Source organism: Hemitrygon akajei, chromosome 9 (assembly GCF_048418815.1).
Source record: "Hemitrygon akajei chromosome 9, sHemAka1.3, whole genome shotgun sequence".
NCBI lineage: Eukaryota > Metazoa > Chordata > Chondrichthyes > Myliobatiformes > Dasyatidae > Hemitrygon > Hemitrygon akajei.
Genome location: NC_133132.1, coordinates 29,486,950 through 29,775,307, shown reverse-complemented (window position 1 = coordinate 29,775,307; position 288,358 = coordinate 29,486,950). Strand labels below are relative to the sequence as shown.

General features: G+C 42.0%; 6 protein-coding genes, 1 long non-coding RNA gene and 1 pseudogene across 12 annotated transcripts; 6 read left to right on the top strand and 2 right to left on the bottom strand.

The window, feature by feature from the left end:
* Nucleotides 1-535, top strand: part of LOC140732738 (immunoglobulin lambda-1 light chain-like) — a 2,703-nt pseudogene extending 2,168 nt beyond the window's left edge.
* Nucleotides 536-13,844: 13,309 nt separating this feature from the next.
* Nucleotides 13,845-18,274, top strand: LOC140732736 (immunoglobulin lambda-1 light chain-like). Its single transcript, XM_073055407.1, has 3 exons — nucleotides 13,845-13,960; nucleotides 14,049-14,402; nucleotides 17,747-18,274. The coding sequence occupies exons 1-3, from the start codon at nucleotides 13,912-13,914 to the stop codon at nucleotides 18,067-18,069; spliced, it is 726 nt and encodes a 241-aa protein (XP_072911508.1). The 5' UTR covers nucleotides 13,845-13,911; the 3' UTR covers nucleotides 18,070-18,274.
* Nucleotides 18,275-34,607: 16,333 nt separating this feature from the next.
* On the top strand, nucleotides 34,608-53,899 carry LOC140732981 (immunoglobulin lambda-1 light chain-like). 2 transcript variants are annotated; one of them, XM_073055718.1, is made up of 3 exons: nucleotides 34,608-34,632; nucleotides 49,813-50,166; nucleotides 53,524-53,899. In XM_073055718.1, the coding sequence occupies exons 2-3, from the start codon at nucleotides 49,827-49,829 to the stop codon at nucleotides 53,844-53,846; spliced, it is 663 nt and encodes a 220-aa protein (XP_072911819.1). In that variant the 5' UTR covers nucleotides 34,608-34,632; nucleotides 49,813-49,826; the 3' UTR covers nucleotides 53,847-53,899. The 2 variants fall into 2 exon arrangements, with proteins under 2 accessions (XP_072911819.1, XP_072911818.1); XM_073055717.1 differs by lacking the exon at nucleotides 34,608-34,632 and adding an exon at nucleotides 49,605-49,724.
* Nucleotides 34,735-37,282, top strand: LOC140732735 (immunoglobulin lambda-1 light chain-like). The gene is made up of 2 exons (XM_073055406.1): nucleotides 34,735-35,068; nucleotides 36,960-37,282. The coding sequence occupies exons 1-2, from the start codon at nucleotides 34,735-34,737 to the stop codon at nucleotides 37,280-37,282; spliced, it is 657 nt and encodes a 218-aa protein (XP_072911507.1).
* Nucleotides 53,900-73,622: 19,723 nt separating the features above from the next.
* Nucleotides 73,623-78,846, top strand: LOC140732982 (immunoglobulin lambda-1 light chain-like). Its single transcript, XM_073055719.1, has 3 exons — nucleotides 73,623-73,740; nucleotides 73,828-74,169; nucleotides 78,319-78,846. Exons 1-3 carry the CDS (start codon nucleotides 73,692-73,694, stop codon nucleotides 78,639-78,641), a joined length of 714 nt encoding a protein of 237 aa, XP_072911820.1. The 5' UTR covers nucleotides 73,623-73,691; the 3' UTR covers nucleotides 78,642-78,846.
* A 20,608-nt stretch (nucleotides 78,847-99,454) lies between these two features.
* gp1bb (glycoprotein Ib platelet subunit beta) lies at nucleotides 99,455-113,680 on the bottom strand. 2 transcript variants are annotated; one of them, XM_073055715.1, is made up of 3 exons: nucleotides 113,447-113,680; nucleotides 108,390-108,464; nucleotides 99,455-104,944 (listed from the first exon to the last, which is right to left on the bottom strand). In XM_073055715.1, the coding sequence occupies exon 3, from the start codon at nucleotides 104,933-104,935 to the stop codon at nucleotides 104,381-104,383; it is 555 nt and encodes a 184-aa protein (XP_072911816.1). In that variant the 5' UTR covers nucleotides 104,936-104,944; nucleotides 108,390-108,464; nucleotides 113,447-113,680; the 3' UTR covers nucleotides 99,455-104,380. The 2 variants fall into 2 exon arrangements, with proteins under 2 accessions (XP_072911816.1, XP_072911817.1); XM_073055716.1 differs by lacking the exon at nucleotides 108,390-108,464 and having other exon boundaries at nucleotides 113,447-113,679.
* A 137-nt stretch (nucleotides 113,681-113,817) lies between these two features.
* On the top strand, nucleotides 113,818-119,788 carry LOC140732734 (uncharacterized). The gene is made up of 3 exons (XR_012100118.1): nucleotides 113,818-113,997; nucleotides 117,796-117,934; nucleotides 119,137-119,788. It is a non-coding gene; the product is annotated as an uncharacterized lncRNA (long non-coding RNA).
* Nucleotides 119,789-129,158: 9,370 nt separating this feature from the next.
* septin5a (septin 5a) lies at nucleotides 129,159-247,390 on the bottom strand. 4 transcript variants are annotated; one of them, XM_073055712.1, is made up of 12 exons: nucleotides 247,223-247,390; nucleotides 247,013-247,023; nucleotides 153,840-153,936; nucleotides 150,905-150,991; nucleotides 150,103-150,226; nucleotides 147,121-147,255; nucleotides 141,677-141,794; nucleotides 139,943-140,044; nucleotides 138,959-139,055; nucleotides 134,101-134,236; nucleotides 131,246-131,348; nucleotides 129,159-129,551 (listed from the first exon to the last, which is right to left on the bottom strand). In XM_073055712.1, the coding sequence occupies exons 1-12, from the start codon at nucleotides 247,263-247,265 to the stop codon at nucleotides 129,495-129,497; spliced, it is 1,110 nt and encodes a 369-aa protein (XP_072911813.1). In that variant the 5' UTR covers nucleotides 247,266-247,390; the 3' UTR covers nucleotides 129,159-129,494. The 4 variants fall into 4 exon arrangements, with proteins under 4 accessions (XP_072911813.1, XP_072911814.1, XP_072911815.1 ...); XM_073055713.1 differs by lacking the exon at nucleotides 247,013-247,023 and adding an exon at nucleotides 212,374-212,463 and having other exon boundaries at nucleotides 247,223-247,335; XM_073055714.1 differs by lacking the exon at nucleotides 247,013-247,023 and having other exon boundaries at nucleotides 247,223-247,335.
* Nucleotides 247,391-288,358: the final 40,968 nt, after the last annotated feature.

Sequence of the window (288,358 nt, the reverse complement as noted above, 5' to 3'; positions counted from 1 at the left end):
TCTTTCCATTGCTTTTTAGCTATTTCTAATGTTCATGATGTATATTGGCTTTGTTGCGTTTGTTGAAGATCAAAATGCACTAATGAAACACAGTTGTGATCGGGTTCTCATGCGTTCCGACTTTTATGGCTGTAAAATCGTTGAAAAAAAGGCAAAGTTTGATTCCAGTTTACATCAATTAATAATTCATTTCCCTGCACTTCTTTCTATTTACAGGTCCGCGAAAACCCGTCGTATCCGTCCTCCGACCGTCTGCGGAAGAAATTCGGGGACAGGGCACCGCCTCCCTGGTGTGTTTAGTGAGCGGGTTTAATCCGGCCGCTGTGAATATCGAGTGGACAGTGGGCGGCAGTACGAGAAGGAATGGCGTTGAAACCAGCCGGATCCAGCAGGATGCGGACAACACGTTCAGTGCGAGCAGTTACCTGTCTCTGCCAGCCTCCGACTGGAGCTCACACGAGCTTTACTCCTGCGTGGTTAAACACGAGACTCAAGCAACCCCATTTCAAACATCGCGCGATCCAGCTGTATGTAATACAATATGTTTAGACACTGTTTCTTTAAAATGAAACAAATGAATTTCATGCACAGATGTTAAATTTTCGATTGTCGCTGACACATTTTTCAACCAGGAGAAAACAGGCATTGCGTCCCGCTGGACGTTGTTAAACAGCATTCGTTCTGAAATTGATATCGTCCATGTAATTTTATCACGAAGTAATTAAAATCTACCCGATCTACTGTGGCGTTTTTGCCTTGATCAATATGTCCGACAAGAGCATCATTTTTCAAACGTTTGCGTAGATAGTGAAGATGATCAAACTTTGGCATTCCATAAAATAAAATAGACCGCGTCGCTTACACGTTGTGCTAGTTATTGGGTATATTTTCTTCCTGAAGAAATCATAATCACATTGGCTACATCAGGTCAAGTGGTGTAATTACTTGTCAGCGAAATTTACATACATAGTAAAAGAAATCCTGATACTGCCTTTATTTGAACATCGTGGGTATATTCGATTTCCAATTTTAGCATTGTATTATTCATGGAAATGGTTTTTTCTACAGCTGGTCATGTCATGCAGACAAGGGCTTGTGTACCTTGTGTCAGCAGCGGCGCAAAGCAGAGTAGCACTTATTAAAGTGCATACTGATGACAAATTTGCCCACGTATCCTTCAAAACTTCAGGTTTCCTTCGAGGTGATTTCGGCTTACGATACCTAACAAACATTGCAAATGGTAGTCCAAAGCATTTCTAGTAAATACAGTCTGACGGTGGTTGATTATCTAAAGCTATATCGGGCTTCAAAACAGTTAAGCGCGGAGGATAGCGCACCGACATTTGTACATTAGATTGTAGAATATATATAATGATAGCTTTCTCTGTGTAATGTAGAACACCGTGGCCATAGTATAGAGTTCGAGAGAACTGTACCGTAAAATAAGATAAATATGTTCAATAGATAAAGAAAAGATCATTTTCTGGCGAATGAGAATACGGATTGTACTCACGTCTTTCTAATTGGTTATACAAGTTGTTTTATCTCGATAAGAAAAGAATAGCAAGAGCAAGTTTGCAACTCATCATTGAAATTCATACATGGGTTATTGAAACTGGGACATTAATATCACGTGGTCTTCATCTGTCACTCTGGACTGAGGCCGTTGGACATGCCTTCTCTGAGTATGGAAGGCCTAAGGAGCTGCCTGTAACTTTACAGCTGCACAGACCAAACATTGCTTTGAGCGGGACATGTTTACACCGGCTGCAAACTGCGCAGTACTTTAAAATCACATTATATAAAAGTAAATTCCAGTATCGCACCAGAAAGTCTGTGTCCGCGGGGTCATTCCAGTTCCTGCGCGGCAGGTGTGCGGTTGTACTTGGTGTGGCAGAGCATTCAGTGTTGTGATAGGACGATAAAATGACCAGAACTGCACTGGGATATTTTGGCAAAGGGCGTGGCTCACTTCAAACTATTAAAGTTTGGAAACATTCATTAAACATTTCTGATTCTTTTCTGGCATTCATACACGTTTATAATCCGTAAAATGGGAAATTTTGTCAAAGGCCATAGCTCACTCACATTTTCTGACATTGAGATACGTTTAAAATCTTAAAATACATTTAATGATTATTAAATCAAATACTAATTAAATACCTAAACGATTTGTAACGAAAGTACACACGAATGGATAAAATGTAATGCATCCGCCGCTTCCTTCTTTTCGAACATCTTCACAATCCGCATTGAAGCAAATTACCTCTGGAATTTCTGCGTCCGGTCCGAAGGCAAAGTGAAAGAGTGCAGTGAGTTCCACTCCATTGCTGAATACTTGGAGAGTCGGGAAGTGGAAGTGGAAGAATGTAGATGGAGATCGGGCAGATGGATTGAATTCCACCAGTAACAATATCGAAAAATGTTGGCATTTGCATGTAAATATATCAGTTGATCCAAAAGAAATGTTGTGGTTCGATGACAGGGATGTTTTTATTAACAATACATTCCAAGCTGTGGATCAGCTCACAGATTGAGCTGCCCGCATAACGGAGAGGTGGTGTATACAGAGAAATATGTGAATGATCGCGGTTAGCATTATTGAAAATCGCATACAGAAACGTTAACCATAGTACAGGCATTTTGGACCACGATGTTGTACCCAACTTTTAATCTAATCCAAGATCAATCTAACCAATCCCTTCCACAGAGCCCTCCATTTTTCTTTCATCCATTGGTCTAAGAGTTTCTTAAATGTCCCTGATATATATTTGCCTCTACCACCACACTGGCATTCCACGAACATACCACTCTGTGTAAAAAATATACCTCTGACACCCTCCATATTTTCGTCCAATCACTTTAAAAGTCTGCCCTCTCGAATATACCACTGCCACCCTAGGCAAAAGGCACTGGTTATCCTTTCTATCTACTCTTCTTATCTTATGCATCCCTGTCAGGTCGTCTTTCAACCGGCTTCATTCCAAAGCGAAAAGCCCTAGCCCGCTCAGCCTATCCTGATAAGACATGTTCTCTAACCCGAGCGGCATCATGGTAAATCTCCTCTAAACCCTCTCTACAGCTTCCACGTCCTCCCTATTCTGACCAGAATCAAACACAACAATGTCAGTGTAGTCCAAACAGAATTTTATGGAAATACATTATCCGGCGGCCCTTGAACTCCATCCCTCGACTAATGCAGGCTAAATGCCTTCTAAATAACCTTATTGACGAGCGGCAATTTTTGAGAGATCTGTGCGAGTGGACCCCAGGATCCCTTTGTCCTCTACACTGTAAGAATCTTCTCCTTAAACTTATATTCTCTCTTTGATTTCGCTCTTCCAAAGTCCATTATTTCACATTCTTCCGCATTGAAAACCATGTGATACATAACACCCCAGCTACGCATCCCATCAATGATCCCGTTGTAAACTACGACAATCTTATCCACAGAACCAACAGACCTGTGTCAACTATCCCATTGCCCTGTACATAGACCATACCTCACCGTACCCCTCCCATCCATATTCTCTTAATATTTCAAACTTATTTTAAATATTGAACTTACACCGCATGCTCTACTTCCACTGGCAACTCGTTCCACACTCTCGCTACTCTCTGAGATGAAGTTTGTCTTCATGTTCCCCCTAAACATTTCACCTTTCACCCTCAGCCCATGACCTTTACTTCTAGTCTCAGCCAACCCTGGTGTGAAAAGCCTGCTTACATTTACACTATCTATTCTCCACATCATTTTGCATATCTCTATCCAATCTCTACTCATTCTCCTATGCTCCAAGGAAGAAAGTGCTAACCTCTTCAACCTTTCCACACAAGTTACATCACAAGTTACGTCGTATACACCGCTCTACTTTTATCAATTTCCTTAGTCACTTTCTCGAAAAAGTCAATCAGGTTTGTGAGAAATGAACTGCCCCCCAGATAGCTGTACTGTATGTAATCAGACTGTTCTTCTCCAAATGCTCATAAATTCTGCTTTTAAGAATCACATACAAAGTTTGTCCACCACTGACATGCAGCTCTGGTCTATAATTCCCAGGATTATCCCTGTCTCTCGGTTTCTTTTTGCACTACTTTACTTTCCCTTTTCTATTTTATAATTATGATTGATAATGTAATTTTTTTATTATATTTACTTCAATTTGTACTCCAGGGAGCGCGAAGTGCAGAGTCAAATATCACTGTGATGATTGTACGCTCTAGTATTAATTGTTTGGTGACAATAAAGTAAAGTAAGAAAATAAGTAAGTACGTAATCCCTTTCTTCAACAAAGTAATAACATTTGAGTCCCTCCAGTCTTCTGCTACTCCTCCTGTGTCCAATGAGGGCGCAAAGATTATCACCAAGAGGGAACATTCTCTGCCTTCGCTTCCCGTAGCAACCAGGGTGTACCCCATTCGGCCTCGGGGCCTTTTGTCTTTTTTAAAAAGTTCGACAATATCCTATTTCTTAACGTTTTATGCTGTTTAAGGCTGTCCACACACAAGTCACGGTCTCTCTCAGAGGTGAATACTGAAGAAAACTATTCATTAAGGAACTCCCCTACCTCTTCCGACACCAGGCACATGGTTCCTCTTCTTCTACTCACTCTAGTCATCCTTCTGTTCTTCACCTAAGTGTAGAACGTCTTGGAGATTTCCTTAATCATACTCGCCAAGCTCTTCGCATTACCCCTTCTAGATCTCCCAAGTTCATTAGTCAGCTCCTTCCTGTCTGCTTCGTAACCCTCAAGAGTTCTGTCTGATATTTCCTTCAAAACTCTTTATTGAACTTCTTCTTTCCTCTTGGTGGGATGCTTCACATCTCTTGCCAACCATGCTTCCTTCTCCCTACTATACATGTTCAACTGGGAGAACCCTACCCAGAACCCCATTAGTGTTCGCTACACAACTTCCACATTTCCTTGTTCATTTCCCTGATAAAACTAATTCCCAATTTCTACTCACAAGCTCATGTATTATAGCATCATAATTTCCTCTCCTTCAAAACAATCTGCTCTTGTCCCTCTCCAAGTGTATGGTAAATTAGAGAGTCGTGAATGTGATTAGGGAGGAGCAATCTGACACCTGCCCTGTTCCATTGGCGAGCGCTAGATCCAGTAAGGCCTCTCTTCTAGTTAGCCTGTCCACATATTCAGGAATCCTTCATTAACAGACCTAACAAACTCCGCCCTGTCTAAATCTTTTGCATGTAAGATAATGGAATCATTATTCGGGAAGTGCGTGTTTTAGCAGCTTTCCAAAATCGACCTGCCGACCTACTCCTCGATGTTCCTGTTGGTGGTGTGCGCTGTACAATACTCCCATTAGATAGACTGCAACTCCTCCTATTTCTGAATTCCACCCACGGCGACTCAATAAACGATCTCTCCACGACTTCCTCACTTTCTGTATCTGCGATACTATCCCTGATTAGCAATACCACTCCTCCATCTCTATTACCTCCCTCCCTGACCCTTTTCGAGTTATTTGAACGTGGGAACATCCAGCAGCTTTTCCTGCCTTTGTGACAACCATATTTTGGTTTATATTTTGGATCGGGAACGACATCGTTTCCTACAAGAATAAAAAGACAAATACATGTTATCATCGAATTTTACCTCATACCTTTCCAATGCAAATAATTTTCCACACTTCACTGGGAATCAGTTGGGAATTTTCTTCCCTCCCAACGTTCGCTTATGGTGACAAGAACTTCCAATCTCACTGATAACTGTCCATGAAAAGTCAAAGAGAAAAGTATAAAGAATAAATGATCAAAGGAGAAAGACTTTCTTAACGAATAGCCAAAATACATAGGCGTCCAATCACCATGCCAATGGAACTGCAATGAAAGTTGATCAGATGACAGAGTGCACAGATGAGAGGTGGAATTAGTAGATGTTTTCAGAAGCTTACAGTCTGTAAATCATAGAACTCTACGACATGAGCAACTGCTTTGAGCGTCCTTTGGACTCGGACCCCAGGTTCCCTCTAATCCTCCACACTGCCAAGAATCATACCATTAATATTATATTCTGTCATCACATTTGACCTACCAAACTGAACCACTTCACACCTTTCTGGATAGAACTCCATCTGTCACTTCTCAGCCCAGTTTTGCATCCTATCAATGTCCCGGTGTAACCTCTGACAATTCTCCACACTATCCACAACACCTCCAACTTCTGTGTCATCAGCAAACTTCCTATCCCATCCCTCCGATTCCTCATCCAGGTCATTTATAAAAATCACGAAGAGTAAGGGTCCCAGAACAGATCCTTGAGGCACTCCACTGGTAACCGACATCCATGCAGAATATTACCCGTCTACAACCACTCTTTGCCTTCTGTGGGCAAGCCAGTCCTGGATCCACAAAGTGATGTCCCCTTCGATCACATGCCGCCTTACTTTCTCTATAACCCTTGCAAAGGGTACCTTATCAAATGCCTTGCTGAAATCCATTTTCACTATATCTGCTGCTCTTCATTCATCAATGCGTTTAGTCACATTCTCAAAAAAATAATCAATCAGGATCATAAGGCACGACCTGCCCTTGACAAAGACATGCTAACTACTCCTAATAATATTATACCTCTCCAAATGTTTTTAAATCCTGTCTCTCCGGATCTTCACAATCAGCTTATCAACCACTGAGGTAAGACTCAATGGCCTGTAATTTCCATGGTTATCGGAACTCTCTTTCTTGAATAAAGGAACAACATCCGCAAACCTCCATTCCTACAGAACCTCCCCCTTGCCTACTGATGATGCAAAGATAATCGCCAGACGCTAAGCAATCTTCTCCCTCACCTCCTACAGTAGCATGGGGTACATTTCGTCCGGATCGGGCGACTGATCCAACTTGATGCTTTCCAAAAGCTCCAGTACATCCTCTTTCTTAATATCTACATGCTCAAGCTTTTCAGTCTGCTGCAAGTCATCACTGCAATCACCGAGATCCTTTTCTATAGTGAATACTGAAGTAAAGTAGTCATTAAGTACCTTTGCTATTTCATTTAGTTCCATACACACTTCCCCATAGTCATATCTGATAGGTCCTATTCTTTCACGTCTCATCCTCTTTCCTCATACTTGTAGAATGCCTTGGGGTTTTCCTTAATACTGCCCGCTAAGACCTCCTCATGGCCCCTTCTATCTCTCCTAATTCCCTTCTTAAGCTCCTTCCTAGTAGCCTTACAACCTTGCAGATCTCTAACATTACCTAGCTCACTGAACCTTTTGTAAGTTTTCTTTTCTTCTTGAATAGATTTATTTCAGCCTCTGTACACCACGGTTCCTGTACTCTACCATAAATTCCCTGTCTCATTGTAACGTACCTGTACAGAGCTCAACACACATATCCCCTGAAGATTTGCTACATTTCTTCCGTACTTGTCCCTGAGAACATCTGTTTCCAATTTAAGTCTCCAATTTCTTCCCTGATAGCCTCATAATTCCCCTTACTCCAATTAAATGTTTTCTAACTTGTCTGGTCCTATCTCTCTCCAATGCTATTGTAAAGAAGATAGGAACTATGATCACTATCTCCAAAATGCCCTCCCGCTGAGAGATTTGACACCTGACCAGGTTCATTTCCCATACCAAACCAAGTACAGCCTCTCCTCTTGTAGGCTTATCTACGTACTGAATGAAGAAACCTTTCTGAACAAACCTAACAAACTTCAACCCATCTAAGCCCCTCGCTCTAGGGAGATGCCAATCCATATTTGTAAAATTAAAATCTCCCATCACGACATCTCTGTTATTATTACACCTTTCCAGAATCTGTTTCCTTATCTGCTCCTCGATATTCCTGTTACTATTGGGCGGCCAATAAAAACACCCAGTTAAGTTATTGAGCCCTTCCTGTTCCTAACCTCCACCCACAGAGACTGCGTAGAAAATCCCTCCATGGTGCCCGCCTATTCTGCAGCTGTGACACTGTCTCTGATCAACAGTGCCACGCCCCCACCTCTTCTGCCTCCCTCCCTGTCCTTTCTGAAACATCTAAAACCCGGCACTTGAAATAACCAATCCTGTCCCTGAGACATCCAAGTCTCTGTAATTGCCAACACATCATATCTCCAAGTACCAATCCACGCTCTAAACTCATCTGCTTTGTTCACAACTCTCCTTGCATTAAAGTAGACACAACTCAAGCCTCCGGTCTGAGCGCGTCCCTTCTGTGTCACCTGCCTATCCTCCCTCTCGCACTGTGTACAAGCTTTCTCTATTTGTGATCCAACATCCTCTTCCCCAGTCTCTTCAGTTCGGTTCCCACCCTACCCCCAACAATCTTAGTTTAAAATCTCCCCAGTAGCCTTAGCAAACCTCCCCTCCAGGATACGTCTCAACTTCATAGAAAGACACAAATAACATGGACGTCACGTGGGTGCGGGGCAAAATAGCTGCATGTTAGTGGAGCTCCGACGACCCAACATAAAATTCTATCAATTAGAGCATATTTATCCCGCCTTCTTCGGATACAGCTTTTCTAGAGTTCAAACTGCTTTTGTACTGAAAAATAACAACTTTGCGAGATAATTCGGGACGATGCCAAGACCTTCGAAGAGCGCTACAGCGAGCCACGTGGCTACAAGACAGGGCCCGCAATCCGAAGATCAAGGCAGGCTAACGACACAGACGGACTAAGGCTCCAACATGGAGAATTTACTGGTTTAGGTTAGTCGTATAAGTTCCATTCTGCTCGGGGTGGCTACTGATTTATCTACAATTAAAGAAACGACAACGGAGTTGAAGAACTCCGTCAATGCCATTCAACAGAGGCTGACGGAAGCCGAGGTCGCCTCTCCAGCGTGGAGGACACCACTGTGCAGCTGGTGGGTGCTAGCGAGCAGAATAATAAACGCTTGGACCTGCTGTGGAACCGTGTCGAGGAGCTTGAGAACAGGAGCGGACGGAACAACGTCAGGCTGGTCGGTCTAAAGGAGGGTGTGGAAACGGGCGGTCTGATTAAGTGTGTGCAAAGAATCATGTCGGAGGGATTTGGCATCGAACTGAAAGCAGAGTTTGAGATTGAGAGGGCGCATCGGGTCCCGGCTCCGAGGTCGGGCGAGGATCGCCCCTACCCCCAGGTTGGTCTTAATACGATTCTTGCGCTCTTCGGCCAGAGAGAAAGTGCTGCAAGCGGCCATAGCAAAAAGAGGAGTTGAGTGGGAGGGATACAAAGTCTCCTTCTTTCCGGATATGTCCAGCGAATTGGCTGAGAAACGGAGCGCATTTACTACGGCTCAGAAAATGCTGCAAAGAGTCAACCTGAGGTATACACTCGCTTATCCAGCAGTTCTACGATTCACGTGGAAAGGAAAGAACACGTTCTTTACTACTGCTGCAGAAGCAGTCAAATTCATTCAGGAAAAGTGCGGCGCTGCCACTGACTGAGAGACAGTAATAGGTGGAGATAACTTTTTAGGTACAACAGGATGGGTGGGGAGCCAGATAAAGCGGTCTGATTAGTGCTAGGCTTACTAGCTGGCACGGTACTTCGCGGACCATATCATGTGTCTTTTTCTTTTCCGATTCTTGTAGAGTTTATCCTGCCTATTTGCTTTTATTTGTTAGTTAATCTGGCAGGAATATATTATCGCTATGTTTTTAGGTTCTGTTGGTTGTTTAGTTGTTCGAAAGCGCAGCATTTGCAGTGGATAAAAAATCTGGAGGCAGAAATAACCACATTGGAAACGGTCTTATCAAGACAATATACCGATGACTTATACAAAGATCTGTGCAATTTGAAATTCCAGCTAAATAACATACATAACAAAGAAGCAGAATATGCATTATTTAGATTAAAAACAAGTTTCTATGAAGGTGGTGACAAAGCTGGTAAGCTGCTGGCACGATATTTAAAGCAGCAGAAGACGAATAGTGTTATACCTGTAATTAAGAAAGGGGACACATTAGTGTCATCATCAAAAGAAATAAACGAAGTCTTTCAACAGTTCTATGATCGTATATATGCATCACCGTTTAATCATGACCAGGAGGAACTGAATCAGTTTTTTGCTAACAGAAAATTGCCTACATTATCCCCACAACAAGCTGAGTCCTTGGATGCCCCAATTACTGAGGATGAGGTCAGACGGGCTATTGCAGCTATGAAAGTGGGGAAATCTCCAGGTATGGATGGCTTCCCAGCTGAATATTATTAGAAATTTCTGGACATATTGGCTCCTATTCTAACAAAAATCTATTCAGTAGCATTTAATTTGGAATCTTTACCTAATACATTTAATGAAGCATTAATTCGTTGATCCCAAAAAAAGACAGGGATGCAATAGACCCTTCCAATTATAGGCCTATAAGCTTAATTAATGTGGACTGTAAGATACTGACTAAAATACTGGCTTCGCGATTAGAGAAAGTATTACCATCTATAATTAACTCTGACCAGGTTGGCTTCATTAAAGGCAGATCCCCAACTGACAATTTAAGGAGATTACCGCACTTAACATGGCTGAACTCCCCAAGTAGTATCCCAGTTACTGCCATCTCCCTGGACGCTGAAAAGGCCTTTGACAGGGTTGAGTGGAGATTTTGAACCACGGCCTTGTCATTCTTTGGGTTTGACTCTGTCTTTAATCATGGATTAGAATTTTGTATAAAAACACAAAGGCTGCAGTTATTTCAAATGGTATCATATCCCCATTTTTCAACATTTCACGGGGTACACTCCAAGGCTGCCCCCTCTCCCCACTGTTATTTACGATTTTTTTTTTGGAACCGTTGTAGGTCGTGATTAGAGCAGATCCAGATATTAGAGGGGTGAAGGGAGGCGGAAAGGAGCAGAAGTTGATGCTATATGCTGACGATATTTTATTACAGATTAGTGACTCTCCTTATTCCTTACCCCCACTAATGAAAACAATTCAATTATGTTCTGAAGTGTCTGGTTATAAAATCAACTGTAGTAAATTTGAGGCTATGCCAATGTCAAAATTGTGTTATTCAAATTCAGTATCTCACTTTAATTTTAGATGGGTGCCAGTTGGAATGATGCATCTCGGGGTCAAACTCAGTCAGAATTTGGATGAAGTAATTACTTTAAATTCTGATCCATTATTGAGTAGGATAAGAAATAATCTGGCTAAGTGGGGTGTACTGCGACTGTCACTCTGGGATAAAGTCAATGTAGTTAAAATGTTCAGGGCACCTCAGTTTAACTATCTTTCTATGATGCTTCCTTTAAATATTTCAGATTTGATCGACAAGCAATCCAACAAAATTATTATTGACTTTCTATGGGATAAGAAGAAGCCCAACATTAAAATGAGTAAGATGTGTATGTCCAGTGACATGGGTGGGCTCAGTCTACCAGACGTCAGGGCATATAAATTAGCCTTTGAAATGACCAAGTTAGCTAAACTTTGGGACAGGCAGATTTTGATTTAGATTGTGTAGTTATAGAACGGAGCTTGGCTGCACCACATTCTCCCCTTAACATTCTCTCACAACATGTGGAAAACAACACTAATCTAAATCCTATACTATTTCACTCAAGGGGTGTGTGGAGTACAATTCATAAATCTTGTAAAAATGTCACATTTAAATCAGTTATACTCCTCGCTCTGGAATGACCCTGTGAAACGCATTGGGAAAAGAATCGTGTACTGGAAAGAATGGAAGATTAAAGGTGTAAATACAGTAGGTGATCTCTGTGAGATTGGGATTTTTATGTCGTATTTGGATTTGCAGAGGAAATATAACTTTGTAGATAAAGGGAATTTCTGGAAGTATTTACAAATAACATAGTAGCATATTCAACAATGGTGGCCCACAAAGTAACCCTTTAACTGAATACCTTACACTACCACAGGAAGTTCATAAAGCATCAGTGTTATATAAAATGTTCAGGCACTCTGTGGGTGAACCGTGTAACAATCTTAAAGCAGTATGGCAGAAGGATCTTGGAAGTGATATTGAAGATAATGAGTGGTCAAATATTTTATCAAATGTGGGTAGACATATTGGGGAAGCGAGAGGGAAATTTATTCAGTATACGATAGTACACAGATATTATTGGACACCAACTAAACTCTACAAAATGGGGATTGTTGATCATCGTTTATGCTGGAAATGTGAAAATGAGGTGGGCACATTTTTTCACATGATTTTGGAGTGTTCCATGGTTCGTCCATGTTGGTGGAAAGTTCTTGATTTGTTGGGGAATTGGTCGGGTCCTACACTGCCCTTGTGCCCACGGCTTTGTCTCCTGGTTGATAGGAGAATGATACCTAATGTAAACCATGACAAATGTACTATTTTAAAGGCGGGTCTCATCACAGCTGCAAGAATTATATTGCAAAACTGGAGAAAAACCAGATGTCCCACTGTGAGGGAATGGACTGAGGGAATGGTTAAGATTTGATCATATGAACACATGTTGGGAAGAATTAACAGTGAGGGAAAAGTGCAAGATGCGTAGGATCAACTTTGGTTGTATGTTAATTTAAACTTAAATTAGAAGATTTTTTTCTGTTTCGTAATTTTATATGTTTTCCTGCCATGGGATGTCTGTATAAATATGCTGTACTGTATCTGCTCTATGATATTCTGTGCTGCTTTGTAAACTAAGAATAAATACTAATAAAAATTTGAATTACAAAAAGAACACAAATAAATCGACCTAAGATAAGGGGCGTATTATTGAGTCTCACTGAAACACTGCAAAGGAGAAACTTCCACTGAAAATCTGCAACATTTTCCATCGATATTCCAAGTATGTTTCACTACAGAATTCCCTTCGTACCCGCCACCCTCAGTGAAACGCCAAACAGTTGCATTGTCTGTCCACCATCACAAGCGCTTCAGCTCATCCGTGCAGCCAACACTTTAAATGCATTGTGGCAATTAATCGTAAAGGCGTTTTACATCGACGTCAAAAGCCTATAACATGCAACACGGGAAAGCTTTTACCGGAACAGTTTAACACAATATTCTGTGGATTATATTGATGAAACATGAGGATGAATTTCCGAGTTATACTTTGGGGCTGCGTGGAAATGTGCAAATGTCAGTGACAGTGAATAGGTCATAAATTGGTAAATTTTCAAATTGCTTAAATGTTGTCACATGTACAGAGGTGCAGAGAACAAACTGTTTCATAGGCCATTCATGCCGATCAGTTCATCAGTGCATTGAGATAGCACAAACGAGCAGAATAAATGTTACAGTTACAGGGAAAGTGCAGTACAGGTAGGCAGTAAGGTGCAAGGGTTTAACGGCATAGAATGTGAGGTCAAGAGTCTATCTGATCGCAGTAAGGAAACATTTAGTGGTCACGTAACACCGAGACAGACACTGTCTTTGAGCTTGGTGGTAAGTGCCTTTAAAGCTTTTGGATATTCTGCCCGATGGGATGGGGGAGGAGAGACAATGTCCGTGATGGATGAGGTCTTTGCCTATATTGGCTGTTTTGCCGAGACAGCAACAGTGTACACAGAATCCATGGAGAGGAGTTGGTTTCCGTGATGTGCTGAGCTCTATGCGCAACTCTTTAGTTTATTTCAATTACCAGCAGAGCAGACACCATACCCAGCCGTGCTGCATCCAGACACAATTCATCGATAAAAATTGCTGAGAGTCAAAGTTAGAGCCCCGGTTAGCGCACTTTGCCGTGACATCTACGTGGTTGGACCAGGATAGGTTGTTGGTGACGTCCACTCCACTGAACTTGAATTTCTCAACCCTCCCGATCTCAGCATCGTTTACATAGTTGACCCGCCCATTTCCTGAAATCAAGATCCAATGCATTCGTGAGTAGAGATCTGATGAATATATATTTCAGTGGCTTTGCAGTCTTCCACAGTTCTTAAGGAGCAGCTTCGAAAGCCCTGAACAGGACTTGTGTCCGAAAGCATTTGACTTCTGATTCTTATCAGCTTCACCATGGCTGAATGGGTCCTGGTTCTTGCGGCGTTTGTGTCCTGTTTGTTCAGTAAGTAGAATACTTACTCCTTTATACTGTCCTTTATGTCGTGTTTTTTACTTAAGAGTTTTTAATAATTATTTGTTACTTTCCCCAGCTGCAAACGCGGAGATGACTTTGACTCCTCAGTCTCCGTCCGTATCGGCGACTCCGGGTAGAACCGTGAAAATCACCTGTACCATGTCAGGGGGCAGCATCGGCAGCTACTACGCGAGCTGGTACATGCAGAAACCAGGCAGAGCCCCAGTTTTTGTGTTGTATGATAGCTCCACGAGAGGATCGGGAATTCCAGATCGATTCACTGGTTCCACAGACTCATCGAGCAACCAAATGCATTTAACCATCACCAACGCTCAAAGGGAGGACGCCGCCGATTATTACTGTGGTGTCCAGTATAAAAGTAGCCCGTACACATTCACCTTTGGGAGAGGAACCAAACTGAATTTCAACAGTAAGTAAATATTTGTTGGGATCTAATCACCTTTTGATTTTGTTTGGTTTCTTTTTTCGTTTGACCCTTGGAATAATATTATCAATCCTGATGCTTCGGTCTGATTTACAGTCCGCCTCTCATTGTATCTTTACAATACCGCAGGCAGAAAACTAGCGCATATGCATCCTGTTTGCTTGGTAGGGTTACTTAATTTAGCAGAAAAGTATCTGCAAAACAACCTGAGTTCATTGCCATGACATTTTTAAAATAGCTTCGTGAATAGATGCTTCGTGCTGTTACCGAGTGTATCTTAAAAGTGTCCCAGGGAACAGATGTATTAAAATATATTCACAACAGTGAGGTTTTGCATTAGACAACCGAGGTGAAGTCGTGTTTAGAGCCCACAAATTATTGTATAAATGATCTGAATGCCAATCGGCTGGAATATATTTTGTTAGTTTCTTAAAATTTATTTCTGCTAATATTACTTTATTTTGTGTGTATTGTGTTGTGCAACTTGGTCTCCTAAAACGTTGTTATGTTTGACCGTGTACATGTAAACAGTTGACTGACGATACAATTTATCCTGAACCTGAAGCTTAATGGGGACCAGAGCCGAGCTGTGAATGTTACCGAATTGCGATAGAGAATTTTTATTTCCTTAAGACGGTAAAATATAGGAACAGAATTAGCGAATTCGACCCCATGAATCTGCTCCGTCATTAGATCATCGCTGGTATATTTTTCTCTCAAGATCATTCTCCTGACTTCTATCTATAACCTTTGACGTCGTTACTAATCAAGAGACTATAAAACTCAGTTTTAAATTTACCCAAAGACTTGGTCTCCACAGCATCCTTTGGGAATAAATACTACTTTACGGACAAATCAAATTCTCCTCATGTCAGTTCTAAAGGGCTATCCTTGTATTCAAAGGATTTTCTCTCAGGTCTACTCTCTCGCACTAAAGGGGGCATCCTCCCACTTCCACTCAATCTAGCTCTTTCAGTATTCGGTAGGTTAAAATGAGACTTCATCCTCCACACCCTCCCAACCCAACCCCCACCATTCCTCTGAAATCCAGCGTGTACAGGCCCAGGGCCATCAAATGCTCCTTATACTTTAACTCATTCATTGTCGCGATCTTTACTGTAAAACCTCCTCTGGTCCCTCTCCAATGCCAGCACATCCTTTCTTTGATATGTGACCCCAAAACTACTCACAATACTCTAAATCTGCTCTGGCTATTGTCTTTTAAAACCTTAGCATTACATCCTTGCTTTTATATTCTACTCATCTCGAAATAAATACTATGCTTGGTATTCGTGCTGATAGCGAGTGCTTCCTAGGAATTGCCCAAGGAACAGGTGTACCTGCAGGATGACTTCCAAGTCTCCTTGCGCCTCCGACTTCTTAATTCGATCTCCGTTTAGAAGAAGTCTGTACCTTTATTCCTTCTACCATTGTCCACGAGCATACAATTTCCTACACTGTACTCCATCTGTCACATCTTTGCCCATTCACCTAATCCGTCAAGATCATTCTGCAGACTCCTACTGCCTCAACACTGTCTACTCCTCCACCTGTCTTTGCATCATCCGCAAACCTGGCCACTAATCCATAAATCCCGTCGTTCAGATCATTACCTTCCAGCATGAAACGTAGCAGGCTCAACACCGATCCTTGCAGAACACCACTAGTCACCGGTAGCCAACCAGAAAAGATTATCCTCACGCTTTTCTCCTGCCAGTCAGCCAATGCTCCATCTATGCCTGTGATACCACGTACTCTTATCGTGTTCAGCAGCCTGATGTGTGACACTTTGTCAATGGTCTTCAGAAAATCCAAGTCAATAACATCCACTGACTCTTATTTGTCTATCCTGCCTGGTATTTTCTCAAGGAATCTCAACAGATTTGTCAACTAAATTACCCCTTAAGGGAACCATGCTGATCACGGCTGATTTTATCGTATGCCACCAAGTACCTAGAAATTTCGTCCTTACTAATGGATTCTAGCAAACTCAATATATTTAAATTTCGATTAAACATCAGCATGTTTACTAGGAAATTAACTGACGTCAGGCTAACTGGCCCATAATATCCTGCATTTTGCGTCCATTTCTTCTCAGAATGTGGAGTAATATTTGTGAGTTTCCAGTCCTGCGGACCCATGGGCCCATTCTTGAAAGATTGTTACTAATGCCTTTCTAATCTATCCAGCTACCGCCTTCAGAATCCTGGAGTGTAGTCCATCTGGTTTATCGACTTATATAACTTCAGATCTTTCAGCCTCCCAAGCTCCTTCTCCTTTGTCATAGCAACTGCTATCACTTACGTTTAATTTCCATTAATGCTTAATTTCGATCTTTGTTTCCTCAACTTGATCTTTTCACGTTACTTCAGCTCCTCTTGTTCTATACCTATTAACCTGAAGTCATTAAGATTCTGGTGCTCCGTTCTAACTTCTATCCAATTTGCCTTCAGCACGACGCCACCCCAGAGCCCACCTCGGCCTCTCCAATGTGTTTGACCTTCTGCACCGTTTCAGTGTAAATGTCTCAGCTTTGATATCAAATTATCACTCAGCCCACCTGTTTTGTTTACATTTCAAACTCTCCAGACCTGCAGGCCACTGAGCATCTATCTTTTGGATACCTGATCATTACCGTACTAAGTGATCTCTCCATGAATAACAACTCTGAGGTCAGAAACTCTGGAAAATCGCTCTTTAGCTTTGTGCCTTGTCGCTGCGTTTTCCTACGAGATACTACCGTAAAACGATTTCTTTATAAATTCTGTTTTGTAGTCTTGATATCTTATTGTGTGAATGAGTTCAACTTTTCAAATTAATGGAAAAACTGATTATAAAAACAATGACCCAGATATCCACATCTTCTGGATTTCATAGACCTCTGAGAGTTGTTATCGGGCTTTTCTTCACTGTGTATCACCCCGGTCCAAACAACCCTTTCGGAATTAATTGAGGGACTAAAAACTAGAAAATCCAAGTATAAAACCTTAACTGGTATTATTTACTCCCATTAAAATACTTCCATGATTTTTAGCCATTCACAATCCCTCCTTTACTGCGGCGAATTGCGGCATCTCCGAGAAGAGACAAAGGCACAGTATGTCACTCAAATCCACTGCCTCATCTCTTGCTTTTTACGTGAATAGCTGCGACATTTCGGAATTTTGCCACGCGCTTTGTCATATCTCTTTCAGGGTTTCGTATTGGTTCTGTGATTCATGTCTTTACGAGTTTAACATCATGGAACATGCCAATAATCTGTCACGAAAGTTTGATTCCAATTTATATCAATTAATAATTCATTTCCCTGCACTTCTTTCTATTTACAGGTCCGCGAAAACCCGCCGTATCCGTCCTCCGACCGTCTGCGGAAGAAGTTCATGGACAAGGCACCGCCACTCTGGTGTGTTTAGTGAGCGGGTTTAATCCGGCCGCTGTGAATATCGAGTGGACTGTGGACGGCAGTACGAGAAGGAATGGCGTTGAAACCAGCCGGATCCAGCAGGACGCGGACAACACGTTCAGTGCGAGCAGTTACCTGACTCTGCCAGCCTCAGACTGGAACTCACACGAGCTTTACTCCTGCGTGGTTAAACACGAGACTCAGGCAACCCCATTTCAAACAAACATCGCGCGATCCAGCTGTATGTAATACAAAATGTTTAGACGCTGTTTCTTTAAAATAAAACAAACGAATTTCATGTACAGATGTTAAATTTTTGATTGTAGCTGACACATTTCGCAACCGGGAGAAAACATGTATTGTGTCCTACTGGACGTTCTTAAATAGCATTCGTTCTGAAATTAATATCATCCATGTAATTTTATCCCGAAGTAATTAAAATCTACCCAATCTACTGTGGCGTTTTTGCCTTGTTCAATATGTCCGACAAGAGCATTATTTTTCAACAGTTTGCATAGATAGTGAAGATGATCAAACTTTGACATTCGATGAAATAAAATTGACAACGTCGCTTGCACGTTGTGCTAGCTATTGGGTAGGTTTTCCTCCCGAAGAAACCATAATCACTATGACTACATCAGGACAAATGGTGTAATTACTTGTCAGCGAAATTTACATACATAGTAAAAGAAATACTGATACTGCCTTTATTTGAACATCGTAGGCATATTCGATTTCCAGTTTTAGCATTGTATTCTTCATGGAAATGGTTTTTCTACAGCTCGTCATATTCGGGGAGACAAGGGCTTCTGTACCCTGTGTAAGCAGCAGCGCAGAGCAGAATAGCACTTACTAGAGTTCAAACTAACGAAATTCTTGCTCAAGTGTACTTCAGAACTACAGGTTTCATTCGAGGTGATTTGGGCTTACGATACCTAACAAACATTGAAAATGGTAGTCCAAAGCATTTCTAGTAAATACAGTGAGACGGTGGTTGATTATCTAAAGCTATTTCGGGATTCAAAACAGTGAAGCACTGAAGATATCGCACCGACATTTGTACATTAGTTTGTACAATATATATAATGATAGCTTTCTGTGTGTAATGTGGAACACCGTGGCCATAGTATAGAGGTCGAGAGAACGGTATCGTAAAAATAAGATAAATATGTCCAATAAATAACGTAAAAGCTCATTTTCAGGCGAATGAGAATACGGATTGGACTCACGTCACTCTAATTGATTATACAAGTTGCATTATCTCGATAAGAAAAGAATAGCAAGAGCAAGTTTGCAACTAATCATTGAAATTTATACATGGGTTATTGAAACGGGGACATTAATATCACGTGGTCTTCATCAGTCACTCTGGACTGAAGCCGTTGGACTTCCCTTCTCTGAATATGGAAGGCCTAAGGAGTACCCTGTGGCTTTACAGCTGCACAGACCAACCATTGCTCTGTGCAGGACATTTTTACACGGCCTGTAAACTGCGCAGTACTTTAAAACCACATTATATAAAAGTAAATTCCAGTATCGCACCAGAAAGTCTGTGTGCGCGGGGGCATTCCAGTTACTGCGCGGCAGGTGCACGGTTGTACTTGGTGTGGCAGACCATTCAGTGTTGTGATAGGACGATAAAATGACCAGAACTGCGCTGGGATATTTTGGCAAAGGGCGTGGCTCACTTCAAACTATACAGAGAAAGATATGAATGATCGCGGTTGGTATGATTTAAAAGCGTATACAGAAACGTTAACCATAGCACAGACCTTTTGGCCCACGATCTTTTGCCCACATTTTAACTTAATCCAAGATCAATCTAACCATTCCCTTCCACAGAGCCCTCCAGTTTTTTATTCATCCATTGGCCTAAGAGCTTCTTAAATGTCCCTGATATATATTTGCCTCTACCACCACACTGGCAAGACATTCCACGAACATAACACTCTTTGTAAAGAATATACCTCTGACACCCTCTATATTTTCGTCCAATCACTTTAAAAGTCTGCCCTCTCGAATATACCACTGCCACCCTAGGCAAAAGGCACTGGTTATCCTTTCTATCTACTCCTCTTATCTTATGCATCCCTGTCAGGTCGTCTTTCAACCGGCTTCATTCCAAAGCGAAAAGCCCTAGTTCATTCAACCTATCCTGATCAGACATGTTCTCTAATCCAAGCAGCATCATGGTAAATCTCCTCTAAACCCTCTCTACAGCTTCCACGTGCTTCCTATTCTGACCAGAATCAAACACCACAATGTAGGTGTGGTCTAACCAGAATTTTATGGAAATACAACATTAGCCGGCGGCCCTTAAACTCGATCCCTCGACTAATGCAGTCTATATGCCTTCTAAACAACCCTATTGACCTGCGCGGCTATTTTTGAGGGATCTATGTGAGTGGACCCCAGGATCCCTTTGTCCTCTACACTGCTAAGAATCTTCTCTTTAACCTTGTACTCCGCCTTTGTTTTCGCTCTTCCAAAGTCCATTATTTCACATTCTTCCGCATCGAAAGCCATCTGATACTTGACAGCCCAGCTACGCTTCCCATCAATGATCCCATTGTAAGCTACGACAATCTTAACCACAGCACCAACAGCCTTGTGTCAACTGTCCCATCGCCCTGTCCTTAGACCATAGCTCTCCATACCCCTCCCATCCATATTCTTTTGATATTTAAAACTTGTATTAAACATTGAAATCGAATCGCATGCACTACTTCCACTGGCATCTCGTTCCACACTCTCACTACTCTCTGTGAAGAAGCTCCTCCTCATGTTTCCCCTAAACATTTCACCTTTCACCCTCAGCCCCTGACCTTGAATTCTAGTCTCACCCAACCCGAGTGTGAAAAGCCTGCTTACATTTACCCTATCTATTCCCCACATCATTTTGCATATCTCTATCCAATCTCCACTCATTCTCTTATGCTCCAAGTAAGAAAGTGCCAACCTCTTCAACCTTTCCTCATAACTTAGGTCCTCAGGTCAAGAAATCATCCTTATAAATTTCCTCGGTACTCTTTCAATTTTGTTGACATCTTCGCTGAAAGTAGGAAGGTATCCAGAGCAGCACACAATATAGGAACGCCTTACTAACATCCATGTACAGACGTCTGACAGACAGACAGACATACTTTATTGATCCCGTGGGAAATTGGGTTTCGTTACAGTCGCACCAACCAAGAATAGTGTAGAAATATAGCAATATAAAACCATAAATAATTAAATAATAATAAATAAATTATGCCAAGTGGAAATAAGTCCAGGACCAGCCTATTGGCTCGTGGTGTCTGATACTCCGAGGGAGGAGTTGTAAAGTTTGATGGCCACAGGCAGGAATGACTTCCTATGACGCTCAGTGTTGCATCTCGGTGGAATGAGTCTCTGGCTGAATGTACTCCTGTCCCTAACCAGTACATTATGGAGTGGATGGGAGACATTGTCTAAGATGGCATGCAACTTGGACAGCATCCTCTTTTCAGACACCACCGTTAGAGAGTCCAGTTCCAACACCACCACCACCCCCCCACGAACTTCACTGGCCTTACGAATGAGTTTGTTGATTCTGTTGGTGTCTGCTACCTTCAGCCTGCTGTCCCAGCACACAACAGCAAACGTGATATGTACGTCATATTATGTATATGTACATATATGTACGCTCTACTTTTATTAACTTCTATAGTCACTTTCTCGAAAAAGTCAATCAGGTTCGTGAGACAGGAACTGCCCCTCAAAAAGCTGTACTGTATGTAATCAGGCTATGCTTCTGCAAATGCACATAAATTCTGCCTTTAAGAATCAGTTCCAAAGTTTCACCACCACTGACATGAAGCTCCGGTCTATAATTCCCAGGATTATCCCTAACCCATTTCTAAAACAAAGTAATAATATTTGAGACCCTCCAACCTTCTGCTACTCCTCCTGTGTATAATAACAGCGAAAAGATTATCACCAAGAGGGAACATTCTCTTCCCTCGCTTCCCGTAGTAACCAGGGTATACCCCATTCGGCCCCGGAGCTTTATGTCGTTTTTCAAAAGTCCGGCAATATCGTATTTCTTAACATCACATGTTCTAGCATGTCAGCCTGTTTTAGGCTGGCCACACACAAGTCAAGGTCCTTCTCAGTGGTGAACACTGAAGACATTAATTCATTAAGGAACTCCCCTACCTCCTCCGACTCCAAGCACATAGTTCATTTTCTTTTACTCACTCTAGTCATCCTTCTGTTCTTCACCTACGTGTAGAACGTCTTGAGGTTTCCCTTAATCTTACTCGCCAAGCTCTTCTCATTCCCCTCCTCTAGCTCTCTTAAATTCATTATTCAGCTCCTTCCTGGCTGCTTCGTAACACTCAAGAGTTCTATCTAATCTTTCCTTCAAAAACCTTTAGTCAACTTCTTTTATCCTCTGGGTGGGATGCTTCACATCTCTTGTCAACCATGCTTTCTTCTCCCTACCATCCATGTTCTACTGGAAGATGCTACCCAGAACCCCACTAGTGTTCCCTACACAACATTCACATTTCCTTGTTCATTTCCCTGATAATATTAATTCCCAATTTCTGCTCACAAGCTCATGTATTATAGCATCATAATTCCCTCACCTTCAAAACTATCTGCTCTTATCCCTCTCCAAGGGATTGGTAAATTCGAGAGTTGTGATCACCCACGAGCAATCTGAAACCTGGCCTCTTCCATTGGCTAGCACTCGATCCAGTAAGGCCTCTCTTCTAGTTTGCCTGTCCTCATATTCAAAAACCCTTAATTAACAGACCTAACAAATTCTGCTCTGTCTAAATTCTTTTGCATGTAAGATATGCCGATCATTATTAGGGAAATACGTGTTTTAGATAGATAGATAGATAGATAGATAGATAGATACTTTATTCATCCCCATGGGGAAATTCAACATTTTTTCCAATGTCCCATACACTTGTTGTAGCAAAAACTCATTACATACAATACTTAACTCAGTAATAATATGATATGCATCTAAATCACTAACTCAAAAAGCATTAATAATAGCTTTAAAAAAGTTCTTAAGTCCTGGCAGTTGAATTGTAAAGCCTAATGGCATTGGGGAGTATTGACCTCTTCATCCTGTCTGAGGAGCATTGCATCGACAGTAACCTGTCGCTGAAACTGCTTCTCTGTCTCTGGATGGTGCTATGTAGAGGATGTTCAGGGTTTTCCATAATTGACCGTAGCCTACTCAGCGCCCTTCGCTCAGCTACCGATGATAAACTCTCCAGTACTTTGCCCACGACAGAGCCCGCCTTCCTTATCAGCTTATTAAGACGTGAGGCGTCCTTCTTCTTAATGCTTCCTCCCCAACACGCCACCACAAAGAAGAGGGCGCTCTCAACAACTGACCTATAGAACATCATCAGCATCTCACTGCAGACATTGAATGACGCCAACCTTCTAAGGAAGTACAGTCGACTCTGTGCCTTCCTGCACAAGGCATCTGTGTTGGCAGTCCAGTCTAGCTTCTCGTCCAACTGTACTCCCAGATACTTGTAGGTCTTAACCTGCTCCACACATTCTCCATTAATGATCACTGGCTCCATATGAGGCCTAGATCTCCTAAAGTCCACCACCATCTCCTTGGTCTTGGTGACATTGAGACGCAGGTAGTTTGAGTTGCACCATATCACAAAGTCCTGTATCAGTTTCCTATACTCCTCCTCCTGTCCATTCCTGACACACCCCACTATGGCCGTGTCATCAGCGAACTTCTGCACATGGCAGGACTCCGAGTTATATTGGAAGTCAGATGTGTACAGGGTGAACAGGACCGGAGAGAGTACGGTTCCCTGTGGCGCTCCTGTGCTGCTGACCACTGTGTCAGACCTACAGTCTCCCAACCGCACATACTGAGGTCTATCTGTCAAGTAGTCCACTATCCAATCCACCATGTGAGAGTCTACTCCCATCTCCGTTAGTTTGTGCTTTAAGATCTTGGGCTGGATGGTGTTAAAGGCACTAGAGAAGTCAAGGAATGTAATCCTCACAGCACAACTGACCCCATCTAGGTGAGAGAGTGATTTGTGCAGCAAATACGTGATAGCATCCTCCACTCCCACCTTCTCCTTATATGCAAACTGAAGCGGATCCCGGGCGTGCCTGGTTTGTGGCCTCAGATTCTGTATTATCAGCCGCTCCATGGTCTTCATCACGTGCGACGTCAAGGCAACAGGTCTGAAGTCATTCAACTCCTTTGGTTGTGGTTTCTTTGGTACCGGGACAATACAAGATGTTTTCCACTGTCTGGGTACTCTTCTCTGATCTAGACTCATGTTGAAGATGCGCTGTAGTGGTTCTCCCAGTTCAGTTGCACAGGCCCTCAGTAATCGTGGGGAAACTCCATCCGGTCCAGCCGCCTTGCTGGTACAGATCTTCCTCAGTTGACCTTCCACCTGTGCAGCCGTAAACCTGGGCGTGGGCCAGGTCTCCTGTGAGTGGATATTTTCCTGTGAGGGAAGTAAGCCCTCACAGCTTTCCAAAATCGACCTGCCGACCTACTCTTCGATGTTCCTGTTGAGAGGTGTGCGCTGTACAATACTCCCAATAGAGTACACACAAAGTATACTGCAAATGCTGTGGACAAATCAACACATACAAACAGGCTGAATGGACTCAGCAGGTCGGGCAACATCCGTTGAAATGAGCAGTCAACGTTTCGGGCCGAGACCCTTCGTAAGGACTCAATAGAGTGACTGCAACCCTTCCTATTTCGGGAATGCGAATGGTTCCCCCAAGAATAAAAAGGCAAATACATGTTATCATTGTTCTTCACCTCATGGTTTTCCAATATCTTTCTTGATTTTCGAGCAACACGGGTGCGCGCTAATTGTTTCATAGAGACACAGGCCGTAGTTTGATTAAGAGTCTTGGAATGCGCAGTATCTCTACGTTTTAGCAGACGAGGATTCTCCTGTTGTAACTTCTTCAGACATGTCATTTCCGCGCACTCCTGCGCTGAAACTTTGATAAGAGTCACATCAATGGCTAACGTGCAAAATAAACCTTTATGGTAGAGGTGTAATATCTTCCCTGATCTAGATTGCTATTTATTACTAGATTTCATTGGTTAATTGTTCGGTCACAGCTGATGTTGATTAATCGTTTCGGCGTTGCTAATCCATTGCCTGTCTTCATCGGATGGACCATTATATAATCGCTTGTATATTCATTCATTCGTTGAAAGCACTTGTTAGAAGTCGAAGGAATTTCATTCAATATTTGAATCTGCCTTGAACGAGGGCAGAATAATAAGTGATAAAATGTTGTCATGGATAGAAAATTGATTGACTGACAAAAAATGAAGTTCAGACATTAATGGCCGAGTCTCTGGAATGATATATCTCACAATCTGTGAAACAATTCAGGTCCTTCCACTTGGCTGATGACAAAAACACAAATAGGTAATTACATTGTGAAGAGAAAGTCAAAAGGCTAGGGAGGGATATTGATAATCTAGTGGGTGAGCTAAGATCCGGCAAAGCAAAAAGAGGAAAAAGAGGAAAAAAGAGGAAAAGAGGGAAATAGAGTGACTGAGCTGGCATGAAAAATGCTTCAACAGCATATTTTCCAAACATTTGGAGATTGTAACCTTCCAAGTTGAAGAGGGGTAAGGGCATTTAGATCACGGTAGTATGTAATTCACAAAATGTTATTATTCAGGTGCAAGTAACTAAAAAGGCTGGGAACATGTTAAGGGAATTATGTGCAAAATTTGGGGGTGTTATGCTTCATGTGACAGGGCAATAAAGAAACAAATGTGGACTGTGTACTGAATTCTTCTTACTTAAAAATTATCTAAATGTGTTAGAAGTTCAGAGGAAGCTTACAAGAACGATTTCGTTGGTGGTTCGGTATCCTAGGAGAAACTGTGCATAGGCTCGACTTCTATCGATTGGAGTTCATCAGAGTTATGGCACTTGACTAAAATCTAGTAGTCCTTAATAACAATACGTATGCTTCATAAACCTTGTAGTCTGAAGCTCTAAGGCTCGAAGGGCTCATGACAATAAGTCCGGCACCTTACGTCTTGGGGAACCCGAGAGTATCACGTCTGAACACGAGACAGACAGATCTGGGGAATCCGAGACAGGCGATTCATCTCCCAACAAGGTTGGTCGTCTCGAGATAGACCAGATAAACTGGAGACAGACCTGACGAACTCGAGATACTCTTGGGGTTCCCGAGACAGGACTGGTCATCTCGAGATAGACATTGAATAAATTTGGGAAACATGAAATAAATCTGGGGAATATAGAATAAATCTCGGGAAAATCGAATAGTCCTCGGAAGCCTGGAGGGCCATGGCAGACCCAGGAACCTTTAACAACACTAACATTCTTGATAAAAGCCCTTAATGTGGTCTAGGCAAGCTCTAAACGTGGACTCGGAATTTGGTCTCCATAAACTCGGAATGAAGGCTCGAGACAGTCGGAAACCGAAGGAACTCCGGACGCCACTTTACAAGTTCCATTGGACCCTTATATCGCTGCGTTTTTTTAGTCACCGTGCAGAGTGAACGCAAGTGCCGAGAAAAAACAGGCTGCCAAATGGAGTCAGCGATCTTGCTTTATTCATAAGAGTTCCAACTGACAATCGGCGGCTCGGCAAAGCGACACCGAGAGAACTAACATTCTGAAAGCTAGGGCCAGCGAAATCAATAATTGGAAGACTGCTTAAATAATTACAGTACCCGGAAACACCATGTCAATCAAAATAAACTTTAATAAGTTTAAACAGAAAACGCAAGGGTTTAACGAGTCTCGTTAAGAGAACTATTCACAAATAAAGACTATTTAGAAAATTTGGTGCCCAATGCTCTAAGACTTCCTACACAGGTGCGAAGAACTCAAAACATCCGTTGTTAGGCGGGAATCCTTTATCGCCTTACTCAAAGTATGCACCATCATTCGACAGTTTTAAACCGAGCGTTCGTCTTCTCTTCTCACTTCGGCATTAGTCTCATTGCTGCAAATTCATACTAATATCACCTTAAATGGAATGTTTAGAGCGAGGTCTGTCTTTTGTTTTGTTTATGTACTTACCAAAACACTCTAGTCGTTATCTCTCAGGAAAGTAAGAAATTCGTCATTCTTGTTTAACTAGAACGGGCAACATAATATCATACGATGCAAATAATTTTCCACACTTCGTTCAGAATCAGTGAAAATTTTTCTTCCCTGCCGGCATTGCGCTATGATGACAGGTGCTTTTATTTTGACATTTAACTATCCATGAAAAGTCACGGGGAAAAGAATAAAGATTAAATGATAAAAGGAGAAAATCTTTCTTAACGAATAGCCAAAATAGAGAGGCGTCCAATCACCATGCCAATGGAACTGCAATGAAAGTTGATCAGATGACAGAGTGCATAGATGAGAGGCGGAATTAGTAGGTGTTTTCAAAAGCTTACAATCTGGAAATCATAGAAGTCTCAACTGCTTTGAGCATGAGCAACTGCTTTGAGCATCCTTTGAACTCGGACCCCAAGATCCCTCTGATACTCCACACTGCCAAGAGTATTAACATTAATACTATATTCTGCCATCACATTTGACCTACCAAAATGAACCACTTCACATTTATCTGGGTTGGACTCCAGCTGCCACAATTACAGCACGGAAACAGGCCACCTCGGCCCTTCTAGTCTGTGCCGATGCTTACACTATTGTTTGTATTAATTGGCTACTACGTGACAAGCCTCCAATTCGTTGATCTGTTACCTTATAACCTCTGTCCATACCAGTAATGCACAATCTACATTCTTTCATACGTCTAATTGGACCATGCCACACAATAACCAAGCGTTGTCTTAAAAAATCCAAAGAGCTAGCATTAGTGGTCACTTTATTAGGTACGCCTGCAGGTTCCTCAATGCAAATATCTAATCAGTCAGTCATATAGCAGAAGCTTAATGAACATGCAGACAAGAGCAGCAGGTGTTGTTCGGACCAAACATCCGAAAGTGGATGAAAAGTGATCTAAATTATTTTGAACGTGGAATGAGTGTTTGTGCCAGACGGGGTGGCTGAGTATCTTAGAAATTGTGGGTTCCCTGCGATTTTCACCCAATAAAGTGCCTCATGAGTTTATGTTCGTGGTCTTCTCCTCCTACAGCCTATTCACTTCGAGGTTCGACGTGTTGTGCGTTCAGAGATGCTCTTCGGCACAGAACTGGTGTAACGCGTGGTTAATTGAGCTACTGTCGCCTTCCTGTCAGCTTCATCCAGTTTGGCCATTCTCCTTAGAGCTCGCTCTTTAATTTTTTTTTGTTTGCTTTAGTATCATTCTCTTAAACTCGAATAGAATGACCACTGACTGTATATGAAAGAGTACAGAACATTTCACAAACAGCAGCTATCTGAAAGTGAATAAGCATTGACCGACAGATATTACCGAGGTATGCCTACTGGACTATTTGGATTGGGACTAGAATTTTAAAGGTAACGTCACATTCAGGAAGGACGGGAAGATGAGAAAATGCACAAGGATTCGTTCATAGTGAATGCTGAACACAAAGAAATGAAGGTGGATGGCCTATTTTCAGGGCACGGAGAGGAAGAGGTGGTCTGAAAAATAATAAAGCAAAATTCTCCTCTGGTATATGAATCCAGGCAAGAAATTAGGGCAATGTGCATCCGACGAAACAAAGGTTGTTTGCCATAATTGCGCGTTCATGATTATTGGGAATTATACTTCAAAATAAACGAATGGGTTGTGAGGTGCTCGTTAAATATTTTGGAATATTTTAGAATAACGTGTTCTTGCGCCAACCAAAGGACACGAAGAAGGAATTAGAGGCGGAGATTCCATTGGATTCAGTCGCAATTCTATTTATCGGAAGATCAGGCAGGAGGGCGAGGGGCCTACTTCGTATCCTAAGTGTGACATGTCAGAAGGATAGTACTGAACAAGCAGGTTTTATTTTCATGAAGGTCCATTTGATTCCTGGCCCCAGTCACCCTCAATGCCAGGTGATTCTATACTTGCGTCAAGAGAATTGACCATTCAAAATCGCAAATGGTCTCTATATTCAGGTGTCTACAGTGTAGCACATAGTGAATGTAACATTATATTGGTTCGTGTGTCATTTACGCCAGTAGGTGGAAATGTTGCATCACTTGATACCTATACTTGCTTGTGAGAAAGAAGGAACCGGGCCCTAAACTCATAGAATAACAACGACTGTGCTCTGCATCAATTTCCCAAACTTGGTTCATTGGAGTCATTACTCCAGAATGAATGTTATCTTTTTCAATCTGACATCATGTAAGTATCGGGAAATATTACCGAGAGAACATGGGCGATAATTATTGCAACAGACATTTGGCTTTGGACTTGGAATCCTTTCCTGCTGTCTATGTTTTAAATAAAATTTGCATAGAAACATAGAAAACCTACAGCACAATACGGTCCCTTCGCCCAAGAAAGTTGTGTCGAACACGTTTCTACCTTAGAAATTACTAGGCTTACCAATAACCCTCTATCTTACTAAGCTCCATGTACCTATCTAAAAGTTTATTAGAAGACCCTGTCGTATCCGCCTTAACCACCGTTGCCGGCAGCCCATTCCACCTACTCACCACTTTCTGAGTAAAAGACTTACCCCTGACATCTCCTCTGTACTACTCCTCAGCACCTTAAACCTCTGTCCACTTGTGGCAACCATTTCAGTCCTGGGAAAAAGCCTCTGACTATCCACATGATCAATGCCTCGCATCATCTTATACACCTCTATCAGGTCACTTGTCATCATCCGTCGCTCCAAGGAGAAAAGGCCGAGTTCACTCAACCTATTCTCATAAGTCATGCTCCCCAATCCAGGCAACATCCTTGTAAATCTCCTCTGCACCCTTTCTATGGCTTCCACATCCTTCCTGTAATGAGGCGACCAGAACTGAGCACAGTACTCCAAGTGGGGTCTGAATAGAGTCCTATGTAGCTGCAACATTACCTCTCGGCTCGTCAATTCAATTCAACGATTGATGAATGCCAATACACCATACGCCCTCTTAACCACAGAGTCAACCTGTGCAGCTGCTTTGAGCGTCCTATGGACTCGGACCCCAGGACCCCAGGATCCGTCTGATACTCCACACTGCCAAGAGTCTTACCATTAATACTATATTCTGCCATCATATTTGACCTACCAAAATGAAGCACTTCACACTTATCTGGGTTGAACTCCATCTGCCACTTCTCAGCCTAGGTTTTCATCTTATTTATGTCCCGCTGTAACCTCTGACAGCCCTCCACACTATCCACAGCACCTGCCTCTCAGGATCTTCTCCACCAACTTACCAACCACTGAGGTAAGACTCACTGGTCTATAATATCCTGGGCTATCTTTACTCCCTTTCTTGAATAAAGGAACAACATTCGCAACCCTACAATCCTCCGAAACCTCTCCCGTCCCCGTTGATGATGCAAAGATCATCGCCAGAAGCTCAGCAATCTCCTCCTTCGCCTCCCAAAGTAGTCTGGGGTACATTTCGTCCGGTCCCGGCGTCTTATCCAACTCGATGCTTTCCAAAACCTCCAGCACATCCTCTTTCTTAATAGCTACCTGCTCAAGCTTTTCAGTCCGCTGCAAGGCATCACTACAATCACTAAGATCCTTTTCTATAGTGAATACTGAAGTAAATTATTCATTAAGTACCTTCGGTTCCAAACACACTTTCTCACCGTCACATTTGATAGTTTCTATTCTTTCACATCTTATCCTCTTGCTCTTCACATATTTGTAGAATGCCTTGGGGTTTTCCTTAATTCTGCCACCAAGGCGTTCTCATGGCCCCTTCTGGCTCTCCTAATTTCCATCTTAAGCTCTTTTCTAGTAGCCTTATATTCTTCTAGATCTCGAAGTTTACCGAGCTCTCTGAAACGTTTGTAAGCTTTTCTTTTCTTGACTAGATTTATTGAAGGCTTTGTACACCACGGTTCCTGTACCCTACCATAACTTCCCTGTCTCATTGAAACGTACCTACATAGAGCTCTACACAAATATCCCCTGAATATTTGCCACATTTCTTCCGTACATTTCCCTGAGAACATCTGTTTCCAATTCAAGACTCCCATTTCCTGCCTTATAGCCTCATAATTCCCTTACTCCAATTAAACGCTATTCTAACGTGTCTGTTCCTATCTCTCTCCAATGCTATTGTAAAGGAGGTAGAATTATGATCACTATCTCCAAAATGCTCTCCCACTGAGAGATCTGACACCTGACCAGGTTAATTTCCCAATACCAAATCAAGTACAGCCTCTCCTCTTCTAGGCTTATCTACATACTGTGTCAATAAACCTTCCTGAACACACAGAACAAACTCCACCCCATCTAAACCCCTCGCTCTAGGGAGATGCCAATCAATATTTGGGAAATTAAAATCTCCCATCACGACAACTCTGTTATTATTACACCTTCTCAGGATCTGTTTCCCTATCTGCTCCTCGATATCCCTATTACTATTAGGCGGCCTATAAACATAACCAGTAAAGTTATTGATCCCTTCCTGTTCCTAACGTCCACCCACAGAGACTCCGTAGACAATCCCTCCATGGCGTCCACCTTTTCTGCAGCTGTGACACTATCTCTGATCAACAGTGCCACGCACCCACCTCTTTTGCCTCCCTCCCTGTCCTTGCTGAAACATCCGGCACTTGAAGTAACCAATCCTGTCCCTGAGCCATCCACGACTCTGCAATGCCCACTACGTCGTATCTGCAAGTACTGATCCACGCTCTAAGCTCATCCGCTTTGTTCACAACACTCCTTGCGTTAAAATAGACACATCTCAAGCCTTCGGTCTGAGCGCTTCCTTTCTCTATCACCTGCCTAACCTCCCTCTGGCACTGTCTACAAGCTTTCTCTATTTGTGAGCTAACCTCCTCTTCCCCAACCTCTTCAGTTCGGTTCCCACCCCACAACAACAATAGTTTAAACTCTCCCCAGTAGCCTTAGCAAACCTCCCAGTCTCAACTTCATAGAAAAACAGAAACAAATCAGCCTAAGACCAACGGCGTATTATTGAGTCTCACTGAAACACTGCAAAGGAGAAACTTCCGCTGAAAATCTGAAACATTTTCCAACGATATTCCAAGCATCATGTATCACTACAGAACTCCCTTCGTTCCCGCCACCCTGAGTGAAACGCCAAACAGTTGCATTGTCTGTCCGCCATCACAAGCGCTTCAGCTCATCCGTGCAGCCAACACTTTAAATGCATTGTGACAATTAATCATCACGGCGTTTTACATTGACGTTATCAGAGTATACCGTGTAACACGGGAAAACTTTTACCCGAACAGTTTAACACAATATTGATGATACTTTCCACTTCCGAGACGAGGGTGCAGAATAGCAGAAACATGAGGGTGAATTTCCGAGTTATATTTGGTAAATAACAAGTGGATACGCCTCAGAGACTCAACTCAAATTCCTTCTCAGTTTTCCTTATAATATTTCTGTTTAGTCGCAATTATCAATTCGTTGTAAACTCGTCTTTCTGTTCGCCTGTTATCTACTAATCGCTTCGTATTTCTGGTCAGATGCAGCCCTTTCCCCTGAGCTATTCCCGCCTATGGCAACCTCAAACCTACAGTACTTCAGCCGCTTTTTCCCATTTTGATACATTGATGGTTTATATGCCCCCTGTGAAATTGTATGTGGGGGTTGGAGTTTGGGGCTGTGTGGAAATGTGGCAAATGTCAGTGACAGTGAACCTGTGAATCAGTAAATTGGTAAATTTTCAAATTGCTTAATTGTTGTCCCATGTACCGAGGTGCAGAGAACAAACTGTTTTACAGGTCATTCATGCAGATCAGTTCATCAGTGCATTGAGATAGCACAAGCGAGCAGAATAAAGTGTTACAGTTACAGAGAAAGTGCAGGACAGGTAGGCAGTAAGGTGCAAGGGCATAACGACGTAGATTGTCAGGTCAAGAGTCTATCTGATCACAGTAGGTAAACATTAAGAGGTCACATAACACCGAGACAGACACTGTCTTTCAGCATGGTGGTAAGTGTCTTTAAGGCTTTTGGATCTTCTGCCCGATGGGATGGGGGAGGAGAGAGAATGTCCGCGATGGTTGACGTCTTTGCCTATATTGGCTGCTTTGCCGAGGCAGCGACAGTGTACACAGAATCCATGGAGAGGAGTTGGCTTCCGTGATGTGCTGAGCTCTATGCGCAACTCTCTTTAGTTTATTTCAATTACCAGCAGAGCAGACACCATACCCAGCCGTGCTGCATCCAGACACAATTCATCGATAAAAATTGCTGAGAGTCAAAGATAGAGCGCCAATGAGCACTCTTTGCCGTGACATTTACGTGGTTGGACCAGGGTAGGTTATTGGTGACGTCCACTCTACTGAACTTGAATTTCTCAACCCTCTGGACCTCAGCATCGTTTACGTAGTTGCCCCACCCATTTCCTGAATCAAGATCCAATTCATTCGTGAGTAGACATCTGCATGAATATATATTTCAGTGACTTCGCAGTCTTCCACAGTTCTTCAGGAGCAGCTTCGAAAACCCTGAACAGGACTTGTCCGAAAGCCTTTGACTTCTGATTCTTATCAGCTTCACCATGGCTGAATGATAGATAGATAGATAGATACTTTATTCATCCCCATGGGGAAATTCAACTTTTTTTCCAATGTCCCATACACTTGTTGTAGCAAAACTAATTACATACAATACTTAACTCAGTAAAAAATATGATATGCATCTAAATCACTATCTCAAAAAGCATTAATAATAGCTTTTAAAAAGTTCTTAAGTCCTGGCGGTTGAATTGTAAAGCCTAATGGCATTGGGGAGTATTGACCTCTTCATTCTGTCTGAGGAGCATTGCATCGATAGTAACCTGTCGCTGAAACTGCTTCTCTGTCTCTGGATGGTGCTATGTAGAGGATGTTCAGAGTTTTCCATAATTGACCGTAGCCTACTCAGTGCCCTTCGCTCAGCTACCGATGTTAAACTCTCCAGTACTTTGCCCACGACAGAGCCCGCCTTCCTTACCAGCTTATTAAGACGTGAGGCGTCCCTCTTCTTAATGCTTCCTCCCCAACACGCCACCACAAAGAAGAGGGCGCTCTCCACAACTGACCTATAGAACATCTTCAGCATCTCACTACAGACATTGAATGACGCCAACCTTCTAAGGAAGTACAGTCGACTCTGTGCCTTCCTGCACAAGGCATCTGTGTTGGCAGTCCAGTCTAGCTTCTCGTCTAACTGTACTCCTAGATACTTGTAGGTCTTAACCTGCTCCACACATTCTCCATTACTGATCACTGGCTCCATATGAGGCCTAGATCTCCTAAAGTCCACCACCATCTCCTTGGTCTTGGTGATATTGAGACGCAGGTAGTTTGAGTTGCACCATATCACAAAGTCCTGTATCAGTTTCCTATACTCCTCCTCCTGTCCATTCCTGACACACCCCACTATGGCCGTGTCATCAGCGAACTTCTGCACATGGCAGGACTCCGAGTTATATTGGAAGTCTGATGTGTACAGGGTGAACAGGACCGGAGAGAGTACGGTTCCCTGCGGCGCTCCTGTGCTGCTGACCACCGTGTCAGAACTACAGTCTCCCAACCGCACATACTGAGGTCTATCTGTCAAGTAGTCCACTATCCAATCCACCATGTGAGAGTCTACTCCCATCTCCGTTAGTTTGTGCCTTAAGATCTTGGGCTGGATGGTGTTAAAGGCACTAGAGAAGTCAAGGAATGTAATCCTGGTTCTTACCGCGTTTGTGTCCTGTTTGTTCAGTATGTAGAATACTTAATCCTTTATACTGTCCTTTATGTTGCGTTTTTACTTAACGGTTATTAAATAATTATTTATTATTTTCGCCAGCTGCAAACTCGGAAATGACTTTGACTCAGTCTCCGTCCGTATCGGCGACTCCGGGTAGAACCGTGAAAATCACTTGTACCATGTCAGGGGGTAGCATCGGCAGCTACTACACGAGCTGGTACATGCAGAAACCCGGCGGTGCCCCAGTTTTTGTGTTATATGAAAGCACCACGAGAGGATCGGGAATTCCAGATCGATTCACGGGTTCAACAGAATCATCGAGCAACCAAATGCATTTAACCATCACCAATTTGCAATGGCAGGACGCCGCCGATTATTACTGTGGTGTCGCGAATGGTAGCACGTTCATATTCACATTAGGGAGAGGAACCAAACTGAATTTCGACAGTAAGTAAATATGTGTTGGGGTCTAATCACCTTTTGATTTTTTTTTTCGTTTGAAGCTTGGAATAATATTATCAATCCTGATGCTTCGATCTGATTTACGGTCCGCCTCTCATTGTATCTTTACAATACCTCAGGCAGAAAACTAGCGCATATGCACCCCTTTTGCTTGGTAGGGTCACTTAATTTAGCTGAAAAGTATCTTCAAAACAACCTAAGTTCATTGCCATAACATTTTTAAAATAGCTTCGTGATTCGTGATGATTCGTGCTTTTAGCGAGTGTTTCTTAGGAGTTGCCCAAGGAACAGTTGTACCTGCAGGATGACTTCCATGTCTCCTCCGACTTCTTAATTCGGTCTCCGTTTAGAAGATGTCTGTACCTCTCTAATCTATCCAGATACCGCCTGCAGAATCCTGGAGTGGAGTCCATCTAGTTTGTCGACTTATCCAACTTCAGATCTTTCAGCATCCCAAGCTCCTTCTCCTTCGTCATAGCAACTACTATCACTTATGTTTAATTTCCATTTATGCCTAATTTCAATCTTTGTATGCTCAACTTGATCTTTTCACGTTACTTCAGCTCCTCTTGTTTTATACCTATTAACCTGAAGTCATCAAGATTCTGGTGCTCCGTTCTAACTTCCAGCCAATTTGTCTTCAGCAAAACGCCACCCCAGAGCCCACCTCGGCCTCACCGGTGTGTCTGGCCTTCTGCAACGTCTCAGTGTGAATGTCTCAGCTTTGATATCAAATTATCACTCGGCCCACCTGTTTTGTTTACATTTCAAACTCTCTAGGCCCGCAGGCCACTGAGTATCTACTTTTGAATACCTGATCATTACCGTACTAAGTGATTTCTCCTTGAATAACATCTCTCAGGTCTGAAACACGGTAAATTTGCTCTTTAGCTTTTCTGACTTGTCGCGTTTTCCTCCGAGATACTGCCGTAAAACGATTTCTTTGTAACTTCTGTTTTGTAGTCTTGATATCTTATTGTGTGAATGGGTTCAACTTTTCAAATTAATGAAAAGAAATGTTTATAAAAACCTTGAACCAGATATCCACATCTTCTGGATTTCATAGACCTCTGAGAGTTTTTATCGGGTTTTCCTTCAGTGTGTATCACCCCGGTCCAAACAACCCTTTCGGAATTAATTGTGGGACTAAAAACTAAAAAATCCAAGTATAAAACTTTAACGTATTATCTATTCCCATTAAAATATTTCCATTATTTTTAGCCATTCATAATCCCTCCTTTACTGCGGCGAATCGCGGCATCTCCGAGGAGAGACAAAGGCACAGTCTGTCACTCAAATCCACTGCCTCATCTCTTGCTTTTTACGTGAATAGCTGCGACGACATTTCGGAGTTTTGCCACGCGCTTTGCCATATCTCTTTTGGGGTTTGTTATTGGTTCTGTGATTCATGTCTTTACGATTTAACACCATGGAACATGCCAATAATCTGTCATGAAATTAAGTATTGCATAGCTACATCAGATTGGATCGGGGTATCATGGGATTATATAAAGAGTATCTTATGTATATTGGAGAGTATTTCACGAATAAAGGAGTTCTGTCAGCGATTGTTCAGAAGCCTCTCCAGTCGGATTTTCTTTTGCCATTCCATCGAAATTTGTTATTTTATTGCTTTGAATTTTGCTGTTATGAAAATCCCTCTCTTTCCTTTGCTTTGTAGCTATTTCTAATGTTCATGATGTATATTGGCTTTGTTGCGTTTGTTGAAGATCAAAATGCACTAATGAAATACAGGTGATCGGGTTCTCATGCGTTCTGACTTTTATGGCTGTAAAATCGTTGAAGAAAAGGCAAAGTTTGATTCCAATTTACATCAATTAATAATTCATTTCCCTGCACTTCTTTCTATTTACAGGTCCGCGAAAACCCGCCGTATCCGTCCTCCGACCGTCTGCGGAAGAAGTTCATGGACAAGGCACCGCCACTCTTGTGTGTTTAGTGAGCGGGTTTAATCCGGCCGCTGTGAATATCGAGTGGACTGTGGACGGCAGTACGAGAAGGAATGGCGTTGAGACCAGCCGGATCCAGCAGGACGCGGACAACACGTTCAGTGCGAGCAGTTACCTGACTCTGCCAGCCTCAGACTGGAACTCACACGAGCTTTACTCCTGCGTGGTTAAACACGAGACTCAAGCAACCCCATTTCAAACAAACATCGCGCGATCCAGTTGTATGTAATACAATAAGTTTAGACACTGTTTCTTTAAAATGAAACAAATGAATTTCATGTACAGATGCTAAATTTTCGATTGTCGCTGACACATTTTTCAACCGGGAGAAAAAAGGTATTGCGTCCCGCTGGACGTTAAACAGCATTCGTTCTGAAATTGATATCGTCCATGTAATTTTATCACAAAGTAATTAAAATCTACCCGATCTACTGTGGTGTTTTTGCCTTGATCAATATGTCCGACAAGAGCATCATTTTTCAAACGTTTGCGTAGATAGTGAAGATGATCAAACTTTGGCATTCCATAAAATAAAATAGACCGCGTCGCTTACACGTTGTGCTAGTTATTGGGTATATTTTCTTCCTGAAGAAATCATAATCACATTGGCTACATCAGGTCAAGTGGTGTAATTACTTGTCAGCGAAATTTACATACATAGTAAAAGAAATCCTGATACTGCCTTTATTTGAACATCGTGGGTATATTCAATTTCCAATTTTAACATTGTATTATTCATGGAAATGGTTTTTTCTACAGCTGGTCATGTCAGGCAGACAAGGGCTTGTGTACCTTGTGTCAGCAGCGGCGCAAAGCAGAGTAGCACTTATTAAAGTGCATACTGATGACAAATTTGCCCAAGTATCCTTCAAAACTTCAGGTTTCCTTCGAGGTGATTTCGGCTTACGATACCTAACAAACATTGCAAATGGTAGTCCAAAGCATTTCTAGTAAATACAGTCTGACGGTGGTTGATTATCTAAAGCTATATCGGGCTTCAAAACAGTGAAGCGCCGAGGATATCGCACCGACATTTGTACATTAGTTTGTAGAATATATATAATGATAGCTTTCTCTGTGTAATGTAGAACACCGTGGCCATAGTATAGAGTTCGAGAGAACAGTACCGTAAAATAACATAAATATGTTCAATAAATAAAGAAAAGATCATTTTCAGGCGAATGAGAATACGGATTGTACTCACGTCTTTCTAATTGGTTATACAAGTTGTTTTATCTCGATAAGAAAAGAATAGCAAGAGCAAGTTTGCAGCTCATCATTGAAATTCATACATGGGTTATTGAAACGGGGACATTAATATCACGTGGTCTTCATCAGTCACTCTGGACGGAGGACGTTGGACTTGCCTTCTCTGAGTATGGAAGGCCTAAGGAGTTCCCTGTAACTTTACAGCTGCACAGACCAACCATTGCTTTGAGCGGGACATTTTTACACGGGCTGTAAACTGCGCAGTACTTTAAAATCACCTTATATAAAAGTAAATTCCAGTATCGCACCAGAAAGTCTGTGTCCGCGGGGACATTCCAGTTCCTGCGCGGCAGGTGCACGGTTGTACTTGGTGTGGCAGACCATTCAGTGTTGTGATAGGACGATAAAATGACCAGAACTGCACTGGGATATTTTGGCAAAGGGCGTGGCTCACTTCAAACTATTAAAGTTTGGAAGCATTCATTAAACATTTCTGATTCTTTTCTGGCATTCATACACTTTTATAATCCGTAAAATGGGAGGTTTTGTCAAAGGCCATAGCTCACTCACATTTTCTGACATTGAGATACGTTTAAAATCTTAAAATACATTTAATGATTATTAAATCAAATAGTAATTCAATACCTAAACGATTTGTAACGAAAGTACACACGAATGGATAAAATGTAATGCATCCGCCGCTTCCTTCTTTTCGAACATCTTCACAATCCGCATTGAAGCAAACTACCTCTGGAATTTCTGCGACTGGTCCGAAGGCAAAGTGAAAGAGTGCAGTAAGCCACTCCATTGCTGAATACTTGGAGAGTCGGGAAGTGGAAGTGGAAGAATGTAGATGGAGATCGGGCAGATGGATTGAATTCTGCCAGTAACAATATCGAAAAATGTTGGCATTTGCATGTAAATATAACAGTTGATCCAAAAAAAATGTTGTGGTTCGATGACAGAGATGTTTTTATTAACAATACATTCCAAGCTGTGGATCAGCTCACAGATTGAGCTGCCCGCATAACGGAGAGGTGGTGTATACAGAGAAATATGTGAATGATCGCGGTTAGCATTATTGAAAAGCGCATACAGAAACGTTAACCATAGTACAGGCATTTTGGACCACGATGTTGTACCCAACTTTTAATCTAATCCAAGATCAATCTCACCATTCCCTTCCACAGAGCCCTCCATTTTTCTTTCAGCCATTGGCCTAAGAGTTTCTTAAATGTCCCTGATATATATTTGCCTCTACCACCACACTGGCAAGGCATTCCACGAACATACCACTCTGTGTAAAGAATATACCTCTGACACCGTCCATATTTTCGTCCAATCACTTTAAAAGTCTGCCCTCTCGAATATACCACTGCCACCCTAGGCAAAAGGCACTGGTTATCCTTTCTATCTACTCTTCTTATCTTATGCATCCCTGTCAGGTCGTCTTTCAACCGGCTTCATTCCAAAGCGAAAAGCCCTAGCTCGCTCAGCCTATCCTGATAAGACATGTTCTCTAACCAGAGCGACATCATGGTAAATCTCCTCTAAACCCCCTCGACAGCTTCCACGTCCTTCCTATTCTGACCAGAATCAAACACAACAATGTCAGTGTAGTCCAAACAGAATTTTATGGAAATACAACATTAGCCGGCGGCCCTTGAACTCGATCCCTCGACTAATGCAGGCTAAATGCCTTCTAAATAACCTTATTGACGAGCGGCAATTTTTGAGAGATCTGTGCGAGTGGACCCCAGGATTCCTTTGTCCTCTACACTGCTAAGAATCTTCTCCTTAACCTTATATTCTCTCTTTGATTTCGCTCTTCCAAAGTCCATTATTTCACATTCTTCCGCATTGAAAACCATCTGATACATAACACCCCAGCTACGCATCCCATCAATGATCCCGTTGTAAACTACGACAATCTTATTCACAGCACCAACAGACCTGTGTCAACTATCCCATTGCCCTGTACATAGACCATACCTCTCCGTACCCCTCCCATCCATATTCTCTTAATATTTCAAACTTATTTTAAATATTGAACTTACACCGCATGCTCTACTTCCACTGGCAACTCGTTCCACACTCTCGCTACTCTCTGAGATGAAGTTCGTCTTCATGTTCGCCCTAAACATTTCACCTTTCACCCTCAGCCCATGACCTTTATTTCTAGTCTCAGCCAACCCTGGTGTGAAAAGCCTGCTTACATTTACACTATCTATTCTCCACATCATCATTCTCCTATGCTCCAAGGAAGAAAGTGCTAACCACTTCAACCTTTCCGCACAAGTTACATCACAAGTTACGTCGTATACACCGCTCTACTTTTATCAATTTCTTTAGTCACTTTCTCGAAAAAGTCAATCAGGCTTGTGAGAAATGAACTGTCCCCCCAGATAGCTGTACTGTATGTAATCAGACTGTTCTTCTCCAAATGCTCATAAATTCTGCCTTTAAGAATCACTTCCAAAGTTTGTCCACCACTGACATGCAGCTCTGGTCTATAATTCCCAGGATTATCCCTGTCTCTCGGTTTCTTTTTGCACTACCTTATTTTCCCTTTTCTATTTTATAATTATGATTGATAATTTAATTTTTTTATTATATTTACTTCAATTTGTACTCCAGGGAGCGCGAAGTGCAGAGTCAAATATCACTGTGATGATTGTACGCTCTAGTATTAATTGTTTGGTGACAATAAAGTAAAGTAAGAAAATCTTCAACATTTGAGTCCCTCCAGTCTTCTGCTACTCCTCCTGTGCCCAATGAGGGCGCAAAGATTATCACCAAGAGGGAACATTTTCTGCCTTCGCTTCCCGTAGTAACTAGGGTGTACCCCATTCGGCCTCGGGGCCTTTTGTCTTTCTTCAAAAGTTCGACAATATCCTATTTCTTAACGTTTTATGCTGTTTTAGGCTGTCCACACACAAGTCACGGTCTCTCTCAGAGGTGAATACTGAAGAACACTATTCATTAAGGAACTCCCCTACCTCCTCCGACACCAGGCACATGGTTCCTCTTCTTTTACTCACTCTAGTCATCCTTCTGTTCTTCACCTAAGTGTAGAACGTCTTGGAGATTTCCTTAATCATACTCGCCAAGCTCTTCGCATTACCCCTTCTAGATCTCCCAAGTTCATTAGTCAGCTCCTTCCTGTCTGCTTCGTAACCTTCAAGAGTTCTGTCTGATATTTCCTTCAAAACTCTTTATTGAACTTCTTCTTTCCTCTTGGTGGGATGCTTCACATCTCTTGCCAACCATGCTTCCTTCTCCCTACTATACATGTTCAACTGGGAGAACCCTACCCAGAACCCCATTAGTGTTTGCTACACAACTTCCACATTTCCTTATTCATTTCCCTGATAAAACTAATTCCCAATTTCTACTCACAAGCTCATGTATTATAGCATCATAATTTCCTCTCCTTCAAAACAATCTGCTCTTGTCCCTCTCCAACTGTATGGTAAATTAGAGAGTCGTGAATGTGATTAGGGAGGAGCAATCTGACACCTGGCCTGTTCCATTGGCTAGCACTAGATCCAGTAAGACCTCTCTTCTAGTTAGCCTGTCCACATATTCAGGAATCCTTCATTAACAGACCTAACAAACTCTGCCCTGTCTAAATCTTTTGCATGTAAGCTAATGGAATCATTATTCGGGAAGTGCGTGTTTTAGCAGCTTTCCAAAATCGACCTGCCTACCTACACCTCGATGTTCCTGTTGGTGGTGTGCGCTGTACAATACTCCCATTAGATAGACTGCAACCCCTCCTATTTCTGAATTCCACCCACGGAGACTCAATAAACGATCTCTCCACGACTTCCTCACTTTCTGTATCTGCGATACTATCCCTGATTGACAATACCACTCCTCCATCTCTATTACCTCCCTCCCTGACCCTTTTCGAGTTATTTGAACGTGGGAACATCCAGCAGCTTTTCCTGCCTTTGTGACAACCATATTTTGGTTTATATTTTGGATCGGGAACGAGATCGTTTCCTACAAGAATAAAAAGACAAATACATGTTATCATCGAATTTTACCTCATACCTTTCCAATGCAAATAATTTTCCACACTTCACTGGGAATCAGTTGGGAATTTTCTTCCCTCCCAACGTTCGCTTATGGTGAGAAGAATTTCCAATCTGACTGATAACTGTCAATGAAAAGTCACAGAGAAAAGAATAAAGAATAAATGATAAAAGGAGAAAGTCTTTCTTAACGAATAGCCAAAATACAGAGGCGTCCAATCACCATGCCAATGGAACTGCAATGAAAGTTGATCAGATGACAGAGTGCACAGATGAGAGGTGGAATTAGTAGATGTTTTCAGAAGCTTACAGTCTGTAAATCATAGAACTCTACGACATGAGCAACTGCTTTGAGCGTCCTTTGGACTCGGACCCCAGGTTCCCTCTGATCCTCCACACTGCCAAGAATCTTACCATTAATATTATATTCTGTCATCACATTTGACCTACCAAACTGAACCACTTCACACCGATCTGGATAGAACTCCATCTGTCACTTCTCAGCCCAGTTTTGCATTCTATCAATGTCCCGGTGTAACCTCTGACAATTCTCCACACTATCCACAACACCACCAACTTCTGTGTCATCAGCAAACTTCCTAACCCATCCCTCCGTTTCCTCATCCAGGTCATTTATAAAAATCACGAAGAGTAAGGGTCCCAGAACAGATCCTTGAGGCACTCCACTGGTAACCGACATCCATGCAGAATATTACCCGTCTACAACCACTCTTTGCCTTCTGTGGGCAAGCCAGTCCTGGATCCACAAAGTGATGTCCCCTTCGATCACATGCCGCCTTACTTTCTCTATAACCCTTGCATGGGGTACCTTATCAAATGCCTTGCTGAAATCCATTTTCACTATATCTGCTGCTCTTCATTCATCAATGAGTTTAGTCACATTCTCAAAAAAAATCAATCAGGATCATAAGGCACGACCTGCCCTTGACAAAGACATGTTAACTACTCCTAATAATATTATACCTCTCCAAATGTTTATAAATCCTGTCTCTCCGGATCTTCACATTCAGCTTATCAACCACTGAGGTAAGACTCAATGGCCTGTAATTTCCATGGTTATCAGAACTCCCTTTCTTGAATAAAGGAACTATATCCGCAAACCTCCATTCCTACAGAACCTCCCCCTTCCCCATTGATGATGCAAAGATCATCGCCAGAGGCTAAGCAATCTTCTCCCTCACCTCCTACAGTAGCATGGGGTACATTTGACACCTGACCAGGTTCATTTCCCATACCAAACCAAGTACAGCCTCTCCTCTTGTGGGCTTATCTACATACTGTATCAAGAAACCTTTCTGAACAAACCTAACAAACTTCAACCCATCTAAGCCCCTCGCTCTAGGGAGATACCAATCGATATTTGTAAAATTAAAATCTCCCGTCACGACATCTCTGTTATTATTACACCTTTCCAGAATCTGTTTCCTTATCTGCTCCTCGATATTCCTGTTACTATTGGGCGGCCAATAAAAACACCCAGTTAAGTTATTGAACCCTTCCTGTTCCTAACCTCCACCCACAGAGACTGCGTAGAAAATCCCTCCATGGTGCCCACCTATTCTGCAGCTGTGACACTATCACTGATCAACAGTGCCAAGCCCCCACCTCTTCTGCCTCCCTCCCTGTCCTTTCTGAAACATCTAAAACTCGGCACTTGAAATAACCAATCCTGTCCCTGAGACATCCAAGTCTCTGTAATTGCCAACACATCATATCACCAAGTAATGATCCACGCTCTAAACTCAACCGCTTTGTTCACAACTCTCCTTGCATTAAAGTAGACACAACTCAATCCTCCGGTCTGAGCGCGTCCCTTCTGTGTCACCTGCCTATCCTCCCTCTCGCACTGTGTACAAGCTTTCTCTATTTGTTATCCAACATCCTCTTCCCCAGTCTCTTCAGTTCGGTTCCCACCCCACCCCCAACAATCCTAGTTTAAAATCTCCCCAGTAGCCTTAGCAAACCTCCCCTCCAGGATACGTCTCAACTTCATAGAAAGACACAAATAAGATGGACGTCACGTGGGTGCTGGGCAAAATAGCTGCATGTTAGTGGAGCTCCGACGACCCAACATAAAATTCTATCAATTAGAGCATATTTATCCCGCCTTATTCGGATACAGCTTTTCTAGAGTTCAAACTGCTTTTTTACTGAAAAATAACAACTTTGCGAGATAATTCGGGACGATGCCAAGACCTTCGAAGAGCGCTACAGCGAGTCACGTGGCTACAAGACAGGGCCCGCAATCCGACGATCAAGGCACGCTAACGACACAGACGGACTAAGGCTCCAACATGGAGAATTTACTGGTTGAGGTTAGTCGTATAAGTTCCATTCTGCTCGGGGTGGCTACTGATTTATCTACAATTAAAGAAACGACAACGGAGTTGAAGAACTCCGTCAATGCCATTCAACAGAGGCTGACGGAAGCCGAGGTCGCCTCTCCAGCGTGGAGGACACCACTGTGAAGCTGGAGGGTGCTAGCGAGCAGAATAATAAACGCTTGGACCTGCTGTGGAACCGTGTCGAGGAGCTTGAGAACAGGAGCGGACGGAACAACGTCAGGCTGGTCGGTCTAAAGGAGGGTGCGGAAACGGGCGGTCTGATTAAGTGTGTGCAAAGAATCATGTCGGAGGGATTTGGCATCGAACTGAAAGCAAAATTTGAGATTGAGAGGGCGCACCGGGTCCCGGCTCCGAGGTCGGGCGAGGATCGCCCCCCTCCCCCTTGGTTGGTCTTCATACGATTCTTGCGCTCTTCGGCCAGAGAGAAAGTGCTGCAAGCAGCCATAGCAAAAAGAGGAGTTGAGTGGGAGGGGTACAAAGTCTCCTTCTTTCCGGATATGTCCAGCGAAGTGGCTGAGAAACGGAGCGCATTTACTACTGCTCGGAAAATGCTGCAAAGAGTCAATGTGAGGTATACACTCGCTTATCCAGCAGTTCTACGATTCACGTGGAAAGGAAAGAACACGTTCTTTATTACTACTGCAGAAGCAGTGAAATTCATTCAGGGAAAGTACGGCGCTGCCACTGACTGAGAGACAGTAATAGGTGGAGATAACTTTTTAGGTACAACAGGATGGGTGGGGAGCTGGATAAAGCGGTCTGATTAGTGCTAGGCTTACTAGCTGGCACGGTACTTCGCGGACCATATCATGTGTCTTTTTCTTTTCCGTTTCTTGCAGAGTTTATCCTGCCTATTTGCTTTTATTTGTTAGTTAATCTGGCAGGAATATATTATCGCTATGTTTTTGGGTTATGTTGGTTGTTTAGTTGTTCGAAAGCGCAGCATTTGCAGTGGATAAAAATTCTGGAGGCAGAAATAACCACATTGGAAACGGTCTTATCAAGACAATATACCGATGACTTATACAAAGATCTGTGCAATTTGAAATTCCAGCGAAATAACATATATAACAAAGAAGGAGAATATGCATTATTTAGATTAAAAACAAGTTTCTATGAAGGTGCTGACAAAGCTGGTAAGCTGCAGGCACGATATTTAAAGCAGCAGAATACGAATAGTTTTATACCTGTCATTAAGAAAGGGGATACATTAGTGTCATCATCAAAAGAAATAAACGAAGTCTTTCAACAGTTCTATGAACATATATATGCATCACCGTTTAATCATGACCAGGAGGAGCTGAATCAGTTTTTTGCTAACATAAAATTGCCTACATTATCCCCACAACAAGCTGAGTCCTTGGATGCCCCAATTACTGAGGATGAGGTCGGACGGGCTATTGCAGCTATGAAAGTGGGGAAATCTCCAGGTATGCATGGCTTCCCAGTTGAATATTATTAGAAATTTCTGGACATATTGGCTCCTATTCTAACAAAAATCTATTCAGAAGCATTTAATTTGGAAACTTTACCTAATACATTTAATGAAGCATTAATTCGTTGATCCCAAAAAAAGGCAGGGATGCAATAGACCCTTCCAGTTATAGGCCTATAAGCTTAATTAATGTGGACTGTAAGATACTGACTAAAATACTGGCTTCGCGATTAGAGAAAGTATTACCATCTATAATTAACTCTGACCAGGTTGGCTTCATTAAAGGCAGATCCCCAACTGACAATTTAAGGAGATTACCGCACTTAACATGGCTGAACTCCCCAAGTAGTATCCCAGTTACTGCCATCTCCCTGGATGCTGAAAAGACCTTTGACAGGGTTGAGTGGAGATTTTTAACCACGGCCTTGTCATTCTTTGGGTTTGACTCTGTCTTTAATCATGGACTAGAATTTTGTATAAAAACACAAAGGCTGCAGTTATTACAAATGGTATCATATCCCCATTTTTCAACATTTCACTGGGTACACTCCAAGGATGCCCCCTCTCCCCACTGTTATTTACGATTATTTTTTGGAACCGTTGTAGGTCGTGATTAGAGCAGATCCAGATATTAGAGGGGTGAAGGGAGGCGGAAAGGAGCATAAGTTGATGCTATATGCTGACGATATTTTATTACTGATTAGTGACTCTCCTTATTCCTTACCCCACTAATGAAAACAATTCAATTATATTCTGAAGTGTCTGGTTATAAAATCAACGGTAGTAAATTTGAGGCTATGCCAATATCAAAATTGTGTCATTCAAATTCAGTATCTCAGTTTAATTTTAGATGGGTGCCAGTTGGAATGATGTATCTAGGGGTCAAACTCAGTCAGAATTTGGATGAAGTAATTACTTTAAATTCTGATCCATTATTGAGTAGGATAAGAAATAATCTTGCTAAGTGGGGTGTACTGCGACTGTCTCTCTGGGATAAAGTCAATGTAGTTAAAATGGTCAGAGCACCTCAGTTTAACTATCTTTTTATGATGTTTCCTTTAAATATTTCAGATTTGATCGACAAGCAATACAACAAAATTATTATTGACTTTCTATGGGATAAGAAGAAGCCCAGAATTAAAATGAGTAAGATGTGTATGTCCAGTGACATGGGTGGGCTCAGTCTGCCAGACGTCAGGGCATATAAATTAACCTTTGAAATGACCAAGTTAGCTAAACATTGGGACAGGCAGATGTTGATTTAGATTGTGTAGTTATAGAACGGAGCTTGGCTGCACCACATTCTCCCCTTAACATTCTCTCACAACATGTGGAAAACAACACTAATCTAAATCCTATACTATTTCACTCAAGGGGTGTGTGGAGTACAATTCATAAATCTTGTAAAAATGTCACATTTAAATCAGTTATTCTCCTCGCTCTGGAATGACCCTGTGAAACGCATTGGGAAAAGAATGGTGTACTGGAAAGAATGGAAGGTTAAAGGTGTAAATACAGTAGGTGATCTCTGTGAGATTGGGATTTTTATGTCGTATGTGGATTTGCAGAGGAAATATAACTTTGTAGATAAAGGGAATTTCTGGAAGTATTTACAAATAAGACATTCCGTTAGTAGCATATTCAACAATGGTGGCCCACAAAGTAACCCTTTAACTGAATACTTTACACTACCACAGGAAGTTCATAAATCATCAGTGTTATATAAAATGTTCAGGCACTCTGTGGGTGAACCGTGTAACAATCTCAAAGCAGTATGGCAGAAGGATCTTGGAAGCGATATTGAAGATAATGAGTGGTCAAATATTTTATCAAATGTGGGTAGACATATTAGGGAACAGAGAAGGAAATTTATTCAGTATACGATAGTACACAGGTATTATTGGACACCAACTAAACTCTACAAAATGGAGATTGTTGATAATCGTTTATGCTGGAAATGTAAAAATGAGGTTGGCACATGTTTTCACATGATTTGGGAGTGTTCCATGGTTCGTCCATGTTGGTGTAAAGTTCTTGATTTGTTGGGAAATTGGTCGGGTCCTACACTGCCCTTGTGCGCACGGCTTTGTCTCCTGGGTGATAGGAGAATGATACCTAATGTAAACCATGACAAATTTACTATTTTAAAGGCGGGTCTCATCACAGCTGCAAGAATTATATTGCAAAACTGGAAAAAAAACCAGATGACCCACTGTGAGGGAATGGACTGAGGAAAGGGTTAAGATTTCATCATATGAACACATGTTGGGAAGAATTAACAGTGAGGGAAAAGTGCAAGATGCATAGGATCAATTTTGGTTGTATGTTAATTTAAACTTAAATTAGAAGTTTTTTTTCTGTTTTCGTAATTTTATATGTTTTCCTGTCATGGGATGTCTGTATAAATATGCTGTACTGTATCTGCTCTATGATATGTTGTGCTGCTTTGTAAACTAAGAATAAATAATAATAAAAATTTGAATTACATAAAGAACACAAATAAATCGACCTAAGAGAAGGGGCGTATTTTTGAGTCTCACGGAAGCACTACAAAGGAGAAACTTCCACTGAAAATCTGAAACATTTTCCATCGATATTCCAAGTATCATGTTTCACTACAGAACTCCCTTCGTTCCCGCCACCCTGAGTGAAACGCTAAACAGTTGCATCGTCTGTCCACCATCACAAGCGCTTCAGCTCATCTGTGCAGCCAACACTTTAAATGCATTGTGGCAATTAATCGTAAAGGCGTTTTACATCGACGTCAAAAGCGTATAACATGTAACACGGGAAAGCTTTTACCCCAGCAGCTTAACACAATATTCTGTGGATTATATTGAAGAAACATGAGGATGAATTTCCGAGTTATACTTTGGGGCTGCGTGGAAATGTGCAAATGTCAGTGACAGTGAATAGGTCATAAATTGGTAAATTTTCAAATTGCTTAAATGTTGTCACATGTACAGAGGTGCAGAGAACAAACTTTCATAGGCCATTCATGCCGATCAGTTCATCAGTGCATTGAGATAGCACAAGCGAGCAGAATAAAGTGTTACAGTTACAGAGAAAGTGCAGTACAGTTAGGCAGTAAGGTGCAATGGCATAACGACATGCAATGTGAGGTCAAGAGTGTATCTGATCGCAGTAGGGAAACATTTAGTGGTCACGTAACACCGAGACAGACGCTGTCTTTGAGCCTGGTGGTATGTGCCTTTAAAGCTTTTGGATCTTCTGCCCGATGGGATGGGGGAGGAGAGAGAATGTCAAAGTTAGAGCCCCGGTTAGCTCACTTTGCCGTGACATCTACGTGGTTGGACCAGGATAGGTTGTTGGTGACGTCTACTCCACTGAACTTGAATTTCTCAACCCTCCCGATCTCAGCATCGTTTACATAGTTGCCCCGCCCATTTCCTGAAATCAAGATCCAATTCATTCGTGAGTAGAGATCTGCATGAATATATATTTCAGTGACTTTGCAGTCTTCCACAGTCCTTAAGGAGCAGCTTCGAAAGCCCTGAACAGGACTTGTGTCCGAAAGCCTTTGACTTCTGATTCTACTTATCAGCTTCACCATGGCTGAATGGGTCCTGGTTCTGGCCGCGTTTGTGTCCTCTTTGTTCAGTAAGTAGAATACTTACTCCTTTATACTGTCCTTTATGTTCTGTTTTTTACTTAAGGGTTTTTAATAATCATTTGTTATTTTCGCCAGCTGCAAACGCGGAGATGACTTTGACTCCTCAGTCTCCGTCCGTATCGGCGACTCCGGGTAGAAGCGTGAAAATCACTTGTACCATGTCAGGGGGTAGCATCGGCAGCTACTACAGGAGCTGGTACATGCAGAAACCCGGCAGCGCCCCAGTTTTTGTGTTGTATGAAAGCTCCACGAGAGGATCGGGAATTCCAGATCGATTCACCGGTTCCGTAGACTCATCGAGCAACCAAATGCATTTAACCATCACCAACGCTCAAAGGGAGGACGCCGCCGATTATTACTGTGGTGTCGGGTATAGAAGTAGCCCGTACACAGTCACCTTTGGGAGAGGAACCAAACTGAATTTCAACAGTAAGTGAATATTTGTTGGGATCTAATCACCTTTTGTTTTCGTTTGGGTTTTTACTTCGTTTGAACCTTGGAATAATATTATCAATCCTGGTGCTTCGAACTGATTTACAGTCCGCCTCTCATTGTATCTTTACAATACCGCAGGCAGAAAACTAGCACATATGCATCCTGTTTGCTTGGTAGGGTTTATTTAATTTAGCAGAAAAGTATCTTCAAAACAGCCTGAGTTCATTGCCATGACATTTTTAAAATAGCTTCGTGAATAGATGCTTTGTGCTGTTACCGAGTGTATCTTAAAAGTTTCCCAGGGAACCGATGTATTAAACTATATTCACAACAGTGAGGTTTTGCATTAGACAACCGAGGTGAAGTCGTGTTTAGAGCCCACAAATTATTGTATAAATGATCTGAATGCCAATCGGCTGGAATATATTTTGTTCGTTTCTTAAAATTTATTTCTGCTAATATTACTTTATTTTGTGTGTATTGTGTTGTGCACCTTGGTCTCCTAAAACGTTGTTATGTTTGACCGTGTACATGTAAACAGTTGACTGACGATACAATTTATCCTGAACCTGAAGCTTAATGGGGACCAGAGCCGAGCTGAGAATGTTACCGAATTGCGATAGAGAACTTTTATTTCCTTAAGACGGTAAAATATAGGAACAGAATTAGCGAATTCGACCCTATGAATCTGCTCCGTCATTTGATCATCGCTGGTATATTTTTCTCTCAAGATCATTCTCCTGACTTCTCTCCATAACCTTTGACGTCGTTGCTGATCAAGAGACTATAAAACTCAGTTTCAAATTTACCCAAAGACTTGGTCTCCACAGCATCCTTTGGGAATAAATTCTACAGATTCACCACTTTACGGATAAATCAAATTCTCCTCATGTCAGTTCTAAAGGGCTATCCTTGTATGCAAAGGATTTTCTCTCAGGTCTACCCTCTCGCACTAAAGGGGGCATCCTCCCACTTCCACTCAATCTAGCTCTTTCAGTATTCGGTAGGTTAAAATGAGACTTCATCCTCCACACCCCCCCCCCCCCAACCCAACCCCCACCATTCTTCTGAAATCCAGCGTGTACAGGCCCAGGGCCATCAAATGCTCCTTATACTTTAACTCTTTCATTGTCGCGATCTTTCCTGTAAAACCTCCTCTGGTCCCTCTCCAATGCCAGCACATCCTTTCTTTGATATGTGGCCCAAAACTGCTCACAATACTCTAAATCTGCTCTGGCTATTGTCTTTTAAAACCTTAGCATTACATCCTTGCTTTTATATTCTACTCATCTCGAAATAAATACTATGCTTGGTATTCGTGCTGTTAGCGAGTGTTTCCTAGGAATTGCCCAAGGAATAGGTGTACCTGCAGGATGACTTCCATGTCTAATTGCTCCTCAGACTTCTTAATTCGATCTCCGTTTAGAAGAAGTCTGTACCTTTATTCCTTCTACCATTGTCCATGACCATACAATTTCCTACACTGTACTCCATCTGTCACATCTTTGCCCATTCACCTGATCCGTCATCATTCTGCAGACTCCTACTGCCTCAACACTGTCTACTCCTCCACCTGTCTTTGCATCATCCGCAAACGTGACCACAAATCCATAAATCCCGTCGTTCAGATTATTACCTTCCAGCATGAAACGTAGCAGACTCAACACCGATCCTTGCAGAACACCACTGGTCACCGGTAGCCAACCAGAACAGATTATTCTCACGCTTTCCTCCTGCCAGTCAGCCAATGCTCCGTCTATGCCTGTGATAGTTTATGCTCTTATCGTGTTAAGCAGCCTGATGTGTGACACTTTGTCAATGGTCTTCAGAAAATCCAAGTCAATAACATCCACTGACTCTTATTTGTCTATCCTGCCTGGTATTTTCTCAAGGAATCTCAACAGATTTGTCAACTAAATTACCCCTTAAGGGAACCATGCTGATCACGGCTGATTTTATCGTATGCCACCAAGTACCTAGAAATTTCGTCCTTACTAATGGATTCTAGCAAACTCAATATATTTAAATTTCGATTAAACATCAGCATGTTTACTAGGAAATTAACTGACGTCAGGCTAACTGGCCCATAATATCCTGCATTTTGCGTCCATTTCTTCTCAGAAAGTGGAGTAATATTTGTGATTTTCCAGTCCAGCGGACCCATTGGCCCACTCTTGAAAGATCGTTACTAATGCCTCTCTAATCTATCCAGCTACCGCCTTCAGAATCCTGGAGTGTAGTCCATCTAGTTTATCGACTTATTTAACTTCAGATCTTTCAGCCTCCCAAGCTCCTTCTCCTTCCTCATAGCAACTACTATCACTTATGTTTAATTTCCATTAATGCTTAATTTCGATCTTTGTTTCTTCAACTAGATCTTTTCACGTTACTTGCGCTCCTCTTGTTCTATACCTATTAACCTGAAGTCATCAAGATTCTGGTGCTCCGTTCTAACTTCTACCCAATTTGCCTTCAGCAAGACGCCACCCCAGAGCCCACCTCGGCCTCTCCAGTGTGTTTGACCTTCTGCGCCGTCTGAGTGTAAATGTCTCAGCTTTGATATCAAATTATCACTCAGCCCACCTGTTTTGTTTACATTTCAAACTCTCCAGCCCCGCAGGCCACTGAGTATCTATCTTTTGGATACCTGATCATTACCGTACTAAGTGATCTCTCCATGAATAACAACTCTGAGGTCAGAAACTCTGGAAAATCGCTCTTTAGCTTTGTGCCTTGTCGCTGCGTTTTCCTACGAGATACCACCGTAAAACGATTTCTTTATAAATTCTGTTTTGTAGTCTTGATTTCCTATTGTGTGAATGGGTTCAACTTTTCAAATTAATGGAAAAACTGATTATAAAAACAATGACCCAGATATCCACATCTTCTGGATTTCATAGACCTCTGAGAGTTGTTATCGGGCTTTACCAGTGTATCACCCCGGTCCAAACAACACTTTCGGAATTAATTGAGGGACTGAAAACTAGAAAATCCAAGTATAAAACCTTAACTGGTATTATTTACTCCCATTAAAATACTTGCATGATTTTTAGCCATTCACAATCGCTCCTTTACTGCGGCAAATTGCGGCATCTCCGGGGAGAGACAAAGGCACAGTATGTCAATCAAATCCACTGCCTCATCTCTTGCTTTTTACGTGAATAGCTGCGATGTCATTTCGGAGTTTTGCCACGCGCTTTGCCATATCTCTTTCAGGGTTTCTTATTGGTTCTGTGATACATGTCTTTACGAGCTTAACATCATGGAACATGCCAATAATCTGTCACGAAAGTTTGATTCCAATTTATATCAATTAATAATTCATTTCCCTGCACTTCTTTCTATTTACAGGTCCGCGAAAACCCGCCGTATCCGTCCTCCGACCGTCTGCGGAAGAAGTTCAGGGACAAGGCACCGCCACTCTTGTGTGTTTAGTGAGCGGGTTTAATCCGGCCGCTGTGAATATCGAGTGGACTGTGGACGGCAGTACGAGAAGGAATGGCGTTGAGACCAGCCGGATCCAGCAGGACGCGGACAACACGTTCAGTGCGAGCAGTTACCTGACTCTGCCAGCCTCAGACTGGAACTCACACGAGCTTTACTCCTGCGTGGTTAAACACGAGACTCAGGCAACCCCATTTCAAACAAACATCGCGCGATCCAGCTGTATGTAATACAAAATGTTTAGACGCTGTTTCTTTAAAATAAAACAAACGAATTTCATGTACAGATGTTAAATTTTTTATTGTAGCCGACACATTTCGCAACCGGGAGAAAACATGTATTGCGTCCTACTGGACGTTCTTAAATAGCATTCGTTCTGAAATTAATATCATCCATGTAATTTTATCCCGAAGTAATTAAAATCTACCCAATCTACTGTGGCGTTTTTGCCTTGTTCAATATGTCCGACAAGAGCATTATTTTTCAACAGTTTGCATAGATAGTGAAGATGATCAAACTTTGACATTCGATGAAATAAAATAGACAACGTCGCTTGCACGTTGTGCTAGCTATTGGGTAGGTTTTCCTCCCGAAGAAACCATAATCACTATGACTACATCAGGACAAGTGGTGTAATTACTTGTCAGCGAAATTTACATACATAGTAAAAGAAATACTGACACTGCCTTTATTTGAACATCGTAGGCATATTCGATTTCCAGTTTTAGCATTGTTTTCTTCATGGAAATGGTTTTTCTACAGCTCGTCATATTCGGGGAGACAAGGGCTTCTGTCCCCTGTGTAAGCAGCAGCGCAGAGCAGAATAGCACTTACTAGAGTTCAAACTAACGAAATTCTTGCTCAAGTGTCCTTCAGAACTACAGGTTTCATTCGAAGTGATTTCGGCTTACGATACCTAACAAACATTGAAAATGGTAGTCCAAAGCATTTCTAGTAAATACAGTTAGACGGTTGTTGATTATCTAAAGCTATTTCGGGATTCAAAACAGTGAAGCACTGAAGATATCGCACCGACATTTGTACATTAGTTTGTACAATATATATAATGATAGCTTTCTGTGTGTAATGTAGAACACCGTGGCCATAGTATAGAGGTCGAGAGAACGGTATCCTAAACATAAGATAAATATGTCCAATAAATAACGTAAAAGCTCATTTTCAGGCGAATGAGAATACGGATTGTAGTCACGTCACTCTAATTGGTTATACAAGTTGCTTTATCTCGATAAGAAAAGAATAGCAAGAGCAAGTTTGCAACTAATCATTGAAATTCAAACATGGGTTATTGAAACGGGGACATTAATATCACGTGGTTTTCATCAGTCACTCTGGACTGAGGCCGTTGGACATGCCTTCTCTGAATATGGAAGGCCTAAGGAGTTCCCTGTGGCTTTACAGCTGCACAGACCAACCATTGCTCTGAGCAGGACATTTTTACACGGTCTGTAAACTGCGCAGTACTTTAAAACCACATTATATATAAGTAAGTTCCAGTATCGCACCAGAAAGTCTGTGTGCGCGGGGGCATTCCAGTTACTGCGCGCCAGGTGCACGGTTGTACTTGGTGTGGCAGACCATTCAGTGTTGCGATAGGACGATAAAATGACCAGAACTGCGCTGGGATATTCTGGCAAAGGGCGTGGCTCACTTCAAACTATACAGAGAAAGATATGAATGATCGCGGTTAGTATGATTAAAAAGCGTATACAGAAACGTTAACCATAGCACAGACCTTTTGGCCCACGATCTTTTGCCCACATTTTAACCTAATCCAAGATCAATCTAACCATTCCCTTCCACAGAGCCCTCCAGTTTTTTATTCATCCATTGGCGTAAGAGCTTCTTAAATGTCCCTGATATATATTTGCCTCTACCACCACACTGGCAAGGCATTCCACGAACATACCACTCTGTGTAAAGAATATACCTCTGACACCCTCTATATTTTCGTCCAATCACTTTAAAAGTCTGCCCTCTCGAATATACCACTGCCACCCTAGGCAAAAGGCACTGGTTATCCTTTCTATCTACTCCTCTTATCTTATGCATCCCTGTCAGGTCGTCTTTCAACCGGCTTCATTCCAAAGCGAAAAGCTCTAGTTCATTCAACCTATCCTGATCAGACATGTTCTCTAATCCAAGCAGCATCATGGTAAATCTCCTCTAATCCCTCTCTACAGCTTCCACGTGCTTCCTATTCTGACCAGAATCAAACACAACAATGTAGGTGTGGTCTAACCAGAATTTTATGGAAATACAACATTAGCCGGCGGCCCTTGAACTCGATCCCTCGACTAATGCAGGCTATATGCCTTCTAAACAACCCTATTGACATGCGCGGCTATTTTTGAGGGATCTACGTGAGTGGACCCCAGGATCCCTTTGTTCTCTACACTGCTAAGAATCTTCTCTTTAACCTTGTACTCCGCCTTTGTTTTCGCTCTTCCAAAGTCCATTATTTCACATTCTTCCGCATTGAACGCCATTTGATACTTGACAGCCCAGCTACGCATCCCATCAATGATCCCGTTGTAAACTACGACAATCTTAACCACAGCACCAACAGCCTTGTGTCAACCGTCCCATCGCCCTGTCCTTAGACCATAGCTCTCCATACCCCTCCCACCCATATTCTTTTGATATTTAAAACTTGTATTAAACATTGAAATCGAATCGCATGCACTACTTCCACTGGCAACTCGTTCCACACTCTCACTACTCTCTGTGAAGAAGCTCCTCCTCATGTTTCCCCTAAACATTTCACCTTTCACCCTCAGCCCCTGACCTTTAATTCTAGTCTCACCCAACCCGAGTGTGAAAAGCCGGCTTATATTTATCCTATCTATTCCCCACATCATTTTGCATATCTCTATCCAATCTCCACTCATTCTCTTATGCTCCAAGTAAGAAAGTGCCAACCTCTTCAACCTTTCCACATAACTTAGGTCCTCAGGTCAAGAAATCATCCTTATAAATTTCCTCGGTACTCTTTCAATTTTGTTGACATCTTCGCTGAAAGTAGGAAGGTATCCAGAGCAGCACACAATATAGGAACGCCTTACTAACATCCATGTACAGACGTCTGACAGACAGACAGACATACTTTATTGATCCCGAGGGAAATTGGGTTTCGTTACAGTCGCACCAACCAAGAATAGTGTAGAAATATAGCAATATAAAACCATAAATAATTAAATAATAATAAATAAATTATGCCAAATGGAAATAAGTCCAGGACCAGCCTATTGGCTCGGGGTGTCTGACACTCCGAGGGAGGAGTTGTAAAGTTTGATGGCCACAGGCAGGAATGACTTCCTATGACGCTCGGTGTTGCATCTCGGTGGAATGAGTCTCTGGCTGAATGTACTCCTGTCGCTAACCAGTACATTATGGAGTGGATGGGAGACATTGTCCAAGATGGCATGCAACTTGGACAGCATCCTCTTTTCAGACACCACCGTCAGAGAGTCCAGTTCCACCCCGCCCCCCCCCCGAACTTCACTGGCCTTACGAATGAGTTTGGTGATTCTGTTGGTGTCTGCTACCTTCATCCTGCTGTCCCAGCACACAACAGCAAACATGCTAGGTAAGTCATATACACCGCTCTACTTTTATTAACTTCTATAGTCACTTTCTCGAAAAAGTCAATCAGGTTCGTGAGACAGGAACTGCCCCTCAAAAAGCGGTACTGTATGTAATCAGACTATGCTTCTGCAAATGCACATAAATTCTGCCTTTAAGAATCAGTTCCAAAGTTTGACCACCACTGACATGAAGCTCCGGTCCATAATTCCCAGGATTATCCCTAATCCATTTCTAAAACAAAGTAATAATATTTGAGACCCTCCAACCTTCTGCTACTCCTCCTGTGTATAATAACAGCGAAAAGATTATCACCAAGAGGGAACATTCTCTTCCCTCGCTTCCCGTAGTAACCAGGGTATACCCCATTCGGCCCCGGAGCTTTATGTCGTTTTTCAAAAGTCCGGCAATATCCTATTTCTTAACGTCACATGTTCTAGCATGTCAGCCTGTTTTAGGCTGGCCACACACAAGTCAAGGTCCCTCTCAGTGGTGAACACTGAAGACATTAATTCATTAAGGAACTCCCCTACCTCCTCCGACTCCAAGCACATGGTTCCTTTTCTTTTACTCACTCTAGTCATCCTTCTGTTCTTCACCTACGTGTAGAACGTCTTGGGGTTTTCCTTAATCATACTCGCCAAGCTCTTCTCATTCCCCTCCTCTATCTCTCTTAAATTCATTATTCAGCTCCTTCCTGGCTGCTTCGTAACACTCAATAGTTCTGTCTAATCTTTCCTTCAAAAACCTTTAGTGAACTTCTTTTATCCTCTGGGTGGGATGCTTCACATCTCTTGTCAACCATGCTTCCTTCTCCCTACCATCCATGTTCTACCGGAAGATGCTACCCAGAACCCCACTAGTGTTCCCTACACAACATTCACATTTCCTTGTTCATTTCCCTGATAACATTAATTCCCAATTTCTGCTCACAAGCTCATGTATTATAGCATCATAATTCACTCTCCTTCAAAACCATCTGCTCTTATCCCTCTCCGAGGGATTGGTAAATTAAAGAGTTGTGATCACCCACGAGCAATCTGAAACCAGGCCTCTTCCATTGGCTAGCACTAGATCCAGTAAGGCCTCTCTTCTAGTTTGCCTGTCCACATATTCTTTTTTTTTGTTTATTAGCTTTTTTATGCATTTTCTACATCGTTACAGATTTTTTTAAAAAACAAATCAAAATGAGGAACATTAATACAGTACAAAAATAAACATACAATAATAATATAATACAAAAAAAGATAATTGAAAAAGCACCCAAATTGAAGACATGTAAAATTAGTATCCTCCCCAAGCCCCGCAACAAAAAAGAACCCGAGACCAACCACAATACAATATAGAGACTATAAATCAGGACATTCAAATCCCCAAAACTGTAAATACTCTTAAAAACATAAGATATTAATGCCTACTACCAAAAAAAAGGAGCTGAAAGCAAGGGACCGAAAAAAAAAAACCTTAGTTAAGAGGAAGGTTATGGAAGTACTCAATAAAAGGTCCCCAGACCTTATGGAACTTTATATCCGAATTAAGAACTGAATAATGGATTTTTTCAAGGTCTAAGCAGGACATAATATCATTAAGCCATTGAGCATGCGTGGGCGGGGCAACATCCCTCCATCTAAGGAGGATTAAACGTCTAGCCAGGAGAGAAGCAAAAGATAATATTCGACACTTAGTCGAACTCAAACGTAAATCTGTCTCACCCAAAAAACCAAACAGAGCAATTAAAGGGTTAGGTTCTAGGTGGTGATTCAGAATATAAGATAAAGTTATGAAGACATCTTTCCAAAATTTCTCCAGGCTAGGACAGAACCAGTACATATGAATAAGAGAGGCCTCGCCCCTTTTGCATTTATCACAAAGAGGACTAATATTAGGGTAAAATCGAGATAGCTTAGATTTAGACATATGGGCTCTATGAACAATCTTAAACTGTAAAAGGCAATGGCGAGCACAAAGCGAGGTTGAATTAACCGATTTGAGAATCGAGTCCCAAGTCTCATCAGATAAGGAGATACTTAAATCATGCTCCCAAGCCATTCTAATTTTATCCGCAGGGGCACGTCGTAAGAATGCTAATTTATCACGAATAAATGATATTAAACCTTTACCCAGTGGATTAATAGAAAGAAAGAAATCCATAACATTTTTCTCAGGCATTTCAGGGAAGTTAGGAATTAAAGGATTAATAAAGTGCCTAATTTGGAGATATCTAAAAAAAATGGGCATTAGGCAGATTGAACTTAGCAGAGAGCTGTTGAAAAGATGCGAAGCGATTATCAATAAAAAGATCTTCAAAATGTCTTATGCCCTTCCTATACCAATCATGGAATGCTGAATCATACGTAGTAGGTAAAAACAGGTGATTATGTAAGATAGGGCTAGAAAAGGAAAAACCATAGAAACCATAATATTTCCTAAACTGAGCCCACATACGCAAAGTGTGTCTAACAAGAGGATTAACAATTAATCTGGACAAACTACTAGGGAGTACAGAGCCAAGAAGTGCAGAAATAGATAGATCTTTAGTGGAACTCAACTCCATTGCCACCCAATTAGGGCACTCAGGTTGGCCATGGAAAAAAGACCAAAAGGTAGCACAGCGTATATTGGCTGCCCAATAATATAAACGAAAGTTAGGTAAAGCCATGCCACCCTCTTTTTTAGATTTTTGGAGATACTTTATTAATTCTAGAACGCTTATTCTTCCACAGATATGACAAAATAGTAGAGTCTAAAGAATCAAAAAAGGATTTAGGAATAAAAATTGGGATTGATTGAAATAAATATAAAAATTTAGGGAGAACATACATTTTAACAACATTAATACGACTTACCAAAGACATAGATAGAGGTGACCATTGTAACAGACTCTGTTTTATAGTTTATGGAAGATTGGCAAAATTTTCACGAAAAAGATCTTTAAACTTCCTTGTGACTGTAATCCCAAGATAAGTAAATTGATTATGAACTACTTTAAAAGGGAGATCACGAAAAGTTAATTCTTGTGCTTCTTTATTAATTGGGAAAAGTTCACTCTTATCTAAATTAAGTTTATAGCCAGAAAACTGACTAAACTGATCAAGAAGTGAAAACATTGGAGGTAAGGATGTAGACGGATTTGAAAGAAAAAGTAATGTCATCAGCATAAAGAGAAACTTTGTGCTCAACACCCCCCCCCCCCCCCCACTCCAAATCCCGGTCAGTTCAGGACAGTTTCGAAATGCTATCGCCAAAGGTTCTATAGCCAAATCAAAGAGAAAGGGACTTGAGGGGCATCCCTGACGGGTGCCGCGTTTGAGGTTAAATAACTGGGATTTCTGAAAGTTAGTCAAAACAGAAGCAGTGGGACACAGATACAGCAATTTGATCCAAGAGATAAAACTTTGACCGAGGTCAAATTTTTCTAAAACTGCAAAAAGGTAGTTCCACTCTATACGACCAAATGCTTTCTCCGCATCGAGGGAAATAACGCATTCAGGAATCCCAGTTGAAGGTGAATATAAAATGTTAAATAAACGCCGAATATTAAAAAAAAGAAGACGGTTTTTAATAAAACCAGTTTGATCATCAGAAATAATAGAGGGAATAACAGTTTCTAATCTGTAAGCCAAAACTTTGGCCAAGATTTTGACATCAACATTAAGCAAAGAAATTGGCCTATACGAAGAACACTCTGTTGGGTCTTTACCCCTTTTTAATAAAAGAATAATAGATGCCTCAATAAAAGAGGGTGGCAATTTACCGTAATTAAACGAGTCAGATAAAACTGAGAATAACTGAGGAGAAAGAAGTGAAGAGAATGATTTATAAAATTCTACGGGGAACCCATCAGGTCCAGGAGATTTCCCTGAAGACAATGCAGAAATTGCAAAGGATATTTCTTCTGATGATATAGGCGCATTAAGTTTGGCTTTAAAATCAGATGAAAGCGAAGGGATATTCAAATTGTTTAAAAAATGATCAACAGAGATATTCTCATTCAGAGATTCAGAGGAATAAAGTCGAGAATAAAAAATTTTAAATGCGTCATTGATTTCTAAGTGATCCGATGTAAAGTCTCCATTCTCCTTCCGGATCTTTGTAATATGTTGTTTAGCTTTGGAACGCCTCATCTGATTGGCTAAAAATTTACCAGATTTGTCACCATCAATATAGAAGCGACTCTTACTTTCAAGAAGCTGGTGTTCAACAGGTTGGGTAGACAAAAGATTAAATTTATTTTGAAGTTCTACACGCTTCTTGGATAATTCAGGATTCTTAGTTTGAGCATACAGTTGATCTAATTCTTTAATCTGATTAATGAGGTCTAATCGATCTGCACAGGACTTTCTATTAAGATTTGCTGTATAGGAGATTATTTGACCCCTCAAATATGCTTTCATGGCATCCCAGACAATCTGGGATGACATTTCAGATGACGTATTGGTGTTAAAATAAAAGGTTATCTGATCCTTAATAAATTTTAGAAAATCATCATCCGATAGTAAAGTCGAGTCAAAACGCCAGTGTTTATTCCTCTGAGGGAGACCAGGAAAATTTAAAGACAAAGTAATTGGGGCATGGTCAGAAATCAGTATACTCTGATAATCACAAGAATAGACAAATTGAATAAGTTGATTATCAAGTAAAAAGTAGTCAATTCTAGTAAAGGTATGGTGAACATGTGAAAAAAAAGAATAATCTCTCTCAGTACGATGAAGGAAACGCCATATATCAGAGATACCATAATTAGAGAGAAAAGAGTGAATAGCTAAAACAGATTTAGTAGGTAATCTAGTAACAGAGGACGATGGATCCAAATTAGGATCTAACCAACAATTAAAATCCCCACCCAGTATAAGACAATATGAGTTTAAATCTGGTAGTGAGGAGAAAAAACGTTCAAAAAAATTAACATTATCAAAATTGGGAGCATACAGGTTTGCTAGTACAACTTTAGTATTATATAGTTTACCAGAAACAATAATAAAACGGCCATTTGTATAAGATATCTTATTATGGAGTTCAAAAGGAATATTTGAATTAATAAGGATGGAGACCCCCCTAGCTTTGGCGGCAAAGGATGAATGAAAATGCTGACCCGCCCACTTTGACAAAAGCCGAGAATTATCAAAGCTACGAATGTGAGTTTCTTGAAGGAAAGCAATGTCGGCTTTGAGTTGTTTAATATGCGAGAAGACCTTCCTTCTTTTAACAGGATGATTCAATCCCTTTACATTCCAGCTCACAAATTTAAGTGTATTAACCATTATCAATTGTTAGTGCATAGAAGGTAGCAGGCATATAAAAAATCAAGCAGTACAGTAACAGTCTGGGAGCAAAAATGTAAACATAGATCCGTAGACTCAAAACAGAAACAAGTCCTGAATAACAAAGGAAAACAAAAGAAACAGTGAATAGTGTTGGAACTGGAGAACGCACACCATCCTCGCAACCCAAAACTAGACGGCTACCTAAAAAAGCAGCTTGCCCTACCAAAAGAATTAACCCAAATATGACTTCCAGTTCCGTATCATTAACAAAAGTTCTGTATAAATAATATAGCAAATAATAACTAATTTATGCACTAGAAAACAGAATTACAAATAGGAACAACTTCAACAGAAGTATAAAACTTAATAGAAAAGAAAAATAAAAATCAGAAGAAAACTAAAACTACCCTACCCGCGAAAAATTATAAAAGTTTAAAAGAAAAAAAAAGGAGGGGGGAAAGGAGGAAATTATAAATTTAAAGAGAGTACTTATCAACCATTTACAGAAACAAAAATCAAAACTTAAACCATAAATCAACCAACAGGGAGGCCTTCAGTAAAAACTCCGAACCTCCAAAACAAGATAAAATCAATTGTAGTTCTCTATAGATAAGGTTATACAAAAATAAGATAGATTACACAAGTAAAATCTAAACGTCCGCAGGGAAACATTAAACTTAAATTGACTATTTAGAAAAAATGCACCAAGTCCAGGGAGAGATTGACTACAGCCCTTAGAGTTTCAATAGTTAACGTCTGAATTATTCAAGTAAAGTCTGAGTTCGGAAAACATAGTTTTACTTCGAGAAGTACTTATCAACCATTTTAGAAGGTTAGGCCGATTCCGAAGAAGACGAGGTGGCTGGAAGACTTCCAACAAACGCCTCAGCCTCCTTCACTGATTTAAACCACTTATAGTAAGCGTAATTCGAAGATCGGCTGGATTTCGGAGAGAGGGTCAGAATCCGCGATCAAAAAGTACTTTCGTTACATCTTTAAACTCAGCACGCATCTTCAGAACCTGGGGGGCATAATCCTCCACAAAACGAATGACCGTATTTTGAAAAGCAAAAGTACCTCTGCGGCGTGCCTCCATAATCAAACGGTTTTTCACCTGGTATCGATGAAAGCATAAAATAACCGGCCGTGGACGGGACCCAGAGTTGCACGAGGAACATAAATCCTGTGAGCCCTTTCAAGCTCAGCTGGAGTCGGAAGAAATTGTTTCTCGAAAATCTCAGAGAAAATCAGAAAAGAATTCAACGGAAGAGCCCATTTTGGTGGCCTCTGGCAGACCAAGAATTCGTAGATTGCAACGTCTGCTCCGATTTTCAAGATCCACCATTTTGGATGAAAGTTTACTGTTCTTCTCCTCTAGGTTGCAGCAGAAAGTTTCAGGATATTGAACACGGCGTTTTAAATCTTCAGAAGTTAAGTCAATGCGAGATAAATGTTCAGCATGATCATCCACTCTAGCATTAATCTGATCCAATTTGGAAACCAGCTGGTTGAAAGAAGTTCTAAGTTCATTTCTAAAATCCGTTAAAGTATCTTGTCGATGTTGTTCCAAAACAGCGAAAAGCTTAGCCGGCAAGGCCGTAGAAGTTTCCTTTTTCCCGGTTTTAGTACTTTTGGCAGCCATTATTAGATAGATGTGTTCGCAGGCAGGTAAAAGAGAACTAATAAAATGCCTAACTAAGGTTTAAGAAGGGAGACATATAGTGCAAAGATAAGAAGAATAACGGAGCAAAAGTTCGGAGCGACTAAACAATCGCCATCTTACCGGAAGTCCCCCCGCCTGTCCACATATTCAAAAATCCTTCATTAACAGACCTAACAAATTCTGCTCTCTCTAAATACTTTTGCATGTAAGCTATGCCGATCATTATTAAGGAAGTACGTGTTTTTGCAGCTTTCAAAAATCGACCTGCCGACCTACTCTTCGATATTCCTGTTGAGAGGTGTGCGCTGTACAATACTCCCAATAGAGTACACACAAAGTATACTACAGATGCTGTGGTCAAATCAACACATACAAACAAGCTGGATGAACTCAGCAGGTCGGGCAACATCCGTTGAAATGAGCAGTCAACGTTTCGGGCCGAGACCCTTCGTAAGGACTCAATAGAGTGACTGCAACCCTTCCTATTTCTGAATTCCACCCACAGTGACGTGGGAACATTCAGAAGCTTTTCCTGCCTTTGTGATAACCATATTTTGGATCGGGAATGCGAATGGTTCCTCCTAGAATAAAAAGGCAAACACATGTTATCATCGTTCTTTACCTCATGGTTTTCCAATATCTTTCTTGATTTTCGAGCAACACGGGTGCGCGCTAATTGTTTCATAGAGACACAGGCCGTAGTTTGGTTAAGAGTCTTGGAATGCGCAGTATCTCTACGTTTTAGCAGACGAGGATTCTCCTGTTGTAACTTCTTCAGACATGTCATTTCCGCGCACTCCTGCGCTGAAACATTGATAAGAGTCACATCAATGGCTAACGTGGAAAATAAACCTTTATGGTAGAGGTGCAATATCTTCCCTGATCTAGGTTGCTATTTATTACTAGATTTCATTGGTTAATTGTTCGGTCACAGCTGATGATTAATCGTTTCTGCGTTGCTAAACCATTACCTGTCTTCATCGGATGGACCATTATATAATCGCTTGTATATTCATTCATTCGTTGAAAGCACTTGTTAGAAGTCGAAGGAATTTCAATCAATATTTGAATCTCCCTTGAACGAGGGCAGAATAATAAGTAATAAAATGTTGTCATGGATAGAAAATTGATTGACTGACAAAAAATGAAGTTCAGACATTAATGGCCGAGTCTCTGGAATGATATATCTCACAATCTGTGAAACAATTCAGGTCCTTCCACTTCGCTGATGACAAAAACACAAACAGGTAATTACATTGTGAAGTGAAAGTCAAAAGGCTAGGGAGGGATATTGATAATCTAGTCGGTGAGCTAAGATCCGGCAAAGCAAAAAGAGGAAAAAGAGGAAAAAAGAGGAAAAGAGGGAAATAGAGTGACTGAGCTGGCATGAAAAATGCTTCAACAGCATATTTTCCAAACATTTGGAGATTGTAACTTCCAAGTTGAAGAGAGGAAGGTCATTTAGATCACGGTAGTATGTAATTCACAAAATGCTATTATTCAGGTGCAAGTAACTAAAAAGGCTGGGAACATGTTAAAGGAATTATGTGCAAAATTTGGGGGTGTTATGCTTCATGTGACAGGGCAATAAAGAACCAAATGTGGACTGTGTACTGAATTCTTCTTACTTAAAAATTATCTAAATGTGTTAGAAGTTCAGAGGAAGCTTACAAGAACGATTTCGTTGGTGGTTCGGTATCCTAGGATTAACTGTGCATAGGCTCGACTTCTATCGACTGGAGTTCATCAGAGTTATGGGACTTGACTAAAATCTAGTAGTCCTTAGTAACAATACGTATGCTACATAAACCTTGTAGTCTGAAGCTCTACGGCTCGAAGGGCTCATGACAATAAGTCCGGCACCTTACGTCTTGGGGAACCCGAGGGTATCACGTCTGAACACGAGACAGACAGATCTGGGGAATCCGAGACAGGCGATTCATCTCCCAACAAGGTTGGTCGTCTCGAGATAGACCTGATAAACTGGAGACAGACCTGACGAACTCCAGATACTCTTGGGGATCCCGAGACAGGACTGGTCATCTCGAGATAGACATTGAATAAATTTGGGAAATATGAAATAAATCTGGGGAATATAGAATAAAACTCGGGAAAATCGAATAGTCCTCGGAAGCCTGGAGGGCCATGGCAGACCCAGGAACCTTTAACAACACTAAAATTCTTGATAAAAGCCTTTAATGTGGTCTAGGCAAGCTCTAAACGTGGGCTCAGAACTTAGTCTCCGGAAACTCGGAATGAAGGCTCGAGACAGTCGGAAACCGAAGGAACTCCGGACGCCACTTTACAAGTTCCATTGGACCCATTATATCGCTGCGTTTTTTTTTAGTCACCGTGCAGACTGAACGCAAGTGCGGAGAAAAGACAGGCTGCCATATGGAGTCAGTGACCTGGCTTTATACATAAGAGTTCCAACTGACAATCGGCGGCTCGGCAAAGCGACACCGAGAGAACTAACATTCTCAAAGCTAGGGCCAGCGAAATTAAAAATTGGAAGACTGCTTAAATAATTACAGTACCCGGAAACCCCATGTCAATCAAAATAAACTTTAATAAGTTTAAACAGAAAACGCAAGGGTTTAACGAGTCTCGTTAAGAGAACTATTCACAATTAAAGGCTATTTAGAAAATTTGGTGCCCAATGCTCTAAGACTTCCTACACAGGTGCGAAGTACTCAAAACATCCGTTGTTAGGCGGGAATCCTTTATCGCCTTACTCAAAGTATGCACCATCATTCGACAGTTTTAAACCGAGCGTTCGTCTTCTCTTCTCGCTTCGGCATTAGTCTCATTGCTGCAAATTCATACTAATATCACCTTAAATGGAATGTTTAGAGCTATGTCTGTCTTTTGTTTTGTTTATGTACTTACCAAAACACTCTAGTCGTTATCTCTCAGAAAAGTAAGAAAATCTTCATTCTTGCTTAATTAAAACGGGCAACATAATATCATACGATGCAAATAATTTTCCACACTTCGTTCAGAATCAGTTAGCATTTTTCTTCCCTGCCAGCATTGCGCTATGATGACAAGTGCTTCCATTTTGACATTTAACTATCCATGAAAAGTCACGGGGAAAAGAATAAAGATTAAATGATAAAAGGAGAAAATCTTTCTTAACGAATAGCCAAAATAGAGAGGCGTCCAATCACCATGCCAATGGAACTGCAATGAAAGTTGATCAGATGGCAGAGTGCATAGGTGAGAGGTGGAATTAGTAGGTGTTTTCAAAAGCTTACAATCTGGAAATCATACAAGTCCCAAAGAACTCCACGGCATGAGCAACTGCTTTGAGCATCCTTTGAACTCGGACCCCAAGATCTCTCTGATACTCCACACTGCCAAGAGTATTAACATTAATACTATATTCTGCCATCACAATTGACCTACCAAAATGAACCACTTCACATTTATCTGAGTTGGACTCCAGCTGCCACAATTAAAGCACGGAAACAGGCCACCTCGGCCCTTCTAGTCTGTGCCGATGCTTACACTATTGGTTGTATTAATTGGCTACTATGTGACAAGCCTCCAATTCGTTGATCTGTTACCTTATAACCTCTGTCCATACCAGTAATGCACAATCTACATTCTTTCATACGTCTAATTGGACCGCGCCACACAATAACCAAGCGTTGTCTTAAAAAATTCAAAGAGCTAGCATTAGTGGTCACTTTATTAGGTACGCCTGCAGGTTCCTCAATGCAAATATCTAATCAGTCAGTCATATAGCAGAAGCTTAATGAACATGCAGACAAGAGCAGCAGGTGTTGTTCGGACCAAACATCCGAAAGTGGATGAAAAGTGATCTAAATTATTTTGAACGTGGAATGAGTGTTTGTGCCAGACGGGGTGGCTGAGTATCTTAGAAATTGTGGGTTCCCTGCGATTTTCACCCAATAAAGTGCCTCATGAGTTTATGTTCGTGGTCTTCTCCTCCTACAGCCTATTCACTTCGAGGTTCGACGTGTTGTGCGTTCAGAGATGCTCTTCTGCACAGAACTGGTGTAACGCGTGGTTAATTGAGCTACTGTCGCCTTCCTGTCAGCTTCATCCAGTTTGGCCATTCTCCTTAGAGCTCGCTCTTTAATTTTTTTTTTGTTTGCTTTAGTATCATTCTCTTAAACCCGAATAAAATGACCACTGACTGTATATGAAAGAGCACAGAACATTTCACAAACAGCAGCTATCTGAAAGTGAATAAGCATTGACCGACAGATATTACCGAGGCATGCCTGCTGGACTATTTGGATTGGGACTAGAATGTTAAAGGTAACGTCACATTCAGGAAGGACGGGAAGATGAGAAAATGCATAAGGATTCGTTCATAGTGAATGCTGAACACAAAGAAATGAAGGTGGATGGCCTATTTTCAGGGCACGGAGAGGAAGAGGTGGTCTGAAAAATAATAAAGCAAAATTCTCCTGTGGTATATGAATCCAAGCAAGATATTAGGGCAATGTGCATCCGACGAAACAAAGGTTGTTTGCCATAATTGCACGTTCATGATTATTGGGAATTATACTTCAAACTAAACGAATGGGGTGTGAGGTGTTCGTTAAATATGTTGGAATATTTTAGAATAACGTGTTCTAGCGCCAACCAAAGGACACTAAGAAGGAATTAGAGGCGGAGATTCCATTGGATTCAGTCGCAATTCTATTTATCGGAAGATCAGGCATGAGGCCGAGGGGCCTACTTCGTATCCTAAGTGTGACATGTCAGAAGGATAGTACTGAACAAGCAGGTTTTATTTTCATGAAGGTCCATTTGATTCCTGGCCCCAGTCACCCTCAATGCCATGTGATTCTATACTTGCGTCAAGAGAATTGACCATTCAAAATCGCAAATGGTCTGTATATTCAGGTGTCTACAGTGTAGGACATAGTGAATGTAACATTATATTGTTTCGTGTGTCATTTACGCCAGTAGGTGGAAATGTTGCATCACTTGATACCTATACTTGCTTTTGAGAAAGAAAGAACCGGGCCCTAAACTCATAGAATAACAGCGACTGTGCTCTGCATCAATTTCCCAAACTTGGTTCATTGGAGTCATTACTCCAGAATGAATGTTATCTTTTTCAAACTGGCATCATGCAAATATCGGGAAATGTTACCGAGAGAACATGGGCGATAATTATTGCAACAGACATTTGGCTTTGGACATGTAATCCTTTCCTGCTGTCTATGTTTTAAATAAAATTTGCATAGAAACATAGAAAACCTACAGCACAATACAATCTCTTCGCCCAACAAAGTTGTGCCGAACACGTTTCAACCTTAGAAATTACTAGGCTTACCGATAACCCTCTATCTTACTAAGCTCCATGTACCTATCTAAAAGTTTATTAGAAGACCCTGTCGTATCCGCCTCAACCACCGTTGCCGGCAGCCTATTCCACCTACTCACCACTTTCTGTGTAAAAAACTTACCCCTGACATCTCCTCTGTACTACTCCCCAGCACCTTAAACCTCTGTCCACTTGTGGCAACCATTTCAGTCCTGGGAAAAAGCCTCTGACTATCCACATGATCAATGCCTCGCATCATCTTATACACCTCTATCAGGTCACTTGTCATCCTCCGTCGCTCCAAGGAGAAAAGGCCGAGTTCACTCAACCTATTCTCATAAGTCATGCTCCCCAATCCAGGCAACATCCTTGTAAATCTCCTCTGCACCCTTTCTATGGCTTCCACATCTTTCCTGTAGTGAGGCGACCAGAACTGAGCACAGTACTCCAAGTGGGGTCTGAATAGGGTCCTATGTAGCTGCAACATTACCTCTCGGCTCGTCAATTCAATTCAACGATTGATAAATGCCAATACACCATACACCTTCTTAACCACAGAGTCAACCTGTGCAGCTGCTTTGAGTGTCCTATGGACTCGGACCCCAGGATCACTCTGATACTCCACACTGCCAAGAGTCTTACCATTAATACTATATTCTGCCATCATATTTGACCTACCAAAATGAAGCACTTCACACTTATCTGGGTTGAACTCCATCTGCCACTTCTCAGCCTAGGTTTTCATCCTATCTATGTCCCGCTGTAACCTCTGACAGCCCTCCACACTATCCACAGCACCTGCCGCTCAGGATCTTCTCCACCAACTTACCAACCACTGAGATAAGACTCACTGGTCTATAATATCCTGGGCTATCTTTACTCCCTTTCTTGAATAAAGGAACAATATTCACAACCCTACAATCCTCCAAAACCTCTCCCGTCCCCGTTGATGATGCTCAGCAATCTCCTCCTTCGCCTCCCACAGTAGTCTGGGGTACATTTCATCCGGTCCCGGCGTCTTATCCAGCATATCCTCTTTCTTAATAGCTACCTGCTCAAGCTTTTCAGTTCGCTGCAAGTCATCACTACAATCACTAAGATCCTTTACCATAGTGAATACTGAAATAAATTATTCATTAAGTACCTTCGGTTCCAAATACACTTTCTCACTGTCACATTTGATAGTTTCAATTCATTCACATCTTATCCTCTTGCTCTTCACATATTTGTAGAATGCCTTGGGGTTTTCCTCAATTCTGCTACCAAGGCGTTCTCATGGCCCCTTCTGGCTCTCCTAATTTCCATCTTAAGCTCTTTTCTAGTAGCCTTATATTCTTCTAGATCTCGAAGTTTACCTAGCTCTCTGAAACTTTTGTAAGCTTTTCTTTTCTTGACTAGATTTATTACAGGCTTTGTACACCACGGTTCCTGTACCCTACCATAACTTCCCTGTCTCATTGAAACGTACCTACATAGAGCTCTACACAAATATCCCCTGAATATTTGCCACATTCCTTCCGTACATTTCCCTGAGAACATCTGAACCAATTCAAGCCTCCCATTTCCTGCCTTATAGCCTCATAATTCCCTTACTCCAATTAAACGCTATTCTAACGTGTCTGTTCCTATCTCTCTCCAATGCTATTGTAAAGGAGGTAGAATTATGATCACTATCTCCAAAATGCTCTCCCACTGAGAGATCTGACACCTGACCAGGTTAATTTCCCAATACCAAATCAAGTACAGCCTCTCCTCTTCTAGGCCTATCTACATACTGTGTCAAGAAACCTTCCTGAACACACAGAACAAACTCCACCCCATCTAAACCCCTCGCTCTAGGGAGATGCCAATCAATATTTGGGAAATTAAAATCTCCCATCACGACAACTCTGTTATTATTACACCTTCTCAGGATCTGTTTCCCTATCTGCTCCTCGATATCCCTATTACTATTAGGCGGCCTATAAACATAACCAGTAAAGTTATTGACCCCTTCCTGTTCCTAACGTCCACCCACAGAGACTCCGTAGACAATCCCTCCATGGCGTCCACCTTTTCTGCAGCTGTGACACTATCTCTGATCAACAGTGCCACGCACCCACCTCTTTTGCCTCCCTCCCTGTCCTTGCTGAAACATCCGGCACTTGAAGTAACCAATCCTGTCCCTGAGCCATCCAAGACTCTGCAATGGCCACTACGTCATATCTGCAAGTACTGATCCACGCTCTAAGCTCATCGGCTTTGTTCACAACACTCCTTGCGTTAAAATAGACACATCTCAAGCCTTCGGTCTGAGCGCTTCCCTTCTCTCTCACCTGCCTAACCTCCCTCTGGAACTGTCTACAAGCTTTCTCTATTTGTGAGCTACCCTCCTCTTCCCCAGCCTCTTCAGTTCGGTTCCCACCCCACAACAACAATAGTTTAAACTCTCCCCAGTAGCCTTAGCAAACCTCCCCGTCTCAACTTCATAGAAAAACAGAAATAAATCAGCCTAAGACCAACGGCGTATTATTGAGTCTCACTGAAACACTGCAAAGGAGAAACTGCCGCTGAAAATCTGAAACATTTTCCAACGATACTCCAAGTATCATGTTTCACTACAGAACTCCCTTCGTTCCCGCCACCCTGAGTGAAACGCCAAACAGTTGCATTGTCTGTCCGCCATCACAAGCGCTTCAGCTCATCTGTGCAGCCAACACTTTAAATGCATTGTGGCAATTAATCATCACGGCGTTTTACATTGACGTTATCAGCGTATACCGTGTAACACGGGAAAACTTTTACCCGAACAGTTTAACACAATATTCTGTGGATTATATTGATGATACTTTCCACTTCCGAGACGAGGGTGCAGAATAGCAGAAACATGAGGGTGAATTTCCGAGTTATATTTGGTAAATAACAAGTGGATACGCCTCAGAGACTCTACTCAAATTCCTTCTCAGCTTTCCTTATAACATTTCTGTTTACTCGCAATAATCAATTCGTTGTAAACTCGTCTTTCTGTTCGCCTGTTATCTATTAATCGCTTCGTATTTCTGGTCAGATGCAGCCCTTTCCCCTGAGCTATTCCCGCCTATGGCAACCTCAAACCTACAGTACTTCAGCCGCTTCTTCCCATTTTGATACATTGATGGTTTATATGCCCCCTGTGAAATTGTATGTGGGGGTTGGAGTTTGGGGCTGTGTGGAAATGTGGCAAATGTCAGTGACAGTGAACCTGTGAATCAGTAAATTGGTAAATTTTCAAATTGCTTAATTGTTACATGCACCGATGCGCAGAGAACAAATTGTCTTGCAGGTCATTCATGCAGATCAGTTCATCAGTGCATTGAAATAGCACAAGCGCGCAGAATAAAGTGTTACAGTTACAGAGAAAGTGCAGGACAGGTAGGCAGTAAGGTGCAAGGGCATAACGACGTAGCTTGTCAGGTCAAGAGTCTATCTGATCGCAGTAGGGAAACATTAAGTGGTCACATAACACCGAGACAGACGCTGTCTTTGGGCCTGGTGGTAAGTGCCTTTAAGGCTTTTGGATCTTCTGCCCGATGGGATGGGGGAGGAGAGAGAATGCCCGTGATGGATGAGGTCTTTGCCTATATTGGCTGCTTTGCCAAGGCAGCGACAGTGTATACAGAATCCATGGAGAGGAGTTGGCTTCCGTGATGTGCTGAGCTCTAAGCGCAACTCTATTTGGTTTAACACGAGGAAATCTGCAGATGCTGGAAATTCAAGCAACACACACAAAATCTTTCCTTTCAGTTAGTCCTGACGAAGGGTCTCGGCCCGAAACGTCGACAGTGCTTCACCCCATAGATGCTGCCTGGCCTGCTGTGTTCCACCAGCATTTTGTGTGTGTCTCTTTAGTTTATTTCAAATACCAACAGAGCAGACACCAGCCGTTCTGCATCCAGACACAATTCATCGGTAAAAGTTGATAAAAGCTGGTGAGCACTCCTTTGCCGTGATATCTACGTGGTTGGACCAGGATAGGTTGTTGGTGATGTCTACTCCACTGAACTTGAATTTCTCAGCCCTCTCGACCTCAGCATCGTTTACATAGTTGCCCCGCCCATTTCCTAAATCAAGATCCAATTCATTCGAGAGTAGAGATCTGATGAATATATATTTCAGTGACTTTGCAGTCTTCCACAGTTCTTAAGGAGCAGCTTCGAAAGCCCTGAACAGGATTGTGTCCGAAAGCCTTTGACTTCTGATTCTTATCAGCTTCACCATGGCTGAATGGGTCCTGGTTCTTTCCGCCTTTGTGTCCTGTTTGTTCAGTAAGTAGAGTACTTAATCCTTTATACTGTTCTTTATGTTGTCTTTTTACTTAAGGGTTTTAAATAATTATTTGTTACTTTCGCCAGCTGCAAACGCGGAGATGACTTTGACTCAGTCTCCGTCCGTATCGGCGACTCCGGGTAGAACCGTGAAAATCACTTGTACCATGTCAAGGGGTAGAATCAGCAGCTACGACAAGAGCTGGTACTTGCAGAAACCCGGCAGCGCCCCAGTTTTTGTGTTGTATGAAAGCTCCACGAGAGGATCGGGAATTCCAGATCGATTCACCGGTTCCGTAGACTCATCGAGCAACCAAATGCATTTAACCATCACCAGCGTGCAAAGGGAGGACGCCGCCGATTATTACTGTGGTGTCTGGGATGGTAGCATAGTCACATTTGGGAGAGGAACCAAACTGAATTTCAACAGTAAGTAAATATTTGTTGGGGTCTAATCACCTTTTGATTTTGTTTTTTTTTTCATTTGAGCCTTGGAATAATTTTATCAATCCTGATGCTTCGATCTGATTTACAGTCCGCCTCTCATTGTATCTTTACAATACCGCAGGCAGAAAACTAGCGCAAATGCATCCTGTTTGCTGGGTAGGGTTTACTTAATTTAGCTGAAAAGTATCTTCAAAATAACCTGAGTTCATTGCCATAACATTTCTAAAATAGCTTCGTGAATAGATGCTTCGTGCTGCTAGCAAGTGTTTCTTAAAAGTCTCCCAGGGAACAGATGTATTAAAATATATTCGCAAAAATGAGGTTTTGCATTAGACAACCGATGTGAAGTCGTGTTTAGAGCCCACAAGTTCTTGTATAGAGGATCTGGATGCCAATCGTCTGGAATATATTTTGTTATGTTTCAAGAATTTATTTCTGCTAATTTTAATTTATTTTGTGTGTATTGTGTTGTGCACCTTGGTCTCCTAAAACGTTGTTATGTTTCACTGTATACATGTATACAGTTGACTGCCAATAAACTCTGTCCTGAACCTGAAGCTTAATGGGGACAAGAGCCGAGCTGTGCATGTTACCAAATTGCGATAGAGAACTTCTATTTCCTTAAGACGGTAAAACCTAGGAACAGAATTAGGGAATTCGACCCCACGAGTCTGTTCCTTCATTTGATCATCGCTGGTATATTTTCTCACAAGCTCATTCTCCTGACCTCTCCCCATAACCTTTGATGCCGTTAGTAATCAAGACACTATAAAACTCCGTTTTAAATATACCCAAAGACTTGGTCTCTACAGCCTCCTTTGAAAATATATTCTACAGATTCACCACTTTATGGATAAATCAAATTCTCGTCTTTTCTTTTCTAAAGGGTTGTCCCTATATTCAAAGGATTTTCTTTCAGGACTAGCCTTTCGCACTATAGGGAGCATCCTCCCACTTTGGGAGTAAGAACAGGAAGGCAGATTATTATCTGAACGGTATAGAGTTGGGTAAGGGAGTAATACAAAGAGATCTCGGAGTCCTTGTTCATCAGTCACTGAAGGTGAATGAGCAAGTGCAGCTGGCAGTGAAGAAGGCTAATGGAATGTTGGCCTTTATTACAAAGGGAATTGAGTACAAGAGCAAGGAAATCCTCTTGCGTTTGTACAGAGCCCTGGTGAGACCACACCTGGAGCACTGTGTACAGTTTTGGTCTCCAGGGTTAAGGATGGACATCCTGGCTGTAGAGGAAGTGCAGCGTAAATTCACGAGGTTAATTCCTGGGATGTCTGGACTGTCTTACGCAGAGAGGTTAGAGAGACTGGGCTTGTACATGCTGGAATTAAGGAGATTGAGAAGGGATCTGATTGAAACATATAAGATTATTAAGGGATTGAACAAGATAGAGGCAGGAAATATGTTCTAGATGCTGGGAGAGTCCAGTACCAGAGGGCATGGTTTGAGAATAATGGGTAGGTCATTTAGGACAGAGTTAAGGAAAAACTTCTTCTCCCAGAGAGTTGTGGGAGTCTGGAATGCACTGCCTCGGAAGGTAGTGGAGGCCAATTCTCTGGATGCTTTCAAGAAGGAGCTAGATAGGTATCTTATGGATAGGGGAATCAAGGGATATGGGGACAAGGCAGGAACCGGGTATTGATAGGAATTGATCAGCCATGATCTCAAAATGGCGGTGCAGGCTCGAAGGGCCGAATGGTCCACTTCTGCACCTATTGTCTATTGTCTATTGTTCAACTCCATCTAGCTCTTTCGGTATTCGGTAGGTTAAAATGAAACTTCATCCTCCACACCCCCTCACCCCATCCCCCACAATTCTTCTGAAATCCAGCGTGTACAGGCCCAGGGCCATCAAGTGCTCATACTTTCACTCTTTCATTGTCGGCATCTTTCCTGTAAGCCTGCTTTTGTCCCTCTCCAATGCCAGCACATCCTTTCTTTGATATGTGGCCCAAAACTGCTCATAATACTCTAAATCTGCTCTGGCTATTGCCTTTTAAAACCTTAGCATTGCATCCTTGCTTTTATAAACTACTCATCTCGAAATGAATCCTAACCTTGCTTTTGCCTGCAAGTTAACATTTTGGGAATCCTGCAGGATGACTTCCAAGTCTCCTTGCACCTCCAACTTCTTAATTCGGTCCCCGTTTAGGAGAAGTCTGTACCTTTATTCCTTCTACCATCGCCCACGACCATACAATTTCCTACAGTGTACTCCATCTGTCACTTCTTTGCCCATTCACCTGATCCATCAAGATCATTCAGCAGACTCCTACTGCCTCAACACTGTCTACTCCTCCACCTGTCTTTGCATCATCCGCAAACGTGGCCACAAATCCATAAATCCCGTCGTTCAGATCATTAACTTCCAGCATGAAACGTAGCAGACTCAACACCGATCCTTGCAGAACACCACTAGTCACCGGTAGCCAACCAGAAAAGATTATCCTCACGCTTTTCTCCTGCCAGTCAGCCAATGCTCCGTCTATGCCCGTGATAGTTTATGCTCTTATCGTGTTAAGCAGCCTGATGTGTGACACTTTGTCAATGGTCTTCAGAATATCCATATCAATAACATCCACTGACTCTTATTTCTCTATCCTGCTTGGTATTTTCTCAGAGAATCTCAACAGATTTGTCAACTAAATTACCCCTAAAGGGAACCATGCTGATCACGGCTTATTTTATCGTATGCCACCAAGTACCTGGAAATTTCGTCCTTACTAATGGATTCTAGCAATCTCAATATGTCTAAATTTCGATTAAACATCGGTATGTTTACTAGGAAATTGACTGATGTCAGACTAGCTGGCCCATAATCTCCTGCCTTTTGCGTCCCTCTCTTCTCAGAGTGTGGAGTAATATTTGTGATTTTCCAGTCCTCCGGACCCCTGGGCCCATTCCTGAAAGATCTTTACTAATGCCTCTCTAATCTATCCAGATACTGCCTTCAGAATCCTGGAGTGGAGTCCATCTAGTTTGGTGACTTATCTAACTTCAGATCTTTCAGCCTCCCAAGCTCCTTCTCCTTCGTCATAGCAACTACTATCACTTATGTTTAATTTCCATTTATGCCTAATTTCAATCTTTGTTTGCTCAATTTGATCTTTTCACGTTACTTCAGCTCCTTTTGTTCTATACCTATTAACCTGAAGTCATCAAGATTCTGGTGCTCCGTTCTAACTTCTACCCAATTTGCCTTCAGCAAGACGCCACCCCAGAGCCCACCTCGGCCTCACCGGTGTGTTTGACCTTCTGCAACGTCTCAGTGTAAATGTCTCAGCTTTGATATGAAATTATCACTCGGCCCACCAGTTCTGTTTACATTTCAAACCCCCCAATCCCGCAGGCCACTAAGTATCTAATTTTTGGATACCTGATCATTCCCGTACTGAGTGATTCATCCGTGAATAACAACTCTGAGGTCTGAAACACTGGAAAATCGGTCTTTAGCTTTTCTGACATGTCGCCGCGTTTTCCTACGAGATACCACCGTAAAACGATTTATTTGTAAATTCTGTTCTGTAGTCTTGATATCTTATTGTGTGAATGGGTTCAACTTTTCAAATTAATGAAAATAAATGGTTATAAAAACCTTGACCCAGCTATCCACATCTTCTGGACTTCATAGACCTCTGAGACTGGTTATCGGGTTCTATTATTCATGTCTTTACGATTTTAACACCATGGAACATGCCAATAATCTGTCTCGATATTAACTATAACATAGTTACATCAGATTGGATCGGCGTATCATGGGATATATGAAGTATGTCTTATGTATATTGGAGAGTCTTTCACGATTAGAGGGGTTCTGTCAGCGATTGTTCAGAAGCCTCTCCAGTCGGATTTTGTATAGCATCGAAATTTCTTATTTTATCGCTTTGAATTTTGCTGTTATGAAAAACCCTCTCTTTACTTTGTAGCTATTTCTAATGTTCATCATGAATTGGCTTTGATGCGTTTGTTGAAGATCAAAATGCATTAATGAAATACAGTTGTGATCGGGTTCTCATGCGTTCTCACTTTTATGGTTGTAAAATCGTTTGAAAAAGACAAAGTTGATTCCAATTTATATCAATTAATAATTCATTTCCCTGCACTTCTTTCTATTTACAGGTCCGCGAAAACCCGCCGTATCCGTCCTCCGACCGTCTGCGGAAGAAATTCGGGGACAGGGCACCGCCACCCTGGTGTGTTTAGTGAGCGGGTTTAATCCGGCCGCTGTGAATATCGAGTGGACAGTGGACGGCAGTACGAGAAGGAATGGCGTTGAGACCAGCCGGATCCAGCAGGACGCGGACAACACGTTCAGTGCGAGCAGTTACCTGACTCTGCCAGCCTCAGACTGGAACTCACACGAGCTTTACTCCTGCGTGGTTAAACACGAGTCTCAGGCAACCCCATTTCAAACAAACATCGCGCGATCCAGCTGTATGTAACACAATATGTTTAGACACTGTTTCTTTAAAATAAAACAAATGAATTTCATGTACAGATGATAAATTTTAGATTGTCGCTGACTCATTTCTCAACCAGGAGAAAACATGCATTGCGTCCTGCTGTGCATTCTTAAATTGCATTCGTTCTGAAATTAACATCATCAATGTAATGCTATCCCAAAGTAATTAAACTGTACCCGATCTACTGTGTCGTTTTGCCTTGTTCGATATGTCCGACAAGAGCATTATTTTTTCAAAAGTTTGCATAGATAGTGAAGATGATCAAGATTTGGCATTCGATGAAATAAAATAGACAACGTCTCTTCAACGTTGTGCTAATTATTGGGTTTATTTTCCTCCTGAAGAAACCATATTCACTATGGCTACATCAGAACAGTGGTGTAATTACCTGTCAGCGAAATTTACATACATAGTAAATGAAATCGTGATACTGCCTTTATTCGAACATCGTTGGCATATTCGATTTCCAATTTTAGTATTGTATGGAAATGGTTTTTCTACAGCTGGTTATATTCAGGGAGACAAGGGCTTGTGTACCCTGTGTCAGCAGCGGCGCAGAGCAGAATAGCACTTACTAGAGTTCAAACTAATGAAATTCTTGCTCAAGTGTCCTTCAGAACTATAGGTATCGTTCGAGGTGATTTCGGCTTACGATATTGTTACGATACCTAACAAACATAGGAAATGGTAGTCCAAAGCATCTCTCGTCAATACAGTCTGACGGTGGTTAATCTAAATAATCTAAAGCTATTTCGGGCTTCACAACAGTGAAGCGACGAAGATAGCGCAGCGACATTTGTACATCAGTTTGTAGAATTTATGTAATGATAGATTGATCATGAACTGTAGAACACAGTGGCCATAGTAGGTAGGTCTGAGAAAACGATATCCTAACCATAAGATAAATGTCTTCCGTTCCAATAAATAACTTAAAAGATAAGTTTCCGGAGGATGAGAATACGGATTGTAGTCACGTCTTTTTAATTGGCTTTACAGGTGACTTTATCTCGATAAGAAAAGATTAGTAAAGCAAGTTTGCAATTAATTATTGAAATCCATACATGGTTCATTGAAACTGAGAAAATAAAGTCACGAACTCTTCATCAATCGCTCTGGACTGCGGCCCGCTGATATTCCTTTCTCTGAATATAGGGAGCCATGTGTTTTTTTCACAGCTGCATGGACCAACCATTCCTCCGACCAGGAAATTCCTACAGGTCTTGAAACCTGCGCAGTGCTTCAAAGACAATTATGCAAAAGACAATTGCAGTTTCGCGCCACAAATACTATGTGCGCGGGAGCATTTCAATTACTGCACGGCAGGTGGACAGTTACAGTTCCTCTGGCAGAACTTTCAGTTTTGTGATAGGTCGATGAAATGACCAAAATACGGTCCACCCATTGAAATGCACTTGAAGTTTTTGTCAAAGGACATGGCTCACCTCAAACTATCAAATTTTAGAAACATTTATTCAACATTTCAGAATTTCTCTGTTATTCGGGCATGTTTAAAATCCTTTAATATGTTTAACAGTTACAATATCATATTAAACAGTAACTAAATAAAACAGTAATTAAAAAAGAAAATAAACACGAATAGACAAAATATAATGTATATATCCCTTCCTTCTTTCTTGCATCTTCACCATCCCCATTGAAGCAAATGAGCTCTGGAATTCTGCGTCGGGCAAAGTCAAAGAGTGCCGAAAGTTCCATTTCCATTGCTGGACACTTGGAGAGTCACGAAGTGGAATAGCGGGGGAATGCAAATGCAGCTTGTGCGGGTAGATTGAATTCTCCCAGTAACAATATCGAGGAATGCTGGCATTTTCATAATTTTTTTATTATCGAGACAAAGGCACTTTTGGAAAACAAATTAGAAAGACGTGACTACAATTCGTATTCTCATCCTGCTGAAACTTGTCTTTTAAGTTATTTATTGAAATGGTAGCCATTTATCTTATGCTTAGACAAATCGCAGCCGATCCAAAAATAAATGTTGGAGATGAATGACAGGAATATCGTTATTAACAATACGCTGTGGATCAGCTTATATATTTAGCTGTCCGAATAACGGGGGGGGTGATTTATACAGAGAAGTTGGTGGATGGACGCAATTAGTATTATAGTAAAGAGCACACAGAAACGTTAAACATAGCACGGGCCTTTTGCCCCACGATGTGCGCCCACCTTTTAACCTAATCCAAGATCAAACTAACCATTCCCTCCCACATAGCCCTCCATTTTTCTTTCATCCATTGCCTAAGAGTTGCTTAAATATCCCTGATATATTTGCCTCTACCACCACACTGGCAAGGCATTCCAGCACTCTCTGTGTAAAGAACTTAGCTCTGACATCCTTCCATACTTCGTTCCGATCATCCCCTCTGGTATAAGCCAATACCGCCATACAGAAAAGGCGCTGGTTATCCACTCTATCTATGTATTTTATCTTATGCAGTCCTATCAGGGCGTCTTTCAATCTCCTTCGTCTTAAGAAAAAAAGCCCTAGCTCGCTCAACCTATTCTGATAAGACATGCTCTCTAATCCAAGCGGCCTCATGGTAAATCTCATCTAAACCCTCTCTGCAGCTTCCACGTCCTTCCTAAAATGACCAGAATCAAACACAATAATGAAAGTGTAGTCTAACCAGAATTTTATAGAAATGCAACATTACCTGGTGGCCTTTGAATTCAATGCCCGACTAATGAAGGCCATACGCCTTCTTAACAATCCTATTAACTTACACCGTGATTTTTGAGGGATCTATGAATGTGCTAAATTAGTACTTGGAGTCGGTATTTACCGAGGACAAGGATTTGGAGGATATTGAAGGCAGTGTAGGGCATGCGAATGTGCCGTGACATTTTGAGATTCCGGAGGAAGTAGTGCAGGGTCTTCTGAAAAGCATTAAGGTGGATAAATCCGCAGAATCTGATGGCAAATGTTTTGGCATATTGACAGAAGCAAGTGTTGTCAATGCCGACGATTTTAGTGTGTTGACTAGCTATAAGCGAGGTCCTGGGGGACAAGAAAGTAGCAAATATTATACTTTTCTGCAAAATAGGAATATTTCAAGTAATTATAGACGAGTACATCTGTTTGCTGTAAGGATGCTATCGGAGAGAATATTTCTGGATATAATTTCTGTGCTTAGGGACAGCCAGCACGACGTTGTGTGAGCTGGTACTGTCTTACAAACTTGATTGGAGTTTTTGAGGAGGTGACAACGGTGCTTAATGAGGTAATGCAGTGAAAATTATTTATATGAATATTAATAAAGCATTTGGAAAGGTCCCTCGTGGTAATTTGATTGAGAAGATAAAGATAGATGCGATCCCATGTGCATTATATATTTCTGTTTGGAAATGGCTTTGTCCATGGAAGACAGAGTGAGGGTAGAAGGCTGTTTTGCTGTCTGGAGCTCCGTGACCAAATGTCAGTGCTCGAACTTCTTGTTTGTGACATATATCTGTGACTTGGATAAAAATGCAGTTGGGTGGATGAGCAAGATCGAGGATGACACCAGGACTGGTAAAATTGTGAGGCTTATAGGTAAGTTACAAATATGGATAGAGAATCATCAGGTCTTATGGGTTCGATTTAAATTCATTAAATGAAACGAACATCAGGACTATAGTCTGAACTGCGTTGGATTTGTTATCATTGGCTTAATGGTGGGGATCTTTGATGACAGATGTTGCCTTCTTGAAGCAGTACCTTCTAAAGATAGCATATATCATAGAATCCTCCGACCGACACTGAGGAAGGATGCGTCCTGATGTATTGGGCTGAGATCGCTCCTTCCGACTTCTTAAATGCACAGTATCAGAGAATTTCAGTGTCCGAGCAGATGCAACGAGTCAGGATAGTTTGAACAATACACTTGTCGAAGTTCTCCTCATCACTCTTCCCATCATGTATTCGGTGACACCCCGAAGCTCCTTAACCTTCCGAGAAAGTAAAGATACAGGCACGCCTTGCCGGCATCGATACGTAATGACTAATTTAAAGATTTTGATCCTCTCTCCCGCCGATCCACGAATGTCAACTGGCAGGTGTACGCCCTACTTCCCCGTTCTGAAGTCAATAATCAGTTCCTTATTTTTACTAACATTGAGCAAGAACTTGTTTGCGGCCGTGGTCAAATAGATGTCCTATGTCGCTGCTGTGCGCTAGCTCATCGCCGTCTGCGATTCGTCCTGCAATAGTGGCGTTCTTGGACGAATCACAGAGGTAAATAATACGGATCGGGGATGAGGTCACTTCCTCCAAGAACAAAAAGGCAAATAAATGTTATTATCTTTCTTTTTACGTAATGGCTTTCCAAGTTGATGCAAGCTCGTTCTTTGCCTCAAACCGATTAAACGTTTTACAATCTTAGCGATTTCCTCGCCCAAAATAAAATAATTATCTCATAAACCACGGGAGCAATGTTTTCTTGTTTTAAAACAACGCGTTAACACGTGATACGCTGACGTATTTGGAGTCCTTTCACAGAAGGCAGTGCGAATCGATTCTTGGAATATATTTAAGGCAGAGGAAGATCATTAGAAACCGAAAGAGTTCAGGCAGGAATACGAAATAAAGTTTCGAATTCAGTCAGGCAGGATGCTTTTAAATGGTGAAGCAAACAAGTTGAGAGCGAATTATATCTACTCCTACCTTTACTTTTCTGTTACATGTCAGTGAAGAGTCTTCATATTATTTCCTTCAGCACAATGGACTATGAAGCGGGGCAGACTCTATGGGCCGAATAACCTAATTGTGCTCCAATCTCTTTTCTCTTTTGTTTTCACGTTTGTCATATGTCTCTGCGCCGGTAGGGGGGAATGTTGCATCGCTTCAACCTCACATGGATTGTGGGAACCGAGGAGAAGACGATCCTCGAAGCCCACGCCTTGAATGCTGAGACCACACAGCCTTCGCACTGTATTTCATTTACAACGAATGGGTCCAACAAAGCCAAAAGAGCCTAGATTTTCTTGAATACAGCCTGCTGCAACGCTAGCGCATGTAATTTCAATCCCACTGACTTTCCTTTTCCCACGTTCAGTCGACTCAGACTGGGGCATCAGCGGCAGCATGACCGGCGCACAACGAAACAGGGTTACGTGAATGAGCAACAGAAATCCCGACGTACAAGAAACATGAGACAGATGCCAAAGCATGCTCCCGGCTTCGCTCTCTGTCGGAATTCTGTTGATATCTCTAAAAGTCTTTAGCAATCAGTCAACTGGTAAATTAAATTAATGTGAGACAACTTTAAAAAAAGAAACTTCAATCCTAAAATCGACACAATCCTCATCAATTGGAAACACTAAAAGAAAAACAGACACTTCTGATAAAATGCAAGTTGCTGTACTTTAGCGCTCTTCGTTGTTCTTGGGAGAATGTGCCGGCGAATCCTGATCTCCGATCGTGTGTAAATGTTACGCAATCTCGGCGTCAGTGGTGGACAGGGCGCGAGAGGGAGGGGGAGATGGCTGGTGAAACTCGGCCACTGATTTGGGGTCTTCAGCATTTTGTGCAGAACTGCGGAAACATTCCATTGTTGATCCCCCGTCGGCGGTAAGGAGGGGATTTGTAACATAGAACACAGAACATAGAGCAATACAGCAGACGAACAGATCCTTCGGTGGTGTTCGTAGTGGTGCTTCTATTTCCTGTATACTCTTTCCCATGCGTTGTCTAATCCCAGTTCTCTGTGTGCGACGCAAATGTTGCTCATCCAGATGCTGTATTTCTCGTCGAAGAAATGCTGCCACGCCATTGTTCTTCCCAACCATAACAACTGCGCTGTCTGACGTAAGCATAACCACCGCTTGACTATCAATATTGCTGCTGATATAAAATGCGTTTATTGCTTCAACAATAGTAGTACTGCCACAGGGGGTTAGTTGCAAAACACCGACAAATACAGCTTTAGAGAAGTTTTACTTTCGGTCGAAAGTTAAAATACTAGATTAACATTTTATGTACAGAAATGTCTATCCGTTCGTCAGCAGTTAGTGTCCGGAAAGCAGATATCCTCAATTCTTCCACTATCAGTTTCTGAAGCACAAAGCTAATGCACAGAACAAATACAAACGCATAATTCTTCCTGCCAATTATTTGCTAGGAATGCATAGAAACATTAATTTTAATTGCTAAGAAAATGTTATCATTACCACTGACGATATCAGAATTAGATTTCCTCGTGCATTTTGTTTCATACTCTTTTGGAGTTTCAGTTAACGAGTGCAAAATTCCACATTTCATCGGGTTGCGTAACTTGGTAACTGCATCTACATGAATCCTCTGGTTAAGATATCATTTTATGTAATTTAACTTCCATGATTCCCATTTTTTCAGTACTGAAATAGTCTCCAACTTTCGCTTCTGCACAAATGGTGCGTACATCGCTAGTGTCTTGATATGTAAAGATAGCGCCATTTTTTAAAGGTGAAGCCGGTAGTTCAGCACCTATGATTTCCCAGAGCCATTCTACCTTAAATTTTGTACAAGCTCTGTTCTTCAAAGCATTAAACTCTTCCTCTGCTTTCCTTTTTCGACATCCTTTGGATACTAAAAACGGTAATAATTATTATATGAGAATACTAAAACGTTATCATTATTACTATTATTTGAAAAAATGCAAGGTAAGTCTAAAATTTATAATTTTATAAATTATAACCTGCTCTGCAGGTTGACTCTGTGGTTAAGAAAGCATACGATGCATTTGGCCTTCATCAATCATGGGATCGAGTTTAAGAGCCGAGAGGTAATGTACAGCTATATAGGACCCGGGTCAGACCCCACTTGGAGTACCGTGCTCTGTTCTGGTCACCTCATTATAGGAAGAATGTGGAAACTATAGAAAGGGTGCAGAGGAGATTTACAAGGATGTTGCCTAGATTGGGGAGCATGCCTTATGACAATACGTTGAGTGAACTCGGCCTTTTCTCTTTGGAGCGGCGGAGAATGAGAGGTAACCTGATAGAGGTGTATAAGATGGTGAGAGGCATTGATCGTGTGGATAGTCAGAGGCTTTTTCCGAGGGCTGAAATGGCTAGCATGAGAAGGCATAGTTTTAAGTGCTTCGAAACAGGTCAGGGGTAAGTTTTTTACGCAGAGTGGTGAGTGCGTGGAATGGGCTGCCGGCGACGTTGGTGGAGGCGGATACGATAGGGTCTTTTAAGAGACTCCTGGACATGTACATGGAGATTAGAAAAATAGAGGGCCATGGGTAACCCTAGGTAATTTCTAAAGTAAGTGCTTGTTCGGCGCAGCATTGTGGGCCGAAGGGCCTGTATTGTGCTGTAGTTTTTTTAATGTTTCTATATTTAATAAACTAATCGGTCATGCAACTATTGTATAGAAACGAACCTTACTTGTTCTAATATTTTAAATTTAAATAATTCTTATTAGACTGATTTTTTGGAGGATCACTTAACGAAATAAGTCAGAATATAGAATTTTTCATATCAAACGAATCTGAATCACAACTCACAAAACAAGTAAACAATTTTAGGCAGTCAAAACAACAGACATGCACAGTGATAAAAATTAAATGTTTTGACTAGATGGTAACAATCAGCTACCGACTTCCAATCTGTACTTATTGTTACAATTTGTAAGTGTTATAACTTGAAACACTAACAACATAAATACTTTGAAGCTGTAAGATGTAAAGGTTGTGATATGCTTATTATTTAGAAAATTATAGAGTATATCCATTAACACAATCAATTGCAGAGTACTGAATTTCAAAGGTTAAAAAGGTTCAAAGGTTCAAGAGTTCGTTTTATTATCGAAGCAAAATACAATTCTGAAATTTGTCTCTTTTCCAGATAGCCATAGAATACAGAAAACCATGTAAGTAGTTAAGAGAAAGATATCAATCCACTCCCCTCCCCCGCACGAGAAGAATAAGAAACAAAAACTCGCAAGCCCCAAGCACATCCTCGCACAAAAACTAACATTTCACCCAATCCAGCCCCCCCAATCCGCAACAAGAAAGAATGGGCGAGAACGTGAAAAAACACATAAAACTGAAAGAAGCCAATATGAACTACATTTAGTTTCAACTACAGTCTAATCCATAAATCTCAGAATTTTGATAACACCTCCGAGAGCATCGGGACCCAGCGGCTCCTCCGACAGCAACGACACGAACCGTTCGCTCTCCTCTGCATTTGCCTCGTTGATTCAATCTATTTCGACACCTTAATCGGCGAGAAACGTAGTCGACCATGGCCCCTCGACTCGTCGCTGAGCTTTTCCTCATGGTAGCTCGGGCTCATATTTCTCTCACATTTCACAAATATATTAACAGAGATTTCAAAATTATATTCGCGTATTTTCAAATTATGTTAACATTTAATAAAAGAACATTTCAGCTATGCGGCAACAAAAGCTATGTGCACAGGAGCATTTCAGTTACTGCGTGGCCGCCAACCCACATACATTAGAGGGGTCAGAGCGTAGACTCATCGAGGAACCATTGCCAACATGCAATGGGAAGACGCCGCTGATTATTGCTGTGGTATGTGAGGCAATGGTAGATTTACCTTCGGAAAAGAAACCAAATTACATCTACACGGAAACATAGAAACATAGAAAATGGGTGCCAGAGTAGGCCATTCGGCCCTTCGAGCCTGCACCGCCATTCAGTATGATCATGGCTGATCATCCAACTCAGAACCCTGTACCTGCTTTCTCTTCATACCCCCGATCCCTTTAGCCACAAGGGCCATTTCTAACTCCCTCTTAAATATAGCCAATGAATTGGCCTCAACTGTTTCCTGTGGCAGAGAATTCCACAGACCCGCCACTCTCTGCGTGAAGAAGTTTTTCCTCATCTCGGTCCTAAAAGTCCTCCCCTTTATCCTTAAACTGTGACCCTCTCGTTCTGGACTTCCCCAACATCGGGAACAATCTTCCTGCATCTAGCCTGCCCAATCCCTTTAGAATTTTATCCCATTTCCAGCTCATGCTGCCTCTCTTTCTCTCTTTCCTCCCTCTGCCTTTCAGCTTCTTCTCTCTGCCTTGCAGCCTCCAACTCCTTTATCTGGAAATCATGCTCCCTTTTCTTCTTCTCCGCAGCCAACCTTAATCTTTCCATCTGCAACTGAACCTCACCCTCGACTGGTTTCCTCTCAGGGAACAGGTCCAATGCCCCCGAGGGAAACACACCCTGGGATACATAATACTCAGCTATTGCTCTCTGTATTTCCAATTTTCTCATCGCTGGTTTCACCGCTGAGAGATTCAATCATCTCGCAACACTCACTAATTCCACCTTCCTGGCATCCTCTAATGCCCCCCGGTCGCTTTTTTTTTTTAGTAATTTGTCTATTTCCATCTCTGACAATCATGAATTGTCATAGAAAAGTATAAAGTTCAGTTCAGTTCATACATGCTGAAGTGATTATGGTTGTTCGGTTGTAATCGTTGGAGAGAGAGAGAGAGCGAGAGATTAAGCAGCTGCAGTCAGCAAACCTTCCTATTGCCTTTTGATTCCGTTGCACCGTTGTTGTGGTGGTCATTCAGCTATGACCCCTCCGTCCTTCAGCTAGACCGTTCTTCTGTGGTGAACTCGTCACTCTGGCACGAGTGGACACACACACAAGTCCCCACCGGCCCTGCTGTAACACTGTGAGTTTTACTGACCAATCTCCTGGTTCTGTCTCCGAAGCCCCCCACCCTTCCTGTGGGTTCCAACACTCAATCAGTGTCCACTGGTGTGTCTGAAGAGTGTCTCTGCAGACCTGTCTTTTTATCCGCACTCACGGGGTCTCAGCTATCCATCAACTCTGAATGACTGTGTCCATCAAATCAGGCCACTCCTGCTATCTCCTGAGGAATGTTAACGAGCATAGTAGTAGAATGTAAATAATCCTTGTAGAAGTCATAATACAGTAAATCAACAGTCTCTCTCCCCCTCTTATCTGTAGCAAATGTTCTTGCCTGGGCTTTATCTTTCTCTCTCTCAATAGTAGCATAACTACAGCAATAGTTCGTAGTTCTCGGGGGGGTTGGGAATGGTTAACTCTGCACCCCATTGTCCATCAGGTCTGTTCATCACTCATAACATAAACAAATGTCTCCTCATAAAGATCCAGAGATTTGTCTGCCTGCAATCAACAGTCAGTATTTGTCCTACTCACTAATCAAGCAACATGCTGACTTAGTCGCTGTTACAGACGTATACTCAAAGTTGCCTCTGATGTTCCTATAGCTGTGTGGAACAACCATTGTTCTGGGCAGGAGATTTTTACATTGTTTGAAAACAGCGCGGCACTTTAAAAGATGATTTTGAAAGCTTACTTACCAAAAACTTCAGAATATTGATTTTTTACATCAAATAAACACAAACCATAGCTCCCAAACTATGTCATGCAGTCGAAACAATGGACAGGCACAACTACAAAGTAGAAAATTTTGACTGGATGGTATCTGCATTCAGGGTGTCTGCAGTTTATTAACATTAAACTACCGACTTCCATTCTGTGTTTATTGTTACAATTTTTGACTGTGTTGTAACTTGAAACACTGACAATATAAATACATTGATGCTCTAAAATGTTTCACAATAAAGGCTGTGTTCCATTATCACTTAGAAAATTTATTTATTAACATATACTTAATTACAGAGTATTTCGCAATAATATTAACATAGATTTCAAGATTATATTAGCATAATTTAAAAGTAATATTAACATAATATAAAAGAAAATTCCAGCTGCATGGCACCAAAGGATATGTGTGCAGGAGCATTTCAGTTACTGTGCGTCTACACACCTGTGCAGCTTAGAGGGACCAGTGATTATACTTGTGAACCAATAATCCAATTTCACGCATTTGTTTTTGCTTTTTCATAGAATTTTTCATAGAATTGTCTTCCACCAAAAACTCCAAACCGGCTGTGAAAGGATACGTACTAAGCATGGAGCTGGTAACCCCATCCAATTAAATTCTAGAGCTACTGAATCTCCAATAGAAGCTCCAAAGACCTCATCCCTGGGAGAGGAAGCATCTTTGACTAGATGAGCTGAACTTGGGGACAACTTGATTCTACCCTAGAATGGAGGACTCTGGCGAGCTGCTGATCTTTGCCCCGGGGGGTGGGGGTGATCGGCTTAAATCAGTATATAAGTAAAAGCCCCCAAAACACCTTCAAAATGTATTACCAGGTGTCCATGGAAAGAAAATGCTAACCAAGAGACGCCACTACAATTTACGTGTTTGCTAAAGCAATATAATGGAATGTAAGTGATGAGTACTCTTCAACCATGTACTTGTTGGACACTAGTGATGATAGACAATAGACAATAGGTGCAAAAGTAGACCATTCGGCCCTTCGAGCCTGCACCGCCATTCTGAGATCATGGCTGATCATTTACTACCAATACTCGGTTCCTGTCTTGTCCCCATATCCCTTGATTCCCCTATCCATAAGATACCTATCTAGCTCCTTCTTGAGAGCATCCAGAGAATTGGCCTCCACTGCCTTCCGAGGCAGTGCATTCCAGACCCCCACAACTCTCTGGGAGAAGAAGCTTTTCCTTAACTCTGTCCTAAATGACCTACCCCTTATTCTCAAACCATGCCCTCTGGTACTGGACTCTCCCAGCATCTGGAACATATTTCCTGCCTCTATCTTGTCCAATCCCTTAATAATCTTATATGTTTCAATCAGATCCCCTCTCAATCTCCTTAATTCCAGCGTGTACAAGCCCAGTCTCTCTAACCTCTCTGTGGAAGACAGTCTGGACATCCCAGGAATTAACCTTGTGAATCTACGCTGCACTTCCTCTACAGCCAGGATGTCCTTCCTTAACCCTGGAGACCAAAACTGTACACAATACTTCAGGTGTGGTCTAACCAGGGCCCTGTACAAATGGAAAAGGATTTCCTTGCTCTTGTACTCAATTCCCTTTGTAATAAAGGCCAACATTCCATGAGCCTTCTTCACTGCCTGCTGCACTTGCTCATTCACCTTCAGTGACTGATGAACAAGGACTCCGAGATCTCTTTGTATTTCTCCCTTACCTAACTCTACACCGTTCAGATAATAATCTGATGTGCTGCACTGTTATGAAATATTTGCTGCATATTTGCTGTGAATTGGCAACCGTTAATAGACAATAGGTGCAGAAGTAGACCATTCGGCCCTTCGAGCCTGCACCGCCATTTTGAGATCATGGCTGATCAATTACTATCAATACCCGGTTCCTGCCTTGTCCCCACATCCTTTGATTCCCCTATCCATAAGATACCTATCTAGCTCCTTCTTGAAAGCATCCAGAGAATTGGCCTCCACTACCTTCCGAGGCAGTGCATTCCAGACCCCCACAACTCTCTGGGAGAAGAAGTTTTTCCTTAACTCTGTCCTAAATGACCTACCCCTTATTCTCAAACCATGCCCTCTGGAACTGGACTCTCCCAGCATCTGGAACATATTTCCTGCCTCTATCTTGTCCAATCCCTTAATAATCTTATATGTTTCAATCAGATCCCCTCTCAATTTCCTTAATTCCAGCGTGTACAAGCCCAGTCTCTCTAACTTCTCTGCGTAAGACAGTCCAGACATCCCAGGAATTAACCTCGTGAATCTACGCTGCACTTCCTCTACAGCCAGGATGTCCTTCCTTAACGCTGGAGACCAAAACTGTACACAATACTCCAGGTGTGGTCTCACCACGGCTCTGTACAAATGCAAGAGGATTTCCTTGCTCTTGTACTCAATTCCCTTTGTAATAAAGGCCAACATTCCATTAGCCTTCTTCACTGCCTGCTGCACTTGCTCATTCACCTTCTGTGACTGATGAACAAGGACTCCGAGATCTCTTTGTATTTCTCCCTTACCCAACTCTACACCGTTCAGATAATAATCTGTCTTCCTGTTCTTACTCCCAAAGTGGATAACCTCACACTTATTCACATTAAACGCCATCTGCCAAGTATCTGCCCACTCACCCAGCCTATCCAAGTCACCCTGAATTCTCCTAACATCCTCATCACATGTCACACTGCCACCCAGCTTAGTATCATCAGCAAATTTGCTGATGTTATTTTTTATGCTTTCATCCAAATCGTTAACGTAAATGGTAAACAGCTGTGGTCCCAATACCGAGCCCTGTGGCACCCCACTAGTCACCACCTGCCATTCCGAGAAACACCCATTCACCGCTACCCTTTGCTTTCTATCTGCCAACCAGTTTTCTATCCATGTCAATGTCTTCCCCCCGATGCCCTGAGCTTTGATTTTACCCACCAATCTTCTATGTGGGACTTTATCAAATGCCTTCTGAAAATCTAGGTACACTACATCCACTGGATCTCCCCCGTCTAACTTCCTGGTTACATCCTCGAAAAACTCCAACAGATTAGTCAAGCATGATTTACCCTTGGTAAATCCATGCTGGCTCGGCCCAATCCTATCACTGCTATCTAAATATGCCTCTATTTCATCCTTAATAATGGACTCTAGCATCTTTCCCACCACCGATGTCAGGCTGACAGGTCGATAGTTCTCTGTTTTCTCCCTCCCTCCTTTTTTAAAAAGTGGGATAACATTAGCCATTCTCCAATCCTCAGGAACTGATCCTGAATCTAAGGAACATTGGAAAATGATTACCAATACATCCGCAATTTCCAGGGCCACCTCCTTTAGTACCCTATGATGCAGACCATCTGGACCTGGGGATTTGTCAGCCTTCAGTCCCATCAGTTTTCTCATCACCGTTTCCTTCCGAATGTCAATCTGTTTCATATCCTCTGTTACCCTATGTCCTTGGCCCATACATACATCTGGGAGATTGCTTGTGTCTTCTTTAGTGAAAACAGATCTAAAGTACTCATTAAATTCTTCTGCCATTTCTCTGTTTCCCATAATAATTTCACCCAATTCATTCTTCAAGGGCCCAACATTGTTCTTAACTATCTTCTTTCTCTTCACATACCTAAAAAAGCTTTTGCTATCTTCCTTTATATTCCTGGCTAGCTTGCGTTCGTACCTCATTTTTTCTCCCCGTATTGTCTTTTTAGTTAAGTTCTGTTGTTCCTTAAAAACTTCCCAATCATCTGTCCTCCCACTCACCTTAGCTCTATCATATTTCCTTTTTTTTAATGCTATGCAATCTCTGACTTCCTTTGTCAACCACTGTGGCCCCTTTCCCCCCTTTGAATCCTTCCTTCTCTGGGGGATGAACTGATTTTGCACCTTGTGCATTATTCCCAAGAATACCTGCCATTGCTGTTCCACTGTCTTTTCTGCTAGGCTATCCGTCCAGTCAACTTTGGCCAGCTCCTCCCTCATGGCTCCATAGATTCCCCTGTTCATCTGCAACACTGACACCTCCAAGCTGCCCTTATCCTTCTCAAATTGCAGATAAAAGCTTATCATATTGTGATCACTACCTCCTAATGGCTCCTTTATTGCGAGATCGCTTATCAAATCCTGTTCATTACATAACACTAAGTTAAAGGCATCACAGGGAAGAGACTGGGCAGCAGACCCAAATGAGGGGTTCAAGATTGGTCAGGAGATCCAGTTGGTACCTCCATTCGAGGAGATGGATGTTGATAAGTTCTTCCTCCATTTTGAGAAAGTGGCTGTGAACCAGAACTGGCCTGAGAGAAAATGGGCTGTTCTGTTACAGAGCGTACTTAGGAGGAAGGCTCAGCAAGCGTATTCGGCATTGTCCATGGATGAGTCTAAAGATTATGAGGAAGTAAAAAGGGCTGTACTGAGGAGTTACGAGTTGGTGCCAGAGGCATACCGGCAGAAGTTCCGGAACTTGAGAAAGCCGTGGAACCACACGTATTTAGAGTTTGCCCGGAAGATGCAAATGTATTGTGAGCGTTGGTGCGCCTCAAAAGGGGTTGTTGGAGATTATGATAAACTGTTACAGTTAATACTATGGAGCAGTTCAAAGGTTGTATCCCTGACAGTATGAAGACGTACTTGGACGAGAAGGAGACAGAGACTCTGTCTGCGACTGCCAAGTTAGCAGACGAGTATGCTTTAACCCACAAGTCAAAGTTTTCCTCAAACAAGAGCTACCAGAGAGGCAGTAGGGACGGCAGGGAAAGCCCACCGGCTAAGACAGAGAATAAGTCGGGAGCTACTGGAAAAGGTAAGGAGGAGGAAAAACAGGCTGGCAGGAAGGTTCCCAACTTTACGTGTTATAATTGTGGGAAAGCAGGCCACATAGCATCTAAGTGCTTTGCTCCGAAGAAGGAGACGGGAAAAGGGAAAACAGCAATCCCTGCAGGTTACATTGAGTCGGTCAACAGATCGATGAGGAAGGCAAAGGCAGATAGAGCACAAGAGGGGCGTGAGAAGTTTATCTCGGAAGGGACGGTGTCTGTGAAGGAAGGAGCAACCCCAGTTCCAGTGCGGATCTGGAGAGATACTGCGGCTGATCAGTCATTGATTCTAAGGAAGATGTTAAACTTCGGTCCTGAGACTGAGACTGGGGAGGTTGTGTTAAGAGGTATCGGAAAAGGGACCGAGGCCGTACCTTTGCACAGGATATTTCTGAAATGTGACCTGGTATCTGAACCAGTCGAAATAGGGGTGCGGTCGAAACTACCGATGGACGGCGTGGACGTCCTACTTGGTAACGATCTGGCAGGTGGTGACGTGTATTCAGCAGTGGAGCTGACAAGTAAGCCTGTAAGTGCTGAGGATCCGCCCATAGATTCCAAGATTTATCCCGCATGCGCAATAATTCGCAGCATGTCTAGAAAGGCGGCTGAGAAAGGAGCCAGTTTAAATGAGTCCAGTGTTGAGTTAGCGGAGACATTTTTGCCGACCTTGTATGAAAAGGGGTTACCAGATGAGAAGGAAAAGGATAGTGGATCTAAGGAGAGTAAAGTAGAGGAGGTAGATCTACCATTAGCAAGGAAGAACTTTATAAAGGAACAGAGTCGTGATGAGGAGCTTGTGGTGTTGAAAGAATCAGCTCTTTCTGAAGTAGAGATTGATAAAGAACCAGAGGGCTACTACCTGAAGGAGGGAGTGTTAATGAGGAAGTGGAGGCCGACTACGGTGCCAGTCAATGAGGACTGGGCGGTGGTACACCAGGTGGTAGTTCCGAAGGTTTATCGGGATGAAATTTTGAACTTGGCTCACAAGGGACCTCTAGGTGGACATTTGGGAGTAAGGAAGACAGTGGATAGGGTTATAAAAGATTTTCATTGGCCAAACATGAGGAAGGATATTGTTGACTATTGTAAAAGGTGCCATACTTGTCAGGTGGTAGGAAAGCCAAATCAGGTTATCCCTAAGGCACCTCTCAGACCTATACCCACCTTTGGGGAGCCTTTTTCCCGAATCATCGTGGATTTTGTGGGTCCTTTGCCTAGAACTGCGAGCGGGCGGCAGTACGTCATGACCATGATGTGTGCTGCTACTCGATTCCCAGAGGGTGTGCCCCTGGGGAACATTAGGACTCCTGCGGTAGTAAAGGCACTCATTAAATTTTTCACCACGGTAGGGTTACCTAGAGAGATACAGTCAGATCAGGGAAGTACCTTCACGTCCCGTGCATTTCAGCAAATGTTGACACAGATGGGAGTTAAGCAAATTCTAGCCTCTGCATACCACCCGGAATCTCAAGGAGCGTTGGAAAGATTCCACACGACTTTAAAGACCATGATTAAAATTTACAGTCAGGAAAACACTCGAGACTGGGATGATGCATTACCACTTCTGTTATTTGCAGTGAGGGACACGGTTCAGGAATCTCTGGGGTTCAGTCCATTTGAGCTCGTTTTTGGTCACAGGCCCAGAGGACCTTTAACCTTACTCAAAGAAAAATGGTCTAGTCCGAACGTGCAAGTCAATGTGATTGACTATGTTTTGAGGTTCCGTGAAAGGCTCCATAAACTTTGCGAGTTTGCAAAGCAAAATCTTAAAGACTCCCAGACTAAAATGAAACAATAGTATGATAAACGAGCCCGAGAGCAAGAATTTCAAGTGGGCGATAAGGTTTTGGTCCTGTTCCCTGTAGTTACCAACCCCCTACAGGCAAGGTTTCAAGGGCCATACAAACTGATTAAGAAATTATACTCGCTGACTTATGTGATCGAAACACCTGATAGACGAAAGCCCAGCCAGTTGGCTCATGTTAACATGCTCAAAGGTTATCATGACGCGACCCCCACGGTGGTCGGTGCTGTCGTGAAGACCGATGAGGCAGAAAGATTGATAAGGAGGGGCCTGAGCGTTTTGAAAAGATAAGCATAGTACCCACCAGACAAGAGAACTCTGTTATTTTGGCCAACTTTGCTGATAAAGTCAGTCATTTGGAGCCTGCACAAAGAGAGCAGCTGACACAGCTAATTAACCGGCATGCAGATTTATGCCCAAATGTTCCCAGGAGGTGCAAAGTAACAGAGCATGATGTTATTGTTACGTCGGCCCGGCCGATTAAACAATCCCCTTACCGGATGAATTTGGAAAAGAGCAAGCTAGTGGAAAAAGAAATTGAGCATATTCTAGCTGCTGGTATTATTCGTGAATCTTCCTCTGCATGGCCATCTCCATGCGTGGTTGTACCGAAGCCGGACGGTAGTATAAGATTCTGTACAGATTACAGAAAGGTGAATGCCATCACACAAACAGATGCTTATCCTATCCCCAGGGTGGATGATTGTATTGATAAAATAGGTAAAGTGAGATACATCACCAAGATTGACCTGCTAAAGGGATATTGGTGTGTTCCTTTAACTGACAGGGCTCGAGAAATTTCAGCCTTTCTCAACCATCAGGGTTCTATGAATACAATGTGTTGCCATTTGAGATGAAAAATGCTCCAGGGACATTTCAGAGAATGATTGACGCAGTGATTAGAGTTAACAAACACAAAAGCTTATATTGACGATGCAGTGGTCTGGAGTGATACATGGGATGAACACCTTGAGGCTGTGGAGAAGCTGTTTAAACGAATGTCTGCAGCCCATCTCACAGTGAACCTCGCAAAGAGTGAGTTTGACCATGCCACGATCACATACCTGGGGTATGTGGTAGGACAGGGGCAATTGGCTCCTGTGCAGGCTAAAGTACAGGCTATTTCCGAGGTTCCTGTCCCAACAAATAAGAGGGCATTGAGAAGGTTTTTGGGCATGGTGGGGTACTATCGGAAATTTTGTAAGCACTTTGCAGATATTGCTCTCCCGCTTACAAAACTCCTATGGAAGGAGTCAAAATTGGAGTGGAGCAGTCCTTGTCAGGAAGCTTTTGAGAAGTTGAAAACCATACTGTGCCATCACCCTGTGTTCAAAGCACCTGACTTTTTGAAACCTTTCTCCCTGGCGACTGATGCAAGTGATGAGGCTGCAGGGGCAGTCCTATTGCAGAAAGCAGGGGATGGAGTGGAACACCCAGTAGCGTATTTCTCTCGAAAGTTCAATGTGCATCAGAGAAATTACTCCACTGTGGAGAAAGAATTGTTGACACTTATCTTGGCGATACAGCATTTTGAGGTCTACATCTGTTCAGCACAGAGACCATTAATTGTTTATACTGATCACAACCCCTTGGTATTTTTGCCTAACATGAAAAATAAAAATAGGAGGTTACTAATTTGGAGTCTGTTGTTACAAGAATTTGATATTAAAATACAACATGTAAAGGGGAGTGACAATGTAATTGCTGATGCTGATTGTCTATCCAGATGTTAATTTGAAAATGTATCTGTATTACTCTTGTAGTTAAACCCGCTTCTGTATTTTGTTAAATTCTGTAATTCAGTAATGTGCTTTATTAGTTAATTTTCACCTTGGTGAAAATTTCCAGAAGGATGGTGGTGTTATGAGTGATGAACGGACCTAATGGACAATGGGGTGCAGAGTTAACCATTCCCAACCCCCCCCCAGCCCCCGAGAACTACGAACTATTGCTGTTGTAATGCTACTATTGAGAGAGGGAGAGAGAGAGAGAGAGAGAGAGAGAGAGAGAGAGAGAGAGAGAGAGAGAGAGAGAGAGAGAGATAAAGCCCAGGCAAGAACATTTACTACAGATAAGAGGGGGAGAGAGACTGTTGATTTACTGTATTATGACTTCTACAAGGATTATTTACCTTCTACTACTTTGCTCGTTAACATTCCTCAGGAGATAGCAGGAGTGGCCTGATTTGATGGACACAGTCATTCAGAGTTGATGGATAGCTGAGATCCCGTGAGTGCGGATAAAAAGACAGGTCTGCAGAGACACTCTTCAGACACACCAGTGGACACTGATTGAGTGTTGGAACCCACAGGAAGGGTGGGGGGCTTCGGAGACCGAACCAGGAGATCGGTCAGTAAAACTCACAGTGTTACAGCAGGGCCGGTGGGGACTTGTGTGTGTGTCCACTCGTGCCAGAGTGACGAGTCCACCACAGAAGAAAGGTCTAGCTGAAGGACGGAGGGGTCATAGCTGAATGACCACCACAACAACGGTGCAACGGAATCAAAAGGCAACAGGAAGGTTTGCTGACTGCAGCTGCTTAATCTCTCGCTCTCTCTCTCTCTAACGATTACAACCCAAAAACCATAATTACCTCAGCACGCATGAACTGAACTGAACTTTATACTTTTCTTTGACAATTCATTTACCCCTAGACTTCGATAGAGCTTGTTTATTATTGCTTATTATTATTCCTACACTTTTAGGTTTATTACTGCTAACTTGTGTTATATGTATATTTGCATTATTGGTATTGTTTTGCTTATTTTACTAATAAACACTTTTGAATGTAGTACCACCAGACTCCAACAGATACTTCTGTCTTTGCTGGTCTGACACCCAGTTACGGGGTACGTAACATTTAGTTGTCGAGAATGTGATTTTGGATTTAAATTGCTTCAAAAGTGTAACCTCACCAATGCAGAATATTATCATTTTCTTTTACGTTTCTGCGCTTGTAGCAAACTGCTGAAGCTTACTAGACTATTTGAGAGGCAACACATTGATCGTTTTGTGTCGAAGGCAGACTACATATGGAACAAAACAAAAGTAAACAAAAGAATTGTGTATGAGGAAGCACATAGCACTGAAAGCAAAGCGGGTGAACTAAGAGACCAAATATAAAGAAACAAGCATGTTCTGACAGCTATTATTGAGACACTGCTGTAGACAACGTGCACTCGAACTTGGATTTCGGAAACGTGAAGCTCAGGAAGTAGGAGGCTGAGCAGCGTTCATTCTTAAGGAAGCATGGTCTATGTTCAGGAAAGGGAAGTGAAGTAGAAATTCGGATTGCCATGAAAGATAATTAAGGCAAAATGCATATTGTAGCAGTATCCATTCACACTTAACGTAGCCACATGCCACATGCATGTAAACGAAGAACACGACAATAATCACGGAGAAATTTAATTTATATATAGACTTAAGATAGAACAGTTAGGCAAAGGAAGAAGATGTGGGGGTGAGGTTATAGAGTACTTTGCGATAACCTAAGATAACATGTTTTAAGTCAAACCAGAAACAACATAGCAGCAGCTCTGATATTGTGCAACAGTGAAGCAGTAATGTTCTCATAATTCACCAAACACTCAACCCACTCTCTCTCTCTCTCTGTCACACACACACACACACACACACACACACACACACACACACACACACACACACACACACACACACACACACACACACACACACACACACACACACACACACACACACACACACACACACACACACACACACACACACCATCCAAGCCCCAGAACTTGATATGAAATGAATCCGCTGGCTGCATAATATTGTCACTGGTTGCTAGTGAAAAAAAATACAAAAACTGGGACGTAAGTATTCATGTTTCATTTGTTGCTGGTTCAATCATTCATTTCATATTAACGTACGAATGTACAGTATATATACTATAAGCGTTGAATAAAATTGGGGAATACAATGAAATTAAATTCAATTGACTATATGCAGAATTCCTTTTGCTTAGTAATCTGAAGAGCTATTAATACGTCAAATAACAATGATAGCATCAATTACATAAAAAGATAGCCCTTTCTTTCAATGTGATCAAAGTCAGTAATTCAGAAAAGTATATTTGTATATTAGGTTATACAATCCATTTTATCCATGGGAAGCCGTAAAACAAAATCAGATGTTTTTGTAGCTCAGTAAACATTCATGCTGGTGAACTATCTGATTTCCCGAAAGAGTGTGAATATTGAAAGATCAATATTTTTTCTTCTCGCCCAGTTTGATGAAACATTGTACAACCGTTTCCTCGTAGCATTGAGTGCATGTAAGTTCAACTGACGAATTAAACGATTGGATAGTCCGATAAAAAATCTCCTTTTCGGAGCAAGCCCAGGATCATATTTGGCTTTACCCTGGGCACATCATACCTTAGTTCTTTCTTTTGAGCAGAAAGTTATTCGGCCCGTTTGCATCTGAATATGATAGCAACCAATGATTTTCACTGCATTATTTTATCCTCCTTCAAATGGAAGGGATTAGGAATAATTTTAATTTGGGGAATAACTGCAATGGTCATTTATGCTCCGGGTGTGGGAGTTACATTAACGTGAATTTAGCAGAGGGGAGGGGAAGGTTGCTTGTACTCGGGATGAGAGGGTTATGGAAGAAAGTATTGGACTGATCAACTCTGGGCGCACCAAACCACTGGCTATCCTGGGTGCCACACGTGTGGATGGATTGTGGGTTGGACGTCAATCATCTCATTTACGGAACAGCATCGCAGTAGCTTCTGACCCAGCCAAATTTACTGCATAAGTAAACCCACTCCATCATATAGCTATATTCGGAGATGTTCACTGCGAGGTACTTAATTCTAAGACTCCTCAAAAATCGAAACAACTCATGGTGCGTTTTGTGAGAACTAGACAGGAATAAAGTTATTGTTCCCCTATAAATCACTAATGCTGCGCTAATGTCCTGCAGGGTCAATTTCTAACAAAAGGGAGTCGGTCTGCATATAATATACAATATACACTCAGTGGCCACTTTAATAGGTACCTCCTGTACTGAATAAAGTGCCCATTAAGTGTATGTTCGTGTCACCTGCAGTTTATTGATTTCAAGATTCGATGTATTATGCAGTCAGAGGTACTCTTCTGCACACCACTGTTGCAATCATTGGCCCCTACAAGCGGAACCAGTCTGGCCATTCGACTCTGACCTCTCTCATTAACAAGGCGTTTTCATCCACTGAACTACCGCTCACTGCATTGTGGTGTTGTTATTGTTATTGTTGTTGCTCTTTCTCGCACCATTCTCTGTAAACTCTGGGGACTTTTGTGCATGGAATTAACGATACGTTAATTGGATGGATACCGTTCTAACAACACTTACGAAGCATGACGCCATTCAAGTTTTTTTTTGAACTTTATTGGAACAACTGCTCCACCATAAACGTTCACTCCGTCTACCACTAGGTCTGAAATACGTTCCAACAACACAAACAGTATGTGTGCAATTCTTTGTGAGAATGCTTCCATATTTGATTCCCCGGCAAGTCAGAAGCACTGTTACAATATGAACCAGCGCAGACTCAAGGAACAACACTTACCTCGAGAATATTAAGTGTTTCAACGTTAGAATATAGACATAAGTATTTATGTCTGCAAACCAGTTTGTTTTCCTCACTCAGGCTTGTTGGATATGTTACATCGTACATATTGGCTTCACCAGATTCTGCCAGCTCAGAGTTAATTCTGTGGACTAAACTCAGGTCCTGCCACTTATCTTCATTATCTTCACTCCATCAGAGAATTTCCCCTGGCTTCACATACATTTCGCGGCTCATTCTGATGACGCTGTCTGTTTCTCCTACTGTATGTTTAATTTTCTAGCATTTTTGATGATCTGTTCTTTATTTCTTTTGACTCCGTTTTTCTTGTCTGTCTGTACTGTTAAGTGTACACACCACCTTACTCTTTATTTATTGTTTATTGAGAGACATTGTTTATTGATATTGCGTACTGAAGGCGAAGGCCGCACTGTCCGGCAATCTCCCGATTTAATCCTAAACTAGACACGAGACGATTTACCTATTAACCCTACCCACGTCCAATCAACCGGTACGTCTTTGGATTGTGCGGGAAAACCAGAGCACCCAGGGGAAACCTACGCAGTCACAAGGAGAACATACAAACTCATTACAGGCAGCGGCGGGAATTTAACCCGTGTCACCTGTACTGTGAAGCTTTGTACTAACCATTACGCTACAGTGCCGCTCCGACTATCAATATCCCATTTCACCGGATAGGAGAGGGTGTTGTGGTAGATAAAACTGCTAAAAGAAGAATATTTAAGGGTTATCATTACAAAATGATCAGTCACATGCCGCTCACTTCATATTCACATAACGTTCTCTTTCCCTGTTATGGAGAAAAGAAAGGAGACACGGAGCATTGGCATAACTTAAACGGATTCACTGAGACAATTTAAGAATGGCGGTCGCAAGAGAAAGCGTGACATCAGAAAATGAATGACTGTGGTGATTGGAAATGTGAGGAGGAGAGGTATGTATAGGGAAAGATATGCTCAGAATGGGATCTGGTGATGTACAAACGGTTGTAGATTTAACAAAACACACCAAAGCGTGTTGCAATAATAGATATTTCAATGTAGATATAGGTACTACTATGATGAGGTCAGTTAACTGCGTATTAAGGTGAAGGTGTCAGATCAAGTTGTTACTTGAGGGCTTCATCTTCCCTTTACAGGCCGCGCCCGGGTAATGAACAGGTTTCATTCTTACAGATACCTGCTAGTCGATTTTGCCCATAAGTTGAAAAATACATCCAAAACAAATCCATTCGATATGTTAGTAGACCTCCAAGTATTGTAAAGAATGATGTTGAAATACATAAGACTGATAAGAAAGAGCTATTGGACAGGGAGCAGGCTAGATCTACTGTTCGTATGGATGAATGTACGTATACGTCAGTCAGTCAGACCTTTGTATTACATTAATGCAGCTCATTCTTATGTATGGGTGTCAAGAAGTCGGCGTTCTTAACCCGGATACGAGGAAATAACTCCTACCAGTAAATATTATGCACCAGTGACTAATCATAGCTCCGGGCGCAACTACAAAGAAAGTGTCGCTGAATCAACTAACCTTCCTTCTTTCTTCTCCGGCCAGGAATAAGGAGAGTTCAATTACGCTGAATTCTGAGCTGATTTGAACCGAGTGTTTTGAGTTAATTACAGAATCTTTACATTTGGTAAGTGGGTTTAATACGGAAGCTAAAGACAACGAAAAAAAGTTTCGAATAACCGCCGATAGGAGTCGCGTTGAAAGAGATTATCCTTCTCTAGCCAGCAGAGACGCTGTGGAGCAGTTTTCATTAAAATAGTGAGCGAATCACCCAATTAACTAAAAAATGGAGCAAAATTGTATTAGTTTAAAAGATGAATGGAAAAAATTGAATTTCTAAGACGTTTCTAAATTTCTGAAAGGAAAAGGAACTAGTGACGACGGTATCCCTATTCTGCTATGCCCAGAGCGATTCAACAAAACTTATAATAATGTCTTTGTAAGGTGTTTAGGAACATGAAAGATCTGCCTCACTAGGGAATTTGGTCGCCAGCGTTGCCAGAGTTGATTTTAGCTAGAAGGACTCCCTCTAATATACTATATAAGAAATAAAAGCGAATCTTGACTAATGGGGTTGATTTGTATAATGTTCAGTTTACTGGTAACTCACCTTCATGATAAATTTAAAACTACCTTAATCAATTTCCTCAGGCTACAGTATTTCCATATTAAATGATACAGTTATTACAAAATGATGTATTGATCTTGAATAATTGAATCTAGGTCAATAGATGTACAATTTCATGTTTAAGTACAAAATCAAAATAATTCAGATGTTGGATATCTGAACTAAAACAAAAGTTACAAACATTCTATGGGCCAGGTAACACCTGAAGAGCGAAAGAGGGATAACTGGTCAAGTCCATTACTTCAATCAAACTTCGGTTACTCTCCATAGATCTTTCCAGACCTACTGAGAATTTACAGCATTTTCTTCTTACATCGTGATTTCTGTATTGAGATTGAGTTAAACACAGAAAAGTAAGTGTTGTCCAAGATTACAGTGTATATTTCGATACTGTAGATAAACTTCAATCTGCAGAATTAAAATAGCCTTAAGAAATATCAGTATTAAATCTGCTTCGACACAAAATGTTATTCTTTAACATTGCTTTAGTAGTTTTGTCAATAACATTCGTTCCCACAATGGAGCGTGGCTTAGAGAGTCATCGACATTTCTTTCTTATGCAGATTGACCATTTGTAATTTCAAAACTGTATCTTGATGCATTTTGTACCAATCGTCCCGACTTCTGCTCAACCCCTCCTTAACCATGGAGTGATTGAAAGAAAGTAATCCTAAATATTTTGTGAGGATTACATAATTTTACAGGGAAACTTTTGTCAACATCAATCAATTAAAGTTTTTCAATGATAACACCAGAGAGTGCCACAATTCCAGGCTCTAATATCTATGCTGACATACGTTTAAAATTTCCGCAGGAGTTTCCTGGAAAGAGATCAGAGGATAGCAACGCGGAATATTGTAGAATAGCAACGCGGTATTTCAGCATCAGCGGAATAAAACAAGAGTCTACTTTTTTCGTGGCGCTATTGAAGAACACAGACAGGGAACGTGCGGGAGTTCCATCAAATGAGTAGGCATCAGATAAATGGTCAATGCTAGCCCGAATGGACAGGGTTTTATTTTGTCGATCGAATAGCTTCTTCCGAAAGAGTCTCAAATCTCCTCAGATATATAATAACAAATATCAGAAGAATGGCTTGGATGACGATGAAGATGAACAGTGCGATCTGACATATCAGAACAACGTCACAGTACCAGTCATTGCACGCGGAGATGACTTCATCCTCGGTTAGATACAATATCCGCCTGTTCTGAAGCTCAGCTGGCGAGGAACACGTTAAATGCTTATACTGGGAACGATCTTCTTGTTTAAGAAGCCAAGATCTCAAGTATAAAATATCACAATTGCATGCCCATGGGTTATTGTCCAACGACACAGACCTGAGGTGATGCAGAGAGTCGAAGAGGCCGTTGGGGATGGCAGAGAGCTTGTTGTTGCTCAGTTTGATTTCGGTGATGGTGCCCACAAAGTGCTTGGGAATCGTGCTGATATCCAATTCCTGGCCGCTGCAGTCCACAAACGTCCCGAAGCAGCTGCACGTTTCCGGGCACTGGAAAACCGGCACCGGAAGCATGGAAAGAAATACAAGGACCGTTTCTTGCCATCTCATCGTAATAACCTGAGGAGGGGAAAACGGAATATAAGTTGCCCTAGAAATTAAGCAAGGATAGGTAGAGCCGCTGTTGGTGATAAATGCCCGCATCAGGATCCGGTAGAATCACTCACGTGGGAATACATGGGACTGCAGATGTTTAAGTGTGGAGCAATTTCAGGTAAACTGCGCCCCCTCCATCCCTTTTCTCACCCCTCGTGTACACAGTTCCCGCGACATCTACTCCCACCCAACTCCCTATCACGCAGTTTCTTTCCCCTCCTCCACACACTTCATCTGCCCACCACTCAGATCCTCCTCCTACTGGGTGTCCACCCTTCACTTTTCCCTCCTGTCCTTACCACCTCCCTTACTTCGTTTCATGCTCTCCTTTCTTTTTTGTCAGACTCCATCATTCGCAGCTCTTTGTTGACTTCACCTAGCGCCTCCCAGCCTCTTTGAACTCCCCTCTCCATCGGCCTATCACCCCTCCTCACCTGGATCGACCAGTTGCTTGCTAACTCTTGATCGGCCCCTTCCCTTCACCTCTTTATACTGCAATGACTCCTCTTTCAGATTAAGGTAGTCGACGGTCCATTTCCCTCCCACGATGCTGTATCACCCAGTGAGTTCCTCCCCCGCATTCTTGTTTTGTAGGCAGATATGAGCGCTTAACCGTTTCAAGTGTATTTCAAACTTAGGTATAGGACCGGTAGATTTAGTGCGAGGTCTGGGAAATCTCTGGGCTATCACAGCAGTAGTACTGACGGGATCTGACTGTATGCTGGCGCCTATGATGATAGCTCACTGCGCTACAGTGTGAATGCTACACTGTCAAAGATTCCACTTTTCGGATGAAGTGTTAAACTGGACCCAATCTAGCCTCTACGGTGCACATAAAGAAACCCGTTTCACTTCTTTTCAATTTGATTGTTGACTCGTTTGTCGACAGTTATCTTTCAAGTAGTATCTGTAGAGACTTAGAGTCAGAGGACTACCCTATCCTAACAGACTAAAGAAACTGGATCTGTACGTTTTTCAATTAGAAGAACTAAAACATAAACTCTAAGGTGTATGACTAGATAGATACTGAGGTGTTTCTGCTAGTGGAAGAGTCTGAACGAAGGGAGATCAATACAACAAATGAAGTGGTCATTTAAAACTGAGGCGGATAGAAATTTCTTTGACGAGAGTTGCGAATCTCTGGAATATTGGAAGATACATCATTGGACGTCCTTAAGGAGGCGGGAGCAGAGATACGTTTTTGGAAGGTCAGGAAATTAAAGGTTATGGCGATTGAGCACCGAGGAAGGGTTGAAAGCTAAGGCAGATCCGCCGTGGTCATGCTGAATGGTGGGGGCAGGCTTTAAAGATTGAGGGATCTATCTACTACTGTTCCTAATTTCCAATTTTCAAGTTATGCGCTGCTTTTTAAAGGGATTTTCGCTTTTTAAATATATATATATATGTATGTATGTATTTCAGTGGTAAACACAATTCAGTGCACTTGATTGTCCACAGATTTATTTAGAGATCATGGAAGAGTCGTGGGAAGTCTTGTATCCCAAATCCTGTGGTTTATACATGGTTTCAGATCAACATCATTTGAAGAATAAGTTAACATACGGGAGTTAAATCGTGAATTCAATTCCCCATGGACTCATCGACAGAGTTGCTATCCATCAAACTTACTGGGTCTTCCAGGCTCCAATGGTTAAATCATAAACTAGGTGCTGCCAGTTTATACAAGGAAATCTGCAGGAGCTGGAAATTCAAGCAACACACACAAAATGCTGGTGGAACGCAGCAGGCCAAGCAGCATCTATAGGAAGAAGTACAGTCAATGTTTCGGGCCGGGACCCTTCGTCAGGACTAACTGAAAGAAGAGATACTAAGAGATTTGAAAGTGGGAAGGGGAGATTCGAAATGATGGGAGAAGACAGGAGGGGGTGGGATGAAGCTAAGAGCTGGAAAGTTGATTGGCAAAAGGGATACATAGCTGGAGAAGGGAAAGGATCATGGGACGGGAGGCCTAGGGAGAAAGAAAGGGGGAGGCGAGCACCAGAGGGAGATGAAGAGCAGGCGAGGAGTGATTGTGAGAGGGACAGAGAGAGAAAAGAAAAAGGGGGGGGGAGAATAATAAATAGATAGATAGATAGATCAACAAGGGATGAGGTGAGAAAGGGATAGGGAGGAAGGGCATTAACGGAAGTTAGAGAAATCAAAGTTCATGCCATCAGGTTGGAGGCTCCCCAGACGGAATATAAAGTGTTGTTCCTCCAACCTGAGTGTGGCCTCATCTTGACTGCATCTGGTGCTCCCGGTGTGGCCTGCTAGTATATATTGGTGAGACCCGACGCAGACTTGGAGACCGTTTCACTGAACACCTACGCTCTGTCCGCCAGAGAAAGCAGGATCTCCCAGAGGCCACACATTTTAATTCCATGTCCCATTCCCATTCTGATATGCCTATCCATGTCCTCCTCTACTGTCAAGATGAAGCCACACTCAGGTTGGAGGAACAACACCTTTTGTTCCGTCTGGGTAGCCTCCGACCTGATGGCATAAACATAAATTTCTCTAACTTTCGTTTATGCCCCCCTCCCCTTCTTAATCCATCTCTTATTTATCTATTTATTTGTCTGTTTGTTTATTTATTTATTTATTTACTTACTTACTTGCTTACTTACTTTTGTTGTTTATTATTTTCCCCCTTTTTTTCTTTTCTATCTCTGCCCCTCTCACAGTCACTCCTTGCCTATTCTCCATCTCTCTCTGGTGCTCCCCTCCCCCTTTCTTTCTCCCCAGGCCTCCCGTCCCATGATCCTTTCCCTTCTTCAGCTCTGTATCCCTTTTGCCAATCAACTTTCCAGCTCTTAGCTTCATTCCTCCGGCCCCCCCCCCCCTGTCTTCTATCATTTCGGGTCTCCCCCTCCCTCTCCCATTTTCAAATCTCTTAGTATCTCTTCTTTCAGTTAGTCCTGACGAAGGGTCTGGGCCCGAAACGTCGACTGTACTTCTTCCACCAGCATTTCGTGTGTGTTTGCTGCCAGTTTATACTTCCTCGGAAAGTTGTCTCACTCCTTTACCATGGGGGGCGGGGTATAGTGTTAAGAGCACTACTGGCTCACAGAGGCTGGAACTGAATTGCCCGCTGAACTAGAGCAGCAGCGTTTCTGGCCGATCAGTGCAGCGAGGGATATGAAGTATCGTTTCTTCGTTACTCTGCTACGAAACGCATCTGGAGAGGGACTTCCTGTTCAAATTATATTTAGCCTTACTTTACCTCTCCCTGGAAACCAATAAGTTCCAAGTTATCGATTTTTCAAATGAATGCATAAGAAAGGTTGGAACGTTTTGTGCTCAAAATGATATCAAATATATCGAAAGCTGATCAAACTCCTTCCTTAAAAATCGCCGGCTGGAAAAAAAAAAGGAAGGGCGTAGGGTCAATAAAAAGGTGAACACTTACTTGGAGACTCTGTTTGGGACCTCCTCTTTATACTGACATGCGGGCAAACACGTAGAAAAACCAGGGAACGAAAGGCTACAAGGGGGAGAAATTACTCAGCCAGCCGCCTTTACACAAGATAAATACACAGTCGATGAAAATCTATAAAAATCGGTTCTCTTTTTTTTAATTAGACAGAATATTGCCCCATAACCTATCCCTCCTGAACTGTATTCTGTAATTGCGTACATATCTTGTTACGTCGCTTTGGGATTTCCGCCCTTGTGAACACGCTGACATAAACGCGTAAGGATTTTGCGGAGCTATAGACGCCTCATTTAAACAAAGACCAGTACAGTACATGCAGGCCATTCGGCCCACAATGTTATGCCGAACCAGCTAAAGAGCAAATCAAAAATACCCAAACATGAATCCCTCCTGCCTACAATATGTCCATATCCCTCCATCTTCCTTACATCCACATGCCTATCCAACTGCCTCTAATTTAGTTGCCTCTACCACCATACCAGGCAGCGCATTCCAGGTATCCATGATTCTGAGTACTTACCCCTCGCTTGCCCCTTGAACCTACCCCCTGTCACATTCAATGCATGCCCTCTGGCATGAAACATTTTAACCCTTGGAAACAAATACTCCCTGTCTACTCTATCTGTGCCTCTCATAATCTTATAAACATATCAGATCTCCCCTCAGCATCTGGCGCTCCAGAGAAAACAGCCCAAGTTTATCCAGCTTCTTGTGATAGCACATGCCCTTTAAACTAAGCAGCATCCCGGTAAATCTCTTCTGCACCACTCCAAAATCTCAACATCCTTCCTATAGTGGGGCAACCAGAACTGCATGCAGTACTCCAAAAGTGGCCCAACCAGAGTTTCACAAAGTTGCAACATAAGCTCTGGATTTTTGAACTCAATGCTTCTATTAAAATAAGCAAGAATTCTGTAAGCCAACTTACAAACTCGTGTAGCCCCTTTCAAGGAGCTATGAACTTGGATCCCAAGATCTCTTTGCTCAACAACACTAAAGAATTTTGCCCTTAACAGTGTACTGTCTCCTTGCATTTGACCTACCAAGGTGCATCACCTCACATTTATCTGGGTTGAACTCCATCTGCCATTTCTCTGCCCATGCTTGCAAATGATCTATAATGCACTGTATTATCTGCCAGTCTTTCACGCTATCCACAATTCCACCAGTCTTGGTATCATCCGCAAATTCACTAACCCACCAATCTACATTTTCATCCCGGTCCCTCATACACATCACAAACAGCTGAGGTCCCAGCACAGATCCCTGCAGAACACCTCTAATTACAGACCTCCAGCTCGAATAACTCCCTTCAACCACAACCCTCTTTCTTCCATGTGCAAGCCATTTCTGAATCCAAACAGCCAATTCGCCATGCAGCTCATGTATCCTAATCTTCTGGATTAGCCTCCCATGAGGGACCTTGTCAAACGCCTTACTAAAATCCATGTAGACAACATCCACTGCCCTACTCTCATCAATCTCTCTCGTCAGCTTGTCAAAAAACTCAATCAAGTTGGTAAGACACGATCTGATTAGTAATGCAACTCCCTCCACCCCCACCCCCACTATCTTTTCTAAAATGTCGAAAACCTGGTACATTAAGCACCCATTACTGCCCCTCTCTCAACCAAGTGTCAGTAATGGCTACAAAATCGTATTCCAGGTGCTGATCCATGCTCCGTTCATCACCCTTATCCATAATACCCCTAGCATTAAAGTATACACACTTCAAACTATCCCACCTATCATACCTGTTGTTTTGATTTTACCTTTCAATATTTTCCTGTTATTTACCTTCCGGTCTGTTCTTTCACCTACTGACCAGGGGGTTCTGCAAAACTAGTTTAAACCCTCCCGAGTAACATCGGTAAACCTCCCGGCCAGGATATTGGTTCCCCTTCAGCTCAGATGCAACCCTTCCCTCTTGTGCGGGTTACTCCTTCCCCAGAAAAGGTTCCAATGATCCAACAACTTGAAACCCTGTCCCCTGCACCATCTCCTCAGCCACCCATTCTTCTGTGCTGTTACCCCATTCTTACCTGCACTGGACTGTGGCACAGGGAGTAATCCGGAGTTTACTACCTTGGAGGTCATTCTCTTCAGCTTCTTTCGTAACGCTAAATACTCGCTGCGTAGAACGTGCTCGTCCCTTTTTCTGCATATGTAATTGGCGCCAGTGTCCACCACGACCTCTAGCTGTTCACCCTCCCGCCTGAGAATATCCTGCAGCCGCTCCGATACATCCTGGACCCTAGCACCCGGGAAGCAGCACACCATCTTGCTATCTCGTTTGCGCCCACAGAATCTCCTCTCTGTCCCCCAAATTATCAAGACCCCCAATAACTACCGCACTACCTGACTTTACCCTTCCCTGTTGAGCCTCAGAGCCGGCCACAGCACCACCAGTCTGGCTGCTGCAATTGATTTGAGCGAGATCCTGGCACATTTCCCCTGAGAAATGAATATGAGGTTCTGCCGGAGTCGTGTAGAAGCTATCGGACACATGTAACAGTTCCCAAGCACACATTGAAAAATCGCTTCAATATTCCGTCTGGGCGCTGTTTACTACAATGCAACAATTCCTTTTGATCACAAGCACAATAAAATCTGCAGATGCTGGAAATGCAAAGCAACACACAAAACATACTGGAGGAATTCAACATGCGCGGTAGCATCTATGAAGAGGAGTAAACAGTTGACGTTACAAACACGAGAAAATCTGTAGATGCTGGAAATACAAAGCAATACACACAAATGCCAGAAGAACTCAGCAGGTCAGGCAGCATCGATGGAAAAAGGTACAGTCGACGTTTCGGAGAAAGACCCTTCATCAGGGCTGGAGAAAAAAAATGAGGTCAGAGCAAGAAGGTTAGGAGAGGGGAGTAAATACAAGGTAGTAGGTGATAGGGAATCATAGAGAGGGAACAGTGAGAGAGGGTTTCACTGAACTTCCGTCGAAGGGAAGAATTTAATTTCTTCAGGAGAGGGGTCCCTGGAAGAGACTTCATAGTAATAGAAGTCTAATCACAGACAAGAGAAAATGTGCATATGTTGGAAATCCAAGCAACACACACAAAATGCTGGACGAAATCAGCAGACCAGGCAGGATCTATGGAATTTTTTTTTTGAAAATAGTACAGCCGACGTTTCAGGCCGAAACCCTTCATCAGGACTGGAAAGGGGGAAGTAGTCACACTAAGGCGGCGGGGGAAGGGAGGAAGACGTACAAGGTGGCAGGTGATAGGTGGTACCGGGAATGGGGGAGGGGTGAAGTAAAGAGCTGGGAAGTTGATGGTGAAAGAGATAAAGGGCTGGAGAAGGAGGAATCTAATAGGAGAGGACAGAAGAGCCTGGAAAAAAGGAAAGGAGCACCAGAAGGAGGTGATGGGCAGGTAAAGTGAGAGAGGGAAACAGGAATGGGGGATGCTGAAGGAGGCGAGCGAGGGGGGGGGCAATTACCGGAAGTTCGAGAAATCAATGTCCATGCCTTCAGGTTGAAGGCTACCCAGAGAGAATATAAGGAGTTGCTCCTCCAACCTGAGTGTGGCCACTTCGTGGCCGTAGAGGAGACCATGGACTGACATGATGGAATGAGAATGGGAAAGTCGAACTGGGCTCCAGAAAACCCCGCTTTTTGTGCGGATGGAGCAATGTGGCGTCACATCTGTGACGATAATCGGATAGAACAGGCAGCATAGTTCTTAATTAGAACATTACAAAGATTTTGACAAGAACAGGCCATTCGTCACAACAAAGCTTGCCAAATTCCTGTTCACATAATGTGTTGAAATACCTATCGAGTTTAGGTTTGAAAGTCTCTAAGGTTCTGCTGTCATCTACACAACTAGATAATTCGTTCCATGTGTCCACAACTCGCTCTGTAAAGAAATGTTTCCTGATATTATTCTGAAATCTCCTTTTAATCAGTTTCCCATTGTGGCCCCGTGTTATTCTTGATGGATAATTTTGAAGTAGCTGCTGGCATCCACCTTAATGGTTTAAATCACTTCTATCATGTCTTCTCTCTTTCCACGTCTACTTAAACAAAAGACATGCAATTGTTTCAATCTTTCTTCATAGTTCATACACTACAGACCTGGAATGAGTCGAGTCGCCCTTCTCTGAACCACACATCCCTCACAAAATAAAGAGACGAAAATTGTACACAGTACTCAAGGTGTGGCCTCAAACGCATTATACAGCTTAAGAAGAACGTCTCTGATCATGAACTTCAACCGAGCGCATTATAGAGCCCTACATTCTATTAGCCTTCCTAATCGCTTCTGTGCACTGTGCAGATGTTGACAGGGATAGGTCTACCAGGATGCTCAAGCCCTTCTCACACAGTGCACTTTATAACTCAAGACCCCCAATGTATAGTTATATCTAACATTTCTATTTCCTATTGGTAATAGTTTACATTTACGTACATTAAATTTCATCAGCCATGCATCTGCCCACGTCTGTATTTTGTTTAGATCTAACTATTGATTCCGCTGCCTGGATGTTATCAGCCCGATCCCTTAATTTTCTGTCATCTGCAAACTTTACTAGTTTATTTGTTATGTGCCTATCCAAATCGTTAATGTAAATTAAAAACAGCAACGGCCCCAACGGTGACCCCTGCGAAACCCCACTTTTAACATCTTGCAAGTGTGAAAATGATCTTCTCACCTTAACTCGTTGTTTCCTGCTTTTGAGCCAATTCTACACTCATTCGCACACCTTACTTTGAATCCTTAACCCCTGTAATTTGATTATTAACCTCTTGTCGGGTACCTTGTCAAAAACCTTCTGAAAGTCCAAGCAAACAATATCATCCGCTCTATTGTTATCATAAATTTTTGTTGCCTCTTCATAGAACTCCAGCATATTAGTGAAACATGCTTTCTCCTTTCACCTTAAGCATCACTGGAAATTAAACTTGTACATTAAACAATAAAAGACAAACACGTAGATTGATTATAATTATTCAAAAGCTACAGCTTAAATTTTCCAAACATTATTCGTAACAATATTCAAATTACCTTTCAGTGTCTTTCCTCGCGTCCTCCTGAAAAATCTGTTTTACAACGGCTAAATGAAACAGAGATTAAACACCCGCACATATGTACATATTTCAAATGATTCAAAAGCTCTCTTTCTTTTTAGTTTTGAGTGAGCTAGTTAGAACGTCACGTTGACCACAGAGAGGACACTCTGCTCTGGTTGATAAAGCGACCGAAGTAGCCGTAAACAGCTTGTTGCTTTACAGCCCCACCCTGTATCGTGTTCGACGGCACAAAATCACCAAAGCCAATCAGGCTCCATCCATGGTAGCAATTTACAGCTTATCAGCTTGGTCATTGGAAATTAAAAGCCTTATTTGTTCCAATAATAATTCAGAGCATCACGAGATGTCACCAAAATATCTCGTGGCGTGATGGCCATTCCGGACAATTCCACCCTCTGACCGGAAGACAACATACGTTTGAATGTCCGGGGATCGGCATGGGTCTTTGAACAGAAATTAACAGATCCAACTCAGAACCTCTCCTCCGCAGTCAATGCAATGGTCCTTTGCACAGTATACAATAATGTAAGTTGTCTGCAGTCTTATATAAAACAGGAATTTAGTCAATCGGTATTAGTCAATGATCAGCTCCTTAGGTTTATTCTTCGGAACTCAGCCACTGCCACTGCCACAAACTGGTATACTTCTGTTAATAGATTTTGAAGATTCCCCCATCGAGAGCACATTGAGACCTTGTGAGCATTACTGCATCTTCCAAAAGATTCCTGCTCCTGAAGCCAATAACTTACTCCTTGGTCTTTCTGATATTGAGTAGGCTATTATGGCACCACTCAGCTATATTTTTAATCTCCCTCCTATATGCTGATTCATCACCACCTTTGATTCAGCCTATGACAGTGGTGTCATCAGCAAACCTGGAGATGTGCTTAGCCATACATTCATGAGTGTAAAGCAAATAGAACAAGGAGCTAAGCATACAGCCTTGTGGTGCACCTGTGTAATGGAGATTGTGGAGGCGATGTTGTTGCCAATTCGAAGTTACTGGGGTCTGCAAGTGAAGAAATTGAGGATTCAATTACACAAGGAAGTATTGAGGCCAAAAACTTGAAGCTTATTGATTAGCCTTGAGTGGATGGTGGTATTGAATACCAAGCTGTCATTGATAAAGTGCATCCTGATATATGCATCTTTGCAGTCCAGGTGTCCCAGGGTTGTGTGAAGAGCCAATGAGATGGCATTTGCTGTGGACCTATTGTGCTGGTAGGCAAATTAGAGTGGAATCAAATCATTTCTCAGGCAGGTATTGATATGTTTCATCACCAACTTCTCCAAGCACTTCATCATTGTGGATCTAAGTGCCACTGGATGATAGTCATTGAGGCAGATTACACTTTCTTCCTAGGCACGGTATAATTGAAGCCTGCTTGAAGCAGGTTGGTACCTCAGACTGCAAAGGTGAGAGGTTAAATATCTCAGTGAACACTCCAGGCAGTTGATCAGCAGAGACCTTTAGCCATTGGCCAGGTGCCCCATCTGGGCCGGATGCTTTTCATGGGTTTACACGCCTGGAGGCTGCTTGTATGTCAGCCTCAGAGACTGAAATCACAGGATCATCAGGGGCCTTGAGAGTTCATGATGGTTCCTCCATGTTTTGATGGTCAAAGCGAGCACAGAAGGCATTGAGCTCATCTGGAAGCGAAGCCTCATTGACACCTATGTCACTTGATTTCACTTTATAAGAGGTGATAGCATTTAAGCCCTGCCACATCTGTTGAGCATCCTTCACTGATTGAAGTTTAGTCTGAAATTGCTATTTCATCCATAGGATGCCTTTCTGGAGATCGTACCTGGACCTCTTGTAACTTTCTTGGTCACTAGACTTGAATGCCTCTGATCTGCCCATCAGCAGGTTGCAGATCTCATGGTTCATCTGGGGATTCTGGTTAGGGAAGATTCTGAATGATTTTGTGGGGGCAGACTGTTTTTATGAATCCAAGGAGATTTGGTGATGATACGGACAAGGTGAATGAGTGTGCAAGAGTACAGTGGTTGGTATGTCATCCCAATAAATATGAGGTCATACAGCCTGGGGTACAAAACAGAAGTGCACAGCAGTTTTAAATAATGCAAAAATGAGAAGTACCTAACTGTACTTGTACACAAATCACTGAAAGCACACATACAGATGCAACAAGTGATTGTCAAGACAAATGATTAGTAATTAGTTAAGTGCATCACCCCTACTGGGGCATAGGCTGCCAACAGCAGCTTGCAGAGCCCTTTGACCTGACCCAGTCTTTCAAGTAGCCCAGCTTCAAAGATCTTTCTTCTCCCAGGGATGAGATCTTTGGAGCTTATGTCGCTGTTTCTGTAGCTCTGGGTGTTTATGGTAGAGGGTTGCAAACCACATGCCCAATCCTCCTCCATTCATGGCAGGTCTAGGGACCATCCATGGTAGATGGTCATCTTTATTTTAAGAATACATGCATGTAAGAGTAAGAAAATTTTACTCTATTGTATATGATATTCATATGAATGCATCTGAATAGTTTCAATGTCTTTATATGCACAGGTCTCTGGGGTAAGATTTGAACTCACAATGTTGGAACTGTTACCAAATGTTCCAAAGCTATCTTCAACAATGGTCACACCTTCACCCTTATAAACCCCAAAATATAAAATTCCCTTCTTACACAAGTCGCTAAAGTCTAGTGCAAATACTTAGGGAAGCTGGCAAATATATGATTTGTATTTGTGATGAGAAATGAACCGCTACCTGGAGAGATTGTGTGTCATTTATTTGGGACATTTGTGATATCTTGACTGGAGTAGACTGCATAGTATTGGTCTACTCAGTTAAGGGTGTTAACATTGGAACCAGGTTTAATTGTACTAAAACCTAGAATGAAAGGCTATATTTATAGGAAATTGAGAACAGACTAGGCTTATATCATCTAGAGTTGAAAAGTGTGATGGGGGCAATTGAAGCATGTAAGATCCTGGGGGGTTATGGTGAATGTGGAAATGAAGCCACCCAACACCAATACTTTACCATTTCCTGTCAGTCACCTTATGTACAGGCACTTCTGTCACTTTATGGACATACAATCAATCTATGTATATAAGCTATCTTATTTATTTTCTAGACATTATTCTGTTGTTTACATAACTGTCACAAACAAGAGAAAATCTGCAGATGCTGGAAGTCCTCCTGAGTTCCTCCAGCATTTTGTGTGTGTTGCTTTCTCTTACTGAGATTTTTTTTGTGCTGCATCAGATCTGAAGTGATAACTATTTTGTTCCTCTTTACACTTCTGTACTGGAAATGGCATTAAACAATCTTAAATCTTGATTCTTGAATGTATCCTCATGGGAAATCTAAAACCAGTATTCACTGATTCTGATAAGGGGTTGTTCATTTAGGACAGAAATGGGGTAATTTTTATTCTTTCAGAGAGTTTGGAATCTTAGAAATTCTCATCCACATAAAATGAGGCTCCTTTTCATTGACTACAGCTCTGCCTTTAATACCATCATTCCAAATAAACTGATTCCTAAGCTCCGGAACCTGGGTCTTAGCACTCAGATCTGCAGCTGGGTCTTCAACTTCCTCACAGACAGGACCCAGGCTGTAAAAACAGGGGACAAACTCTCCTCTACAATCACTCTGAGCACCGGTGCCCCACAAGGCTGAGTACTCAGCGACCTGCTGTACTCACTGTACACCCATGATTGTGTAGCCAAGATTCCATCGAAATTAATATTTCAGTTTGCTGATGACACCACAATTGTAGGCCGTATCTTGGGTAATGATGAGTCTGTGTACAGAGAGGAAATTAAGAACCTGGTGGCATGGTGCAAAGACAATAACCTATCCCTCAACGTCAGCAAGACGAAGGAATTGGTTGTTGACTTCAGAAGGAGTAGCGGACCACACAACCCCGTCTACATCGGTAGTGCGCAGGTGGAACAGGTCAAAAGCTTTAAGTTCCTCGGTGTGAATATCACAAATGACCTGACTTGGTCTAACCAAGCAGAGTCCACTGCCAAGAAGGCCCACCAGCGCCTTTACTTCCTGAGAAAGCTGAAGAAATTTGGCCTGTCCCCTAAAACCCTCACTAATTTTTATAGGTGTACCATAGAAAGCATTCTTCTAGGGTGCATCACAGCCTGGTATGGAAGTTGTCCTGTCCAAGACCGGAAGAAGCTGCAGAAGATCATGAACATAGCCCAGCACATCACACAAACCAATCTTCCATCCTTGGATTCACTTTACACAGCACACTGTCAGAGCAGTGCTGCCAGGATAATCAAGGACACGACCCACCCAGCCAACACATTTTTTTGTCCCTCTTCCCTCAGGGAGAAGGTTCAGGAGATTGAAGATTCGTACGACCAGATTTGGAAACAGCTTCTTTCCAACTGTGATAAGACTGCTGAACGGATCCTGACCCTGATCTGGGCCGTACCTTCAAAATATCCGGACCTGACTTGCACTACCGTACTTTCCCTTTTCTATTTTCTAATTATGATTTATAATTTAAATTTTTATTATATTTACTTCGATTTGTACTTCAGGGAGCGCGAAGCGCAGAATCAAATATCACTGTGATGATTGTACGCTCTAGTATCAATTGTTTGGTGACAATAAAGTAAAGTAAAGTAAATGGCAGAGGCAGAATCTCTTGATATTCTTAAGAGAGGACAAGATAGATTGGAGAAAAGCAAAGAATGCAAGGTTACTGGGGAGGTAACTGCACAATTACAAGAAAGTATCACCCTATAAACTATAGCATGGAGGACACTTGCCATATATTTTTAACTATTCAAAACAAACAAGACATCTGTATTTTATGCTTTGTAAAAGTCAGGATAAGTTTAAGTCTAAGTTGCAGCCAGATATGAGAAGCAGAATTTAACTAGTGTTGATATTTGTAGATTTACAAATTACATATTGTTGTGTATTTAATGTATCAGTAATACTTGTTTGATTAAGCATTCTTTGTTGCTTAAGTAATTCATTATGATCGTATGTATAAAGTATGTGAATGGCATACATCACCACACCAGCTCATTTATGCTGAAAGTTAAAACAAAGTTAGACCGTATTCCCAGCTCCTTGTTTCTGCTTTCAATTAAATTTATGTCTTGGAGTTACAAAACATAACAGCTGTAACATGGAAGTTTTAAACTAACCCAAGACAACTACCTGTGTGTTGAAGCACAGCGATATGTTCAAGTTTTTAAAAGTGCAGCACACTTTCTTTGCAAGAGAAAACCAGAAAATGAATGAATTCACGGGGTCATAAGCTACGAATATTGCGTGATAATTATCATAAATGTTAACAAAACACAGAAATGGTTGGGTGGATCGCAAAGATTGACTCGCACGATTGCATATGAGGTAACTGGATTTTGCCTACTGAGAAAATTGAACAGTATTTTCAAGAAACTGAAACAGCCAATGAGAAGTGAGCACCAATTTGGCTGAGTGTATCAAATTTAAAGGCATATCATTTGTTCAGAAGTTTGCCTGCTCCAACTAAACCAGCCAAAATGAACTTTGCTGATATCTTGAAAGTAATGCAGGAACAATTGAGGGGGTGGAGCTATGTAGTTATGGCACCCAATGGCAACTCCTTTGCTTGCATCTTCAAAAACAGTCCTATTTCCATCTTTAATATCTTTATCTTTCCCTTTCAGGGTTCCTTTGAAGACCCTGACCTGGAGTCACACTCTGACTACATTTCTTTGCGGGAATGGGACCCGCTCATGGGGTTCCACAATCAGCCACTATTCGGCATGCCAAAGTCTAAGCCTCAAATTTCAGCACAGATTAAGCCTAGGATCTCGAGGACCTGGAGCTGGGTGAATCAAGGGTCGATGTCACCACAGGAGACCCATGTGTCATTGGGGAGTTGGAACATCTACTGTGTGCCTGGGGACCCGGGATCCTTGCGATCTCCAGGCGCAGACTCAGAAAAAGCAACACAATGGACTTTTAACATTGTAAACCAGCGAGTTGTTTGTTATGTCTCCCCGCTCATTGGAAAATGGAGTCACCTCTTTCTCCCTTATTAGGAGAGAGCGAGCCTACAGCATGTTGAAATATCGGGTGAACAATGTAGTCTTTGGGGTAACTGCAAGTCTGTGTCTTTGCTTTTGCTTTGCTGACGCTTGAGTGCTGGTAGCAGGTGCACTTTATTTTTACTGGTGGGGAAGGCAGGATCGCTGCTTGCTGCCGTTTACACATAGGAAGAGGTAGCTGGGAGGGGACTTTGGGGTTCTAACATTTAACTGTCATTCATTCTTTGGGGCACTCCTCTGTTTTCGTGGATGATTGTGAAGAAAAAGCATTTCAGGATGTATATTGTATACAATTCTCTGATATTAAATGAACCTTTGAACATTTAGAACCAAAGCTATTGTTGATTGCAGAACACTTAAGGTTTCATAAGTGAAATCTAAAGGAAAGGGAGTCCATTTCAGCGTGCATGGCTAAATTGAAAAAGTTGACTGAGCATTGTCAGTCCAGTGATGGGCTTCATGATGCACTAAGAGATTGTTTAATTCATGGAATCTTACAAGAAAGCATTCAAAAACAGCTCCTAACTGAAGCAAAATGTACATTTAAAAGAGCAGTTGAAATTGCTGTATCAATGGAAATAGTGGACAAAGATGCAATAGAGTTGCAATCAGGAATGAAAGTGAACATGAACAAAGTTGCAACGTCTAGATTGAGGCCTGCCTGGCTGAATAAATTGTGTTCTGATGTGGCAGGGGCTCACATGCACTAGACCAATGCGGATTTAAAGGTAACACTTGCAGAAAATGCAACAAAGGAGGTCACATCCAAAGAGCATGCCGGGCAGACAAAAATAAATAGAATACACATGCAAGAGAAAAAGCTAAAAAGTCAAGTTACAGCTTCAAAAAGAGCACTAATATGCACTCTGTTGATGAAAAATCTGATAATGATGGGAGTAATACAGGACTGAGTCGACATTCGATTTACAGAGTGAGAAGTAACAACAGACAAGCAAAATGACTTACACCAGAAGTGAACAGCAAATTAATTTAATTGGAATTGGTCACTGGATCAGCTGTTTCAGTCATTCCACAAAATTAATTTGAATGGCCTTTTTCAAAGATACAGAACTGAAGCCTGCAGATGTCCAACTAAGAACTTATACTTGAGAAAAGATAATTCCTGAAACGGTGAGATAAAACAACCAATAAGCCACAGTGTATGTGATTAAAACAGGAGGGCCAGCATCGTGGGGTCATCAACTACAACTTGATTGGAATCCATCCACCATTTGCATGCCACGTCCCCTGTAATAGAGTCAACTGAAAGTGAATTAAGAAAGGTTCTGGGTGATGCCAAAACAGTCTCCATGCCCAACAGAGGGCAAACAGATGTTGTTGCCAACCACTGTGCCTCTGATTGGAAAGCATATTGAACCAAGGAAGGGCCAAGCTGCTCAGCAGAATCACAAATATGATGAAACCAGTGGTCTGACTACAACAGTTTATGTAGGCAACATATTAGAGAAAGCTTCTGATATGTTAATCAGGCAGTTGCTTGTGATATGTGGCTTGGTTTTAAGCTGGAAGAGAGTTCAAGGAGTTTTAGGAAAATTGCAAACATCCAGCTTTTGTAAGTAAGAAGAACCATAATCTGCTCTGAGTGCATGAAGGTTAATGCATGAAATTCAAGTGAGAAACAAAAACCTGCTTGTAAAATTAGATGCAAAGACCAAAGACCAGTTTGGAAGACCAAACAGAAAGGAGTCAATGGAGATCTGAAAACAAAGGATTCATCACATGATGTTGTGAATGAGGAAACCGAGAGGAGAGATCAGATCATAAGGGAGCAATAGAAGGGTTAATTCCAGTGAATATTCCAGTGAACTAAATGCACCTTCCCAAGATCAAGATGGACATCCTAGAAAGAAGAAAAGGGAAAAGAAAGAGAAGGATGAAATAAGTGCAGTAGAAATGGAAGTGGGTAAATGGGGCCTAATTTCACGAGAAATGAGCAAATACAGAGATACAACAAACTAGAAGAAGAAAAGTAGAGAGAAAGAAAGACAAGAAGTTGAAAAGGAGAGAAAAGATAGAGAGAAAGACCATAAGTGAGACTATGAAAGGGATCGTGAGAGAACCAAGGGTAAGGAAAGGAAGGTCAACCGCTAAAGGGATCAAGAGGAAGATAAAGGGAGAGAAAGAAACTGGGACCAGAAGCAAGGATCAAAGTAGATCCAGAGAGAAAAGCTGAGAAAAGGAGAAGAAAGGTGTCCAGAGCTGTTAGAACCACTTCAGGCAGGCTTAAAAGTTAATTCCTGCAACCACTACGGAGAAGGCCCCTGAACCTGAGATTGTTTTCACAGCCACAAATCTCCCCTGCCAAGCAGAGTATCAGGAAAACCTTTATCCCACAAGAGTAAGAAATCCTCTACAGCAATTAAATCTTTAAGACATACAAAAAAGCTGGATGAACTCAGCAGGTCGGGCAGCATCCGTTGCTCCATCCAGTTCATCCAGCTTTTTTGTACATCTTGATTTGACCACAGCATCTGCAGTGTACTTTGTGTTATCTAATTAAATCTTTAAGCCTGAATGGGACAATTTAAAATTTACTCTGCTGTGTATGTCTTTATAGCAGCTGTATTATATAGCATACTGTATATATACCATGGGTATATAAGTTGAGAAGCATGCTATATTGAGTTGGAGTTTATAGCTAAGCAGGGAGTGTTGTGTATTTAATATATCAGTAATATTTGAATAATATGGTAAATATATTGTTTGATTAAGCAACCTTTGTTGTTTAAATAATTCATTATGGTTATATGTACGAAGGATGTGAATGGCATACATCATCACACTGGTGTCTACCTGTGCTCCGTACTTAAAATAAAACGAAGTTGGACCGTTATTTCCAGCTCCATTTTTATTTACTCTCCATTAATTTAATGTTTTCACAGATCTTGCACCAAATCAATTTAATTCTTATGTTCCCTGAAACATGTTAGTATTACTGATACTACTGCCGCCCAAAGCAAGGGCCGGGGCATGAGGCCCGACCCAATGCGTGGCCTGGCCTGGCAGGTGGGAACACCTGAAGCTGAGGTTCGATGCCAATGCCTCTCCAATCTGAAGCCTTACCCTAGGGAACACCCTGGTCCAAGATTCCCCTAAATCCCCACTCACCTGCCAGGGAAACCCATTCATCTTCAGGACCCCTAAGACCAGTATAGGAACAACAACTTGCCTTCCATTCCAAAGGAATCCACTCCAGGTCTTCTAGGTCTGTCCTTCAGCAATCATTAGCATTCCAGTCCATGAGACTCCACCTCAGGTTTTCCAGGACCTACCACATGCAGACACTAACCTCGGAAGTGTGGTAAGAGGGCTGGCCTGCAGGGAGAAAACAAAACAGCGTGGGTTCAAGACCCCCTTTCTAGCCTCGAACAAACTTGGTGAACAAGACTGACCTACCAAAAGAGACCTGAGCGACTGATGTGTGCTCTGTTTCACGGAAATGTGGCACACTTAACTGTGTGGTACAAACCAAATCACAATTAATTTGGTGTTCTCTGGCAAAGTTAGAGGCTGTGGGGGGGGGGGGGGTTGTTGCCTTCTTAATCACCATTTCATGGTGCTCAGACATGACGGTTCTGGAGAACGTTTGCTCACCCAGATTTGAATATCTAACCCTCACTACCTTACAATGGAGTTCACTTCAGCTAACCTGCCCACCTTCACTATTACTGCCTACCCCACATGAATGTGAAGCCGACGCTCAACTATACTCTGTGGTTAACAGCCTTGAAGCAGAATAGCATGGGGCCCTCTTCATCATTGCGGGTGATTTCAACCAGGTCAACTTCAAAAGTGTGTTAAGGAAACCAGCACCTCTCCTGTCTCACCAGGATCACAAACACCCCTTGATGGTTGCTATACAACCATCAAAGATGCCTACCAAGTCAAACTCCACCATCCCATTCCAACCCCCACTCCTTTATCCACTCTTTGGTAAATCAGACTACCAAGCTGAGATCCTCCTCCCTGCAAACAAACAGCAGCTGAAACGGGTGAATCCAATACAGAAAATCATACAATGCTGATCTGAGGAAACAGATGAACTTCTACGTGAAGCCAATAGACTGGTTAATGTTTAGACTCAGCTGTCAGCCCAAATGAGTATATCTCCACCTGCACAAAACGTTATCAGCAAGTGTGTTGAGAACTGTGTGACACAAGAGCATGACATGGGTGTCCCCAAACCAGAAAACTAGATTGACCTGGGATATCCACTCCCTACTGAAGGGTAGGACTTCAGCATTCAAATCAGGTGACCCTGACCTTTTCAAGAAATTGAGATACAACCTCCACGGAGCTTTCAGAGATCCTAAGAGATGATACTAATCCAAAATTACTCCCAGACCATCCAACATCTGTGGCATGCTATAATGGACTATGAAACAAAGTTGGAGAGCATCACTGACAACAGTACATCCCTTACTCATGAGCTAAACATATTTTTCTATAACATTTTGAACAGAAGGGGACTGGTATTTCACCATCCACCCCAAGAGCCTCCAATGCACCTGAAACCACATACTCCTGTCTACATCAATGCTGCTGATGCTGAGAGTTGAAAGCTTGAAGTTCCTGGGAGTGAACATCACCATAGACTGAACTAGTCCAACCATGTAGATACCATGATAAGTAAAGCTCACCAAACTCTTTGCGGCATTAAGTGGGGAAATAAATTTGACATGTGCTTGTCAACACAGCTCAACATATCACAAAAGGCAGCCTCCCCTCCATGGACTTTGTCTATATTTTTTGCTACCTCATTAAAGCTGCCAGCATAATCAAAAAATCCACCAACCTTAGAGCTCTCCTATCGGGCAGAAGATACATAAGCCAGGTTCATGGACAACTTCTGTCCCACTGCTATAAGACTATTGAATGATTCCCTAGTTCAATAAGATGGCCTTGGCCTCACCATCGACCTTGTTATGACCTTGCACCTTATTGTCTACATGCACTAATAATTTCACTGCAGGTGTTACACTATTCTGCATTGTTCTTGTTTTACCTTGTACCATCTTAATTCATCATGCAATGAATTGATCTGCAAGGCAAGCTTTGTACTGTACAATAGTAAAGTCATTGAACTCAGCCAAATGTTCTTCAATGGAGTTCATCAGAGAGAGAGGGAGATCATCGTTGAATACTTATTTGATGTCAGTTACTGTGCATCTTGCTCATTTACTCAGTTTCCTTAGACATTCATTGGGTGGCACAATGGCGGAGCTGCTGATCACAGCTCTGGTGACCTGGGTTCAGTACTAATCTCAGATGCCATCTGCATGGAGCTTGCATGTTCTCCCTGACTCTATGGGCTCCTCCAGGTGCTCTGGTTTGCTCCCACTCTCAAACATTTGCAGAGAGGTAGGTTACTTGAGTTTTGTAAATTGCACTAGCACGTAGATGAGTGGTAGGAGTTGTTGCAAAAGTGGGGAGAATAAGATGTTACAGTGGGAATAGTGCTTAATTGTCATCAGGTCAAAGAGATCATTTCAGTGTTCTGTCTCCATGACTCTATCTGAAGGCATTCTCCAGGAATCCTCCCAATCTTCTGGGAAAAAAGAGATCCTCCAAAACCACAAGGAAATCTCCCAAGCAGATGAGTTGGCAATTTTGGTAGTTTCCATTGCAGTGAATGTTTTTCTCCAAGCATCACACAGCTATAGATAAACTAAAACCTCTCATTAAGTAGAAATACTTATAAAGTATCATTTCATATATTATAGATGATTCTATTCTCATATATGTTTGTAAAAATCACTCCGGACCAGCCGTGTTTTATTGAAGTATAAACATACTCACTTTTTGTTTTCACCCACTTTCTAAAGATACAGTATTTTTCTGGAGATTCAGAAGGAATTAATAGTGTTCCATTTAATCCTTGCCGAAACTAACTAGGAAAGTTGTTAATACTGACTACACTACTGCATATGTATTATATTTTTATGTACATGTTTTGAATTATAAACATTCAATCTCCTCAAGGATTTTTTAATGTGAATGCAAAAAGAATTGCAAAATCCCAAATTATAATGCAAATCTCATGCATTCAGGGTAGAGTGATAAAGTTGTTTCCTGAAGACAACATTCTTTTATTACTAAGTTCTAATATCTTGCTTTGTTATATTCTTAATACAGCATGGATCTTTCTTTGAACTTGCCTCCTTTGCCGATGCTAAATTAGAAAATGAATTTTTATATATTTGTATATTGTCTGGGATTCTGAATCATTTCAGTCCCATCTGTTTAACTTCTTATCAAAACCAAAGTCTGAAAATTAACATTAAAAAAATTGCTCTTATTTCTTTTCTTGTTGTTTTAGCTCTTGCAGCAATTCTATTTTTTCCCTATTGAAACAGTCAGTTCCTTCATTTTTCTCCTCATCTGCAACATAATCTTTTCCCTTTATTTCAAAAGTGGCTTAAGTGCAAAAGCTGAATGCTGAATGCACGAGGACAGCCAGACAATGCAGCAGCATGGATGAGTTGGCAGTTTTTTTCACCCATTTTATCTCGTCACCCTCCTGGAGCTTGACGTGACAAGCAAGTGTTTCTTATAGATTTTAAAACTTTGCAAAGCCTGACAGCAGTTGTCACTTTCCTTGCTGTCCTTAAAACACACCAATTACTAGAAAAGGACAGCACTTTAAACACAGAAGCAAAGGGTAACAGTTGGGAATAAAATCTCAATCCATTTAATCAAATACAAGTCTACACCTTTTGTGAAGCTTTATAATGAAAACTATTGATAAACAACATAATGGTTGATAATACGTTTGGAATTCCTATGCTAAACAAAATCAAGATTCTAATTTATTCTAGATGGTCCAGTAGTCCTTTTGGAAATATATTGAATCCATATTAAATAATGAAAGTAAAGTTACGTACATTGTCTCTGTGGGGTTTATAATGCAGAGCACCTTCAGAAACACACCCTGTCAGTGAAAGATGAAATAAATTTAAAAAACACAGGAAACCTTTTGGACAATGACTAATGCTCTTCACTGAGTAAAGAGTGCCATTTTTGAATCAATATTAACATATTTGTTTATAATCTTTTGCGTTACAATTTATATTAATGTTATATCAATTGAACTGCTCATCAGAGTCAATCCAGAGTCTTGGCTTGTTTAGAAATACCTCAAAGATACCACTGGTAGGCACACTGTGCCAAACTGTTCCAAATTAGAACTTGATTGGACTTTCTACAACTTCTTTTGAAATCTACAGCAAAATCAGCAGCACGTTACAAAAGAAGAATGCCGTTACAAATATACAGATACTAATTGGTTACAGAAAAACTGAAGCTGAAATCAGTTCGAATCCGGGAGCATCAAAATATTCAGCCTCTGAACACATCAACCCAGTCTCTAACTGTGGAATCAAAATACACAAAATGTATAAACTGAGAAAAGCTTAAAATTCAAAACAGAATTTCCTCCTGAAAATGGGCATAGAAAATCCAAAGGACAGGGAGTTTTCCTGCTGTTCAGCACAACCTTTAGACCTCAGCAGAATCACTGTGTTAAAACATAGGACACTAATCTCTTTGCTTTATGAGCGGCCACGTGATACCTGTCGTGTTTTCCTACAGTACAACAGCACAACCTTAAAAGTATTTCATTGGATGTACATCTGAAATACGTTATGTATATGAAATTCCTTTTCCTTTTTAACCATACTTGGTATAAACAGAGGAACAAGAGAAGGCCATTCATACTGGGATCTGTTTCATATTTCAATGCTCTCACAATTCTAGTGAATGTATGCAGACCTTTCTCCAAGGCACTCAGGAAATGGCACAAACTGACATTTTTAACCACTTCCACCTGAAGGTGGCTTCTGGAATTGGAACAATATTTGTGTAGATATTTGGATTATTACATATGCTAGATGTGTGAAACAGCAATGTGTTCAAGTAAGACTCTGCTCTGACATTTTGCCTCATTGAAATAAATTGAATTGAATCTCTGAAGTTGGGTAAAATGTATTAACTGCACTATATTTATTGTCTAGACTGGCCAGTGTGTACTGGCATCCTCACAGGACTTCGATGTGAATTGTATCTGGTTCAGATCTGGCTGGCTCCTTGCACACTTTCCATCCATGCTGGGTTGAGAGTTGAGCTTGCAACTCAGCCTCATATAACACAAACAAATGCTAAAGCAACAGCTAGGTTGCTGCCCAATGCACCACAAGGACAAAGATAGGGACAAAGATTTATTATATGTACAGCCAACAACAATTTTGCGTCTTTTGAAGCACCAATTGGATTTGTTTGAATAAATGTTTCAGAAGTCAGAAGCCATGAAAAAGAGACAAGAATCAATCATTCTTTTGACATGACACAAAAAGTTTCTGCAAGATATCTTTGTACAAAATGTTAAGTGGAGGTGCAGGGAGTTTGCTGAAGGACTTGGACAGATTAGGAGAATGAGCAAAGAAGTGGCAGATAGAATGTAGTGAAGGGAAATATATGGTCATACACTTTGATAGCTGGAATAAAGGCCTAGACTATTTTCTGAACTGGGAGAAAACTCAGAAATCAGAGATGAAAAGGGACTGGGGAGTCCTTGTGCAGTATTCCCTAAATGTTAACTTTCATGTTGAATGGGTGTTAAAAAAAGGCAGATACAATGTTGGCCTTCATTTTGAGAGGACTAGAATATAAAAACAAAGATGTAAGGCTGAGGTTTTGTAAAGAATTGGTCAGTCTGATCTGGTGTATTGTGAATAGTTTTGGGCCCCTTATCTAAAATGTGCTGATACTGGAGAGGAACCAGAGGAGGTTTATGAAAATGATGCAGCACTGAAAGGGTTAACAAATGCAGAATGTTTGATTGCCCTGCATCCATACTTGCTAGAGTTTAGAAGAATGAGGGGGTATCTCAATGAAAACTATTGAATATTGAAAGGGCTAGATAAAGTGGATAGGGAGAGGATGTTTGCTATGGTGGGGTGTCTAGGACCAGAGAGCGCCATCTCAGAATAAAGGCACATCCCTTTAGAACAGAGATGAAGAGGAATTTCTTTAAGCAGAAGATGGTGATCTGTGGAATTCCTTACACATGGCTGTGGATGCCAAGTCATTTGGTATTTTTAAATTAGAGGTTGATATGTCCTTGATTAGTAAGGGTGCCAAGGTCATGGGGAGAAGGCAGGTGAACAGGGTTGAGGGGGATAATAATCCAGCCAGGATGGAATGGTAAAACAGACCTGATGGGCCAAATAGTCTAATTCTGCTCATATGTCTTATGGTATTATGTACGATAGAAGACAAATCAAAAGTTCTCATTATCAAGCTTGCTCATTTCTCAGACCTTAAAGGACTAAGGGATATGGGATGGTGCTGGTAAATGACATGGAATTAAAATTTTTATTTTCTAATGATGAAGTTGAAAGACAGGCTTCCAGGCTGATCAGAGCTTTGTGCAGTTTGGTCCTGGAGTGTCCACGAGTTTTTCCAGTCTCCTGTTGTAAACCAGGCAGAACCTTGGGCAAATGGCAGAGAAAAATGCAAGCTATAATCTTTGTCTTTCCTCTGAGTTTATCAACGTGTACCAAATGATCACTGCTCATGTGCCCCTTGCCTTTAATAAAAGCCCACTGCCTGAAGTGAGACACATTTGAAAACATTTATTAGTAAAGAGTATTTTCCACATAAGCATTCTGACGTAGATATGCCTCTGAATGTTCTTAAATTGTACTGACAAGATATTAAATACAAACCCAAACAAACAAGCAGGATATGTAAATTATATGGTGGCACCATACAGGGGAGGTCAGACACTAGGTGACCCTTAAGCTGTCTCTAGAGTATAGCAGGAAACGCATGACACATTCTGTACAGTGCATTTCCCCCAGGGCTTGCCCTGTGCCTGGTGTCGCCTTCCTCATTCCCATCGGATTTGGCTGAAATGGTGAGTGTTTGTCCTTTGCTCAGTTTCAGTCCATCAGTCACTGGTCTTGCATTTGCTGCTGCATTCTTTGCAACATTTCCTGCATTCGCCGGAGCTGCAGAAAGGAAGGTACAATTACTGAGCTGCACTGAGGACTGCTGCACATTAGTAACAAACAGGAGTAATACTTCCTCCATCATTGACACTAGTTCAGCATCCACACAATCCTTACACTGGGATAATGAGAGCCTAGAGTTTGAGAACAGTGACAGTCAGAAAATGAAACATCCAAGATAGCTGAGTAGATATAAATGCATGTTATATGAGCATACTACAGCACAGTACAGTACAGGCTCTTCTGCCCATGATGTAGTGCCAGCATTTTAACCTACTCCAAGATCAATCTAACCCGTAAATGATATTTACTTTCTATGAAGACTGGATGATAATATGAGGAATTATCTCTTATCTATGACATGCAGGTTCCCTAGACACAACTTGGTTCTGTCGACAAGTCAGAGAGCAAAGAGTAATATTTTACTTGCTACCCAAACTTTAAAGTTGGTATGTGCATCAACCTGATATTATCAAATCTGTCTGACTTCTACTTTTTAGAATATAGAACAAATGTGATCTACACCTGATCTCTGAGCAGATTTCCATGTGCCCCCTCTGCAAATGATGTGAGATCTCAGAGTGAACAGAGGACAGGATGCTAGGGAAAATGGCTGGTGGAGCTCACCCATTGATCTGGGGACTTATGCAAATGTGTCAAGTTCTGGAAACTTTCCAGCACTGTCCTGCAGCCAGCAGTAAGCAGGGAATTTTGAACGTCGGTCATAGTGAATTACATCCCTTCAGCCCATGATGGTGATGCCGAGTACAATACCAAAGTTAACTAATCTCTTCTGCCTGCACATGATCCATTTCCCTCCATACCCTTCATTTTCATGTGCCTATTTAAAAACCTCAACCACCATGTGTAAACATAGAGCAGTCGTTTGGCCACAATGTTGACCTGACCACTATCATCTGGTTCCACCACCACTTCAGCATTAAATTCCAGACTTTTATCACTCTTCCTGTGATAGTCCTTTAAACTTTCCCCCTCTCACCTTAAAACTATGCCCTCCTGCACTCAACATTTCTATCCTTGAGAATAGCTAATACCCTCTAATCCAGGCAGCATCCTGGTGACCCATTTCTGAATCTTCTCCAAAGTCTCCACATCCTTTCTGTAATGGGGTGACCAGAACTGAACACATATTCCAAGTGCAGCCTAAACCAAGTTGTATACAGCTTGATGATTCAATTGATCTGTCTGGATGGCACATGACCAAAAGCTTTTCACTGTATTGCAGTACATGTGACAATAACAAACCAATATCTATACCAAATCAAATATGATAGCAATACCAAAATCAAACTTATATTCTATAATGGGCAAGGATCATTTCCAGCAGAAAGTAGAAACAGCAGTTTCCTATGGTCAGACAAATAGTCATTATAAGACCCCACTACTCAGGAGCACTGGGGATGAATTCATGCTGGGAAGGAACAAAATTTCACCACCATTCCCATTTGAATGCCCATTGTTGGTGAATCCATAATCATGATACTCATGGAAAAGTCCCATCTGGATTAATTAACAAATGAGTACTTCCTGCCATCTCTATTACAAACAAAATTAAATACTGCTCACAGTCATTCTTGATGGGCCCACTCACACAGATGGCCGCTAGTAATAGACCTCACACTTCCACAGACTGTTCAGCTACATGATCTGGACTTTGCATGTCGGACACTCACCTCTTCATCCTTCATTTTGATCAATTTCTCTGTCTCTGCATCTGGAGTTGGCACTGGTAGTATGGGGAGAGGACTTTCTGCTCGGTTTTCCTGGGTCAATTTACTGTATAAATGAAAGTAAGGAAAACTCAGTGGTTTTTATTTGCTAGATTTTCAACTTTATTATGTCTCACTGGAAATAACAGAAAATTCTCTGATCTTTGAAGTCCACACTTTCATTACATCAATAGGAAGTAAATGAAACTCCCAGAAAAAAAGTGTCAACAGTTAAACATCAACATGAAGGCTTGTATTGATCCCCTGCGAATATCCCACCCACATTGCAAAAGAACTTCAGGGCCTCTCATTGATCTTTTCAATTATCTGGGAAACCATGAGAGGAGTTCTTACAAGAAGTTCTCTGAACTTCTCTGCAAATGACTGGTGGAAGTTCAAGGAAATGAGTTAATTGACTGATACAGACATTACTGGAAATTCGACCCACTCAATGCCTAAAAATGTTATTTTTGATGAAAAACCACATATCTGTTTAAGGCATGAGCCACATGATGTGGCTGATGCAGTATCTATGGCATCTCATCCATGCAAAATATAATTTGATATATTTTCAATTAAAAGGTGAAATACAATGCAGGTTTTCCCTTTGCTCTTGTCAATGCTTAGTGAAGTTAAAGCAGGAATGTGACAAATTATGAAGAGTTGCACTTGGGTCACTGCCCATGTACTAAGGCAAATGATAAGACTAACAAAATGCATCAAATGTCAGCATGATGAAATTTGTACTTACTATGGATTAAACTTAATTGGGCCATGCTGAAAAGGGGCAGCTGCTTATTTGGGACAACTCTCAAAGAACATTCACTAATTGAGAAAATAGCCAGGATTTCCTTCATTTACTTGGGACACTATGCCACTTCATTGGGGCAGAAAACTATTACCCAACAGCTTCTAGCTAGCATTAGTCCTGTGCCCTTGCATGGCCGTTACACACACCAACACAACGCCATGTTTCAAGTGAACAGTTTTTAAATAGCAGCAGTTGTGTGTGTTCATGTTCAAAAAGCAGTGATCTTTGTGACTGATAGTCAATGAGAAATAAGCAGTAAGACAATTCAGAATTATTTTGCTCATTGCGGTTTCAAGCATTCGGGCTTGGAGATGCCAGTAATGTTAGAAACTATGAAGAATTTCAAGATTTGACAATCATCTCAAATGTTACAATGATAATGAAGATTTGGAGAATGCAATCATCAACAGCGGTATGTGAAGGCAGTCTGTTATCTGCACGAGGTGGCTGTACAGTTCATTTACAGTCAAAAGAATGCAATGTGGATGAATTCCTCCATTAATAAGTATTATGAAATAATAAATTTTAGTAGTATTGTAGTGTTGATCTTCAGTAGTATTGGTAGTGTTCTAATTAATTCTACATTTCATTTGAGTACACAATGTGTTACTCATTTTTCTTCTCTATACCGTTTTAACTTTGAAACTTCAGCTAATAGGGCTGCTGCTTAATTGAGCCAAAATATACTGGGCCCATAAGTCTCATTTAACTGTAATCCATTGTATTTCACTCCAAGACAGAAAGCCAACACAAGAACCAGGCTATACACACAAAATGCTGATGGAACACAGCAGGCCAGGCAGCATCTATGGGAAGAAGCACTGTCGATGTTTCGGGCCGAGACCCTTCGTCAGGACTAACTGAAAGGAAAGATAGTAAGAGATTTGAAAGTAGGAGGGGGAGGGGGAAATCCAAAATGATAGGAGAAGATAGGAGGGGTTGGGGTGAAGCTAAGAGCCGGAAAGGTGATTGGCAAAAGGGATACAGAGCTGGAGAAGGGAAAGGATCATGGGACAGGAGGCCCCGGGAGAAAGAAAGGGGGAGGGGAGCACCAGAGGGAGACAGAGAACATGCAAAGAGTGATAGGCAGAGAGAGCATAAAAGGGGGGGGGAGAATAAATAAATCAGGGATGGGGTAAGAAGAGGAGGAGGGGCATTAATGGAAGTTAGAGAAATCAGTTTTCTTGCCATCAGGTTGGAGGCTACCCAGACGGAATATAAGGTGTTGTTCCTCCAACCTGACTGTGGCTTCATCTTGACAGTAGAGGAGGCCATGGATAGACATATCAGAATGGGAAGTGGAATTAAAGTGTGTGGCCACTGGGAGATCCTGCTTTCTCCGGTGGACAGAGCGTAAGTGTTCAATGAAACGGTCTCCCAGTCTGCGTCGAGTCTCACCAATATATAAAAGGCCACACCGGGAGCACCGGACGCAGTATACCACACCAGCTGACTCACAGGTGAAGTGTCGCCTGACCTGGAAGGACTGTCTGGGGCCCTGAATGGTGGTGAGGGAGGAAGTGTAAGGGCAGGTGTAGCACTTGTTCCACTTACAAGGGTAAGTGCCAGGAGGGAGATCGGTGGAAATGGATGGGGGGGACGAGTGGACAAGGGAGTCGCACAGGGAGCAATCCCTGCAGAAAGCAGAAAGAGTGGGGGAGGGAAAGATGTGCTTGGTAGTGGGATCCTGTTGGAGGTGGCAGAAGTTATGGAGAATTATACGTTGGACCCAGAGGCTGGTGGGGTGGTAGGTGAGGACAAGGGGAACCCTATCCTGAGTGGAGTGGTGGGCAGATAGGGTGAGAGCAGATGTGCGTGAAATGGGAGAGATGCATTTGAGAGCAGAGTTGATGGTGGAGGAAGGGAAGCCCCTTTGAGCCAGGCTGTCACTAGTGGAAAAGAGACCACTGTTCCTGCAGTAGCATCAATCAAAAGGACAAACCTTAGTTCCCTGACAGAGTTAGTTTCCAGATGGGAAGATGAATGCAAGAGAGAATGAAACAAAAACCTGGTCATTTCCTGGATGCATCTAGCTCTGAAGTTCTCATAGTGTATGTCCCAGGTCACATCCTTCAGGTCTTGCATATGTGTTCGTATCAGCATGTTCCGCAGTTTGACAAAGTCACAGTGTGCCTGGTTCTCCACTGTAGGTACCATAAACAAGAAACCCAATATTATTACTCTATTGCTAACCAAATGATAGGTATTCAATTAGTTTTACACTCAGATCAAGTAATAGGAGGATCTGCAAGCTGATTAATGCAGCAGGAACACATTTTCTATCACTTTACAAAGCCATAGAGGAGAGCTTTATGGGTTTTCACTCAACAATGAGTGCAAGGAAAGCTAACCCACATACTGGACTAAAATACTTAAATGCATGTCAGCCGAAATATGGTTCAAGCCCTGCTGGCAAAGTGGAGCTCGAACATTATCAGAGCTGCCTCAGAGGCAGCATAATGCTGAACGAAGCCAAAGACTCAGCAAAAATTATTCAATGTTATGAAATGCCTGGTAGACAATCCCACCAATGACTCTGAAAACGGTCATCATTGATGAGCTATTTGCCCTTCAACATAAATTGTCTTTTATTTTGTATAGTGAATTTCATTTTTAGCATTTCGCATGTCAGATTTTAGATGTTGCTACTATATTAGGTTGCTTCTGACTGGTGGAAGATAAAAGGTAACCCCGAAGTATCAGCATTTATACTTTTGACATGCTGACACTGAATAGTCGAGTCGGCATGAGAAGCCAAAAGGCCTGCACCAGCTTCCACTTTTTATATTCTTAAGCTCCAACAGTTAAACTAACTTATAAGGGAACTATGGTACTGAAAGGCAAACTTGAACAATCATTGAAAATGCTGTGTAATTAACCACTGTTTCTCTTCAAATTGCAAATCATCTAAAATTTTTTTCATGAGAGTCATAACTTAGAATTGCTTTATCATGAATGTTGCATTGACACTGTGCTAAAATGTGTCCGACTTCTGAGTGTGATAAGCCCATGCTCAGCAGTAGTTATCTAACAGTACTATTGGGATATTTAAACATTTCAAGGAATATGCTTTGCAAAATATAAATATCAATTCAAAAGTAATAATTAATTAGCATTTAAAACACTGCACAATATCATTGCTTCACAGCAGTTTTTGCATTTTGTGATATCTGTGTAACTGGAAGGTTAAATAATAACATTTCTCTGAATGGATGCAGGTTTGGGTGCAATTTGCATTGTGTGTCCAAGGTGAAAATTATACTTTGATCTTTAACCTAGCCAGCTCAATTTCATGCACATCTAGTTGCAATTCCTTGAACTACAGTGTGTTTGCAAAGGAATCACCCCCCCCCCCCACCCCTTGGAAGTTTCCATGTTGTATTGTTTTACTACATTGAATCACAATGGATTTAATTTGGCTTTTCTTGACACCGATCAATAGAAAAAGACTCTTTCATGTCAAATTGAATACAGATCTCTACAAACTGATCTAAATTAATTACAAATATAAAATACAATATAATTGATTGCATAAGTATTTACCCCTTTTATTATGACACACCAGATCATCACTGGTGCAGCCAATTGGTTTCACAAGTGACATAATTAGTTAATGGAGATCACCTGTGTGCAGTCAGGGTTGATTGGAGTAAAAATACACCTGTGTCTGGAAGCTCCAGCTGCTGGTGAGTCAGTATCCTGGCAAAAACTCCACCATGGACACAAAAGAACACTCCAAGCAACTCCAAGAAAAGGTTATTGAAAAGCACAAGTCAGGAGATGGATAGAAGAAAATTTCCAAGTCACTGAATATCCTTTGGAGTACAGTTAAGTCAATCATCAAGAAATGGAAAGAATATGGCACAGCTGTAAATCTGACTAGAGCAGGCCGTCCTCAAAAACTGAGTGACTGTGCAAGGAGGGGACTAGCGAGGGAGGCCAGCAAGAGACCTATGACAACTCTGGAGGAGTTACAAGTTTCAGTGGCTGAGATGGGAGAGACTGCACATACAACAACTGTTGCCCAGGGTGTTTTACAAGTCACAGCTTTATGGGAGAGTGGCAAAGAGAAAGCCTCTGTTGGGGAAAAAAAACTCACATGAAATCTCAGTGAGTTTGCCAGAGGTACATGGGAGAGTCTGAAGTCAGCTGGAAGATGGTTCTACGGCCTGCTCCAACCAAAATTGAGCTTCTGACCATTAGACTAAACACTATGTTTGGTGTTAGCAAAACATTGCACATCATCTAAAACACACCATCCCTAACATGAAGCATAGTGCTGGCTGCATCATGATGTGGGAATGCTTCACTGCAGCAGGGTCAGGAAAGCTTGTGAAGGTAGAGGGGAAAATGAATGTAGGAGGGATTGCAGGAGGGAAACCTGATGCTGTCTGCAGGAGAACTGTGACTTGGGAGAAAATTTGTTTTCCAGCAAGACAATGGCCCCAAGCATAGAGCCAAAGCTACACAGGAATGGCTTAAATACAACAAAGTTAATGTCCTGGAGTGGCCAAGTCAGAGTCCAGACCTCAATCCAATTGAGAATTTGTGGCTGGATGTGAAATAGGCTGTTTAGTCATGATCCCCATGCAATCTGACAGCTTGGGTGGTTTTGTAAAGAGAATGGGGAAGAATTGCAGATATGCAAAGTGATGGAGACCTAGCCACACAAAGTCAAGGCTGTAATTGCTGCCAAAGGTGCATCTACTAAACACTGTCTTGAAGGAAGTGAGTAATTATGCAGCCAGATATTTTGTTCAATAATTGTAATAAATTAAGACCAATTTGTAGAAACTTGTTTTCATTTTGACATAGTCTTTTCTGTTGATCAGTGCGGAAAAAAAAGCCAAATCAAATCCACTGTGATTCAATGTTGTAAAACAATAAAACATGAACACTTCTAAGGAGGGGTGTGTACTTTTTATAGGCACTATACACTACCCAATAAATCTAAACTTTCCCTCTGAATGATACAAATGGGAACTAAATTCATCTGTAGGAGTTCTTGTCAGTACCTCTTCCATCTGTTATCATTCCCTTCACGCCCCAGATTTGGATATTGATGGCATTAGATCAATATACTGTATACATGCCCCTTTTTTATCTGTTCCTATTTTATGAGGTACAGCAAATATTATATCTGCCATGGTGAACTGATTTTGTTGCTTTTCTTTGATATTTTCCCTCTTGTGCCCTAACAGCTGCTGTCAAGTTACACTGTAGTTCTCCAAGGCAGATCAATCCTTTAGTTACCCAATATGTCGATCCTAATGTGCAATCATTTATATGGTGTCCATGGGAATAGTAGCTGTAGTTCAACCCTGTTTTCATCCACACATGGGCTTGGATTATTGATTACCAGTAAAGTGAATGCTTTGTACCTTTTCCAAGCAAATTTGTATAATGGTTACTGATACTAACATCCATATGGGAGGTTAGTTAGGAAGATTCAGTCACTGGGTATATATAGTGAGGTAGTAAATTGGATTAGACATTGGCTCAATGGGAGAAGTCAGAGAGTGGTAGTGGAGGATTGCTTCTCTGAGTGGAGGCCTGTGACTAGAGGTGTGCCACAGGGATCAGTGCTGGGTCCATTGTTATTTGTCATCTATATCAATGATCTGGATGATAATGTGGTAAATTAGATCAGCAAATCTGCTGATGATACAAAGGTTGGAGCTGTAGTGGACAGTGAGGAAGGTTTTCAAAGTTTGAGAGGGATTTGGACCAGCTGGAAAAATGGCAGATGAAGTTCAATACAGTGAGGTATTGCACTTTGGAAGAACCAACCAAGGTAGAACATACAAGGTAAATGGTAGGGCACTGAGGAGTGCAGTAGAACAGAGGGATCTGGGAATACAGATACAAAATTCCCTAAAAGTGGTGTCACAGGTAGATAGGGTCATAAAGAGACCTTTTGGTACATTGGCCTTTATAAATTAAAGTATTGAGTATAAGAGTTGGAATGTTATGGTGAGGTTGTATAAGGCATTGGTGAGGCCGAATTTAGAGTATTGTGTGCAGTTTTGGTCACCAAATTACAGGAAGGATATTAATAAGGTTGAAAGAGTGCAGAGAAGGTTTACAAGGATGTTGCCGGGACTTGAGAAACTGAGGTACAGAGAAAGGTTGAATAGGTTAGGACTTTATTCCCTGGAGCGTAGAAGAATGGGGAAAGACTTGATAAAGGTATATAAAATCATGATGGGTATAGATAGAGTGAATGCAAACAGGCTTTTTCCATTGAGGCTAGGGGAGAAAAAAAACCAGAGGACATGTGTTAAGGGTGAAGGGGGAAAAGTTTAAAGTGAACATGGGGGGGGGGGCTTCTTCACACAAAGGGTGGTGGGAGTGTGGAATGAGCTGCCAGATGAAGTAGTAAATGCTTTTAACATTTAAGAAAAACTTGGACAAGATGTGAGGTGCATGGAGGGATATGGGACTAGGCAGAAACATGGTTTGGCACAGCCAAGAAGGGCCAAGAGGCCTGTATCTGTGCTGTAGTGTTCTATGGCTCTATGGTTCTATCCAGAATATTGCCTTAACTAAAGTAAAATGAGTGGGAATTAATGTGAGATACTATAATTTTTTGATCTTTATTCAGTATCAGGCAATTTTCTTACAGATAATGGTACCAGATCCACTAAAAAATGCCCTTTATTTTACATTTACACTCCATTATTTTGTCATCTATATTTTTTTTAAGTTTCAGAACAGACAACATTATGTTTGCACAAAATTCTACTTAAGGAGAAAACAGGGCATTTGCTCCTGCTCTCAATGATTTAAATGCCAACATCTCCTAGCCACTTTGGACCAGGGCCAGGGTTAGACTGGCTCTCCTTCTGCTCCCAGAGCCTGCTCACCTTCTACAATGCCCCAAGGATACAGTCGCCCACGGACCCTCTGACCTCGAGCCTCCACCACTGTATTGCTGCCGATAACTGCAAATGGAATGCTCTCCTGTAATCAAGAAGATGCAGGATATTGCATTAAATACAAACGATAAAAATGAAAGGTGAATGAAGTGCAGTAGAAGTCCCTACTGAAAGATATTGTCATGATATAGGACCAACACCAGTATAATAAAGTCTTACTCCATGGACTGACTTGTCCTAATTTCTCCTAATATGGCATCAATTAATAAATACAGCTAGAACAGAGAGGAAATCAAGAAAGATATTCCTGGGTTTATTGTCAATCTGGGCTATAATTATAGAATTTCTCACAGAACTTTACTTCTACCAAGAACAGTCAGCTCAATTATCTGTTTTTCAACAGATAAGTAAAAGAAACAAATGTCCTTCCTAATTTGGTAAATTCCTTGCAATGCTGTAATCCTTGTGGATTATGGCAAGACCCTAACATTAGTTTGCATCATGGGCCCAGGCAAAACTAATGAAGGATGGGACTGAGGTCCTATTTAGCTCTGGGAAGACTGAATTGGGAAACCTCCCTTTCTCCAAACAAGACTTGAATCAGAGCTCTTCTAATAGGGCTGGAGTTAGCTCTGCTGTAGCACTACTCATTGCAACATTCCACTGCAAGACACAAAAGCCTGTAGCTGCTGGAATCTGGAGCAACAAACAATCTTCCGGAGGAACTCAGCATGTTGAGAAGTATCAGTGCCTGTGGGTGAGGAGAAGGAATTGTTATTTTGACCCAGAATGTCAACAATTCCTTTCTCTCCTCTGATGCTGCTCACACCCCTATAATCCTCTAGCATATTCTTTGTTGCAACATATCCCTTCCCCAAGACCTGCATCTATATCCTGATTCTTTCTGAAAGGACCTCCTTTTCTGCCACCTTCCTTTTTCTTACATCTCCCATTCTTGGAATTTCATCTTACCTTTAGTTCTTTATCTTGCTTTTTAAACTCATCATCTTCATCTGAGTCACACTCTGGAAATTGATATATTTTAATTCCATATTGGTCAATTTCATCTCTGATCTACATTGGAACAGGGAAAAACATAATGAAGTTAATAGAGAAATAGAACTGCCTGGGAACTTCTGACAATAACAACAAGGATGTTTGACGTAACAAGACAATGAATTTCAAGAATAACAGACGGTGATTAGGAGTCAGGACAAAAATAGAGAATTTAAAAAAAAGAAAGAAAGAAAAAAAAGAAAGAGTACCTGGATATCGGAAGATCCCCACATGCTCCATGGAGTTCATAATAACTTTAATATATATACTTATTTATTTCCCCAAATAACCAATTATTTCATCTTCGGAGCACCTATATATTTAATCCTGTCTTTTGTAAATAAGGGCACCAAATTTTCAAAAATGTTTCATATTTATCTCTTAAATTATAAGTAATTTTTTCAAGTGGAATACAGCTATAAATTTCCTTCTTCCAACGATCTATACTTAAGTATGCATCCGATTTCCAAGTTACTGCAATAGCCTTTTTGGCTACTTGCAGTGCAATTTTTATAAATTCTTTCTGATATTTATTCAATTTGGGTTTCGGTTTTATCCCTTCAAGGGGGGAGGGGTTAAGGGGAGGGGAGAAGGGTATATATATTTTTTTTCATATATTTTCTTTTATTTCTGTAATTATTTGAAAACAATAAAAAAAAGTTTTTAAAAAATAGAGAATTAAGCAAAGAAGTGAAAAGGTGATCAGAGAGGTTGTTCGAGGATGTTGATCAAAACGGGACAAAATGGAAAAAGATTGGGAATATAGAACAAGAATCCCTGACTCATTCAGCATGATGGGTCAAAAAATCAAAAAGTCAAAAAAACTGGAGATGCTGGAAAGCAGAAATAAAAGACAGGAAATGCTGGAAATACTCAACAGGCCAGGCTGCATCCATGGGAAGAGAAACAGAGTTAATGTTTAAAATCAAGGACCCTTTGTTGGAACTTTCCATGTGATATTGTTAATTCTGTTACTTTCTCAATAGATGCAGCCTGACATGCTGAGCATTTCCAGCAACTTCTGCTTTTCATGGAGGATGAAGTCCCTGACACCATGTGTGGGTATGGGTTCAGGGTGAGGAACAAGCTTACAACTACGTATCAGAATCTGGTAAACTAGAAGTACTAACCACAAAGGGGATTACAGGGATGCTAGACTGAGCAGCTAGGTGGGTCAGTGGCTGGGGAATCCACAAAGAGATTCATAGAAAATGAGTGGAGATTTCAAGGTAATGAATGCAGGGGCGGAAGAATGTGGATGTTGGTAAGCCCTAGGTTTGCATGTGTAGCTTGACACTGTTGTTAATGATACTTTCTATTTCTTTGCAGATGACTGAAAAAATACTAATTGGTTCGTAATTGGACCAATTGAGTCTGTTCAGCTTTTAGTGAACAGGACACATGTAGAGAATTTTCCCACATTTATTGTGTAGAGGTCAATGTTGCAAATGTAAGAACAGATGATATTTTTAACCTGTGATTGACAAACAATTTAGGCTGTGAATGCCACAGTTCGCTGGCCATAATGTGTCATACTTCCCTGGATATAATAATAGTAATATGGAGGGTGTGTTTTCAGCATGTGGGAGCTGAATTTTACATTCTTCTTTATCATTGAGACACTGTTATATTATAAATGACTTTTCTCACCCTCTCTTTGAGTTTCTTCACCTCGATGGGGGTAAGTGAGTCTGCTTTAGCAATCACTGGTACAATATTCACTTTCTGATGTAACGCCTTCATAAACTCTGTGTCCAGTGGCCGCAGCCTGTGCACAAGAGATGGAATAAATTACACCAAGGATGGGAAGATTATCCCTCCCAGCAGAGAAAGACAGATCATGTCCATGGACCAAACACACCAGATAAAAATTAAATTCACAAAGGGTAAAGCTGATCTGCAAGATTAAACATGGAGTAGTGGTGGTGTGACCACTTCCCAGTTTCAGTGCATGATGACTGCTTTGCTTTAAGGAGCAATCCTATTCTTCCAGAGCCCATGTAAAGGTATCCAAACTAAACTTCTTGTGTCATTCTGCTATAAGGACCACTGATTTCTCTGCCAATGTATTGAAAGTTTGTCTCAAACATCAACCAGACCTAACTAGACCCATGAACCACCCCACCATTGTAAAATGAGTCCAATATCCAAACTCTATAAACTTGCCCTCCCCCAAAGATAAAACAGAATAAATTTATCAGAGAACACCAACCCTCCTCCAAACCCACAACGTGGACATAAAATGTGCTCACATAGGTGGACCATCTCTAATACAAATCTCAAGCAAATTAAAGACTCTAAAATCTCAAAGAACTAAAGATCAGATGCAGAAAGTTCAACAAAACCCTATTACCATCACAACCATGAGACACATGCATTCAATCACAATAAACAAATTCAGCAGAATCCTACAGATACACAGTCTCCAATATTCAAGTTAATTATGTCCTTGATTGGTAAGGATCAATCCCTAAATTAACAACAGCTCCAGGCATTTCCCATCCAATGGAACTTAAGAATGGGAATAGTCCTTTGAATTTGCTTCACCAAATAACCTGTGACCTAAATAGATGTACTTATCTCATCCACATGGCTTAATTAACAAAAGGTAATCAATCTGTGATTGGTAACTGAATTTATCAATAATCACTTTAGAAAAAGTAAGTTCCGGTTAACTACCAACCCTTTCTAAGGAGAAGTCATCCAATTTTATTTCTGAAGAACCTACCTCTAATCTTTACACCCCGAACTCCTGATTCTCAAACTCCCATCAGCAATGAAAGGCCAGATGAAATATCTCAACTCGAAATGTCAGCTGCCACAGATGCTTCCTCATTCATTGAATTCCTCCAGCAGCTTTCTCTTTAGATCCAGATTCAAGCATCTGTAGTCTCCTAGTATCTCTATTTGCCTCATCAGTTTCATGTCACATGCTAAAAACCCATCAAATCCTTTCTCAACCTCTAAACTAGTCATGACATCATAGAAAACTACAGCAGAAAAACAGGCCCTTTAGCCCATCTAGTTCATGCTGAACAATTTAAACTGCCTACTCCCATCGGCCTGCACCATAGCCCCACATACCCCTCACATTCATGTACCCATCCAAATTTCTCTTAAACATTGAGTCAGAATTTCATCCACTACTTGCGCTGGCAGCTCGTTCCACACACTCACCACCCTCTGAGTGAAGAAGTTTCCCCTCATGTTCCACTTAATCATTTCACCTTTCACCCTCAACCCATGACCTCTAGTTATAGTCTCAACCAACCTCAGTGGAAAAAGCCTGTTTGCATTTACCTTATCTATACACCTCATAATTTTGTTACCTCTATCAAATCTCCCCTCATCCTTCTACATTCAAGGGAATAACTTTCTATTCTATTCAATCTTTCCTTATAACTCATGTCCTCCAGACCCAGCAACGTTCTTGTAAATTTTCTCTGCACTCTTTCAACTTTATTTTCATCTTTCTTGTTGGTAGGTGACCAAAACTGCACACAGTACTCCAAATTAGACCTCATCAACATATTATACAACTTCAACATAACATCCCAATTCCTGTACTCAGTACCTTGATCTACAAAGGGCAATGTGCCAAAAGATTTCTTTATGACCCTATCTACCTGTGATGCTACTTTCAATGAATTATGGAGCTGTATTCTCAGATCCCTTTGGTCCACCACACTCCTCATTATTATTCAGTGTGTAAGATCTACCCTAGTTGGTCCTCCCAAAGTGCAACACCTCGCACTTGTCTGCATTAAATTCCATCTGCCACCTTTCAGCCCATTTTTCCATCTGGTCCCAATCCTTCTGCACGCTTTGATAACAAGTCTTCCTCGTTGTCCACTACATCTCCACTTTTGGTGTCATCAACAAATTTCCTGATCCAGTTGACCACATTATCATCCAGTTCATTGATATAGATGACAAGTAACAACAGACCCAGCACCAATCCTTGCGGCACTCCACAATTCCCTGGCTTCCAGTTAGAGAGGCAACCATCTACTACCATTCTCAGGCTTCTCCCACAAAGTCTATCTCTAATCCAACTTACTACCTCCTCTTGAATGCCACATGACTGAACCTTCCTGACCATGCGGAACTTTGTCAAATGCCTTGCTGAAGTCCATGTAGACAACAGCCACTGCCTTCCTGGTAACATCTTCGGAAAAATCTATTAAGATTGGTTAGACCTGAATGACTACTCACCAAGCCATGCTGACTATCCCTAATCAATCAGACATACTTTATTGATCCTGAGGGAAATTGGGTTTCGTTACAGCTGCACCACCAAGAATAGTGAAGAAATATAGCAATATAAAACCATAAATAATTAAATAATAATAAGTTAATCATGCCAAGTGGAAAAATAAGTCGAGGACCAGCCTATTGGCTCAGGGTGTCTGACACTCTGAGGGAGGAGTTGTAAAGCTTGATGGCCACAGGTAGGAATGACTTCCTATGATGCTCAGTGTTACACCTCAGTGGAATGAGTCTCTGGCTGAATGTACTCCTGTGCTTAACCAGTACGTTATGAAGTGGATGGGAGTCGTTGTCCAAGATGGCATGCAACTTGGACAGCATCCTCTTTTCAGACACCACCATCAGAGAGTCCAGTTCCACCCCCACAACATCACTGGCCTTACGAATGAATTTGATTCTGTTGCTACCCTCAGCCTGCTGCCCCAGCACATGAAAGCAAACATGACAGCACTGGCCACCACAGACTCGTAGAACATCCTCAGCATCATCCGGCAGATGTTAAAGGACTCAGTCTCCTCAGGAAATAGAGACAGCTCTGACCCTTCTTGTAGACAGCCTCAGTGTTCTTTGACCAGTCCAGTTTATTTATCCCTATCTATCCAGATACTCATATATCCGGTTCCTTAGAATATCTTCCAGTAACTTATCCACTACTGATGTCAGGCTCACCAGCCTATATTTTCCTAGTTTATTCTTAGAGCCTTTCTTAAACAGCAGAACAACATTAGGTATTCTCCAGTCCTCTGGCACCTCACCTGTCGAAAAGGGTGATTTAAATGTACTTGCCTCCCACAGGAACACATTGTCAGGCCCTGGTGATTTATCCATCCTAATTTGCCTCAAGACTGCAAACACCTCCTCCTCTGTAATCTGTATAGGGCCCATGACCTCCCTGCGGCTTTGCACTGCTATAGACTCTGTGTCTGCCACCTGAGTAAATACAGATGCAAAAAATCCATTTCAGATCTTCCCCATCTCTTTTAGCCACTCTGATCTTCCAGAGGAATAATTTTTATTTCCAGAGGAATAATAGCATACTTTTTCTATGCCTTCTTTTAGCCCTCCTGATTCCTTTCTTTCTCTCTGCTATGTGCCTCCTTTTTTATTCTTAACCAGGGCCTCAATATCTCTTGAAAACCAAGGTTTCCTAAACCTGTTATCTTTACTTCTTATTCTGACAGGCACATATAAGCCATGTGCTCTCAAATTTTCACCTTTGAAGGCCTCCCACTTACCAAATGCACCTTTGCCAGAAAACAGCCTGTCCCACAATCCACACCTGCTGGATCCTTTCTGATATCATTAAATTTGGCCTTTCTCCAATTCAGAATTTCAACCCAAGGACTAGATCTATCCTTTTCTGTAACTACCTTGAAACTAATGGCATTATGATCGCTAGGTGCAGAGAGTTCCTCTGCACAATCTGCCCTGTCTCATTCCTAATAGGAGATCAAGTATTGTATACTCTCTCTTTTGGACTTCTATGTACTGATTAAGGATACTTTTCTGAACACATGACAAACTCTATCCCATCTAGTCCTTTAACAGCACGAGAGTCCCAGTCAATATGTGGAAAGTTAAAATCACCTCCTAATCACAACTTTATATTTCTTACAACAGTCTGCAATCTTTCTACAAATTTGTTCCTCTAAATCCTGCAGACTGTTGTGTAGTCTATAATATAGCCCCATTAACATGATCATACCTTTCTTATTCCTCAGTTCAACCCATAAAGCCTCACTACATGAGTTCTCCAGTCTGTCCTGACTGAGCACTGCCATGACATTTTCCCTGTCTAGTAATGCCACCCCTCCCCCTTTAACTTTTGGAATCTAGATTTTGTTCTAGTAAACTCCTTCCAAGACTCAATATTTGTTTTTTGGGACAATGTTTGACCTTTGAATAGACCATAAGATATAAGAGCAGAATTAGGATATTCAGCCCATCAAGTCTGCTCCACAGATACATTTTACCCATCAGCAAATCCAATCAGTTTGGTGTGACATTTTCCTGCCACAAATTGTTAGCGCAGCCTTACCCAAATTCTAACGTTGTAGTTGCTGTGTCACAATTTTCTCTTGCAAACACAACTCTGAACTCAACTATTGGGTAAATGTTTACACAATATTAGGCTGTTAAGTAATGTTGCTTATTACACATGATTAAACTTTGCATGCCTTTCTCCCCAATTGGCTCTAGTGCAGGAACCTCCTCTGAATACACTGTAGAAACTCATTGTTTCCTTGATTACTTCAATATCTATTCAAAGTTCAGACCACTCTTCTCACATTTGCCTCTCCGATGACCCCACAATATTGTTAACACCAGTACCCCCCCCCCCCCCACTTGGTGAACAGCAGAACACAATCACACAAAATTAGTATTAGTATTTGGATCATCAGAGTTTCTCTTTCATCCATCAGAGATATTTATCAGGAGTGCTGCATATGTAGGGCCCTTAGCATTGTCAATGATCTCCCTCATCTGTCCAACAATCTCTTTTTGAACCACCCACCATCAAGCAAGAAGTACTGTAGCATTAGGTTAAGAACCTTTAGGATGGGAAACAGCTTCTTCCCCCAAGACATGAGACTGCTGAACTCCCTGCCACCACCCAGGCAGCAGTGGTATTATACTGTTTACTTTTCAACTTGAATCATAAATGCACCTGATTATTAATTTACTAGTGGTAATATTATTTTATGTGTTGTGTGTGTGAGTTATATGTACTGTGTTGTGCACCTTGGACTGGAGGAACATTGCTTCATTTGTCCGCATACATACGTACAGTTGAATGACAATAAACTGAACTTGAACCCTCTTACCCGTGTCCGTAGGGAGAGATAAAATACAGGCAGCAGTGGACACGGTTATCCTGAATGTTCTTCCGGTTTAGGCCACTCTCATCTCGGAAATACTGCTCAAACTGTTGGTCAATGTAGTCTGCTATAGGCTTCCAGCTGTCACAAAAGGAGAGAATGTGGTCAAATGGAATGTGGGCTCATGATTTTGACAAAAGCAGCAATTGAATTTGCTTGGCCTTCATCCATTAGAGACTGATTTACAACCTCTGGAAGTGTGGGGACAAGGCATCTATGCAGTTGATCCCATTTTCAACAGTGTTTGTTATTGTTCAACCTCTCTGACACAGAAGTAAAGCCTATGAAACAGACACAGAAAGTGAAGGTCCTTTCCTCGAGGTTTGTTGCAGGCTCATCATATCCACATGACACTCCTCGTCATCTCCTACCAAAGCCACATCATGCACTAATCTCCATCTTACTCATACTCCTCTCAGCCTGTCTCTCTCTAGCTCTTTGGCCCAGGAATTAGTTGGGTGCTCTGTACAGTCATCATAATCTGACTATGCATCTGGATTATGATCAATGCTAGCACAGTAACTACAAATTGGAATATTTGACACCTGTCTAGCCTGGCTCAAAATTTCAATTCATTGTCGTACATGTCCCTGAGACATCCTACAACGTGGCCTTTGAGAAATGTTTGCAGTATCGCCATTGAAGGTTTCCGTACCCTGTCAGTACCAGTGGTGTGTGCTTGGTATTATGAATAAAAATATACATTTTAAAGTATTATTTGTTTTTATTATTGTTCAAGCTTTATCAGTTGTGCATCTCCAAAACAGGAGAACATCTGTTGTTGTTTCACTGTATGACACTAGGGCCCCTTTGTATCTTCTAATGGCTTTAGTTGAAAGATTAGACTCATCACTTATCCTAAATAGCAGCCTATTTGGTGGAAAGTATTCTTAATATAAACAGGAGACTAATAATAACCAGATTTCCTACTGTTGATCAATTAATAAATATTTATCAGATGTCTGACAATAACTTGTCTGCTTTTCTGTGAAACTGTCATTGACCCACAGAGAAACAGACCATTCAGCCCACTGTCCATGCTAGCCATCCACACCATTCCCATTCTTCAGCACTCAGACCATAGTGTCCTGGGATCCTCCGGGTCCACCTGAGAGAACAGATGGGATCCACTCATCCCATTACTCACAGCGGAGGGATGCAGTTGGTTTAGCTACAGCCTGACAATCCCAGACACTACGGTTCAATCCTGGCCTCTGGTGCTCTTTGCATGAGTTATGCACCTTCACCCTTTGACCACATGGATTTTCTCTGCGTGCGCCAGTTCCCCACCCCCCAACACGCTACAGCATTCAGACTGACAGATTAATTAGTCAGTGTAAACTGTCCTCTGTGTAGCTGAGTGGCACAATCTGGGGAATCTGGATTTAGACTCTAATTTTAAGTGTGTTTTGAAAGAACAGATATATTCAATGAGATGCAGATCTTGATAAAATGTGAACAATTTTAAAATTTCTTAAATAAATGCTTATTTTGACTGCATATTTTGCACTGCAGTTTACACGATACCTGTAAGTGAGTGAAATAAGTGTTGGTATCACATTACACAGATAAAATGAGCAGCTGAGAGCAGCCACAGGTTTTACAGTGCTGCCAGACAATAAAGGGTTAATTTATTATTCAGCAAGTGAAAGCTCTCATTTCCTTGCCCACATGGCAGAGGGGCTGAGGTGTTGATGTATTCCAGACAGGAGAACAGAGCAACTTTCACTGCTCTGATTCCATGTGGACATTCTAAATAAAATGTTCTACATATACAATATATCTGCAAGACATCCTTCTTCTTGAAATCCTGACCTTAGTACTGAGGCCTAGTTTAATAAATCTGCGTATGATTGGAAAATTCATCGGTGCTCACAGAACTATTAATCCATCACCACACCCTGCAGCTTGAAAAGCATTCAATACTCACAAGTAAGGAAAATAGTTTGACATTTTTGGGATATGTTCACACAATAATATTATTTGATTATCTATGTGGAAACAGGAAAAAGTTCAGATTCTGATTTATTCACCATGCATACATTGAAAAATATAGTGAAATGTGCAGCTTGCATCAAAAATCAACACACCCAAGGATGTGCTGGGGGCAGCCCACAGGTGTTGCCACACATTCTAGCACCAACATAGTATGCCCTTAATGCTCAGCAGAACAAGCAACACAGCAACAAAAGCAAAACAACCTTGGTTGGTCTTTTATCTCACATCATTTTCTTACATTTGCTTTTTATCCCCTGACTCTCTTAATATATCTAAAAAATATCCTAAGAATTTTGTCTCTATGAGATCCTCCCTCATTATTCTTTTCTTCAGCCAGTTGTCCCTACTCTCCATCCATGGCTGATCTCATTTTCCTGCCCTTTCCCCATAACCAAGCTCATCTTGTTCATAAATGACTCACATTAACACCATTTCCAATTACTTTCTTTGACTGGAGTAGATAAGAGTACAAAAGGTACACTCTCTGAGAGTTACTTTAGTTCTTCCACTATGCCCGGGCAGAAATGCCACTGATAATATCAGTTTCTCAGGTAATATTGACAATTGTTGGTGCTTCCCAATTTTACCACCAAAAAGGCTGATATGGTGTGAGTCCAGATGGTTTACTATTTATCCTTCAATAAAGCTTAACCATATGTGCAAATCTTTTGGCTTGAATCCAACTATAGACATTATTCCTTTACAGAACAACAGATGTTGGCTAGTCAGCTGGTTGTACTTCATGCATGATTCAACTCATTCCTGGAAGATTCATTATCGTAACCTAATTTGGCACTTAGTGTACCAGTTAAAGGAAAATAATCCACCAATCTGAGTTTTGCAATTTTCTGTCAACTGCTCCTTGGGAACAGAATTCTACATTCCCATAACAGTTGTGTGAAGTTCATCAATGGCATAGCATAGGATTACCTTTGGATGTTATTCACTGCATCTCCAAATCCAGGAGTATCAACTATTGTCAGCTTTAGTTTGACACCTTTCTCTTCAATGTCTACTGTGTGTTTTGTAATCTCCACTGTTTGGTTGATTCTCTCTGTGAAGTAAAGATGAGGAAAATGTGAGGATTGAGTATAATAAATACATCGCATCTCCATACTCATCCAAAGCTCCATCTGGTGTATGCATTAGACAATTCTCGAGAATTATAGATGTTGGTTGAGTTTGCTTACCCCTTTAATATTAACTCCATAAGTTATGGGGCAGAATTAGCCTATCGATTCTGCTCCCTCATTCAACCATGGCAAATTTATTATTCCCTCTCAAACCCATTATCATTCCCTCATTGCCTAGCACAAGATCCAGTATGGTCTCTCCACTAATTGGCCTGTCTACATATTGTGTCAGAAGTCCTTCCAGGACACAGCTAACAAAATCTCTCCCTGTACCTTTAGAAACATTTAAACCCCTGAACTTCCAGTGGCATTCCTGCCCTTGTGACATCCAAGTCTCTTTAATGGCCACCTTGTCAATTGCGGGATGAGTAGGAACTAATCAACCATCCAGCACAGGTCACCACCACTTCTACCACCCAGTAGCAGCTCACAGTAGAAAGCATTCACTATGGCAACAACTACTGAATCCCCTACAACAATGTTCCCAATTCCCAGCAATTAGCCCAAATAGCAGGATAAAATCTACCTCGTTCCTTGACCTGAACTCCCCCAGCACCATTAACTGCATTACCATCGCTATCAACCCCTTTGGGTCTTACCTTCAGCATTGAGAAGCTTTCTGTCTTTGTAAAGATCTGTAAGGAACAAGCTCTTGACCAATGTGGATTTCCCCAGCCCTGACTCTCCTGTGGGGAAAGCAAAACTTAATTGAGACAATGTGTGTTTAGAGAGCTAAATTTCATAAATAAAACTTTCAAATGGCAAATTTATACTTCCAAACATGCACCAGTCTGCCCAAAACTCATTATTTTACTGTCAGATCCCATCGTTCACTTCCTTAGTTACATGGTAGATAAAATTAACAACTGATTGATATTGAGCACAGTGAGGAAAGGTAGTGCACACTAAAAGGTACAACTTTTAAGAGAAGCAGGAATTGAGATTGCATATAACCAGGTTTTTGTGAAGCAGATGGAATCCTCAAACCATAAGACCATAAGACATAGGAGTAGAATTAGGCCATTGGGCCTATCAAGTCTGGCTGATTTTTATACCTCTGAAATCCATTCTCCGGCCTTCTCCTCATAAATTCTGAAAGCTAAGATAGTTTTGATTAACTTAAGTGATGGCTTTAATGATGAAAGAAGTACTTTGATGAAGGAAATGCAGTGTATATCAAGTATGACACATAAGGCTTGTTGTATAAAAATGAAAGATATGGAACAGGAACATATCAGAATGGTGGGGGAAAGCCTTTGAAAAGCAAACACATTTATTTATTGAGAAAAAATATCCAATATTACATGTACTTGTTGGAAAAAGTATGTGAACCTTTGCTTTCAGTAACTGCTGTAGCTCCCTTATAGAACAATATCTGCAACCAAACATATTCAATAGCTGTTGATCAGTCCTGCCCATCGGCATGGAGAAGCTTTAGGTCATTCCTCCTGACAAAACTGCTTCATCTCTGGGATGTTGGTGGCTTCCTTACATGAACTGATTGTTTCAAGTCCTTTCACAACATTTCTATAGGATTAAGACCAGGACCCTGACTCGGCCATTCCAAAACACAAATTTTCTTCTTTTTAAACCATTCTGTTGTTGATTTACCCATGTCTTTCAGATTATTCTCTTGCTGCATAATCCAATTCCTATTAAGCTTCAGGTGACGGACCGCTACCCTGACATTCTTCTGTAAGATGTCTTAATACAATTTTGAATTCATTGTTCCCTCAATGAGTCCAAGCTGTCCAAGGCCTGAGGCAGCAAAGCAGCCCCAAACCATGATGCTCCTGCCACCATGCTTCACAGGTGGGATGAGGTTTTGGTGTTGGTGTGCAGTGCCCTTTTTCTCCCCAAACATAGCAATCTGCATTTCTGCCAGAAAGTTCAACTTCTGTCTCATCTGTCCACAGGGCATTGTCCCAGATACATTGCAGAACATCCAGGTGGTCTTTTGCAAACTGGAGATATGCAGCAATGGTTTTTTTTTTTGAAGAGCAGTGGATCCCTCCATGGTGTTCTTCTATGAAGTGTTTTTCTCATAGTGGACACATGAACAGAGATTTCAGCAAGCTCTGGAGATCTCTGCAGGTCTTTTACTGTTACCCTTGTTTTCTTTTTCACCTCCTTCAGCATTGCACATTGTCCTCTTGGTGTGATCTCTGCACGATGCCCTCTCTTAGAGAGAGTCGCAACAGAACTGAATTTCCTCCATTTGTAGACAATTTCTCTTACTGTGGACTGATGAACTTTAGAAATGCTTTTGTAGCATTTCCCAGCTCTACAATTCTTCTAAGGTCATCTGAAAGTTGTTTTGATTGAGACATGGTGCCCATGAACAGATCTTTCTTGAGAAGAACAGGTCCTGTCAGTAACCTGACTTTGTGTGTCCTTTTTATCGAGTTGGGCACCTCTATAACCCACACCTCCAATCTCATCTTTCTGAATGGAACACATTACTCCAAATAACTTCTGTAGAAGGCTCCCGTGAAACCCAGAGGTTCACAAGCTTTTTCCAACAAATACATGTAATATTGGATCATTTTTCTCAATAAATAAATAAATGAGCAAGTGTAATGTTTTTATGTGTTGTTTATTTAATTAGCTTTTCTTTATCTAGTTTTAGGCCTTATGTGAAGAATTGATCACGTTTTAGGTCATATTTAACCAGAAAATTCTACAGGGCTCACAAACATTCTAGCAGCACTGTATCAACTAATGGTACATGGATTAGGAATACAGAGTTAAGGTTTTCTGCAAAAATTATAGGAGTCTATGAGGAATTCATTCTTAAACACAGTAAATACTGATCATTGGTACCTACTGCTTGAGATGGAAGATGAGTTCCGTAACAATTTAAAAAGGAAATTAAATACATACTTGTAGAAAAATTCTGCCAGGTAGTGAACAGATAGAAGGGAATGGAATGTACTGGAGTGCTCTACAGAGAGACAGCATAGACTAAGGCTTCCTTCTTCCAATTATGACTCTATGAAATGTAATCAATTTTGGAAACAGTAGAAGTGAGACATTTTATTTAGAAAACCCATGAAAATAATAACAATTTGAAATGTTTAGAATTTGTCATTTGCCTCATAGCTCTACAATTATATATACTTTTTTGCAACTTGTACATCCCACAAGTATGTACACCCCCAAACAACTTCCATTTCTGATTAAACTGACAATGTAGAAGAACTACCAGCTTCTCAATGTTTTGCCCAAGCAGCAATGATTAATGACCTATTGTTAAGCATGTGCCACACCTTGCAGCAGGCAGGAGAGAATGGATTTTGACAGTTTTCCTTCACTTATCAATGAACATCTCACCTTTCACAAAGATATGCCATTTTCAACAAACCAAAGGAAAAGTGACATTCATGAATTGCCTTTCACAAACTCAGAGAAATCTAAAGCACTATACAACCAATCACCATTGCAATTTTGCATGTCAGAATTTCATCTTGTCATACTATTCATCATTATTCTGTGTAATGGGTTTTAAAGAATGTTAGCAGTTGGCATTCGTACCTGCTACCATTAACGTGAAGTCAAATCCTTTCTTCACCGATTTGCGATGGACTTGGTTGGGAAGCGTGGCGAATCCCACATATTCTTTTTCCACGTCCTGAAACAAGCAAAACACAGATTTAAGTGAGGCAATACCTGGGGATCACACAACAAGGGCCAAGAAGAGTACCTGCTTACTCCATTACAAAGAAACGCACACAATTTATGAATGGTAGACTGGAGATCCCAACACATATTCTCCTTGCATGAGGTGCATAAAGTGGGTGGCATGGTAGCGTAGTGGTTAGCACAATGCTGTACAATACAGGTGACCTGGGTTCAATTCCCGCTGCTGCCTGTAAGGAGTTTGTACGTTCTCCCTGTGACCACAAGGGTTTCCTCTGGGTGCTCTGGTTTCCTCCCACAGCCCAAAGACATACCAGGCAGGTAGGATCATTGTAACTTGTCCCCTGATGAGGCTAGCATTAAGCTGGGGCATTGCTGATTGCCATGGCTTGCAGGGCCAGAGGGGCCAACTCAGCACTACTTCTCAATCAATCAATAAAACGACTGCCTGAAAATTGAGCTTTTTTTTGTGACATTGTTGCAGTCACAACTTGGTTTCATCAGCTGCAAATTCCAGATGACAACACCACTTTTTGTTGAATCTGAAGATGAAATTTTGATCTCTCACTCTTCCTTCACTTGGCAGAGATGAACTCTTGATCTATCAATCCATCTTGTCTTGGCCCTGGTACTTTATTTGTCTACCTGCGCCTCACTTGCACTGTAACAGAATGATTCAGATGCATTCATCAAGCTGCTCTTCATTGACTACAGCTTGGCATTCAATGCTATCATCCCATCAAAACTAATCAATAAGCTTTAAGTCCTAGGCATCGTTTTCCTCCACTTGCAGACCACAATCAATTCAGATTAGCAACAACAATCTCAGCCAGCACAGGTGCACCACAAGACCGTGTGCTTAGCCCCCTGCTCTACTCGCTTTGTACTTATGACTGTGAGGTTAAGCACAGCTCCAATGCCATATTTATGTTTGCTGACAATTCCACTATTGGCTGAATCAAAGGTGGTGATGAATCAGCTAAAGGAGGGAGAGTGAAACTCTGACTGAGTGGTTCCACTGACTGATTACTGGCTTCAGGAGGAAGACACCAGAGGTCCATGAACCAGTTCTCATCAGGTCAGCGGTGGGAAGGGTCAGCAACTTTAACTTCACTGGTGTTATTTCAGAGGATCTGTCTTAGGTCAAGGATGTAAGTTCCACTATGAAGAAAACATGCCAGCACCTCTGCATAGAAGGTTGTGAAGATTCGGAAAGCAGCACCCAACTTCAAGGACTCCCACCACCCAGGCCATGCTCTCTTCTCACTGCTGCTATCAGGAAGGAGGTAAGGGAGCCTCAGGACCTACACTATCAGGTTCAGAAACAGTTATTTCCCCTCAACCACCAGGTTTTTGAATCAGTAGGGATAACTTCACACGCCCCATCACTGAACTGTTCCCACAACCTATGGACTCACTTTCAAGGACACTTCATCTCATGTTCTTGTTATTTATTGCTCATTTATTTATTATTATTATTATTATTATTATTTTTTATTGCAGTTTGTTGTCTTCTTAGTTAAACACTTCATGCAAACTCCTGCAGTTGGGCTTCAGGCTGGGACAGAGGGAGGTGATTGGGAAGGGCAGGGTATTGGCCAAACAGGATGCTGGAGTTGGAGAGAAGATTGGGAGAGTATTTAGAGAGCTGAGAGGAATGGGGATATATAGAGAGGGTGGGGTTACAGAATGCCTTCAAGATTAGAGAGCCGTAGGGGATGAAGGTCGTAAGGACCAAGGAACATAAAGGATGTCTGAGAGTTGGGGAAAGATTGGGTTAGGAAGAATTGGGGAGCACTGAGGATTCTAGCAGTAGAACTGGCAGGATGAAACGACAGTATTTATGGCAGTAAAGATATCCTGAGTGAGACAAGATAATCAGGCAGTCAGGAAAGAATTAGAGGGTGTTGGGAAGGCAATGAATGGATTGTAGGGAAGCTAGTGATGGAGTAGTCACTGAGGAGATGGAAGCAGAGAATTGTGGAAACACTCAACAGGTCAGCCGGCAGCTGTGTGAAGGAAAAGAGAGATAGTATTTCAAACAGTTGCAGAAGGGAGAGTCAACCCGAAAGAGGATGGAAGTCCAGGATAGGTTGTATTCACCTTAACTTCGATCATTTTTATTTTATGAACAGTTACCAACAAAAGCCAATACTTATTGCCTGATCTTCATGAAACCTTCTCGACCATTTTGGTGAAGATACACTCACAATATTTTTGGTGAGGGTTCCAGGATGTAGAATCAAGGACAGTAAAGGAATAGTGATGTATTTTCAAGGCAGAGTATTATATTGGTCTCATTGTTTATGGGATGTGATACGATGTATATGCAATCCTACATATGCTCAGTCATTAGGCCAGTGATGGGTAGCATGGCTCACTAACCAGCTGAAATGACAAGACATCAAGAGGGAGCCTGATAAGTGGGAATGACAGATAAGTGAATTATCAACATAATGATGACCACAGCAGGAAACACCAGAACTTCCTTCCCACAGTTCTTCTGCTGTAAGTGATAGATGTTGAGAACAGTGGAACCAACATGTGCAAATTCAGATAGGGCGCAAGAGAACATATAATGCCCCAGAGCACCTAATACACTACAGATTACTTTGAGGCATTGTCACAGTGGTTAGACAGGCCATGTTGTTATGGTGCACTGTTGTTATTTGGCCCTCTTACATGCCACTAACTCACAAACATCATGCAAATGACAGATGTTTACTCTTCTTTCTGTTGAAGGAAGAACAATGGGGGGAGTCTGTCAATCTTGCTACTATTTTCTGCATTCGGTCAAGGCATCATCAGAATTCCCTGCAGTTCAATATCATGCACATAAGACTTCACCTCTGATACTGCAACAGACAAGAATGTACTAAAGCCTAATAAGCCTGCAAAATAAGTTTCACAGTCCGTGTGGGTTTTGTTCTGGGTGAACTTCTTTTCCCATGTGTTCCTCATCAACAGTTCCCACAGGTTCCCACAGGGAGGATCATGGCGTAGCCAGTGTTTTGAAATTATTAGCAGCTATACATCAGTGCTTACCATTGGCTACAGAGTCCTAGTCATAGACTCCATTGGGTGACCCCTGTTCTTGAGTTATTCCATTTAGGACTTTTCCGGCACATATTCTTTGATGGTTGTGTAGGTATGGCGGTAGGTTTGCAGATAGCAGAAATCATTAAGGAAAAGAAGCATTTTGTGAGAATGGAGCAGTTAACTGCTCATTAAATAGAGCAACCCCATAAAATGTGGGTTCCTCATCCCTACCTCCTTCCCATTCTCTCTCCATTCTTTCTCTCATCCACCATGATGAAGAGTTTCGAGAGATTGGTTATGAAGCACATCAACTCCTGCCTGAAGAGTGACCTGAATTTGCCTACCATCACAACAGCTCAGCAGCAGATGCCATTTAATTGGCACTTCACTTAGCTCTGGAACACCTGGGCAGTGATGATACCAATGTAAGAACGCTCTTCATTGACTATAGCTCAGCATTCAACACTATCATCCCCTCAAAGCTAATCAATAAGCTCCAAGACCTAGGCCTCAAATTCTCCATGTGCAACTGGATCCTCAATTTCCTCGCTAGCGGATCCCAGTGAGTTTCAATTGGAAAAATCTCCTCCTCACTCACTATTACATAGCTGTACTGCAGGGCTGTGTGCTTAGCCCCTGCTATACTCCCTTTATACTTATGATTGTGTGGCTAGGGACAGCTGAAACTGTATTTAAATTGCTCATGATGCCACTTTTGTTGGCCAAATCAAAGGTTATTACAAATGAGCGTCTAAAGAGGGAAAGTGAAAACCTGGTTGGGTGCTTCAACAACAGCAACCTCTCACAACATCATCAAAACCAAAGAGATGATTATTGACGACAGGTGGAAAAAGCTGGAGGTCCATGAGCCAGTCCTCATTAGGGAAACAGAGATGGAGAGCTTCAGTAGCTTTAAATTCCTTAGGGACAACATATTCAACCATTTCTCCTGGGACCAGCTAGTGTCATCACAAGTAAGCCATCCATGCACTTCTACTTTCTTAGAAGTTTGCATAGATTCAGCATGTCACCAGAAACTTTGACAAACTTCTATAATGCACAGTGGAGAGTATCCTGATTGGAGCTAGCTGTACAGTCTAGTGTTTTCAAATATCTTCAGGAGCGGCCTGGAAGACGTGCACCTTCGGGGTGTGGCCCTGTGAACAACCCGATTCCTTGTAGCTGTCACTACTAGAGGCATTATGGAAGGTTGGAACATCGAGTCAGCAGTATACACTGCTATCAAAATAGGCAACGCCGCAGACTGTAATATCGAATCAGTGAGCTCTTGGCCGCCCCTGTCACTGTGGCAGGAGTGACACCTCTCTCTCCCTCGTTAGCGACTGAGACAACCTGTGGGATGTTGAAGTGTCGGGGTCGACAGTGGATTTTTTGAAAGGCTTTAGATCATGGTCTCTTTGCGGGCTTTGCTGTTGCTTACATGGCAGCTGCTGATGGACTGACACTTATGCTGAGGCAGGTGGGGGGAAAGGGAGGGGGAGGGTTGATGCTTTCATTGCTGCGTGTGCATGGGGGGGGTGCGTGAGGTTGAAGTACGTTACGTATGTTGTATTTTTTTTCCTGTGTATGCCTACAAGGAAATGAATCTCAAGGGTAACATATACATACTTTGATTAAAAAAAAATTCTTTGAACTTTGATCCTGGTTTGAAGGGAAAAGAGTCTAAAGTATGTCTAACATTAAATAAATCAATCCATAACCCATGAAGTATTGGAGAAGTTTATTTTTGATAATATCATGAACTATGACCCATGGTGTATTTTCTTCATCTAGCTGTGGCCATGCAGCTTGGAGTTACTTAGAGTGCTGAGTCAGACCCCCTACAGTAGCTAATAGCTAATCCTTGGTTATCTTTCAACCATTTCAATGTTACCTCCTGAAAACATACCTACTTACAAAAGTATGTGCTTGGATTTGAAGCCATGTTAGTACTTGGCATTACGTTCTATTAAACTATAAAGGCATCAAGTCAAAACTTGGTACAGAAACACCCATGAGGTAAAAATCCCTCCTCCAGTGGAATTACTAAGTCAGGGAACCTCACTCCCAGCAATATATATATATGGATCACTTTTAAAGCAAGTACAAACTTTCCAGACAAATTTCCCAAATAAATTTGGAAGGATTACTCCCCAGAACTGGAAAAAGAGAAAGCTGATCGGTGACTTTTCTGAAGAGGTTTTCTATACATAAGCATAGAAAGTAACTTTTGCCCTGTGGTGGCATCCTCAACTAAAGGCTTAACTATTTGATAGCCACCAATAAATTCAAGATAAATAGCTTTAATCAGAAACCTGTTTCTCTTGAATGTGGGACTTGGCACTGATGGGGGAGTTGAATTCACCAACCACTTTTAGGGAGTACCTGATGGCCACACAAGGGAGCAAGGTGCATCAGAACATACAGATACGGGGAGCCATAAGCACAGCCATTGGCCCCTTAGGCTGAGAGATCACTGTATCCTGCATAGAATTTGAAACAATGTGCTGTTTATGTGATCTTGATGAGTGCAAAAGGGAGGTAATGTCTGCCATTATTCAAATAAAGGTCACGGGCATAACTGAAGTGATGCGCTTTAAAGTGTGTTTTAAAGATAATAACGTGAAAGATCCCATTAACCTCTTCAGCAACCTCACAGGTTTGTGAAGAAGCACAACCAGCTTAATTGTCATTCCAATTTAAGTGAATATTCAGTTTACAATCCCCACAGGTTACAGTCAGAGAGTCATCAAGTACTACAGCATGGAAAAGGCCTTTCAGCCCACCTAGCCTGTGCTGACCTGGTCTTTTGCCTAGTCCCATCTACCTGCAACAGACCACAGCTCTCCAAACCCCTCTTGTCTAAGCACCTAGCTGAGCTTCTCTTCAACATTACAATTGAACTTGCATCTACCACTCCTGCCAGCAAATTGTTCCACACTCGCACCACTCTTTGAGTGAAGAAGTTTGCCCTCAGATTCCCCCTGAAATATGTATTTCACCTTTCACCCTAAACCTATGACCTCTACCTCTAGTCTCACCCAACCTGAGAGGAAAAAAACCTGCAAGTAGTCACCCTACCTATACCATTAATTTTGTATAGCACTATAAGATTTCCCCTCATTCTCCCACACCCAAACCTATTCAACCTTTCCCAATAACTCAGGTCCTCATGAACCAGGAACACCCTTATATATTTGTCTGCACTCTTTCATTCTTATTGGTATCTTTCCTATATTCATTTAACTGCATTGCATTTGTGGTTTCTAAATGACAAATAAACTGAATCTGAATCTGAATTATGTGCTGTGTTGTATGATGTGGGCGATCATGGTCCATGGCCATGATTGTAATTGGCAATTTTTTCTAGAGAAGTGGTTTGCCATTGCCTTCTCCTGAGCAGTACCTTTACGAGATGGGTGACCCCAGCAATTATCAATACTCTGCAAAGATTGTCTGCCTGGTGTCAGTGGTCGCATAACCAGGACTTGTGATATGCACCAGACGTTCATACGACCATCCACCACCTGCTCCCATGGCTCCACATGACCCCGATCTGGGGTCTAAACAGATGTTACACCTTGCCCATGGGTGACCTGCAGGCTAATGGAGGGAAAGGAGTGCCTTACACCTCCTTTGGTAGAGATGTATCTCTACCCCACCATCCTGTAGGTAGGTGACCAGAACTGCACACAATACTCCAAATCTGGCCTCACCAAAGTCTCACACAATTTCAACATCCCAACTCCTGAACTCAATGCCCCGATTTATGAAGCCACAATAGTACAAGACTCCCAGTCGACATTATCTATTGTCTTGCTATTCACAAGTCCGCATACTCATGAGGTCAGCCAAGGGCACTACCTCAAAATTATCCAAACAATACCATTATTATACACACAAGAGGAGCCAATCCCTGCCTGCACATACAGTGATTACTTTCCAGACCATTTGTGTTAAGTGTCTCCCAGCATGGAACAATGTGGGGGGGGGTTGCTTAGGGTACAAAAAGAGCCTTAGCAGTACTCACATTTTTGTTACCCCTCAAGTATAATAGGACAGACTTCACAAGGAAAAATTTGCCTTGTGTGTCAATGGCATCTGTTTAGAAGTGTTGGTTAACCAACATCACCGCTCAAATCTCAAGGACCTGCAGAATTCCTCTTCTGGAACACATATTCAATTGGCTTTTAAAAGTTGCTGTTGAATGACTCCCATCATCTCTTTGGTGCGTTCCATACCAGAAGAAATAACTACCAAAAAAAATGGACATTCTGGAATATTCCTGGAACTGAAATCAGGGGAGAGCAAGCTGCACTCTGCCAAGATTTGCAGCCAGTGACCTTGGCTTCATCCACACGAGCCTCCCTGCACGCCCTGCCTTCTGTGCCTTCAGATGCCACAAGTTCCACACCTCACCAACCACCCCAAGATCTACCCCTCACCTACACCAGGGCCAATTTAACCCATTGAAATAGATTTCTTGGGATATTGGGGGGAAACCAGAGAACACAGGAGAAACCCATGTGTTTAGGACAGCATGCAAACTCCACACATCCAACACTCAGGTCAAGACTGAATTCAGGTTACCGAAGCTGACTAAGAAGCAGCTGTACTACCTGCACCTTTGTGGCATAAATGCCTTGAGGAAATAGAGGTTCAAAGTACTAGACAGATGAAATGAGGGAATTCCAAGGCTATTGTTGCAGGGCGACACTTGCCAAAGCCAGGCAGCAACTCTCAGACACCTCCTCTTACTTAACGCTTGAAAATGATCCCACTCAGGACCATCACCCTACTGTGTCCCACACCATCAACTCTGGAGATGTCCCATCCACTGCCACCAACATCATTATTCCTTCATCCCATACAGGCCGTTTTACTCTCTCCTACTCAAGACCCACTGGGTAGGCTCATTGTTTCTGCCTGCTCCTGCCTCTCTGAACTCATGACCACAAGCCTCAACTCCATTTTGTCCCCCCTTGGTTCAGTACCTTCCCACCTACATTCTTTGACACCATGGCATTGATCAGCCACAGCTCACAAGTGACTCCACACACAAGTTCAATATTATGAATAAGGCTGATGCAGAGCAGAAGACAAACTGCAAAGGAATGTCAAACTTTTCACAGGGTTCTGCAACTTCTCACTTTTATAACTGTGCCCTGAACACAATGAGCTCAGCTTGTGGATGAGCAACTAGTGGGAGAGGAAAGAATTTAGTGAAATAGAAACATTGTAGTGCGTCCTGAATGGTATAACTGAAGAAAACTTTAGGTAACAGCATCTGACACAAACACTCAACAAGTACTCAACAGTTACAGGTCATCAATAGTCACAGATCTGATCCGAGCAATCTCTCAGTTAGACCATCCTGAAGGGTCTCCAGGGGTCCTCAGTGTGATCACCCAGTCTCACTGACTTGAGGAACCCCAAGTTCCTCAGTAACACCCACCCAGTTCAGTGTTCAAATTAAATTTATTATTGCATATGTCATAATATCCCACCCTGAGATCTATTTTCTTTGCAGCCATTTATAGTAAAACAATGAAATACAACAGAATCAATGAGAAAGTTCGACAAAGTCTAGCAAACCTCCAATGTGCAAAAGAAGACAATCTGTGAAAATACAAAAATAAACTTAACACTGATATTAAATAATAAATAAAAAATAATACTGAGTTCATGACTTGTAGAGATATTGACAGTGAGTCTATAGGTTGTGGAGTTAGTTCAGTATTGAAGTGAGTGAAGTTATCCATGCTGGTTCAAGAGAATGAGGGCAAGAACTGTTCCTGAACCTGGTGGGGTTAGACCTAAAGCTCCTTTACCTCCCGATGGCAGGAGCGGGGGGAAAAAGCATGGCCTGGATGATGTCACTGACAGAATGGACCCTGGGACTCTTATTTATATCCAGTGCCACTGATCCAAGGGATCTCCGTAACACCCAGTGTCACTGAATGTATTCAAAGCGTTACTGAACGTCATGTTCTGTCAGAGTATCTGTCATCAGAATCTGTGGTTCAGCTGAAGCAACTGTGCCTTCATTCCCACTGGGTGAGTCACAGGAAACGTTTACACAGAAAGCAAAGTGAAGCCTCCCCACCTCCCCCCCCCCCCCGCCCCCACCACCTTTCTCCTGCCAAGTTCCACTGCACGGTGAACACCTTCTGCTCCTGCGCTGTAAACTGTCCCAAATGTCACTGTACCTTCAGCCGTGTACGCTGACACCTTTCAGATCCGCTCCGGGGAGAGAGGAGTCGTTCCACCAGTCGCTTCTGGATGATGATGGTATCCATGCCAGATATTAGATCTCTCCTGACCTGCAGGGTGACCTCCCACTTCACCACCCACCCCCACCCCACCAGCAGTCTCTGGTGAAGCTCTCCTGAGCTAATCGCAAATGAACGGTACAAGGGAAAGGCTGGACTAAGGAAAAGAGACCTGGAATTTCCTGCTTTATGCATTCATCGGGAGCGGGGGTGGGGTGACAGCCACAGACCTCGTCCAAACAGACTTCCTTAAATCTGAGTTCCAAGGGTTCTGAAATGTGGGATTCTGACGGGATGTGGTATCCAAATACTTATTTTAAGTCTCTCTCATTAATCAGAAAACTCAGGAAAAAGAATGACTCCCAACAATCACAACTTGATCTCAATGGCAGGAAATATTATTCACAGAAGTCACTTCAGCTGAAAACTAACGGAATTTGAATCAAATAATTGCCCGTGAGTTTGCCTCTACTCCCCTCACAATCCCTCCCAATTGCAGTAAATTTTGGGACAATCCTTTCCAGCGGGGGAATTAACCCATTCATCCACTTCAGCCTGGCACTGTGAGATTAACCCAATCAGCAGCAGCTTCTCAAAAGTACTGTGCAGCCTCTGCGGGCAAACATGTTAACTCTTTCACCCCCAGTTCCGTCCATTTACACATAGATGTTGCCACAGTTCTGGGAGAGAAAAATAACATTTCCATCAACTTCTTCCGTTTAAATGAGCTGCTAAAGGATTCCAAGTTATTGAGGATATCTAAAGCAGAGGCTGATAGGTTCTTGATTAGTAAGGGCATCAAAATTTATGGGGAAAAGGCAGGAGAATGGGGCTAAGAGGGATAATAAATCAGACATTATCAAATGCCAAAGCAGATTTGATGAATCAGATGGCTTAATTCTGCTCCCAGGTCTTATGGACTTATATCTTTTTGGGGGGCACTGAAAGAAAGGTATACATTTTATAAACACAAGAGATTCTGCAGATCCTGGAAATCCAGAGCAATACACACAAAATGCTGGAGGAACTCAGCAGGTCAGGCAGCATCTATAGAATTGAATAACCGGTTGACATTTTGGGCCAAGACCCTTTATCAATGCTGGAAAGGAAGGGGGAAGAAGCCAGAATAAGAAGCTGGGGAGGGGAAGGACTACAAGCTAGAGGGTGATAGGTGAGGCTGGGTGGGTGTGTGTGTGAGGTAAGTGTGAAGAAGGGAGGTGATAGGTGGAAAAGATAAAGGACTAGAGAAGAAGAAATCTGATAGGAGAGGAAATTGGACCATGGTAGAAAGGGAAGGAGGCAGGGCACCAATGGGAGGTGATAGGCAGTTGAGGAGAAGAGAAGAGGTAAGGGGGTAGGGGCAGACTGGGGAAATGAAGAAGAGGTAATAGAATGGGAGAAAAATTACCAGAAGTTGGAGAAATCAATGTTCATGCTATTGGGTTGGAAGCTACTCAGACGGAATATGAGGTTTTGCTCCTTCATCCTGAGAGTGTTCTCATCATGGTGGTAGAGGATGGGTATGAGAATTGGAATGGAAATGGTTGGCTACCAGGAGATCCTAGTTTTTGCAGATGGAGTGAAGATGTTCAACAAAGCAGTGCACCCTTCTACATTGGGTCTCACCAATTCTGTTCCTATTTCTTATGGTCTTAAGATTGGGGAAGGATGAATGGACAAGGGAATCTCAGAGGGAAAGCGGAGAGTGGAATTCCTGTGGAAAGCAAAGAGTGGAAGGCGGGAGGTAAGATATGTTTCATGGCAGAATCCTGTTGAACCTGGAGAATGAGGAGCTGGATGCAAAGGCCCATGGAGTGGTAGATGAGGACGAGGAACTCTATCCCTGCTAAGGCATCAGGAAGTTGGGGAGAAGGCAGCTGTTTAGGAAATAGATGAGATGCAGGTGAGGGCAGCATCAATGGTGGAGGAGGGGAACCTCCATTCTTTGAAGATTGAAGAAGTAGGATATCTCTGATGTCCTGGAAAGGAAAGCCTCATTCAGAGAACAAATGTGGCAGAGATGATGGAACTTAGAAAAGGGAATAGCATTTTTACAGAAAACAAAGTGGGAAGCAGTATAGTCAGATTGCAGTGGGAGGCAGTAGGTTTATAAAATATATTGGTTGACACTTTGTCTCCAGAGATGGAGACAGAGACTGAGAAAGGGGAGAGAGGTGTCAGAAATAGACCAGGTGAATTTAAGGACAGGGCGGAAGTTAGAGACAAAGTTGATGAAATTGATGAGCTCAACATAAATGCATGAAGCAGCACCAATACAGTCACCAGTGTAGAGCAGGAAGAATTGGGAAGCATTACCCAGGGAAGGCATGCAACATGGACTGTTCCACGTATAGCTGGGGCATATGCTGGTGCCCATGGCTACTCCTTCAGTCTGGAGAAAGTAGGAGGAACCCTAAGAGAAATTGCTGAGTGTGAGGGTCACTTCTGCCAGACGGAGGAGGGTGGTGATAGAGGGGAACTGGTTGAGTCTGTTGTCGAAAAAGAAGCAGAGAGCTTTAAGGCCTTCTTGATGGAGAATAGAACTGCAAAGGGACTGGACATTCCTGGTGAAAATGAGGTGATCAGGGCCAGGAAATTGAAAGTAGTTGAGGAGATTGAGTGTATGTGAAGTGTTGTGAATGTATGTGTGATGTATTTCTAGATATGAGGTGTCTAGAAATGAGACATGAGAGCACTGTGGCAACAAAGGAAGTAGCAGAATATTCGGGTGTGCATCCCCCAAAAAGAATAACATAAGCCCCTCATTATAGCTTTGCCGTTCAGTAAGATCTGGCAGTGCCTCTTCTTTTCACTAATTGTACATCCATTGACTCTCACAATATCGAATCATTTATGCCTCTGTCTTATATTTACTCAGAGTGTGAGTGTTCACAGTGCAAGAGAACAAAGAATAAAAAGCAGTTGTGGCTATCCCATATCCAGACTAAAGATAACAGAACTCTAATGATAACAATTAACCTATAAAAGAGCCAGATTCAGGTGGTGTAACCCCTGTTACAGAAAATGAAGTTTCTAGAAAAATATAGAAGCAGATGTACCATAACTGCTGGAAAATTCACTGAATAATTACATCTTATATAGGTGATTATATCAAAATACAAGCAAGTACAGGAAAGAAAAACTACAAGCGGAGTACAAGGAAAATAACAAACCTACACCATAATCCAACAAGTGGCTAAGGTAAACATGGATTAAGCTTAACTTTGTGCAGATTTTCACTTCGGTGTTGAAGCCAGCATCTCAAGTTGAACCATTTTTCTTCCGCACATACTTGTGTCTCATCTCACACTGACACACCAGTGTTGTGTCGGCTGTGTAATGTCACTGCCAGTTGATCAGCGGGCTCTAAATATGGGCCACGGGCAGGTGTCTGCAATTTCTCATATAGCAAACTCCACAGAGATGCTGACCAGATCTCACCACTGGTGCTCTACATCAAATGATATGCACAAACACTACCAGCACAGGGCCGTTGCTGGTGTAGAATGAAACTTAGGGTGACCCCCCAAGCCAGTGGGGGGGGGCATTAAGATTGATCTTCAAAAGGTTGGACACGGTGTTGGGATGGGTGTCAAGCAGGATTTTAGTGGATAAAGATAGGCTGGAAGGTTTGGAAAGATAAAACAGAGCCTGTGGTCTAGGAAGCCAAAACTACAGCTGCCAATGGTAAAGCAACAAAAACTTGGTGCTGATGAAGAAGGTGGAATTGGCAGAATGTAAAGCTCACAGAAGACTGGGATTCGGGGAAGTGGAGTCAGTAAGTCATGGAGGAATTTCAGTTCTAGAGTGAGAACATTAAAAACGAGGTGTTCTTTGAATCATAGCACAGAAAGAAGTCATTTGTCTCACCATGTCTGACCTACCGTTAACTGCCCATTTACAACAGTCTTCTTCTATATCATGTATTGCATTGAACTGCTGCTGCTGTTAACAAATCTCACGACACGTGCCAGTGATAATAAACCTGATTCAGATTGTCTCACCATGTCTGTACCTACTGTTAACTACCCATTTACAATAATCTTGCCACAATCCATTTCATTCTCCAAACAGGCTGCTGGATCTTGGATCCTGCATAGATCGGCATGCTTGGGCATGATGGGGAAGAGGGCTTGGGGGGGGGCAAGGATATTTTGAGTGAGCAAAAGTTCAAAGAATGGAAAGCTGGCCAGATAATCATTACAAGCATCATCACTCCAAGTACAGAAGTGTGAGTGCAACTTGGAAATTGCTATGGTAGTTCTGATAATGTCATGAAAACATTTTCATTTTTCATAGTCACTCCCTCGTGTAAGCAATGGCTGCTATTCCAAAATGAGAAACAAGACTCCAGACTGGTAAGGGCATTTGGAGAGAGACCGTGGTCTCCAGAGTTTACGATGGTGATAGTTTGACCAGGTAGCTACACATACAGTTTAATGGTGTTTTCACTAAGATGGATGGCTGGTTTTTGATGCTGGAAGACTTCAGGTGTCTGGAATCACTTCCAAAATGCCAAATATATTTCTCTGAAAGAAATGCTTTAGTTTGAAAATTAATAAATGGCTGCACTCATAGAGTAAAACCACCACACTTTTCCAGACAAACTTTGCATTGGAGAAGTCTGGATACATGACAAACAAAATACCTCTAAAAGAAATTGAGTTGAATTGAAAAAATAAAATCATAGTCCTAAAAAATCCACCAACTAAGTTTAGATTGGCCAAGGTGACAGGCCATTGTAATTGGAGCTGTCCTGAGCATTACTGTAGCTCGAATGTGAAACAATGAATTGGACTTCAAGAGTTCATTATGTTTTATTTTCCATGGATCAGGTTAGTGCAGTCAAGGGCAACATATTGTGCCCATCCCTAATATAAATGGCTAGACTATTTTTTCCCCAACAGAACTCTTGTCTGCCCACTCTAAACTATTCCTCCATCCTGGATCCTTGCCTTGGCTGTGGGTACCATTCCACAGGGAGCTTACTGTTCACTGGTGGTTTTTCAGTAGCTACAGACTTTCATTAATGGGGCTGACACTACTCATCCTAAGCTTTACCTAATCCACTGTGGGGCTTTCTATCAATGAATCACTGGGATGTGAACAACAAACATAAAAACACTGGCTTCTCCACCCCAATAGGACAAAACTGCCACAGCTATTCAGTAACAGAGTCATAGAGCATCACAGCACAGGAACAGGACCTTTGGCCCATCTAGTCCATGCCAATCTATCTTTCTGCCTAGTCCCAATGATATTAATCATTCAGTCTGGGGATGATGCATCATGCCTCGGATTGTTGCTGGCTGACAGTCCCTATCCTGCCCTAGTATGAAGCAGAAGGCGATTCCTCCCTCTTGTCCCATCCCAGGCCACCCTTTCCAAGGCAATTTTTAGTGGTTCCCTTGATTTGTTTTGAAAACAGTAGAAGAAGAATAAACTTCATAAGATGCAAAACTTCCCATTGAAAGAGGGAATTTTCCATATTGGAAGTTCCTTTGAAACCAACCTTTAACAGTGCAACTCTACTCGTCCCAAGACCCAAGCCCAGGATAAATCCAGCCATTCTTGCCACAACCCTGGAGCCACAATGATAGCGACTTTAAGTATACCACAGCAGAATAGTAATGTACCAAATTAGCCTTTCAGACGACAGACTACCTGCTCTACCTTAACCTGACATCACATGAGCTGTTCCACCTTAATCAGGTGTGAAACTTGTTGTTCCATCTTAATCAGGTACCAGTATTTCTACTACAAAAATACATGAAAATGGCTCTCAAAATAAATGAAAATAGCAGTTTCTGCACCTTTAAAAACACCAGATATTTAAGTGAGTTGAGGCTGGTTTACACTTCAATTCCAAACCAGCTGTGATGTTTTAGCCAGGGCACAAACATTAGGAGAAATAGGTTTTGCTGATTTACAGGGCAGCTCCCAGAGAAAATACCAAATGGTCAATGTCCCTGAGAGAGCCAACAATATTCAAAACTCACCACTGTCCATAGAGAAGATCTGCTAGATTCCGTTGAGAAAACCTCTGCTTAATATTTAACTAAAGCACTGATGATGTCAGCCTTGGTTCTGTGTGAAGCCTCTTGAAAGAACACAGAACATTCCCACTCAGCGGCAAGAGGTCTTTCAACTGAGACATTGCTGACTAGTAGAAGTTTGAAATCAATATAGAAAATGTTTCAAATACTCAGTTGAGAAATTGAAGGCATTGCATTGGGAGCTCATAGAAGCCCGGTTGTAAACAGTGGAAGATGGCATCACCTCACAAAATACTCTTTTCCCACTCCATCACCTGACCCACATCTGCATTTCCCATACTGGCCACATCAGCTACCTCAGAACCCACACAACATGAGTGGAAACAAGTCACCTTGATTCCAATGGATTGTCTGAGAAGTCAAAATGAAGGGGAACAACATGTGTGGAGGGAGAACCCCTGCAGGAAGACAATCTGTCATTGCTTTAATTTCCAGTTTCTGCAGCATTTTACTTCTGTTTTATGATAAACACAAAACCTGTCTCTTAGGGCTTCTTAAACACAAGAGATTCTGCAGATGCTTGAAATCCAGAGTAACACACACGAAGTGCTGGAGGAACTCAGCAGGTCAGGCAGCGCCTATGAAGGGGAATAAACAGTTAACACTTCCGGCCTGACATCCTTCATCAGGACTTGGGATGAGGGTCTCAGCCAGGAATGTCAACTGTTTATTCCTCTCCATAAGTGCCACCTGACCTGTTGAGTTCCTCTGGCATTTTGTGTGTATTTCTTTGGGCTTCTTTCTCTTTCTGGCACCTCTTCAGGACCATAAAGGGTTCTCTGGCCTTAAAATGAAAGTCAAAGTAAGTTACAATGGGAACCTATCTCCATGATGTTGGAACTTTTCCAATTTTATTACAGGTTTAGCTGTCCATCCAGGAGCTCCAGCAAGCTAATGTCCTTAGAATTGAACCTAAAAATTCACAAAATGTCCACCTCTCAGTCTTTCCGCTCTACCTTCATTTGGAGGCCTGCAGCACTAATGCAAACTCCATGAAAAATATCTCTTTTCTGTCTGTTATATGAAGTTTACTTTGTGCAGAGAATTTCAGGAGAAACATCTTTTGGAAGGATTAAATATTTTTTCTCCTTCAATGAAGTTTCATCTGCAAAGATTTTTTCAACTTTTTTTCCTGCTTGACAGATTCAGAAAGCATTTACTGATGCATGCCTGGTTTGGAACATTTTCCACTTGTCAATCTACCAGTTGGATTGGGCGACCATTTCTGAAGTTGTCTGTATTCCACGAGGGATAGTTAATTTCAAAGTGCCATTGTTAAATCTGGATGACTGCAAATCCGAGTGCACTGGAGGCTGGAGGATGAAAGACTGGGGTTGGAAGGGTTTGTTGTATGCGGGTGGACAGGATGGAGGAACAGGGCTTGTTTTGCTGCTATCATTTTGTTGCTTGTTGTGTTTGGTTTTGTTCTGTTCGGTGTTGTTCTGCTGAATGCACAAACATGCTATGTTGGCACTGGAATGTGTGGCCACACTTGCATGCTGCCCCAGCACCTCCTTGGGTGTTTTGGTTGTAAATGCAAACAATGCATTTCACTGCATGTTTCAATGTGCACATGATAAATAAATTGATCTGAATCTGGAGGGCAAGCTGCACTAATGTGCCAGTTTCAAAGACTACTGAACAAACATTGAAGTGAGACCAAATTGCTAACAATAAAAGGTATTTGAATCAATAACAGTGACAAATTAAATCTCAAACAGCATAGTGAGACCAAGCCAGTAGCACTGTAGAAAGGTCATAGCATACCTCATGATGCATACCAGGGAGAAGTTATCTCCAGCATGTACTAGTCTTCTCATCATGCTGAAAATCAGACAATTGTACCTGACAAAAAGTGTCCTGATCTGAAACATAAACTGTTTCTTTTTCCACAGCTGCTGCTTTTCCTGCTGGATGTTTCCTGCATATTTTATTGTTTTTATTTCAGATTATCTGCAGTTGTTTGATTTCCTTTAATTGTAGAACACGCCTTGGCTCTCTCCTTCCATTAGTGCTAACACTTCTACGTATAATTTGCATTTGGAAGCTGATAAATGTAGCCAAAAAAAGCTTGAATTGAAGACTCTATGATAAAGGAGTTAATTGTTCATTCACACTGAGGTGCGAAACTCCATGCCTCTCATTTCTGCTGACATTTTCTCCTCCCAGCCTCGCAGTCCACCTCCCAGGCTGGGCCCTGATCCCAGACTCACTGCATCTGGGAAGCTTTGTCAGGCATCCTGTTACTATAAATACAGGTTATTCAGCCTCGTTGTGTAGGGCCCCTGTGTACTGCTTCTGAATGAGAGTTCACCACTGCCAAACTCTGATATCACACGAGGCTGGGGCCAAAGAAAACACTGTCAGCTGTGAGTTTAAAATGGACAGGGGAGAAAGAAAACGAAAGAGGGGGAGAGCTATGAAATTAAGAGGCAAAGGAGAAGAAGAAGATGGCAAAGGAGGAGCAAAGCAAAAGGTATTTAGAGAAGCAAACCATCAAAAAAGACAATGAGAGGCTTAAGAGAAAGGGTCAACGAGAAAGAATAGTGATAGATATTCATAGAGCACAGAAATAGGCTTTTTGGCCCATTCTGGCCATCAAAATCCAACTATAATAATCCCATTCACCACCACTTGATCTATAGCCTTCTGTGCCTTAGCAATTCAAGTATTGGTATTGTTTATTATTGTCTAAGTTACCAAGGTGCAGTGAAGAGCTTGTCTTGCTGTTCATACACAGTGCACTGAGCTAGAATAAGACAATAACAATGCAGAAAAGAGTGTAAAATCAACAGTGCAGTGCTACTAAACGATAAAGAGCAAGATCATAAAGAGGTAGCTTGTGAGCTCAAGACTCCATCTTATTGTACGAGAAGTCCACTCATGAGTCTGATAACAGTGGGATCGAAGCTGGGACAGTGATCATCAAAGTATTTTTTGAAGGTTGTGAGATTATCTGCTTCCACTGCCTTCTCAAGCAATGCTCCACAATGCAACCACTCTCAGCTTGAAGAGTTTCCTCAGCTCTCCTCAGACTCCCCTACCCCTCACCTGAAACATATGCCCTCTGGTTTTAGATAACTCTGCTATGGAGAAATGTTTCTCAGCATCCACTGTTATCTGTGTCCCTTGTAATTCTGTCAGGTGCCCTCTTAGGCTCCTTCACAGCAAGGAAAACAAACTTTGCCTATCCAGTCACTACTCACTGTCATTGTCATGGGTACAAGACAATACTAAATGCAACAAAATGGGACAAAAAACAACAAATGCAGAGAGGCTGAATGGGGCACGTTCACTAGTTGAGAGTCATGGAGACCTACCACAGAAATAGGCCATTCAGCCCAGCATCTCCATACTGTCCATCCATCACTCATGTACACAATTCATACATTCAGTGCAGCTCCAACCCTTTAGGAAGTTCAACATCATCCAGTACTAAGTAGCTAATTTGAGTGGTACCCAATCAACCTTCAAAAGCATTCATTCCCCCTGTCACCAGTGCTGAGGGGCTTAATAGTATGAAATCCGCCGTGGTTACTCTCCCATGCCACTTTGACAGCCTTTACTGGACTCTACGACAAAGAAGAGCAAGAACAGCAAGTGCGCGTGAGCACCCCCACCAAATGGCACACCGTCTCGAATGGTAAACGCATCACTGATCTTTCATCGTCACTGGAACTAAATCCTGCATGTTCCTATTTAACAGCATTGTGGGAGAACCTTCACTGGAAGGACTTCAGCAGTCTAAGAAGGCAATATATCACCACGTTCCCAAGAAGAACCAGGGATGGACATGGTACACTGGTCTTGACGGTGATGCCCATTTCTGGAAAAGTGAACACGTTTTTAAAAATAATGTAACAAAATCTGACCTCAACTCATAAATAGGATGAGCTAAGTTTATAGCAGGGACTTAATGGAGGAAACAGGTTAAAGATAAAAGATAAAAGATAAAGTTTAAAGATTAACTTTATTTGTCACGTGTACATCGAAACATAGAATCACATAGTGAAAAGCATCATTCGCGTCAAATCAAATCGTGTTGGGTTTCCTGTATCTGTTACCATGCTTCTGCTGCAAGGAAAGAATGGACACAACTCAGAAACCCTAACCATACGTCTTGAGAATATGGAAGCATGTATAATCACAGCAAGAACGTACAAACTCTTTACAGACAAACCCCGATCTAACAGCTGGCACTGTAAAGTGATGCAGTAACCACTAAGCCACCCTTAACACTACGGTGTCACCCTTAATACAACCGTCCCACCCTTAACACTACCGTCCCACCCTTAATACAACCGCCCCACCCTTAACACTACGGTGTCACCCTTGACACTACCGTCCCACCCTTAATACAACCGTCCCACCCTTAACACTACGGTGTCACCCTTAACACTACCGTCCCACCCTTAATACAACCGTCAAACCCTTAATACAACCGTCCCACCCTTAACACTACGGTGTCACCCTTAACACTACCGTCCCACCCTTAACACTACCGTCCCACCCTTAATACAACCGTCCCACCCTTGACACTACCGTCCCACCCTTAATACAACCGTCCCACCCTTAACACTACAGTGTCACCCTTAATACAACCGTCCCACCCTTAACACTACAGTGTCACCCTTAATACAACCGTCCCACCCTTAACACTACAGTGTCACCCTTAATACAACCGTCACACCCTTAACACTATGGTGTCACCCTTAACACTACCGTCCCACCCTTAATACAACCATCCCACCCTTGACACTACCGTCCCACCCTTAATACAACCGTCCCACCCTTAACACTACGGTGTCACCCTTAACACTACCGTCCCACCCTTAACACTACCGTCCCACCCTTAACACTACCGTCCCACCCTTAATACAACCGTCCCACCCTTGACACTACCGTCCCACCCTTAATACAACCGTCCCACCCTTAACACTACAGTGTCACCCTTAATACAACCGTCCCACCCTTAATACAACTGTCCCACACTTAACACTACCGTCCCACCCTTAACACTACAGTGTCACCCTTAATACAACCGTCCCACCCTTAATACAACCGTCACACACTTAATACAACTGTCCCACACTTAACACTACCGTCCCACCCTTAACACTACAGTGTCACCCTTAATACAACTGTCCCACACTTAACACTACCGTCCCACCCTTAACACTACAGTGTCACCCTTAATACAACCGTCACACCCTTAACACTACTGTCCCACCCTTAATACAACCGTCCCACCCTTAACACTACAGTGTCACCCTTAATACAACTGTCCCACACTTAACACTACCGTCCCACCCTTAACACTACAGTGTCACCCTTAATACAACCGTCACACCCTTAACACTACTGTCCCACCCTTAATACAACCGTCCCACCCTTAACACTACTGTCCCACCCTTAATACAACCGTCCCACCCTTAACACTACAGTGTCACCCTTAATACAACTGTCCCACACTTAACACTACCGTCCCACCCTTAACACTACAGTGTCACCCTTAATACAACCGTCACACCCTTAACACTACTGTCCCACCCTTAATACAACCGTCCCACCCTTAACACTACAGTGTCACCCTTAATACAACCATCCCACCCTTAATACAACCGTCACACCCTTAACACTACTGTCCCACCCTTAATACAACCGTCCCACCCTTAACACTACTGTCCCACCCTTAATACAACTGTCCCACACTTAACACTACCGTCCCACCCTTAACACTACAGTGTCACCCTTAATACAACCGTCCCACCCTTAATACAACCGTCACACCCTTAACACTACTGTTCCACCCTTAATACAACCGTCCCACCCTTAACACTACAGTGTCACCCTTAATACAACCGTCCCACCCTTAACACTACTGTCCCACCCTTAATACAACCGTCCCACCCTTAACACTACCGTCCCACCCTTAACACTACAGTGTCACCCTTAATACAACCGTCACACCCTTAACACTACTGTCCCACCCTTAATACAACTGTCCCACACTTAACACTACCGTCCCACCCTTAACACTACAGTGTCACCCTTAATACAACCGTCCCACCCTTAACATTACTGTCCCACCCTTAATACAACCGTCCCACCCTTAACACTACAGTGTCACCCTTAATACAACTGTCCCACACTTAACACTACCGTCCCACCCTTAACACTACAGTGTCACCCTTAATACAACCGTCACACCCTTAACACTACTGTCCCACCCTTAATACAACCGTCCCACCCTTAACACTACAGTGTCACCCTTAATACAACCGTCCCACCCTTAATACAACCGTCACACCCTTGACACTACCGTCCCACCCTTAATACAACCATCCCACCTTTAACACTACAGTGTCACTCTTAATACAACCGTCCCACCCTTAATACAACTGTCCCACACTTAACACTACCGTCCCACCCTTAACACTACAGTGTCACCCTTAATACAACCGTCACACCCTTAACACTACTGTCCCACCCTTAATACAACCGTCCCACCCTTAACACTACAGTGTCACCCTTAATACAACTGTCCCACACTTAACACTACCGTCCCACCCTTAACACTACAGTGTCACCCTTAATACAACCGTCACACCCTTAACACTACTGTCCCACCCTTAATACAACCGTCCCACCCTTAACATTACAGTGTCACCCTTAATACAACCGTCCCACCCTTAACACTACTGTCCCACCCTTAACACAACCGTCCCACCCTTAACACTACAGTGTCACCCTTAATACAACCATCCCACCCTTAACACTACTGTGCCTCAAATAACACTAATGTGATAATGGTACATGATAAAATAGACCGTAGTCAGCATGGTTTCCTCAAGGGAAAATCTTGCCTGATAAATCTGTTAAAATTCTTTGAAGAAATAACAAGCAGGATAGACAACGGAGAGTCAGTGTACTTGGAAGGCCTTTGACAAGGTGCCACACACGAGGCTGTTGAACAAGCTACGAGCCCATGGTATTACAGGAAAAATTCTAGCATGGATAAAGCAGTGGCTGATTGGCAGGAGGCAAAGTATGGGAATAAAGGGAGCCAGGTTGGCTGCCAGTTCCTCTTGGTGTTCCATAGGGGTCTGTGCTGGGACTGATTAATTTTACATTATATGTCAATGATTTAGACGATGGAATTGATGTCTTTGTTGAAAAGTTTGCAGATAGGGGCAGGTAGTTTTGAGGAAGTAGAGAGGCTACAGAAGGACTTAAACAGATTAAGAGAAAGGGCAAAGAAGTGGCAAATAGATTACAGTGCTGGGAAGTGTATGATCATGCACTTTGGTAGAAGAAATGAAAGGGTAGACTATTTTCTAAATGGAGAGAAAATACAAAAACAAATGAGGTGCAAAGAAACTTGACAGTCATTTATACAGGATTCCCTAAAAGTTAATTTGCAGGTTGGGTTTGTGGTGAGGAAGGCAAATGTGATGTTAGCATTAATTTCAAGAGGACTAGAATATAAAAGCAAGGATGTAATGTTGAGACTATAAAGCACTGGTGAGGCCTCATTTGGAGTATTGTGAACAGTTTTGGGCCTCTTATCTTAGAAAGGATGTGTTGAAACTGGAGAGGGTTCAAAGGAGTTTCACGAAAATGAATCCAGAATGGAATGGCTGGTCATGTGAGGAGCATTTGATATCTCAGGGCCTGTATTCAGTAGAATTCAGAAGAATGAGGGGTGACCTCATTGAAACCTATTGAATGGTGAAAGGCCTTGATAGAGTGAATGTGGAGAGGATGCTTCCTATGCTGGGAAAGTCTAAGACCAGAAGACATAGCCTCAGAATAGAGATGCATCCTTTTAGAATGGAAATGAGGAAGAATTTCTTTAGCCAGAGAGTGGTGAATCTGGAACTCTTTGCCACAGACAGCTGTGGAGGCCAAGTCTTTATGTTTATTTAAGGCAGAAGTTAATAGATTCTTGATTGGTCAGGGCATGAAGGCATACGGGGAGAAGGCAGGAGATTGGGGCAAAAATGAAAATTGGATCAGCAATGATGAAATGGCGGAGCAGACTTGATGGGCCAAATGGCCTAATTCTGCTCATGTATCTTATGGTCTTATGGTGTCACCCTTAAAGTTATCGTGTCATCCTTACCATTACTGTGCCACCCTTAACACCACTGTGTTATTCTTAACATTACCTTTTTTTATATACAAAATATCGTTATTACAAATTCAGTATTATACTGTATATACAAAACAGTGACTAACACAATTACTTCACTACAAATAGACAAAACGCATTAAACCAAAATGTTTCCATCTCTGTCAGTGATGGCAATTACCCCCCGCAGAGCCCAACAGTCCCGGAACACCTCTAAGGTCGCGTGTTCCTTCTCAATATTTACCCAGGCACAAACATACCCCATAGACAGGCAGTCTACCCGGGCAGATCCTCCCGCCACTCGTTTCCAATACCCAAGGATGGCTGTTTTCGCCAGCCCCAGGAGCAAGTTGACAAGGACATCCTCATCCCTCCATGCCCCCTCCTTACTGGATTTTAACGCTACCGTATGGCCCTTAACACTACGATGTCACCCTTAACATTATTGTACGGCCCTTAAAGATACCATATGACCCTTAACACTACAGTGTCACCTTTAACACTACCGTACAGCCCTTAACACTACAATGGCACCTTTAATGCTACTATGCCACCCTAACACTAACATGCTACCCTGTTAGTGATGGGGAGGGGGGGAGGTAGTTTGAGGTCTTCGGTCTCAGATAGCAGGAGGTTGCTGATATCAGAAGGAAAAAAAGTTGGTGATGGTCAGGTGGACATAATTGTAATAAGGCATTCTTGGAGAAGTGGATGACTGTTGTGGTTTAGGGAGGTAGGAAGTACCAAGGCCATGAGACCATGCAGAGTTTGATGAGAGCTTTAAATCAAGGCAGTCTGGATTAGAAGGAAATGAAAGCCTATTGTTATTGCTTCAGGGGATACATATTCCACCAATGCTGCAATTTGTAGTGTCCTGCTGATTTAGTACCGTTCACCCAATAACGATGTACCAATCAAGAATTTACCCCAGTCTTTCTGAACAATCTGTCAAATCCTCAATACGTTTCAAGTAGTAGCCATTCAGGTCTTCCTTTGAAGTCAACACTGCAGGAAATCAGCTGAGCTACGTATAAAATACCAATGATCATCAATATATTATATACAGCAACAAGGTTTCCAACACACTAGACCACTGCTATAGTACGATCAGGAATGCTTACCATTCCATGCCTAGACTGTATTTCAGGAAATCTGATCACTTGGACAACAAAGAGGTGTCAGAGGAGTGGCTACAAGATTGCTTCGAGTCAGTGGACTGGGCCCTGTTCAAGGACTCATCAGAGGATCTGAATGAATTCACCACAGTTGGCACAGACTTCATAAAGTAGTTGTGAAGCTGTGAGACCCCCCAGAATCATTCCTTAACCAGAAACCCTGGATGAACCATGAGATTCGCAGTCTGCTGAGGGCCAGATCAGTGACACTCAGGTCAGGCAACCAAGTGAGATAAATGAGGTCCAGGTAAGATTCCCAGACAGCCTTCTCTCATGAAAATTGGCAACTTCAGACCAAACATGAGACACTGGAGGCTGCTCGACAGCTGTGGCAGGGCTTGAATGCTATCACCTCTTACAAAGTGATACCAGGCGACATAGATGACAACAAGGCTTCACTCCAAGATGAGTTCAATGCCTTCTATTCTTGCTTTGACAGTCAAAACAAGGAGGAATCTTTTGAACTCCCACAATACCCAATGAACCTGTGACGTCAGACTCTGAGGTCAAAGTGAGAGCAGCCTTCAGGAGGATGAACCCACAAAAAGCATCCAACCCAGATAGCTGATCAATTGTCTAGAGTGTTCACTGAAGTCTTTAACCTCTCTCTTTGGCAGTCTGAGGTACCCAGATGCTTCACAATGGCTTCATTTATACCAACGCCTAAAAAGAACGTGGTAACCTGCCTTAATGGCTATCATCCAGTAGCATTTAGATCCATTGTGATGAAGTACTTTCGGAAGATGGTGATGAAACATCAACTCCTGTCTGAAAAGCAATTTGGATCCACTTCCAATTTGCCTACCAGCACAACAGGTCCACAGCAGATGCCATTTCATACCCTGGAAAACCTGGATAGCAGACACAGAATGCTCGTCATCAACCACAGCTCAACATTCATAATATCATCCCCTCAAAACTAATCTACAAGCTCCAAGACCTTGGCCTCAATACCCCCCTTGTACAACTGGATCCTTGATTTCCTCACTTGCAGACCACAGTCGGTTCAGATCGGCAACAATATCTCCCCCACAATCTCAGTCAGCACAGGTGCACCATGAAGCTGTGGGCTTTGCCCTCTCTACTACTCATCTTATACTTCAGATTGTCAGGCTAAGCACAGCTTCAATGCCACGTGTAACTGTTGATGACACCACTGTCAATGGCCGAATCAGTGGTGGTGATTCATATAGGAGGGAGGTTGACAATCTGGCTGAGTGGTGCCATGACAACAATCTCTCACTCATTGTCAGCAAGACCAAGGAGCTGATTATTGACTTTAGGCGGAGGACACCAGAGGTCCATGAACCAGTCCTCATCAGGGGATCAGAGGTGGAGAAGGTCAGCTATTTTAAATTCCTCAGTGTTGTAATTTCTGAGAATCTGCCATGGACCAAACACATAAGTGCAATTAGGAAGGAAGCACAACAGCACCTCCACTTCCTTAGAAGTTTGTGAAGATTTGGGATGACATCTAAAACTTTGACAAACTTCTATGGATATGTCATGGACAGTTTGTTGACTGATTGCATCATAACCTGGTATAGAAGCACCAATGCCCTTCAACTGAAAATCCTACAAAAAGCAGAGGATACACCCAGCCTGCCACCAGACAAAGCCCGCCCTACCATTGAGCACATCTACACAGAATGTTGTCACGGGAAAGCAGCATCCATCATTAAGGAACCCCACCATCCAGGCCATGGTCTCTTCTCGCTGCTGCTGAGGTGGTACAGGAGCCTCATGACCAGCACCACAAGTATAACCACTCAATAATCAGTGGGGTAACTTCATTCAACTTCACTTGCCCCATCACTGAATTGTTCTCACAAACTACAGTCTCACTTTCATGGACTCATCTCATTTTCTTAACATTGATTGCTTATTTATTGATTTTTTTTCTATTTCATATTTGCAGTTTGCTGTCCTTTGCACATTGTGGTTTGTCTGTCCTGCTGGATGCTGCCTTTCATTAATTCTGTTGTATTCCAAGGATTTACTGTGAATGCCCACACGAAAATGAATGTCAAGAGTTGTATATGGTGAAATATACTTTGATAATAAATTTACTTTGAACTTTTAGATACCAATTTCAACTCCCAAATGTCAACAGAAATACATTATAAAGTAATAAAGTGTTAGTATTCCCATTCATCCCAGAAAAAAAGGATTGCATTAGGTTGCAGTGTCCAGTCACTTCCACAAGAGGAAGCCACAGGATAGTGTAGCTCCTGAGAGACCGCCTTGCCACATCCACTTCTGTTACACAAGCCTTTGCATCTTCTGTAACACCAGGTCTCCAAACTCGTGGTGCAGAATGTGCTGCCACAGGGTGATTCCATCTGCTAGATTAATTTCCTTCACACTCCTGCTTAGATATTTTGGACAGCAGACTGCTGTCTGAGTACAACATGTTCAGTAGTTTTTATGGATAATACACCCAACCAAGCAATAGTCTATCCCTGTCAATGGGATTTAAAAACAAGTATAGTGGGCAAGGAAATCAGATTGCATTATTGAAACAGAACAAAACAACAAAAAGGAAAGGAAAACTAAGTAATTATTTTAAACTCTCAGGAATAATTAATTAGCAGAATATCATTTCAGTTTCAAACTCTGAGGCAGAGCAGCAAAGGTTCTTTATGTTGGAACATAATATAGAAATAGTTCTGACAATGGCGAAAATGCTTTCTCCCCCATCCCAATCTTCCCAAGGGATGCTTGTGCTGATGAACCCTCCCCCTGTGTCACTCTCCATCCAGTCTAGTGTTTCGGTCACTGAATAATTCAAATCCTGTTGTCTGGCACGGGGATACAGCATGGTAATGAGAACGACCTCCGCTGTGGCAGCTGCAAAAGGGGAGATTGAACAACCACAGGACCCAACCACTATCAACAGCCAGCACCTACTCTTGCCCACACTGCACCAGAACCCGTGGATCCTACAGCCTCCTGAGGCCCCACCAAAATACAACCCCTGAAGAGAACGTCATACCCAACTCTAGTAATTGCACAGCAGTGTGGTGAATGAAGAAGCACATTTGTCCTGGGGCTTTTCATAACCTTAGGTGCTTCACAACCAATGGATAATGTTGTGATGTAGGAATCATGACAGAGGTTTTGGAGGCAGCAAGTTCCAATAGATGCATATCATATTTTTACTGAGTTAAGTATTGTAGGTAATTAGTTTTGCTACAATAAGTGTATGGGACATTGGAAAAAATGTTGAATTTCCCCATGGGGATGAATAAAGTATCTATCTATCTATCTATCTATCTCAAGCAGTGAACAACCTGTAGTACTGTGTAAAAGTCTTAGGTATGGATGTAAATATTTAGCTAGGGTGACTGAGACTTTTGCACAGTACTGTAGTAATTTTATATTGTACAGCTGTACAGCTGCCACGCAGAAAAAAAATTTCATGACACATGTGAGTGATGATGAACCTGATTCTGATATGGGGATCTACTGTGGACTGAGAGTGAGAAGAGGTGGGGGGGGGGGTGGAATCATGGTTGGGAAAAAAGTAAAGAAGAGGGGAGGGAGCAGGAAACAGGAAGCATCAGAGAGACATTCTGTAATGATCAATACACAAACCGTTTGGAATCAAATTATCTTGCCTGGTGTCTCAGAGCTGGGTGTGTCTGCACCCTCTCCACACCCCCCCTCCCCTGGCACGTTTTCTCTGCCACATGTCCCACACCCCTCCCTTGGTTCTCCACCCTTGCCATTCCAAACATCTTTTGCCACTGGCAGATTTACAAACTCGCTCTCTGCTCCACATTGACAAATAAAGTACTGTGCAATCGTTTTAGGGACCCTAGCAATATATATGTACCTAAGACTTTTGCACAGTACTGAAGATTGAACAATGTTGTTTCAAGTACTGATATTGGTCTGCTTGTCGAAATACTCCATTGTGTCCTGAGCATTGATCAGAATAGGAAGGTAAGGAGATGGTTCATCATTGAATCTGATCCTGGCAACTCCAGCATGACAGGGATTGATTCCTGGGATGACAGGACTTTCATATGAAGAAAGACTGGATCAACTAGGCTTATACTCACTGGAATTTCAAAGATTGAGGGGGGATCTTATTGAAATGTATAAAATTCTAAAGGGATTGGACAGGCTAGATGCAGGAAGATTGTTTCCGATGTTGGGGAAGTCCAACGAGGGGTCACAGTTTAAGGATAAAGGGGAAGCCTTTTAGGACCGAGATGAGGAAAAACTTCTTCACACAGAGAGTGGTGAATCTGTGGAATTCTCTGCCACAGGAAACAGTTGAGGCCGGTTCATTGGCTATATTTAAGAGGAAGTTAGATATGGCCCTTGTGGCTAAAGGGATCAGGGGGTATGGAGAGAAAGCAGGTACAGGGTTCTGAGTTGGATGATCAGCGATGATCATACTGAATGGTGGTGCAGGCTCGAAGGGCCAAATGGCCTACTCCTGCACCTATTTTCTATTTTTCTATGACAGTACTATACTTGGTCTCCAGCTGGATTATGTGTTCAGGCCTCTAAAATGCAGCCTGAATCTCTGGTCTCCCCATTGAGATGTGAGTGTGCTATTCCTGAGCGAGATGGTTAAATAAGTTATAAAACAGCATCAACGCCAAGGAAAGTATCTACTTCCATTTTCCTGACCAAAGCAGGAGATAGACAGTTAGTGGCCACTTTATTAGGTACACCTGTGCAAATATCTAATCAGCCAATCATGTGGCAGCAACTCAATGCATGTAAGTATGTAAACATGGTCAAGAGGTTCAGTTGTTGCTCAGACCAAACATCAGAATGACAAAGAAATGTGATCTAAGACACTTTGACTGTAGAATGATTGTTGGTGCTAGACAAGTTGGTTTGAGTCTCTCAGAAATTGCTGATCTCCTGGGATTTTCACACAGAATGGTCTCTAGAGTTGACAGAGAGGATGGAGTGAAAAACAAACAGAAGAACTTCTCGCGTACAACAGCTCTGTGAGTAAAAACAGCTTGTTGATGAAAGAGATCAGAGAAGAATGGCCAGGCTGATCCAAGCTGACAGAAAAGTAACAGTAACTCAGATAACCACATGTTACAACAGTGGTGTGCAGAAACGTACCTCTGAATGCCCAACATGTCAAACATTGAAATGGATGGGCTACAGCAGCAAGAGACCATAAACTGAAACAGCCACTTAGTGGCGACTTCATTTGGTACAGAAGGTACCTAATAAAGTGGCTGTGGAGTGTAGTTGTTACAGGACCACATCAACTTTTATAAGAATGACAACATTAGTAAAGCAGTTGTTTCAAGAATCTATGACAACAGAGCTAACGTACTTCCACAGGGAAAAGCTACTACTCCTTCTCCTGGGGTAATTTGCTCAAGACAAGCTTATTATAATACGGCCACCCTGTCTTTATTGCTTTTCTCCTTCAGTTGCATTCAATACCGCCTGTACTCGTGACAGTGGGGTACACTTCCATCGTGAGTACTGACTGGACAGACTGAGATTGTTTTCCCTGCAGTGAAGGAGCCTGAGAGAGCACCCAACTTAGTTTTAACAAAATTAAGGGACTTAAGTAATAGATAATTGCTGTCAGAGTAAGGATAAGCCAAATTCTTTTCAATTGTATAGAAAATACAAATCCTTACTCAGTGGAGCTGTGAGTCCAAGGAAAAAGAAAATCATTCCATCCTTTATAGATGAAAATATAATAATTTCTTGAGTATCAAAACAAGTGAATTTCTGTGACAGTGTAGCACAATTACTGTGTTGCATCTGATACCTCATGAATGGGTTCAGCAGCTTCACTAGGTGTCTCTGGCCATAAGGTTGTGCCTGTCACCATTGGCCAAGAAACATTCATTTGAGAATGGTATTGGGAAGGGCACCTGGATATCTGGATTCAGCATGCAGGGCTGGAATACAATGGAAGGATGGGCATCGTCTAAATAATCCTACACTTGAATTGTTTGCTGCCATATTCACAGAGAGATTCACTTTTTCTCATTCCTTTCTGTAATGTTTAGTGTTAGAGAAGACGAGCTCTTTCCTGGGAAAAATAACAAATAAATTTCTTCCATCAAACTATCTGGAAGGCACCTTCTCTCAGTTTTCCAAAATGTATCTGCAACTTTTGGGAAGGTTTGTTTAAAGATAAATTCATCAGATTATTTTTCTATAACTAAAGGCAAAATGTCTCTTGTAAAACAGAGACCAACGTGGAACTATAGTACGTGGAGACCATTGTAGATCATTTGGTGTTTCAGATCTACTTCTCCATTCAACACAATCATGGCTGATCATTCACATGTTTGTCTTGTTTCCTCCTGTTCTCCCAATTTTTGAACCCTTTGACATGAAAAAAATGCTAAATCCTTCATGAACATATTTAATAATTTGTAGATAATTTCACAGGTTCAGCAACTAGATAGTTAAACACATATCTGCAACCTGCTGCTTTGGGACTCCCAGCCATCAGTAAGATACTCCATTTTGTCTGGTTAGAATTTTATAGGATTCTATATCATCCTTTCTCATTTGTCTAAACTCCAGTGACCAACCCACCCTCTCATCATAGCTCAGTCCTGCTCTTCCTGGAATCACAGTAGTTTAGTATACCTTTGTCACACCACTTTCATCATAAGAAAATCCTTCCTCAGAACAGAAGACCAAAAAGCACACAAAATTGACAATGGAGTCTCACCAATAGACCAGAAAGGTGCAGGAAGACATCCTCGCTCCTGCTTTCAAATGCTCTTGCAATAAACATCAATATAAGATTTAGCTTCCCAACTGCTGGCTGCTACTGTACGCTTGATGTCAGTGACTGTGTGCAATGTCACCTACACCTCAATGCACCTTTCCATTCCAATCCATTTTGGCTCCTAGCATCCTACATACAACCTGACTCCTTGTCCCAAATACCTGGGACATTCCCTCATCCTGATGAAGGGTCTCATCCTGAAACATTGACTGTTTATTACTCTCCATAGATGCTGCCTGACCTCCAGCACTTTATGTGTGCTGCTCAAGAGAAGCTAAGTAGGTTGTGTCTGTATTCTTTGAAGAATGAGTGGTGAACTTATTGAAATGTTTTTAAAAGGTATGCCAGCGTAAATATCAAGATATTTTCCCTACTGTGAGAGTGGTGAACTAGGGGAGATAGTTCTGAGATATGGAGGTAGCCATTTACAACCAATGTCCATGGAAATTTCTTCCTGCGGTGTGGGGTGAATCTCTGGAATTTACTACTCTAGAATGTTATGGAGGCCAGCTCATTGGAAGTCTTTAAAATGGAGATAGATAAATGATTCAGGAAATAAGGGCTAAGGAGTAAGGACAAAAGAGGAAATGAGGCCTGAGGTGGGTTAATTGTGATCACACTGAATATCAGATCAGAACTGAGGGACTGCTGATATATTTCTGCTCCTAGATTCATATAACCTTGCGTCCTCACTTACTCATCATCTCCAGTTACCCACTTTGGATATTGTGAACCAGAGTCTTTCTGACACCAGTTGCCAACTCCCAGGTGGACTTATTATTGAAAGTTTCATAACTCACCTACAACTGCCTACTCCAACAGAGTAATCCTTTAATTTATTAAGATTATTTTCACTAATTATCAATTTAACAAAACTGACTCTAGAATTTGGGTATTCACTTTTAATGTAACTAGTTTATCTTAAGCAGTCCCTATGGATCGAAGATGACCTGCTTCCATTCCTATTTTATATGTTCTGAGGTGACTGACGAGGCCGATTTTTCAACAGATTGGGTGGGTGGTACATAAGGGGTAGTTTGTAAGGTGGTGCATGCATTCCACTGCTTCCTCTGTCTTTGTGTTCTCCTGGTGCCAAGAAGGGAATGGATGCCCCATAAGACCATAAGACATAGGAGCAGAATTAGGCCATTCAGCCCATCAAGTATGCCCTGTCATTCCATCACATCTGATCCCAGATCCCACTCAACCCCATACACCTGTCTTCTCACCATATCCTTTGATGCCCCAACCAATCAGAAAACTACCAACTTCCACTTTAAATATACCCTTGGACTTCACCAAGGGTCTGTGGCAGAGCATTCCACAGATTCACTACTCTCTGGCCAAAAAAATTCCTCCTTACTTCTGTTCTAAAAGGTCTCCCCTCAATTTTAAGGCTGTGTCCTTTTGTTCCAGACACCCCCACCACAGAAAACATACTCTCCACACCCACCTTATCTAGTCGCTTCAACATTCAGTAGGTTTCAATGAGAACCACCCCCTCCCCATTCTTCTAAATTCCATTGAGTACAGGCCCAAAGCTTCCAAACGCTCCTCATATGTTAATCCCTTCATTCCCGGAATCATCCTCATGAACCTCCTCTGGACTCTCTCCAATCACAACACATCCTTTCTGAGACATGGGCCCTAAAACTGTTGACAATAATCCAATTGCTGACATTAGCCCAAATGGTGAATGGGATGCCAATTGAGGGTCCCACTCGTTGTTGGAGCTGTACTTATCCAGAAAATGGGGGCTATTTCATCATTCTCCTGCCATGCCTTCTTGATGCTGGAATGGCTTAGGTATGTCAGGAACCGAGTCAGGCTACAGAGCTTCTGAAAAGATCATTCAGCCACAGTATTTCTGTGACCAATTTAGTTGACTTCCTGGTTAACGATGACCTCAAGGGTGATGATGACAGGAGACTGAGTGATCATAAAGCCAGTAAATTGGTAGGTAGTCAGACCCTGTCTTGTACAAGATGGTAAAAGCCTGTCACTTCCATTATGGGAATTTTTCTTGCCACTTATTACTGCATGAATGATTATGCTCCAGGTCTGTTTAAGAAGGACAAGGCACAGAACTGCAGGCTGATCAGCCTAACATCAGTAGTAGTAAAATTACTGGAGAGGATTCCAAGAGACAGGATTGATCTGCATGTGGAAAGGCAAGAATTGATTAGGGATAATCTGCATAGCTTTGTGCATGGGAAATGATGTCTCGGGAATTTGACTGCATTTTTAGAAGTAATGAGGATGGGTCTGCAGAAATTGTTGACATGGATTTTATCTAGGTCTCTTACAGGGTCGGTATGGTAGCTTGGTTTGGAAGATGAGATTATATGGGATTCAGGGTGATCTAGCCAATTGGACACAAAGCTGCCTGAATGGAAGAATTAAGAGTTTATTTTAAGACTGGTGGACCATGCCTAGTGGTGTGCCATAGGGATTGGAGTTAGGCCTCCTGTTGCTTTGTCATTTCTATTAACATATTGGATGAGAAGAAAGATAGGGTGATGTGTAGTGGACAGTTGAGGAAAGTTGCCTAAGATAAAGGCATCTAAATGAACAGTAAAAATTGGCAAAGGAATGATAAATATCTTTTAATTTATGTGCAAAGCGCTATGTTTTGGGAAGTTTAGTCAGGACAGGACATACACAGTGACAAACAGAGCCCTTGGGCTTGCTGTAGAACATGGATACAAGTATATAGTTCACTCTAAGCAGAGTCACAGGTAGACAGAGTGGCAAAGAAGGTTAATGGTATGCTTGCCTTCATTAGGCAGGGAATCAAGTACAAAAGCTGGGACATCATGTCACAGGATGTGCAGATCACACCTGGAATCTTGTGTGTAGCTCTGGTCACCATACTTTGGAGATATGTACTTAGGCTGGAGAGGGTTCAGAACAGATTCACAAGGATGTTGCTGGGACTGGAGTTATGAGGAGATACTGGATAGGCCGGGATAATGAAGGGTTATCTTATAGAGGCTTATAAAATTGAAAGTAGCATAGATGAAATGGAAGGTCACAGTCTTGTTCCCCTCAAGGGTAGGGAAATCTAAAACTAGAGGGCATTGGTTGATGTCAGGGAATGTAGAGGAGGATTGATCCAAAAACAGAGCAGTGGATACAATTTAGCGGCGAGCATTAACTTTATTAATCAACTGCAAAATAACAAGCCACAAGGGGCAAAAAAAACAAGAGAGAACAGATACCAAACTCACAGGTAACAAGGATAACTGAACACTAGGAGCAACTGATTAAGGCTGTAATCAGTTTAACGAGCAAACAAAGGACTGTGGATGCGAGCTGGGTTTAAATTGGCTGGAGGTGATGCCTTTGAAACAAGTGGCAGGTGACTCCTGTTAGTTGGGTGGAGACCTGACAGCTTAAGTGAGAGGGGAAAGATTCAAAGGGGAACTGAGAACTTGTCTTCTCACAGGGTGAAAAGGAGATGCCAGAGGAAGTGGTTTAGGCAGGTACAATTATAATGTTTAAAAGACATTTGTACAGGTTCATGAATGGAAAACAGGACCAAGGCAAGCAAATGGGACAAGTTCAAGGGGATATCTTTGTTGACACGGGCAAGTTTCCATATCAACCAAGATGTCTCCCTGAGCTAGTGCCCTTTGCCTGCAATGGCATTGGGAGGGCTGTTTCCATGCTGTGTAACCCTTTGAATCTAACTCCTGGCACTGCTGTAGCCAGGCTCAGACCACGTTATTCACTGAGGGGCTGTGAATGGAATCAAACACTGTTTGCTGAGGTTGCACATTCCCACTTTTGACCTTGTGAAGGAAGTTCACTGATGCTGCTGAAGATAGGTGGCCCTGAAGCTCCACCAGCAATGGGATAATTGACTTTTAATAACTGCAACCATATTTTTGTGAGGTGGGACTCCACCCATTGTCAATGAGGGGGAAATGCTCCAATGAGGATCGGGATATTGTTGGAGGGGAATGCAGTTCAATGTTCCATATGCTGTCATGTGTGCAGTATCAAGATTAGCAGAGAATTTCCTTTGGCTATGATTAGAACAGAATCTTGATAACTGATGAGTAATGGCAGAATTTGCAGACAGGAAGTAAGCAAAGCGTCTTTAAACTATAGCTGGCAAAAATCAACAGATCCAGGCAAGTGAATGAAATAACATGTTAAAATAATAACACAGAATAGATGTGCTCTGTGATATGTGTTGAATCAATATTCATCTCTGTTGCAGGTCTATCACTGTGACCTTGTTGAAAACTGAAAATTCGGTAGCAGTTTGACAATATTTGCAGTTGAAATTCACCAGTTATTGGGTAAACCATGTCATTCTTACAGCAGTCCACCAGGACTCTCTGGTCACATAAGTAACATGATTTATTGAATTCAATTTCAACACCTGGCAGCATAGGATTTGAAAATGTAACGCCTGCCTCTCTGATCCGCTACAACAAACACTTCCCCTTGTATTGCCTTAGTGTGTCCACCTCCCAGGGAAACAGCAAATAGAACAAACTGCAGAGACCATTTAATGTTGTGAAATCTACCAAGGTGTTCACAAAAAACATCAACAAAAACAATTTCACACAAAAGCGGATAAGGCGGCAAAACTTTAAAGTGATTAGATAAAAGTATATGGGGGGGATGTCAGGGGTAAGTTGTTTACATAGAGAGTGATGGGTGTGTGGAGTAGAGGCAGATACATTGGGGGGGCACTTAAGAGACTTCAGATCAGGGTTTCCCAACCTTTCTTATGCCATGGAGCCTTACTACTAACTGAGGGGTCAGTAGACCACAGGTTGGGAACCTCTGCTTTAGATAGACAATAGAAAAATGGAGGGTAATGAGGGAGGGAAGAGTTAGATTGCTCTTAGTTTAAATGGTTACACAGCTTTGTGAGCCAAAGGGCTTTGTGTGCACTAATGTTCTATGTTCTAAAAGGAGTCAGCAGGACAGATATAAAGCCTAGTCAGAAAAGTGGGTTTTATGAATTTAGCAAAACACACACGAAATACTGGAGGAGCTCAGCAGGTCAGGCAGCAAACTTCTTGGAGGGGATTGAACAGATGATGTGTTGGGCTGACACCATTCATCAGTCCTGATGACAGGTCTTGGCCCAAAATGTCAACTTTTTATTTCCCCTTTATAGATGCCGCCTGACTTGCTGAGTCCCTCCAGCATTTTGTGTGTGTTACTCAAGATTTTCAGTTTCTGTCTTTTTCTCGGGTTTTGCAAATTGTCTTGAAGGAGGGCAGACAGGTGGAGAGCATTAGGAAGAGTTCCAATGCCTTGGACATTGGCATTAGAAAGCAATGCTGCCAATGGAGCAACAATAAAAATGGTAGAACGTAAAAGAGTCCTGAATTGGACTGAGGGATATTGGCCTGGGAGTACAGAAATTGGGATGTGAAACCATGAAAAAACTTTAAAACAAAGATGAGCATTTTATTGCTGAAATATTGCCATATTTCCATATGTAGACCAATCCATAGGTGCAGAGGTATTTTGGGGGAGGAGGCATGGTCAAGGAGCTGGCCATTGGTTAGGACAGGACCATCTCAGTTTTAGATGTTCGAAGTTCCAAAGGGTGCAGTGTCAGAGGGAGCCAGGAGAGAAGTGAAATAACTGCGCTGACTAAACAATCTGTATGATGGGCAGAGGCAACACTAGAGAGTGATTACAGACAAGAATTACACATAATACTGGAAAAGCAGATTAAAATCACATATTTATATCATTGATTTCCAAGTTATCAACATTGGACATGGCCAACAGCTGCTCCACCTTCTGGTAAAAGTCACAGACAGGCGAGTCATGTCATCAGAGATGTGCCTTCTAACAAAGTCTTCCTTCTGCAGAGGGAACTGCCTCAAACTCACACTCCCTCTTTCAGCCGTCCCATGCCCAAAGCACACTGGCACTGTCAACTTGCCTTCCCCATGGTCTTTAACCAGCCAGTGAAAAGGGTCAGGCTGAATTCCAACCACACTAATACGAAGGGGGCATAATTTTAAGGTGATTAGAGTAAAGTATGGTGGGGAGGAATGTCACAGTTAAGTAATTTACACAGAGAGTGGTGCATATGTGGAAAGTCCTGTCAGGAGAGACAGTTGAGACATAGATTAGGGGCATTTATGAAACTCTTAGATAGGCACATAGATGATAGGAATATGGAGGAATATGTAGGAGGGGTTAGATTGATCTCAGAGTAGGTTAAAAGGTTGGCACAACTTTGTGGACTGAAGGGCCCGTACTGGGCTGTAATGTTGTATGTTCATACACCCACACCATCTCACTCCACCCCTCACCCCACCGCTGATCAGGTCCTATGTCCCCCCCCCCCCCACACAGATCAAGGAGCCCACTGCCACAGCAATTAATGAATTAGCTGCAGTGAAACTGCAACAGAGCGACAACTAGGCATCAGGTTCAGTTTCCAGTGTACTAGGTGGTTCATCAGCATTCTACTATATAAAACAGCACGTTCCACATGTAAGGCACCTCGAACAGAACAGAACACCCACTGGGGAAGTCACTTAATTTTGATGATGTTCCAGCAAAATTTCCAATCTATTCCTGCCCACAGACATTACCAGATTTATTAAATTTATGTTTGCAATGTTCCAGGTTGGAATTTGGGCTCATGACAATTAGCTCTTTCAACCTGTGCCATAAATCATGAGTGTACCATCTATAATATCAGTGTTCACAATTGCACAGAACGCCAACCACATATAATTTATGTGCAGCAGGTTAAAATGCCCTGAAGAATTCACAGGGGAACAATCAATCAGAGCCTGATACTGTCAGATAGGGAGATACGAAGTGACCAAAAGCATGGTTAAAAGGTGAGCTTTACCAAAGGTTGACAGAGGGGTCAAGGGAAATAATTCCAGAGACTGGGGCCCAGGTAGCTAAGAACTGGGCCACCAAAAGTGAAGTGAGGAAGGCCCACAGGTAAGGAAGATGACTCCATAGATCATTGGAAAATTAGTTTGAGAATTTTCTTTAACTGAGGTGGTGCTGCACATGCAGGGAAACATGTACTGGAACAAGGGAAGAAAAGGCTATATTTGTAATTCTTGCACTATTAACTAAACTGAAGCTTCTTGCAGTTATACAGTGAGAAAAAAATATATAATAGCCAAGGTTCAGATGCAACAACAGAAGATATGGATGGGATTAACAGGACCACATTCATAAACCCACACTCAATGTGAGTTTATGAAATGTAAAACAGATTGAACAAAGCAACTGGAGTTTTCTGAACATGCAGTTAGATCAATAAATACTGAGGAACCAGTAGACATATTGTATTTGGATTTGCAGTAGGCCTTTGCTAAAGTCCCATTTAAGAGGTTAGTGTGCAATATTAAAGCATGTGGGACTGAGGGTGATAATACTGGCTTGGACTGTGAGTTACTGTAGTTGACAAGTAAGAAAGAGAAAGTGGAAATAAACAGGCCTTGCTCCAGTTGTCAGGCAGTGAGCAGTGGGGTATTCTGTAGGGATCAGTGCCTGGGATCCAGAGGGATAATCAATTTAAAGTTGCAGAGAGGACGGAAAACTTTAAACTGAATAATTTTCTCTCCTTCCCAGTTCCAATAGTCTGACTGAAAATGTCAATGCTGTTTCTCTTCCACAGATGCGAACTGACTGCTGAACATTTTAGCCTTTGTTTTAGTTTCAGATTTCCAACATCTATGTGTGTTCTTATTGTTTTTCTCACTGGAGAGGGGGAGAGATACACTGCTGGCACATTCTTCCCTTCTGACCAGAATCCTAACTTACCCTGAGTGGCCAGACATGTCCCAATTGATGTCTAATAGGCATTTAAACTTTTTATCATACTTTCCTCTTTAAATGTTCCAAATTTCTTTTGAGTAAAAACACCTATTGGATGCCTTGACCTTTAATATTTAAACTTGTCACCCTTGGTATTTAAGTGAATCGCCCTGAAAATTTATCTGGACCAATTTTCTGATCCCTTTTCAAGAAATCATTAAGTCACTTCCAAGTCTTTTCCTTTTCAAGGATAACAATCTTTCCTCACAACTTTATTTCCTGATATCTGGAATCATCTCCTTGATTGCCTTTTTACATTTTCTAAGGTGATTTTAAGCATATTACAATCAGAGACTGCCCTACTAATGTCTCATGTGCTGTATTCCTAGGACTTCCCATCTACAGCAAATTTCTGAATTATTTTTGTCTCACCGTCCTGCTCCTAACATCCTCCCACATTCCTACTCATCACACCTGCTTCCCACCCATCTGCCAAGCATTGTGGGCATGCTATGTTGGCACCAGAATGTGTGGTGCATTGCCCCCAGCACATCCTTGGTTGTTCACTCAAATTTCACTTTTCACTGTATATTTCCATGTACACCTGATAAACAAATCTGAATCTGTATCAGATCTCCACCGTGCCACTTAAACAAACATTGGCATCCTTAACAACAAATGCACAAAAATTCTCTCATCCACATCCTTAAATGTTTCTGTTGTCCTTTAGAATACAGAATACATTCATTTTATCTTGGCTGACAACTATCTTTCAATAAATACCCTTTTATTTCTTTGCTGATTGGGGACCTTACACTGTAGAGCATGGCTAGCTCATAACAAACATTGTGATAAAGACTATATTTCAGCAGAGCTCCGTTTGCTGTGAAATTCTTTTCAATTATCTATATGTATGTGTCTGTCTGTCTGTATCAGTGTGTGTGTCTGTGTAGGTGTTTGTTGACTTCAGTTGAATATAAATTTGTTACTATAAAACCTTTTGGTGGGCATGGTGTTGAGGAGTGAATGGGGCAGAGGGGTTATACATTTTCTCAATGGGTAAGAATTACACACACCACAGTCTCCAGTCCCAGTTTTGCACCCCCTCCAGACTAAGCATTGAACACAAGAGCAGTGTATTTGAGCAATCTCCTCCCTGACCAAAGAGGTACATACAAATCATGACAGGCATCAGCAGAGTGAATATTCAGTCTCTTTTCCAGGGAGAGGAGTCTAAAACTAGAGGAATTGATTTAAGGTTAGAGGGAAAATATTTAAAGGGGACATGAGACACAGGTTTTTCCACAAGTACGTAGCTTGGTCAGTGTGTGGAATGGGCTTCTTGAAGTGGCAGAGGCAGGAACAACTGTAATATTTAAAAGACATTTGGACAGGTGTATGGACAGTAAGTTTAGAGTTGGGGTTCCCAACCTAGGGTCCACAGATCCTTTGGTTAATGGTCAGAGCCTATGCCACTAAAGAGGTTGGGCACCCTTGATTAGAGGGATATGGGCCAAATGCAGGCAAATAGGGCCAGCTGAGATAGGTAAGTTTGCAGGCATGCTCAAATTGGTTCGAAGGTCCTTTTTCCATATGGTACAACTCTGTGACTATGGCCTTTTTCCTGGGCTCTGGAGTCTTTGTGCTGAGTTATCTGCAATATCCTGGGTTTATCACTCCGCTGTGGTTCTTGGCAGAGAAGATATGGGAGAGGTGATATGGTTACATATTGTACAACCAGCCCTTGTATTTCACACTCACACATACAGCATCAAAGACTCCACTCCTAAGTCCATTCCCCACCCTCAGGTCCCACCCACCCCATTACCAATCCCTCACCCCTGTAAACACACCATACCAGCCCCTCACACATACACTGAATCCTACAGACACTTACACAGGGTATCACTCCACCTTATCCACTCTGTCTCACTTACTGCAAACCCCAACCTGTCATCTCCCAGACCCAAAGCAGTACCACACTTTGCACTGTCCTGCTCACCCACACCGTCACACCCCACACTCACTGTTCATGCTCCATATCTCCCACGCACAATATCACCCATCTTCGTATACTAGGCACAAACCACCATACACTGCATTACTAACCCACTCCACATCACTCTCACACATACTAGACCACAGCTCCTACATTCCCTGCAATCTTCCATGCACCACATACTCCCAATCTGTATAGACCCCATTCTATAGCACCCCTCATGACATATTAGTACCTGCCACACGGCACTTTCCAAAACATATCACATCATCAGGACTACCACGCAGATCATACGTATCACCCAATGTCCAGAGCACGCTCAGCCCTCCATTAATCCCCTGCATCGTACACCCTCCAGTCCGCTACCCCAGCAGCACACCACAGCTACGGCATCTGCACGTGGTACGGGAGTTTCAGAAACACAGGACGGACCAGCCACGTCCCAGGCTGCCTCCTCTGCCGGGAGCCTCACTGTGACAGCGGAGAACTGGAGGAAAGTCGAATCCCCTCCACTGCTTTTGCCTGATGAGACGGTAACACCGTTTCTTCTCAGGAGGCCGAGTCTGAAGACTCCGACCTGTGGGGTTTAAATGTGTTTCTGACTGTTCGGCGATGGCTTCTTTCTCCTTAGTTGTCCTCTGCTGACAACTAAACACTTCCCCTGCTGTAAACTAAGCTCTCTGCTCTCCTCCTGTTGAAAGCTGGACTGAAAGGTCCTGTAAACCAATTTGTCCAGCAGCCTGGCAGCGATTCAGTGTGGGTATGACCCCTTGCAACTGCAGCCAAGGCTGTTGGCCCCTGCGGGCACTTCTCCCCAATGACAGAGGACACCACTGTCTGAGCTTGGCAGTAGCCAGGCCACCTAGCAGCCAAGTCCCCTTCCCCACCCCCTCTGCTGATCAGCTGAGTATGTGGACTGGGATAACCATGGGCTGCAATAACATTTAGAGAATTGTGTCAATTGCAGTCAGGCAGACACTGGCTCATTCTTCGGGATGCCAAGTTATCAGTTGTCACGTGCCTGATGTTGGTACAGGATCACACTGAAGCTGGCAGGCCATTCATCCCATCATGATCCTGCCAGCTCTATGAAAACGCTACACAGTCAGTTCCAAGGCCCAAATTTCCTTTTCTTTTTTAAAACAAAGATCAAAATAAATTTTTGAAAGAGTGTGTTATCAGTATTGCTTTATTATTGTCACACATAGTAAGACACAGTGAAGAACTTGTCTTGTACACTGTTTATACAGATCAATATCTGAATATCTGTCATCTGTCATGTAGGATGCCGTGTACAATCCTGATTGGATGGAGATGGATGTGTGAAGTACGGAGGAACATCTGGTGAAACTGCTACTGTGCGATCGGAAAAATCTCCGGGAGGAAGGCCCCGAATCCTCGGCTTTGCCTGTTGCTTGGCGGCCGGTGCCGGGGTCAAAGCACTCGGCAGAGATGGTGCTCGGTGTCAGAGGGCTGGTCAGAGGCTCGAAGTTTTCGGACGGACTCAGAGTTGGCTGTGGTCGGGGCTCCCAGAGTGCTGTATTGGCAAACTGCGGCGCTGGAGGTTCATGGCAGGAAGAGTTTTTCTTCCTTCTACCGTCTGCATGAGATGATGGGCTTTCGGAACTTTGAGACTTTCTTTTAAACCGTGCCATGGACTTCTCTTTATCAGATTATGGTATTGCGTTGCACTATTGAAACTATGTGTTGTAATTATGTGGTCTTTATCAGTTAGTCTTTTATCAATTATGGTATTGTCTGCACTGTTGAAACTATATGTTAACTATACTTATATGTAATCTATGTGGTTTTGTGTAGGTCTTGTAGCTTTAGGTTTGTCTGATGGGTTTGTAGTTCCTTTCCGGGGAACGTGCTAAGACGGTAGCGCGATATCGATACGCAGCAGCCTCTCCGGACTCTGGACTGGGGATTACCAAATGTTATGTGGTTTTTCTTGTGCGGTCTGTTTTGTGCTTTTTCGTGATATCATTCCGGAGAACGTTGTCTCATTTTTTAACTGCATTGTATTTGTGGTTTATAAATGACAATAAACTGAATCTGAATCTGAAATCACTGCAGAGTGCATTGAGCAAAAAATAAAAAGTAAAAATAAAAATAAGAAGTACAAAGGCTACAGAGAAAGTACAGTGCAGGTAAACAGCAAAGTACAAATTCACAACGAGGTAGACTATGAGGTCAGGAGTCTATCTTGTCACACAATACGTCTGTTCAAGAGTCTAATAACACAGAATAGAAGATGTCCTTTAGCAACACACACTAAATGCCGGAGGAACTCGGCAAGTCAAGCAGCACCTATAAAAGGGAACAAACAGTCGACGTTTGGAGCTGGGACCCATCATCAAGAGTTGAAAGGAAGGGGGCAGAAGTCAGATTAAGAAGGTGGGGAGAGCGGGACGAGTGCAAACTGGCCGGTGATAGGCAAGGCCAGGTGGGGGGAATCCAGTTGCGTAGGGCAGAGTGCTGTGATTGTGATTAGTGGAAGAGTTAAAGGGCTGAAGATGGAAGGATCTAATAGGAAAGGGCAATGGACCGCGAAGGAACAGGAGGGGAACCAGAAAAAGGTATCAGGCAGCTGAGGAGAAAAGAATGGGTGAGAGGTTATCACAATGGGGAAGGAAAGAGAGAAGGAGGGATTGGGGAGAAATTACAGGAACTTGGAGAAATCGATGTTCACACCATCAGGTTGGGGGCTACACAGACAGAACACGAAGTGTTGCTCTTCCAACCCGAGGTAGGCCTCATCATGGCAGGAAAAGAGGCCTCAGACAGACATGTCGGAATGAATGGAAAGCGGAATTGAAACGGGTGGCCATCAGGAGATCCTGCCTCTTGCAGCAGACGGAGTGATGGGGATCGACAAAGCAGTCCACCAATCCCTGTCGGATCTCACTGATGTAGAGGAGATTGCACTGGGAGCACCGGCTACAACCGATGACCCTGACAGTTTCACAGGGGAAGGGTTGCCTCACCTGGAAGATCTGTTTGGAGCCCTGAACGGTGGTAAGGGAGGAGAAGGGGCAGGTATCATACTTATCCTACTTGCAGGAGGGAAATCAGTGGGGAGGGGCAAGTAGACAAGGGAGTCATGTAGAGAGCAATCCCTGCAGAAAACTGGGTGGAAGGAGAAAGATGTGCCTAGTGGTAAGGTCACTTTGGAGATGACGGTCGTTATGGAGAATGATGTGCTGGTATGGAGGCTCATGGGACAATAGATAAGAGGAACCTTATCCCTGTTTTGACAGTGGGAGATGGGAGTGAGGGCAGTTGTGCAGGAAATGGAGGAGATGCTGGTGAGGGCAGGATTGAGCCTGCTTTCTCACCACTTAAGAACATGCATGCCAGCTCTAAAAACTTCTTGAAGTTTTAAAACCCTTCTCATGCTCTCATCACTTTCTGCTAACTGCTTTAATTCCATCATCGTCCATGTCCTGTCCTGGACCAACATCCCTGGTAATGAGTTGTGAATCCCATGCAGGGCAGCTGTTAGCAGCATCCCACAGGCACAGCTTAAATGGAGAGTGGACCACACCACAACACCAACTACCCAACCTCCCCAACAACCTCTTCCCCCTCCACTGACCTGCAGGTCCCACATCGGCTTCATCAGCCGCCACTCAGATGTGGAGTGGAAACAGCCATCCCGACAGACAGTAGGAGAACAGTTAGCTGGCGTGCTTCTATCTCCAGTCCTCTTCTCAATGAACTGCAGCTCTAACTCCCAGCTCCACTCCACTGCTCCCTCCAGAACCTGAGCCAGGTTTATTATCACAGACGTATGTTGTGAATCTACCAGCTAACTAAGTAAGACGTTCATATTTACAATGAAACACAGAACAACTGAGACCACTACTAATACCTCTACAGTACCATAAACTGTGTATTAGTTCCTAGATGGAGCAATTGATCCAGTGTATGCTGCCATGTTCCTTGATTAACCGTAAATGGACAAAATCAGTGCAGATAATGGACAGCCATCATTCAATGCTTTCGACAATTGCATCTTCCAAATGAAGGGTCTTGACCTGAAACGTCAACTGTACTTTTTTCCAGAGATGCTGCCTTCCCTGATGAGTTCCTCCAGCATTTTGTCTGTGTTGCTTGGATTTCCAGCTTCTGCAGATTTTCTCATGTTTGGCATCCTCCAAATCTTCATTTTCATTGTAAAATTCAAGATGATTGTTGATACTTTCAAATACTTCCTAATTCCTAACTTCTTGAAGTAGTGAAATCATTTCACTTTCACTCCCTGCCATTTCTGGCATCTCCAAGACTGAATGCTTGAAACCACAGTGAGCAAAAGAGTTTGGAATTGTCTTGCTGCTTATTTCTCCCCAACTATCTGTGACAAAACTCATCGCATTTTGAGTAAAAACGCACAGCTCACACTATTTACAAACTGCTCACTCTGAGCACAGTGCAGTATGCAACAGCCACACAACGGCACATGACTGACGCTAGTTAGAAACTGTTCGGCAACTGTCTCCTGTCCTAATTTAAGTGCCACAGTGTCCCAAATAAGCAAAGGGAATCCCGGCCATTTTCTCAATTAGTTATTGTTCTTTAAGGGTTGTCCCATATAAGTGGCTGCCGCAATTAACCAATGGCCCAATTAACCAGAATCCACTGTATATTAAAAAATAAATAAATAGTGCAAAAAGTGTGTGAGGTAGTGTTCATGAAACATTCAGAAATCTGATAGCAGAGGGGAAGAAACAATTACTAAACTGTTGAGTGTGTGTCCCCAGGCTCCTGTACCTCCTCCCTGATGGTGGTAATGAGAAGGGGACATTTCTTGGATGGTGGGGGTCCTTAATGATAGATATTGCCTAATTCATCCCTACCACTTCCAACTGCACCCATCTCTGCTGCATCTGGCCCTCCATCTCCCACCCTGTAACCTCTGCTCTATCTGCCACCTTCACTGCACCCACTGCTATCTCCAGACAGCCTCCACTGTGCCCAGTGCCACACCATACCCTGTGTGTTCACCTCCATCAAACCCACGGCCATCTACTCACTCATCCCCCTTTAGCTACTGGAACCCTGGGTCGACGTTTGCACCTGGGAAGCCTCACTGATCCAGCAACGAGCTGCAAAGGTGGACGCTGCAGACTTCTGCTGCGGCCACAAGCATCCAGGCAGGAAGGCAGAGCCCAAGTGCTCCCACATACAGTCCCAGAACCCTGTGCTGAAAACCTGCTCATAACTGTGGTCCAGGTCAGACGCGATGACTCAGCCTGCTCTGAGAACACAGATGTCTTCAACTCCTGCTTGAGGTCTCGTAAAACTAAAAAATAGGTACATTCGCAACCATCCAAACCCACTAAAAACGCACACGTCTGCATAAATAAAGCCCTCATGCATGCACTCCCACAAAACCTGAACATGAGTGTCCACACCCATCAAACCAGCAGACAAATTAAATTAGTGGACACTAATTGAATTAGCACATGACAAGCCCCATTAATTAAATGTGTGCAACCAAGCATCAGACAACTGCAGAATTAATTCCCACATCAACCCATCTGCTCCAGTCAGATTGTTGTCGATGCATATTTCTGACGACATGATCAGGCATGCAATGCAAGTCCTTGAATGCATGGCAGAATGAAACAGAATAATCCAGCGCAGTGAATGATCACACTGTCGGAAACCACAGGATGTGTCATCTAATGAATACTGTCTACTCGTTCAATTCTATTCTAACCTGCTCTTCAGCTCATTAAAGATAGAACCGGTTAACTGTTGGCTAATCTGATGTCCAAAATGCTTAGGAGTCAAAGAGCCAGCACCATGACACACAATAACTGAAATTCTTAACAGAAATGGTGGATGTTGGGGAAGTGTTGACCTACTAATGATGCCTGATTATTTATCTTTTTAGATTTAATGAATCAAGCAAATCCCTTACACTGCCTCCTGTAACAGATACTTTCTGAACAGAAACAAAAACATATCTTCAATTCCCCTCCACCATTCTCAGTTCACTACTCTGTTCTATTTAATTTCCTCCCTGCTGGTTACTGAGTGAACTCGGACTCTTCTCCATGGAGCGATGGAGGATGAGAGGTGACCTGATAGAGGTGTACAAGGTGACGAGAGGCATTGATCGTGTGAATAGCCAGAGGGCTATTCCCAGGGCTGAAATGGCTAACATGAGGGGGCACAGTTTTAAGGTGCTTGGAAGTAGGTTCAAGGGGGATGTCAGAGGGTTTTTTTTTTACTACACAGAGTGTGGTGGGTGCGTGAAATGCAGTAGTGCAGGCGGATACAAGAGGGTCTTTTAAGAGAATCCTGGATAGGTAATTGGAGCGTAGAAAAATAGAGGGCTATGCGGTGGGGAAATTCTAGGCAGTTTCTAGAATAGGTTACATGGACAGCACAACATTGTGGGCTGAAGGGCCGTAGATTTCTATGATTCTATGACTAAAGATTAGCTTTATTTGTCACATGTACATCAAAACATACAGTCAAATATGTTGTTTGTGTCAATAACCAACACAGTCCGAGGATGTGCTGGGGGCAGCCCGCAAGTGTCACCACACCTCCAGTGCCAACATAGCATGCCCACAGCTTACTGACCCGAACAACTTTGGAATCTGGGAGGAAACCAGGGCACCCACAGAAAACCCACATGGTCATGGGGAGAGCATACAAACTCCTTGCACATGGTAGCAGGAATTAAACCCTAATTGATGGCACTGTAAAGAGTTGCACGAACTGTTATGGTACTGTGTTAGTGATCCCAGGAGCTGCACAACTGCAAGGAAGCTCTAAGGGCCTGGTCACAGAGCTCTCAGACACGTGGCCATTTGCCTGGCAGCCTTGTGACATCTTCACCGATAAAAACATGTTGCCACTGGCAGACCTGCCGTCTCTCAGCCACATCAAGCTGGATTCGATACAGACAGATGGTGCTATGTATGTAGAGCTGGCTTATGACTACACAAGTTTCCTCCAGCTGCTCCTGTTCCCTCCAACATCCCAAAGACGTGGAGAGTGGTTGGTTAACTGGCCACTGTAAGTTGTCCGCCAGTCTGTAGGTGAGTGGTGGAATCTGCAGAGAGTTTGTCGTTAAAGATGGTGCCAGGGAACCACAGTGACATTGTGTGGGCTGTGGACAATACTTCTAAATATACTTCTAAATATACCTCTTTCAAATTACTCTCATGGCAATCTGCAGCATGTAATTTCCCTCTAAGCAACATAGTTTTAAATCAATTTAATGACTTGCAGATTTCACAATCATCCGAAGGTCTCGGGCGGACCAGGCAGGTACGGCACCGTGAAGTGGAGAAAGGTTCACCGCCATGGCCGGAAGTGAGGCGGGGGGGGTGGGGGGGGAACTCCGAGTCTGGCTGAAATGCAGAGGGATGAGGTCCTCTCTACCCAGCATCTTATAACCATATAACCATATAACAATTACAGCACGGTAACAGGCCATCTCGGCCCTTCTAGTCCGTGCCGAATGCTTACTCTCACCTAGTCCCACCGACCTGCACTCAGCCCATAACCCTCCATTCCTTTCCTGTCCATATACCTATCCAATTTTACTTTAAATGACAATACTGAACCTGCCTCTACCGCTTCTACTGGAAGTTTGTTCCACGCAGCTACCACTCTCTGAGTAAAGAAGTTCCCCCTCATGTTACCCCTAAACTTTTGCCCCCTAACTCTCAACTCTTGTCCTCTTGTTTGAATCTCCCCTACTCTCAATGCAAAAAGCCTATCCATGTCAACACTATCTATCCCCCTCATAATTTTAAATACCTCTATCAAGTCCCCCGGAACCTTCTACGCTCCAAAGAATAAAGCCCTAACTCGTTCAACCTTTCCCTGTAACTTAGGTGCTGAAACCCAGGTAACATTCTAGTAAATCTTCTCTGTACTCTCTATTTTGTTGACATCTTTCCTATAATTCAGTGACCAGAACTGTACACAATACTCCAAATTTGGCCTTACCAATGCCTTGTACAATTTTAACATTACATCCCAACTCCTATACTCAATGCTCTGATTTATAAAGGCCAGCATACCAAAAGCTTTCTTCACCACCCTATCCACATGAGATTCCACCTTCAGAGAACTATGCACCATTATTCCTAGATCACTCTGTTCTACTGCATTCTTCAATGCCCTACCATTTACCAGTATGTCCTATTTGGATTATTCCTACCAAAATGTAGTACCTCACACTTATCAGCATTAAGCTCCATCTGCCATCATTCAGCCCATTCTTCTAACTGGTCTAAATCTCTCTGCAAGCTTTGAAAACCAACTTCATTATCTACAACACCACCTACCTTAGTATCATCTGCATACTTACTAATCCAATTTACCACCCCATCATCCAGATCATTAATGTATATGACAAACAACATTGGACCCAGTACAGATCCCTGAGGCACACCACTAGTCACCGGCCTCCAACCTGACAAACAGTTATCCACCACTACTCTCTGGCATCTCCCATCCAGCCACTGTTGAATCCATTTTACTACTTCAATATTAACACTTAACGATTGAACCTTCCTAACTAACCTTCCGTGCAGAACCTTGTCAAAGTCCTTACTGGTCCATATAGACAACATCTACTGCTTTACTCTCGTCAACTTTCCTCGTAACCTCTTCAAAAAATTCAGTAAGATTTGTCAAACATGACCTTCCACGCACAAATCCATGCTGACTGTTCCTAATCTGACCCTGTCTATGCAGATAATTATATATACCATCTCTAAGAATACTTTCCATTAATTTACCCACCACTGATGTCAAACTGACAGGCCTATAATTGCTAGGTTTACTCTTAGAACCCTTTTTAAACAATGGAACCATATGAGCAATACGCCAATCCTCCAGCACCATCCCCGTTTCTAATGACATTTGAAATATTTCTGTCAGAGCCCCTGCTATTTCTACACCAACTTCCCTCAAGGTCCTAGGGAATATCCTGTCAGGATCCGGAGATTTATCCACTTTTATATTCCTTAAAAGTGCCAGTACTTCCTTGTCTTTAATCGCCATAGTTCCCATAACTTCCCTACTTGTTTCCCTTACCTTACACAATTCAATATCCTTCTCCTTAGTGAATACCGAAGAAAAGAAATTGTTCAAAATCACCCCCATCTCTTTTGGCTCCACACGTAGCTGTCCACTCTGATTCTCTAAGGGACCAATTTTATCCCTCACTATCCTTTTGCTATTAACTGTAGAAACCCTTTGGATCTATTTTCACCTTACTGGCCAAAGCAACCTCGTATCTTCTTTTAGCTTTTCTAATTTCTTTCTTAAGATTCTTCTTACATTCTTTATATTCCTCAAGCACCTCATTTACTCCATGCTGCCTATATTTATTGTAGATATCTCTCTTTTTCCTAACCAAGTTCTGTAGCCTCAAAATTTCACCTTTAAATGGCCTCCATTTCTCTATTACATCCTTCCCATAAAACAAATTGTCCCAATCCACTCCTTCTAAATCCTTTCGCATCTCCTCAAAGTTAGCCTTTCTCCAATCAAAAATCTCAACCCTGGGTCCAATCCTATCCTTTTCCACAATTATATTGAAACTAATAGCATTGTGATCACTGGACCCAAAGTGCTCCCCAACACATACCTCCGTCACCTGACCTATTTCATTCCCTAACAGAAGATCCAACACTGCCCGTACTCTAGTCAGTACCTCTATGTATTGCTGCAAAAAACTATCCTGTGCACATTTTACAAACTCCAAACCATCCATCCCTTTTACAGTATGGGCTTCCCAGTCTATGTATGGAAAATTAAAATCTCCCACAATCACAACCCTGTGCTTACTACAAATATCTGCTATCTCCTTGCAAATTTGCTCCTCAAATTCTCACTCCCCATTAGGTGGTCTATAATACACCCCTATAATACACCTTTCCCATTCCTCAATTCCACCCAAATAGCCTCCCTAGACGAGCCCTCTCATCTATCCTGCCAGAGCACTGCTGTAATATTTTCTCTGACAAGCAACGCAATACCTCCCCTTCTTGTCCCTCTGATTCTATCACACCTGAAGCAACGAAATCCAGGAATATTTAGTTGCCAATCACACCCTTCCTGCAACCATGTTTCACTAATAGCTACAACATCATATTTCCAGGTATCAATCCATGCTCTAAGCTCATCCACCTTTCTTACAATGCTCCTAGCATTAAAATAAATGCATTTAAGAAATTCTCCACCTCTTCCTCTTTGTTTATCTCTAACAGTACAAGGAACTTTACTGTCTTCTTTTTCTTCCTTCTCCCATACATCTGTTCCTACATTTTGGTTCGCCTCCCCCCTCATATCTAGTTTAAATCCACTGGAGCCTCTCTAGCAAACCTACCTGCAAGAATATTTGTCCCCCTCCCATTCAGATGTAAACCGTCCTGCCGGAACAGATCCCACCTTCCCTGGAAAACTGCCCAATCATCTCGTTAGCAAAAGTACAGTCAAGTGAAACTTGGATGTCTTCCAGGATGCTAGATACTGCAGTCACACTGGAATGCTTCTCAATTTACCAAATGGACTGAAATGCTGATTTGGAAAAGGCAAAAGGTGGAGGTGTGTGTTTCATCATAAGCTCCCAATGGTGCTGTGATGTGGTGGTTTTGTTGAATTCATGTTCTCCTGACCTTGAACACCTAACCGTCAAACGCTGTCCATTCTATTTACCTGTGGAGTTCTCCATAATCCTGACCGCAGTTGATATACCCCCAACGGCCAACCATAATCATGAGCTTGAGATACTGCATGAAGGTGTCTCCAAACAAGAACCAGTCTATCCCTAACGCATTTCAAATCATAGTCGGGGACTTTAACCAGGGTTGTTTGAAGAAAACCCTGCCCAGTTACCATCAGCATATAACTTGCAGCACCAGAGGTCCCAACACACTAGACCACTGTTATACTAGGATAAGGAATACCTACCATTCCATGCCCAGACTGCATCTCGAGACTTGGCTGTCTTCTACCTACATATAGGTAGAGATTAAAGAACAATACTCCAGAGATTAGGACAACAAAGAGGTGGTTGCAGGAGGCAGGGGAACGACTCAGGGATTCCTTCCAATCAGTGGACTGGGCCATGTTCAATGACTCATCTGTGGATCTGAATAAATACACCATGGTTGTAAAAAGTTTTATTAAAACAGTTGTAGACGAGTGTGTCCTCACAACATCATTCTGGCTTCCTCAATCAGCATCCCTGAATGAGCTATGAAATCCAAAACTTGCTGAGAGCCAAAGAGACATTCGGGTCTGGTGACCAAGAAAGTTACAAGAGGTCCAAGTACGACCTCTGGAAAGCCATCTCATGCATGAATTGGCAATTCCAAACTAAACTTAAATCAACGAAGATTGCTCGACAGTTGTGGTAGGACTTTGAATACTATCACTTCTTATAAAGTTTAATCAAGTGACATAGGTGACAGCAGGGCTTCACTTCCAGATGAGCTCAATACCTCTGTGCTTGTTTTGACCATCAAAGCATGGAGGAGCTGTCACAAACTCACAAGTCCCCCAATGATTCTATGATTTCAGTCTCTGAGGCCAATGTGTAAGCAGCCTTCAGGAGGATGAACCCATGACAAACATCCGGCACAGATGGGGAACCTGGCCAAGTACTAAAGATCTGTGCTGATCAACTGGCTGGAGTGCTCACTGAGATCTACAACCTCTCGCTTCAGCAGTCTGAAGTACCCACCTGCTTCACGCAGGCTTCAATTTTACCAGTACCCAAATAAAGCATAATGACCTGTCTCAGTGACCATCAGCCAAGACCACTTACACAAAAGTGATGGTGTGTTTTGAGAGGTTGGAGATGAAACATATCAACTCCTGCCTGAGAAGTGACTTGGATCCTCTCAAATTTGCCTACCGGAGCAATAGGTCCACAGCAGATGCCATCTCATTGGCTCGTCGCTCAACCCTGGGACATCTGGACAGCAAAGAGGCATACATCAGGATGCTCTTTATTGTCTACAGCTTGGCATTCAGTACTATCATCCTTACTCAAAACTGATCAATAAGCTCCAAGACCTTGGCCTCAATACCTCTTTATGTAATTGGATCCTCAACTGCAGACTCCAGTCAGTTTGGATTTGCAACAACATCTCCATGATCTTCATCAGTGCAGGTGCACCTGAAGGCTGTGTGCTTAGCCCTCTGCTCTACTCACTTAACACTTATGACTGTGGCTAAGCACAGCTCCAAAGTTATATTTAAGTTTGTTGACGACACCACTGTCATAGACCAAATCAAAGGTGGTGATGAATCAAAACATAGGGGGAAGATTGAAAATCTGGCAGAGCGGTGCCACAACAACATCCTCTTATTCAATATCAGCAAGATCAAAGAGTTGATTATTGTCTTCAAGAGAAGGAAACCTGAGGTCCATGAGTCCTCCTTGGAGGATCAGAGGTGGAAAGGGTCAGCAACTTTAAATTCCTCTGTGTTAGCATTTCAGAGCACCTGCCCTGGGCCCAGCACATAAGTGCAACTACAAAGAAAGCACGGCAAAGCCTCTACTTCCTTAGGAGTTTGCAAAGATTCAGCATCACATATAAAACTTTGACAAACTTCTATAGATGTATAAAGCATATTGACTAGCTGCCTCACAGCCTGGTATGGAAACACCAAGGCCCCTGCACAGGAATCCCTAAAAGATGTAGGGGATACAGCCCAGTCCATCACGGGTAAAGCCCTCCCCATCATTTAGCACATCGACATAAAATGCTTTCTTAAGAAAGCAGCATCCATCATCCATGATATGCTCTCTTCTCACTACTACCATCATGAAGGAGGAACAGGAGCCTCAGGACTCACACCACCAGGTTCAGCAACAGTTACTACCCCTCAACCATCTGGCTCTTGAATCAAAGGGAATAACTTCACTTGCCCCAAATCATTGAAATGTTCCCACAACCAATAGCTTCACTTTCATGGGCTCTTCATCTCATGTTCTCAATATTTATTGCTTATTTATTTATTACTATTATTTCTGTCTTTTTGCATTTACGTAGTTTGTTGCCTTCTGCACTCTGGTTAAATGCCCAAGTTGGGCAATCTTTCATTGATTCTGTTATGGTTATTATTCTATAGATCTATTGAATATGCCCGCAAGAAAATGAATCTCAGGGCTGTATATGTTGACATATACTAACTTTGATAAGAAATTTACTTTGAACTTTAACAGGAGTGTGGGGAGAATCAGATAAGATTGATGCTGGATTAGGGTGAATGAGATACTAAAGGTAATCACAAACACAGTGGGCCCAAGTGCCTGTTTCCAACATTACGTCTATGGTTCCAACCTAAACTGTTGCTTTTAAGCTCACCACATGTGGTTAAGAAACCACATTGTTCTAGTGTGCAGTTATTGTGGGGTGGGGGTGTTTGTGGTTGCAATGGAGCCTCAAGATGCATTCTCACCTCAGAGAATGATTGGGAGTGCTATGCTACAGTTGGACAAAAGGTACTGGGGCCTGTGCCTTAAGTTGGGGGGAGTGGATGCAGAGGGAAGAAATGAGTGGTGACGATGTAGGTGATCAAAGCTCACAGTGAGGCTAGTGATAGGAGGGGAAAGATGAAGACCTATGGGAAGAGAAGATGGGAGCAGTTTGATTAGACCGGCTATAGATATGCTAGTGAATGAGAAACTTTATTGTGAATAGTCCTCACTCTAACAGGGGTCCAGGATGACATGGTTTCCAGAGGAGTATCCAGCAATGGTGTGGAGCTGATTCCTTGCAGTTTTCAAATGGGTTATTGCATGTCACTCATAGAAACAAGAATTGATTTTAGAATCACATAATGCCAAAGTAAAGGGTTCTGACCAATTGAATTTCTAGCCAATGCCCATTGCTGATCTTGATTGATGACAACAGATTCATAACCTGTTTCAGAAGTCTAACCCAATGTGAGGGGGCTATTGGGGAGAGAGGGTACATTCTGAGATGAGAACTGCTCCTTCATGCCTTGCACAGAAATCACCAGTGCAGCCATTGCACAGTTCTGTGTCCAGTCTGGGTGTTCTGATGAGTGCTTGGTGATACAGGCTTCCATGGAGGTGTTTAAGGCTAGCATACGATTGTTACAACTACCACACAAACATCCTGTAGACCTTTAAATTCTGGAGCTAAATACCCATTATCACAACCTTCGCTACTTAAACCTTCCATTTGTTTTCAGAACTGCTAAACGGTCATCAACACGCAACAGTTATTCTGTTCCCGTGCCCTCAGATGCTGACTCAGCTTGCTGAATATTTCTAGTACTCTTCTCTATTTCAAACTTCCAGAATTTGTTATCTCACAATCCCAACACTCTTTTCCACTCTTTTTCCTGTTTTTGTCATCTCTCCCTATATGCCCACCAGACCATCAGCTGTAATAAACTAACCTTCAGTCAACCCCCCCAACAGTCAGCATCAACACCACCCATACCATTCAGATTCTCTTGGTCTCCATATTATCGGAGACTTTGTAGTCTCCATCTAACCGCCTTCCCTGCAATGCAAAGCATTTCTGAGCACTGCCAGCCAGACACAACCCCATCAGCTTCTCCAGTCCTTGCTGAACTGTTATTCTGCATAGTCCCATTGACCCACAACATGGAACATAGCTCTCCCTATCTCTCTTATCTATGTACTTATCCAATTTGTTCTTAAATGTTCAAATCAAACCCATGTCCACTACTCCCGCTGACAACTCATTGCACACTCTCACCACCCTTAGAGTAAAGAAGTTCTCCTCTGGACTCTCTTAAATATTTCACGTTTCATCCAGAAATTATGATCTCAAGTTCTTGTCTCACCCAAAGGTTTGATTTCTAACTTTTCCTGGTTCTGACAAATGTTTACACTTTTTACTGCCCCACGATGCTGCCTGATCTCTAGGGTTCCTGCAGTATTCTTTGGTTTTGTGTCAGTTTTACAGTGCCTGAAGAATTTTGCATATCCGTTACTTTGATCTTCTTTACAAATGTTTCAAGAAAACTGGTCACTGTTTTCTTTCTTAGCAAGATTATTTGGTATTATCAACTCAATTTTTTCTCATATTTTTCCACACCACATACAACACAGACCACCCACTTTCTATCCTTCACTTCAACTGTGACCATGTACTCCAACTCCCCAATGACAGGAAAGCACACCAAAGCCTTTACTTCTAGTGTGTCCCCATCAACCCTTAATCATTTTTACAGGGGCACCATAGAAATCATCCTATCCTGATGCATTAAAGCTTGGTATGGCACTGTTATGTCTGCAACCACAAACAAATTACAGAGGTGTGGATGTAACAGCCTTCCTACCATGGGCTCTTCTCAGTGCCTCCGTAAAGCAGCCAACATTTACTCCTCCCCACACTCCCCACCCCACTTATTGAGCAGAAGATGCAGAAACATGAAAGCTGTATCACCAGGCACAAGGACAGCTTCTACCCCACTGTTATAAAGCTATTGAATGGTGCCCTAGTATGATAAGATGGATTCTTGACCTCGCAATCAACCTCATCATGATCCTGCATCTTATTGTCTACCTTTACTGCACTTTCTCCATACTGTAGCACTTTATTCTATAACCTGTTATTGTTTTCCCATCTACGACCTCAATGCACTGATATGATGAAAAGATCTCTATGGGTGGCATGCAAAACAAAGTTTTTCACTATACCTTGTTACACAGGGCATTAATAAATCAATTTACCAATTTATTGTCCTAGTTATCACCACCGGGCTTCATTTCAGAAAGTGAAAGCACCTAGCTTCAAATGTCACTGCCAACACACAATGTAACACCCCATGGTCACTAGCCTCCCCATAACTGAGGAAATCTTCAAAAGGTGATGCTTCAAAAATGCAACATCCACCATTAAGGACCCTCATCACCTTCAACATGCCCTCTTCTCATTACTACATGGGGGGGGGGGGGGGGTTAGGTACACACACTTCATATTTTAGGAACAGCTCTTTCCCTCTGCCATCAGATTTCTGAATGATCAATGATCCCATGAACACAACTTCAATACATCTTCAATTATACTGCATATCCCTTATTGTAATTTATAGTATATTTTATGTATTGTACAACTACAAAACAGCAAATTTCACAACATGTGTCAGTGATAATAAACCTGATTCAGAACTTTAACGCAAAGGGGTCAATCTAAGCTTTCCCTTAAATTTCCTTAGCCCCACCCAATCCCTATGACATTCAAGTGGCACCCACCCAAGGTAGGTCACAAATTATATTATGAATGTACTGCAATCAGGGAAGGGATGGGCCAGGTCAAGTTTGGCATTGGGAAAAGGATGACAATAAATCCTGGAGAAAACTCTCAATCCTGAACAGAATGGATTCCTCCAAGATTAAGCATATCACATTAAGATTAAGATATCAAGATCGTATTATGTCATTTCCAGTGCACATGTGTAAAGGAGAACGGAATTATTGTTACTCCTGATCCGATGCAGCACAGAAAAAAACACAATAAGGAATGCAATAATTAAAAAGCACAATAAATATAAATACATAAGACAGTTTATATACATAGCTTGATTAAAAGTCCATAAAGTGACACTAGGTACAGGGGTGTCTCTACACAAGGTGACTTTGTCAGGAAGTGATAAAGTAGTGGTGGGATGGGCTTGTGGGTGGAGGTGTTGATCAGCCTTACTGCTTGAGGAAAGTAACTATTTTTGAGTTTGTTGGTCTTGGCGTGGGAGCTACGTAGTCTCCTAGCTGATGGGAGTGGGACAAACAGTCCAGGAGCAGGGTGGGTGGGATCCTTCATGATGTCACAGGCCCTTTTCTGACACTGGTGATGGCAATGAGCTCAAGGCAGAGTTTCAGTGACTTCAACTAACTGTTCCAGGCATTTCATTGAACAGATCCCATTTAAATGAGAGATGTCCCAAAGCAGTTCCCAAGAGCAAAATCAGAGAACATTTTAAATAGTAGCAGGTAAAACATGCGCAACTTGAACTAATTGTCTCAGATACAGAACATTGTTACACAATTTCCAAAGCAAGTATCTCTGATGAAACCTTCTCCACACCCTCCCATCAAATCAAACAGGTTTATCAGCCATTGTGAAAAGTAATCTCCTTTCACCATGCTGCTTTGCATAAAACATTCTATCTTTAGACATTTAGCCCTGAGCCATGCTTTGCCCTTTGGGCACCCCAGCCTCACCCATGCTGTACTGCTGCAGGCCAGATTCCTCCTCGTTTCGCTGCTGGGTGACTCCGTCCGTTCGGAAGTCAAGAAATTGTCTGCCTTTACCTGTGTGTATATAATTCTTGAGTCAAACAGTCATCCAGGTGAAGTTGTCACAAACATTTGGTCTCCATCTCCCTCCTAGCAGATTACCCTTCGTCTACTGTTAACATGCAGAGCTACCTCACTGTATTGTCCCACAGACAACTGTGAAAAAGTGAAAAACTGGAAGTGGAAATCTGAGGGAAAACTAAAACTTGACTTTAACATCTGTTAATATTATAAATATAGTGGATTCTGGTTAATTGGTTTGCGTCAGGCCCAGTACATTTTGGTCCAATTAAGCAGCTGCCCCAATTAGCCAAAGTTTTATGGAGCATATAGAAGAAAACAAAGTACCATTCAACTGAGTAACGAATTATGTATTTAAATGAAATACAGAACAAAGTAGAACACCAACAGTACTATTAAACTGTTTTAGTCCATAATAGTTAACAACAGAGGAATTGATCCAATGTACACTGCCATGCTGTTTTGATTGACTGTAAGTGAATAAAATCAGCACAGACAGTTAGTGCAGATAATGGATGTCCTTCATTCAATGCTTTCAATAAATTGCATCCTCCAGATCTTCATTTTCATTGTAACATTCAAGATGATTGTTGATACCTTCAAATTCTTCATAGTTCATAACTAGCCGAAGTAGTGAAATCATTGCATTTTCACTCCCAGACATTTCTGGCATCTCAAAACCTGAATGCTTTAAACTGCAGTGAGCAAAGCAGTTCAGAATTGTCTTACTGCATAGTTCGCACAAACTATCAGTGACAAAGATCACTGCTTTTTGAATGCAAACCCATACAACTGATGTTTTCTAAAGACTGTTCTCTCCAAGTACAGTATAGTGCCTAACAGCCATACAAGTGCATGCAACTTACACTAGTAAGAAATAGTTTGGCAATGGTCTCCAGTCCCAATTAAGCAGCATAGCATCCCAAACTTAAAAAAAAGGAATCCCGGCTAGTTTCTCGATTAGTTTTTGTTCTTTAAGTGTTGTCCCAAATTTGCAGCTGCCCCAATTAAAATTACCATCTAAGGAATATGCAATCCAGCCCAACCAGTGAATATTGTATTCTGGTGTCCACTGATCTAAATCAGCAGCTGTGGATCTGCATTCGAACCCATCTCCAACACTCAAGACATTTCTCCTGAATTTCCTATTTTAATCTCATATTGATGGTATCTACTGTTGGTTTGTCCACAAGTAGAAAATGTATCTCTGTGTTTATACAGCCAAAGTCCTTCATAATTCAAGGATCCCAATTAAATCACCTTTCTCTTCTTGCTTTTCAAGAGAAAAAAGACCTACAGGTACAAATTCACATTTCTTTTAAATCTTCCTTGGCCTCTTATAAACATCATGACCAGAACTGCATATAATATTCCATGTGGTCCAACCAAACTTTAAGCTTAGCAATACTCTTCCACTGAAGCCAATCCTGGATGGTTTGCTTTTGTTTGTATCTAATTAAACAGTATCCAGGTTCCAGCATCTGCAGTCTCCTGTGCCTCTCAAAGGCTGGATGGCTGATTTCTCCTTCCGTATTCACCTTCTTATGAGATTGCACAGAGCCTGAGCATTAAATATGTATAGTAGATGTGCACGATTTCTATTCATATACTGCCTTTAACATAGCAAAATATTTCCATGCGCCTTCAACGCCTATGCATAGAGCAAAGCACTGGCAAGGCAGCATGCGACAAAATAACATGGGACAGAGATGAATCTCCTGCTCAGCACACAGCAAGCACTTAACACAGAGAGTGGTGGGTACATGGAACGTCCTGCCAGTGTGGAGGTAGAAGCAGAGTCATTCAGGGAATTTAAGAAACGCTTAGATGGGCACATGGATGATAGAAAACTGGAGGGCACTGTAGGAGAGAGGATTAGATTGGTCTTAGAATGGATTAAAAGGCCAGTATTGTATTGTAATGCTCTAAATACACACACCTACCACTCTCTGTGTAAAAAACTTAACTCTGACAGTCCCTCTATACTTTCCTCCAATTACCTTAAACTTATGCACCTTTTCTACCCTGAAGTGGCTAATACAAGGCTAAGAATTTATAACGAACAAGGAATTTCTGAGTGCACAAACACATGGAAGGAGACTACAGCTTCCACAAACTGCAATAGATAGAGATAGTTAGATAGAGCTCTTATAGATAGTGGGGTCAAGGGATATGGGGAGAGGGCAGGAACAGGGTACTGATTGTGTATGATCAGCCACGATCACAGTGAATGGTGGTGCTAGATAGAAGGGCCGAATGGCCTACTCCTGCACCTACTGTCTATTGTCTATTGTCAAAGTAAAAAATTCAGATAATCCTTTTTGCTGTGTTGAGTGGGGAACAAACATTGTCCAAGGCACTTGTGATGACTTATGCAAAGTTTAACCACTTGTACCTGCCTAGTTTAATAAGACCTCTAAAAGGCAGCATCACTCTCACCACAGAACTCCATGAATACTGAAATGTCAGCCTGAACTTTGGTGCTTAAACTTCCGGAGAGGGGATGATCTCTGCCTTCTGACTCAGAGCTAAAAATATAACCCACTGAGCTCGGGCAGAATTTGTTTGGATCTCTTTATCAGGTTGATTATATGACAAAGAAGCAGCTGAGGGGTTGGGATCAGTCAGCAGGGATGGTTTGGGTTTGGGGGTGGTTGTAGTTAGAGGAAAGTTTCTGATAACCAGGGAGAGATGGACCCATTAAACCAACCGCACATATTTCAACATCCATTTCCTTTATATAGTGCCTAAAAGCAAGATATTGCTCCTGGGTGATTTGTAATCAGCAAACATATTTATTTTTTTAATTCCTTACAATATAGAAGTTATCTTTTTTTCAAGTCTCTTTCCCAGGAAAGGGAGCTAAAAACAAGAGTACATAGATTCATGGTCAAAAGTGAGTGATTTAAGAGAGGCATCAGGGGATGCTTCTTCATGCAAAGGGTGTGGTGTACTTCAATCAGCTGCCAGAAATAGTTATCGAGATGTGCACATTATAACAGAGAACATAGAACAGTACATCACAGATACTCCAGCCCATCATATTGTGCCACCTTTCAAACTACTCCAAGATCAATCTAATTCGTCCCTCCCACATAGGCACCTAGCTGAAAGATAAATTGATGTCTATATAGGAGTCTTTTAATTGTCTCTGATGTGCCCGTCTCTATCACCACACTGGTAGCATGTTCCACACACTTACTGCCCTCTGTAAAAGTCCTCCCTTTCACTTCCCCCATATACTCCAATCAACTTAAAATTATGCCTCTCATATTAGCCATGTCACCCTGGAAAAAATGTACTGGCTATCCACTCAATCTATGCCTCTTATCATCTTATAGACCTCTATCAAGTCACCTCTCATCCTCCTTCACTTCAAAGAGAAAAACACTAGCTCCCTCAACCTTTCCTCATAAGATATTATCTCTAATCCAGACAGCATCCTGATAAATCTCCTCTGCACCCCCTCTAAAGCTTCCACATCCTTCCTCTAAGGCAACACAATACTTTGTGTGGTCAAACTAGGGTTTTATAGATCTGCAACATCACCTCATGGCTCTTAAACTCAATCCCCCGACTAATGGAGGCTAACATACCATACACCTTTTTAATCACCCTACCAACTTGCACGGTAACTTTGAGGGATCTATGGAAGTGGACCCTTAGGTCCCTCTGTTCCTCCACACTACTAAGAACTCTGTCAATAATCTTATACTCCGCCTTCAAGTACAAACTTCTGAAGTGTATCATCTCACAGTTCTCCAGATTGAACTCCATCTGTCACGTCTCAGCCCAACTCTGAGTCTTGCCAATGTCCCATTGTAACCTAGGACAACCTTCTACATTATCCACAACACCACTGACCTTTGTATCATCTGCAAACTAATGCACCTTTCTACTTCTTCATCCAAGTCATTTGTAAAAATCACAAAGAGCAAGTCTCAGAACAGATTCCTGTGGTACATCACTAATAATAGACCTCCAGGCAGAATATGCTCTATCAACAACCACCCTCTGCCTTCTATTGGCAAGCCAATTCTGAATACACACGGCCAAGATTCTCTGGATCCCATGTCTCCTGACTTTCTAAATGAGCCTACCATGGGGACCTTGTTTAACACCTTATATACGTCACATCCACCACCCTACCTTCATCAATTTGTTTTGTTACTTTCTCAAAGAATTCAATCAGGCTCGTGAATCATGACCTGTCCCTTACAAAGCCATACTGATGATCCCTAGTCAGACTACACTTCTCCAAATGCTTGTAAACCCTGTCTCTGAGAATCCACTCCAATAGCTTGACCAGCACTGTTGTAAAATACAAGTTTATAATTCCCAGGATTATCCCCAATAAATTTCTTGAACAAAGGAGTAGGATAGTGTAGTGGTTAGCATGATGCCACTACACCTCAGGGCATTAGAGTTTGGAGTTCAATTCAGACACCATTGTAAGAAGTGAGTGCATGGGTTTACTCTGGGTGTTGCCATTTCCTCCTGCATTTTAAAAACTTACCGGTTAGCAGGTTAATTGGTCATTGTAAATTGTCCTGTGATTAGCCTAGGGTTAAATAGTTGGGTTGCTGGGTGATGCAGCTCATTGGGCCGGAAGGGCCTGTTCCATGCTGTATCTCAAAACAAAACAATAAAAAGACTCACACGCAAAATGTTGGAGGAACACCGCAGGCCAAGTAGCATCTATGGAAGAAAGTACAATCAACCCAAAATGTCTGCCTGGCCTGCTGAGTTCCTCCAGCATTTTGTGTGTGTTTCTTGGATTTCCAGCATCTGGAGATTTTCTCTTGTTTGTAAATCAAAACATTGTCAACTTCCAATTTACTGGTACTACTCCTGTGACCAGTGAGGACACAAAGACCATCACTGAAGGCACAGCAATCTCTTCCCTGGTAAACTCGGTTAAATCCTGATGTTTTTCAAAAGATCCAGCACATCTTCTTTCTTAATGTCAGCACTTTCCAGCATATCCGCCTGTTCTACGCTGACTTCGCATTTTCATCAAGGTTCCTCTCCCTGGTGTATACTGAAGCAAAGCATTCATTAAGGACATTCCCCATCTTCTTCAACTCAAGACATTTCCTATTTTATCTGAATCTAGACATCTTCCTGGTCTTCCTGTACATGTCCAGGCCTTGGTGTTATTCTTAATCCTACTCCACAAGGCCTTCTCATGTCCCCTTCTAGCTCTCAAGAAACCTGCCTGACCTGCGCTTGGTAAACCTTGAATATGCTTCTTTATTCCTCTTCAGATTCAGATTCAGTTTATTGTCATTTAGAAACCACAAATGCAATGCAGTTAAAAAATGAGACAACGTTCCCCCAGAATGATATCACAAAAGCACATGACAAAACAGACTACACTAGAAAATCCACATAACGTTTGGCAATCCCCAATCCAGAGTCTGGAGAGGCTGCTGCGTATTAATATCGCGCTACCGTCTAGCGTGTTCCCCGGAAAGGAGCTCCAAATCCACCAGACAAAAACAAGACCAAAAACTAAAGCTACAAGACCTGCATAAAACCACATAATTACAACATATAGTTACAACAGTGTAAACAATAGCATAATTGATAAAAAGAAAAACAGACTATGGGCACAGTAAAAATAGTCCAAGATGTTAAAGGACTGTAAGTTCAAAAGAAATCACCACAGTTTCCACAAGTCCCCGGGGTCCCGACAGACTCGCCATCCCACGCTGGCGGCAGAAGGGAGTACCCCCGCTATGGACTTCCAAGGCGCCGCCCGACTCAGCCTCGCAGACGCAGCACACAATGGAAGCTCCGTCAAAACCAGCCTCACAGATGCAGCACACACCGAAAGCGACCTGAGTCCGTCGAAAGGACTCCGAGTCCATTGAACCTCTGAGCCGACGACCATCCCCACCGGCACAGCTTCTCCGAGCTCCATCCTCTGCCGAGCGTATTAAGACCGCCCTGCCAACGGCCATCGGCAACGTGACCCCAAGGACTGTGGGCCTGTTCTTCCCAGCAGAGTCCCGGACCTCACAGCAGCAGCAGCAACGAAGAAGGTCTTCCTGGAATTTCCCAATGTTTCTCCGTGCTTCCACATCCGTTTTCAATCGATTATGATTGTGCATGGCACCCCACTTCACAAATAACAGATAATCAGTTCCGGAGTGGCCGCTGCAAGCTTTGTCGCGCCGCCATCTTGACTAGATGTTCCAGTTCTCTTGTCAACCTTTTCATCCTTTCCCAGCCTCAATGGGGCAAACCTATACAGAACCCCATGCAAATGCTCCCAAAACAACTTCCACATATATGTTATACATTTCCTCAAGCACATCAGTTCCCAATTTCTGCTCCCAAGTTCCTGCAAGTTCCATCACAACTCACCCTTCCCCAATTAAATAGGGGGAGACACAGGATCGAAGATGTCAAATACTTGTGGGTTGAGTTAAGCAACTGCAAGGGTAAAAGGACCATGAAAGCAATTATATACAGGCCTCCCAACAGTAGCTGGGATGTGGACCACAGATTACAACAGGAAATACAAAAGACATGTCAAAAGCGCAATGTTATGAAAGTTATGGCAGATTTCAACAGGCACGTCAATTGGGAAGATCAGATTGGAAATGGATCCTAAGGGAGTGAATTTGTTGAATGCCTACGAGATGGCTTTTTAGAGCAGTTTATCACTGAGCCTATGAGGGGATCAGCTTTACCAGATTGGGTGGTATGCAATGAAGCGGAGGTGATTAGGGAGCTTAAGGTAGAAGAACCATTAGGAGACAGTGATCACAATATCATTTAGTTCAACTTGAAATTTGATAGGGAGAAAGTAAAGTCTGACGTAGCAGTATTTCAGTGGAGTAAGAGAAATTACAGTGGTGTGAGAGAGGAGTTGGCCACAGACAATTGGAAGGAAATGCCGACAGGGATGACAGCAGAGCAGCAATGGTGTGAGTTTTGGAGAAAAATGAATAGGTGCAGGATAAATGCGTTCCAAAAATGAAGAAATACTCAAATGGCAAAATAGTGCAACTGTGGCTGACAATGTAAAAGCAAAAGAGAGGGCATACAACAAAGCAAAAGTTAGTGGGAAGATAGAGGATTTTTAAAAACCCTACAGAGAGCAACAAAAAGAATCATCAGGAGGGAAAAGATGAAACATGAAAGCAAGCTCACAAACAATATCAAAGTGGCTAGCAAAAGCTTTATCAAGAACGTAAAAAATAAAAGAGAGATGAGAGTGGATATAGGACCGCTAGAAAATGAGGCTGGAGAAATGATAACATTGGCCAAGGAGATGGCAGATGAACTAAATGAGTACTTTGCATCAGTCTTCACTGTGGAAGACACCAGCAATGTGCCAGATGTTGAAGGGTGCAAGGGAAGAGAAGTGAGTGCAGTTACTATTATAAGGGAGAAGGTGCTCAAAAAGCTGAAAGACCTAAGGGCACATAAGTCACCCAGACCAGATGAACTGCATGTTTAGGTTCTGAAAGAAATAGCGGTAGAGATTGTGGCGGCAGTAGTAATGACCCTTCAAAAATCATTGGACTCTGGCATGGTGCCAGAGGACTGGAAAATTGCAAATATCATTCCATTCTTTAAGAAAGGAGAAAGGCAGCCAAAAGGAAATTATAGACCAGTTAGCCTGACCTCAGTGATTGGGAAGATATTGAATTTAATAGTTAAGGATGAAGTCATTGGTACACAGGACAAGGTAAGACAAAGCCAGCATGGTTTCCTGAATGGAAAATCTTGCCTGACAAACCTGTTGGAAAATTCTTTGAGGAGATTACACATACGATAGATGCAGTGGATGTTGTATATTTAGACTTTCAGAAGGCCTTTGACAAGGTGCCACGCATGAGGCTGCTTACCAAGTTAAAAACCCATGGTATTACGGAAAGTTACTAGCATGGTTAGAGCATTGGATGATTGATAATAGGCAGCAAGTGGGAATAAAAGGATTCTTTTCTGGTTGGCTGCCAGGGACTAGTGGTATTCCGCAGGGTTTGATGTTGGGGCCACTTCTTTTTATGCTGTATATCAATTATTTAGATGATGGAATAGATGGTTTTGTTGCCAAGGTTGCAGATGTTACAAGGATTGGTGGAGGGGCAGGTAGTGTTGAGAAAACAGGGGAGCTGCAGAAGGACTTAGACAGAGAATGGGCAGAAGGATTTAGGAGAATGGGCAAGAGAGTGGCAAATGAATACAATGTTGGAAAATGCATGGTCATGCACTTTGGTAGTAGAGATAAATGTAAAGACCAGTTTCTAAAATTGGAGAAAATCCAAAAATCTGAGATGCAAAGGGACTTGGGAGTCCTTGTGCAGAACACTGTAAAGGTTAACTTGCAGATAGAGTCACTGGTGAGGAAGGCAAATGCAATGTTAGCATTCATTTCAAGAGATCTACAGTACAAGAGCAGAGATGTGATGCAGAGGCTTTGGGTTTGTACTCACTGGAACTTAGAAGGATGAGGGGAGATCTTATTGAAACCTTTCAAATGTTAAAAGGCCTAGACAGAGCAGATGTGGAAAGGATGGTTCCCATGCTGGGGGAGCCTAGAACAAGAGGGCACAGCCTCAGGATGGAGGCAGAGATGCGGAGAAAGTTCTTTAGCCAGAGAGTGGTGAATTCAAGGAATATATTACCACAGGCAGCTGTGGAGGCCAGGTCACTGGGTGTATTTAAAACAGAGCTCGAAAGGTTTTTGAATGGACATGGCATCAAGGGTTACGGGAAGAAGATGGGAGTGGGGCTGAGGAGGGAAAAGAGGATTAGCCATGATTGAATGGCAAAGTGGACTCAATGGGCTGAATGGCCTAGATCTGCTCCAATGTCTTATGGTCTACTTTCCCATACCATCAGCTTCTATCCCTGTCCAAGGGTATGGTAAAGATCAAGGAGTTATGATCACCATCTCTAAAATGCTCTCCCACCAACATATCTGCCACTGGACCAGGTCCATTGCCTAGTACTAGATACATATGGCCTCTCCCTAGTTGGCCTGTCCACATATTGTTTCAGAGATCCTTCACACCTAACAGATTCTGTCCAATCTAAATCTTTTGCAGTAAGGCAGTGTCAGTCAATATTAGGGAAGTTGAAGTCACCCATGCACCTTTCCAAACACTGCCTCCTGGTCTGCTCCCTACCCTCTTTGTTGCTATTGGGGGATGTAGATAATATTCCCAGTAGAGTGACTGCTGCCTTCCTAGTTCTGACTTCCACCCACATCGACTCAACAGACAATCCCTCCATGACATCCGCCCATTTTGCAGCTGACATTATCCCTGATTAGCAATGCCGTTCTCCCGCCTTTTACCTCCCTCCCTGTCCCTTATGAATACCTAAACCTCGGAAAATCCAGCAGCCACTCCTCTTATTGCAACAGCCTCTGTAACGGCCATGAAGTTGCAGATCCAAGTATTGATCCAAGCTTATCTATAGCTCCAGCAATGCTGACATTGAGTGTTGTCGGCGTGGAGTCTACCTATGGTTGCACGGTTATCTTTCTGAAATGCCTGTTTCCTCACACATCGCAACAGTGCAGACTGTTAGGGCAACTGGCTGCTGTAAATTGCCCCTGATGAGTGGTGGAATCTGAGATGAAGTGGTAAGGGGGGTAAAGGTAAAATACTTAATGGTCAGTGGCTGTGGGGCCTGCTTCTGTGCTCCATGACCCTATCACTAAGCTTTGTGAATCAATTTTTGTCTCAGAGTCAGAAGACAGTGAGATCAAGTCCCCTTCCAGACTCTTGAGTCCAAAAACCCAAGACTGCCTTTCAGGTGAGCTGTTAAAGCCAAGATCCTGCCTACCGTCTGACAGAAAAGACCACCAAATGCTCTTGACTTGAGCTATACTGCCACAAGACAACAAATTTCATGACATACACTCACTCAGTGGTCACTTTATTGGGGACCTTCTCTACCTAATAAACTGAGTGTATGTTCATGGTCTTCTGGGGTTGTAGCCCATCCACTTCAACAAGTTGTGCATTCAGAGATGCTCTTCTTCAACCCACTGTTGTAACGTGTGGATATTTGAGTGACTGTCACTTTACTGTCAGCTTGAAACAAACTGAACAATGTGGCCATTCTCCTCTGACCTCTCTCATTAACAACTGGCTTTCACTCACAGAAATGCCACTCACTGGGTTTTTGCTTTTGCCTTTCACACCATTCTCTGTAAACTCTAGAGACAGTTGTGCATGAAAATCCAGAACGCCATTTCTAAGATACCCGTCTGGCACCAACAACGCTCAAAGTCACTTAGATCACATTTCTATTCCATTCGGATGTTTGGCCAGCCATGTGGGGGAAAGGGTTGAGGCTACTCAAGATGCCAGCACTCTTCAGTCTGGTGGAAGGAGAGACAGGCACATCTCGGAGGGATTCAAAGAGGATGAGAATTGGGGTTTTAAAGGAAAGTTATCCTTCTCCTTTCAGGGTTCTGCTTTCTCTGCATGATTAGGGAGATGAACCAGTCAGACACGCAGGGCAGCACAACCGTGCAGCTGCTGCCTCACAAAGCCGGAAGCAATCCTGAGCTCGGGTGCTGTGGTTGGTCCCAAGGCTTTGCAGTTTGGTAAATCAATCGGGTCCTGTAAATTACCCCTAATGTGCAAGTGAGTAGTTAAATCTGGGGAGAGTCAATGGGAGTAAGCATTAATGTGCGATTTGTGTGAATCCTCACAAACTCTGCACGTGAGCGAGAAATCTGTAGGGGAGGGCTTGTTAGAAATGTGCAGGAGAATAAAAGAAAATCGGTGTAGCAGTATGAATCAAAGGTGGTGACAAATCACAAGGGAGATTAAAAATCTGGATGAGAGGTCCCACAACTACAGCCTCTCACTCAATGTCAGCAAGACCAAGCAGTTGACTATTGACTCCAGGAGGAGAACACCAGAGGTCCATCAGCCAGTCCTCATCGGGGGATCAGAGGTGGAGAGGGTCAGCAACATTAAACTTTAAGTAATGTTTCATGTAGATGTGCTCAATGAGAAGGGCTTTAGTCCGTCATGGGTGAAGCGCTCACCACCACTGAGCACACCTACAAGAAGCGTTGACGCAGGGAACCAGCATCTATCGTGAGGCACCCCCAACACTCTTCTCACTGCTGCCATCAGGAAGAAGCCTCAGGACTCACACCAGCAGGTTTAGGAACTCAATCTAATGGGCTCACTTTCAATGATTCTTCTTCTCTTGTTCTCAGTTTTATTCCTTACTTTATTTTTTTTTTCTTTTTGTATTTGCACAGTTTGTTGTCTTTTGCACATTGGTAGAAAGTCCAAGTCTATGCAGTCTTTCATTGATTCTGTTACAGTTATCATTCTATAGATTTATTGAGTATGCCCACAAGAAAATTAATCTCGAAGTTGTACATGGTTACATAACGTACTTTGATAATAAATTTACTTTGAAATTCCTCGGTGTTATCATTTGAGAAGATCTGTCCTGGGCCCAGCACTTAAGTGTAATTACAAGGGAAACGACGACAGAGCCCTACTTATTTTGCAAAGATTCGGCACAACGGCTAAAACTTTGACGAACTTCTATAAATGTGAGGTGGAATATATTGGCTGCTTGCATCACTGCTTGATATGGAAACACCAAAGCCCTCGAACGGAAAATCCTACAGAAAGTAATATTTACGGTCCAGTCTATCACAGATAAAGCCATATATGTACATTGATAACAACAAATCTTACTTTACACTTTGAATCGTGTAAGTGGGTGCTTGATGGCTAGCACGTCCTCAAAGGCCATTCCCTGCTTTATGGCTCCGAAAGGGTCTGAAGAGTCATAAAGCAGGTAAGGAAACCGCAAGCCGTCCCACCTCTCCCCGTGACCAGGGTTGCAGTAGTCAAGAATACGGCGCCGGGTCTGGGAACTTCCAGCTGCGAAAGTCTGGCTCAGTTTCATCAGCTAATTTACTGCGTGGCTGTCAGTCAAAGCCATCATACAACGCGGGTTGTTCGATTGGTCCGTTAGTCAGAAGGGGGTATTGCCCAGCTGGCACGGAAAATCCTTGCCCTGCCGCGACGGGGTGTCTTGGAGATGAGGTTATGCCCCGGTTCTGACAGTCAGTGGTCCCATGGCAGCGTGCCGCAAAGGCAAACCGACGTGCCATGGTGCACTGAATCTTTCCACAGATTGAAGCCTGCCAGCTGCGGGACTTCCAAAGGGTCCGCCCATTCAGTAATTTCGGATTCCGGCCGGGGGGGAGCTTCAGTTTCAAACTGCGACATTTACAGCGGCCAGCGCTGCCGGAGACAATGCGAAGGGAAAGCGCTCCGCTGTATTTACCCAGGCACGGAACAAACAAAGCCGAGAGGGGGTAAAACGGCTTGAGACTATCAGCTCCCGCTGCACCTCCCCCTACACACACCCTATAGCTGTGATCTTTGTCAAGTCCTCCCTGTCTTTGCAGCTAACCCCGTTGTTTCTTTTTGTTTCCACCTTCCTCTGGTAACCATATCCGAAACTCCTTTTTCTCTCTCTCTCCCCTTCGGTACAATAGGGATTTTTGTTATGTTTTTCGGCATCCACGAATGTTGTGTTTTCTTTGTCGATCATGCCTGTGCCATTATTTCATGGCCAGTACGGCAGCCAAGACGTAAGCAAAGCCTTCTATACCAAGTGAAGTTGAAAAGATTCAGAAGGTTATATAGTAGTGTTATAGAGCGCTGCGGCAGCACAACAGGCCGTTTGGCCCATCTAGTCTGTGCTGAACCATCATTCTACCTAGTCCCTTCGACCCCTACTTGAACGATAGTCCTCCAAATCCCTCCCATCCACGTAGTGTTGCCCAAGCTGCATAAAATACTGACTTTCTAATTAATTGTGAGCCTTGATTAACTCTGATGAAGATTACCATGGGTTTTATTATCTCTCCCACCCACCCGGTGTACAACAACATCACCCAGACTGTTGCCTTTCCAATTGCCAGACGAATGCTCTCATGAGTGGCTTTGGTTCCCTTCAGTGCCCTCCAAACCATTGAGCCTGGGGTTATGGGCTTGATCACTAAGAAGGCATGAAGTGAGAACGGGAGGCACAATGCTGGGTCAGTGGTACAGCTCTGTTGACTTGGGTTCACTCCCTCACAGGTGCTGCCTCTGAGGAGTTTGCAGGTATTCTTTTCTGCAACCAGGTGGCCCCTCCCTCCCCCACCCCCCACCCATCAAGAGATGTGTGAGTGATGAATGGAAAAGTCTGCGGGGGATGTGGATTTGTGGAGTGAAATGGAATCTCTGTAGGATTCGAGGGCGTATGATGGCCAGCGCTGATGTGCTGTGTCTGTTCCTTCATATGGCCATGAGTCTGAGAATGGGATAAAACTGCACCGCATGCCCCTCCCAGCACAGTAATAGACCCACATTCACAAGAGGAGCATTGTAAAAAAAACAACAAAAAATAGCTACAATCTGTGGGCTTGAATGTCAGCTTGGAGGTACTGAAAATTAGGAGAGGAAAACATGTGATGCTGTAAAGCATCTAGAAGTCTCTGTAATATTCTGTTGCGGATTTGTTGCCAAATCACAATGAGCAGGTAACCTCCTGATGAAGTTGGTGTTGCTAAGCAACCTAGCTGAACGGGAGACTCTCGCCTCAGCATTTGCGGTTTTGTGACTGCATTCAGCCCTGCCCACCCTGATGCATCAGATGCATTGCAGGTGGCATCTCAATGCAAAGTGCATTTCCACTGACCTCACATTAATGCTTCCATGCAACATGACTTCAACTGATACTCCTACCTCTGTCTTTCTGTTCCCCTTTGCAGTCAGACCTGCAGATTATTGTCAGACTATATTCAATAATGGGGTCAGATGATGGATGTCATTTTTAAGTTTCAATAAGACCTTCTACTGTTTCGTTTTCATGTATAATCATTTCTGCTCATTCGCAAATTGTGGCATCTGTTTTTCTAATCAGCACAAAATGCTCTCAAGTCATCTGGACTCCTCACCAGTCCTCTGGCATTTCCAGCAGACCTGAAGGTTCCAGCAGAAGAAGAAACCAGCAGAATAAAAGCAACTTTGTCTTCATCAGATTAATTTCAGTAAGACTTTGAAAATAAGGCTCCAGCTGTTTGGAAATCATAATGGTTCAGCATCTGGCTCCTTAGTTTGGGAAGTGAGTGGCGGTGTTTGAGAGTGCAAGTGGGTTCAATGGCCAGATCTGGTGTCTAAATTCAGCATAGTGGCCCAAGTGTATATGAAGCTGGGGTTAGGATCCGACAACAGGGGTCACAAATGCAGATCAGATTATGGCTGGAATTGAGGTCAGAGGTGTTTCCATATTTCCCACCTGCTTTACCCTAGACCAGATTCACTGATAAAATGTATAATGCTGCTATGCAATACTGTACGCTGAAGTGTGAAATGAGAGGATATTTGAGTATTAATAGGAATGTCATGCAAAGCCCTAGAAAACCTGCTGGTCCAGAGCTACCAAAGTTCAGAGGGTGCCAAGTTATTGGAGTTTTACTGCATTTATTTGATCAAAATCCAAGTACCTCCAGAACCACAAGAAAAATTATATGAAACATTTTCACACAGTAGTAGTAACGCAGTGGTCTTTCTTCAAAAGGATTGCTATGCTGAGTCATAAGGTATTGAAGGCTGACTCCAACAGAGTTTTGTTGAGACAGAGTATTAAGTTATATAGAGTGACATACTGTATTTGCCAGATCAATTGAGGGGTCAATTAGTCTTAATGTTTGTTTCTTAATTTCAGTTTGACTCTACATATTGTGAAAAATCAAATGCTCATGCATTATACTGGCAAATTCTGGGAATTGTTAATAGGATGGTGGGGACAATATCCATGTGAGTTTCACAATATGAATACTCAGAGCTATGAGATGGGAGCAGCAGGTCATGGCAGAGGAATAGAGCTTTGACCAGTGACCAATCTGCGTTTGAGATTGATTAGCAAGAGAATATTAAAGGAAGGTGGGGCAAGCGTAGCGGACATCATCTGAGTGGGCAGAGTCAGAGTGGTGATCTTGAGGTTTTAGCTCTTTGAGGCTTCAGTCAGAGAAAGCAAAGGAAAGCTCTAAGTTTTTTTTCCTTCCCTCCTTTATCTCTGCTCAGCTAGGACAGTAGAGATGCCAGGCAGGATAGTGGAATGCTCCTTTTCTGGGACAATGGGAAAACAAGGAGACCTCCAGTGTCCCTGACGACTACACTTGCAAGAAGTGCATCTAGCCGCAGCTTCTAACAATCCACGTTACGGAGTTGGAGCTGGAACTGAATGCATTCTGGATCATTTGGGAGGCTGAAGGGGTGATAGATAAAATATATAGTGAGGTGGTTACACCCAAGATGCAGGACACAGGAAACTGGGTGACAGGAATGGAAAAGGGGTTAAGGAGCCAGTGCAGAGTACCATGCAGCCATCCCCTTCAATAACAGGCATATCACTTTAGATGCTTTTTTTTTGGGGGGGGGTGTTGTTGAACTCATACAGGAAAGAGACAGTAGTCAGGTATCTGGTACTGAGTCTGGTTTGTTGACTCAGAAAGGAAGGTGGGAGGAGAAGAGACACACTGTGGTGTTGGGGGATTCATTAGTTAGGGGAATGAACAGGGGGTTCTGTGGGTGAGAATGAGATTCCTGGATGATATGATGCCTCCCAGGTGCCAGGACATCTCGGATCAAGCCCTTAGTATTCTTAAGTGGGAGGGTGAACAGCCAGAATTCATGGTCCACACAGGTACCGATGACAAGGGTAGGACGAGTGACAAGGTTCTACATAGGGAGTTCAGGGAGTCTAAGTTAAAGGGCAGGACCTCCAGGGTTGTGATATCAGGAATGCTACCCGTACCATGTGATAGTGAGGCCAGAACTAGGAAGATTATACAGTTTAACACATGACTAAGGAGTTGGTGTAGGAGGGTGGGCATAAGTTTTTGGATCATTGGGCTCTCTTCCAGGGAAGGTGGGACCTGTACAGAAGGTACAGTTTGCACTGAACTGGAGGGGGACTAATATCCTAGCAGGAAGGTTTGCTCTTACTGCATGGTGGGTTTTAAACTAGAGTTGCAGGGGTGGGAACCAGAGTGCTAGAACAGCGAGTGGAGGCAGATGTTGGTAAGATCTCGGACAAAGTCAGAAATCTATAGGCTGAGCATGGTGGGACTGAGTCCTGAGTTGTGTATGTTTCAATGCAATAAGTATTGTAGGAAAGGCAGATGAGTTCAGGACATGGATCAACACCTGGAATTATGACATCGTAGCCCTTAGTGAGACTTGACTGCAGGAGGGGCAGAACTGGCAGCTCAATATTATGGGGTTCCATTGTTTTAGACACGACAAAGCAGGAGGAATTAAAGAAGGAAGGGTGACATTACTAGTCAGGGAAAATGTTATGGCAGTGCTCCGTCAGGACACACTGCAGAACTCGACTAGTGAGGCTTTCTGGGTGGAACTGAGAAATAAGAAAGGTATCACCATATTAATAGGGCTATATTGCAGACCACCCAATACTCCTAAGTATTTAGAGGAACAAGTTTGTAAAGAGATTACAGACTATTGCAAGAAGTTATAGTAGGTGATTTTAATTTTCCATGTATTGACTGGGAATCCTATACAGTAAATAGACAATAGACAGTAGGTGCAGGAGTAGGCCATTCAGCCCTTCTAGCCAGCACCGCCATTCACTGTGATCATGGCTGATCATACACAATCAGTACCCTGTTCCTGCCCTCTTCCCATATCCCTTGACCCCGCTATCTATAAGAGCTCTATCTAACTCTCTCTTGGATGCATCCAGAGACTTGGCCTCCACTGCCTTCTGGTGCAGAGCATTCCACATATCCACCACTCTCTGGGTAAAAAAGTTTTTCCGCATCTCTGTTCTAAATGGCCTACCCCTTATTCTTAAACTGTGGCCTCTAGTTTGGACTCACCCATCAACGGGAACATGCTTCCTGCCTCCAGCATGTCCAATCCCTTAATAATCTTATATGTTTCAATCAGATCCCCTCTCATCCTTCTAAATTCCAGTGTATACAAGCCCAGTCGCTCCAATCTTTCAACATATGACAGTCCCACCATTCCGGGAATTAACCTTGTGAACCTATGCTGCACTCCCTTAATAGCAAGAATGTCCTTCCTCAAATTTGGAGACCAAAACTGCACACAATACTCCAGGTGGGGTCTCACCAGGGCCCTGTACAGCTGCAGAAGGACCTCTTTACTCAGTTCCTCTTGTTATAAAAGCCAGCATGCCATTAACTTTCTTCACTACCTGCCGTACCTGCATGCTTGCTTTCATTGACTGATGTACAAGAACACCTAGATCTCATTGTACTTCCCCTTTTCCTAACTTCATTCCATTTAGATAGTAATCTGCCTGCCTGTTCTTGCCACCAAAGTGATTAACCTCACATTTATCCACATTAAACTGCATCTGCCATATATTTGCCCACTCAGCCAACCTGTCCAAGTCACCCTGCATTCTCATAACATCCTCCTGACATTTCACACTGCCACCCAGCTTTGTGTCATCAGCAAATTTGCTAATGTTACTTTTAATCCCTTCATCTAAATCATTAATGTATATTGTAAACAGCTGCAGTCCCAGCACCGAATCTTGCGGTACCCCACTGGTCACAACCTTCCATTCCGAAAGGGACCCGTTAATTACTACTCTTTGTTTCCTGTCAGCCAGCCAATTTTCAATCCATGTCAGTACTCTGCCCCCAATACCATGTGCCCTAATTTTGCCCACTAATCTTCTATGTGGGACTTTAACAAAAGCTTTCTGGGAGTCCAGGTACACTACATCCACTGGCTGTCCCTTGTCCATTTTCTTAGTTACATCTATCCCATCAAGTCAAAAGGACTTGATGGGATAGATTTTGTCAAATGAGTTCAGGAAATTTTCCTTCATTAGTATGTAGGAGTCCCAATGAGAGAGTGTGCAATACTGAATTTACTATTAGGTGACAGAAGTAGGGGAAAACTTTGCATCCAGTGACCACGATGCCAATAGTTTCAAAGTAAAGATGCAAAGAGATAGGTCTGGTCCATGGATTGAGATTCTAAATTGGAGAAAGGCCAATTTTGATGGTATTAGAAATGATCTGGCAAGTGTGGATTGGGACAGGCTGTTTTCTGGCAAAGGTGTACTTGGAAAGTGGGAGGCCTTCAAAAACTAAATTTTGAGAGCACAAAGTTGGTATGTGACTGTCAGAATAAAAGGTAAAGATAACAAGTGTAGGGAATCTTGATTTTCAAGAGATTTTGAGGCCCTGGTTAAGAGAAAAAAGGAGGTGCATAGCAGATATAGGCAAGAAGGAACAAATGAGGTGCTTATTGAGTACAAGAAAAGCAAAAGAACACTTAGAAACAAATCAGGAAGGCAAAAAGAAGGCATGAATTGCTCTATCAGACAGTGTGAAAGAGAATCTTAAGGGATTCTACAGGGATATGAAGAGCAAAAGGATTGCAAGGGACAAAATTAATCCTCTGGAAGACCAGAATGGTAATCCATGTGTGGAGCCAAAGTAGATCTAAAATGCATTCATTCTTTGCATCTGTATTTACTCGAGAGATGTACACAGAGTCTACAGAAGTGAGGGAAAGTGGCATCAACTTCATGGACCCTGTACAGATTACAGAGAAGGATTTGCTACCCTGAGGCAAATCAGTGTAGATAAATCTGACAAGATGTTCCCGCAGACCCTAAGCAATAGGGCAGGTACCAGAGGATTGGAGGATAGCGAATATTGTTCCATTCTTTTAAAAGGCTCTAAACAGAAACCAGGAGATTATAAGCCAGTGAGTCTGACTTCAGTGTGGGAAAGCTATTGGAAGGTATTCTAAGGGACTAGGTATAGTGTACAAGTATTTAGATGGACATGGACTGATTAAGGATAGTCAACATGGTTTTGAGTGTGGTGGGTCATGTCTAACCAATTTATAGAGTTTTTCAAGGAAGTTACCAGGAAAGTGGATGAAGGCAAGGCAGTGGATGTTGTCTAAATGGACTTTAGTAAGGCATTTGACAAGGTCCCGCATGGAAGGTTGGCCAGGAAGGTTCAGTTGCTCAGCATTCAAGATGAAGTAATAAATTGGATTAGACTTTAGCTTTGTGGTAGAAGCCAGAGAGTGGGAGAAGAGGTTTGCCTCTCTGACTGGAAGCCTGTGACTAGTAGTGTGCTGCTGAGTATCAGTACTGGGTCCATTCTTGTTTGTCATTTATATCAATGATCTGGATAACTGAATTAGCAAATTTGCGGATGACACCAAGATTGGGGGTGTAGGGGACAGTGAGGAAGGATATCATGCCTTGCAGATAGATCTGGACCAGCTGGAAAAATGGGCTGAAAAATTGCAGATGGAATTTAATGTTGGCATGTGCAAGGTTTTGCATTTCGGTAGAACCAACCAGGATAGGTCTTACACAATGAACAGTAGGGGACTGAGGAGTGTGGTAGAACAAAGGGAAAATGTAAACTTGTGAAAGAGTGCAGATAAGATTTACAAGGATGCTGCCGGGTCTGCAGGATCTGAATTAAAAGGAAAGATTGAATAGGTTAGAACCGTATTCTTTAGAACATAGAAGATTGAGAGGAGATTTGATAAAGGTATACAAAATTATGAGGGGTATAGATAGGGTAAATGCAAGCAGATTTTTTCCACTGAGGTTGGGTGGGATTACAACCTGAGGTCATGGGTTAAGGTTGAAAGGTGAGAAGCTTAAGGGGAACATAAGGGGAAACTTCTTCACTCAGAGGGTAGTATGAGTGTAGAATGAGCTGCCAGCACAAGTGGTTCGTGCGAGTTCGATTTCAACATTTAAGAGAAGTTAGATAGATACGTGGATGGTAGGGATGTGGAGGGCTATGGTCCTGGTGCAGGTCAATGGCAGTAAGAAGTTTAAATGGTTTCAGCATGGACTAGCTGGGCCTGTTTCTGTACTGTACTTCTCTATGACTCTATAACACTTTGAAGATTAGTATAAATCAACCAGTTTATCCAGCATGTAACAAACCATACTAATTTAAAGGAACACACAAAATGCTGGAGGAACCCAGTGGGTCAGGTAGCATTTATGGAGCATAATAAACAGTCGATGATTCAGGTCTTGTGCCCTGTACTGATTTGAAGGAGTGCAGATTTGAAGAATTTTTCTTGGTTTGTGTTGACCTCAGCTGGGGCAGCCAGAGGGGTGATAACACTCACATTCCTCAATTTAAAAAATTAAAAAGTCAGTCAGTACTCCCACTGGAATTACAGATCAACATGAGAGAATGCTGCTTAAGGATACAAATGGTTGGCTGAGAAGATTATTTGTTCCTTATTACTGTCCAGAAGGTTAATGATTGTCTGGAGAATATACCATTTTCTTCTTCTTATCTTTTTATAAACTGGGTCTGAAACTGACTTAGTACTTGCCGTCCTAAACTGGTGCCTTCAAATGAATGGGAACGAACACTATAGTTTTAATGAGACAAATGCAAATCCTAAGTTAAATCATTGTAAGTTTGGGAACAGTTTCCACTGTTCATTGAGATACCATTCACTATTCCTTATGGGATAGATAATAGAAAATTAATGGGCGGCTCCACATTTTGGCCAGGGATGTAATTTAACACTGAAGGTTCTTTTCTCTTCAGTAATAAATTGTAAATAGGCATCAAACATACTATTTTTGGAGTAGCATGCTAATGTCACAGAATTCTGGCATTTAACTGTTTTCTTCTGTCTCTGATCTTCTCGATTTTTAAACAACATCTCTTTAGAATGAACTGAAATAACTCGATTTATATTTTCCTCTTCCGATAAATAATCTTCTCTCTCATTTAAACAGCAAATTGAATTCAGTCCCAATCCCTTTCAACCAAACATAATTAATCATCCTTCGCTTCAGCCGTATATCTCATATCTGATTAAAGTCTGGGAGGGGAAAATACCACAAATCAAAGTGGGTAGCCTGGAGGAAATGGGTGGCCAGGCATTAATGTCATGTTACCAAGCAACAATAACACCAAGGAATGCAGTGTTCAGATACTGACCGACATCAAAACAGATGAAGTTAATACTACATCAAAAGTCGAGCTTTATTGTCGTGAATACATTAGTGTAGCAAAGGCTAATGACAACAGAGCAAAATAGCTGTAACTGATATTAATTCAAGTTGGACTGAGCACCAGCTTAACTAGTAATGGAGTTACACAGATAAAGGTCCTTCGGCCCATTTAGTCCATGCTAACCACCAAGGACCCATTCCCATTAATCCCATTCAGTTCTCCCTAGTCTATTATTCCTCTGAATACCAGAGGCAATTAATCCACACGTCTTCAGGATGTGAAATATCTGGAAGAAACACAAGTGGTTGCAGGGAGAATGTGCGAACTCCACACAGACAGCAGGAGATGGTAGACTTGAACCTCTGTTCTGCAGCTGACTCTCCATCATCTGCCTCACTGTGATGCCATGGTTGATGACAAAGCATATAATTAATACTAATAATTATGGGTAGTGCATCAGAAATATTACAGGCATATGCTAATCTCAGATGTTTAGCACTCATTAACAAGATGAAAGGCAAAGCACTGTACCAGTCACTGCTTATGTAGATGCAGCCCAGGAAGGCACAGTGGAGCAACTAATAGAGTTGGCACCTTGTAGCGTCAGTAAATCCTTATGCCTGCTGCTGTCTGTACATTCTCCCTCTGAGCAGGTGCTCCACTTTCCTCCTTCATCCGAAAGGCATGCACACAGGCCGGTGGGTTAATTGCCCGTGTAAAAAGCCAATAGTGTACAATGAACAATCCTTTGCAGCGAAGGAGGCTGAGAGGAGACTTGATAGAGGTGTACAAGATGATTAGAGGCACAGATCGAGTGGATAGACAAAGAATTTTTTCCCCAGAGCAGAGATGGCTAATACAAGGAAGCATAATTTTAAGGCAATTGGAGAAAAGTATAGAGGGATATCAGAGGTAAGTTCTTTACAGAGAGAATGGTAGGTGCATGGAACACCCTGTCAGGGTGGTGGTAGAAGCAGATACATTAGGAGCATTTAAAAAACACTCCGATAGGCACATGGATGATAGGAAATGGAAGACTCTATGGGAAAGAAGAGTTAAATTGATCTTAGAGTAGGTTAGGTTGTCATAACATGGTGGGGCAAAGGCAAGTAGGGTGCTGTAATGTTCGATGTTGTTAACCCATTTTCCACTAATTTCGGTCCAATTGTTCCATTAGTACCCTACATGAGCTGACTAGTGCTAACCATGGTATTGCTAGATAAGATTTTACGATTAGTTTAATTGTTGTGTGTATATCACAACACAGAGAGAAATGCATCATTTTGTGTCAATGACGAGCTCAGTCGGGGTATGTGCTGGGGGCAGCCTGGAAGTGTTGCCATGCTTCTGGCCCCAACAGAGTGTGCCAACAGCTCACCGACCTTAACCCTTTGGAATCCAGGAGGAAACCAGAGCATCCAGAAGAAACGCATGTGGTCATGGGGAGAATGTAGAAACTCCTTAGTGTGTACTAAGGAGTACAAAGGTGGTGGGAGTTGAAATCCCATCAGTTTTACAGCGGGTACTGTAAAGCTTTGGGCTAACTGCTATGCTACCATGCTGCCCAACACCACATTATATTATTCCTGCATCACTGTTGAACAGCACCTCCCCATGGACGGTCTCACTGTACCTTAGAGTCCTACCATTGGCTGTTTCTGTACCTTGGAGTCCTGCTATTGGCTGGCCTGCACATTGGCATTGAACCAATGGGACATTAGTGTGGGTTGTACCAGCTTTTGTCTCACTTTGATTGGCACCATAACATTTCAATAAAGGATTTACTATCTTTGCTTAAATTCATCTTTGATCTTTTTATTAAGGAACTATTTATTAAGTTTTCTTTTCCATATTTAGTTTGATAATATTGATCTTCGGTGGGCTCCTCAGCATAAGCACTGAGACTTATATGGGCAATTTATAATCTCTAGCTACACTATTACAAACCAAATGCCTCCAACTCTTCCCTGCTAAACCATGAACACTGACCTGATTGCACAACCTATGGACTCACTCCATAGTCCTCACTTCAAGGACTCTGCATCCTAAGCTCTCAATATTATGTAATACTGATGTATTTATTATTATTATTATTATTATTTTGTATTGGCACAGTTTGTCTTCTTTTACATATTGGTTGTTTGTCCATTCATGGTTATAAGTAGTTTTTCATTTATTCTATTGTGTATCTATTGCAAATGCCTGCAAGAAATTGAATCTCAAGGTAGTACATGGTGACATACATACTTTGTTAATAAATTTTCTTTGAAATTTGATATTCCTACTGTATCAAGATGCAGTTTATCACCATTTGCTTTTCATTTCCATACTATCTGTAATCAACCATGTACCTTTAAAGTCACACACAGAAATTTCAAATTTTCATGTAAACAGGCCCATCTCCCCAATTGAGTCCAAATTGCTGATCAAGTACCTATTTATACCAGTCCCACTTTATTTCCCCACATTGCCATCAGCTCCCTGCAGATTCTCCCAATTGCCTACACACTAGGGGCAAGTTAAATCAATCAGTTAGCCTACCAATCCACATGCCCTCATGTCCAAGAGACATGGGAGGAAACTGAAGCACCCAAAGGAAATCCTCATGGTCAGAGAATAACATGTAGACCATACACACACTCACACTCACACACACATGCTATAAATTTCAAAATGTTAAAGTGATCTGGAATTAAGTAAGATCATAAAAATCAGAAGCATTGGACCCCTTTTACTCGATCTGTAATTCAGTAAAGATCATAGCTGGTCTATTACCTCAGCTCCACTTTCCTGTACTAACCCCATAACCTTTGATTCTATTAATATCCAGACTCCTACAACTCATTAATTTTTGCTGTTGTAGATAGATTCACATTAAAATCACATTGGGAAATGGTTAGCAATGATACTGAAAGAAACTCTGGCCTCTCAGCTATCTATTGAGTAAAAGCTCAGTCCCAGTATTGTGACACTGGCAAACCTCAGTATTGGGTGTGCACCCTTTGGCATTTCTGCCTGATCTGCCTTTCTATGTTAGCTGTTTTCATTTCATTTGTCTAAAATCCAGATTGGGTTGGTCACTCTCACTTAAACACTCTCAACGCTTTAATAGAAAATATTTGAAATGTCCTGCGATTAGCACAATCACTTTACAGCGCCAGTGATTACCGATCGGAGTTTGATTCTTGCCACTCTCTGTAAGGAGTTTGAATGCTTTTCCCGTGACCACATAGGATTCCTCTGGGAGTTCTAGTTTCCTACCACGTTGCAAAGAGTTACAGTTAGAGCTAGTGAGTTGTGAGCATCTGAAGTGTGAGACACTTGTAGGCTGCCCGCAGGACAATCCTCAGACTGTGTTGGTCATTGATGCAAAAAAAACATATTTCACTGTGAGTTCCAACGTTTCAATGTACATGTGACAAATAAAGCTAATCTTTAGGATTAGTATGCAGGTCACATTTAACTGTGCCTCATGTTTGTGACATACATTTGGTGACATTTGAATCACAGAATGTGATGTCTTCTTGTCTTTTCATATCCAATAGGCAACCTATGATCTTGACATCCCCTGATTTTGCCCGATAGTTTAATTTTGAGGGTTTTTTTAATTTCAAACCATTTTGAAATTTTAATGGCAGATCAAGCACCTCCACTCCATCTGCAAAATGCTGAACATCCCAGTGAACATTGTAAATTCCCATTCCCATTCCTGTTCCAACATGTCAGTCCATGGCCTCCACTTGTGCCAAGATGAGGCCACTTTCAGGGTAGAGGAGCAATACTTAATATTCTGTCAGGGTAGCCTCCAACCTGAAGGTATGAATATCGATTTCTCCTTCCAGCAATTTTTCCCCTCCCCCTCTCTTCCCCGCTGGCCTTTTACCTCTTCTCACTTGCCTATCACTTTCCCCCAGCATCCCTCCTCCTTCCCGTTCTTCTATAGTCCACTCTCCTCTCCAATCAGATTCCTTCTTCTCCAGCCCTTTACCTTCCCCACCCACCCAGCTGCACCTAGCCTCCTTCCCCTCACCCCACCTTTTAATTCTGGCATTTTTCCCTTCCTTTCCAGTCCTGAAGAAGGGTCTCGACCCGAAATGTGGACTGTTTATTTATTTCCATTGATGCTGCCTGAGTTCCCCCAGCATTTTGTCTGTCTTGCCTCTTTTCAGGGAACACTTCACATGTTCTGTTTCAATTACACTTTCCCATATATATTCTGTTGGTTCCCTCTGCTCAACTCACTCTTCCAAGTTCAATCTGTCCCTGAGAGCCATTCTGTATTCCCTCAGCTTTGTTCCTACTCAACTGCTGTCCATCAAACCTCCCTTCATGGCAATCTTGTTTGCCATAGCATTGGCAAATCTCCTGTCTGAAGCAATTTTTTTCAAATCTGCCATCATTACTCCATTGCACAAAAACATCCTTTCCTCTTTAAGATTCTGAATGAGCTACAGCCCCCAAAATCCATTTAGTCTTTCCTGGAACTCCCTTTTTAAAACTTACAGTCGGGTTTTCACTCCCACACTTATCAAAATCACAAAAGAAATGCTAAGTGGCTGTGGCTAAAGTTAAACTATTCCTTTTTGATTTTCTTGACCTGTCTGATTTCTTCAATGAGGCAGAACACACAAGCTTGCTCCATTGTCTGTCCATGCCAGCCAATGGACTAGGACTGTAATAGGTTCCATTTGTATCCATCCAGTTCAGAGGAAGTGGTTGTGTCAGGTGATCTGATAACATTTAAAGCAGGGGTTCCCAACCTGGGGTCCACAGACCCCTTGCTTAATGGTATCGGTCAATGGCGTAAAAAAGGTTGGGAGCCTCTGATTTAGAAGGTACTCGACAGGAAATGTGGGCCAAACACAGGAAAATGGGATTCACTTCCATGGAAATACTGGTTGGCATGGATCAATTGGATAGGAGAAGAAGCTTGAAAGGAAAATTATATTGATTGAATAGCAGAGTAAACTCAATGAATCGAATTACCTATTCCTTATTGTCTAAGGTCCACAGCTCAGAGGAAATTGGTTTGACATTGGATCTAACCTTTTGTTTTCTTCATTTCTGGTTTACCAATTTTATTTCAATCATTTCAGTTTGTTTTGTTGAAGTCACTTTGGGTGAATTTGCTGAATGGCATTTAGAGAATCCTGATCTTGCAGGCTGTTTGGCCAATATTCCAGCTGCTTCTCTTTGTCATGGTAGATTTTGTGAAACTCGCAGCAGTAAAACAGGTTATTCAGACCTACTGATCTGTTCTTATGTTCAGACTCTGACTAATTTAAAGCAATAGCCTGTTCCTGGGTGACATCCAAATCACGGCATTTGTGGCATTGATATTCCACAGAGTTTCATGCTAATTCTTCTCTGCTAAATCTTCTTAGACAGGGAAAAAGCACAATCCCCGAGGAAGTGACAGAAAGGAACACGCCTTGGGCCAGGGTGGGTTTAGTGGCTCTCCTCTGCTGGTTTGGAAGTTATCGATGCTGCTTTCTCACCACAGCAAAGTAGAAAATGCTGTTCAGGCAACGATATTGATGGGAAGGGAAACTGAGTCAATGCTTCAGGTACAACACCCTCTGTGAGAGTGGGATGCTGTCTAACCCACTGTGTATTTCCAAAATTTGTTTCAAACTTTCAGCATCTGCAGTTCGTTAATTTCCATTTACTATGTGCTCACTGTGATTGGCACCACTCACTTTGCTCAATTTCCCATTCAGCTCAATTTATCTTTTGTTGGCTGTGCTGTGAAGTATGATCATTAGGGCAAAGATGACCAGACCAGCATACAAACAACATTTACATACAATGATAGAAATATAATGATAGGATGGAAGAAAAATAGAAAGTTATGTAGGAGGAAAGGGATAGATTGATCTTATGGTACGTTAAAAGGTCAGCACAAGATCATGGTCCAAATGTCTGTATAGTGCTGTAATGTTCTTTGTTCTCTCAAAGACATCAGCTGCCGAAGAAGTGTATTCTACCAGAATCTGGATGCCAAGGGCTGGCCCACTCTTTATTCTACTGTCAGTAAGAAGGCAGGCAAACAAACCTAATAGAAGAACATTTCAGTGAGACGTCAACCTGGTGAAAATGTGCACAGTGTGCTCACCAATCAGAGTTGCATACTATGAATAGGGCTGGACACCTCCAGGATCACCTTGTCCTGCCACATTGACGACTGGTGATGGAGAGATCCCTCCTCAGCAATGGCACTGCCCAGTAGGCAGGGATTAATTCATTTCAAATAACTTCAAACTGTAGCAAATGATCTCTCCCAGATCAGTATATGATCTATCCAAGACCCTTTTTAAGGTTCACACCATTGAAATCTGTTGAACTCAGCTGATTCCAATTCACTCAAGGAACAGCTGGAAGCACTGGACAGATCAAAGCCTTTGCAAGTCAATGAGATTCTGGCTGCTGATATATTTCAGGGATAGATATATCTCCAGCCAAGTTATACCACTACAATTACAATGCTGGCATCCACCCAATCATGCAGAATATTTCCCAGGCATGTTTGCCCACAAAGTCCAGTCTTGCTAATTACCGATGGTCAATTAACTGCACGTCATTAGCAAAGTGACAGAAGGTGTCAGCAACGGTGCAATTAATTTCACCTTGATTGTTCAGCTCCAGACCTCATTACAGCTTTGGGCTGAATGTGAATTAAAGGGCAGCTGCTTTTAATTGATATAGCAATGGGGAATTTCTGTAAAATTACAGTGAATGGAGATCAAGGGAAAACTCTCCATTGTTAAACTGAGTACAAAGGCAGATGGTTGTAGTGATTGGTGATGGAGCTCTCTGACGGGCCCACAACTGCACCCTGGATATCGACAGTCCAACATCTTCAGTTATGTCATCAGTGGCATCTTCCTGATGATCTGACGAAGTCCAGCTTCATTCACAACAACCAGTGTACGGAGGTGTCCATGGAGCAAATGTGTAGCATTCATTCATGGGTAAGTAAGGAGCTCGGATTACACTAGTGACAGACAGTAACCATCTCTGGCAATAGAAGGTCCAACTGCCATACAGTGACATCCAGCAGTATTACTGAGTTTCCAACCAAAAGCATCATAACCATTGACCAGAGATAACCAGTGTGCTGAGGTCAAGTCTGAAGCTGGAGGCCCGATGTCTGTGATAAGAAACTAGAAGCCCAGAGGCAGACTCCCTGGGACTGGAGTACTGCTTAGGTGTTTGGGAGGAATGGGAAAGTGTTCGTTTGCTGCTGCTGCTGCCTGTTGTTCGGTGGGATATTGCAGGCATGCTGCATTGGTGCCAGAATGTGCAGTGAAACTTGCGGGTTGCCCCCAGCCAAGCTATGTTGACACAAATGATGCATTTTACTGTATAAATCGATTTACATGTGATAAATAAATCTACATCTGAATCTGAAAAGCTTAAATGAGACAACCACGTAAATATGTTGGCAGCAGGAACAGTTTAGAAACTCGGTAATGTTCTGTGAACATTTCACCTCCCGACCTTCTAATACCACCACCCATTGTCAAAAAAGAAATCCTTGTATCGGTGATTAATAATGAAATTCAACATCCTCCAAAACAGGTACTTGATCAAAAACACTAAATATTCCCCTCCTCCATTACCTCTACAGCATGACCACAGTATTCGCAACCTCCATATTCAATTTCCAGAACTTCTTTGAAGGCACTTACCAACTCTGCAACCTCCATTATGTTTAGCACCTAGTGCAAAGGTGCAAAGCTACTTGCATATTCTCCTGCAAGGCCTAAATCGTGCTGACTTGGAAATGTATCACCATTCTATTAATCTCCTTTAGATCAATATCCAGAGACCTTTGCAACAGAATAGTAGCAGTGCCTTCACCACAGTAGGAGCAGTGGGTTGAGAATATGCAATTAGAAATTTTATAAGGACAGTGAAATTAAGGATGGACATTTAAAGCTAACTGCTCCTGATGTCAACATCCTACAAATAAATAAATAAATTCCAACACAACCAGGGTCCACCCAGATTCCACTTAGCTCCTATATTGTCTCCTTATGTTTAATACTTCTTGTCCCAGCACATGGACTAGCATTTATAGATTCTAGAAAGGAAAACTCCATGTTGCTAGTTTTGTCCTCTATTTGGCTTGCCAAACATATCTTGCCACTGGTGGAAAGACTTTGGTGAATCATGTGTTAAGCCATTCATTACAGAAGTAACATAAAGTTCATCTACTATATCCAGTCCGGTGCAGCCTCCTCTAGTTTGGTGAGACCTGACATAGACTGGAGTCCGGTTTGGCGAGCACCTTCACTCAATCTGCAGCAAGCAGGATTTCCTGGTGGCTGACCATTTTAATTCCACTGTCCGTTCCCCATCAGACATGTTGGTCCACAGCCTCCTTTACTACCACAATGAGGCCACTCTCAGGTGGGAGGAGGAGCACCTTATATTCCATCTGGGCAGCTTCCAAATGGACGGTGTGGATGGAATTTTTCCAAATCCCAATAATTTGCCCTCCTTCTTCCCCCCCTCCCCCATTTTTCCATTCACCATTCTGGTTCTCTTCTTAACTCTCTCTTCTACTCACCGGACTAGCACCTCCCCTTAGTGCCCCTCCTCGTTCCCTTTATCGCCATGGTCCACTCTCCTCTGCTATCAGATTCCTCCCTCTTCAGCCCTTTTCCACTCATCACCTCCCAGCTTCTAACTTCATCCACCCTCCCCAGCCACCTACCTCTCCCCTCATTTGGCTTCACCTATCACCTTCCAGCTTCTACTCCTTCACTTCTCCCCCACTTCCTTATCCTGGTTTCCTCCCCCTTCCTTTCCAGCCCCGATGAAAAGTCTCAATCCAAAATGTCAGCTGTTAATTCCTCTCCATTGATGCTGCCTCACCCACCGAGTTACTCCAGCATTTTGTGTGTGTTACATTACAGAAGACTCAGATTTTGACCTTGATTGGTCCACATAGAAATGTGTGACCTCTTCCATTTGAGACCTGCTCAGTGATGACTTCCTAGGAAATTGATCCTGAGAATCTTGATCGAGTAACAATTGGTGTGACGCTGTTACAGCTCGTGGCGTTCCGGGGTTTGGAGTTCAAATCCGGCGCCATCTGTAAGTAGTTTGTACATTCTGCCCTTTCCTGCATAGGTGCTCCGGATTCATCCCACAGTCGAAAAATTCTGTCCTTACTGATAGAAATCTAACCAGATTGTGTGTCATTCCCAAATAGTGGTTTTAATCTAGAGTTGAAGAACATACATAATTCAGCACATCACAGAAACTAGCCTCCACTCCAAGGGCTCTGTCTACACTTCTTGCTGGCTTGGCAAATCAGCCAACATAATCAAAGACCCAACCCACTCCAGACATTCTCTCTTCTACCCCTTCGCATTAGGCAGAAGATAAAAATACCTGGAAGTGTGTACCAGATATCAAGGACATCTTCCACCTCACTAACAGAAGATTATTGAATTGTTCCCTTGAATGACAAGATAGACTATTGAAGCCTGCACTTCCTCTGTAATTGTAACTGTGGCACTGTGTACTTGTACTACCTCAATGAACTGGCATAATGAATTCATCTATATGAATGGTATGCACATTTTTCACTGTGTCTTGGTACATGTGACAATATTAAATGGAAGTTCAGAATAAATTTATTATTAAAGTATGTAAATACCATATTCCTTGAGATTCATTTTCTTGCAGGCATTCACAGTAGAAAAAAGAAATACAACAGAATAAATGAAAAACACATGTATAAAGACAGACAAATATGCAAAAGAAAACAGTGCAAAAATTACAATAGCAAATAATAACTAGATATATAAGTAAATAAACAATTTTTAAAATTTTTATTTAGAGATACAGCACGATAAAAGACCCTTCTGGCCCAGTGAGCCCTCACTGCCTAATTACACCCATGTGACCAATTAACATATTAACTTAATCTTTAGGATTTGAGAGAAAACCAGAGCACCCGATGGAATCTCACACGGTGTTGGTGCTGTAAAGCATTGTGCTAACTGCTACACTATCATACCACCCTACTAATACTGAGAACATGAGTTGTAGCATCCTTGGAAGTGTCCACAGGTTGTGAAATCAATTTAGTGTTGAAGTGAGTGAAGTTATGCACGCTGGTTTAGCAGCCTGACGGTCAAAGGGATTAACTGTTCCAGAACCTGGTTGTGTGAAACCGAAGGCTCCCGCATCTCCTCCCTGATGGCAATAGTGAGAAGAGATGGTGGCCTGGATGGTGGGGCCCTTGATGATGGATGCAGCTTTCTTGTGGCAGCTCTCCTTTTAGACGTGTTCAATAGTGGGGAGGGCTTTTCCAGTAATGAACTGGGCTGTACCTACCACTTCTTTAAAAAAATAGATTTGACATTCTGTTCAATTTGCCAATTTACCATCTTACCAAGTTTTAAAAAAAATTGTGAATAAATGCCATTTCTGCAATGATCTTTATGGGAAGCCATCTTTCATCAAGTTGAAGAGTAACCTATTATCCTTAATTTCTCCTTTCTGTTTTAAAGATAAATAAATATTCATTTTACTATGTTTTCAATGTCCATATGCTCTTTTCTTATTAATCTACAAAGCCTTTTCTTTTCAGAGACCCCTCGGAAATTCAGGTATATTAAATCTATTGCATTATTCTCTCTGTTATCTAGTAATGCTATTGAAATCCATGTTGAATATATATCATTATACTTCTTGTTTCTAGAGTTTTTATTAATGTTCCATTATTTTCTCATAATTAATCAGATTACACATAAAACACACTTGGCTTGCAGAAGGCCTTCAGGAAGGGGCGATCTGCCATCCTTCCCTAGTCCAACCTATTGTGATTCCAGATTCAGAATGGCAATTATACCACTCAGTTCAAGGGTAATTTAGCATGCACATCAAAATTAGCCTGGTCAGCAATATCTACATCCCACAATTAAATAAATAAAACATTAATCTGGTTGGTCTGTGGTTCATCAGATAATTCCATCCCTCTTCTTGAAAACAGACATTATGATGACCAATTAAATCCACTATTATTACTGTATATCTGCTTGTTGACACCATTTCCTAACAATATTTAGATTATAATATGTTACACTGTTTTTCCTGTCTCCTTCCTAGATCCTTTTAAAATGCACATTATCAAATCCTTCTGGAGTAGGAGTTTTATTGTCTTTGAATTCATTTATACATATTCCCTTGTATTTTAAATACGGTTCTATAATTTCTAATCTAATCATCCAACATTTTTACGTGATTCCTTTTATTAGTTTAATATTAATGTGAAATTATAAAGTCAGTACCATTCAGGACAGAAATAGGCCCTTTGGCCCATCAAATCCATGCCAATCATCAGCTATCCATAGTAATACCATTTTACTGGCAATTGGTCCAGAGCCTTCAGGGTTGTGGCAACTCAAGTGCTTTTCAGATCAATTAAAATCCCATGAGAGCATCTGCCTCCACAACCAACTCAGGCAATGCCATAGGATGTAAAATTTCTAACTGGTTCTATCACCATCTGGTAAGGAGGGGCCACTGCACAGGATCGGAAAAAGCTGCAGATGGCTGTAAATTCGGCCATCTCTATCATGGACCTCCCAAACATCAAAGAAATCTTCAAAAGATCATCATTAAGAACCCCACCACCCAGGCCATGCCCTCTTCTCATTACTGCCACCAGAGAGGAGGTCTAGGAACATGAAGACACACACTTAATGTTTTAGAAACAGCTTCTTCCCCTCCACCATCAGTTTTCTGAATGGATATTGAACCCCTGCACTCTACCTCACTATTCCTGCTCTGTTTTTGCACTACTTTTTTATTTGTTATATATACACTCAGTGGCCATTTTATTAGGTACAGCTGTACACCTGTTTGTTAACGTGAGTACCTAATTAGTCAATCATGTGGCAGCAACTCAGTGCATAAAATCATACAGACGTGCTCAAGAGGTTCAGTTGTAATTCAGACCCAACATCAGAATAGGGACGAAATGTGATCCAAGTGATGTCAACAATGGAATGATTGTTGGTGTCAGACAGGGTGGCTTGAGTATCTTGGAATCTGCTGATCTGGGATTTTCACACATAACAGTCTCCAGAGTTTACAGAAAATGGTGTTAAAACTTTAAAAAAAAACATCCAGTGGGTGGCAGTTTTGTGGGTGAAAATGCCTCGTTAATGAGAGAAGTCAGAGGAGAATGGAGGGACTGGTTAAAGCTGACAGGAAGGTGACCACGTGTTACAACAGTGGTATGAAGAGCATCTCTGAACACATGTGAAGGGGATGGCCTACAGCAGCAAAAGACCAGGAACATACACCCGGTGGCCACTTTATTAGACATAGGAGGTACTCAATATGGTCATTACACTGTACATTTCTCATTATATTTGATGCATTGCACTACACTGCTGCTGTAAAACAACAAATTTCACAACATGTCAGTAATAATAAACCTGATCTTTATTCAAATCTCCTCTTACTCCTTATCCTAAACTATGCTCTTTAATTTTCGACACAAATATCACTTACTATGACCTGCTGGTAACAATGAGGCATGAACAAACACCCCCCAGCCATTCAGTCCACTACCCTGGGCTGTATGATTGACCCAAACATCCTCTCAATCTGCCTTCTCCAAATACAATGAAAAGGAGGTAGGATACTCAGTAACGAGGTTTGCTTATCAGTCTTTCCATAGCTAAATAAATAGGAAAAAGTGTCCTTCAGGGATCACGATTCCAAACCCGGCCCCCACCCCCACGTCTCTATAACCACCTTCCCGTGTCTTGGTTCAAAGGTAGGTTTCCAAATAGAAACAATTAAATCTTAACCTCAAACGTGCTGGAGATTGGAATAACAACATAATTCTGTACCAATAGACTAACAAATGGGGGCAGAGTAGGAGAGAATGAAGACGCCTGAACCCTGAAGGACAAACCCTCCCTGGTGCTTGGACGAATGATTTCAAGCCAAATCCCTTTATGTCTGTTATAGTAAGCCTCATTCGCACACCAACCTGCCTCTCACTGGGGAATACAGTACAAGATAATTCAGAAGGAATTGCCTCAAACGGCAGCCAAATTATCTAGGTGGCTCCCACTAGATCCCGCATATTAAACTCATCCCGGCTCCATTCCCAGCCCTCATTCTTGACCGCAATCTAATGCTTGTCGGGCCGGTTCCAGGCGCTTGTCTGGCCTCATTTGCTTTGCAAATCTCTGCACAAAGATTTTTTTTTAATTGGATGAGCTTGGGGGAAAAATAACAAGGGGAGTGAAGGTGGTCCACAGCGCGCAGCGGTGCCGGGTGTTGCTGGGGTTGAACCCGGAACAGGGATCCTGAGAGCATTTAGATTCATTGACCGGGACGCCAATACAATGTGAAAATTGCCACTGTACCCGGAAAGAAGACGCACAGTAAAAGCGCCGGAGCTCGAAGCCGGCTCGATGGCATTGAGGAAAGAGAACTGGGCAGTATGAGACCTACCTCCTTCTCCTCTGGATACCGCAGGAGCAGCGAGCGCATCGGGGGAAGCGGCGCCGGTCGTTGAAATACGGCAGGTTCAGTATCCCAGCGACGCCCATCGGCAGCGGGCAGAGAAAGGAGAGGCAGTGAATGGAAAGGTTCATTCAGCAACAGAGGAGACCTCTGCCAAGTGCTAATCGGGTTACTTTTGCGGAAATAAACGGAACTTACCCGATTTCAGCATTCGGCTTTTAAATCTGACGTTGCTGACCATTGTGGCAGATTTAAATCCCTCCAAGACCGGAGAACACGGAGCTTGATTCACCGAGAGAGCCAGGATTACTGACAGAGTGAAAACTGGTACCCAGCGCAGTCAGAGAGCCAATTGCATGCAGCACGGGAAGGCACGGAACCAATCACGTACATGATTTAGACACAGTGCACACAATTCACTGTGTGCAAGGAACCAATCAGGCGTATGACATAGCCTTGTTCAGCCAATCGTAGCGTGAATTTCGACTTGTAAGCCAATCAACGGGACTGCAAATGGCTAGATGCATAATCAATCAGGTGCAAAGGCGGTCTCGGGGTAGTCCAATCAGAGAGGCTGAGCAGGCATACCGAGCCAATCAGGTGAACGTACTTGCAAGGAATTAAAAACGGATAAACAACAAGGAAAAACAAACAGATCAAGAGATACCGCGAACAGTGAGACAATTATTGCAAGAATCAGCCCTTTGGAAATGTAAGGATTTATGAAAGGGAAGTGTGAGGTAAACTGGAAATGAACGAAGAAATAGATTGGCTCCGGAGACGGCGGAAATCGTTCGGTGCAGATCAGGCGCGGGTTACACACATCGCCCGATTTTCCTTCTCAGTGATTTCGGTATCAACTAACAATGGAGCGGACAGCTCTGGGAGGAAGAGACTCAAAACACTAATGTTTACTTTTCAGACTGAGATATATTAAGATAGTTTACATTCTTAAAACAAAAATGAGGATGTTTCCGACTGAGCCCAGAAATGTCAGTAATCAGACATTCAAAATAGAGGTAATCTGTTACTGGTTACTGCGAGGAGAGCATCGCAGGGCACAGCCGGCTTGCCAATCAGATAGTGAAAACTGGAGATGTTTGCTCAATGTCCAGATCTCATTTCAAACTACTTTCTGCTTCTTTTTAAAAGCCACTTAATATCAGCCCAGACTTTTATTCTCTCCCTTTCAATATGTGACCTCTGTGAACTTATCTAATTGGCTTCGATTTCATGAGTACAGTAGTTATCAGCCCTGAAGTGTTCTCTCCCTTAAGATTAGTTAATGGCTTCCTCGTTTTATGTTCTTAATCGTTGTTTTCCTTCTCTTAGTTAAAGTAAGCCATCTCTCTACACAGACCATTCACTCTTTTTTCAGTGGTGTCAAGTTAATCTTTCACCACATTTGGCTCAGCGATGTACAAGGAATCGATGCACAAGGAACTTAACAAGAAATGAGCATGTGGAGTCTGTCAATGTGTGAAGAGACGAAGGCATTTGGAGAGGAAATAGAGGGAAGAATGATTCATTGGCACGGTAGTGCGAAGAAACAAGGCGTTAAACTACGTGGGGCAGAATGAACAGCTCGTCATCAGTGGCCACTTTATTAGGTTCTTATGCACCTGCTAATTAATGCAAATATCTAATCAACCAATCATATGGCAGCAACTCAATGCATAAAAGCATGGAGACATGGTCAAGAGGTTCGGTTGTTCAGAGCAGACCTCAGAATGGGGAAGAAATGTGATCAAAGTGACTTTGATCATGGGATGATTGTTGGTACTAGACAAGCTAGTTTGAGTATCTCAGCAACTGCTGATCTCCTGGGATTTGCAGAGAATGGTGCAGAAACAAAACAAAAAAAAACATCCAGTAAGCAGCGGTTCTGTGAGCGAGAAGGCCCTGTTAATGGGCGAGGTCAGAGGAGAATGCCCAGACTGGTTCAAGCTGACAGGAAGTTGAAAGTAACTCAAATAACTGTGCTTTACAACAGTGGTGTGCAGAACAGCATCTCTGAACACACAACACATCAAACATCGAAGTGGATGGGCTGCAGCAACAGAAGACCACGGCCATACATTCAGTGGCCATTTTATTGGGTACAGAAGGTAGCTAATAAAGTGGCCACTGACAGTATACGCAGCAAGTAGATATGCCTTAATTATATGCATTTCTCTACTGACTTGCAGCTATAACTGAATAAATACGTTATGTGTGGATTTGGTAACATGAAAAGGAAAGACTTTGATATTTTAGTACCCTTCAATGAAATGTAGTCAAGTGTTTTAAATTGGCATTTTGTGCACAACAAGCTCCCACAACTAGTGGTATGAGCAACTTATTGAGTGAGGGTGAATATACTTAGCAAAATGCTCCTGCTTGTCATCAAAATATTGCCATGGGATCCTCGCCCACTTGAAAGAGCAGATATTAATCACTGTTTTTCATTCCAAAATATATTTCTCAGTATCATTCATCTCTCCCCAGCTGCTCTGTCTGGTGCTTTTTGAGTGCTAGTCTTCCCTGCGCATAGCATGTGTTCAACACAATCAAAAGTTTTATTTCTCATTAGCTTCACTGAGGTCACTTTCTGTGTTGTAGCCAACAGACTTTCTGAAATCATTTCTGGAATATGCCACTGCTTGTAAATTTCTAATTCAAAATTTATTTTATGTGGAATTCCATGCTGTAGCGGTATATATGATACAAAACAAACCATTTGGCTCGGAGATTCATGTTGATATTTATTTACTCTTGTCTCTTCCTGACATTCCTTGACTATCAGTAAACCTTTACATTCCCTCTCCTTGTGTTTATCCAGCCTCTGCATGTATATTATCCTACAGATCCACATTCCCCTGGCTTCTAGGCAGAGAATTTGTCTGTTTGATTTCTTTGTGACAAGAACATCTCGATAAAATCTAACTTTGATTATTCACGTATCTTTTTATTGCCTACTTGTCTCAAATCATATTATAACTTCTAAATTTGATCCCTTGGTTGAGGTGTAAACAGATTATCTGGTTATTATATTGGTTTATGTGGAGGCATGCAGTGAACAAATTAGATGCTCCGTTTCAACATTACAGAAGTGGTGTCCCAACAAATGTGCTTTATTGACCGTAGGCTCCATGATGGCTTGAGGCCAAGAAAGATATAGAATTGCAATCTTTCTTTTAAAACCTTCTATCATTTTCACACTTTTCTGACAATGTCCTTGCAACACTTGTTGCACCTTTTCCAGTGCCTCATATCCTTAGTATACAGCAGAAATTATATGCTATTTTCCAATTAAACAAATGTTCGACACAACATCAGTTCGATTTTTATTAGAATTTTTCCTAAATTCTATTTAATTCCAATTTAGATGTTTCCCATTGCCACTGGTTTGTAATATTATTGTCCTTTTCCTCTTCTTTCTCTTTTTTTTGCTTCTCAAAATCAGTGTTGTCCCTGTGTTTCTCTAGTCCTCATCATATTTCTGTTATTCTGAATTATTATTTCAGTATTTACTGTGTTATGGTCATTATTGATTAGATGCTCCCTTCCTTTTCTTCTGTGACACATCGTAGTTCATTTGTCAGTGCTCCATCCAGCACCAAGGTCTTCTCCGTTGGACTCCTTACATATTCTTTTCAGTTCAACTTTATTTATGATCTGTTTCTAATATACCACACAGGCTACTGCTCCTGGTATTGGCAATAGGTTATGTTATGATGCAGGGAACATCTCCATATAACCATATAACCATATAACAATCACAGCACGGAAACAGGCCATTCCGGCCCTCCTAGTCCGTGCCGAACTCTTAATCTCACCTAGTCCCACCTACCCGCACTCAGCCCATAACCCTCCACTCCTTTCCTATCCATATACCTATCCAATTTTACCTTAAATGACACAACTGAACTGGCCTCTACTACTTCTACAGGAAGCTCATTCCACACAGCTATCACTCTCTGAGTAAAGAAATACCCCCTCGTGTTTCCCTTAAACTTTTGCCCCCTAACTCTCAAATGATGTCCTCTCGTTTGAATCTCCCCTACTCTCAATGGAAACAGCCTATTCACGTCAACTCTATCTATCCCTCTCAACATTTTAAATACCTCGATCAAATCCCCCCTCAACCTTCTACGCTCCAATGAATAGAGACCTAACTTGTTCAACCTTTCTCTGTAACTTAAGTGCTGAAACCCAGGTAACATCCTAGTAAATCGTCTCTGCACTCTCTCTAATTTATTGATATCTTTCCTATAATTCGGTGACCAGAACTGTACACAATATTCCAAATTTGGCCTTACCAATGCCTTGTACAATTTTAACATTACATCCCAACTTCTGTACTCAATGCTCTGATTTATAAAGGCCAGCGTTCCAAAAGCCTTCTTCACCACCCTATCTACATGAGACTCCACCTTCAGGGAACTATGCACTGTTATTCCTAGATCTCTCTGTTCCACTGCATTCCTCAATGCCCTACCATTTACCCTGTATGTTCTATTTGGATTATTCCTGCCAAAATGTAGAACCTCACACTTCTCAGCATTAAACTCCATCTGCCAACGTTCAGCCCATTCTTCTAACCGGCATAAATCTCCCTGCAAGCTTTGAAAACCCACCTCATTATCCACAACACCTCCTACCTTAGTATCATCAGCATACTTACTAATCCAATTTACCACCCCATCATCCAGATCATTTATGTATATTACAAACAACATTGGGCCCAAAACAGATCCCTGAGGCACCCCGCTAGTCACCGGCCTCCATCCCGATAAACAATTATCCACCACTACTCTCTGGCATCTCCCATCTAGCCACTGTTGAATCCATTTTATTACTCCAGCATTAATACCTAACGACTGAACCTTCTTAACTAACCTTCCATGTGGAACTTTGTCAAAGGCCTTGCTGAAGTCCATATAGACTACATCCACTGCCTTACCCTCGTCAACATTCCTCGTAACTACTTCAAAAAATTCAATAAGGTTTGTCAAACATGACCTTCCACGCACAAATCCATGCTGGCTACTCCTAATCAGAGTTGATAATCTCAGTTGATAACCTAATACTCATCTACTTCTGGTGTACAAAACAGCTGCATGATAGATCTGTAATTTCATGAAAAAGCTGCATCTATTAAATTCCTCTCCCAGTCTCTTCAGCATCTCCCAAGTTTGCTATTTGTATTTGGAGCCATGTGTTAAATTCCTCATTGGGATAACTTCATTAGCTCAGTTCAATGGTGTCTGCAGTCTGGATTCTCCCATTCGACTTGTAGAGGGATCAATCTGACTGTTACGAATGGATCAGAAGATAGAAACAATTTCACAGTGGCAGATGTCCATATAATTAATGGAAGTCATCTTAAACCTTTTTGCACTGCTCCTTGTCAGCAGTTGTTTTCCTCCAATGCCAGGGGATTCAATGTGATTCGGCAGCAACTTTTAGGTTATCATTCTGCTTGTGTTCATTAGAATAGAATAAACATGTTTGCTGTGCCATTGACTAGAAATCACACATGACAATAAGTATACACCCATCAGATCTTTGAACCTCTCTTGCCATTTATTGATCTCACATCTGAAGTGTATCCTAACCCAAACCACTCCCTTGACCTCATACCTCTTTATCATCTGAACTGAAAAAACTGCTGACAGATTTAAAACTGATTTGACAACTGTATTTTTGTCCCACTTCTATGGTGCACGCAGTGGAGAAGTGGTTCATAATGTTTCTGTTGCTGGGTTTGACTCTGGCTTTAAGATTCTGTTTGTTCTACTTTCCTCCTACTCTGTAGGTTCCTTTCGAAATCCTAAACTCCTCAGTGAAGTACAGGAGTGCAGGAAACGCAAAACTAACTGATTTACTTTCCTTTTGATCTAAATCACTTGGCTCTAATGACATTCTAGTAAATCTGCATTGTGTTCTGTCCAGATTTTGTAACAGCATTTCACAGCTATGTGTGCATTATTCCATATGTGATCTAAACAGAACTTTGTACAGCTGTGGCTAAACTTCCTCTCCTACATAGTCTGTATTTATGATTATAAATGTAATAATTTATTAGCCTTGCTGATGATTTTTGTATATCTGATTAGGCACTCAGCGACCACTTTACGAAGTACCTAACACACTTCAGTTGTGTTTTCTGCTGCTATACCCCATCCACTTCAAGGTTCAACATGATTCTGCTTTGAGAGATGCTCTTCTGCACACCACTGGTGTAATGCATGTTTATCTGAATTACTGTTTCCTTCCTTTCAGCTTGAACCAGTCTGGCAATCACCTCGGACCTCTCTCATTAACAAGACATTTCCGCTCATAGAACTGCTGCTCACTGGATTTTACTTCTATTTACTGTTTTATTTTTCACATCATTCTCTGTAAACTCTAAAGACTGTTGTGCTTAAAAATCCCAGCAGTTCAGCAGTTTCTGAGATACTCAAACCACCCCATCTGGCACCAACAATCATTTCATAGTTAAAGTCACTTAGATTGCATTTCTTTCCCATTCTGATATTTGGTCTTTACAACAACAAAATATCTTCACTATGTCTGCGTGCTTTTAGACAATTAGTTGCTGCCACGTGATTGGCTGATTAGATATTTATATTAAAGAGCATGCGTACAGGTGTACCTAATAAACTGGCCACTGAGTTCATTTTCTACAGAAACAACACTTTGGATCTTCCGCTCTCTTTAATTTTCTTAAATAATGTAGTTGCAGTTTTCCAGTTCAGAAGGATTATTTCAATGAGATTATAATTAAATAGGTGTCAATTCATTGTTTAGTTTAAACTGCTTCGTGGTAAAAATATAATACTCTTTCTGTCTCCACAAATGACACCTCTGTACTTTATTATTTTCTGATTTAATTCCACGGATCTATTACTCTTTAGTGCCTGACCTATTGCTTTTGCTGTTTTCCTTCTCATGCTTATCCCTGAATGTTCACATTTTTGGTTCAAATTAGAATTCCCTTCAATGTCAGGTGAAGGGAACTAATGCCCTTCCCTTGGACAATATTGGTGGCTTAGAGAGGGGAGACTTGCAGCTTGGGCAACTGCCAGTCTTCCGTTAAAAAAAACCTTGCCCAGGCTTGCACCCTGGAAACTTTCCAAGGCGCATATCCATGGTCTATCGAGACTAACAGAGGCCTACACACACACATACACTACACTTTAAAAAAAAATAGGTTTGCAGATGACGCAAGACTAAATGGGATGAACCACGAGAGGAAGCGGTGGATGTGGGTTCAACAGCCACATTTAAGTATTTAAGAGAAGTTTGGATAAGTACGTGGTTGCAGTGTCCATGGTCCAGGTGCAAGTCAATGTGACTGGGTGAAATATCATTTTGGCATGGACTAGATGGACTGAACAGCCTGTTTTTGTGCTATGGTGCTCTATGATTCTGACATTATGTTAGTATGGAAAAACATGTTTAGAAAGTAAGCTTCAGTGGGATATGACAAGCTGAATGAGTGTGGGGAATACGGTAAATGGAATAGTATCTGGGAAAAGATCATTCATTTTGTTGGACTCAAGACAAATGAGATGCTTTGGCCAGTGTTGATACTCGAAGTAACCTGAGTGTGCTTGTGCACAAGTCACTGTGTACCAACATGCAGAAGGCAGTCAAATGTTAGCTTTCATGATGAGTGATTGGAAAGGAGAACCTATTACAACTGTTGGAATGATGGAACAGTTCAAGCAGCAAGATGGTCTATTTCTGTTCCTGTCTTTTCTTGTATTTTGTTCTTTGTAATGGTCAACATATCATTCTTTACAAGTTATAATTAAGCCTCTAACTCATTCATCTACCTTCTGTTTTGTATTTTTATACACAAGTGTACTGTGCAGGGACAGGCTTTTAGTCCAGAATGTCTATACCAAACAAACTTCTGAATTAAATTACATCTCTTCTGCCTGTACATGATCAATATTCCTCCATCTCTATGTATTCATGATAACCTTGGGTTTCTCCCTACCCTTCCCCCACCTTCTAAATTTAATTCCTCATTTTTTTTCTCCAGTCCTGCTGAAGGGTCTCAGACTGAAACATTGACTGTATTCTTTTCCATAGCTGCTGCCTGGCCTGCTGAGTTCCTCCAGCATTTTGTGTGTGTTGTTTAGATTTCCAGCATCTGCAGATTTTCTCATTTGTGATATTCATGATAAACACCATAGTCATATCTATATTTTCAAATTTCAGGGTAAATCATTTATTAAAGTACATATGTCACTGTATACTATCCTGAGATTTACTTTAATGCAAGCTTTCATAATAGAACAAAGAAATACAATAGAATCTATAAAAGACTGATAAACAACCAATATACAAAACAATGTGCAAATAAAAAAATAACAACAATAAATAGATAGATAGATACTGAGAACATGCATTGTTAAGTCCTTGAAAGTGAGTCCATAGGTTTTGGAATCAATTCAGAATTGAGGTGAGTGAAGTTATCTACACTGGTTAAGGAGCAGAATAATAATAACTGTTCCTGAATCTGGTAGTGTTGGTCCTGAGGCTCCTGTACCTCCTTCCCAATAGCAGCAGCCTGGCCTGGATGGTGGGGGTCCTTGGTGATAATGACGTCAGTGCTCCTTGTGGATTTTATAGCTTTTTCCACTGGAAAGACTTCTTCCAGTGAAGAAACCCTAACCTTGCCTTCTTCACCCACGCTGATAATTTTAATACATTAAAGCAGACACTTACCTATTTCTCATTCTTGATGCAGATTAGATTCAAAAGAAACACGTGTTAAATGGTGTCCTTCAAAATCTCCACGTGACTAAGCTCTTTATAAAGCTTATAACCAAGGACTGAAGATTCTAGAATACTTATACTCTGTCTGAAACCTGAAGTCTGCTTTAATTTTTTTAAAAAATATTTTTCCTATTATTATTTCTGAGCTCTTCTCTTCACTCTTTGGCTTAAAGATGCTTAGGATGTTCCAAATCTGATTGGCTCCATAAAAAAAGAGATCAACTTCCATTTCTGTACCATATTTAATGACTTCCCAAGGCACTTTAGAGCATTAGAGAAACTTTTGAATAGAGTTATTGTTGAAATGTAGGTAATATGGCAGCCAATTTACACATAGCAAGGTCTCAAACACAAATATATATTTTTACATGTTGGTTAAGGAATAAATATTGGTCATGGCACTGAGGAAAATTCTTCTGATCTTCTTTGGGTTCAGCCAAGTTTACCTGAAGTGCCAAACAGAGCTTTGGTTTATTGTCCTGTTTAAAAGATGGCAGCACACCAGTGTAGCACTTCCACATAAAGTCAACTGGCTGGATAGGCTCGGTTCTTATAGTTTTGGGAGGAGGATAAGAATGAATCTCAGACTCTGTCTAAGTGAGAACAAGTGTTTTTTTTTCTTGTATGTCTGTATTTGAAGGAACCACATTTCCTGGACTGGGTTCTGAAACCCTGCTATATTAGTACCAAGGCAATATGCCAAGCTAAACAAAAATCTCACATTCCTTAATGTTTTCAAGCAGCTTTTAAGTTCAGTTCGTCACAAAACAGGAACCAAATGCATGCCTGTGGTGCCTTTTATTTAGTAAAGACATTTTACCTACACAACAGTCACCCATTTCACACAATTCAGTCTCAGTCTCTCTGAAGCACAGTACATTTTCCATGGTGTGAAAGTGAATTCCATGACCTGCCAAATATTTGTTGTAGTGTTTTATTTATCATTTCTCCATGGGAAAATGTCATAATTATTAAGTGTAATTTTGTCCCTTTTCTAGTCAGTATTCTTAAGACAAAAACATACAAACCTATTTTTGATACTATCACCTTTTTGAGCCCATGTTACACAAAATAAGGCTAGGTGGGCCTGTTTTGCTCAGAGTAGTGCAGTTGACTATAGTACTTTGGATGGAGAAGAATCCTTAATAATGTCGGTCAAGGGCTGCCAGATTTAGATAGGATAAAGGACAAATTGTTCATATTACATGAAATAGAAACCACTCCATCTTTCTTTCTGAAAGCAGTGAATTGCATCTTCATTCCAAGGGCTGAAACAGCTGCTTACACAAAAGTCATGAGGAAGATATTCCTGTACACCACAGTCTAAAAGATTCATAAGAAACAGAAGCCAGAGTCAGTCATTTGCACCTCAAACATGCTCCAGTATTGAAAAGTTCACATCCAAACTTAGACCGCAAGATCACAAGACATATGAGCAAAATTAGGCTATTCAGCCCATCAAGACTGTTCTGCCATTTGATCATTGCTGATCCATTTCCCACTCAACCTTTCATGCCTTGACTAATCAAGAACCTGGCAATCTCCACCTTAAATGCACCCAATGACTTGTCTCCACAGCCGCCTTTGGCAATGAATTCCACAGATTTACTATCCTCTGGCTAAAGAAATTCTTCCTCACCTCCGTTCTAACCTCTGCTGGGGCAGTTGAAGGCCCATTTACTGAGTGTCTGAGTGTGAATCCAAGTCTGCTGGAGGCAGAAGAAAACGGCCCATCTTAGGGTTAGAGGACTTTATGTGTGTGAATAGGTAGGTGGGTAGTTGGAACAGAGCTTGTTTTGCTGTTGTACTTTTTTTATTTGTGGTGTTCTGAGTTGTTCTGCTGAGCGTTGTGGAAATGCTATGTTGACTCTGTAATGTGTGGCAACACTTGCAGGCTGCCTCCAGCACACCCTCACTGTACGTTTCAATATAATTGCGATAAATAAAACCAAGTATCTTGTTGAATGAGCCAGTAGGTTTTGTCTTATAAAGATGTCCTGAATTTGTGTTCTTGCTCTCCAAGCTACCCTTCTGGCCATTTAAACATCTCTGTATCCCCAAGTCGATCTCTAGATTGTAAACATATACCTGTTGAGATCTGTTCAGCATTAACTTATGATATCAGTTTCAGAGATTTCTACTGCCTGTTGAATCAGCAGTCAGACTCACAAGTCACTGAAATTCATTGGAATGACTTTTTCAAAAGTCTCTGGCCCTGGGCTGAATTTCCTGTCCAGCTGCTCCACCCCTTGAGCCAATGCTGGGTTTGGTTTCTGCTCTCCACCCTTTGGCCCGGAGCTCTACTCCCTGGCAACTATTCTCCTTCCTGCCTTCAAGGCAAGGAAACAATTATTTCCAAATGGAATACACTAAGAATGGGGAGCAGACACTTGTGCTTCATCTGATGGCAATGAGGAACTCGGAGGAAAAATATTAAAACTTTTATTACACACTAATAGAGTCATAGAGCATCAGAGCACAGAAACAGGACCTTCAGTTCATTTACTTAATGCTGATCTGTTATTCTCCCTCATACAACCAACCACCTGGACCATAGCCATCTAAACCCCACCCATGTACTTGTCCAAACTTCTCTTAAATGTTGAAATCGAACATGCATTCACCATTTCCTCTGGCAGCTTGTTCCATCCTCTCGCCACCCTCTGAGTGAAGAAGTTCCTCTTATATATTTTCCCCTTTCACCCTTCACCCATAATCTCTAGTTTTGGTCTTACCCAAACTCTGAGATATCGATACATTTTTTTTTAAATTTATAGGATGTGGAATGGGAATTTTCTAATAATCCACGTTGATGTTCTTAGAGGTACCAGTATAGAAAATATTTAATATTAAATACAAGATGTCTTGTTCTCAGCATGAGATGAATGATGGTTCCAATGGAGCTAATCAAATGCACCCAATGAAACACTATCAGTGAAAAGCTATTTTTTTTTTGTAAGAATGAATTGTTGGGAGCAAGTTGCTACCTTTATTAGAGTTGGACACACATCAAGCTGTCCTTAGTTTACATCAGATTCAAGGTTATATTTATTCTTCTCTAATCTGAAAATATGACTCAGACCAGCAGATATAATTACACAACTATGATATTATTTTCACTATTAACACCAGGTATTTTATGAACATAGATAATAGAACATTATAGCACATCATGGGCCCTTCATCCCACAAAGTTCTGCAGACGTATATCAACCTATTACAAGATCAATATGTATGTGCCTAAGAGTATTTCTAATGCTCCTATGTATTAGCCTCTACCACCACCTCTGGAAATGTGTCCAAGCATCCAGAACTCTCAGGAATGTTGTCAGTTGCAGTTGTCGTCAGGTTCCAACTGTTTCTTTATTTTCCACTTCCTTTCAGCTTACCAGGTTTGCAGTGAAATTCATTATACCAATGCATACACATTTTTAAAAATGCTTGGGTATTAATGGGAGTAGTATTCAATGGTCCAGAAAAGATGCCGGTCTGATCTGCTGGATCATCAGAAACATAGAAACATAGAAAACCTACAGCACAATACAGGCCCTTCAGCCCACAGAGTTGTGCTGAACATGTCCCTACCTTAGAAATTACTAGGCTTACCTATTTTTCTAAGCTCCATGTACCGATCCGAAAGTCAGATTTTATTGTTTATCACTTAGCATCCAGAAATAGTAAAGTACAGTAGAGGTGCTGCTATTGACAGAGGACTGAGCTGCAATGGAAGGGTGCCCTGTACTACTACTGTATGTACAAGTCTGATCTCCTTACAACAGGGAAAACATGCTTGCAATGGAGGGAGTGAATCAAATGTTGAGGATGTTTATTTCTAGATGCCTTAGTCACATAGTCACAGAGCAACACAACAGATACAAATATTTTAGAGGCTGAAGAAATCAAGAGAAATGGAACTAATGTGGGAAAGTAGGGCAGAGGTGTAGGATCAGCCATGATTTAAATCAATGGAACAACACGCACAAGGGGCTGAGTGGTCTGCTCTTGCTTCTATTTCTTACATTTTTTTTAAAGAATGCTTTTTTTGGCCCAAGCCCTAGGTGCAGGTCTGGAGAATCTCACAGCAAACCAAGAATGCTTGTAAATAATAATTATAAAAATGGACTGTGAAAATGCAAATTGCTGGGTTTCAGACATTAACCTCTGTCTTTTTTTAGGACTGAGCAATGCCTTCTTACTTTATTTTAAGACAAGTATTGATGCAGCAAGATGACCGGGAGAGAGTTAAGAGACAACAAGGAGACAACGATTAGATATTCTGGGTGGAGAGGCTGAGAACTGCTTCTTCCCTCCATGTCTCTGGAGAAACATTAACATTTTTCTGCAGTCTGTATATTACTCCATTTCCGGCATAATACCATCTGCTCTACAACACTCTTCAAAGTATTACATTTTCTCTTTCTAAACTGTGCTTCCCAGCTTTTTTATTGCACCTTCTGGAAGCTGGTCATCCTCTTATCTGGTAGACGCAGGTTCTGGAACTTAGAAGAGATTTATATAAAATAAGACATTAGAGTAGAATTAGGCCATTTGGCCCATTGAGTCTGCTCTGCCATTTGATCACAGCTGATCTATTTCCCTCTTAACACTATTCTCTCCGCAACGTTTCACGTCCTGATTTATCAAATAGCTATCAATCAGCTTCTGCTTTAAATACACTCAGTGATCTGGTCTCCAAAGCTGTCTGAGGTAATGAATTCCACAGATTCAACACTTTCTCCCTAAAGTAATTCCTCCTCGTCTCCATTCTAAAGTTGTGCCCTCTGATCTTAGACTCTCTCACTGTAGGAAGCATCCTTTCCATATCCATTCTATCTAAGGTTTCAATGAGATTTTCCCCCATCATTCTTCTAAATTCCAGTATACAGGCCTACAGCCATCAAATGCGAAGCCTTTCCATTCTGGAATCATTGTTCTGAATGTCCTTTAAAACTTTTCCAATGTCCTAGATAAAGGACCCAAAACTGCTACAAAACCTCAACTAAGGCTTCACCAATGCCTTATAAAGCCTCAGAATTATACCCTTGTTTTTATATTCTAGTCCTTGAAGTGAATGCTGACATTGCATTTGCCTTCCTCACCACCGACTCAACGTGCAAATACACTTTAGGGAAACCAGCACGAGGACTCCCAAGTCCCCTTACACCTCAGATTTTTAAATTTTCTCCTCGTTCAGAAAATGGTCTACCAAAGTGCATAACTATACACTTGTTGACATTGTATTCCACTTGCCACTTCATTGCCCATTCTCCTAATATATCTGTCCTTCTGTCACCTCCCTGTTTCCTCAATACTACCTGTCCCTCCACCTCTCTTCATATCATCCAAAAACTTTGGCACAAAGAGATCAATTCTGTCATCCAAAGCATTGATATATAACATAAAACAAAATGGTCCAAACACTGACCCCTGCGGAACACTACTAACCCCCAACAGCCAAACAAAAGACTCCTTCTACACACAGGTTTTGCCTCCTGCCAACAACCAACACTCTATCCATGCTAGTATCTTTCCTGTAATACCATAGGCTGTTAGCTTGCTAAACAGCCTCACGTGTGGCATCTTGACATGGGCCTTTTGAAAATCCAAGTACACAACATCCACAGATTCTCCTTTGTCTATCCTGCCTGTTATTTCCTCAAAGAATTCCAGATCTGTCAGGCAAAATTTTTCCCTAAGGAAATCTTGCTGACTTCGGCCCATTTTTTTCACATGCCTCCAAGTACCCCCGACATCTCATCATTGACATTCAACTCCAACATTTTTGCAATCATTGAGTTCAGGCTAATGGGTCTATATGTTCCTTCCTTCTCCATCCTTCCCTTCTTGAAGAGTGGAATTGCATTTTCAATTTTCCAGTCCTCCGGAATCATGTCAGAATCTAGTGATTCTTGATAGATCATTACTAATGCCTCCACAATCTCTTCAGCTACCGTACCTCTTTCAGAAACCTTGGGTGTAGTTCATCTGGTCCAAGTGACTTACCTACCTTCAAACCTTTTAGATTCTCAAACACCTTCTCCCAAGTAACAGTAACTACACTCACTTCTGCATCCTGATACTCTTGAACATTCAGCATACTGATGGGGTTCTCCACAGTCAACACTGATGCAAAATACTTATTCAGCTCATCTGCCATTTCCTCGTTCCCCATTATTACCTTTCCGGCTTCATTTCTCAGTGTCTGATGTCTGCTCACACCTCTTTTTTACTCTTTATATATCTGAAAAGACTTCTGGTGTTCTCTTTGATATTATTGGCTACCTTACCTTCATATTTCATCTTTTTAATCCTTATGGCTTTTTAGTTACCTTCTGTTCATTTTTAAAAGCTTCCCAATTCTCTAAATTCCACTATTTTTTGCTCTATTAAATGCCCCCTCTTTTGCTTTTATGTTGGCTTTGATTTCCCTTGTCAGCCAATTATATCATCCTGCCTTTAGAATACTTTTTCTTTGCATGTATCTATCCTATGCATTCCAAATTGCTCCCAGAAACTCCAGCCATTGCTGCTCTGCTGTCATCACTGCTAATGTCCCCTTCCCATCAACTTTTCCCAGCTCCTCTCTCATGCCTCTATAAATCCCTTTTCTCCACTGTCATGCTGATACATCTGACTGGGCTTCTCCCTCTTAAGTTGCAGACTGAATTCTATCATATTATGATAACTGTCTCCTAAGAGTGCCTTTACCTTAAGCTCCCTAGCTAAATCTAGTTCATTATACAACAACCAATCCAGAATAGCTAATCCCCTAGTGGGCTCAACCGCAAGCTGCCCTAAAAAATAATCTCCTAAGCATTCTACAAATTCCCTCGCTCGGGATCAAAAATCAGCAGCAACCTGGTTTTCCCAATCTACATGCATATTGAAATCCCTTATGATTATTGCCCTTTTGACGTATTTTTGATCTCTCATTATCATATGTAGCCCATATCCTGGCTACTGTTTGAACACCTGTGTGTAACTCCCATCAGGATATGTTTATTACTGCAGTTCTATTAACTCTACCCATAATGATTCTACACCTTCCATTTCTATGTCACCTCTTTCAAAGGATTTGATATCATTTTTTTAAAAACAAACTTAAGAGGGAGAAGCCCAGTCAGATGTATCAGCATGACAGTGGAGAAAAGGGATTTATAGAGGCATGAGAGAGGAGCTGGGAAAAGTTGATGGGAAGGGGACATTAGCAGTGATAATAGACAATAGACAATAGGTGCAGAAGTAGACCATTCGGCCCTTCGAGCTTGCACCACCATTTTGAGATCATGGCTGATCAACTACTATCAATACCCGGTTCCTGCCTTGTCCCCATATCCCTTGATTCCCCTATCCATAAGATACCTATCTAGCTCCTTCTTGAAAGCATCCAGAGAATTGGCCTCCACTACCTTCCGAGGCAGTGCATTCCAGACCCCCACAACTCTCTGGGAGAAGAAGTTTTTCCTTAACTCTGTCCTAAATGACCTACCCCTTATTCTCAAACCATGCCCTCTGGTACTGGACTCTCCCAGCATCTAGAACACATTTCCTGCCTCTATCTTGTCCAATCCCTTAATAATCTTATATGTTTCAATCAGATCCCCTCTCAATCTCCTTAATTCCAGCGTGTACAAGCACAGTCTCTCTAACCTCTCTGCGTAAGACAGTCCAGACATCCCAGGAATTAACCTCGTGAATCTACGCTGCACTTCCTCTACAGCCAGGATGTCCTTCCTTAACTCTGGAGACCAAAACTGTACACAATACTCCAGGTGTAGTCTCACCAGGGCTCTGTACAAATGCAAGAGGATTTCCTTGCTCTTATACTCAATTCCCTTTGTAATAAAGGCCAACATTCCATTAGCCTTCTTCACTGCCTGCTGCACTTGCTCATTCACCTTCAGTGACTGATGAACAACGACTCCTAGATCTCTTTGTATTTCTCCCTTACCTAACTCTACACCATTCAGATAATAATCTGCCTTCCTGTTCTTACTCCCAAAGTGGATAACCTCACACTTATTCACATTAAACGTCATCTGCCAAGTATCTGCCCACTCACCCAGCCTATCCAAGTCACCCTGAATTCTCCTAACATCCTCATCACATGTCACACTGCCACCCAGCTTAGTATCATCAGCAAATTTGCTGATGTTATTTTCAATGCCTTCATCCAAATCGTTGACGTAAATTGTAAACAGCTATGGTCCCAATACCGAGTCCTGTGGCACCCCACTAGTCACCACCTGCCATTCTGAGAAACACCCATTCACCGCTACCCTTTGCTTTCTATCTGCCAACCAGTTTTCTATCCATGTCAATGTCTTCCCCCCGATGCCCTGAGCTTTGATTTTACCCACCAATCTCCTATGTGAGACCTTATCAAATGCCTTCTGAAAATCAAGGTACACTACATCCACTGGATCTCCCCCATCTAACTTCCTGGTTACATCCTCGAAAAACTCCAACAGATTAGTCAAGCATGATTTACCCTTGGTAAATCCATGCTGGCTCGGCCCAATCCTATCACTGCTATCTAGATATGCCACTATTTCATCCTTAATAATGGACTCTAGCATCTTCCCCACCACCGATGTCAGGCTGACAGGTCGATAGTTCTCTGTTTTCTCCCTCCCTCCTTTCTTAAAGAGTGGGATAACATTAGCCATTCTCCAATCCTCAGGAACTGATCCTGAATCTAAGGAACATTGGAAAATGATTACCAATGCATCCGCAATTTCCAGGGCCACCTCCTTTAGTACCCTAGGATGCAGACCATCTGGACCTGGGGATTTGTCAGCCTTCAGTCCCATCAGTCTTCTCATCACCGTTTCCTTCCTAATGTCAATCTGTTTCATTTCCTCTGTTACCCTATGTCCTTGGCCCATCCATACATCTGGGAGATTGCTTGTGTCTTCCTTAGTGAAAACAGATCTAAAGTACTCATTAAATTCTTCTGCCATTTCTCTGTTTCCCATAACAATTTCACCCAATTCATTCTTCAAGGGCCCAACATTGTTCTTAACTATCTTCTTTCTCTTCACATACCTAAAAAAGCTTTTGCTATCTTCCTTTATATTCCTGGCTAGCTTGCATTCGTACCTCATTTTTTCTCCCCGTATTGTCTTTTTAGTTAAGTTCTGTTGTTCCTTAAAAACTTCCCAATCATCTGTCCTCCCACTCACCTTAGCTCTGTCATACTTCCTTTTTTTTAATGCTATGCAATCTCTGACTTCCTTTGTCAACCACTGTGGCCCCTTTCCCCCCTTTGAATCCTTCCTTCTCTGGGGGATGAACTGATTTTGTACCTTGTGCATTATTCCCAAGAATACCTGCCATTGCTGTTCCACTGTCTTTTCTGCTAGGCTATCCATCCAGTCAACTTTGGCCAGCTCCTCCCTCATGGCTCCATAGATTCCCCTGTTCATCTGCAACACTGACACCTCCGAGCTGCCCTTATCCTTCTCAAATTGCAGATAAAAGCTTATCATATTGTGATCACTACCTCCTAATGGCTCCTTTACTGCGAGATCGCATATCAAATCCTGTTCATTACACAACACTAAATCCAGAATAGTCTTGTCCCTGGTCGGCTCTCGTACAAGCTGTTCCAAGAATGCATCCCATAGGGACTCTACAAACTCCCTATCCTGTGGTCCAGCACCAACCTGATTCTCCCAGTTCACCTGCATGTTGAAATCCCCCATAACTACTGCGACATTACCCTTGCCACATGCCAATGTTAACTCCCTATTCAACCTGCACCCAATATCCATGCTACTGTTTGGTGGCCTGTAGACAACACCCATTTGGGTCCTTTTGCCCTTACTGTTCCTCAGTTCTATCCACACAGACTCTACTTCTCCTGACCCTGTGTCCCCCCTTGCAAAGGACTGAATCTCATTCCTCACCAACAGGGCCACCCCACCCCCTCTGCCCACATTTCTGTCCCTACGATAGCACGTATACCCTTGTACATTCATTTCCCAGGTCTGATCTCCCTGCAGCCATGTCTCCATTATCCCAACAACATTCGCACCTGGGCTTCAAGCTCATCCGCCTTATTCTGACACTTCGTGACAGCAGAGCAGCAATGGCTGGAGTTTCTGGGAGCAATTTGGAATGCATAGGATAGATACATGCAATGAAAAAGTATTCTAAAGGCAGGATGGTATAATTGGCTGACAAGGGAAATCAAAGCCAACATAAATGCAAAAGAGGGGGCATTTAATAGAGCAAAAAATAGTGGAATTTAGAGGATTGGGAAGCTTTTAACTCTGTGATGTCCACGATGTCATACTTGTTCATCTCTAACTGCGCAACAAGATTATTTACCTTATTTTGCATACTGTGTGCACTCACTGTTATAATGAATATTAAGTGAAGCTCTTAAAGCACTCCATGCACAGGGCCTTTGCATATATTCAACACCCTTCTCAATTTTGTCCCGCTGTTACACTGCAACTCATTCCATTGACTGCAATTTTGCCCCATCATCTTCAAGTCTTTCCTGACAATCTTACTACACACTGCCTCTGCTTGTATACCAACTGCCCCACTGTCAGCCCTATCACTCAGTTTCTCTTCCCCCAGTCAAATCAGTTTAAACTCTTCCCAACTGTTGTAGCAAACCTACCCACAAGGATATTGGTTCCACTCAGATTCAGGTGTAATCCATCCCTTTTGTACAGGTCATACCTCCCCCAGAAGAGACCCAATGATCCAGGAATCTAAAACCCTGTTACCTGAACCAATACATCTGCCAGATCATCCTATTCTTACCCTCACTGGTGTGTGGCAAAGGCAGAAGTTCGAAGATTACTAACCTGGAGGTCCCGCTGTTCAGTTTTCAACTTAGCTCTCTAAATTTGCTTTTCAGGACCTTCTCCCTTTTCTTGCCTCTGTAATTAAGCCAAAATGTACCAAGATTTCTGGCTGCTCACTCACACCCAGAATGCTCCGGACCCAATCTGAGATGCCCCTGACCCCGGCACCTGGGAGGCTCTATCACATCCACAGAATCTCATGTTTACTCCCCTAACTATGGAAACCCCTGTCATTACTGGAGTCCTCTTCTCCCTCCTTCCCTTTGAGCCACTTGGTGCCAGAGACCCTATCGCTACAGCTGCCCCCTGTTAGGTCATCCCCCAACAGCATCCAAAGTAGTATGCTTATTATTGAGAGGAACACCACTCTGCACTGGCTGCCCATTTCTTTTCTGTCTCCTGACAGTCACCCAGGCACCTGCCTCCTGCAGCTTATGAGTGACCACCTCTCTGGTGCTCACATCTATCACAAGAGCCATTTAGTTCCAGAAATGAAAGTCCTTCAGTCTCTGCATAGAACTAATGTGCCAAATGGAAATTTTATTCCAGTCTCTTGACCTGAGACCAGACAAGTTGCAAAATGGACTAACATTCCAAGAACTGTGGCCTATAAAGCACCAGTTAATTTTGCTTTTAAGAGTTTTTCTGTACTGGAAGACCAATAAGTCACAACGCAAGATAGAAAATGCATGGCTGATATGAGTGGGCATAATTTAAGGTGCTTCTGGGGGGGGGGGGGGATGCTATTGCACAAGCAGCATTGTCAACATTGGTGGTAGAGGCAGATACATCAGGGCCTTTTAAGAAACACTTAGATAGGCACAAGGATGACAGAAATACGGCAGGCTATGTGAGAAGGAAGGGTTATATAGATTAATCTTAGCGTATAAGATTAGCACTACAATGTGGACCAATGGACCTCTACGCTGCTGTAGTGTTCCATGTTCTAAAATTAGCCAGACAGTAGGAATAGCCCATGAAGATTTTACGTTGATACCCTCTGCTGACGTTCTGTCCTAATTGAAAGATGTTGAATTCCAGACATCCTAGATACAGACTTTGTTTATGCTTTTAAAACCTACTTTTAAAACCCCATGAGGTGATCTTAACCTTCAACCATCAGCATCGCCTCATTCTATTACTGCCTGACTTCCCTATGTTCACTTCTTTCTCAAATTAATCCTATGCACTCTCCCACTGTCCACACCCCAATAACATTGTCATCTACATTTCTCCTGCAGTGTACAACATCACCTCCTGTCAGTGATGTATTATCTACATTGGCTGATCAACGAAGCATTATCTGAATTTGACCATTCTTACACTGGTTTTCAAGTTCCTCCAAGGCTTGCCTTGCCTCTCTATTTATCTGAATTCCTCACCTTCCACAACCCCTTGCATTGTTCACAAGCTGAATTTTCATGGATCTGCATTGTTAATCACTCAGGTAGTGGTTGGTTTGACTCCAGCAAGCAGAAGACTCACCAGTGCCTCTCAAATAATAAGAGCTGACAAATCAGAGCTTTACCTTCCTGAAATCCAGCAGATCTTTACCAAGGCATGGTGCATAAAAACATTTTGCTCTCTCAAAATTCCCTAAGTCTTTGTGATTATCCTTTGCACTAAATTTTAGTGATTTATTTACACAGAACCTCAAATTCCTTCAATCTTCCACAACTGAACTTCTCAACAATTCTGGATGTTCTTTTAAATCTGAACTGCATGACCTCACGTTCCTCAGACTGGATTCAATCTGCCACAGTTGTAAATTGTAAATTCTGCCTCTTTACTGTGAACAACAAGTTAGAATCTACAATGTTATTCCTTTATCCAGGCCATTTACATTTCTGGTTAAAAGCTGAGGCCCATTACAAATCTCTACTTGTCATTTTGCACCAACTAGAAATCTTCCATCTCCAATCTCTCTCTTTTCAAACTACCATTTATCCTAAACTTCAAATGTCCTGTGCTTTCACTGTAAGTCATAGGTTATGCTAAATCAGTATCAACTCTTCCACTCACCTACACAATAGTGGCCATTTATGGGATGCAGGAGGAAACTAGAACGCCGAGAGGAAACCCAGGTGGTCAATGGAGAAGGTGCAATCTCCACACTGACAGGTCTGGATTGAAACAAAGTCACTATGACGTAGCAACTCTATCGGCTGTGCTAGTCTGACAGTTTCTTCTGAAGATGTTGAACAGCAGTTGAAGAAAGTTAACAAGTTGTTGAACAGTAGACATCACTAAATAGGCCTGTACCTAATAAAGTGACTGCCAAGTGTATGTTTGTGATCATTTGTCGCTGAAGCCCATCCACTTCAAGGTTCTATGTGCTGTGCATTCAGAAATCCTATTCTGCACATCACTGTTGTAACTCATGGTTATTTGAGTTACTGTCACCTTCCTGTTAATTTGAACCAGTCTGGTCATTTTTCTTTGACCTCTCTCATTAGCAAGGTATTTTCACCCACAAAATTTCCACTCACTGAATGTATTTTTTGATTTTCCCACCATTCTCTGTAAACTCTAGAGACTGTTGTGCGTGAAAACCCCATGAGGTTACCAGTTTATGAAATACTCAAAACAACCTGTCTGACAACAACATCATCATTCAATGGTCAGAGTCACTCAGATCACATTTCTTCCCCATTCTGAACAACAACTGAACCTCTTGACCAGGTCCTCATGCTTTTATGAATTGAGTTGTTGCCACATGATTGGCTAATTAGATATTTGCATAAATGTAATATACCTAATAAAGTAGCTTCTAAGTGTATGTGCAGTTTTGTACATGAATTGGCCACTGTAAATTGCCACCAATGTGCAGGTAAGTGGTAGAATCTGCCTTGGGGGGGGGGGGAGAGAATAACAAAAAAATGGGATGCAATTTTTGATTAAATAACCTAGGAGGATGAGACTGTAACGTTGTATAAGTGGATTTTCATTGAGACTTCAATAAAGCAGCACACTCATCAGGCTTGCTAGGGAAAATGAAGCCAAGAGATATCCAGAAAGGGCAATGCATCCTGAACACAAATAATGAAAACAAACAATTAAGTGTCTGGGGGAGGAGAATGGTATATAGTTACAGTCCAAAGATTCAGTGCATGGATGAAGGATGTGGCATATATAGTATTTTGAAAATTTGCAGATGACATAAAATTGGAAGATTCATAAAGAGGGAGGAAGACATAGTGGGGTGGTTCAGGTTTAAACTGCTGACTCACATCTCAGAGAACTGGGTTAAATCCTGACTTCAATACTGTCTGTGTGGAGTTTGCATGTTCTACTTGTGAATGCCTAGGTTTCTTCCAAATACCTGGTATGCCTCCACAGTAATAAGATTGAAAGAGTACAGAGGAAGTTTACAAAGATTTTGCCGAGATTTGAGGACCTGAGTTTATAGGGAAAGGCTGAATAGGTTAGGACTTTATTCTCTGGAGAGTAGGAGGTGCCACAGTAGCATAGTGGCTAGCATGATGCTGTTTCAGCTTAGGGTGACAGAGTTTGGAGTTCAATCCCAACATCATCTGTAAGGAGATTTGTGTCCTTCCCATGGAATTTGTGTGCTTCCTTCGTGTGCTTCGGTTGCCTTCCACGGTCCAAAGATCTGCTGGATAGTAGGTTAATTGGTCAGTGTAAGTTGTCCCCTGATTAGGCTAGGGTTAAATCAGGGGATGCTGGTAGCACAGCTGAAAGGAGCAGAAAGCTTATTCCGTGCTGTATCTAGAAGTAAGAAACAAAATAAATAAATAGAATGAGAGGGATTTGATTGAGCTGAACAAAATTATGAGAGGTATAGACAAGGTAAATGAAAGCAGGGTTTTTTTCCACCGAGGTCGGGGGAGACTAGCACTGGAGGTCATAAGTTAAGAGTGAAAGGTGAAATGTTTAAGGGGAATCTGAGAGGGAACTTCTTCACTCAGAGGGTAGTGCAAGTGTGGAATCAGCTGCCAACAGAAGTGGTGGATGCAAGTTCAATTTCAACAGTGAAGATAGATTTGGATAAGTACATGGATGGGAGGAGTGTGGGGCCATGATTTAGGTGCTGGTCAATGGGACTAGGCAGAATAATAGTTTGGCATAGCCAAGGTGGGCCAAAGGGTCTGCTCTGTACTGTAGTGCTTTATGACCCAATCCCAACAATGTGCCAGTAGGTAGGTTAAATTAAGTTGCCCCTAGTGCAGTTGAGTGGCAGATCCAGACTGAGTTGTTAGAAATGAGTGCAGAATAAAATGGGAATGATGCAAGATTAGCTTAAGTGGGTGCCTGGTGGTCAGTAGAAACCCAGTGAGCTGACGGGCCTGTTTCATGCTAAATGACTCTGACAGTGATAAATCAAATGGGCATGGAGGGGCAAATCGACTAAGTGGACACATGCTCAATGAAATTTAAGCTAGAAAGGTGAGGTGACCACCACTAATAGGGAGATGTTGTTCAACAACATATGCTAAATAATAAATTTCAAAAGAAGTGCAAGGAAAGGACCTTAGGATACTTCTTCAAAAATTTATGAAGCACTTTAAAAATGCAAATTGGATCCAGATTTTATAAACTGAATCATATATTATAAAACCCAGAAAATTTTACTATGTATTTCAAAGTTCAAAGTAAATGTATTATTAAAGTACATATACGTCACCATATACAACCCTGAGATTCATTTTCTTACAGGCATACTCAATAAATCCAAGAAACACAACAGAATAAATGAAAGATTACAACCAACAGGATGGACAGACAACCTATGCACAAGACAACAAACTGCAAATACAAAAGAGGGGAAAATAAATAAACAATAAATATTGAGATTATGAGATGAAGAGTCCTTGAAAGTGAGTCAATAGGTTGTGGAAATAGTTCAGTGATGCAGCAAATGAAGTTGAGTAAAGTTGTTTCAAGACCCTGATGGTTGAGGGGTAACAACTGTTCCTGAACCTGGTGGTGTGGGTCTTTCTGTATCTGCTTCCTATTGGCAGCAGCAAGAAGACAGCATGACTAGGGTGTGGGGTTCCTTGACGATGGATGCTGCTTTCAGATGTGATCAATAGTGGTGTGAGCTTTACCCAGGATGGCCTGGGCCGAATCCACTACATTTTGTAGGATTTTACATTCAAGGACATTGGTGTTTCCATACCAGGCTGAGATGCAACCAGGCAATATACTCTTCACAACATATCTATTAAGTTTTACCTGAATCTTTGCAAATTTCTAATGATGTACAAACATAGAAGCTCTGCTATGCTTTCTTAGTAATTGCACTTACGTGATGAGCCCAGAACAGATCCTCTGAAATAATAACACCAAGGAACTTACAGTTGCTGAATGTCTCCTTCTCGGATTATCTGACGAGGACTGGCTCATGAACCTCCAATTTCCTTCTACTGCAGTCTTGCTGACATCGAGAGGTTATTGTTGTGGAACCATTCAGGCAGATTTCAATCTCTCTCCTGTATGCTGATTCATCACCATCTCTGATTCGGTCAATGACAGTGGTGTCATCAGTAAATGTATATATGACATTGGAGCTGTGTGTAGCATCATAGTCATAAGTGTAAAGCAAATATAGCAAGTGGCTAAGCACACTGCCTTGTGATGCACCTATGTTGATCAAGATTGTGGAGACTTCATTGACAATCCAAACTGAGTGGGATCTGCAGGTGAGGAAATGAAGGATACAAATGCACAAGGAAGTATTGAGGCCAAGGTCTTGAAGACTATTGATTAGTTTTAATGGGATGATAGTATTGAATGCTAATCTCTATTCAATAAAGAACATCCTGATGTATGCACCTTTGCTATTTATATGATCCAGGATTGAGTGAAAAACTAAAGAAATGGCTTTTGCTGTGGACTTGTTGTGTCAGTACACAAAATGGAGTGGATTCAAGTCACTGTCAGGCAGGAGTTGCTAAGTTTCATCACCAATCTCTCAAAGCACTTTATCATAGTGAATGTAAATGCTACTTGATGGAAGTTACTGAGGCAGGTTACCACAATGTTCCAAGGCACCAGTATAATTGAAGCTTGCTTGAAGCTGGTGGGGACCCACGACTAACGAAGCTTGCAGTTAAAGCTTTCAGTGAACATTCCAGCCAGATGGTCAGCATAGGTATTTAGGTACTCAGTCAGGTGCCCCATCTGAGCCAGATGCTGTATGGGTTTACTCTCCTGAAGGATGCTCTCACATTGGCCTCCGAGACTGAAATCACAGGATCATCAGGGGCTGTGGGTTTTCATGAAGGTTCCTCCATGTTTTGAGTCAAAGCTTGCATAAAAGGCATTGAGCTCATCTGGGAGCGAAGCCTTGTTGTCATGAATGTTGCTTGGCTTTGCTTTGTAAGCCCTGCCATAGCTGTTGGGCATCATCCAGTGATTCAAGTTTGATCCAGAATTGCCACTTTGCATGTGAGATGGATTTCTGGAGATCATACCTGAACCTCTAATGTCTTGCTTTGTTGCCAGATCTGAGTGCCACTGATCTGTCCCTCAGTAAATTGCCATTGTCATGGTTCATCCAGGACTTCCGGATGAGGAAGACTAAATGATTTTGTGGGGACACACTCATCTATGGCTATTGTTATAAAGTCCGTGACAACAGTGGTGTATTCATTCAGATCCTTTGATGAAGTCCACCAACTTGAAGCAATCCCTTAGCCACTCTGCCTTTCGTAACCAACTCCTCATAGTCCTTATCTCTGGAGCCTTGCTGTGTGCAGGTAGGAGAAGGACAGCCAAGTGATCAGGTTTCCTGAAATTCGGTCCAGGTATGGAATAGTAGACATTTATTATCATAGTATAGCGGTGGTCAATTGTGTTGGGACCCCTAGTGCTGCAGGTTATATACTGATGATAGTTGGGCAGAGATATCTTCAACCAAGCCTGACTGAAGTCCCTGACAGTGATTTGAAATCCATTGGCGTGGGCCATGTCTTGTTTGGTGATGGCAACATTCCAACACCTTCAGTGTCTGATTAATGTCAGCTTTTGGTGTATGTAAACTGCGGTCAAGATCACGAAGGAGAACTCTGTTGGCAAGCAGAATAGTTGGCACATTATTGCTAGGCCTTCTAGGTTGGGGGAACAAGAGTGTGACTGGACTGCCATGTCCGAATACCACGAGTTTATCATGAAGCACAGACCACCTCCACACCCCACGCCCCACCATGTTTTGCCTTCTACAAATCAGCAGTGCGGCCCATCCTGTGTATCAATATATTTGCCGTGTCCGGAGTGAGCCATGTGACTATGAAACATAGAATGGAGCAATTCTTCATTTCTTTCTGATACAGCAATCTTGCCCTTAGGTCCTCAATCATAATCTCTAACGACTGTACATTTGCTAATATGATGTTGGGTAGCAGAACTTTCATTGCTTGGTGTTTCAGTCTGGCTTGGAATCCTCCCCTCCTCCCTCTCTTCCAGCCACGGCAACATACCTCCATTCAGTTAAAGGTGTATTACCTGCATGCTTGAAAGTTAAATCCACTGAGTTCTCCAGAAAATAGTGGAGTCACTAGTTCATTAAGACGGTTCAAAAGTACGTTGCTTAAAGGGAAATTACAGGCTGGAGATTATAGTGAGAGTAATTTAGAAGAGCTATATTTAGAGGTTTTGTAAGCAGAGCACTACACGTTGCTGTGGTTTACTGGTGACATCTTGGTACTAGTTACACTACTCCTTAATTTTATACCACTACATTGTACATCTAGGGTTATTTTTAACTTTCTATGTACCAATCAAATTTTGCCTTTTTCTTCCACTCTGAAAATTGACAAACTTTCATTTAACACTGCCATTTTTTATTGACTCTACAACAACATATATAAAATACATTTAAAAATTTACCAGCATCTAATAACGTTCCTTATAACCCAACATTGGATGGATGGAAAGGCGGGTGACACAGTGGAGTAGCTAGTAACCCAGTGACTCATGTTTGCATAGAGTTTGCACGTTTTCCCTGAGGCCATATGGATTTCCTCTAGTTCAATCTCACATTCCAAGTATGTGCAGTTTTGTAGATTAATTGGCCACTATAAATTGTCTGTAATGTGCAATTGAGTGCTAGAGTGGGAGAGAGAGAGAGTGAGCGGGGGGGAGAGAGAGAGAAAGTGAGAGACTCTGTGTGTGTGTGCGCGTGCGCATACTGGAGCTCAAGAGAATGATGGGAAAATAAAAAATTTTAGTTCCATGGGTGATTGATGGCCAGTGGGCCTGCTTCCATGCTGTAGCTCTCTACGACTCTGTGGTTAGCAGTTGGGAGGTGAACAAAAGGAAATACTTGGCCAGAGAGGCTGCAGCAAGAAACAGTTAGCAAGAGACAATCCAGTAGTTTTATAATCAATTTTATAGACAAAATCCAACCATAAAGAATAAATTTTGTTGGTGACAAGTAGAATGTAAAAGGACTACATGATGTTAAGTAAAATCAGTTAAACATCTGAACTAGTCATAATCATTATCATCATTGTGAGTGGATCTTGCAATGCACAAATGTATGACATACTTCACCGTATCAGCTATAACATCTCAGAAAAAGACTGGATGAAGTGCCTGAGGGTGAAAATTCACAATAAAATGCAAAGTTTTTTTGGGAAAGAAATCTCTTTGCCTACCATTTTGCTTTGTTAGAAAGAGGACTCCCCTCAGATTTCCTTTACTGAATTCACTCAGTAAGTGTCAATTATTGTATGTGCTACCCCCTGGTTCTGCTGCTCCAAACTTGCCTCTAACAGGTTAGATACATGTCACCACGGCACAGCTGGTAGAACTGCTGCCTCAGAGCTTCAGCATGTTTGGTTCAATACCCACCTCAGTTCCTGTCTATCCTCCTTATTGTGCATGTGAATCCCCGGGATGTTCTGCTTTTCTCCCACATCCAAAAATATGTGGGTTCGAGCTTCAAAGTAAGTTTATTATCAAAGTACATACATGCCACTACATACTACCCTGAGATCCAATTTTTTGCAAACATTTACAGTAGAACAAAGAAAAAAGAATCAATGAAAAATGATATACCAAGACTGACAAGCAACTAATGTGCAAAAGAAGACAAGCTGTGCAAAAACAATAAATGAATAATTAAGTTTATCCAAGAATGTAAGATGCAGGGTCCTTGAAAGTGGGTCCATAGGTAGTGTTCTGTAATCAGTTCAGTGTTGAGGTGAATGAAGTTATTCACGCTGGTTCAGGAGCCTGATGGTTGAGGTTGGGAAGTCAATTGGCTATAGTAAATTGATCCTAGTGTTTATTTGACTGGTGGAATCTGGAGCAGAGAGTTAACAGGAATTTGACTGAGTAAAATGTACATGTGTAAAGTGGGTGTTTAATGGTCAGCGTGGACTCAGTGGGCATGCAGACTAGAGTTGTGGAGAGTAAATTTTACAAAGTGTTTAAGATAGAATTAGATAATTTTTTGAAAGATTGGTGGTCTTGCAGGTCTAAGGAATGAGCAGAAAGGAGGAGCTGATAGCTGGGATAGAGCAGCCAGGATTATGCTGAATGCTGGGACAGTCTGAGGGGTCAAGTGGCCTGCTCCTATTTTCTTGTGTTATGAAGTTTATTTTACAAATAAATACATTAAACCAGCTGTAGAACAGTACCACTCATCCAGTTAGCCATATTTTTGTCTCTTTTCTCAATATGATAAAATGCCATTTGATCACTATTGCACCCCACTAACCTCACATTCCAGTACTTGAACTGCAATTTAAGTTATGTAAAATTTGCAAAATTTCAAATGGATGCAAAGTTTTGAAAGCAGTGGAATTTCTCAATTTTAAATTTATTTACATAAGACCATAAGAACCATAATGGCAGACTAAGCCATTTAGTCTGCCTCTCCCCATAACCTTGGACATCCTTACTAATCAAGAACTTTTCAATCTCCGCTTTAAGTATACCCTATGACTTGTCCTCCATGGCTGTCCATGGCAGTGAATTCCACAGATTTACTACACTCTGGCTAAAGAAATTCCTCCTTATCTGTTTTTCTTCCCCTGGCAGCCCAGTCGAATTGAGAGTGAAAGAGGAGGCTACTCACAGGCCCATGAGTAAAATTCTATAATGGAGTGTTTGCTGGTTTTGCCAATTTTTGACAGCTTAAACAAATCAAGATTCTTAGAATGGGCAAATAAAAATAAGGCAGAGATAAGCTCTGTTGGAGTGGGGAGGCCTTGGCTCATTAGGCTTGGGTGAGGTAAAGTACCTGGCAAGTTTCTTCTTCGTTCTTCCTCTTAGTACATAGTTAGTGCAATGAAGATAGCACCGGGAATTCAGCAATACCTCCAGCCTCTTGGATAACCACATCTACAGTGGATGCACCAGGCTGCAACACCTCAGAGAAAGTGTTAAGGGACTGGAGTTGCAGCTTGATGACCTTTGGCTGATAAGGGAAACTGGTGATGAAAGAGAAGAGCTACAGGGAGGTAACTGGGTGGCTGTCAGGAGAGAGAAAGGAAATGGGCAGCCAAAGCAGAGTACCCCTGTGGCCGTTCCCTTCAATAATAAGCATACCCCTTTGGATACAGTTTGGGGGGGTTGGGGGGGGGGAACAAACTACCAGGCAGAAGCCACAGTGACCAGGTCTCTGGCACTGAATTGCTCAGAAGGGTAGTGGGGAGAAGAGGTATGCAGTAATGATAGATGATCCCATAGTTAGAGGAGAAGACACGACATTCTGTGGACGTGAGAGAGACAACAGCATGGTATCTTGCCTCCCAGGTGCCAGGGTCAGAGACTTCATGGATCAGGTCCACAGCATCCTAAAGGTGGGAGGCTGAGCAGCCAGAAGTCTTGGAACATATTGGCACTAATGATATAGGTAGGAAAAAGGAGGAGAACCTGAAGAGTGGATTTCTGGAGCTAGGTAGAAAGCTGAAAAGCGTAGCAATCTCTGGATTGCTGCCTATGCCATGCCAATGAGGATAAGAACACAATGATTTGGCAGATTAATGTATGACTGAGGATCTACATGGGGCAGAGTTTCAGATTTTGGGACCAATGGGATTTCTTCTGGAGAAGGCATGACCTGTACAAAAGGGAAGGGTTACACCTGAATCCAAGGGGGACCAATATCATTGCTAGTAGGCTTGCTAGAACTGTTGGGGAGGGTTAAAACTGATTTGATAAGAGTATGAGAAACTGAGTGATCGGGCTGATAATGGGGCAGTTGGTATACAAATGAAGGCAGTGTGTAGTGAGATTGTCAGGAAGGACAGGCAGATGATAGGGCAAAATTGCACCCTGTGAAATGAGTTGCAGTGCAACAGGGGACAAAATCATAAAGGGTGATGAATAGGGGACTGAAAGGGGTTATATCTGAATGCATGCACTATATGAAATAAGATAGATGATCTTGTAGTGCAGTTAGAGATTAGGAGGTACGCCATTGTAGGCATCACTGAGTCGTGGCTGAAAGAAGATTATAGCTGGGAGCTGAGCATCCAAAGACAGACATTGCATCAAAAGTATAAGCAGGGAGGCAGAGGAAGTGGAGTGGGTCTGTTCATTAAAAAGAAAGAGCATCAGGGTGCGGAGGTGCTATTGGGAAGCTGAAAGATCTGAAGGTAGATTTGTCACCAGGATCAGATGGACTACACCTCAGGGTTCTGAAAGAGATAGCTGAAGAGATTGTGGAGGCTTTAGTGATGATCTTTCAAAAATCACTAGATTCTGGATATGGCTCTGGAGGACTGGAAAATTGCAAATGTCACTCCACTCTTCAAGAAGTGAGGGAGGCAGAAGAAAGGTATTTGTAGGCCAGTTAGCCTGACCTCAGTGGTTGGGAAGATGTTGGAATCGACTGTTAAGGATGAGGTTTCAGGGTACTTGGAAGCACATGATTAAGTAGGCCGAAGTTAGTATGGTTTCCTTAAGGGAAAATCTTGCCTGACAAATCTGTTGATATTCTTTAAGGAAATAGCAAGCAGGATAGACAACGGAGAATCGGTGGATGTTGTGTACTTGTATTTTCAAAAAGCATATGACAAGGTGCCACACGAGGCTAGCAAGACAAGAGCCCATGGTACTCCAGGGAAAATACTGGCCCAGACTGAGCATTAGCTGTTTGTCAGGAAGCAAAGATTGGGAATAAAGGGAGCCTTTTCTGATTGGTTACCTGTGACTAGCAGCGTTTTGCAGGGGTCAGTGTTGGGACCACTTCTTTATACAATGTTTGTCAATGATTTGGATGATGGAATTGATAGCTTTGTAGCCAAGGTACGAAGATAGGTGGAGAGGCAAATACTGTTGAAGAAGCAGAGAGGCTGCAGATGAACGTAGACCAATCAGGAGAATGGCAAAGGAGTGGCAGATGGAACACAGTGTCAGGAAGTGCATGGTCATGCACTTTGGTAGATGGAATAAAAGCCTAGATTGTTTTCTAAATGGGGAGGAAATTCAAAAATCTGAGGGGCAAAGGGACTTGGGAGTCCTCGTGCAGACACCCTAAAGATTAACTTGTAGGTTGTGTCGGTGGTGAGGAAGGCAAATGCAGTGTTAGCATTCATTTCGAGGGGACTAGAATATAAAAGCAAGGATGTAATGCAGAGGCTTTATATGGCACTGGTGAGGCCTCACTTGAGTACAGTATTGTGAGAAGCTTTGGCCCCCTTATCTCAGGACGTGCTTACATTGGACAGAGTTCAAAGGAGGCTCAAGAAAATGATTTCATGATGGAAATGCTTATCATACGAGGAGTGTTTGATGGCTCCAGGCCTGAACCTGTATTCACTAGAATTTAGAAGAATAAGGGATGGGTAGGCAGGGGTGGGATCACATTGAAATCTATTGACTGTTGAAAGGCCTAGAAAGAGTTGATGTGGAGAGGATGTTTCCCATATTGATGGGGTCTAACCTCAGAACAGAGGGGCATCTATTTAGAATGATAATTAGGACGAATTTCTTTAGTCAGGGAGTACTAAATCCGTGTAATTCGCTGCCACAGATGGCTGTGGAGGCCAGGTCATTGAGTGTATTTAAAGCAGAGGCTGATAGATTATTGATAAATCCAGGCATGAAAGGTTACAGGCAGAAGAACGGGAAATGGATCAGCCACAATCAAATGGCGTAGCAGACTCCATGGGCCCAATGGCCTAATGCTGCTCCAATGTCTTATAGTCTTAAGGGACATCCTTGTATTTACCAACATGATCAGACAATGCTGGCAGGATTCAGATAATAGTAATGAAAACCTCTAGTAACTTGGAAAATGCCTTTTCTGTTCTTCTTCAAGCCTCCTGTTTCTGAGTTCTTGACTACTTCATAACTTCAGTGTCATTGTGGCCGAAGCACTGTTGGAATTCTCTTTTTTTAAATTTTCCACTGTTCCAACTGCAGCAAGGAATGCCTTCACCCCCACCCCTGCAACCACCAGTGAGATTTCACACATGCCCTCTTATACTATTTATACAGTATTTCAGGAAGTGTAGCAACATACTCCAAACAAGTTATTTTTGTTGACCCCAAATCAACTGCTCAAAGGCTGGTGGAAAGCTGGTATTTCTCTGATGTCATCACATCCCATTTCTCTGATGACATGCCAATGCACCTCTTTCAATTCCTCTGGTGAATTAGATTGGGAACTACGTAGTGTTCGTTATTTTAAGCATGACAGCATGTGAAATGATGTCTGTGCTTCTGCAGTTTCCTCCTGTGAAAGTGCACACAGCTAAAAGTGCAAGTTCCCTGGAGTGCCGATGCTCTTGCAGGCAAGTGGAGCAGTGAGCTGGGGAGAACCTCTCTGGAGTTTGAAAATAAGATATTTTTCAAGCTATTGAGTGAGAGTAAACAATAAAAGACTTCTTCCCACCTCTACAGACGGCAAACAGAAAACAAACTTCTCAGAGTGAAAACACAAAGATTGTGCAGATGTTGGAAATACAGTAATACGCACAAAATGCTGGAGAAGCTCAGCATTCCTCTCTATGGAGAGGAATAAAGAGTTGATATTTCAGGCGAAGACCCTTTACCAAGACAGGAAAGGAAAGGGGAAGAAGCCAGAAGCTAAACAAAAAACAAAACCATGTCTGTGCCTAGTTAGCTGATATTCCCAGATATTAATGCAGCCTCATAGTAAAGGAAGATGATCAAATTGGCTAGCCCTGATACTATTGTGGTGGATGGTGAAACAGTCACACAACCCTGTATCTCAGGAACAACAGCCACTTTGGTGAGATAGTCAAAGCACTCCAAGAGAGAAAAGGAGAAAAAGACCTGGAGGACAGGGAAGCAAGTATACAGTTCTTCTTTGAACTTCAAAAATTCAATTTCTATTGATTTGTCAGAATTATGTAATTTTTTTGTTTGGATAGAATGCAATTTGGTTACCACCAGGAGAGTTACTGCCCTGGCATGTACTAATCCTGAGTAGGAAGTGACTGATGTGAGCAGCTCTGTAGATATATTAGGTAAAAATAAAACTTCCCACAGAACTTTGGCTGATGAACATAGTTAGAAGGTTACAGTACAAATTCAACTTGAAGGATTTAGAGCAAAAATTGGCTTCAGCTACCCCATCGTTCACTAAAAGGCACTTCAGAGAGGCAATGGCAATTCCCCTGGTAACAAAAGTATGCAATGTCACGGACTGGATTTCTCCTGATAATCAGGACATTTACCAGAGGCTTTTATTAGTGAGTAAGCTGTTGGAAAGTGCTATTAGTTGTCACATCGAAATCAAATTTCCCTTTAAAACAGAGTAACAAAAATTCCTCACGTACCTTCTAAATGCACAATAGTTGGTGCCTTACAATAGAGAGAAATACATTTTTAGAATGCTTTTTTGTACAAGATAAATCTACTGTTCAAGAAAGATGTTATATAAAATTATTAATTCCATGAAAAATTAGCACTAAATAATAATTAAATATGCTGAAAATTAGCCTTTGATTGTTGATTTTATTAGTTTGAGCATACTTTGGTTTGTTTCACAGAATTTGAAATAACACTCCTAAACATACCCTAATGTGAACCTTTAACTCACAAGAAGTCCCAGTTCATCTGATCCATCCAGAGCATCCAGCTGATTAACACATCCTTCAATGGAATTTTCAGCAACCCCAAATCACACTTCACAGTAAATCAAAATTAATTGCTTGCTTTCTTTTAAAATCTAAGTTTCCACTTCTCAGAGTGAGTAAAGTTGCACTAAAATGAAAGGTACAGAATGTCAATGACCCATTACAAATCTTAGCATTTTAAGGCACTTAACTTCTTTTGTAACAACCAAAGTTTGTTATTTATTTCCTATAGATTACAGGAAGCTGCTTGCAGTTACTGATAGAAATATTTTGCCATGTAAAACAGATTTCTACTGCCAAAGTGCCAGTTTTTGGCCATGAAGGAATGTTATTTTAAGTATCTCAGAGAGCTTCCCCCCACTGCCGCCTCCTACTTTACAGAGTACATAGCAGCAACAGAAAACATCTACAAAATGTGGCTTCTAAACCTACAATCTTCATCAGCTGGTAGAACAGACATTCACACGTCACATATTATTCTGACCATACAGTATACAAGCATCCTTCATGGTCAAAACTGACAACTGCCATTGAAGTCTTGGTATTAATGTAAATTTGACATTAGTTAATTAAACAAATTGTAACTGAGACCAAAATGCAGGCTGTTGGTGGGAAGGGCAACCAAAGCTACAATGCAACCATGACCTTTCAGACCCACTGATGCATGTTGATATTTAATAGCAAATCATGCACTGCCCATTGCATTTCTAAATCCCATGGCCCTGTTGCAGAGATGTATGCACCACAATAAATCCATTTATATTGGTTACTTTAAAAAAAAGACAAATTAAATGGAAGATTCTGTTAAATTCTGCTAAACATTCCAACTGTGACCTTCAAGAATCTCCTGCAGTGCTTCTCAAATTCTAACCACCTTGCCAGAAAATTATCATCATTGAATCCCACATCCTCAGTATCACCACTGAGACATAAATATTTGCCTACATTATAAACTTGGAGTTCCGTATTGAGTGACTAATCTAGATTCCCCAAGCCTTTCCATATCAAGAGAGGGGTAGATTTTATGCATTTATGATGGCCCTAGTTGTCTGAATCCAGGATGAACTCCACTTGATTGGCATTCCATCCTAAAACCTGTTCCCTTCACCATTAGTGTCTCAGAACACTTCACACCCCCCCCCCCACCTTTACAGAGTACATGACAGCAACAGAATCATCTACAGCAGAGCCTTCTAACCCCATAGTCTTTACTAGCTAATTGAATGGACATTCACACCTTACAAATTATGTTGAACATATACTAGCATTCCTTTATGGCAAAATCATGGAACCCTGTTTAATATTACAGTACTGATGGATGTCAGCAGTTCAAGACACAGTATCTGCACCTTCTGAAGCCCAGCTGTAGACAGACACCACATCACAAGAACTAGTGTAAGAAGCAACACTTGTTAACAATAGAAAAATATTATACCATGTAAAATAGAATGCATTTTATTGAGATTTTGATGAACTCCAATTTAAGAGCACAAACACAAATTGATATTTAGGCAAGCATGAGTTTGTACACAAATCGGTTTCAGACATGCTGTCAGCATGGCTCCAAGTATGCCTGCTGTTGAGGCTGAAGATAACATTTTACAGCTGACTCAAAATAAACAGACTTTACAACCAGTTAACATCTCTTTTCTTGTTTTCTTGATAATTACTTCTTGATAATTTCTTGAGTCTTACTTCAGTGGTTGGTAATTTGATGGAGAAGATCCTGAGAGGCAGGATTTGTGAACATTTGGAGAGGCATAATACAGTATGATTAGCATTGCTTGTCAAAGGCAGGTCGTACCTTACGAGCCTGATTGAGTTTTATTGAGGATGTGACTAAACACATTGATGAAGGTAGAGCAGTAGATGTGGTGTATATGGACTTCAGCAAAGCATTTGATAAGGTATCCCATGCAAGGCTTATTGAGAAAGTAAGGAGGCATGGGATCCAAGGGGACATTACTTCATGGATCCAGAACTGGCATGCCCACAGAAGGCAAAGAGTGGGTGTAGGCAGGTCATATTCTGCATGGAGGTCGGTCACCAGTGGTGTGCCTCAGGGATCTGTTCTCTTCATGATTTTTTTTTTGTAATTTATTTTTTTATTGAAGTTCATCAAACAAACATTTCCATAAGATGTATTTCAGACATTGTACATATACATCATATAATCATATTGTTACAGATTCAGCAACAATAAATATATGAGTGAGGCAGGGTTTTGATAACAAACAAAACGTTTATTAAACACTGAAAAACAAACCCCCAAAAGTAAACAAATCACTACTAACGTAACCGGAAATCAGCTGCTGTGCGGCAGCTTAAACAGTTCTTAAAGCAATGAAGCTTAAACAGTTCTTAAAGCGATGTTGCAAAAACAGTTCTTCAAAGTAGTATTGCAAAAGTTCAAAATGCTTACAGTCCATTTAAGGGAGAGACTTTTTAAGACGATTTAAATTCTCCTTCACGTCGTGTTGTTGCAGTTCCCAGTCGAACTATACTTTTCCCACGGAGAATTTACGAAGATGGAAAATGGAACGGCTTAAAGGCACTGACCTTTCCTTAACAAAACTGTACTCAATCCTTTCTGCTATTTCACAGGGATTAACACGAGCACAGTCAACGAATTCCTTCCGAATGAGGATCAAACAAGGTCGAAACTGTTTCACCGTCGAAATCGACTTTCCTCAATCTTTTAACTCCCGAACTCCGATCTTCACTCTCCACTGATTCTCAACTAGCAGTATTATAAAGAAACTGCTGGCAATGACCTTTTAAACTTTAGGCATTAAATAAAACTCCATCTTTCAACTAAACTGCGTCATAACACTAAATCACGCAGTGGTATGAAGTCAACATGGCAAATCCAGCCACGAACTGCCCCTCCTCACAGGGAGGGGCCCTCCTTTTATACCCTGTTAAAAAAAAACTGTCACATGACCTCTACTGGCGGGAAAATGACGTCACTCCACCATCACAAGACCATTACCTCAAGTCCAGTATAGCTTCAACACCTGTCACATGACAAGTACACCACTGTCACGTGACACGGGTACGTAACAATATATATCACAAATCTCCACAAAGTATTTATCTGAGGTATACACTTATAGAAAAGAGTGGAAAGAAAAAACAAGCAGAAGGAAAGAACTATGTACAAGTAGGGAGTGATCTTTTTTTTAACAGCAGATTCATTGATTTGTGAGAATAAAATCAGGCCTATGAGGCATTATGTAGTTAAACCATTTTTCCCAGTATGAATCAAATTGTTCCAGCTTATGATTAACAGATGCTATTATCTTCTCCATTTTGTAAATGTCCATTGTAATTTCCATCTATGGATTGATTTTTATAAATGATCTGGATGAAGAAGTGGAGGGATGGGTTAGTAAATTTGCTGATGACACAAAAGTTGGATAGTGTGGAGGGCTAGCAGAGGTTACAGCGGGACATTGACAGGATGCAAAACTGGGTTGAGAAGTGGCAGATGGAATTCAACCCAGATAAGTATGAGGTGGTTCATTTGGTAGGTCAAATATGATGGCAGAATATAGTATTAATGCTAAGACACTTGGCAGCGTGGAGGAACAGAGGGATCTTGGGGTCCGAACCCATAGGACACTCAAAGCTGCTGTGCAGGTTGACTCTGTGGTTATGAAAGTATACAGTGCACTGGCCTTCATCAATCGTGGGATTGAGTTTTGGAGCCAAGAGGTAATGTTGCAGCTATATAGGACCCTGGTCAGTCCCACTTGGAGTACAGATGGCCTTCCTTATCCACAGATTCCGCATGCACAGATTCAACCAACCACGGATCGGGAAAACCCGTAAGTTCTCCAGCACTCGTTTGAGCATGTACAGACTATTTTTTCTTGTCATTATATCCTAAACAATACAGTATAACAACTATTTACACAGCATTTACATTGTATTGGGTATTATAAGTAATCTAGAGATGATTTTAAAGTACAAGCAGTTCCCGGGTTATGAATGAGTTCCGTTCCTGAGTCCATCTTTAAGTCAGATTTGAAGTCGGAACAGGTACATCCGTTATTATTTAGCATCAGTTAGTCAAACGTTTGTCTTAGTATATAGCATTTATTTTACCTTTCTATGCATATAAACACTTAAGAAATGTATGTATTTCAATAATTAAACCACTGCGCTGCTTAGTAATAATTGTAGCTTTCATCAGGATAGGACCTTTCACATGCTCCATTAAAATTTTTCCGATTGTTGACCGACTGTAGCCTAACGCTTTTCCAATGACCGATGGCGTTTCACCTCTTTCTGATTGCTTTATTACTTCCACTTTATTTTCAATCGTGATCGTCATTATTTTCATGAACATAAACACTGCAGAGCTGCACCGCTGGGTCCTAAAGTCCAACGCACTGAAACAGGTTAAATAAGGTCCGGGGCTCCGCTGGGTCCTAAAGACCACCACACTGATACATGTTAAATAAGGGACTTAAGCATCCGCGAATTTTGGTATCCGCGGGGGGTCCTGGAACCAATCCCCTGCAGATAAGGAGGGCCGACTGTACTGTGCTCAGTTCTGGTCGCCTCACTATAGGAAGGATGTGGAAACCATAGAAAGGGTGCAGAGAAGATTTACAAGAATGTTGCCTGGATTGGGGAGCATGCTTTATGAGAATAGGCTGAGTGAGGTCGACCTTTTCTCCTTGGAGCGACGGAGGATGAGGGGTGACCTGATACAGGTGTACAAGATAATGACAGGCATTGATCGTGTTGATAGTCAGAGGCTTTTTCCCAGGGCTGAAATGACTAAGATGAGTGGGCACAGTTTTAAGGTGCTGGGGAGTAGGTACAGAGGAGATGCTGGGGAAAGTCTTTTTACGCAGGGAGTGCGTGAAATGGGCTGCTGGTGACGGTGGTGGAGGCAGATACGATAGGGTCTTTTAAGAGACTCCTGGACAGGTATATGGAGCTCAGAAAATTAGAGGGCTATGGGTAAACCATAGGTAATTTCTCAGGTAGGGACATGTTTGGCACAGCTTTGTGGGCCGAAGGGCCTGTATTGTGCTGTAGGTTTTCTATGTTTCTAATTCTCCATTTCTTCAATTTAAAATGTTAGTTCTTCCTTTTCAGAGCTCCCTGGAAAACTACACTTACTGGCAACCTGTGCCTAGGATTCTTTCAGTCCCTCTTTGGCTTTGTCAGGTGCATAACAGATGCTTGGACCAATGTGCTCTCCAATCTGTACTTCTCCCTCCCACTGGGCATATAACCAGTTAATGCATTGCAGCTTCTCTGTACAATTTTAGCTCGCTTAAGCACAAGATCAGACTTCCACTGCTGAATGAAATAATCACAGGCAAATCATATGTTTTGGATATACAGTGGATTCTAGTTAATTGGGCCACAATTAATCAGGGAAGCCACTTATTTGGGACAACTTTTATAGAACAAAAAATTAATCGCGAAAATAGCAGGGAAGATTCCCTTAGTTTATTTGGTACACTAAGGCACTTAATTGAGGCAGAGGATAGTTGCTCAATAGTTTCGAACTAGCACCAGACACGTGCATTTGTGTGGTCATTAGACATTACACAGTAATTAGATTGAATTGTTTTTAAATAGCATCAGTTGCGTGAGCTTGTGTTCATAAAGCAACAAATTTTGTCACTGATAGTTGGCAAAAAAATAAGTAGCAAGACAATTCAGAACTGTTTTTCTTCTTGCAGTTTCAAGCATTCAGGCTTGGAGATGCCACAAACGGTCAGGAATGGAAATGAAAGAATGTCACTTCCTCACCAAGTTAGGAATTAAGAAATTGAAGGCATCAACAATCCTCTCCAACGTTATAATAGAAATGAAGGTTTGGAAGATGCAAATGTCAATAGCATTGTTTAAAAGCAGTCCGTTAGATAACTAGGTACCTGCGCTGATTTTGTTCACTTACGATCAATAAATGAATTCCTCCGTCGATAACTGGTAGGAACTAATATATAGTACTGTAGCATTGGTAATGTTCTAATTTGTTTGGGGTTTCATTTCAATACAAAATTTGTTACTCAGTTACATGGTAGTTTAATATTTTTTATACCCTTCAATTATTTCCATGCAACTTTGACTAAATGGTACAGCTGCTTAATTGGGCCAAACTGTTCTGATCCTGATGTGTCCCAATTAACCGGAATCCACTGTATACAGAAAAATAAAATTATTACACCCATAAAACCAGACAAAATATTCCTCTTCCTTAAACTCTTATGGCACAGCATTTGCACTGAAATCCTTTGATGGTTTAAAATTCTCTTGTCACTAGATGATTGTTTGTACATCCACTGCACAGCCAACTGACTGTTTCTGAGGACTAAGTGAAAGCTATTTCCTCAGCTTCACTTTGGCTAACCTCACAATGGCCATTGAGGAAATATCAACACAACTTCCTTTTATAAATCACTGAGTAACTACATGGCAAAGGGTGCAGATAAACGGCCATACTTTAAAATATCATATAAAACCATGTCACATTTTAAGCCAGACATCTGGCATAGTTAGTATCAACATTTCTTAATGGCTACTTCCAGCCAATCTTCAAGCACGAGTAAATAACTTGTAATTGGACATAATGCATTCTTCACGGCAGTACATTTATCATGTATGAAAACAGAAGTCACCTTATCGTGCTCGGCATTAAGGAAGTTTGTGTCTATCATTGTGTCCTGCAAGAG

Coding starts and splice junctions, on each gene's coding strand:
- LOC140732735 (XM_073055406.1), top strand. CDS start 34,735: ATGACTTTGACTCAGTCTCCGTCCGTATCGGCGACTCCGGGTAGAACC. Junction 35,069..36,959: donor AACCAAACTGAATTTCGACA/GTAAGTAAATAT, acceptor TTCTATTTACAG/GTCCGCGAAAACCCGCCGTA.
- septin5a (XM_073055711.1), bottom strand. CDS start 163,282: ATGGATACCATCATCATCCAGAAGCGACTGGTGGAACGACTCCTCTCT. Junction 150,227..150,904: donor AAAGCTTCTCAATGCTGAAG/GTAAGACCCAAA, acceptor TTTACTTCACAG/AGAGAATCAACCAAACAGTG. Junction 131,349..134,100: donor TGCATCCAGGAAATGACCAG/GTTTTTGTTTCA, acceptor TCATTTATACAG/TAAATTGACCCAGGAAAACC.
- LOC140732981 (XM_073055717.1), top strand. CDS start 49,676: ATGGCTGAATGGGTCCTGGTTCTGGCCGCGTTTGTGTCCTCTTTGTTC. Junction 49,725..49,812: donor GTTTGTGTCCTCTTTGTTCA/GTAAGTAGAATA, acceptor TATTTTCGCCAG/CTGCAAACGCGGAGATGACT. Junction 50,167..53,523: donor AACCAAACTGAATTTCAACA/GTAAGTGAATAT, acceptor TTCTATTTACAG/GTCCGCGAAAACCCGCCGTA.
- gp1bb (XM_073055715.1), bottom strand. CDS start 104,935: ATGAGATGGCAAGAAACGGTCCTTGTATTTCTTTCCATGCTTCCGGTG.
- LOC140732982 (XM_073055719.1), top strand. CDS start 73,692: ATGGCTGAATGGGTCCTGGTTCTTTCCGCCTTTGTGTCCTGTTTGTTC. Junction 73,741..73,827: donor CTTTGTGTCCTGTTTGTTCA/GTAAGTAGAGTA, acceptor TACTTTCGCCAG/CTGCAAACGCGGAGATGACT. Junction 74,170..78,318: donor AACCAAACTGAATTTCAACA/GTAAGTAAATAT, acceptor TTCTATTTACAG/GTCCGCGAAAACCCGCCGTA.
- LOC140732736 (XM_073055407.1), top strand. CDS start 13,912: ATGGCTGAATGGGTCCTGGTTCTTGCGGCGTTTGTGTCCTGTTTGTTC. Junction 13,961..14,048: donor GTTTGTGTCCTGTTTGTTCA/GTAAGTAGAATA, acceptor TACTTTCCCCAG/CTGCAAACGCGGAGATGACT. Junction 14,403..17,746: donor AACCAAACTGAATTTCAACA/GTAAGTAAATAT, acceptor TTCTATTTACAG/GTCCGCGAAAACCCGCCGTA.